Source organism: Gossypium hirsutum, chromosome D02 (genome assembly GCF_007990345.1).
Source record: "Gossypium hirsutum isolate 1008001.06 chromosome D02, Gossypium_hirsutum_v2.1, whole genome shotgun sequence".
In the NCBI taxonomy this organism is placed as follows: domain Eukaryota; kingdom Viridiplantae; phylum Streptophyta; class Magnoliopsida; order Malvales; family Malvaceae; genus Gossypium; species Gossypium hirsutum.
The window spans coordinates 68,131,685-68,369,787 of record NC_053438.1 but is presented as its reverse complement, the minus strand read 5'-3'; the positions used below and the strand labels follow the sequence as shown (position 1 = coordinate 68,369,787).

Here is a 238,103-nt window from a genome sequence, read left to right as displayed (position 1 = left end):
TGAGTCAAATTAAAATCATGTTTACAATATAATTAATTTCATGCAAGGACACTTAAATTTGGTTCTTAAATTTGAAACCATTATTTGAAATTTTTTTCAAAGCAAAATAAGAACAAGAAAATACTTAGTGTCATAAACTTGAAACCTTAACTAATTTATTTAGGTCTCAAAATTATTATTTTAGAAAATTTTTAAAAATTTAACTTTATTTATATATTCTTTAATATTTTTTTTAAAAAATTTTGTATTTTTTTAAAAAATAAAAATTTGGAGTTTTTATAAATGTTTTGAATTTTAAAAATTATATTGATTTTTTTAAAATTTTGTTTAAAGAGGCCAATTAGCTCATTTTCAAAATTGGCAGGGACTAAAGATGTATTTATACCAATCTGTTATTTAAGTTATTCGAATTGTAAATATTTAAGTTGACTTGAAAAAAATGAATAATTCAATTCGATTAACTCAAAATATTTTTCGAATCGAATCAATTTTTGGTCTCCCCTAATCACCACATCAACCTTTTGTCAATGGTTGGTGAGGCGGTAGAAATAGTATAACTATAGATTAAAAATTAATGAATTAAAATAAATATAAGAGTATCCAAACTTATAATTTATGAAGAAATGAACCCAAATGATAATAGATGATGTAAGCATACCTATTTGACCTATTGATCAATGATGTAAATAATTTACGAAGATTCTTGCTTTTTTCCCGTTAAATTGTTTAACCAAAACATATTGAAAAAAAGTAAGCCTATGTATGGATTGGAAGTGGAGAAAAGCCTTTCCCTTGATTAGATAAACTAAGGGAAGTTAAGTATTCCTTGAGAGTTAAATTTTTTATTTATCCCAATTTGGGGAAAACTAAGGAAAGGAATGCAAAATAAATTTTATTTTGTCATCTCTTTCTTTTATAATTGTCAAAATTCACTATAATTAATCATTTATTAAATTTTCTTGATCTCTCGCAATATTTTTTCCCTCCTCTTTTTATCACAAATACCGAAAATTCAACCACCAAAACACCCACACCTACATCAGCCACCAACATTAACCAAACCACCGTCATCCCCCATCAATCATCTCCCTGTTCTACCCACTTCCTATGTTGTCAATCACCTCACACAAACTGGTTCGTATATTTCTATTAACATGGGGTCCCAAGTTGATAGGTAGTGCTAACTGCCTTGTTGAAAAGCCCAAAGTGATCCACTCTTCCTCGGTTACGATTTACTGTCTTACATTGAAGGGATTCTACCATGTCCGCAAGTAACCAATCTAGAGTACCAATCTTGGCAGTGGCAAGATAGTATCATCGCATCTGTTGATTCAACAATTGTCACTATCATAGCCATGCCAAAAAATGCTCATTGAGTCTCGGGTATATAATTTGTATGAGACTCTCAAACAAAATCTTAAAGGTACCAACCGTATCACTCACTATCTTAATGAGTTACGCACGTATTGGGAATTATCCATATTTATGGAAAATCAAAGATATGGGTATCAAATATTGGAAAGTCAAAGATATGGGTATCGAGATATTGGCATAATAAAATCTGAGATATTTGCAATATATGGTCCCTAATTGTAAAGTGACTTTACAAGTTGATCCCTGTACCTCAACTATAAATAGGCATAACCATCTCTCATTCTGTATCTCAAACTTGCCATTCTCTACTTAAGGCATTGTTTTCTCTCTCTCTCTTTGTAAATTCTCACTTGTATTTTGGAGTGAAATATATTTGGTAGTGCCCGAGGACGTAGGCAAAATTTGCTGAACCTCGTTAAATTCTTGTGTTCTTTATTGTATTATTCTGCATGAATTGTGTGTGTGATTGTAGTGATTTATTGTGATATTAAATTACGATTGAGGGATATTCTGGCTAGGAAAGACCTGGTACTTAAGCGATCCTTGCGATCCACCTCTCTTTCCTGGGAATTGAACTTAGTGTGATTTTTTTAGTACAATAATTTTACTCTTTTACACGCTTCCGCACAACAATTGGTATCAGAGCTAGATTCGTACTTGGGGAATACGATCGTTCACGGCACTGTTCACGTACTGTAGTTGGGATTGAGGAGAAAAAAATGGAAAAGTCATTGTCAAAGACTACTGTGACCAATGCAAAATTTGAAGTAGAGAAATTTGATGGTACCAATAATTTTGGTATGTGGCAATGTGAGATCCTGGATGTCTTATGTCAGCAAGAGCTGGATATAGCCCTTGAAGAAAAACCTGACAAGATGGATGACAAGGAGTGGGCCAAGATCAATAGACAGGCATGTGGAACAATTCGCCTATGTTTGGCCAAAGAGCAGAAGTACTCTATCATGAGGGAGACATCAGCGAAGAAGTTGTGGGATACACTGGAAGAAAAGTTTCTAACAAAAAGTCTTGAAAATAGGCTTTATATGAAAAAGAAACTTTATCGATTCACGTATGCACCCGGTATGTCGATGAATGACCATGTGAACTCATTCAATAAAATTTTAGCAGACTTGCTAAATTTGGATGAGAAATTTGAAGATGAAGACAAGGCATTACTGTTGTTGAATTCTCTTCCTGATGAATATGATCATCTTACCACCACATTGCTTCATGGGAAGGATACAATCACATTTGATGCAGTCAGTAGTTTGTTGTATAAATCTGAGACTCGAAAGAAAGATAGAAAGATCACAGAGATACAACTACAGAAGTCTTAACAGTAAGAAGTCGTTCGCGCAGCAACAAATCTGGTAGAAGGAGTAAGTCCAAAGGGAGACCTGCCAAAGATGAATGTGCTTTTTGTCGTGAGAAAGGGCATTGGAAAAAGAATTGTCTTAAGTTACAAAAGGGTAAAGCTATTTCTGATGCATGTGTAGCGGAGCATGATGAGGAGTCAGACTTTAGCTTGGTTGGCATGGCAATGGCATGTTATACAGATGAGTGGATTTTGGATTCGGGATGTACTTACCATATGTGTGTCCTAATAAGGACTGATTTTCTAGTATTAAAGAACTAGAAGGTGGAGTTGTTTTTATGGGCAATGATAGCGCTTGTAAGACAATGGGAGTAGGTACAATCCAATTGAAGAATCACGACGGCTCAATTCAAGTCTTGACAGATGTTCGCTACATACCTAGCTTGAAGAAAAATCTTATCTCATTAGGGGTCCTAGAATCTAAAGGGCTCACAATCACTTTGAGAGATGGATTACTAAAGGTAGTAGCTGGGGTATTGACGGTGATGAAAGGCACAAGAAGGAATAATCTGTACTATTTAAATGGAAGTACAGTTATTGGATCAACATCAACAGCTTTTATGAAAGATGCAGATTCAGAGGCTACCAGGTTATGGCATATGCGATTGAGACATGCTGGTGAAAAAGCTTTGCAGAGTTTGGCGAAGCAAGGCTTGTTGAAAGGTGCAAATTCTTGCAAATTGGAATTCTGTGAACATTGTGTTCTGGGCAAGCAGACGAGGATAAAATTTGGTTCAGCAATTCACAATACAAAAGAAATTCTGGACTACGTTCATAGTGATGTGTGGGGACCTACTAAAGTGGCTTCTTTGGGAGGTATGCACTATTTTGTTACTTTTGTTGATGATTATTCAAGAAAAGTATGGTGTATCTAATGAAAAGGAAAAATGAAGTTTTGGATGTAATTCTGAAATGGAAGAAGATGGTGGAGACCCAGGCTGGTCGAAAAGTCAAACAACTTCGATCAGACAATGGTACTGAGTACAAGAATGATCCATTTCTACAAGTATGTCACGATGAAGGTATTGTACGACACTTCACTGTTCGAGATACACCACAACAGAATGGGGTGGCAGAACGTATGAATCGGACTATACTGGAGAAAGTTCGATGTATGTTGTCCAATGCTGGATTGGGCAAAGAATTTTGGGCTGAGGCAGTTACATATGCGTGCCATCTAATTAATCGGTTGCCATCAGCTGCAATAAATGGAAAAACTCCTATGGAGAGGTGGGCTGGTAAACCTGCTATTAATTATGATTCTTTACATATTTTTGGTTCCACTGCATATTATCATGTAAAAGAATCTAAGTTAGACCCAAGAACAAAGAAAGCATTATTCATGGGCATAACTGGTGGAGTAAAAGGATACCGTCTCTGGTGTCCTGATACAAGGAAAATAATTTTCAGTAGAGATGTGACTTTTGATGAATCAACCATGATGAAGAACAATGATTCACAAAAGGATAACACAACCAGTGGCACTTTGCAGCAGGTGGGGCTTGAAAAGGTTAATGATGATCCAGCTAATATTGAAGGAACAAATGATGAAGAAGTTTCGACCCAAGAACTTCTACAACAACATGATTCAATTGCATATAGAAGGCCAAGAAGAGAGATTCGTATGCCTGCTCGCTTTGATGATATGGTGGCCTATGCACTTCCAATTGCAGATGATGATGTTCCTTCTACTTACACAGAAGCAAGAAGTAACTTTGATAGTGTAAAGTGGAAGCAAGCTATGAATGAAGAAATGCAGTCTCTTCATAAAAATAGGACTTGGGAGTTGGTGACACTACCTAAAGGAAAGAATGCAATTTGATGCAAATGGGTATATGCAAAGAAGGAAGGATTTCCTGATAAAAATGAAGTTCGATACAAGGCTAGATTGGTAGCAAAGGGTTACGCTCAGAAAGAAGGAATAGACTACAATGAAGTATTTTCTCCAGTTGTGAAGCATTCGTCTATTCGGATTTTGCTAACCTTGGTTGCGCAATATGATCTTGAACTAGTTCAGCTCGGTGTGAAGACCGCATTTTTACACGGTGATTTGGAAGAGGAAATCTTTATGACTCAACCAGATGGATTCAAGGTTGCTGATAAAGAAAATTGGGTTTGCAAACTGACAAAGTCGCTTTATGGATTGAAACAATCTCCAAGGCAGTGGTACAAGCGATTTGATCAGTTCATGAAAGGGCAAAGCTATACAGGAAGTAAATTTGATCATTGCGTGTATTTTCAGAAGCTACAAGAAGGATTTTTCGTATACTTGCTCTTATATGTTGATGATATGTTGATAGCATCTAAGAGTAAAGTTGAAATTGAGAGATTGAAGACTCAATTCAACCTTGAGTTTGAAATGAAAGATCTAGGTGAAGCTAAGAAGATCCTTGGCATGGAAATATGTAGGGATAGAGCTCATGGCAGAGTTAGTTTATCTCAGAAGCAATATTTAAAGAAGATACTACAGAAGTTTGGCATGAACGAGCAGACTAAAGCTGTAAGTACCCTGTTGGCTTCTCATTTCAAGCTTTCTGCACAACTATCTCCTTCGACAAATACGGAACAAGAATACATGTTACAAGTTCCGTATTCTAATGCAGTAGGTAGCTTGATGTATGCAATGGTGTGTACAAGACCCGACATTTCACAGGCAGTTAGTATAGTGAGCAGGTATATGCATAATCCTGGAAAAGGACATTGGCAAGCTGTGAAATGGATTCTACGGTATATTCATAAGACCATGGATATTGGATTACTGTTCAAGCAGGATACTACACTTGGTAAAGGTGTTGTTGGGTACGTTGATTCTGATTATGCCGGTGATTTGGACAAACGAAGATCAACCACTGGTTATGTGTTTACTCTTGCTGGAGGACCAATAAGTTGGAAGTCTACACTGCAGTCTAAAGTTGCGTTGTCAACCACAGAAGCTGAATACATGGCTGTAACAGAGGCTGTAAAGGAAGCTATTTGGTTACAAGGTATGGTTAAAACCTTGGGATTGGTCCAGGAGCATATTAATGTGTATTGTGATAGTCAAAGTGCTATTCATTTAGCAAAGAATCAAGTCTATCATGCACGTACAAAGCATATCGATGTACGTTTCCACTTTGTGCGGGAAATTATTGATGAGGGGAAAATTCACCTTCAGAAGATTAAGACTGCAGATAATCCCGCAGATATGATGACCAAGGTGGTAACAACAATCAAGTTCGAACATTGTTTGAACTTGATCAATATTCTGCATGTTTAACAGTTGAAGAAGGCACTATCAAGTGTTGTTGACAAAGGCAGAGAGAATTGTGTGAAGATAAGATTACTCGAATCAAATCTTCAAGGTGGAGATTATTGGGAATTATCCATATTTATGGAAAATCAAAGATATGGGTATCAAATATTGGAAAGTCAAAGATATGGGTATCGAGATATTGGCATAATAAAATCTGAGATATTTGCAATATATGGTCCCTAATTGTAAAGTGACTTTGCAAGTTGATCCCTGTACCTCAACTATAAATAGGCATAACCATCTCTCATTCTGTATCTCAAACTTGCCATTCTCTACTTAAGGCATTGTTTTCTCTCTCTCTCTTTGTAAATTCTCACTTGTATTTTGGAGTGAAATATATTTGGTAGTGCCCGAGGACGTAGGCAAAATTTGCTGAACCTCGTTAAATTCTTGTGTTCTTTATTGTATTATTCTGCATGAATTGTGTGTGTGATTGTAGTGATTTATTGTGATATTAAATTACGATTGAGGGATATTCTGGCTAGGAAAGACCTGGTACTTAAGCGATCCTTGCAATCCACCTCTCTTTCCTGGGAATTGAACTTAGTGTGATTTTTTAGTACAATAATTTTACTCTTTTACACGCTTCCGCACAACAGCACGATTGTTGATGAGTGAACTATATCAAATTATCCTTTGCAATTTGAATATGACCCCATAAATATTAGCAGTCGAGAAACAATCATCTCTTTTGAATAACTTCATGAAAATTTTTCTATTCATGAACTTTTTCTTCGACATTAAGCAACAAAGCATGAAAAACAAACCACTATTGCTCAATTCACCCTACGCTCTAATTAGGGAAGCTGACAGATCGCTTCTATCTTATGACTTTCACTCCAGCGCCAAGAGCTTGGTGTACAAAATTTTACTATTTTCTTCTATCTTATGACTTTCACAATGCCCAGTCAGATACTTGTCTTTTTACTCTTCAAGGGGCAAATTATATTGTTTATATATTGAAGTTCGTTCCAGTCTAAAATATATCCAAATTCGATCTATTGTAAGCCTGTTTTTCATACTTTTCTTTTGGGCTTTAGACACAAGCTTTAGCCCAATTTTAATTTTGGACTTGCCATACTTCCTCAAATATCATAGCCCAACTTGTATATATATTATATATTTGCTTTCTCAATTAATGCATGGCAATGGTGCATGTTAGGTTTTGGGGCTCCATGCAAGATTTGTAATGAAGTACATGACAAAGGGCATGGGAAAACAAAGAAAAGTACAAAAGTTTAAAGGCACAATAATTCTTTTACCTACTAACTTTACAAAAAAATCATGATATTAAGATTCAAACTCTAAATATTTTGGATGTCACTTTTAAAAGGTAATTTGGATGTACCAACCGAGCTAATCCTTGGGTTCATAATGCAAAGAAACATTGCATATCTATTGACAAGCTTGGGAAACTAGATTTGGCAATCTTTTTTTATGCAACTCCTCTGCTATTCCCATGGTTCTTTCTTGTTTTAGTTTTAAGTCTTTACTAATGGTTCAAGGAGTTTATTGACGAATGGAAGCTTGTAAAACAGGCTATTAAAGTTCTAATATGCTTCTAATTTAGGTAAGATATTTACTTTAAGAGCAATTGTTGCAAGTCGAAGAACACATTTTCCTATTGCACCAGCCATGTACTAAATCCGCTTTTTATTTTCAACCAACACTGTCTATCGTCATATGCCTTTAGCCAATGGTGGGAGGGTGGATGGTAGAATAAGTAAAACATTTTTCAAAAGTAATTTTTATTTTTTATAATTTTTATTATTTTATAATATCTCAATAATTTTAAGTTTACAAAATTTAAAAATTAATTAGCTACTTTTATTATCATATTTTTACTTCATCTGCACCATCAATATAAATTTAACGCTTAATATAATATTTGGTATCTGAACTTGACAATTTTTCTTAATTTGATACCTAAACTTTTTTTGGTCCAATTTGGTACTCAAACTTGACACTTTTTCCTAATTTGGTACCTAGACTTGACATTTTTTTTAAAGTTGATACTTAAACTTTTTGAGGTCCAATTTGGTACTTGAACTTAACTTTTTTTTCTACTTTAGTGCCTAATCCTTTTTTAATATTAATTCGTTAAGCATAGCTCAATACCTATTTTTAACATTAATTTTCTTTAAAATTGACTATTTTTTGTAGCATAACAAAAAAAATTTCAACACCGTTATTGTTTTGCGTAATTTTTATAATATTTAATAAATTTAAGTACCAAATTGAATATAAAAAAAAGCCCATGTACCAAATTAGGAAAACATGCCGAGTTCAGGTACCAAATTGGGAAAAAAAATTTAGATACCAAATTAAGAAAAGTTGTAAAGTTTAGGTACTAAATATTATTTTAAGATTTAATGGCAGCCAAAACTTAGATGAAAAATGACTCAACTTATGGTTGAATTATTTTGAATTTTGGTTATATTAAGCCTCCATACGACGGAAGTAAAAATAATAAGATTTAGGGTAAAATTAGATTAGATAATACTAATATGGCAAGGCATCAACCTATTGAAATGAAGGGCAGTTGAAAGTTCTGCCCAGTGGTATTCGGTAATTCCTGCTCTGTCACGCTCGTTGAAATATGTAGCTAAAAACCGCGTTTTCAGCATCACCTATAATACTTCAACCTGCTTTGAATTGTGATCTTTAGGAGATCCTCACCTAAACTTGGACATTTCATCAGTTTCATGCTTCACAGTAGGCTGCCACCCATGCTATTATACCAATATATATACATAAATATCGAAGGGTTGTTATACCAATATATTATACGCTAGTAAATAAAACAAAGTCATGGGGCTTTGCCCCCTTACAACGTTGATTGAGAATGTCAATAAGATTATTATTACGTTATAATCATAAATTCCCGTACTAAAGAAGCAACAGTGATGGATTGTTCAGGCTCCGAGAAAGTCATGGGGCTTTGTCCCCTTACACGGGAAAGACCCAAAGTGAAGGAAAAAATATTAGTTGATTCAGTCATTTTAAGTTTCACAGAGTCGTGGACTAATAACTACTTTAATTTCATTCAGAGCTCATAAAAACCAGTAACAGCTCCTTCTTCATGGGCATCCCAAAGGTGTCTTTGGCTTTCGTTATGGTGGTTATCATGTTTCAGCAGATGATACAGGGGTCTCAAGAACCAGCATGCTATATGAATGACTTAACGGCCATCAAGGGTTTCGCCAAATGTTTAGAACCGGATATTGGCGGGTGGAACTGGAGCAGCTCCAATTGCTGCTCATTTACAGGTATCACTTGTGACAATTCCTCTGATATATATGGAAGAGTGGTCGGGTTAGAGCTTGGGAACAAAAGACTCACAGGCACAATATGTGAGAGCTTGGTTGGATTGAAGCAACTCAGAATCCTGAACCTCTCGCTTAATTCTCTCCATGGTAAAATTCCTGCCAACTTGTTTCATTTTCGGAACCTAGAAGTCCTTGACTTGAGTAACAATTATCTCGTCGGTCCACTTCCTTCTGCAATTCATTTACCATCAATTAAGTATTTGGATCTCTCAAAGAATTATTTCTCTAGCTTCATTAGCATGCGATTATGCACAAGTTCATCTCATATCCAATATCTTGATCTTGCACATAACTTCTTCGGAGAAGGTTTGATATATTTGGAGAATTGTACTTCATTGCAGTATGTTTTCCTTAATGGAAATGGTCTGTCAGGAACTTTCCCTGAGAATTTGTTCCGGCTACAACATCTCCGAGTTCTGCACCTTCAACAAAATCAGTTTTCGGGGCCTCTGAGTTACGGAATTGGGAACCTTTCTAACCTTGTTGAATTGGATATCTCCTTGAATGACTTTAGTGGAAGTCTTCCAGACGTTTTTGGGAGACTGAGAAAGCTAGAATCCTTCTCTGCCAGCTCAAATAGATTAACTGGATTATTGCCTGCTTCATTGGTGAATTCGGCTTCACTTTTGAGGATTTATCTGCACAACAACAGTCTTGACGGTCCGATCAGAATAAATTGTTCTGCAATGGCCCGAGTCACCTCACTTGATCTCGCTTCTAACAATTTCCAAGGGCCAGTTCCTGCTAGTCTATCCTCTTGCCAGAGCTTGAGAGCTCTGAATCTTGCACGCAACAAACTCGGTGGTGTAGTTCCATTCGAATTTAGAAATCTGCACGCACTGGAATCCCTCTCTCTCGGAAACACCAGCATCAATAATATATCCACAGCACTTGAGATACTACAACACTGCAAAAATTTGACTATATTGGTCCTTGGTTTGAACTTTTACCAGGAAGAAATGCCTAGCAATGTGAATCTGCAATTCACGAGTCTTAAGGCACTTATTATTCCATTTTGTCACCTGAGAGGTTCTCTTCCAATTTGGTTGAGTAGTTCTAAAATGTTGCAATTGCTGGATCTGTCGTGGAATTCATTGGGAGGTTCCCTTCCTTCTTGGATAGGCAAGTTCGAATATCTCTTTTACTTGGACTTGTCTAACAATTCCTTTTCCGGGGAGATACCGGAAAGTTTAACCGGACTAGAAAACCTTGTCCACAAAACTGCTCTACTGAAAGAATCATCTGAACACTTCTCACTGGTAAAAAGCAAAGAGCAAGGTAGGCCATATTTGGTATACAATGATGTATGGAGCTTCCCGCCGACTATTGATTTAAGTCATAACATGTTTAGTGGACCAATCTGGCCAAGTTTTGGGAACTTGAAGAACCTTCATGATTTGAGTTTGGAAGAGAACAACCTTTCAGGAAGCATTCCAGAGAGTATATCAGGGATGACAAGCTTGGAAGTATTGGATTTGTCTCGTAACAATCTCTCTGGCGAAATACCTCATTCTCTAGCACGTCTCAGCTTTTTATCTGTATTCAACGTATCATACAATAGGCTTTACGGGGATACACCCTCAGGAGGTCAATTCATGACATTTCCTGAATCAAGCTTTGACGGGAACCAGGCTCTTTGCCCTAGACTACTGGCACCATGTCAAAGAAAACAGATTCCTCCACTTGTGTCCCCTGGTAAAAAGATGAAGATTGTGGATTGGAACTTTGGAATTGGAGCTGCAACTGGTTTTCTTCTCACTGTCTTCTTTTGCTTCAAATCAGGCTGGGTTTTTCCTAAAGGAAGGGTATGCAGATACTGAGATTTGAACTGTAATATCTGCCGGATGCCATTTTTTAAGGGTGATTGCATGTACCAATTGAGATAAGCCTTGGGCTAATAATGCAAAGAAGCATATTTATTGACAAGCTTGAGAAACTAGATTTGAAAATATTTTTTCTGCAACTCCTCTGCAATTCCCATGGTCCTTTCTTGCTTAGTTTTAAGTCTTTACTAATGTTTCAAGGAGTTTATTAATCAATGAAAGCCTGTAAAGCAGGCTATTAAAGTTCTAATATGCTTCTAATTTAGAAACTTTATAAAGAGAGGTAATATATTTACCTTGACAGCCAGTACTGCCTGGAACTTTTGCTTCTATCTTATGACTTTCACTCAAGTGCCAAGAGCTTGGTATACAGAATTTCACTATTTTCTTTTATCTTATGGCTTTCACGATTCTCAGTCAGATACTCGTCTTTTTACTCTTTAAGTTAGTTCCAGTCTAAAATATATCAAAATTCGATCTATCGTGAGCCTGTTTTTCGTACTTTTCATTTGGGCTTTAGACACTAGCTTTTAGGCCAATTTTAATTTTGGGCTTGCTTTAAGTCCATATTTTCTCAAATATCATAGCCCAACTTGTATATATATTATATATTTGCTTTCTCAATTAATGCATGGCAATGGTGTATGTTGGGTTTTGGGGCTCCATGCAAGATTTGCAATGAAGTACATGGCAAAGGGCATGGGAAAGCAAAGAAAAGTACACAAATTTAAAGATATGTAACTTTACAAAAAAGTCATGATATTGAGATTCGAACTCTAAATATTTTGGATGCTATTTTTAAAAGGTGATTTGAATGTACCAACTGAACTAATTCTTGGGTTCATAATGCAAAGAAGCATTGCATATCTATTGACAAGCTTGAGAAACTAGATTTGGCAATCTTTTTTTATGCAACTCCTCTGCTATTCCCATGGTTCTTTCTTGTTTTAGTTTTAAGTCTTTACTAATGTTTCGAGGAGTTTATTGATCAATGAAAGCTTGAAAAGCTGGCAACTAAAGTTATAGTACGCTTCTAATTTAGAAACTTTATAAAGAGAGGTAATATATTTACCTTGACAGCCACTGCCTGGAACTTTTACAGCTTCAAGCCTTCAACTTCAGTTGGCCTGCAAGTCGAAGAAAAAACTTTCCTATTGCATCAACCAAGGTATTTTTGAACTCTGCCAAATGATCATACCCATCTATCAGACTTTCATATGTACAATTTATACTCCTGCAAAATAACAAGTAACAAAATGTGTGGAACCTCTTTTACATACGAAAGGATTTAAGACATAGTTTAAGCTTTGCACCGTGTTAAAATAATGGAGAAACAATTGACCATATTCTTCTGCAAAGGTACAGGAAGTAGGCCTTGTATACCATGACAGCAAAATGAAAAAGATATTGAAACTCAAGTTTCTCGTCCCCCGCATTAGAATAATAAAGTAGGAACAAGCATGAGGTACAAGCCTCCAAAGGCATACCAAGATTCAGCAGTGTTTTTGAAATTACTAACAAATCCTTTTAAATTTGGGTGAGATAGTCATGGAAGATTCAATGCACAAAATGACCGTTACCGCATCAAATCTGGCGGTGATGTCAATTTCTGAGCATAAGCACCGCATGTCTGCAACATCAAAAGCACCAAAACCAGCTTTGGTGATTGGAATTGGATGTCGAAGTAACCCCACAAGCCTGGCAACTCCTTGCCATCTTTTTATCTTAAGCCCTTTACTCGTCGGAGTTTGGGCTTTTATAGGTCTCACTACTTCCATCATCACCAGAATGCTGCCGTAAGCTACTCAATTCGTCGAACGTTTGGGCAAAAGCACATTGGGGTTGTCTTACGGGCTGAGCCGGAATGCGTAGTACCACTACTAGAGCAGGTGGGGTTTTGTTGCCCATCATCAAGTTCTCTTTGTCTGCTGGAGATTCGTCATGTAAAAAGCAATTGCAGGTTTGCCTTAATTTCAATTTCTTTACATTTTTAGTTTGAATTTGGCGGTCGGAAAAATTAATTTTATACCGTTTGAATCTGCCTTAATTCAATTTTCCAGAAAATAGCTCACCATAAAATTTTTTTCTTTCTTCTTCTTCCTCCTGACAACTTACTGAGAACTTGCAGGCTGCGATCATCATATGCCTTTTGTCAATGGTGGGTGGGTGGTAGAATAAGTAATATTAATGACCATAGATTAAAAATTAATCAAACAAAAAAAAGTAAAAGATTATCCCAACTTCTAATTTACTAAGAACTGAACCCAGATGATAGATGCTATAAAGATAGTAGTAACAAGTCTTTGGTAAAAATACGGTAAATCATGTTAATATCCCATTGCCATCAACATTAATTAGGGTATTGCTGTGAAGCCTAATTGAAACTTCTGCTTTGCGTGTCACTGCAACCTGATTTCATCTTTGGAATCTTATCCTCTAACCTTATTTAGACTTTTCAAGAGCTAACGTTTTATGCTTGGCAGTAGAAAACCACATCAATATAGCAATATATTACTCCAGTGAAAGCAGTATCTTCTCTCTGAAGTCAATTATACGTTGAGAGTACCTAAATAACAAATACAGATAGAGGGTAACATCATCATCATCAACATCATCCTGTTACATTTGTAAGAAAGAAGCAACAGCGATGGATCGTCCGAGCTCTGAAAAAGTCATGGAGCTTTGCCTCCTCAAAACATTACGTGGGAAAGCCCCCACAAAATAAAAGAAAACATAAGTTGATTCAGTCAATGCAAGGTCAGAGTTGTAGCCCCATCCATGACAAACATGTGGCAAACTTAGAAGACGCTTAAACAGTAAACTTACCACAAGCAAGTCCGGTGGTCACATGTGAGATCACCCTCTTAGTAGACTAACCGAACAATGAATGGTTTAATCTTAATTGGAAACATGAATAAAATGATTTATCCTATCATAGATATCCTTGTCCTATCAAAGATATCTCTCTTACGATTCCATAATGAAGTGGGAACCCTTCAAGAACAGTAAGCCTAAACTCTGTTAACATTCTTCCAGCCCTCAACCTTCAAACTCTCTTCATAGTTATTCTCCATAATCTCCAACTCTCAGCCTCGACTGGTGAATCAACCTCCTCAGCAACCATTCTCTTTCCTCTATACTTTTATATTGTTAAGCCCTGTAGCAACATTAACTAAATAATAATAGATACCATACCTTCATCAGTACACAGTAAAAAAACAGTAACAGCTCCTTCATGGGCATCCCAACTATGTCTTTGGTTTTCATTTTGTTGGCTGTCATGCTTCAGCAGATGATACAGGGATCTCAAGAACCAGCATGCCATATGAATGACTTAACGGCCCTCAAGGGTTTCGCCAAATGTTTAGAACCGGATATTGGCGGGTGGAACTGGAGCAGCTCCAATTGCTGCTCATTTACAGGCATCACTTGTGACAATTCCTCTGATATATATGGAAGATTGGTCGGGTTAGAGCTTGGGAACAAAAGACTCACAGGCACAATATGTGAGAGCTTGGTTGGATTGGAGCAACTCAGAATCCTGAACCTCTCGCTTAATTCTCTCCATGGTAAAATTCCTGCCAACTTGTTTCATTTTCGGAACCTAGAAGTCCTTGACTTGAGTAACAATTATCTCGTCGGTCCACTTCCTTCTGCAATTCATTTACCATCAATTAAGTACTTGGATCTCTCAAAGAATTATTTCTCTAGCTTCATTAGCATGCGATTCTGCACAAGTTCATCTCATATCCAATATCTTGATCTTGCACATAACTTCTTCGGAGAAGGTTTGATATATTTGGAGAATTGCACTTCATTGCAGTATGTTTTCCTTAATGGAAATGGTCTGTCAGGAACTTTCCCTGAGAATTTGTTCCGGCTACAACATCTCCGAGTTCTGCACCTTCAACAAAATCAGTTTTCGGGGCCTCTGAGTTACGGAATTGGGAACCTTTCTAACCTTGTTGAATTGGATATCTCCTTGAATGACTTTAGTGGAAGTCTTCCAGACGTTTTTGGGAGACTGAGAAAGCTAGAATCCTTCTCTGCCAGCTCAAATAGATTAACTGGATTATTGCCTGCTTCATTGGTGAATTCGGCTTCACGTTTGAGGATTGATCTGCACAACAACAGTCTTGACGGTCCGATCAGAATAAAGTGTTCTGCAATGGCCCAAGTCACCTCACTTGATCTCGCTTCTAACAATTTCCAGGGGCCAGTTCCTGCTAGTCTATCCTCTTGCCAGAGCTTGAGAGCTCTGAATCTTGCACGCACCAAACTCGGTGGTGTAGTTCCATTCAAGTTTAGAAATCTGCACGCACTAGAAATCCTCACGCTCGGAAACACCAGCATCAATAATATATCCACAGCACTTGAGATACTACAACACTGCAAAAATTTGACTATATTGGACCTTGGTTTGAACTTTTACCTGGAAGAAATGCCTAGCAATGTAAATCTGCAATTCACGAGTCTTACGGCACTTATTATTCCATTTTGTCACCTGAGAGGTTCTCTTCCAATTTGGTTGAGTAGTTCTAAAATGTTGCAATTGCTGGATCTGTCATGGAATTCATTGGGAGGTTCCCTTCCTTCTTGGATAGGCAAGTTCGAATATCTCTTTTACTTGGACTTGTCTAACAATTCCTTTTCCGGGGAGATACCAGAAAGTTTAACCGGACTAGAAAACCTTGTCCACAAAACTGCTCTACTGAAAGAATCATGTGAACACATCTCTCTCGTAAAAAGGAAAGAGCAAGGTAGGCTACGCTTGGTATATGACAATATATGCACCTTCCCACCGACTATTGATTTAAGTCATAACAAGTTTACTGGACCAATCTGGCCAAGCTTTGGGAACTTGAAGAACCTTCATGTATTGAATTTGGAAGAGAACAACCTTTCAGGAAGCATTCCAGATAGCATCTCAGGGATGACAAGCTTGGAAGTATTAGATTTGTCTTGTAACAATCTCTCCGGTGAAATACCTTATTCTCTGGTACATCTCAGCTTTTTGTCTGTATTCAATGTATCATACAATAGACTTTACGGGGATACACCTTCAGGAGGTCAATTCATGACGTTCCCTGATTCAAGCTTTGATGGGAACCAGGCTCTCTGTCCTAGACTAGTCGCACCATGTCAAAGAAAACAGATTCCTCCAGTTGTGTTCCCTGGTAAAAAGATGAAGATTATGGATTGGAACTTTGGAATTGGTGCAGCAATTGGTTTTCTTCTCACTGTCTTCTTTTGCTTCAAATCAGGCTGGGTTATTCCTAAAGGAAGGGTATGCAGATGCTGAGATTTGTTCTACCGGATGTCATTTTTTTAAAGGTGACTGCATGTACCAATTGTGTTAATCCTTGGGTTCATAATGTAAACAAGCATGTCTAACAAGCTTGAGAAAATGTTTTTTATGCAACTCCTCTGGTATTCCCATGGTTCTTTCTTGCTTGAGTTTTAAGTCTTTACTAATGTAAACAAACCTAAAAGAAAATTTTGAGAGAAAAGTAACGAGTGATTGAAGAAAATAAATGGATTAAGGATTTTTGGATTTTAATAGGTAAAAAGAGATTCATTTATTTTTATAGAACATAATTTATTTTATAAAATACTTATTTTTTAAAGATTTTGGTAGAAAAATAATGTTATTTGATTATGAATGAAAAAAAATTTGAAGTCATGTATTGACTTTGGTGAATTCTGCTTCACTTTTGAGGATCATCTGCACAGCAACAGTCTGGACGGTCCCATCAGAATAAATTGTTCTGCAATGATCTGAGTCACCTCGCTTCGTCTTGGTTCTAACAATTTTCAGGGACCAGTTCCTGGTAGTCTATCCTCTTGCCCGAGCTTGACAAAGCTTCATCTTTCACACAAAAAAACTTGGAACTACATTGGTCCTTGGTTTGGACTTTTACCAGGAAGAAATGCCTAGCAACGTGAATCTGCTAAGGCACTTCTACATTTTGTCACCAGAGAGGTTCTCTTCCAATTTGGTTGAGTAGTTCTAAGATGTTGCAATTGTTGGATCTGTCATGGAATTTGCTGGAAGGTTCCATTCCTTCATGGATGGGCAAGTTCGAATATCTCTTTTACTTGGACTTATCTAACAATTCCTTTTCCGGAGAGATACCGAATGCATCTCACTGGTAAAAAGTAAAGAGCAAAGTAAGCCTCGCTTGGCATACAATGATGTATGGAGCTTCCCGCCAACTATTGGTTTAACAAGTTTACGGGACCAATCTGGCCAAGCTTTGGGAAGTTGAAGAACCTTCATGTTGACTTTGGAAGAAACAACCTTTCAAGAAGCATTCCAGATAGTATATCAGGGATGATAAGCTTGGAAGTATTGGGTTTGTCTCCTAACAATATCTCTGGTGATACACCTCATTCTCTGGTACATCTCAGCCTTTTGTCTGTGTTTAATGTATCATACAATAGGCTTTACGGGGAGATACCTTCAGAAGGTCAATTCATGACATTCCCTGAAGCAAGCTTTGAAGGGAACGAGGTTCTCTGTCCTAGACTATTGGCACCATGTCAAACAAAATAGATTTCTCCACTTGTGTCCCCTGGTAAAAGAATGAAGATTTCGGATTGGAACTTTGGTATTGGAGCTGCAATTGGTTTTCTGCTCACTGTTTTCTTTTGCTTCAAATCAGGCTGGGTTCTTCCCAAAGGATGAGAATCATATCTGAAACAGGAATTGCTGCATCCAAAATTGTGTATTTGGTAGTGCAAAGCATATTTTGTTTTTTGTACAAAAGAGACCACTACTTGAAGAAAATGGAAGTGTATGCAAATGTTGAGATTCAAACTCTAAATCTGCTGGATGCCACTTTTAAGAGATGACTGCATAAACCGAGTTAAGCCTTGGATTCATAATGCAAAGAAGCATCTATTGACAAGCTTGTGAAACTAGATTTGACAATAGTTTTTTTGTATGGTTCCCATGGTTCTTCCTTACTTTAGTTTGAAATCTGTCTAATGTTTTCAGGTGTGTAATGATCAATAGAAAGCCATAAAGCAGGCTATCGAAGTTTTAATATGCTTCTAATAACAATTTTCTTGCTGCATTTTATATTATGTGCGCTATGACACAACTGCATCCCTTTCAGGGTTCTTTGCAGCTGAGCGGACTAGGACAATACCAAACCTGCTTAGCAAGGAACCAGAGAGTGCCATATCGACAGAGACAACTATGTTCAGTTAAGGTTAAGAACAATAAGTATATATATAAATAAGAGAAACATTTAAGGAAGATGAGAAACTGGTTCTGTAAATTGAAGTATCAAGATCATAGTGTCCTTTGGGATTTGTTGCACCAAAGACAATTGTCCTGGTACATGTACATTAAAGCAGGTCCATATATATGGACTGAGACAGATTCAGGGTTGAGGGTGAAAATAAGTAAAAGGGATAAAAATGAGAATGCCTTTCATTTTACAGTAAAGAGAGAACTCCATAATACAACAAACCATCTGTAGCAACAAGGAAGCAAACTTTCTTAGTCAATGATCAACCTTAGTGTACAGTATCCCTCAGATTGTATCTGGTGTTTTTCGACTGTGTATTTGTTTCTTCCCCTACTCCGAAGTGAGTTGTAGCAAAAATTGTGTGGCTTTGGTAAAAACATTTCAGTGTTGCTTACCACAGAAGCACACGCATGCTTCGGACCTCGGTGAGAAATGAAGTCATCTTCTGATTTACTTCCAAAAATGGTTACATTCAACATCTAGACTGACCAAAGTTTCTGCTCTCCGGTTCAAAACATACGATCATTGTCAGCACCATAGTCTCTAAGGTCCAGAGTCGGTCGTTTCAATCTCTGGAAAATATCATCAAGGGATTCAGACGAGGAAGCGATGGAGGACAATGTGTTTTCTTCTGTCTGACGTAAAGGGAGGTAGTTGTTCACTTCTAGGATAGATTTGAAATTTACAAGACCGGACTTCATCAATTCCCATTTCGAGGATAATTTCTCAGATTTCGGTCTCATTACACTCTTGAACGAAGTTGATTCTTCTAGTGTTGACTTCGTGTTAGATGCTTGCTTGTTCTGGTGTTCTCTTGTGCTAGAATGTTTCTTAGTGATAGTTTCTCTGCTTGTCACATGTTGAACCTCTTCATTCAGTGGTTTAAATTGACTCATCGTTCCAATTACTGCACTAGCCATCTGCTGGTACCGCATATGTATCGGATACAAATATGATTTTCAGACACAGGTACTTAAATAAAAAAATGAAAAGTTCAAATGCAAGAGCAGACATACCGTGTTGTTGCTTCCGGGTTCAATGTCAACATTCATGCTGCTGAAATTCCTTGCCAATGGAATAATATGCTCACCAACTCTATGTCCTCGCTCGAGCCAAGCCCGTTCTGAACATTTTACAATTTGTAGATTGTAGGAAACAAAGAAGATGACATTTTAGCAAATGTTGATATCGCAAGGTGTAGTAAATTACCTTTCTGCAAGATAATTAGACCTGACGAGTCGAATCCATCTGCATCATCGTCTTGATTTTGAAACTTGAATATTCTCCAGTTTCCGAAATAATCAATGACACGGTCAAAGAAGTTTGTCACATGTAACAATGTGTATATAACCATAATGAGAGGATAGATTTTGTTGAATCCTTTACCAAAGAAAGGGACAGCATCATCTATGTTCCCCATTCTCTGCAATATAAATTGATGTTTACATGAGACTAACTCAAACCACACTTTTTGTATATATCAATAGACTAACCTTCTCAAAGATCGTTTTCCTATTATCAGGGATACGGATAAGGTTGAGAAAGTTGTACGAAATTGGAGGAGCATATCGCGCAACCATCCTAATAGAGACATTTATGAGTAAGATATCCTAGAAAATGAGAGAAAAAGTAGAAGCTTTTTAAGATGGAAGGGAAAAGGGAGTATTACGAGCATATCATAAGCAAGCTGACTGAGCTTGTTTGTCTTGGTGTTAATGAATAGAACATCAACATTCCGATTTTGAACAAGGAAAAATAGGTGCAGATGCACATATACAACAGAGGGACGAAAGCAGCAACCTGCAAACCAATACGATCATTCGATATTGATACCACCAAGTCCTATAGGCTAATTGTGGAAATATAATTTACCTGGACAAGCATTTCCTGCTTTCCCACCGAATTTATGAGAATGGAAAAGAGAGATAAATCAACACCAGCGGGCAGTATGGTAGCTTCTGCTAAAAGAATTGCAGCAGATATACATCCCAGAATTATTGCCAAGAGTTTCTCTAGTTGCTTTCTTACAACACAACGCCATATGAACTCTGCAAGGAAAAATTATTAGCTGAGTTAATGGTAAATGCATAACAGATACTTAACAAAGAACCATTAAGGATAAAGTAATTTACCCATCATATCAAAAGAGGGTCCTAGCTTGCCTGTCCGTTCGGGCTTGATACTTGAAACGAATTTCCTGCAACACCTTAAAATGAATCTTGGGCAAACTTTAAAAAAAAAAAAAGGGACAAAAACACTTGTAGCGATGCTGTCCTGCATATAGCTTGATATGCAAGCAAGGTTTGTATGAGTGCAAAGTCCACACCATCCGGTTATATTACGGCGCTCATAGTTTCTGACAGTATCTTCCAGTTCGAGAGCTTCCAACACAAAGCTTGAATATTCACTGCAAAATTCTAAGAGTTAACTTCAATGAGACAGAATCAAGCAACAAATAGTCCATACCTTCGGTACCGACAGTATTCCTCTCTAGCTATCCTAAGTCGGCGTCTAAGCATCGCCATTGATTTGTGATCAGTATTGTAGTCCATATCGTTCTCCCCAAACCTTCCACCTTGAGGTTTGAAGGAAGGATCTTCTTTTAACTGCAAAATAGAACATATAATGTGTTTGAGGGAACTACTTGGAAACTCCATTTTTGACACTAAACAGACCTCATAGACAAAGTGGGGAGGTACCATTTGATATAATATGTTGTCAATGATATTCGTATAGGGTCTTAGTGGATCATGGTTCGTTATCTGATTCAATGTCGCTTGAGCAACCTAAATAAATTGCACCTTCATTAGTTTGTGCAGAGGCAAAAAGATCATACCACCAAGACTTGATTGTGATTTACTTACTACAATAGCACTAGAGAATTCTTGATGAGCATCATCAAGTTTAACAGCCATTTTTGCAACTTTGTGTGAAAGAACTTTATGGCGAAAAGTCCAATCCACATTCTTCCAAATGCCCTTTGGGATTTCACTAAGACCAAAGCCAAGGAGGAATGCACCAGTAACAAGTCCAAAAGTATTTGAGCAAGCCATGGCAAAACCAAGAATGTCTCCGCTCCTTCCCCCCAAAAGAAAAGAAAAGGGTCAGTCTACACAAACAAAATAAGGAACAAAGTATAAATAAAAAACACAAATGAAACAGAGCAATCAGTAAGAATAGAAGGGACACATGCCAATTTTTGCTGAAAATAATGAATAAAATGAGTCCAAGAAGTGCAATAGAACCAACACATAGGTAATAGACCAAGTTTTCATGTAAACTAGTCTTCAATCTTTCCACCATAGTGAAATCTCCAGCATCTTCATAACCCTGAATAGTAGGCACCACAACCCTGTTTAGGAAATAATTTAATATAAATCAATGAGAAAACAATGCATCTGTTAAGCATTAAGCTTCTAAAACATCTACCCTAGACCTCAAGCATGATAAACAAAAGGTAATGAAAGCATACGGAATGACCAATTGCATTTTGCTCCCTTCACTAAAAAAATGAGCAAATTAGTTGAGGAGACAAAATGCAATATGACTTCTAGCCTCTATAGTACTTTTACCCAAAGGAACTTATGGTGGGAGACAATATTTTGTTGATAATAGTATATTTACCAAGTTAGCAAAAATGTACTCCAATAGGTTAGGCTCCAAAAGAAAGATATCCCACCACTGTAATTACCAAATATTGTCTGCATGATGAAGAGAAGAAAAGCAAACAATCAATAAAAGTAAGTGCATAATTTCTAGGCAAAAGCAAATGCCTACAATCATATACTCGTATTGATCAAATAAAATTCAGCTTTAAATTTCTACCCAATATTGATCAAATAAAAACAAAATAAGGGTAACCAAGAAAATATAAGTATGATGGGAAGAACGCAAGATGGAATTAAGGTTGTTAATCTAAAAAAAGGAAAAAAGTACCGTCCAAATATCGGCAGGGACGAGGATGATAATGGAGAAAGAACAAAACCAAGTATATCCAACGGTGAAAAGAACATAATTAGGAACGTCTGGACTCGAGAAATATTTCAAAGTCAAAATCACCATCCCCATTGTTAAAGGCAACGAGGTGAAATAGAAAAACAACATCTTTCTTTCTATCTCCACCTTTATACAATACTATGACAATCTAATCTATTCTATTTTGTTCTTGTTTAAATAAAGTACATATATTATCTGGGTAATTCCTCTCATTTTCTCTTCCCCACGAAAACAGTAGGGAAGAGAAAACAATGGTTGGTTTTGCATTTGCAAAGAGCTTTTGATTTCGTTTGTTCTTATATTACGCTTAAACTTAAAGCGCAACTATATTAATGCAAAAATTTGCGTAACGGGTCTAGACTAAACCTGATAATGGGTGGGGTTGAGGTTTGAGGGATGCAAAATTTTAATTTGGTTTTTTAATGTTAGAAAAATGAATTTAACTTACTCAGATTAAAAATCTTTGAAGTTGAGTTTGACTCGCTCCATCTGTATTTAATTTTTTTAAAATTATTTTTTATATAAAATAAATTTAAAAAATATAATTAATTAAATACATTGAAGATATTAAAATAAATGTTTTTCAACAATAAAATAAGAGTTATACAATATTCAAATAATAACAATAAAGCAGTAATAATATGATAGTGAGATGATAGCAAAACAACCGTAAAATGGCATTGAGATAGCAACAAAACAGTTGATTTGAGTCGGGCTTGGGCTAAAAAAATCTTACTCAAGATTCGGCTTGTTTAAAAGACGAGTCTCACTTTTCGGGCTTATATTTTTGCCCAAGTCCTCTCACTTTTCGAGTGGAAACTAAGTGAACTTGTTGAAATAGACATACACTACAAATAATTTGTCATATATCAACACACATTTTTTATTAATAGTTAAGTTATGTCAGTAAAAGTATTTCCATTTCAACGATTCTATTTGAACACCGGTTACCCATGTTCTTTATTTCTTTTTCTTAATCATGTGATAATTTCATTTTTTAGGTAAAATTAATTTTTTAAACAAAATATCCTATACCGTCATATAGTTATTTTAATTTCTTTTAAAACAATCTTATTATAAATTCTGATCATATCTGTTCTTGTTGACACAATACCTAGAACTACCTGTAACCCCTCTCCAACCCATATATAGGACGATAATGTGCTTGAGCGCACTCAAACCTACATCTTCTTACATTGACAACAATATCCATACTAATTGAGCTAAGACTCAACCGACTACTTTAAATTTTAATTCCCAGACACATAACCCATTTTAACTTTCCCGTTTCTCCTTTCTTAGTCACTTCCAATACCTTTTTACTTATGCTTTATTAGTTTGTTGAAGATAATTTAAAGTTCTTTTATCGTTGATAGTGTAACATCTTACATTCGACTCGGAAGATGATTGGATGCAAAGTATCACATTATAAACATATTTTTATGTAGAAATACCAAAATTTAGAATTAAAATAAATTCAAACAAAGTGATACAATTTAAGTAAGATTTAAGTGTCAAATGAACTCAAATGGACCCACATACGATAATTCACGATCAAAGACAATTAAATACAAAGTCAAACCACAAATTCAAATTCATATTGAAAAAAATACAAGGTTATGTCTCGAGACAATAAAGTCATGACTTAAGACATGTTTTCCCTATTTCAAATTTTTAATTTTGAAGTTTCGTGTCTCGAGACAATAGTACCATGTCTCGAGTTTTAGAACCTCACGTTCCGACACATGCACTTAAAAATGCACAATCTCATATAAAATGTTCATGAGATCTCAAGACTTTTACTCAAAAACGCAAAAATTTAACTATTCAAATTATTTTCACATGTCGTTGAATGGTTCCTAAACATATCCAAACATATACAAAAGTTCTAAACATGTCAATCCAAGTCCAAAACACAAAATTTCTCATTCGATAATATATTTCACCAAAATTTAGCCACCTAAATGAAATTACATGCATAACATCATTTTGCATATCTTCAAATTCGATAATATAGTTTATTTCCCCTTAGATTAACATTATTTGAGCTCTAATATGAATTATAAATACTCGAGATCTGTATACGAAAAATAAATCTTCATATTGAATAAGAAAATTCATTAAAACAAAACATATTTCCAAATATACTATATCCTAAAACTAAATTGAAAGTCATTCTAAATAACAACATTAGAATTAAATCTCAGTAGCATATAAATAAGATTAAGCATAAATAATGACATTACTAAAATTGGCATTATAGCATGTTTAGAAGATCCACCAAGTGTAAAATTTCACAACGTAGCTAGCATATCCAAATCTGAAAACACATCACTAAATAAAGTATTCACATTTTCAATTCCAGTAATACATATCTAATTAGTTGAAATCGAATTCATAATTGATACACGGATATTCAATCAGTTCTCTAATAAGATAGTATGTGTGCATAGATAAAAAAATACATACTAATAAATCTATGGAGTGCGTGTAACATAACTTACCAACCAAATTTATAAAATTACACAAAACGTCATAAATCAAATCTCTCGAACATACAAGAGCTAATTATACTCGATACTGACGTAAATGAAATTAATTAGTATGTTTTTCCTCTCTTTCATGATGCATTGCCATCTATACCGACATAGCTCCATCAATATTGAATTTCAAATGACCAGTGGGTGGGAGGCTTCCAATATTGGGTAATCTTCACATGTTGCTGCTCTTGATCAATTTGGATGTACTGCGGAAAGCGAAGGATGTTGTCATAGTGCAAATTACACCAACAAGTTACCCAGGCAAGGATCCTTTAAGCAAGGATCCTTTAAGAGATCATTTTTCTTCTATGGTTCCACAAGGACCAAACAATCACAATGAAAGCGATTCTTCATAGCTTGTCACACCATTTCTTCTCAAAGTGCAAATTGCCATGCCATAAACCGATCCTTCCACTTAAACATATGCAGCTTTTTCCTCGAAGAGAGAAAATTGCTCATAATGCTATTGAGATGATTATAGACATTCACATGTAGTTGAAACACTGACAAATAAATAAGTCGGCAGACATATCAAGATTGATCTAACAAGAGTGACCCTTCTTGGTTTTGAACCCTTCAATGGTAGACTTCTAAATGGTTGGAATTTTCATGGTGTCTAGGGGTCATCCAAGATACTATGATGGGAGGGAACCTGCAGCATAATGGAGGTCACTTGCGCACTAAGCTATCCAATCCCACTCCAAACAACTTGCTTTGGCACAAGTTGAGCTTGAGACCAGATAAAGCTTGGAACCTCCTAAGCACAAATTCAAATTCCAAATAGAGCATTAACCCTAAGGATTATAGATTTTTTATATGAATTTTATAATATATTAATAGTCTATATTATACAAATTTTGATGTGTAGTTGTGTAGAAAATTAACCAATCAAGCTTCCCGAGGATAGTTGAAGCACTAAGAACGGTTCTGCTAGACGTCAGATTTTGTGTGGTTACAGTGAACGACAGATGGCATAGGTGGGCTCGACCATTATTTGTGCAACTAAGCAATGGGATTCCAATTCCTATTCCTATTCCTATTCCTATTCCTATTCCCATTCCTAACCAAGAGAAAGACAAGTTGAAAGCGATCACAAATTGATTGGTACCTTCTTCCCATGGCTTAATAATTAATTCTCTGACTATGGGCCATAGCATAAAGTTTCCCATTTATTTTTCATAATCAAATTGCAAAACTATTTGAATTTTGGACCATTCCTTTGTAAATTGCAACCAAAATACAAAGAGGGAGAAGATAGGGAGAGGCATGGACGAAACTAAGGACCAGCAAGCAAAGCAAATCTACAATAATAACCATAAGATTAATTGATTCAAAAATTGCATTAAAAACCCATGAACACCTGTTTTGCAGCATGTTTTAATCTCCAGGTAATCATCTTTCATGGTGCATACTCGACCAAGAAGAATCTCGAGACAAGCATATAAGTTTAGAGCAAGCTAGTAGATGAAGCCAATGACAAATATATATTGGCATCAATTGAAATATAAGGGACAAGGGAATAAAGAGATGCAAGCATATTCCATGTGGTAAAACAACAAAAGCTATATCAATATCGAACGGAGAATTCGAAGAAAACAAATTTCAAACCTTAAGCATAGAAAATATCTCAACCATCAGCTCCATTATTGTCATGAAAACAATTAAGAAAGTGTGCACATAACTTCACTGCCATTACAAAAGCTAGAAGGCTTCAAACTCAAAAACAATAACCAGTGAAACACTAAGAAATTCTTAGGAGTACTTCCAAGGTTCATAAATTGAGGCCTGATCTACTAAAAACAAGTAATTGAAGACGATAGTAGGACCACGCGACTTCTCCATACAAAAACAACCAGAGAAGTAAAACACTACCATGAAGATTAGAGACTTCACGGTTGTTTCTCATCCTCTTGTTTGGGAGCTTCTTTGATTTCATCTGTCCCATCATCCTAAAGTAGATAAAGAAAAAGGTATTAATAATTAAAAAACTTAAGGTATAACAGAAGGCAGAATATAAAGGTCAAAAAGAAAAAGAAATGTGTGGGGTCTAACCTGCATGTCTGAGGTCCACAAAGTGAGGTTATCACGAAGAAGTTGCATTATCAAAGTGCTGTCCTTGTATGAATCCTCTCCAAGTGTATCCAGCTCGGCAATGGCTTCATCAAAAGCCTAAGGAAAGAAACAAAATATGTTGACTAATGGAACTATAAGACAAATTAACGACACTCCAAAGGATGAAACAAAAGGAATTTCTTAATACCATTCAAAACACGAGCGTGCACACCAATGCTTTTCAAAGAATAAGATTAATATAAAGACTAAACTAAAATTCTGAAGTCCCGTTATCCTACCTGTTTCGCAAGAGTGCAAGCACGATCAGGAGAGTTCAAGATCTCATAGTAGAAGACGGAAAAGTTGAGAGCCAATCCTAATCGAATAGGATGAGTTGGGGCCAGCTCTGCATTCGCAATGTCCTGAAAAGAACACAGAACAAAAAAGATGCAGATAACATCGAAAGGGCCCGAAATTATGGACAAAACACAAGTCATAATCACTTTAGCAAAGGTAAATATCTTCTATTCAAATGTAAAAGTGTGAAAATACAAATAATAATAACAGTATATTCAGATCCAGACTAATTGCAAGACTTTAAAGAAAAGAGAATAGCGGTAAAAATGTCAATATAAACAGGAAGTGCATCAATTTGTGACATGACCTGAAAAGGCCCAATAAAGAGAAGCAGCTAATAGTAATATTAGACTGTGTTAATTGAATTAAAACAAACAACCAAAATGATTTCGAATTTTAGGTTGTTGGGGGACCAAGTAAAGGGGTGACCTTTGATCACTAGATAAAAACAATTTCTCTTGGATTTAACCAGAAATGAAGCTATGCACATCACACGTAAGTGATAGTTTTAAATTTAGATACTTCATATGCTTCTCTACTCATAGATTTAGATCTCTTGTAATATTGTAAATTGTGAATTTCGCTGATTTTATACGATTTTTTCTTCTCCAAGAAGAATTTTAACTCTCAATTTAAGATACTCATCGTAAACTATTGAAACCCAAAAAATAAAGCAAAATCAAGACAAAAAAAAATGCACAAGATCGAAAAGAACTTGACGAAATAACCACAAACCTGAGCAGATTTATACGCAGTGAGCGTATTCTCGGCAGCCGCTTTCCTGTCATCGCCAGTCTTGAACTCAGCCAAGTACCTATGGTAATCTCCCTTCATCTTCAGGTAAAAGACCTTGGAATCACCGGTCCCGGCGGCCGGAACGAGCTTCTCGTCGAGAAGCTTCAAAATTCCGGCGCAAATCTCGGACAATTCGGCCTCGATCTTGGCCCTGTACTCACGGATGACAGAGACGTGGTCGGCGTTGCCACGTCCTTCCTCTTTCTGCTCGATGGAGGAAACGATCCGCCAAGAGGCACGGCGAGCGCCGATCACGTTCTTGTAGGCGACAGAGAGGAGGTTCCGTTCCTCGACGGTGAGTTCGTCGGGGGCAGGGACGGCGGAGACGACGTTCTCCATGAACTTGACCATCTCCTCGTAGCGCTCGGCTTGCTCGGCGAGTTTCGCCAGGTAAACGTTTTCGTCACGTGCGGAAGGGGTGGCCATGACTTTTGGTTTAGGGCGTCGTTTGGATGGGGAAATGAAAACTGAAAAAGATTTGAGAGGTTTGAGTTGTGGAGAAACGAAATGAGAGTTCTTGCCTTGGATGTTACCAGAGGGACTTTAATGGAATTTTTAGGTTATACATATAATATATTTTTGGATTAATTGTACCACTTAAATTCCAAATTAGTCCCAAACTTTAAATTATTTTAAATTAAATCTTAAAATATCAATATCTTATCAATTAGGTATATATTGACCCTAGGTTACGACGCTGCTACTTTAAGAATCAATTTTATGTTTTCTTTCCAATTTCATTAAAACAATATTTTATTTATTGTTTTTTTAAATAAAATATTATTTTGTGCGTTAGTCATGAACATATTTACAATTTCCAAACTGAAGTTGAGTTGTAAGTTTATTTTTTATGTTCATTTTACGATCTATATTAATTATTCCAATTAATAATGTTATCTCTAAAATTTCAACTTACGTTTTTTCTTTAAAATGTGATGTGTTTACTATATTGGTTATACCATTCTTCTATAAAATACAAAAAAATAGAGGTATTCCACTTGTATATAGTTATATAGATTAAAGAAATTAAATTAAATATTCTTTTTTTTTAAAAACTAACTAAATTTCATTCTATTTTCATCACTCAATTATTAAATTTTTTAATTTGGTCACTAAATTTTTTAAAATTAAATATTTTGGTCTTAGTTGCTGTTAAATTTTTTTACGAAAACTGACTTGAAATTTTTAGAATTTCTTTTTCTTTTTCTTAGTTCTTTCTGACTTCCTTTGCGGCTCAACTCTCCATGTTTCCACCTTCTTCCTTCAACCTCTGTCTCTCTGTTACTGCCAAACAAAACGTGGGGAAACGTAACAACATGTTTCTAATCATACACGACTTGGTTATTTGATTTTCTTTTGCCTTACCATTATGATCTCTATGTCTTGGTGTCTCTCTTGGAATCTAGGTTTTTGCCTTCATGTCTTCCTCTGCAGAATTGGAGCTTGATTGCGTTTATGGTGCTTGAGCAGGCACCCCTCGCTTCCGGGGATATGGAAGGCGTAATGGGGAGAGAAGAAGGAAGTCTGTTCGTGGATGCATTGTTAGCCATGACCTGTCTGTTTTGAACTTGGTTGTAGTGAAGAAGGGGGAGAATGAATTGCCTGGGCTGACTGACACTGAAAAGACAAGGATGAGAGGTCCAAAGAGGGCATCCAAGATTAGGAAGCTCTTTAACCTGTCCAAAGAAGATGATGTCCGGAAGTACGTCAGCAGTTACAGGAGGACTTTCACAACAAAATCTGGTAAAGTTTCTTTTTCCTTTGTAATGGATGGCCACAAGATGTAAGAGACTAGGTGGCTGTTTTATGTTACGATAGCGATGTAAACATTCTCCAATTATTTTCTTATGATGAAATGGTCTCCTCTGACGTATAAACTTGTTTTCTAGACCATAACACAGTGCTTAATGTGCAAAGAAATAGGGTAGAATTTTGTGAGGGTTTCTTCTGTTATCGTCACTGTCTGTTCCCGATGTTCCTGTCAGTGTGCGCCCAACCATAGCTTTCTAACATTGTTAAAGTTGAGTATGCACGTAGCACTTGCATGCTTCACTTGCCACACCATTGCCAACCTTTCCTATGGAGTTAAAACAGGTTTGGCTTTACCATTTACTCATGCGTGGTGTATGCTAGAAGTAGGATATTGGATTTTGGGTTTCAGCTGGAATCATATAGGCTTGGTGAAAATGATGATTTCTTGATTGTAACTATTACTTGCTGATAACTTTTCTGGTTTTGCAGGCAAGAAGGTCAGTAAAGCCCCAAAAATCCAGAGGTTGGCAACTCCATTGACACTCCAGAGGAAGCTAACTAGAATTGCAGAGAAGAAGAAAAGAATTACAAAGGCCAAGGCTGAGGCAGCTGAGTACCAGAAATTGCTTGCCATGAGGTTGAAGGAGCAGAGGGAGCGCGGTAGTGAGAGTTTAGCAAAGAGGAGGTCCAAGCTCTCTGCTGCTTCTAAGCCTTCTGTTGTGGCTTAGATTGCTTTTTAAGTTTTGATAAACAGTGGGCCTTGTCAGTACTTGGTTTTTGTAGTGTTATATGCCGATCGTTTTGCCTAGTATTAGATATTTTGAATAGTGAAGACCAGAGTTAGCTTAGGCTTTTTTGTGAATTCTGAGTTTGGTATCCTATCTATTATGTTATTTTATGTGGTCTACACTTATGCCTTGTGGATGTGCTCCTTTGGCATGGCAGATCTGTTTATTGTGTTTAAATTGTAGCCTTATAGTATAAATATATGTTATTATGTGTCGCATGCATGCCGTCCCCAATATTGAGTTTTCCCTCATCAGAACTCTACTCCTGATACCTAAGTGATTCTTTTTGTCCAATATTTGAGTACTTTCACTTTTGACCTCTTTTTGAGTAGGGGGAGAAAAGATAAATGATTTTTGAATCTCCTGATTGCTTCAGAGTACACAGGTTCCGGGTGGCAAAAAGCTCCTAATGTCCAGCCTTGTTAGAGTTGAATATAACCAAAACTACTTATGTGAGGAGTGATGTAAGGAAAAACTGAATTGGAAGCTGTGAACATATCATTTAACAAGTATCCTAGCTGAGACCAACCCTGCAGTCATTGCAGCTCCAAATAAAGCATGCAACCTCACACAATAATATTTTGCCTTGAAGATCATCCCTTTGTCCTGTAAGAAAGAATTTCAATCAGAATTTTCGGTTGGTTAATGTTAAGATGTTCAAATCTCAGCATTCATTAGGCTTACGGTTCAAACCCCAGCATCCAACAGGTCTAGGATTTTAACCACGGTATCTGCAACCCTTTCTCTATTCTTAAGGTAGGGTTTCCTTTTTTTATTTTTTCAAATTGAAGGGGGGGGGGTGTGGATGCTGCCAAGACTTAAACTCTAGACCTTAAATGCCAATGCAAACTTTTTAATCTCTTTGTTTTATGAATAGGACCAGTGGTCGATGCGGTTTTCAGTCCCACTGCCAGTTCGGTTTCAAGTAAATAAAATATTAAAAAATAAAAATGATTAGACAACTAAAAGAATATGACCCAATCAGTTGAAATTTTGGCTCAATTGATTTTTCTCTTTATCCCAGTTCAATTGATTTGTACTAATTCATGGATCAAATCACCATCCAAAGACAAGGTTGTTGAAATCGGTAATCTTTATCAAGCAAGTTTAACAGCATACCTTGTGGTTCTCTTCAACAAAGTTAACCACCAGTTTCCCTATAGGTAAGGTCAAGGCACAAAGCACCTAGATAAAACCAACACAAGCACAAACAGTTACAATATGCATACTTATGAACCATCAAGTATTTTAGCATCAAGCAGATTAAATTCATTTTCTTAAATCAATTTTAACCTTTTACTTACAATGCAAGTTAGTGGAAGAGCTTTGCATAGACCAAGACTAAATAAAAGAGAATAGAGTGTTAAGACTGCCCCTTTCACAACCATTGAACCTCTCTCAGTGCCCATCTTTACCTGCAGTCCAAGTGATAGAAATAAATTTCTTTTTTCTGCCTCTGCAACGGAGAAAAAAACCACAATACTTGATGGAGTGTACATACCAAAGGTGACATTTTCCCGACGGCGATATCTTCTTCAACCTGAGATAAACGAAAATCATGTCATTCATATAAAACCTATGATGAGTTTGTGAATTGTCCCACACAAAAAGACCGAGAAATATTAACCTGATGAAAATGGCTACAGAACAGAATAAGGGTAGTCGTCAAGCCTACGAGCACCGATGCAGAAAGAACGGTGTGTGTCAAGGGGAGGAAGATTATCTCCCTGCCAAAATCACCCAAAATTAATGTATTGAAGGAAAACAAAATTGAAATCTAGAAATTCTGCATTAGTTTTCAGTAAGCAACCTTGTGCTGCCCAGTAACAAGTAGAAAGCAGTGGTAGCAAATGGGCCAAACGCTGCAAAGCACAAGGGCTCTCCCAATCCTCGGTAACTTAACCGAAATGGTGGGCACTGCAATAGAACCTGATGTTAAGTATGTATCGGGATCTCATAAATGTTATAGTATCTAGATAGAAGTGATCATTGAAAAAAACCATATTGCCCCTAGTGTAAATGAATGAAAATTCACTCTACCTGATATACGTAACCACAAAAGATTGCACAACCAAGTAGCAACAATGAACGCATATTTCTTGCATCTGCAGATGCCCATGTCAACCCAATGAAGCCAAGGGCAAGTGACGAATAGGCAGCAATAAGGGGCCCTGACCGGCTTTCACAAGCACAATACAGAACTTTTTATGACCAGGAAACATAGTAGAGAAATAAAAGAAGATACACATTGGCAATAAGATTACCTGCCAACCAAATTTACTACTGATTCCTTTTTGTTCTTGTCTGCTCCGGTATCAAAATCATAGACATCGTTGCTGCACATGCACAAAACTTAAATATTTTAAGTAGCATCCTAAGCATTGCTCTGATTACTAGCTTTCCACCCCCATAACTCACCTTAAATTGAGCCAAGTAATAATAAGAACGGAAGAAGCCAAGAGTGTCATATAACGCCTAGCTGAAAACAAACCTGTTTGCAAATAAGCAACTGCACCACCTACCTGCTCAAAATTATAAACAAATATTGCACAAAAAGTTATTGAATGAGATTCTAGAGACACACATTGGTGAAAGAGAATAAATCAATAATACAAACGTTTCGTTTGACCACTGCAAGATGTTGACTAATGCTCTATAACACTTCTGTTTGAGATCACATTAGAACTAAGGAATCAAGTGAATTCTGTCAAAATTAAGCTATCTCAATAATCTAGTTCATTATCATAAAACTTCCATATGTTAAAAGAAGCTCACAGTCAAAGGAACCAAAGCAACAGAGTAAATCGGCAACTTAATTGCCCTCCATATCAATGTTGCTTTAGAAACATCATTTTGGTCTTGATGAGTGCCATCAGCTGAAATGTGTGCTATACTGTTGGGAAATACATGTTGCTGGTGCTGGCACCTGGTTTTTAATCTTCCAATTCGGGAAAAATTTTGCTCATCAGAATTGAAATGCAATGAACCTTCGGAAGTTTTTGTAAAACGAGACCCTTCATAAGACCTGAGGGAAAAAAGATTCTAATTCAAGTGGGGAAGGAGCATTTTCTGTATTTTAACAGGTAATCCATAAAAGATTCTAAGATTAAACAAAAACCATCAATTATATGAACAATATTGCATCATTGTAGAGAAAATAAAAACAAAAAACAAACAAAAAAAATTCACCTGATAAGGTCACCATGCTTTGTGAAATATACATGGTGTATCCGTACACCTGACCCTAAGCACGAGGAGCTAAGCGTTGTCGTCAATGGCTTCAACATATCTCAATCTCTACAAGAAGATGGAGAAAACGAAAATGGGTCATTGGTTTTCAACTCTCCGGTGACCGTTAGTTGAGTTCATTTTCCCAGTGGCTGGATAATGGTTTGAAAGATCAACTGAAAACCGACAGAATCTTCACTATCACCAAATCTTATCCATCCATAAAAGATGTTAATTACATGGGTCATGTAAGCCACTAAGCTCATGGTTTTGGCCCGATGGGCCTTTAAGGCTTTGCTTAGACTCCATTTCTACCGCCTGCAATGATGGTGGTGCTTAAGTGCTTAAACGTGTCGTTTGGTTCACTGAAATAGTAATTTGATGAGAATGAAATAGAGTGACAGTAGAGACTATTTTATTTGGTTAAGTGAAATGATATTACGGAATAAATAAGGAATAAAAGAAAAATGATAAATTTAATTTTCTTTTCTTTTATTAATTAAACATGGCCTGCATTTTATTCAAATAAAAACTAAAGTAAAAAACAATCACCTAAACTAAAACAAAGGCCCAAAAAGAACCAAAACTGGCCATATTTCAAAATCCTAAAAAACCCCTTTCCCCTAACAGAAACCTAAGAAAACTATCTCGCTGCCCATCTTCATCTTCGACGGACTCGCCTTCTCAACAGATCTTCTTTACAAGCTACAGAAAAATGGGTGAGGGCGATTTTTTTAATGGGTATGTAGAGGTTATAATAATTATTTGTCCTGCTTCATTATTTGAAATTTACATTCACGCATTTATATATATAACTATTAAAAAGATAAAAATGTAAAAAAGTACTATAAAAAAACCTAAGTTCTTTAATTTTTTCTCCTTAACCATAATTTTCATATTTGAAGTCTAAATTGAGAATATTAAAATAATTAGTAAAAATGAAATTGAGACGGGATAGGGTTGGATGTATCTAGCAGTCATGAAGTTAATAGTGTTTTTGAACACTACAGGTTCATAGCGGAGTTGGCGGAGAGCCCGATTGCTTAAAGCGGTTTGTTCAACAAAGTGTGAGTACTTCGTTAAAATGGGTGCACGACCTAAGGTAGTTAGTGCTACACTGGTGGTGCACCGTTTTTTTACTGAAATTGATACGTATTAGTAATGTTTTGTTTTCGCATATCATCTTGGACTTATCAATACTTTTGAAAATTGTTTAATATGTATATAAAAACATTTGCAAATATCAAATAAGCGAGATTAAATAAATTTTAAATATAAAATATTCATAAAAACCCATCATTTAACAAATTCAAAATAAAAAAGGAAAAATGATCATTCTACACGTTAAACAATAAAATTATCCACAACAAAATCATCTCATTCTAAACATATAAGATGATAATTTTATAAAAATGTATACATAAAATTGTGTTCGTGAAACTTTTAAGGATTTTTTTCTTTTCATTTTCTCGTTATATAAATTCTTTACTTTTTTTTATTCTTTATTCCATTTTCTACTTAAAAATTTAAACCTTAAAATTGAAAGTCGGTAAACTTTAACGATTGAAGTTGATTGAAGTTGAAGGTTTTAGGGTAAACTATAGAATTAGTCATTCAACTATTAGCGTGTTTTAAATCATTTTTATTTTGATCACTACTCTCCTTTAAATGGTTAACGAAAGCAATGATGTGGCTTTTTTCTAACTGGTATAATAACACATTTAATCCTTAATACTAACAAATTCTATCAACTTAATCCTAATTCTAAATAATTCAATAAATTTAACCGTTCACATTTTCAAATTCTATCAATTTGAACCTCAAACACATATAATTAAATATAATTATAATTAAACTCATATAAATAAATCTTGATAAACTTACATGTAAATTTGTGATTTTGATAAACCCAAAAACTCAGTTAATTTATGATTTTTATAAACTTCATCCATGATCGTGTTAATAACATAGAGGAGCCCAATTTTTCCTGTGAAACCTATCAAGTAATTAACAAATAAAAAATAAACAAGAAAGCTTCCTATAAGACTTTTTCAAATCATCATCTTTTATAATCTTGTCAGCTTGAAGTATTGTGTAATAATCTGCACCCATCTCTAAGCATTAATTTTATTGTAAAATTTATCCTTCATCTAATTTATTTGTAGTTTAATCAGAAAAAGATGTAACTTTTTTGGGTTTTTTATTTTCCTAACTTGAATTTAAGATTTTTTTTATTTTTGTAGTATTTTTAAATTTTTAGATACATATATTTTTATATTTATAATTTCTTTTATATTTTAAGAAATTTATATAATTTATATATATTATTTTAAATTTTTAAATATTTTTATAAAAAAATTAGATTATGGCATCATTAGTGCCACGTGTCACAACCTAAGAATGTCACATATCCTATATTTAACACAGTTACAAAAAAGTATCAAAACCCTTGACGAAATGAAAATTCAAGTATCAACTTGGGACAAAAAAATCATAAATACTAACTTGGGGGAAGGTGTCAAGTTTAGGGGGCTAAATGCATATTTGAGCCTTATAATTATAATTAAATTTAAACACATATAACATTATTTATATAAATAAAATTATATTTTTTTACTTTTTCATAATATATAATTTACATTTAATTATATGTGTGTGAAGATTAAATTAGCGTGCAATTATTGATGACTAAATGAGTTATTATATCAGTTAAAAGAAGGTCACATCATCAATTCTGTTAACCATTTGACGAAAAGTGTGACCAAAATAGAAACAACCTAAAATGTAAGTGACTAAATAGAAATGATCTAAAATATTGGTAACTAAATTGAAAATTTTTATAATTGGATAACCGAAACAAAAACATACTAATAGTTGGATAACTAATTCTATAGTTTTCTCAAATTTTTATTACTATAAACAATAATAAAATAAAATATTTATATTTTTTCAACATTATTTATGCAACAGCTAATGTATATCAATTTGAAATAAAGATTTGTGTATTCCAGTTTTGTGCTGAAATGGTACGCATTGGCGGATATTGCTGGAATCAAGGCGGAACTGACTAAAACAAAAGTTCCTTTGCCCGAAAGAAATTCTATATAAGCATCAACTCCTTCATCTGCATTGCTGTTATAGATAAAGTGTTTATCGGAGAAACATTAAATGTCAAGTGTAATCAATGCAGATTCTAACAGATCTTGTGGGATTGTCTTATCTGGTTTTCTAATGTAAAATCTCTTTTCCCACATCAAATAACAACAATCCAAACTCATCTTCTCGCCATTGATATAAATATTTGATGCAGTTGCAGCATGCAGGATAGACCGGAGATCGAGGCTGTATTAGAAATGGAATCCATTAACTCAACGCCAAGGATTCATACAGGAAAAAGTAGCAGCACAGATGCCGAGGATGGCGTTTTCTTAACATGGAAGGATTTGTGGGTCACAGTTGTTAATGGTAAAAATGGTCGACCAATCCTACAGGGCCTGACTGGCTTTGCACGTCCCGGTGAGTTCTTGGCTATAATGGGTCCTTCAGGATGTGGCAAGTCCGCCCTTCTTAATGCCATGCATTTTTTATAATCTCAAAGAAAACCATTTCAATGTAAAATGTTTTTCACTTCATTATTTCATTTTCCAGGGATATTGGATCCTCACACAAGGAAGGCAGGAGATATTCTTATCAATGGGCATAAACAGACCATGGGTTATGGAACATCGGAACGATGACATTCAATATGTATCAAATCCAAAAATCAAAATCAAACATTAATCGCCATCTTGGTTTGTTCTCATTTCTTTAACAGGCATACGTAGCACAAGATGAAGCACTGATTCATACCTTGACCGTAACCGAAGCCGTATACTACTCGGCTCAGCTCCAGTTACCGGATACCATATCGAGGTCAGAAAAGAAACAAAGAGCTGAAACGACGATCAGAGAAATGGGACAGCAAGACGCCATGAATACAAGGGTCGGTGGGGGAAATAACGGGCTAAGCGGTGGCGAAAAGAGGAGACTTAGCATTTGCATTGAAATATTAACACGCCCTAAGCTTTTGTTCCTTGATGAACCCACCAGTGGGCTTGATACTTGATAGTGCAGGTTCGTATCATGTGATGAGAAGCATTGCCAGCCTGAATCGAAGAGATGGGGTTCGAAGAACAATCATCGCATCCATCCATCAGCCTAGCATTGAAGTGTTTCAGTTATTTCAGTCTTTTTCTTCTATCTGCAGGCAAAACTGTGTACTTTGGTACATTTTCAGCTGCAAACGAGGTAACCCCATCTTTGTTTTTCGCATTATTTTGTGATTTACACGATGGAACTAGAAGAAGAATGAAGTTTAGAATCACCTATTTTGAGTTTGAATGTGTAGTTCTTTGCTTCCAATGGATTCCCTTGCCCGACTCTTCAGAATCCATCGGATCATTTTCTCAAAACCATTAACAAGGATTTCGACAAGGTACGTAGATGTTTCTCATAAACTCCATTGGAGATATTTTTTAGCATTAAATATAGGGTTAATTCCACCTAATCAAATTCTAAATCTTTAAATTTTAAAAGGTTGTAATAAAATACTTAAATTAATGATTAGGTGTTGATTAGACATCAAATTTAAAATCTAAAATCTAAGCATAGTTAAGGAATATTTGATGAAATTAAAATTTATAAATATTGTTTGCTTCTCTGCTCATTAGGATATTAAGGAAGGCTTCGTTAATGAAATCCCCACCGAGGAAGTATTCAGCATTCTGGTGAACTCATACAAGTCTTCTGATATATTCCAACATGCTCAGACAGAGATAGCTCAAATTTGTAAACAGGTTTGCAATCTGTCTCCAAAAAGGCACTTTCTGTTTTGTTGGGGGAAAGATTACAATAACACATGTTGGGCTCTATGGATTTCACTTCAGCACAGCAGAGCAGTGGAGAAGGAGAAAAGACATATAACCTTCTTTACCCAGTGTCATGTTCTTACTAGAAGATCTTTCATTAGCATGTATCGAGATCCAGGTTACTATAGATGGCGTCTAGCTGTCTATATTGCATTGGCTTTAACCCTCGCCGTCCTGTTTAACAACCTCGGCCTCAGCTACGGTTCAATCCAGGTAACCCAGAAACCAGCTGCAATTCTACTCCTCATGCTAAATTTCTATGGTAGATATGCCAAAACTCTTCATAAACCCTAAACCCTAATTTTAAAAGTCACCATAATTTTAAAATGCTTTTGTTTTTCCTTGACAAATAAATTTAAGGTTACCCTTTTTCAAATTTATGGTTCAGTTTGAGAATGACGGACTGTTATCCTAAAACAATAGTTTTATAAAATTTGAATATTCAGGCAAGAGGTGCATTGCTTTTGTTTGTAACTGCAATTCTGACCTTCATGACCGTAGGTGGATTCCCTTCTTTTGTGGAGGAAATGAAGGTCTGTAATACCTAAACCCTAACAGCACGTTTGATTCACTGTATTAGAATAGAGTCGTAATGGAATAGAGGCGTAATAGCAAATCAATTGTTTGGTTGAATGTAATGGAATAGAGACGTAATAGTATTTTTGTGTTTGGTTGAATGGAATAGAGGTGTAATAGCATAATGAAAAAAACTAAAATGACTAGAATACCCTCAGCAGAATTTTTTTTAGGCAGATGATTATTGTTATTGTTATTAAATTTTAATAAGATTATTAATATAAATATTAAATAATTTAATCATATTTTAACATAATTATTATTAAATATAATTTAATAAAATTCTTAATATTAAATATTCTTACATGAATTTACTAAAATCATAATATATAATACTATAAAAATAATATATAATCTACTTTATTATTTTTAAACCACAATACATATTTAATGTGCTAAAATATCATTAGTGAAACAAATAATTTAATTATTTTAATTAAACATATAATTTAATTAATTTTATGCATTTAATTATTTTTATTTTAACAAATGCATTATTTAATAATTTGGAATATTAAAAATAAAAAATATCCAAACAGAATGAGAAATTTTGACAGAAACTTAAGCATAAAGCATTGATATCTTGCTCAACAAACAAAACAAAAACAACAAGATCTTTATGAATAAAAATGCTTAAGTAAAGACCAAATGAAGAAGAATTTTCTGAAAGGTTTCATTACATTTGAATGAAGGCACAATGCCATTACATATACCAAGCAATCAGCTGGTCAAAAATAAGAAAATGTTACCTAAACACATACCTAACTCCACTAAGTGGCTTAGTAACTTTTTGATAAACATTGCTTGTACACTTAGTAAAGCTGATTTATCAATCTATCAGCACCTAATTACATCAAGCATATCAACAACTTAGTTCATATCTAACCAAATAATAAAATATCTATTTGAAAGTAACAAAACAGCAGCATAAGCTTCAACTGCAACTTGTATGGCTCGGACAGCTTGGTCTGCTTCTTGGTCTGCATGCAAGCCAACTTCAACAATGTCTCAATGATCTCTGTTGTATTTTCATAATTTTTTTACAAGTTAGCAATAAAAGGTTTGGTTATCTGGAGACGGTAATAATATATAGCAGAGTTGAAGGAATGATGTAATGAATTGAAACAAGGAACAATGCAGACTGTAAAAGGGTATATATAGGTTGCTTGAATTGGTGGATGTAAAGTCCTTATTTCCTTTACTTAAGCTTATTAATTGAATTGGTGATTCAAAGATGCATGAATTTCTAGCTAGCAGTCTGCTTCCCATCTCATTGGCAAACCTTTTATAAATAACTCTCTCGACAACTTCACAACTCATTTAAGAGATAAGGATAGTCCTCCCACATTTCAGACTCTTCTCCTTCCTTCACAAAGGCTATCAAATGGATAAGCTTATACTCCTCATACTCTAGTTTTATAATTATATGTAACTTTAAAACAAAAACTTGATAATAAAATATAATTGTAAATTTTATAAATTTTATAATTATTCATACCTTTTAAGCTGCTTTCCATCTTGCATAACATCGGTATCTGTAAGAGTCCATTTTTCTCTACTTTCCTCCACTTTTTCCGGATCCTAACACCATCATTAAAAAAAACACTATTGTTTTTCCTTGAACCAATAAACAACAATAACAAAAAAAATCAAAATAAAAATAGCTATCATTCACCAAGATTAACAAGTTATTCCACAAACTAAAAGAACAAAGATAAGCATATTATGCGAGCAAAAAGAAAAAAAAGAAGAAGAAGCAAAATATGCTATAGCCTATAGGTACATTTCGACATAAAACTTGCTGCCATACTAAAATCCATATCAAATTAAATAACCTACAATTTAAACAATATTTGCTCTAATACTGGGAAATCACATCAATGCATATCAAGATACACACTAAACATACAAGAAGAAAGACATCTGATATTGAAATACTATCAATCTGCATAGATGATCTCTTTACAATAAAGTCTCTATAGCTATTCATACAAGAATATGTATAACAGCTTCGACTAACAGCTACTATTAACTCCTTAGCAGACTATAATGGATAGCAAATAGTTACAATTGAACCAATTGTATAACAGCTTCGACTAACAGCTACTCTTGACTAATAGCTACTGACTATCCTTAACAATGCAGCACTGCTAAAACAGTGCGATCAATCTCAGGCATCCAATAAGAACCTTCAAATTTTGTCATACAAAGAAATACTAAGAACAACCCTCTACTTGGAGAAGCTAAATAACAATTAATCCAAAACAAAAAGAAAACTAAAACTAACAGATGCTCCCTTTTCAAAGAAAAAAAGAATAAACAATAGAAAATTGTATTCCATCTTAGTTAAGGTTATTCATTCAACCATCTGGGCTAAACCCAATTAGAAAAAGCAGAGAAACAACATTTACAAACTTTCCAGTTCCTTTTCCTTGGTTTTCAATACAACCAAACAGATATTTAACACGAGAAAGAAAAAATAATAAGAATTACCTGGGAAGATAAGAATTGAAACTGGTTGTCTTCTGGTTCAATTTTAGGGCATTTTATCAGCCCCTCCATTGATTCTTTTCATTTGGTTTCAACAAAATAAAAAAAAATTCAAGGAACTACAACGAGAAATAAAGATAATGATAACATATATCTGATATTCATAACTCATCACGGATTCGACTGAAAAAATATCTAAACGAGAAGCAAAATTCAACGAAAACGATAAAGAAATAAACTGCTGATAGAAAGGTATTTGACTTACAGTTTTTGTGCGAAGCTGAGATTAATATTTTGGATTCGATCAAACAACAAAAATTTGGAGCTATAATGATACAAAAAGAAAAGAAAAGATTAAGAAGGAGCAAATCGGTTGTAAAGAAAAAGAAAATAAAAGGTGAAGCCTGGGAGGGTAAAACAGGGAGGGTAAACTGAAGCAGCTCCTAAACTGAGCAAAAGGGAGGGATTAGAAATCGGTGGATTTCACCGATTAGGTCAGTAATAGGTTAGCGCCGTAATAGCAATACATTGAACCAAACAACGGATTAGAGGCGTAATAAGTGGGGCCCACCGATTAGGGGTGTATTGGCAACCAAACATGCTGTAAATAAATTCTCTTCCTTTTTTTTTAAGCTATTAACTCCTCCATTATATGTATATGTTTGTGTTCAGGTGTTCGAACGAGAAAGGTTAAACGGGCACTACGGTATCATTGCTTTCGTCTTAGCCAACACCATTTCGGCTATTCCCTTCTTGATAGTAATTTCACTAATCCCAGGCACCATCTATTATTACATTCCGGGTCTTCAAAAAGGGTTTCAACACTTCTTTTTCTCTATATCCACATTATTTGCTTCTATGAAGCTGATCGAGAGCTTAATGATGGTCGTTGCCAGTTTGGTACCCAATTTCCTTACGTGAAACATAGTAGGTGCTGGGATTCAAGGTATAATGATGTTGGTCGTCGGATTCTTCCGATCACCGGCCGATCTTCCCAAGCCAGTGCTGAAATACCCTTTACACCACATTGCTTTCCACAAGTATGCTTACCAAAGATTGTTAAAGAACGAGTCTGAAGGGTTGAGATTTGAGAATTCTCATAATAATAACAATAATGTTGGAAGTGGAGGGGCGAGGCCGATGATCTTAACGGGGGAAGATGCGTTCAAGGATATATGGCATGTGGAAATGGCGACCCCGAAGTGGGTTGATCTTGGGGTACTTTTTGCCATGGTTTTTTTTTATAGGGTTTTGTTCCTCGGCATCAACAAGTTAAAACGCAAATGTTGTTAACATATTTTATATTTGTTCAAGTTTGATCTTGCTTGAAATATTGATTTAAAATTTTATTCGTGTAACAGTCTATTTTTCAGTGGTATCGAAAATAATAGTTTTAAAATTTCGTTTTTCAATGATCGAGTCATTAATATTATTATTTAATATTTATGAGACTATTTTAATATTATATTGAATTTTGGTACAATTATTTATTTGAATAAATAGTTAATTAAGGTACAAAGATTAAATCGTAAAAGTCATAAATGTTAATCGCTTTAGATTTTTAAGTTGTCAAGGGATTAATTAAACAATTAGACCAATGTTTAGTAATATTTGGTGGATGATGATGTTGTCATGCATATTAAAAGAGTTAAAGATGATTAATAATAGATTAATTAAGATTAAACTGAAAGATCTTAATATTTACAATTTTACTAAGCTTTATAAGTTAAATTAAAACAAAAAAAACTATCATCTTCCATCTATTTTCATCTCCATTACCGTCCAAGAGAGAAAGAAAGGTTCTTTAATTTTTCAAGCTTTGTTCTTCAAATTGGTAAGTGATTTCAAGTCTTTTTCTTGTAATTTTTATGTTTTTGAGATCCCAGAAGCTTGATTTAGCTAACCTAGGGACTATTTTGCAAAAATTTTAAAGTTTATAAAAGCTTCCACTGTTGAATCTTGAAACTTTTGGTACTAAACTGATAGATTTTGAGCTTAGATCTGAAAAAGGACTAATTTGTAAAGTGAAAGTTGTTAGTTTTGAACATAGGGATTAAAGTGAAAATATTTTCAAATTAAGGTTAAATATATGTAATTTTAGATATTAGAGAGCTATATAAGGATTATATTGAGATCGGTTTCGAAATCGAAACTTAAATTTGAAAGTTATGGCAAATTCGATTTTAGGGACTAAATTGAATAAAATGAAAAACTTGAAGGAATATCTAAAAAATGAAATTAAACTGATATATAGCTATAGTATGCTGTTAAATGATGTTTAGAATTGATAATTGAATTAAATTATTATTTAGATTGAGATTTAAACCAATCGAAGGATATTCGTAGAAAAAGAAAAATTGCGGATTAGTCTTTGCCAAGTAAGTTCATATGGTGTAATTATGTTTTAATCCTTATGGATATTATATTATGGACATATGTGATTAATAGTTACAGCCGTAGATGCCTACTTGGCGTATATTATAGATTCTACTGAGTCTAGGAAGAACATCAACCAAGTTCTGATTGTGAAGGATTTTTCTGATGTGTTTTCGAAAGAACTCCCAAGCGTGCCACTAGACAGAGAGATAGGGTTTTTGATTGAGGTAGCGCCTGGTACTGCACCCATATCTTGTGCCTAATATAGGATGACGCCATTAGAGTTGAAAGAGTTAAAGAACTAGCTACAAGATCTTCTGGACAAAAGATTTATACGACCTAGTGTTTCACCTTAAGGTGCACCAATCTTGTTCGTAAAAAAGAAGGATGGGAATCGTCAAATGAACAAAGTGATTGTGAAGAACAAGTACTCACTAGCTCGGATAGAAGACTTGTTTGACCAGTTAAGTGGAGCTACAATTTTCTCCAAAATTCACTTACGGTCTGGCTATTACCAAGTAAAGATTAAAGGTGATGATGTTCCAAAAATCGTGTTTCGCTCACACTATGGACATTACGAGTTCTTAGTAATGCCATTTGGATTAACGAATGCACCAACAATATTCATGGATCTGATGAATAGGGTCTTCCAGCCTTGGACTGTTTTGTAGTCATCTTTATAGATGATATTTTATTCTACTTTAAAAGCATGACAGATCATGAAGAACACCTAAAGATTGTGCTAAAAACTTTGCAAGAGAACAAGTTGTATGCCAAAATCATTAATTACGAATTTTGGCTGAGAGAAGTCAATTTCCTAGGTCACGTCATCTCTGCAGAAGGCATCAAAGTAGACCCTAATAAAATCAAAGTTGTGCTCGATTAGAATCTGCAAAGAAATGTCACTGAGCTACGTAGTTACATGGGATTTGCGGGTTACTACAGGAAATTTCTAAAAGGGTTTGCCATGTTGGTGACACCTCTCACGCGACTGTTAAAAAAGAAAGAAAATTTTGAATGGATAGAAATGTGTTAGAGGAGCTTTGACAAGCTGAAAGCAGTTCTAACAGAGGCTCCAATTTTAGCTTAGACAGAGTCTGGCGTGGAGTACATAGTTTACTGATGCATCCCTAAATGGGCTAAGATGTGTGTTCATGAAAAGAGGGAAGGTTGTGGCATATGTATCTCGCCAACTCAAGCCGTATGAGAAGAACTATCCAATACGTGACTTAGAACTAGCAGTTGTGGTGCTAGCACTAAAAATTTAGAGATATTATCTCTATTGGGAGAAGTGTCGCGTGTTCTCAAACCATAAGAGTTTAAAGTACTTGATGACACAGAAGAATTAAAATCTACGCCAATGATGTTGGATAGAGCTACTGAAAGACTACGACTTGGCAATCAAGTACCAAGTATTCAACCCAACCCAACCCAATCATAAAAATTACAAATAATTTAATAAATAAAAATAAAATTCTAAAACTAAAACTAAAGTCTAAAAGTATAAAAATAATTTAATTATGTAGTGATTCAATTCGGTTAATTCGGGTAATTCGGTTAATTCTTAACCAAAAATAAAAAATATATAACTTTCGGTTAATTCGGTTAACCGACCGAATTAACCGAAAAAATTTTGATTCGGTTAATTTTTTTTGAAAAAATTTCGGTTCGGTTAACGGTTAAAAATTTTGAAAGGTCGATTAATTCGGTTAATATTATTTCGGGTCGGTTAACCGAATAAACACCCCTAATTTCCATTATTAGACTATATATATATCAATTCAAACATAAATGTAATATTATTTCCTTGTTAATTCAATTATATTAAAGATAAAAGTTCGAACATCGTTTTATAGATTAAATAGATTATCAAAGGTGAATATAGAAAGGAGAAAACTTCTTAGTGAAAATTTTTCAAATAAAAAAAATAAAAATTAATATATAATAGACTTATACTCTATCTCACAAAATAAAAATATTTTTATTTAATTCCTTTAAAATAATAATAATATAAAATAAAATTATACTTTTACCTTATAAAAATTTATAATTCAATTTTCACCTCCTAAAACAATTTAACTTTCATTGTGAAAATTATAAATAATTTAAAAGTTGTATTGAGATGTTGACGTGCTCCCAAAAGGATTTTTGAAGCAAAAACAGGTGATGGAAATCCTCTTGAGTCTATTAATGAATCAAGCTCCAATCCAATGGGACCTACATTGAGTTGTGCAAAATTTTAGTCCATTTATAGACTAAACAAATTTCTTAAACCTAGGTGAGTAGTTGAAGCCTTGCGAGTCTAGCAAGATAGCCCATTGGTTATGGATTAAACCGATTAAATTAAAATAATTGATTTTGACCGAATTGATTGAAAAAAATTAATTAATCACTCGTATAAATGTTATTATCCGAAGTTATAAGCTATTAATGTGATTGGTGCAATGGGAACTTAGTTGAATTGTCATATATATAATTTAATTGAGGGCAAATGCAAAAATGGAAAATGCAAAGGAAATTAAGGTACTTTTCAGTCCAAACATGAAACCAAGAAAGAGGCAGTGGTGGTGAGTGAAGTTTAATATTCACATGAAATTTAATCACTTTGTGGGTTAGTACCATTGGTGGACCTATATATTTCAGATGTTTTAATCATGCTGTTTGAAACTCATACGGTGATGGGGTTTGGTAAAAATAAGAGCTCCCCGACAGCCCCTCTTGCGATCCCTCGTGCGATGCTGGCCTATACATCGGTGGTCCACTCGGTGTAATCGAATATGGAGATGAATCAGGCCATTGACTCCAACCTGCCATAGGACTAGAAAAAGGAAACATATAAGGGTTAGGATACATAAAAAGGCTAGGATACATAAAAGGACTAGGATACGCACCTGGCATCATATGAAGAGGCTGTGCCGTGGGTATCGTCGGTTGAACTGCTGGGTCGAGTGACTGTGTCGGTGCTGTTGCTGGGCTTGGTGATTATATGGGCGTTGATGATGAGCCAGGTGAATGTTTAGGCCTCCCTGATGGGCTTGTGTCGTCGTCCCTTCTTGGATTTAAAGGGCCACGTCGTTCCCTTTGGACACGCAAGTGCCGCTGCCTCTCATCTTCTGACAGTAAATACGGCTTGCCATAGATCCTAAACCATGGAATGTATTCTGGCACGCGCTTTAACTCTGGAACGATGATCGGTTCCCGAGTTGGTATATAATCATATCGATCTTCCCACATTTGGATGTAGTATGACCAGAATCTCGACCAATCCATATGCAATTGACGTAGGTTGATTTTTTGATGGTCATCCAACACTCCATGTAACAGCCTAATTTTCAGTGGTGTCAGAAATAGTGATTCGAGATCACTAAATCTGGCAAGTGAGTCTTAAAATTTAATAAATTAATAATTATGGGTCAAGTGTGAATTTAGAAGACTTTTTGAATTAGTGAATTTTGTGTTTTAAAAAGAATTTAATAGGTAAATTGGGTCTAAAACGATGTATCGAGACCTCGAGTTCATAAGCCGAACCATAAATATTTTTATGAATATTTATGGTGTGTCATTGAGTTAGTATAAAAGTTTCGTTAGAAAATTTTAACGTTTGGATAGTCAATTAATTAAAAAGAACTAAATTGGAAATAGTGCAAAATTTGTTAAATTGTGGTCAAATAGCTTAAGTGACTAAGAAGGAGGGATTTAAAAGGCAATTAGGCCTAAATTATATGGCTGGACGGTTGGGCAAGAAAAATCAACAGAAAGTAAGGAGAAATAGGGGCAAAATTGGAAAATTTACAAATTAAATATATAAAATAAAGATAAAAGTGAAAAATCTAGAGATCTCTTCATAATTTATCAGCAAAAACGCCATAGGAGGTCTGAAGAAAGTTGGTTTTTCATATTTTTATACCATGTGAGTTTAATTCTTGCTTTTTCTTTGAAATTTTCATGTTTTGTGACTTTTACAACTAGGTCCAACTATTGAATGCATTAGTTTTTTATTCCATGGGTGATTTTGTAAGTTACTATGAATAAGTTCTGGAAGTTTATGATGAATAAACATGGAATTAAAGTTTTAATTTTATTATATGATGATTTTATTGAGTAATTTTGGTAGAAATTGATTTTAGGGACTTAATTGTGAGAAAGTTTGGAATTAGGGTTTGGTGTTGCGGTTTTGAATATGAAAGGATATGTAGTGGTCTAAAATAGTTGGACAAGGTGTTAATTGAAAAAAATTAGATCAATTGAGGGGTTAATTGAGTAAGGATCAAATTGTAAAAACTGTAAAATTTGTGGTAAAAGTGTAATTTCGAAAATTGAAGGGCATAAATTGTGAAATGAATTAGAATAGAATTATATGCTGATGAATGAATAAATTTGCATTTTAGATCGAGAACCCGAAACAAGTCGAGGAAAAGAAAAAGTAGCTGATTAGTTCCTGAACTTTTACAAATTCAGCAAATCGACCTAGGTAAGTTCATACGGTTGAACTTTTAGGATTAATTGTTAATGTGGGAATGATATAATGTATCAATCTGTATGTTGTTGTTGAATTATCATTATGGTAAAATGAGAATAAAACGAGATTGTTAGTTCAAATTAAGGGATACGCAGGATTGAGTACACATGTTTGGCAACCAATGACGAATTGACGGGTAAGTCCATGGTGGATCCATGACAAAGTGTGAAAAGTAGGTATGGTGTTTCGGTAAAGAAAACCATACTGAGTTCTGAAAAGTAGGTATGGTATTTCAGTGAAGAAAACCAGACTGAGTTATAAAAAGTAGGTATGGTGTTTCGGTGAAGAAAACCATACTGAGTTCTGAAAAGTAGGTATGGTATTTCAGTGAAGAAAACCATACTGAGTTGTAAAAAGTAGGTATGGTATTTTCGTGAAGAAAATCATACTGAGTTATAGCAATGTGAAATATTCAAGCAAATTATGGCACCGGGCAAATGATGTACTCAATTCCGTAAGACGATCCTTAATTTGACAGGTATTTGTAAGTGCAATTGAAGCTAAATGTCAGAATAGAAGTTGACACCTGATATTGAGCTCGATTGGATATATTTATTATTTGAGATTGTGTTGGCTGGAAATGCTGAATTTTTATTGTTTGTTAATGTTGTTAGTGAAATTTTCGTAAGATTTTATTATGAGACTGTGAACTTACTAAGCTTCCATAAGCTTACTTGTGTGTGTTTATTGTTTCTTGTAGATTGATATATATATATACGTTCGGAGGATCGGATCTACATCAACGATCACACTATCCAGATTTACTCCGGTAGATTTTGTTAAACAACTTTTTGGATTTATATGGCATGTATAGGGAATTGAAGTAAAAAGTATTAGTATGAATGACCAAGTATGCAAAATAAATTTGAATGTTATGGTTGTGTTAGATATCGAAATATATCCATGCTTTTAGTTTGAAATGGTTGATTGGCGGAACTTCATTAGTATTTAAATGAAGTAGTTGAAATACTATTGGTTGTGATTTAAATTTGCAGGGAAGGTTAGATAACTTATAAAGGGGTTATATTGAATTTTTTTTAAAAATTTGCAATGGAACAGTTTTTGGATATATGCATTGAGGTAACTTTGAAAAATCATCAAAAATGGTGGAAATTGAATTAGAAGCTGAGTGAGATACTAAATTAAAGCTGAATGAGTCTACTTTCACATGAAAAAAATAGAGTAAGAAAAAGAGTTTTATATTTTTAGATATTTGAATTTTAGTGAGACAGGGTCAGAATGATTTTAAGGTCCCTTATTCTGACTTTAGAAATTCATTAAAAATTTTACAGAAGGAATTATGATTTATTATTTATATATATAGATTCCTTAGTGAGTCTATTTTCAGTAGAAATAAGTGGAATTACCATATGAAGTCTGTACAAAGAGATAATTGAATTTTAGTGACAAGAGGTCAGGATGGTCGACCAGTGAAACAGGGGAGAATTTAACTAATAAACTGTACTAATTGGATGAACCAAAAATTATAAAAATTTTATGGTAAAAATATATATGAGTTCTGTTTCAGGGAAAATTTACGGATCTAAATTTTGAGTTTTTTACCTTGATTTATAATTATTTTAGTGACTGATGCACAGGTGGACAGCTTTATTGTGAATAGTGAAATTGATTTTGAAAGTAAATTTTTATGCCCCGAACTTTTAAGTTAAGTCAAGTAACAGCTCATGCTCGACTCCAAAAACAGTCTCGAGTATAGGGTGTTACATTTTATTGGTATCAGAGCTTCGGTTTAGTCGATTCTTGGAATGAATGTAATGAGTAGAGTGTTGAGAAATACATGCCATATAAATCTGTGATAGTGTGATGTGTATGATCCGATCTGATTCTTGTTTTCTTTTATAGATTATAAAGATGTCAGATAGACCTGAACGTGATGAACAGGAAGAAGCTAATAGTAGAGTACAGACCTCTGAACAAGGAACAAGCAGTAATGTTCCAATCTCTCTGGTTCAAGAACAAGATCTTAAAAATATGATATATGGAGTGATGAATCAATGGTTTACTGATGTAATGCAAGGGAGAACTTAAACTCCACAACCTCCTCTCCCTACTGCACCACCTGTGGTACCCCCGGTTGCTCCTCCACCTCCTTCGACAATTGAATCTAGTAAACACTCTCCAATTGAAAAGTTTAGGAAGTTTGGAGCTGAAGAATTTCGAGGTAGATCGGATGATGACCCTGTAAAAGCTGAGTATTGGCTACAAAGTCTGGTAAGAGTATTTAAACAAATGGCTTGTTCTCCGGATGATTATCTGAGGTGTGCTGTGTCTCTATTAAAATAAGAAGCATATAATTGGTGGGAAACTGTGGAAGCAGTAGTATCTGAAGAGACGCTTACTTGGGAATTTTTTCAGAATGAGTTTAAAAAGAAATATGTTGGTAAAAGATATCTGGACAAGAAGAAGAGGGAATTTCTTGATTTGCGACAGGGAAATCGAACGGTAGCTGAATATGAAAGAGAATTTGTATATCTCAGTAAATATGCTCGAGATATTGTGCCGACTGAAGAAGAAATGTGTATTAGATTTGAGGAAGGGTTAAATAATGAGATCAGAATGATGATTGGGGGCACAAAAATTCGAGAATTTGTTACTCTGTCAGATCGAGCCCAGAAGATGGAAGAAGTATATAACAGAAAGAAGCAAAGAGAGAGTCGAAATAAAGAATCTTTCAAGAGGAGTTATTCCAGACCAATATCGGCAACTCCAATTAAAAAGTTCAGAGATGATTCTGGCCGACCTACTTCAACTTCAGAAAGATTGAATAAAAGTAAGACAACTCAACGGAATGTCGAAGTAACTATTCAACCTGCGGCTAGTGTTAGCAGTGCACAAAATTTTTCCAAGCCTAGATGTAAAAATTGTGGTAGGTTTCATATTGGTGAATGTTGGGGCAAAATAGGTGCTTGTTATAGGTGTGGGGGTACCGATCATTTTATTCGAAACTGCCCCAAACTGTCAGGGGAAGGAGAAGAACAAAAAGAAAAACAGACAGTTACCTCTCAGAAAGGCAAACGTTCAGGTCAAAGTAGTGCAGTGGGAACTACTCATTCGGGGATAAGAGATTCTACTATTCGATCAGAGGCTCGAGCACCTGCACGCACATATGCCATTCGAGCAAGGGAAGAGGCTGCAGCTCCAGATGTGATAGCTGGTATTTTCTATCTTTTTTATGATTCTGTGTATGCATTAATTGATCCTGGATCTACACATTCTTATGTTTGCACTGCATTAGCATCAGAAAAGAAATTATCTGTTGAATCTACTGATTATGATGTGCAAGTTACAAATCCATTAGGACAAAGTGTACTAGTTAATTTAATATGTCGAAATTGTCCACTGAAAATACAAGGCTGTGAATTCCCTGCTGATTTGATGTTGTTACCATTTCGGGAATTTGATATTATTTTGGGAATGGATTGGTTAACAAAACATGATGCTGTAGTGAATTGTCGCGAGAAACGGATTGATTTGAAAAACCAGGCAGGAGATGTAATTTCAACCGAGTTTGGAAATATAAAAGATGATGTTAGAATTATTTCTGACTTTTCAACTCAGAAAATGGTACGGAAAGGTAACGAAGCGTATGTAGCTTATATTCTTGATACCCGGGATTCTGGATCAAAGTTAGAACAGTTATCAGTTGTCAGTGAATTTGCTGATGTGTTTCCTGAGGAATTGCCAGGTTTACCGCCAGATCGTGAAGTTGAGTTTGTGATTGATGTGATCCTAGGAACAGCCCCGATATCCATAACGCCGTATAGAATGGCATCAGCAGAATTAAAAGAGTTGAAAACTCAGTTGCAGGAGTTATTAGACAAAGGGTTTATCAGACCAAGTATGTCGCCCTGGGGTGCACCTGTCTTGTTTGTGAAAAAGAAAGACGGTTCTTTAAGACTGTGTATAGACTACAGGCAGTTGAACAAGGTAACAGTAAAGAATAAATATCCTTTGCCTCGTATTGATGATCTGTTTGATCAGTTGAAAGGTGCTGCAGTATTTTCCAAAATAGATCTTCGATCCGGGTATTATCAGTTAAAAGTTAAAGAGTGTGATGTGCCGAAAACTGCCTTTCGAACCCGATATGGTCACTATGAATTTTTGGTGATGCCATTTGGTTTAACCCATGCTCCGGCTGCTTTTATAGATTTGATGAATCGAATTTTTCAGTCATATTTGGATAGATTCGTGGTTGTGTTCATTGATGATATATTGATTTATTCAAAGACAGAGTCCGAACATGCACAACATCTAAGGATTGTATTACAGACTTTGCGGGAGAAACAGTTGTATGCGAAATTCAGCAAATGTGAATTTTGGCTTTATGAAGTTGCATTTTTGGGTCATCTTGTATCAGTTGATGGAATCAGAGTGGATCCAAGTAAGGTAGCAGCAGTGGTAAATTGGAAAGTTCCGAAGAATGTTACTGGAGTGCGAAGTTTTCTGGGATTGGCTGGTTATTATCGCCGATTTGTCAAAGATTTTTCAATGATTGCCTTACCGTTGACTCGATTATTACAAAAGAGTGTTGAATTTACATGGTCAGATGAATGTCAGCAGAGTTTCGATAAGTTGAAAAAGATGTTGACAGCGGCTCTAGTATTGACCCAACCAGAGTCGGGTGTACCGTTTGTAGTATATAGTGATGCGTCTCTGAATGGTTTGGGCTGTGTACTTATGCAGGCAGGCAAAGTGGTGGCATATACTTCTCGACAACTGAAACCGCATGAGAAGAATTATCCTACACATGACTTGGAATTGGCAGCAATCGTGTTTGCTTTGAAGATATGGAGACACTACTTATATGGTGAGAAATGTTACATGTATACTGATCATAAAAGTTTGAAGTATTTAATGACTCAGAAAGAGTTAAATCTGAGACAGAGACGATGGTTGGAGTTGTTAAAAGATTATGATATTGTCATTGACTATCACCCAGGGAAAGCAAATGTAGTGGCAGATGCACTCAGTCGAAAGTCGTCTTTGTTTGCACTTCGAGCTATGAATACTCATTTATCTATTAATGAAGATGGTTCCGTGTTAGCAGAGTTGAAAGTGAAACCTGTATTGATGATGGAGGTATGTTGTATTTTCGCAATAGAATTTTTGTTCCGAATAATTCAGACTTGAAGAATGATATTCTTTCTGAAGCCCATAACAGCATGTATTCTATTCACCCGGGCAGTACGAAAATGTATTGTGATTTGAGAGGAACTTATTGGTGGCCTGGTATGAAACGGGAAATATGTGAATTCGTTGCAAAGTGTTTAATTTGTCAGCAGGTAAAAGCAGAACACCAAGTGCCCACAGGTTTGTTACAACCCGTGATGATTCCTGAGTGGAAATGGGAGCATGTCACGATGGATTTTGTATCTAGATTACCTGTCACTCAGAAAAAGAAAGATTCAATTTGAGTGATTGTTGATAGGTTGACTAAGTCAGCACATTTCATTCCCGTCAAAACAGATTTTCCGCTTGAAAAGTTAGCAGAATTATATGTGTCAGAAATTGTGAAATTACATGGAGTGCCGACATCCATTATTTCTAATCGAGATCCGAGGTTTACCTCGAGATTTTGGAGTAAATTACAGGAAGCTTTAGGTACTAAGTTAAAATTTAGTACAGCTTTCCATCCTCAAACAGACGGGCAATCTGAGCCAGTGATTCAGATTTTAGAAGATATGTTGAGGTGTTGCATACTCGAGTTCGATGGTAGCTGGGAAAGGTATTTACCTTTAGCTGAATTTGCTTATAATAATAGCTATCAAACTAGTATTAAAATGGCACCATTTGAAGCTCTGTATGGAAGGAAATGTAGAACCCCATTGTATTGGTCTGAATTAAGTGAATCGAAGTTAGTAGGAGTGGAATTGATTCGGGAAACTGAAGAGAAAGTCAAGATTATTCGAGATAGTTTGAAAGTTGTTTCCGACCGTCAGAAGTCGTACGCAGATTTGAAGAGAAGAGATATAGAATTCAATGTGGGTGATCGTGTGTTCTTGAAAGTTTCTCCATGGAAAAAAGTTTTACGGTTTGGTAAAAAGGGAAAACTCAGTCCACGATTTATTGGGCCGTATGAAGTCATAGAAAGAATTGGTCCAGTAGCTTATAGATTGGCTTTGCCTCCTGAACTTGAGAAGATCCATAATGTGTTTCATGTATCTATGTTGAGACGGTATAGATCAGACCCTTCGCATGTGATTCCTCATACCGAAATAGAAATACAATCAGACATGACTTATTCGGAAGAACCAGTAAGGATTTTGGCACGAGAAGTTAAAGAATTGCGGAACATACGAGTACCATTGGTAAAAGTGCTATGGCATTGACATGGTATGGAGGAAGCAACCTGGGAAACAGAAGAATCAATGAAATCACAATATCAGAACCTATTTTCAGGTAACAAATTTCGAGGACGAAATTTTCTAAGGGGGGAGAGTTGTAACAGCCTAATTTAGTGATTCGAGATCACTAAATCTGGCAAGTGAGTCTTAAAATTTAATAAATTAATAATTATGGGTCAAGTGTGAATTTAGAAGAATTTTTGAATTAGTGAATTTTGTGTTTTAAAAAGAATTTAATAGGTAAATTGGGTCTAAAACGATGTATCGAGACCTCGAGTTCATAAGCCGAACCATAAATATTTTTATGAATATTTATGGTGTGTCATTGAGTTAGTATAAAAGTTTCGTTAGAAAATTTTAACGTTTGGATAGTCAATTAATTAAAAAGGACTAAATTGGAAATAGTGCAAAATTTGTTAAATTGTGGTCAAAGAGCTTAAGTGACTAATAAGGAGGGATTTAAAAGGCAATTAGGCCTAAATTATATGGCTGGACGGTTGGGCAAGAAAAATCAGCAGAAAGTAAGGAGAAATAGGGGTGTTACACTCCAGGTGCCACGGGAATCGATTATCGAAATCCAAATAGCGGTAATACTCTGTCCGACTGGTGCATCTCCACAGTCGCAAAGTTGACCAATGGGACTTTCGTATGCCAAACGTTTGGATTTTGGAAATACTCATCCGAAATTACTGCCCGAATTGTCGGATGCTCGTATGGTGTCCATTAAAACCATATGACCATGATGGAAATATTAGTTATATACTAAATACGGGTTATACCAATAGACTATCTCATGATGGAAATATCTATTTATTTAATACTTACTTGTGCTTCCGACCGTTGGTCCAATAGAAGCTGTATATCTTCAAAAGAGGTAGGTAATCGAGCATAACTTGCCGATGATTCCACCTAATTAAATAAATTTTTAGCATTCGATTATGTTTTAAATCTACGTAATAATTGCAAAATCTAATATAAAATTTACCTCGTTATGAGTGGGAATGTATACGGGTGGTCCACTTGATGACGTAAAAATGGAAAGCGAAATCGTGCCTATGACTGTAGTAGTGACAAGCAACCTCTGATTTTCGCTTTATTCGGTCGCGTCACCCCGCACATCTTCCAGTACAATATTGCCAACACGGTAGACCTCCGAACTATATTCACCAGCTGCTCAAAAATCAACGAGTTTCAGCAACCATCTTAGATGTACGAGGTTCTGTAACAAGTCCGGCATCAGATAACCTCTAATTATCTAAAGAATGTATGCCCGAACATATCGGATTCTTTCTAATTCGGTTGAATCATCATCCGGATCCGAGGATGTGTCTCGTAACCAGCCCATCTCGATTCGACCTCCGTTAATATTCTCTGGAATAGCGCCCAAAAGCTCGTAGCATACTGCTCCTTAATCACCAGATTGAACAGACCCGGTGACTGCGTACCCGTCCACCGGCAATCCCAATTGCAAATTAATATCTTCCAAAGTGATAGTGCACTCTCCACATGGAAGATGGAATGTGTGCATTTCAGGTCTCCACCTCTCAATCAACGCACTGATAAGTTTTGGGTCCAACTTGCATCCCTAGCCTACCATCGCCACGTGCCAAAAACCTGCCTCCCGCAGGTAATTCTCTACCAACGGTGATGGAGGACCATGCATATTACGGAAATAGCATTGCAATATCCGATTTACAAACTTTTATAACAAATAATAAAATAAAAATTATTTAAATTTGCATGAATAAAAAATCTTAAATAAGATTTAAAAATTAAATTTAACACTTACCATTTTCATTTGTTCGACGGATATATGCTTGTCATCAAGATGAATCAATTCTCCGGCCATTGCTAAATTGGTACAAATTTTTATGATTTAAAAAAAAATTCAAATTTTTTTTAAACTTTTTTAAAAATAATTTAAAAAATTAAAGCTCTTTTAAATAGAAATTTGAGAGGAAATTGAGAGGAATTTAAGAGAATATTAGAGAGAAATTGAGAGAAATGATTTAGTTGTGAAAAAAAATGAAGGTGGGGGGTTTTATAGTTTTTTTTTTACCGTTGGGGGGTCACTAACGGTCAAAAAAATATCTGTTGGTACTGTTCACGCGCGAGCAAAACGCGTCCCCAGGGGAGCGTTTACGTGGCAGGAAAACGCGCCCTTGAGGGAGCGATTTCTGTCCACGTAGGCAAAATGCTTCCTCAGGGACGTGTTTTTCTGCCACGTCCCTTGACATCGCGATGACATGGACGCGCTTTCGGGGAATTGGGACATTCCGGTAAATAATTATATTCCGGGCCCATATCGGTAAATTTAAAAAAAGGGCTTTTATATGTAATTTGCCCAGCTAAAAGGCTAAAACTTTAAACGTTCCAAAATAATTAATTACCTAACAAGCCGATGCCCCTATCTCCGCCCCTTAAAAATCATACACATTTTTTTTCTTTTTGAGAATGTGTTTTTAATTTTAATTTGTGCTCGCTACAAAAATTCGGTTAAATTAACAAAATAAACAGAATAAATTAAAATAATTTTTTATTCAACTTTTTATTTTGAATATTCAAACTGAATAAACTGATAAGCTGATTAAGCATTAAATCCAATTCAATATTTTCTTTGAATATTAATTTCGTTTTCTTATCATATCTACTCTTTTTGATACAATGCTTATAATTATCCATAACCCATTTTCCAACCCTTAAATAGGAGGATAATGCGTTTCAACTCATTCGAACCCATATTTTTCTACACTAACAACAATACCGATATCAATCGAATTAAGACTCAATCAACAAATCCACCTCGATATTTAAATATACAATATCTAGGCCCGTTCTTGATATTTTTAGGGCTCTAGGCAAAATAATAAAATGGGGTTTTAGGTTCCTTAAAAGTTAGAGAAAAATTTTTTTAGGTCCCATAAAAGTTAGTAAAAAAATTTTGGATCCTTAAAAAAAAGTTTTTGGACGGAACCCCTTAAAAACTGGAAAATAATATTTTACACATTTTTCAACCTTCGACCTTGGAAGGCCATACCTCCAAACGACTCTAGGGCCGTACCTTAAAAGATACTACTTGGAGTAACTAAAAGATGCGGCTCCTTTTTCTTTTTCTTTTTAATTATTATAAGATAATGGTAAAATTGTAATTTCGATATCCCTATTAAAATCACATTTGAGACTTAGTCTTTATATTTTAATTTGACATAATTTTATCACCTACTTTTACAATTATATTAGTTAGTCCAAATAATTAATATCTTTAACCATTTCGATTAAAATGATGACATGAATTTCTCTTAAAACATTTCTAACACAATATATATAAAAAATGGGATCAGCATGTTTTTTTTTAAAAATGGGCCATTTCACTCTCAGTCCTTCCACCTTTTAAGTTGTTTTAATTGGGTCCTAAATCTATTTATTTTTCTTTTAGAAATTATACCATTTAATTTTTTGATTGTTTCAATTTAAGTTGCACCACGAGGCGCTGCAAAAAAAAATGGTTCAATTCGGATAAATGCAGTTCTAAATTTGTAAATTGAAAACTGAATTAAATCGAATATGTTTAACTAATAGTCAAACTCAAATCCTACTTGAACAGGTTTGATTTAGGGTTTAGGATAATATTCAAATCCTACTTGAATATGTTCCATTGCAAAGTCCTTAAAGAATTCCCAGAAATTTTATCTAACCAAGAGAAATTAAAGTAATGGCAAACATGAAGATTGCAACATGTTTTATCATGGTCCTAATGGTCATGTTTTCTATGGGAGCTAAAGCTCAATCAGGTTGCACTACTGTATTGTCAGCATGTCACATTGCCTCAATTTCATTGCGGGAAACCCGTCGACCCCGTCTCAACAATGCTGCACACAGCTTACCAGTGTCGTGCGTTCATCACCCCAATGCTTGTGTGAGGTCCTTAATGGTGGTGGTTCGTCGCTGGGGATCAATGTCAACCGGACTCAAGCTTTGGTCTTACCTGGCGCATGCAATGTTCAGACTCCACCCATCAGTGCCTGTAATGGTATGGTTGCAATTAACCTATCTATGTGTTCCTTTTCAATCTCATTCTTGCATATATGAAACCAAAATAAAAAAAACAGTTGTTTAAGTACTTAAGAGATAATTGTAATTTACTCAATCTGCTATATATTCTGCTAACACCATGCTTGCTTGCTTATTACTATAATGTGCTTCTCCAGCGGCTGCAGACTCTCCAGTTGGATCACCAGAATCTGGGAGTACAATCCCTACAGGTATATCATTGTTATTGCCTTGATCAACCTTTCCTTTAAGCCTATGTTTCTTTAATTCCTCATTTTCGTCGAAGTACTCACGTCCAACATTCATATCTTGCACATAGCTACAGAGAGAGATATAGCATGAAAATAGTTACCCCAATCCTTTATAAGTATGTTGATTGATAAATATTGAAAGTTGGTGAAGAATGTGGATCTAAAACTGTACCATTGATTAAATGCTAAAGTTACATATTTTATGTAATTAAATTGGTTAATTTATGAGAGTGCACCACTAATTTTTCCATGTTTTTGTTGAATTTTGTGTAGGGGTGCAATTTGGGGCTAAATAGAAGAAAAAGGAGACAATTGGGCTAGATTGAATAAAGAAGCAAAGAAGGAGGACCAAAGCAGAATTTTTCCAAGATTAATTAGCTGAAATTTTTGTTGACTTAGTGGGAGATTATGTAGGGATTTTTAATATTTTATTCTTTGATTTTCTATACTAGTTGGCTCTTAAATTAGCAAAGCCACTAGTATAAATAGTGGACTACTTTGTTCATTTTATCATCAAGTCTTGAATCAAGTCATTAATCAAGTTTTTAATTACCAAGTTTTTTTATTAAGTATCCATTTCAGCTTTAGGCCGAAATTAGCCTCGTCAAAACCCGTGAGTTACGCACCCGAGCAAATTAACTCCTAAATTCCAGTACTTATTATTTCTTCGGATTAAGAGTATGATTTTGTCAACTCATAAAGTCAGATCAACATTAAGTCCAAAAAGACGTCGTTTGATTTAGTGTGGTTAGACGTACAGTTGGAATTCTGAAAGGAACGTTTCTAATCTGTTTTCTGTGAACACATTGGCGTGCCAAGTGGAGATTGCTGTTTGGTTCCGTCAAGGGGAGTAGTAACCGGATTTAAATGTCCCACGCGGTTGAGGGCATTGGTTCGAGCTAGGCTCTTCTAGAACGCAAAGCTGCCGGAGTTCTAAATCACGAACGTTTCGTGGTTGTTCGATCAGTAAGGGTTAGTTATTGGACGTTCCATAACTAATTTACACAAGGAAGAGTTGGTGTCTGAGGCGTCCTTGGTAGCTATAACTAGCTTATTGGAAAAGAGGAGTTCATCTAATTTCGAGGATCGGTTCAAAGACGAGGAAAAATCTGTGCCTAAAGCTGAGCTTATTTTAATTAATTTTTCTTCAGATTTATTTAACTGCTTTTTATTATTTATTTTCAGCTTTTACTTTTTACGCATTTTATTTATTTATTTCAGGTTCCAGGTTTTCGATTTTATCCTTCCCAAATTTCTTGGGCACGACAATTGCCCCGACATAAATCTGGTCAAGAGAGCAACAATTTGCAGTAAATCCAGTCTCTGAGGGATCTACCCTACTCCCTATACTGCTTAAAATTGCAAAATTAGGTGTAGGTTTATATTGGTGGATTCGACACCCATCAACCATCCTCAGAGGAAGATGGATCACCATCATCATCATCGAATGGAAGCACCATGACCAAATTGACACTCTCATTACTGTTCTTCCTCATTGTGGCCATATCACATTGAATCTTCTATCCTATTTGAAAAACATTTTATGATATTATTGATTGTGTTACATAGTTTCCCATTGGTTGTGCATACTTTGTGATGTTTATTACTGAAGAGAGTTATATGGCTTCTCTTCTTTTGTCAATAAAGTTTATCTATGTTTGAACATCCCTACTCTCCTCTAGATATGGCAAAAAAACTTAAAATCCACGAGTTCCGAGTTGATCTTAAAGTCGTTTTCTTTAAATTGAGTTTTGAGGCGAGATAGATTAATTTCATAAAATTATTGGATTGAGTTTAGCGTGAAACCACCCCGCCCTGCCTTAAGATATTTATAAATTTACCCTTCTACATATTTAATATTAAATAGGTTAAAAATCTTTAAAATCTATCACTATCAACTTCATTTTATCACCTTTACTCCCATTTCACACTAATTTTTTTAAATTTTATTTTCCCAAATTATGTTTAGCATGATCTTTATTGAAAATAACAATAGCTCCAAAAGTAAACCATGAACACAACAATTTTAGTGTTGAACAAAAAAAAAAATGAACACATCAAAACCAATGGGAAGTGGTGCCAATTTTTTTAAATAATTAATCACAATTTCAAAAGAAAAGGTTTGAACTTGGGCCAAGTTGGATCGGGATAGGGTATACAATTAATTTTCGAGTTTAAGTTTAAGTGGATTAAAATTTTTAAGATCAAAATTAAGGTCAAGGCATGACAGTAAAGTATTAAATCATTGAACGGTTAAAATCGCTATTGTTGACCTTCTTTATTTGTACCATTTACACTAAAAAAAATCACTTCTACTTCTCTTTTATCTTCGATTTTTGACATTAATCGTTAGATCGACTTGAATCTTAGGTATGTTATTCTACTCATCATTGGGTACTGATCTATCGAGCCGATCGTTGTATTGCCTCTTGGAGCTTACTAGTCGGACTGTTTTGACAAAAAAAACTTAACAGATCAATGCCTTAAATAAAACTGTCTGAATAGTTCAGTGATTGAAATAAAAACTTTCAAATAGTTTAATAACCATTTTGTAATTTTTTAAAGTTAAATGACCAAAACATAAACTTAGTAGTAATTTAATAACATTGAGTGTAATTTGCCCAAAGAATAAAAAAGTATAGGTAAGAAAATCAAATAAACCATGCATGAGGTAAAGTTATAAAAAAATTAAATAGATAAAAAAATAAAAGTGAAATGGTAAGACAATAATGTCGACATCATGTCATAGAAAATAATAAATAACCTAACCTTAAATATTTTCTTCCATGATGTAACCTTGATCTTGATAACTTCGTGACCATGCAATAAGCTTAAGGTTGAAAATGGTGTCCAAACATATTTCCATTAGGGGTGTGCAAAATTCGGGTAAAACCGAAAAAATTCGGTTAACCGATCGAATTCGGTTAATCGGTCGGTTAACCGAATTTTTTCGGTCAGGAGTCGGTTAATTATTTTTTAATTTTTCGGTTAACGGTTAATTAGGTTCGAAACCGGTCGGTTAACCGAATTTTTTCGGTTTAACCGAAAAATTAATAAATAAAATTATAATATATAAATAGGCCCACTATTCACCTAAACCCAATCCAAACCCAAGTATTCAACCCAACCCAACCTAATCATAAAAATTACAAATAATTTAATAAATAAAAATAAAATTCTAAAACTAAAACTAAAGTCTAAAAGTCTAAAAATAATTTAATTATGTAGTGATTCAATTTGGTTAATTCGGTTAATTTTTAACTAAAAATAAAAAATATATAATTTTCGGTTAATTCGGTTAACCGACCGAATTAACCGAAAAAATTTCGATTCGGTTAATTTTTTTTGAAAAAATTTCGGTTCGGTTAACGGTTAAAAATTTTGAAAGGTTGATTAATTCGGTTAATATTATTTCGGGTCGGTTAACCGAATAAACACCCCTAATTTCCATTATTAGACTATATATATATATCAATTCAAACATAAATGTAATATTATTTCCTTGTTAATTCAATTATATTAAAGATAAAAGTTCGAACATCGTTTTATAGATTAAATAGATTATCAAAGGTGAATATAGAAAGGAGAAAACTTCTTAGTGAAAATTTTTCAAATAAAAAAAATAAAAATTAATATATAATAGACTTATACTCTATCTCACAAAATAAAAATATTTTTATTTAATTCCTTTAAAATAATAATAATATAAAAATTTATAATTCAATTTTCACCTCCTAAAACAATTTAACTTTCATTGCGAAAATTATAAATAATTTAAAAGTTGTATTGAGATGTTGACGTGCTCCCAAAAGGATTTTTGAAGCAAAAACGGGTGATGGAAATCCTCTTGAGTCTATTAATGAATCAAGCTCCAATCCAATCGGACCTACATTGAGTTGTGCAAAATTTTAGTCCATTTATAGACTAAACAAATTTCTTAGACTTAGGTGAGTAGTTGAAGCCTTGCGAGTCTAGCAAGATAGCGCATTGATTATTGATTAAACCGATTAAATTAAAATAATTGATTTTGACCGAATTGATTGAAAAAAAATAATCAATCACTCGTATAAATGTTATTATCCGAAGTTATAAGCTATTAATGTGATTGGTGCAATGGGAACTTAGTTGAATTGTCATATAATTTAATTGAGGGCAAATGCAAAATGCAAAGGAAATTAAGGTACTTTTCAGTCCAAACATGAAACCAAGAAAGAGGCAGTGGTGGTGAGTGAAGTTTAATATTCACATGAAATTTAATCACTTTGTGGGTTAGTACCATTGGTGGACCTATATATTTCAGCTGTTTTAATCATGCTGGGGGTAGTAAAAGTTGACATTTTTAGCTATTTTTTATATTAATTTTATTTTGGGTGTGTTTTGTTTAAATTTATTTTAATTTAGATTTAGATATATTTTGATATTTTTGTGTTTAGTTAATTTTAATTCTATTTTTATCAAACATATATTATTTGTAATTTGTATTATTATTGTATTACTATTGCATTTATAATAACAAAGTACCTACAAATACAACAAGTTTTCAGTCACACATTAACATCAAAAGAATGGGGATGATTGCCCTTTGTGGGCACCCTCCACCAGAAAGAAAATGACTCACTTAAAAGCTGGTGTATCCGAGTATTTAGCTTCAAACGAGAACACCAAAACAGTAGCTCTTTGACGGCTAGAAATCATTATAATAACAGCTGAAAGTGTGGTGCAAAAGGCTATGAACCTTAGCAGGAAAGTGAAGATCCTCTTGGTTTCAGCCATGGAAGTTGCAGAGAAGGTAGGAGAGGCAGATGATGGAGGTGTGGACTTAATAGACATGTTTGAGGCTTTTGTAGTTTACTTTTTGTTAGTTGAAATCTCCAACTGTAACCCCTCCACTGCCCATTGCAAAAATTTTTCTACGTTGGCTGCTTCCATTGGATACTTGTAGCTAATGATTATTGTTGTCATATGTGCAATTCTTTGTTTAGGTTAGGTTACCAGTTTCTTACATAATATAGATATGTGTGTGTGTATACATGTTTTTTCTCTCTTTTTGAATATATACATGTTGTTTTCATTACAAAAGGCTCAGTTTGATGCTTTATTTCCAACCAACAGTGTAGAAGACTTTTTTAAAACAGGGTTGATTGCAACAAACACCCTCTCTAGTTTAAATTCTTAATTAGGCTTCAAACTTTAATTATTCTTATTAACTTCTTAGAGTGTTAATATCATTAAATTAGGTCATTTTGTTAGTATTAGAGCAGTAGACAAGGGACAAGTAGGGGCCTGTCCCCCTAATGATAAATCTCTCATTTAGTACCTTTAAATTTTGTTAAATTATAAGTTAGTGTAAATTACACTTTAGACTCTTTAAAACCTATAATTCATTTCTAGCCCTATTAAAACAAATTTCTAGCTCTGTCCTAGTTAGTATATTTAAAACATTGATCAAATTAATTTAAACATATTTATACTTATCAAATGAATAATTTGGATCTAACGTATATACGAAAAAAGAAGGGTAAACTACACCCAATTTCACTAAACTATTGGTTTACGTTTTGGTCACTTAACTTCAAAAAGTTACGAAATTGTCACTGAATTATTCAAAAGTTTTTATTTAAGTCACTAGGTTGTTAAGTTTTTTTTAAAGTTTCGCTAGTAAACTCTAAGCAACGATTTGACTATCAGTGAGTTGAATATGCATCAACGAGTAGAAGAACATACCTTAGATTCAAGTTGAATTGAAAGTCAGTGTCGAAGATCGAAGAAGAAAGTTGTTTGGATTATAATTCGTATATTCGTAACGTTCAAAGTTGTTTTATGAAAAAAAAAGCATAGTTGATTTTTATATTAACATATTTTATATTTGTTCAAGTTTGATCCTTCTTGAAATATCGATCTAAAATTTTATTCGTGTAACAGTCTATTTTTCAATGGTATCAAAAATAGTAATTTTAAAATCTCGTTTTTTGATGATCAAGTCATTAATATTATTATTTAATATTTATGAGACTATTTTAGTATTATATTGAATTTTGGTACAATTATTTATTTGAATAAATAGTTAATTAAGGTACAAAGACTAAATCGTAAAAGTCGTAAAAGTAAATCGCTATAGATTTTTAAGTTGTCAATGGATTAATTAAGCAATTAGACCAATGTTTACTAATATTTGGTGGATGATGATGTTGTCATGCATGTGAAAAGAGTTAAACATGATTAATAATAGATTAATTAAGATTAAACTGAAAGATCTTAATATTTAAAATTTTACTAAGCTTTATAAGTTAAATTAAAACAAAAAAAATTATCATCTTCCATCTATTTTCATCTCCAATACCATCCAAGGGAGAAGGAAAGCTTCTTTAATTTTTCAGGCTTTGTTCTTCAAATTGGTAAGTGATTTCAAGTCCTTTTTTTGTAATTTTTATGTTTTTGAGATCCCAGAAGCTTGATTTAGCTAACCTAGGGGCTATTTTCCAAAACTGTTAAAGTTTATAAAAGTTTCCATTGTTGAATCTTGAAACATTTGGTACTAAACTGATAGATTTTGAGCTTAGATATGACAAAGGACTAATTTGTAAAATGAAAGTTGTTAGTTTTGAACATAGGGATTAAAGTGTAAATATTTTCAAATTAAGGTTAAATTTATGTAATTTTAGATATTAGAGAGCTATATAAGGATTAAATTGAGATCGGTTTTGAAATCGAAACTCAAATTTGGAAGTTATGGCAAATTTGATTTTAGGGACTAAATTGAATAAAATGCAAAACTTGAAGGAAATCTGAAAAATGAAATTAAACTGATATGTCCTTTTAAATGATGCTTGGAATTGATAATTGAATTAAATTATGATTTAGATCGAGATTTAAACCAATAGGAGGATATTTGTAGAAAAAGAAAAATTGCGGATTAGTCTTTGACACCTTATCGATTGTTGTTTTTGCCAAGTAAGTTCATATGGTGTAATTATGATTTAATCCTTATGGATATTATAGTATGGACATATGTATTTTTTGTTAAATTTTGAATTAATTATAACTTAGTACTAAATGGTGAGATTTGGACTGAATTGTAAAAGAGTTGAATATGAACTTACATGATGGAATTACCCCCGATGAAACCTCGTTAATGTATTGTATACATGGTTACATGTTGATTTTTGATGATTTCGAGATCCAACATTTATTGCAGACTCAAAGATACATGTGACACAGGTTTAGCTCGGACAAGTAAGTATCTAATGTCGTTTTATAGGTTTAGCCCAGACGGGTAATCTTACATGTATATACAACTTTGGCCAACTATCTAATGTATCAATAAAGGTTTAGCCCGGACGGGTAACCTGACACTAATATATATTCAACTTGGACGAGCAACCCGAGGTCGTTTAAAGGTTTAGTCCGAACGGGTAACCTAACCTATACATTACAACTTTGGCCAAGCTACTTGACGTGCCAATAAAAGGTTTAGCCTAGACGGGTAACTTGACACAAATGGATATATATATGTTTAGCTCGGACGAGCATCAAACGAGATAGATATCAGTGTATTGAGTTATTTTACGATGTTTCATCGGGTAACTTATATGATATGAAAAGGGAAATTATCTGTTACGAACTAAATGATCAAGTATGGAAAAGTAAAGGATTTGATAACAAGTTTGAGCATACTTATGTAATCGAATATGAATCAAGCTCATTGTTTTGTGATTATGTTTTGATATATTAGGTAAATTTTGGCTATACACATTAGTTTAACCTATGTACTTATTATATGAGTTAAGTTAACTGTTTATATTCTTATGAGCTTACTAAGCATCCCGTAATGCTTACCCCGTTGCTTTTCATATTTCTGTAGATTTTGGCTTTAGAATGTGTCGATTGAATCCTCGAAGAGCTTACACTATCCATCTCCTAATTCAGTGGACTTTTAGTCGTTGAACTTGGTTATATATGGCATGTACTTAGGAGTGTCAACTTGTATAAAATGTTACTTATTTGTAAGACTTAGTTGACCTTGAACACGTATGATAACTTATGGTAATATGATTTGTTCATGTTTATAGTTTTGGCATAGTGACATGCTCATATAGATTGACAAATATAATGAGTTTGGTATGCTTAAGTCAACTTATTATTTTGAAAAGTTAAGTGACATGAAATGGCTTAAGTAGACGAAATGGTTTGGAATGATTTGTGTACACTTGCTGTGAATTGGTGCAAAATGTGACATTGGTTTCGTGGATTGATCATGTGATTATATGTTATGTTAAAAGCATTTCTTTAGCCTAATTGAATGGTTGAGGGCCCTTTTGGATGGGTGTTTATCTCCAGTGCGGTGCGTTTAGTTTTATTTTTGTCTCATACTACAGTGTCTAATCTCACCACCACCACTATTTTTACACTAACCACAGGTAAACACACTGCCCATCTAAAGGGACCTTGATTTGAAGCAAGTATCAAATGAACTTAATGTACCAAAAACATAATTCACGCCACGATGACATATAGTGGTCGTCCTGATGAGAAAATGCTTGTAATATCATGTTGAGACGATGAACTTCATCGTCTCAACGAGGCCAAACAGTGAATGACATTGCGACGTCGAGTGGATTGACACCATGCAGTGATAAATTGTTTTGGCGACGTCCTGACGAGGAACTCCCTTACGTCACGACGTCGTTTTGAACTTTTGAAATCTTTGCGGTTTTGCCATTATTCGATCCCGAGTTAACTTTAAAGCTCATGCAAACTCGTATTAAGCTCGGAAAAGGTTTAAATTTGTTCTGAATAACTTATATCATGATAAATAATGATTTTTTATTTGAATTATCTATTAAATGTCTATAATTGTTCCATTTTGTAATGTATCATTCTGCAGCTCAGTCTCGACGATCAAGATGAACTAGGGGTGTTACAATTTGAATTCGTCCATATTTATAAATGGTTAATCTAAGCCCATTTTAAATTCGCCCATTTTATTTGTTTTGATTTTTTTTCAAAAATGATATATTTTTTAGGGGGTAAGATCTACTTACACCGCTAAACTAGTAGTTTTACACCATTTTGTATATTTTTATACGATATATTTTAATGATCCAACTATCATATTTCATTCATATATATTATACATGTCAAATTTGCTGTAAATTTAAAATTTTTAACTATTTATTTTAAGTAAAAAAAACTTTCAAATGTTCAGTAAACATTAATATATAAACGTTTTAAAATGTTAAAGTTTACTTGTAATTTACAAAAGTTGTAAAATTTGTTTCTATTCTTTAACTTGATCAATTTTAGTCCCTGTACTTTTGAAATTTTAATTCTACCCCAAACAGTAGCAATTCAATTTATTTGGTTAAATTCAATTACTAGTCATGTACAATGCAAACAATTGTAGATTTTGTACATATTCTCCAATTGGATCATTCTAAGTTCTTATGCCTTTTAAATTTGAAATTTCAGTCTTGACACAAATGTTAATCATTAATCCATTAATTGCATTTTTAATGAGTAAAATGTGGAAATAATACCTTAACGTAACACTACATATATGATAATATGCTTGGTGCATCAAATTTTGGAAATAACATAACTTGATTTAATGAATTTAATAGTTATCGTTTGGTGAAGATTAAAATTTTAAAATTAGAATAATATACAAAATAAAATTAATAAAATTAAAGTAAAAAAAGTAAATATATTAGATTTAGTACAATTTAACCTTTAAAAGAAATGATTACCTAAAAGGCTAAAACTTTAAACGTTCCAAAATAATTAATTACCTAACAAGCCTATGCCCCTATCTCCGCCCCTTAAAAATCATACACATTTTTTTTCCTTTCTGGGAATGTGTTTTTAATTTTAATTTGTGCCCGCTACAAAATTTTGGTTAAATTAACAAAATAAACAGAATAAATTAAAATAATTTTATTTTGAGTATTCAAACTGAATAAACTGATAAGCTGATTAAGGTTTCACCTCGAGCTCAAGTTATTTAGCGAATAAAATTTGAGTACTTTTTTGACCTGAATCTATAACCGATAATTGTTTAAGAAAAATAAAATGCGTAATCGAAGTGATAGTGGAAGTGAACACTCCTGATAGCATTGCATAAAACAAAACAAAAACAAAAGATAAAAGTTTGTTTATGCAATTCAATTTTCCCATGTTCGAGTGAGTAAATCCGTTATTTTTAATCCCAATACAACAAGTGATGTAAGTCTTTATCACATCTCGCATAATAACTTCACTTTTGTGGTTGAAGATCTAGATCACTTACCTCTAAATTCTTCCCCTACAAACTTATAGTTATAAAACCAAGTAACAAATTTGTTTTACACTCTCAATAAATTCTCAATTACAAATTCCGCAGTGAACAAGTAAGTTCTATCAACTATGGTTAGTTCTAACTTGCACAAACTTCAAATATATAAGTGTTTAAGACTTGTTAATATAAAGATCAATTACAATCAAAATCTCATAAAAAGGCTTTACAAATACTCCGTAAAGTTCAGAATAAATAAAAAATCTCCAAAGTAAGTCCATTTTAATTTGCTCAAATCAATCATCCTTAATAGAATGATACAAAAAATCATAAAATCAACGCATATATTCTTGAATTGCATATATAAGGTAAATAGATCACGTAAGAATCCTTGAAAAATAATTTTATTTGATCCAATCTTTTGTCCAATAATAAACACGAGATTAATTGCACAAAATCCAAAACTAAGTCTTCTACTTTTACAATTATATTAGTTAGTCCAAATAATTAATATATTTAACCATTTCGATTAAAATGATGACATGAATTTCTCTTAAAAACATTTCTAACACAATATATATAAAAAATGGGATCTGCGTGTTTTTTTTAAAATGGGGTATTTCACTCTCAGTCCTTATGCCTTTTAAGTTATTTTAATTGGGTCCTAATTACATTTATTTTTCTTTTAGAAGTTATACCATTTAATTTTTTGATTGTTTCAATTTAGTCCTCAGTCTGCTGACCTTCTAGAGAAGGACACGTGTCCAGGAGCTTTCGGATATTTTCCCATTTAGTCCCTATTTATTTCAGTGCGTTTCATTTTGGTCCCTATTCTTTTTTATTTTTTACAATTTACGCCCCTAAATTTCATTTAAATTTTGATCTAGTCCTTATTTGGTTATTTTATTACAATTAGGCCCCTTTATTTTATTCTGATTTACCCTTTTAATTTCATTTAAGTTACAATTAAGTCCTTTATTTATTTTAATTCTTTTATTTATTTATTTATTTACTTATTTACTTATCTATTATTACTTATTTTTTTAATTTATAATTTTTTTATTTTCTTTTTATTGAAGCATTATTTTTTATGCCTTTATCATTATTATTATTTTATTATTTTATTTATTTATTTATTACTCTTTATATATTTAAAAATGGATTGTTTACGCATTTTATTTACTCATTTGTTGTTATTGTATTATTGTTATTATTATCGTTATTATAATTATTTATTTTTATATTATTATTTAATTAATATTAGAATTGGTGATCATTAATATGATTATTGTCATCGTTATTATTTGGTGTTTTATTATTATTATGGTTATATCATTTACTATATGATATTTTTATTTTTTTCGTATATCATCGTTTCATTTTACGCGTTTTTATTTTATTTTATTTTATTTTGCTATAACTACATCATGAATTGTTTTTAAACACATTTACGTATTTTTATATTATGCCTAGATAAGCTAAATACACAGTACTTTAAATATTATATTCAACTTGGCACAATGCATAAAAATGAATTTTTTTTAAACCGAGGCCAATGTTCATTATTTTGAATTTAGAAAAGTCTTGTTCTAACTTACAGGATATGGTTTCTTTCTAAAATCGAGATAATCGAATATATTTAAAAAAAATAAAATTTTTAGTGTTTATTCTCGTTTTCAGGGATCCAAGGCATTATGTCTTAACTTATGGGACGTAATCATTTCTTCTCGATTAACTTAAAATAAGTCTCTTTTCGCGCAAATTAATTTAATTAAGTAATATTTTAACAAATGATCGTATTTTAAAATCTCCTCAAATTTTCATTTTTCGACACTAAAGACACCAAGTAATCAACTAGGTACCAATCTTGGGCGCAATGAGGGTGTTAATCATTCCTCGTGTGTAACCAACTCCCGAACTCATTTTCTATATTTTTGTAGACCGAAAAACATTGTTTTAATAAACCAAACCTCTTATTAAAATGATCAAATTACGAGGTGACCCGATCATGCCTCTTAAAAGTAATTGGTGGCGACTCCCATTTTTATTTTAAAATAAAAAGCCGATTTCCCAAAAAGGTTTCGACACTAGCCATAGAAAATGTATTAATTTAATGTTTTTAATTTAATTTTAATAATGTATAATTTAAAATTTTATTTTAAAATTTATCAAATTATGAATCCCTAGCACAAGTGCGGCACTTAACACCAGTAATAATAAGGGTTAATATATTAAATGACACCTGAATTTATCATGAAAGTTCAATATGATATCTATATTTTTTTTTGTTTCAATTAGGTACTTATTTTATGTTCCTATTAAATAAAATAGTACCTAAGTTTAACATCGTTAAGTTTAAAATTGTAAACCAATCCACAGCCTAACATGTGTTCTTTCTTTGTCGAATCACATTTTTATAACTGAGTTAATTTTTTTATGTTTAGTATTAATTTTAAATCACATGGGTTCGAGTGCGCTGAAGCGCATTATCTCCCATGTTGACCCATTATGAGTACCTTATATGATTGAAAACTAATAGGTTTAACCATAAACACTCACTTTATTTTTTAATAAACAAACAAACAAAAAATCATCCCTTTCAATTTAAAAAACAAACACTGACGTTGATTGAGTCTTAACCTGATTAGTATGGACATTATTGCCAATGTAGGAGGACGTGGGTTTGAGTGTGCTGAAGCGCATTATCCTCCTATTTATGGGTTGGGAGGAGCTATGGGTATGTTCTAGTATATAGAAAAATACATATAGATGATGGAATTTGAATCGGAGACCTAATTGCATTTATAAATTCAACTTTACCATTTCAATTAAAATCACATTTAATTTTCATTTTAACTTTTCATAAATTTTGTTACATAATTATTTTTACTCATATCGTGAATATGTCATAATCTAATGTTATATTATATTATATATATGAAATTAATACGAAACAAGGGTGAAGCCAGGAAAAAAGTTTAGTGGGTTAAAATTAAATTGTCTATATCTTTATAATTTTTAAAATATTAAATCAATTTTTTTTATCATTTTTAGGGAAGTCAAAGTGCAATTTTACCTTTACTGATTTAAAATTTTTAAATATTTAAAGGGACTAAATGAAAATATTTCCATTTTAGGGGGCTTGAGCCCTGTCAACCCCTAAATCCGCCTCTAATAGGAAATATATTAAAATTAACCCATTTAAGGAAATGTGACTTTAGAAAAACACATATTAACTACCGGTTGGCTGAAAAATTTGGGTAATTTACCAATAAAAGCCCTTTTTTTCAAAATTTACCGAAATGGGCCAACTATTTAATTATTTACTGGAATGGTCCATTTTCCGCGAAATCGCGTCCACGTTAGCGTTATGTCAGGGTACGCACCAGGAAATCGCATCCACGTCAGCGTGACTTGCTGACGTGGACGGAAATCGCGCCCTAGAGGACGCGATTTGCTGACGTGGCATGAACAATTTATGTTTTTTAGCTTGAAAAACTTTGAAAGGCCATAACTTTTGGCTTGGTTGTCCGATTGAGACAATTTTTTTTATTTCGAATAAATTTTCGAGATCTACGTGCTGACAAACTGCTTAGAGATGAATAGAGACTAATTTGTAAAGTATAATTTGTTAGTTACGAGTATAGGGACTAAAGTGTAAATATTTCAAAATTAGCATGAAATTTTTGTATTTAAGAATATTTTAATGTTATGGAAGGATGAATTTGAATTTGAATTGAAAAACGAAGCTTAGATTTGAAAATATGACTATTTAGGTTTTAGGGACTAAATTGAATAAAATGGAAAATTTTAGGGAACTTCTTAAAAGTGGAATGAGCTGACTTATACCTATAACAGGATGATATAAGACAATTCTGGAAAAAAATATCCGGTGTTTACTTCAAATAAATAAGGAAAATAATGATTTGAATGTTTAAAAATTCAATTTTAAACCGAAAAAATCAAAATTTAGGGGCAAAAAAGGATTTTTTGATGAAAACTGCGGAAAACCGCCTTCGGCTATTTGTCAACGCGTAGATCTCGAAAATTTATTCGAAATAAAAAAAATCGTCTCAATCGGACAACCGAGCGAAAAGTTATGGCCTTTCAAAGTTTTCCAAGCTTAAAAACATAAACTGTTCATCCACGTCAGCAAATCGCGTCCTAGTAGGCGCGATTTGTGTCCACGTAAACAAATCGCGCTGACGTGGACGCGATGTCCTGACACGTACCCTGACATCGCGTTGACGTGGACGCAATTTCGCGGAAAATGGCCCATTCCGGTAAATAATCAAAAAATCGGCCCATTTAGGTAAATTTTGAAAAAAACGGCTTTTATTGGTAAATTACCCGAAAAATTTTAACTACTATTTTAGGCTAGTACCACAAATTTACAAGTACCACATTGAATTTTTATACAAAAGTTAGGTAACATTTAATATATTCACCTAAAATATTTTTGGCTTTATGTTGCCGCGTTTAATGTAGGCAAAATACCAAAAAAAGTCACTTTTTTTTAAATTTACCGAAATGGGCCGGTATTTTATTATTTACCGGAATGAGCCATTTTTCCCTAAATCGCGTCCACGTCAGCGCGATGTCAGGGGACCTGGCAAAAAATCGCGGCCACGTCAGCGCGCTTTGCTGACGTGGCAACAAATCGCGTCCACGAAAGCACGATTTGTGTCCACATCAGCAAAGCGCGCTTACGTAGCCGCGATTTGTTGCCACGTAGCGCGCCCCTGCGGACGCGATTTGCCCGTTTTCCCCACGTTAGGTTTTTGGATTTTAGGGTTTAGGGTTTAGGATTTTTAGGATTTTACCTTTACTGATTTAAAATTTTTAAAAATTTAAAGGGACTAAATGAAAATATTTCCATTTTAAGGGGGTTGAGCCGTGTCAGCCCCCTAAATCCGCCTCAAATACGAAGTATATTAAAATTAACCCATTTAAGAAAATGTGACTTTAGAAAAACACATGTTAACTACCGGTTGGCCGAAAAATTTTAACTACTACTTTAGGCTAGAACAAAAATTTACAAGTACCACATTGAATTTTCATACAAAAGTTAGGTAACATTTAATATATTCACCTAAAATATTTTTGGCTTTATGTTGCCGCGTTTAATGTAGGACATGAGAACATGGTATGGCCTCCCTTACAAATGCCGTGTCCGGCCTTTTATAAAACTTTTCTTCTCCATGAATTTCTATTTTATGTATTTATTTGTTTAGTTTATAACAATAATTGAAATTTCAAAAAAAAAATGCATCCAGCTGGATGCACTTTTACACACACACTCTAAAATTGACATATTTTTCTAAATAATAAAAAAAAGGATCTATTTAATCAATTAAAAAAATTGGCATATATGGCCTATTTAGCCGGTTATGTCTGCAATAAGATGTAAACTTTATATATTAGATATCACACTTTGAGTGAAAAAACTTTTATTTATAAAATTATATTAAAAATAATGTTATTTAAAACAATTAAGTAACTTTTAAAGAATTTTTTTTAAAAAAAAAAGGCTAGTAGCTTTTTTTATTGATCAAAAGCTTAATTAAATTTTCTTTTAATACATCTAATTAAAAGTTGATTTTTTAAATAACATTAATAAAATTAATGTTGTATAGGTGACGCACTGACAAGTAAACAAAATTAATATTTTTTAAATAGGATTGATGAGGGAATCAATTAGATCATTTTAAAAAGAAATTGGTTTTTTAGTTGAATCATACTGATTTTTAATCACTTTTTGAATCTTTTGTACGGATCATGCGATTTCATCTTATGTGACGCAATGCTTTCACGATTCTCTTGACGAGGGTGTGAGGTTGAGATTGGTATCATAGGAGGGTATAACCCTCTTATTATATGATTTTAAAAAATAAAATACCTAATTAGCTTTTTTATTTTTAAATTTAACATTTTACTAGTTTTAGTGCATTTTCAACATCTGAGTTACTACCATGTAATTAATGACACCAAATTAACTCGATTAATTATTATTTTAATTAAATCGAATTCTAATTAACCAAAGTCTAGGTTTTCGAATTCGAATAGAAGTTGGGTGGGTTGAGATTGATTGATGCGCAATTAAAAACATGGGGAGGCGTTACTCTCACCGTGGAAAACATGGCCACGTGAAACACGAGTCGCGTCTTTAATTTTCTCCTATTACTTGCACGTTCAATGTGACAGGTGAATCAGTTATCACCAGTCACCAATTAGATTTTATGGTACCTTTACAATTTGACTTGTAACTCATTAGAAAAAATCAGTTTTGGCTTCGGCTGATTTTACGTTCATAATTCAAAGAATATTTAATGCAGCCAAGATAACCTCATCCATACATTCGTATGGTGAAAGGATGTTTTGATATTCAAATAAAAATTTCAGTTGGGTCTAACTCAATTAAAAATTTTATTTTAATATTTTTTGACGGTATTTTATTTTCTTATTTAAAAAAATATTAATTTATAATAGATTTCCGTCTATACCAATTGAATTGACAAAATTTTCAATTTACCATTCAATCAAAGTTTTATTTCAATATATCTCTACATTTAAATTTTATTATGTACATTTTATTACCTGTATTTAGGGACAAAGCTAGGGGATTGGCAGAGCCCCGACCCCCTAAAATGAATTTATTTTTATTTAAGTCCTTTAAAAATTTTAAAATTGTAAATTAATAAAAGTAAAATTACACTTTGGCTCTCCTAAAAATATAAAAATTTATTGTATTTTTACTATTATAAAAATTACAATTTAATTTCGACCCCTCAAAATTTTTTTTCTAGTTTTTCCCTTCCCTCTGTCGATTATATATTTATACTATTATTTAAGCCCCTGACTGAGTTGGTGCCATAAGTCAATCGGGCACCAATTCAGTTAGAGAGATTACAAAAATACCCTTTCATATTATATTATTCAAGGGCATTTTAGTCTTCTTCTTATTTTTTTAAAATATACTTATGATTGGATTTGAACCCATATCAATATGTATAACTTTAAATTTGTCACTTAACTAAAATTTTATTTTGTATTTTTTTATACATTTTTATTTTATTATGCAAATTTTATTACCTTCGTACCTTTTTTTATTGTATGTTATTTTTAAGCACAAATATGTGTTCTAAACATGTGGTTTTATACGCAGACACGTGCGATAGAGTTTCTAGCCTATACTATTTATAAAGCCCTTTACTAAGCAACCGGATCTCAACTCAGTTAGGAAAATTATTTTAATCTCATTTCACATTTAAAATAAATTATATTATTTGAGAGCACTTTAATATTTTTTATTAAAAAGAATAAAAATATGCATATGATGAATTTGAAACCAAGCCATTTAGATTAACAAATTTCCTTCAATTTACCACTCAACCAAAATTTTATTTTGATATATTTCTACGTTTAAATTTTATTATGCATACTTTATTGCCTCCATCAATTGTGTATATCTATACCATTATTTTATCTATCCTATTATTTAAGTGTGTGACTGTGTTGGTGTCCCGAATCAACTCGACACCAACTTAGTGTATGAAATTACTAAAACATCCTTACATAGTTTAAAAAGTTGTATTATTATAAGGGTACTTTTACCTTTTTCTTATGTTTTTTTTAACTAATAATAAGATTGTAAATGTATAGATCTGAACCCGTATTAATAGTCACTAACATTTATAAAAAAAAATTATCACCTACAACAAAGTTTTATTTTAATATTTTTATACTTTTTAATGTTATTACATGATTTGTTTCACTTACATTATTTGTATATATTGATAATGTTGCCAATTGAGTTGGTGTCATAAGCCAACTCGATACCAACTCAAGAAAAATAATAATAACATTTAATATTCTTAATCTAATATATTTAACTAATTAAATTTCTTTTTACTCACAATTAAAGTTATATTTTATTTCAATTCCATACAATTCCGTATGTGTTATTACGATTAGTTTCAAATATCATGTGTGTTATTTTTAAATGCATATTTGTATTTTAAATAACTGATTTATACTCAGACTTTTATTCTGATATTAAAGCTAAAATCTTTAAGCAGTACTCTATATAAGTAAAGACAAGAGGTAGACTTTTTTTTAAAGAAAAATTAAAAATATTAAATTAATCATCTATTTCATTAAAAATCATTTATAAAATATGATATATACCAAAAGCTTACACGATTCTTGGAAGAAAAAACCTTACACGACTAGGCACATGTAAGACCTGGAGTGGAAGATCCCATTATAAATATAGCATATACATTTAACCTCAGTCCTAACTCCTTCTGACCTCAGTTTCTTTTTGTTTTCTTAATTATGGCAGCTTCCTTTCGTAAGTCAGAACCAGTGCAGGGTAGATCACAAACCCATGCTACCTTCGAGGTTGAAAACCTTAATCCAACGCCAGCGAGTAACAATGGATGCCGAAGTAACAGGTTTATGGAGGATGGTGTTCTCTTGACTTGGGACGATTTGTCGGTCACGGTTGCTGGTGGAAGACCGATCCTTCAGGGCCTGACTGGTTACGCTCGCCCTGGTGAGCTGTTGGCCATAATGGGTCCTTCGGGTTGTGGCAAATCCACACTTCTTGATACCTTAGCAGGGAGACAGGGTCCCAACACAAGCCAAGCAGGACATATTCTTATCAATGGACGTAAACAAGCCTTGGCTTATGGAACATCTGTAAGGAGAAATTCCATAATAATGAATTTCATTATAAAGTTCCCTTTTTAATTGCATGCAAATTAAATTACTACCATGGATCACACCGCAGGCATATGTAACCCAAGACGATGCACTGATTACAACACTGACTGTAAGAGAAGCTGTTTACTACTCAGCTCAGCTCCAGTTACCGGATACTATGGCCAATTCAGAAAAGAAGGAGAGAGCCGAAACGACGATCAGAGAAATGGGTCTGCAAGACGCCATGGATACTCGGATTGGTGGGTGGGGTGCTAAAGGACTAAGCGGTGGCCAAAAGAGGAGAGTTAGTATTTGCATTGAAATATTAACACGCCCTAAGCTTTTGTTCTTGGATGAACCAACTAGTGGCCTTGACAGTGCGGCTTCATATTATGTGATGAGCAGAATCGCAAGCCTGAATCAGAAAGACAATATTGGAAGAACAATCATTGCATCCATCCATCAGCCTAGCGCTGAAGTGTTTCAACTATTCACCAATCTTTACCTTTTATCTGCAGGCAAAACTGTGTATTTTGGTCCTGTTTCTGCAGCAAATGAAGTATGTTCTTTTTCACTAGTATAACATATACATAAAGAGAGAGTTGTCAAAACAAACTAACCTATCTTATTTTCTAAAATATGTAGTTTTTTGCTTTAAATGGATTCCCTTGCCCAAGTCACCAGAATCCATCTGATCACTTCCTCAAAACCATCAATAAGGATTTTGACAAGGTATGATATTGGTCAAGACCGTGAGCCCAATATGGGTTGGTAACTAGTCTACAAATATTTCCAAATATACATCAAGTATCCTGTATGATGTTTTGTTCTTTTAAACAGGATATTGAGCAAGGGTTTGCTAATGGAATCCCCACACTGGAAGTTATTGATATCCTAGTGAAGTCATATAAGTCTTCAGATATATACCAAATGGCTCAGAAAGAGGTAGCTCAGATTTGTAAACAGGTTGGTCAGGTTTATAACAGCTCATTATTTTTTTCTCTGAACAGAATCTAAAATAGATAATCCAAAAGGCATTAAACATATTGGATGTTGGATTTTCATGTCAGGGTAGTGGAGCATTGGAGGAAAATAATAGGCAGTCTGGGTTCTTCACCCAATGCCATGTCCTTACCAGAAGATCTTTCACAAACATGTCTCGTGACCTTGGCTACTATTGGTTGCGTCTAGGTATCTACATTTCACTTTCTATTGTACTTGGCTCTGTGTTTAGCCACATCGGGATGGACAATGGATCAATCCAGGTTCGTAAATGAATACAAAATACTGATTGATCGATTTCAACACTGCAAGTGATCATATAAGTTTTTTTTTTTTTTTGCAGGCTAGAGGTTCACTGATGATGTTTGTGGCATCATTTCTAACCTTCATGGCCATTGGTGGATTCCCTTCTTTTGTAGAGGAAATGAAGGTATTCGAACGTGAAAGACTAAATGGGCACTACGGTGTCACTCCCTTTGTCATCGGAAATACGTTATCTGCTCTGCCATTCTTGGCACTCGTCGCACTTATTCCAGGCGCAATTACATATTTCCTTCCAGGACTTCACCATGGATATCAGCATTTCTTGTTCTTCGTCATGATATTATTCGCTTGCATGATGTTGGTGGAGAGCTTAATGATGATTGTGGCAAGTGTGGTACCCAATTTCCTGATGGGAATCATAGTAGGTGCTGGAATTCAAGGTATAATGATCTTGGTCGGCGGATTCTTCCGACTACCCACTGATCTTCCCAAGCCGTTGTTGAAATATCCCTTCTACCACATTGTGTTCCACAAATATGCCTATCAGGGACTGTTTAAGAACGAGTTTCTAGGCTTGACTTTTCCCAATGCTGAAGCTGGAAATGGAGGGTCGCCAACCATTACTGGTGAAGAAATTTTGAAGCAAACTTGGCATTTTGAAACGGCATACTCGAAGTGGGTTGATCTTGCTATCTTGTTTGCAATGGTTGTTTTTTATCGAGTATTATTCTTGATTATCATCAAGACTACCGAGAAGGTAAAACCGTTGATGGTGAAATTCATGTCCGCAACGCGAAAGGAAAGAACACAGGTCACGGTGAATCCATCGGCCACACCTTCGGCGACGCCTTATTGTGCGGATAAGAGACAGTGGCAGTAATCAGGGTGTATCAATATTTTTTTTTCATGCGTTACAACAAATATAGTTGCTAACCAAGTTTTAGTTTGGTTGAAATTATTACAGGTAGGCACCATATCTTAGGAGTCCAAACTATGTGATTGAATAAATCTTCCTTTATTTGTTGCGGGTTTTTTACTCCTTCTCCTTCCCCTTCTTCAAACTCCGATTCGTATTTTTTATAGGAATTTATCTGATCAACGATAAAACAAGATCTGTTTTGCATCATATATAAGGGATTCCTCGACTCGGTCCGAAGAAGCAATGTTACTCAATCATTATCAAACTGACCATAATCTTTTTCTATCCGTGAGAATTCCACCAGAGCGCCTTCTATTTCTAATAGGCCATGAACTTGATCAGAATCATTCTCAATGAACCCATAAGTGATCCTATTTTTTCATCGGATCCGAGTAGAGACCAAAGGTCTTGAGCGACCAATCTAGCAGACTCAAAAGATAAAGAAGTATCGTTAATTTCTTCATGCTCGTTCCAAGCTCGAAATACCATTTGTACAAATAAGAATTCCCTACCTATCTAATTGTACTAGTGTACCTATAATTGATTTCTTCTGTGTAATACTAATTGATAGAGCCTCATTGGTAAGTGCTACAAGATCTCGTGCATTGGAACCCGAATCCATTAGTATGAACATTTTCTTTTTATCTTCCTATTTAAGGGTTAACAATATTACTAGAGTTGCATTGTTTATCCATCATTAGAGTTAAAATATGTCATAAGTTCTCGTACTCTTCATAAAATAGGAATTTGCTTTTTTTTTGTACTTTTAATTTTAGTAATTTGGTTACTTTCCTTTTCAAAATTTAAAATTTAGAACCATTTTGGGCCCAATTAGTCCAAACATTTTGCATCACCCACACTATACAAGTGGTGCCGACTCCAATGGGTTTGGATCTACACCCCCTATGCACAAGACAAAATTTCAACCTTAGTTATTCAATCATCCTTCAAGTGGATTCTCATATATATACACATCTCATACTTGGTATTTAACCAATGTGAGATCTAAACTTTTCTTTTTCTCAACAAATATTTCCAAGTAGGTTATTTTGAGCATAAATCTCTCATTCATCACTCAATCATTTTACTCAATCATTTTGAGCATATGATATATGTAACAGCCCGGTTTAGACCCTAGTCTGATAGTGGTTTCGGGACCATGAATCCTAGTCAGAAAAATATTTTAAAATTTCTTTTAGTGTTTACAGTATGTGAATAAATACGTGTGAAAATTTCGTGTAAAAATTTTATCGTTTGTGTGCTTAATTTGATAAAAAGACTTAATCGCGTAACGTGAAAAATTTTGAGGTCTTTTTGTTGAAGGCATCAAATTAATGTAAAATGAAAATTTAGAGCACTTGCATGTCAATTATACCATTAATAATAGTGATGGACAATATTGGACAAGATTAGGTGGATTTTAATGATAATGCATTAAGGGTAAAATGGTAAAAAGCATAATAACTTATAATTAAATTAAATAAAACATAATATAGCCATGCAAATGGCTTTATTCTGCCGAGACGTGAGAAAGAAAAGAGAATTTCGAGCTTTGTATTTTCGGCAATTAAAAGATTAAATTAGGTATGTTCTTTGTTTTATTTTTTGATAATTTTTACGTTTTTGAGATCGTTGCTTTGTGTATTACCTAGTCCATGTGTTAATTTTGGAATTGATTATGATTTCGAGAAGTGTCATTGTTGATAATATTATGATTATGATTTTGAGAAGTGTTATTAAATTTTATTAAATAATTTTTAATAAAAATCCAAATTAGGGATTTATTTGTGAAAATGAAAAAAATTGAGGGGCTAAAATGTGAAATAAATGAAATGTGTGGACTTATATGAGCTATAGGAATATTCGGCCAAGCTAGATATTTTTAAATTATGTGTATTTTGAGTTTTGTGAAATAGGGACTAAATTGTTAAAAATGTGAAATGTTAGGGGCTAAAATGTAATTTTCCCATTTATGTGTTTTTAGAACAAATTTGAGTGAATATGTTATTAAATAAGTTAAATTTGTATTAAATTAGATCAAGAAAAGAAGAAATTAGATTTGGATTGGGGGAAATCAAATGTTGTCGAATAGCCGTCCCGGTCAGTTCGTCTTCGTCCGAGGTAAGTTCATAAGTAAATAAATGTCGTTAATTTCGAATGTATATGATTTATAATTGCTGAATTGAATTATTAATTATATTTGGGTAAATGCCGAATTTGATATAAGCATGGGACAATTAATTACGAGCTCAATTCGATCGAATTACGACGTCTGAAAGCCCCGTACGAACCATAGGAATAATTAGGATACATATGTCATGACCTAGGATTTCGATATGTGATTTCGTGTAAGATCACGTCTGGGATGTTGGCATCGATTTGAGATTTACGTGTAAGACCATGTCTGGGACATTGACATCGTGTATGATTTCGTGTAAGACCATGTTTGGGACAGTGACATCGGTATTTGATTACATGTAAGACCACGTTTGGGACGTTCTCATTGTACAAGCTTTCCGAGTTACATGAGCATCCTATTTGATTCCGAACGGTTCAACGGGCAATGGTACGGTAAAACCGAATGTGAGTTCAAATTTAATGATTCAGGTATGTTTAAGTTTATATAAAGTTTGATAATAAAGGTAGGTGTTGTTGTGTAATATGATATTGAGAACTAATTGTTTAAATGTGATTATAAAAACATGTATTTGAGATTAAGAGTATTCAGCCTACTTGAAATAATCATACTAATGTTCATTTGATAATTTAATTACTTATGACTTACTAAGCTTTCCAAGCTTACTTGTACATGTATTCGTTGTTTTATAGATTTTGGAGGTTAGTTACGAGCTCGGGGGTCGTCAAGGAAGTCCGTGTAATACCCCTTACCCATATTCGCCGCCGAAATAGGGTATGAGGCATTACCAAATTTTGCCAAATTAATTTTCCATTATTACGAGTTAATTACTATTCATTTATCAAAACATGTCATGACGTCCCTTGATTGGGCCTCCGAAGCCCAAAACATACATCCGGACCAAATCAAGATTAAATTGAAACCATAAGAACTTTTTCGCAAAATCCTTAAGTTTTTTTTTTTTTTGAATTCAATATAACCCCTTTATAAATTTCTAATCTTCCCTGCAATTTTAAACCGAGACTAATCCAACACAACCAATCCATTTCAACATATTTTCAAGATAGATTTAACATATTCATAAGATACCCTCATCACATACCAAAACCAAAATTTGTTAGCCATACCAATGGCTAACCATACATTCATTTCACATTAACATTTACTTTACTAGCTTATACATGCCATTGATTTCCAAAATAAAGTTTCTTTATATACCGAGTTCTTGAGGTTGATAGTGTGATGCGTCTCCGACCAAATCCAACCTTCGAGCTCTTAACATTACAAAACAGGGGAAAAGGAAACAGGGTAAGCACTTTGTGCTTAGTAAATTCATGTAACAAGAATTAGACTTACCTAATATTTTCAATACAATGCAATAAACATTCATACACCCATTCCATACATTATTCCCCTATCATGCATAAACTCAACATTCAAATTAGTCCAATAATTTCCATGTATCAATAATATATACCATGATTGATGAGCTCATCAATTCCATGATTTCCATTCCCTTGTTATTTTTCCATATTTATCCCGTTGAACTACTTGGAATTTCGATGAATTTTCAGGGGTACACTTTAGTGTACAAATCCGAGTTCGTCAATTCATATCATGTGTGCACATTTCCATTTCAGAGAGCACACTCCCGCGAACGTCATCCTTACAGAGGGATTACCAGTCCAGGCTAAATCCCCTGTAATATAAACTCATAGAGTATTGTCGGGATTACCAGTACAGGCTAAATCCCCTGCAACTACAATTACGTTAATGAGCTTGGATCTGAATTACCAGTCCAGGCTAAATTCAGACCCTAATTTGGATTACCTGTCCAGGCTAAATCTATTTTCCACATATTCTTCGGGAGGGCTATATCAGGATAGAATCACCCGTCCGGGTTAGATCCTTTTTACCGTCAATTCCTTTTCAGAGATCCATCGAATTTTCCTTTCATTCAACTGGAATTTATTTTCTCTTTTCATCAAGAATATCAATACTTCATCAATTATCATACAATAAACATCCAAATCATATTCACATCAAGAAAAATATATTTCAAGCATTTAAGAATATAATTCAAGTTACACGAACTTACCTCGATACTTGTTCGTAAACGAAAATCTACTAATCTCGAACTTTTTCTTTTCCTCGATCTAGATTCGTATTTGAATTTTCTGGATCTAAATAAATAAATTTAATCATTAATCTAATACATTTCATGTTCATATGTAACATTCTCTATAATTTCATTATTATTTATAGTGCATTCAAAGCTGTCTCACTAAGTCATAGTTACTAAATTATTTATATCTTGAGCTACGGAACTCCAAATTAATATCTGCTAAATTTTCCCAAAACTAGACTCACATATCTTCTTACCGTAAAATTTTCAGAATTTTTGGTTTAGCTAATAAGTACAGTTTATTCTTTAAAGTTTCCCCTATTTCACTGTTTGACAGTTCCAACTCCTCTTTACTAAAAATTAATTATCTCATTGTACAGAATTTGGATGATGTTTCCATTTATTTTTTCTGAAAATATACTCATTAAGGATTCTAAGCATATAAATTATAACTCATAATCATTTTTTTTACAATTTTTAATGATTTTCCAAAGTCAAAACAGTGGAACCCGAATTCATTCTAACCTTGTCTCACAAAATCTATTATATCTCATGATTTACAATTCCATTGCTTACACCGTTTCTTTTATAAGAAATTAGACCTAATAAGCTTTAATTTCATATTTTATTCATCCTCTAATTCGATCTCTAAAATTTTTGGTGATTTTTCAAAGTTAGACTACTGCTACTATCCAAAACTGTTTTAGTGTATAATGTTAATTACCATTTTTTCCCTAAGCTTTCAATAAATGATAATTTCATCCCTGCTCAATTAACCTCTCAATTGAGCTGATTTTTCTCAATCAAAACTTTATTCTATCACTTTAAACTACTTTATAACCTTTGGAAATCATAATTTTAGCACTAGACTTTAATTCCAAACTTTTTCACAATTAAGTCCTACAAATCAATTTCTATTGAAATTACCTAATAAAATCATCTCATAAACAAATTAAAGCTTTTATTTCATGCTATTTTATCATAAAATTCCAGCACATATTCATAGAAACCTTCAATTTCATTCATAAAATCAAAAACTAATGAATTTAGTAATAGGACCTAGTTGTAAAAGTCTTAGAAATACAAAAATTACAAGAAAAAGTTAAGGATTAACTCACTCTGTGCAAAAATTACGAAAAACCAGCTTGACTAAACCCTTAGGATGTTTTTGGCTGATGAGAATGTAGAAAAATAAAGAGAAATCTAGATAATTCCACTTTAGTCCTAACTTTTAAAGTAAATTTTGCAATATTCCAATTTTACCCTTAATTCTCCAATTCTCCTGATTTTCTCAGCTTATGCCGCCCAAAATATCTCCTTGTGGGCTTATTTGCAATTTATGTCCCTCCTCATTTAACAACTGAGCTATTTAATTCTTCTAGTAACTTTTACGCCTTTTCAATTTAGTCATTTTCACTTAATTGACTACCCAAACATTAAAATTTTCTAACGAAATTTTAACACCATATTACTAACACTTCATAAATATTTATAAAAATATTTTTGACTCGGTTTTACGAGATCGAGGTCTCAATACCTTGTTTTGACCCAATTTCTTCAATAATTTCTTTTTCTAACTAACCACTAAATCGATAAAATTTTTCTATCGATATTTTCATACGATTTTCCTATCATATCAATATTCATGCAAAAATATTAAAATAAATTTCTCTTTAAATTGGATTTGTGGTTACGAAACTACTATTCCGATAACCTTGAATTTGGGCCAGTACAGTCCGCCACAATATTGATCTCTATCTCGGTATTTTGAAAGCTCAAACTTTGAATATATGGCTTGTATAAGCTAGTATTTGTTTTGTTTGGTCATGAAGTGTATATATATTTAGCCATGCGAAAATGGCTTGATAATGATGCTAATTTTGTGTATTTTAGGCTATGTAATTAGCTCATTTTGGAAGTATATTATATGGTATATCTTGTGTGTTGGATGGTGGCAATTTAGTATGTGTGATGATAAAATGTTGTCCGAATGTTGTTGAAATGCTGTCCATTTTTGAGCATATTATGTTGCTCGAATGTTGTTTAAATGCTGTCCATTTTTGAGCATATTATGCTGTCCGAATGTTGTTTAAATGTTGTCCATTTTTTAGCAAATCAATGCTGTCCGAATATTGTTACTGCTGTTCGGATATTTGTGAATTAATGATGTCTAATTAAGTTGTTGAAGAATGTAATTGGAAATTAATATGTGCTGTCATTTATGTTGTTTAAGTGCCTTATCTATGCTATATTGTTAATGTGTTCATGCTGTACAAATCTGGACATATTGATTACATTTCATGCTATTATTGATTAAATACTGTATGTTAATGTTGCACTTTACTGTCCAATAAATTTAGACAAATCAAAGATAAATTGTAAGTTGAATTTCATGATTTTTGCTATTGTAAATTTCGGACTGATCTAACAAGTTGAAGATGGACTTGACAAATTGACCTTAGAAATTAAAATACCTTAATTATATGTTTTATTACTATCGGAATTGGTTCAATGTAATTGTTGTTTTGAATGACATAATATTTTTTTTTCTTTATAGTTATCCGGATGCTAAGATATTAACGTTGGTTAGTTTTGGTTAAATTGATATGTTTCTTTCTCAATTGGTTTTTGGCTTGCTACATGATTAAATTGAATATGGAATATGAGAGCATAACATGATTGTTTATAATTGATATTGTTGTTCAGGTTAAGTTTGAAACTTTCTCTAAATTTTTATTTTATTTTAATCGGTTGAAGAAAGTTCACCTTGTGCCCGTTATTGAGCCAAATTTGTATTGAACCGTGTTATGTTCTGCAATGCCTCATAACCCCTTTCCGGCGACGGATACGGGTTAGGGGTGTTACAATATAACGTTGTAAAGGTATCATGGAGTAGAATACAAAGCAGTAATTTTATGATTGAACTCTCCACCTTTACCAATCGAGAATATACCTCAAATTTTCTAGAAAATTATAATTTTTCCAATAATTCCCAAAGTGTCTACGCTCGTTTTTATCCTCGAGTTTCAATGGCCAATGGCCTACATGAACCCAACCAACCATAAATTATGAATGTACAATCTCCATGCCTAGTGTCACAATTCTCAGCATCTCGACACTCTTTATAAGAACTCATTTATAGAGACAAAACAAATGATACCTTTGATGTTGTAGGAACAATTTGAGTACTTTCAGTTTTTGTTTTATCAAATATATAGATATATATATTTATATATATATATATTATCAGCGAAGAACTTTTGATTCATTCCCCTTTTGTCACTCATTTTTGGTCATTTTCGTGAATTGAAGAACTTTTGATTCATTCCCCTTTTATCACTCGGTCATTTCCGTGAATTGAAGAACTTTTGATTCATTCCCCTTTTATCACTCACTTGGTAATTTCCGTGAATTAAGGAAAAAAAAGTCATTTTCGAATTTCGCTTTCAGAAAAGAAAAAGGGTCATTTCCAAATTCCTAGGGTAGACGGGTAGTTGTTTCAAAGAATTATACGAGTTCCAAAATTTAATGGTATTTTTTTAATTATATTTATTTTATTTAACACAATGTTTATAATTCATAGTATTTCATCAACTCGTAAATAAGAAGATAATGTACTTCAACGCACTTGAATCCCCATATTCCTGCATTGACAATAATACCCATACTAATTCAACTAAAATTCAATCAACAAAATTTATGACGACATTTTAAAGATTAATCATATTAATCTCCATAATATTTGATTTTATTAAATTAACATATACCATGCACCTCTAGTATTATTAATTGTCAAGTGTATAACATGTTAAATTCAATTCAAATTTTAGAACGTACATCTAACTGATAATCTTGTGTTATCACGTACCATGAAATATAATTTTTCCTATCAAATACACATAAAATGGTTTAGTTAAATAATTTTCCTTTGTCCTATTTTTAAATTTCATTAGTTTTTGTTATATTTGAGTTAGTTGAGTTAGCGTCATTTAACTCATCACACTTAACTCAGTCAAATAATTATAATAACTAGAATATTTATCAAACATGTATTTGTCATGGGCCGCGAATTAAAATTTGAGACTATAGAACATGAAACTGCGGAATAAAGTCAATTGATTAAATTGGACTCATTTAACCCACTTGGACTGGTTTGATTGGAACATCAAAGAAAACTCATCTACTTGAAATTTGGTGGCCGGATGAAACACTCCAATAATTTAGAGTTACCAAGGTAATTGTTTTGTAATCCTAAAGGATAAGATTATGGAGTGTTTAAATATCTTAGGACTCTCATCTTATAAATAGATTTTAATATCAGATGTTGATATAATTTAAAATGTATCGTTGGATCTGAGAGAGCTCAACTATAAATATAGGTGTTCCCCCTCATTTGTAATAATTTTTTTTTGAGAATTTTTTTTAGAATTTGGCTGGCTTAGATGGATTTGAATCAAAGTTATCGCCTATGGCCGTACAGTTACTATCATGAGTCAAGGTTCGTAAGGTGTCAAGTTGAGATGGAGAAAGAAGCAAAGGATCGGAATGTCCCACTAGAGACCCGTGAGAGGATCAGGAATGCAGGAAGATCAATTGATATGTTGTCGACTTTGGAAGGTAGGGTTGTCAAACTTGAGGATTCCATGGGTGATATAAAGGAAAGCTTCAAGGTAGTTGAGGGATGCACTGTGGAATAGTAAATTATATATATTTGTATTATATATTATATTATTTTCTATTATTTTAATGATGTTTAGTTAATTTCTAACACCAACTTCTTAAAAATATAAACAAAAAAGGGTTATTTATCAAATTGGATAATTTCAACCATAAATAAAACAATTAATAGTTGAGGAATGCCTTTGTTTTAAAAGCTGAAAACTTTGGTTAAGAATTTTAAGGATCAAATTGATAGAATTTGTAAATGTGAAGGGTTTAATTTATTGAATTATTTTAGAATTAGGATCAAATTGATAAAATATATAAGTATTGAGGACTAATTGTGTTACTATACCAATTAGAAAATGGCTTTCCGTTATCAATTTAATGGCAGGTGACCAAAACAAGAACAAATTCAAGTATTAGTGCTTGAATTAAAAAATTTTAAAGTCGGGTGACCAAAACAGGAACGTAGGCATAGTTGAGCGACTATTTATATAGTTTCCCTAAATAATAGTATGATAGATAACGTTATTTTAGTAATTTCCTTAACTAAGTTGATGTTAAGTTGACTCATTCCACCAATTGAATCACACACTTAAATAATAATGTGTATATATAGGTGAAACAATTTATGTAATAAAATTAAAATGTTTAAAAATATTAAAATATCACTTTAGTTTAAGTGATAAAAAAGATCATATAAATGTTGATGTAAGTTTAATGCTCAATATTTGCAACTTTTTTTTTTGTAAAATAAGAAAAATACAAAAGTACTCTAGTAATCATATAATTTATTTAAAATATATAAAGAATTATTTTAATAATTTTTTAAAATAAGTTGATGTTAACAGACTTGCGATACTAATTCAATCACACTTGCACAATAGAATAGATATAAATATAATACAAACCTAGTTAAAAAAATATAGAAATATATATGCATGTAATACTTAAAAAAATTAGCATTAATCTCATTATATATTCTTATCATATTTATATTTTTTATATAATATAAACTATTTATAATTTTTTATTAACTCCTAAATAAAAAAATAATACGTTTTAATTCCTCCACTACAACATCAAACCTTCAAAATCAATAACAATATTATTTTCCGCAGCCTGTATTGACTACCTGATGAAGTTTCTGGATATAATAATTACACACTAACAGTGAAACCGCCTCCTTTGTCGTTACTCTCAGAAAAATCGCCATAAGAAGCAGGAGACGCTTGTTTTTTTTTCTTTGATTCTAACAGTAGATATTGCTTTTTTTTCTTTAATATATACTCGTCAACAACCCACCATGGATAATGTGATGGGTTAATCAATAATCACCATCAGTCTATTTAGTTTAACTGTTTGACATGAACTGATTTTTGTTTTCATACTAAAAGGATCTCGTGTTTCATATGCTCCTCCAAATATATTGTATTTGTGGTCGAAGAAATTATTTTAAAATTGAATATATATGTATATATGTAAATCCACAGTTCCACACTAAGATCCCATTATAAATACAGTATATATATTTCTCGTTTGCCCCATAACATTTTTATCTTAGTTACATTAACTACGGCAACTTCTTTTCGTAAATTAGAACCAGCAATGCAGGGTGGACTAGAAACCTGCATGGCTGAAAACCTTAATCCAATGCCAGGGAGTAACACAGGTAGCCGAAGTAACATCTTCATGGAGGATGGAGTGTTCTTGACTTGGGACGATTTGTGGGTCACGGTTGCTGGTGGAAGACCGATCCTTCAGGGCCTGGCTGGCTACGCCCACCCTGGTGAGCTGTTGGCCGTAATGGGTCCTTCGGGTTGTGGCAAGTCCACACTTCTTGATACCTTAGCAGGGAGACAGGGTCCCAAAACAAGGCAAGAAGGAGATATTCTTATCAACGGACGTAAACAAGCCTTGGCTTATGGAACATCTGTAAGGAATTTCATTAAAAAGTTATCACTTTTTTCATGCAAATAAAATTAATTACTGCCGTGCAGGCATATGTCACCCAAGACGATGCACTGATTACAACACTGACTGTAAGAGAAGCTGTTTACTACTCTGCTCAGCTTCAGTTACCAGATACAATGACCAAATCTGAGAAGAAGGAGAGAGCCGAAATGACGATCAGAGAAATGGGTTTGCAAGACGCCATGGATACTCGGATTGGTGGGTGGGGTGCTAAGGGATTAAGCGGTGGCCAAAAGAGGAGAGTTAGCATTTGCATTGAAATATTGACACGCCCTAAGCTTTTGTTCTTGGATGAACCCACTAGTGGGCTTGACAGTGCTGCTTCATATTATGTGATGAGCAGAATCGCAAGCCTGAATCAGAAAGATAATATTGGAAGAACAATCATTGCATCCATCCATCAGCCTAGCGCTGAAGTATTTCAACTATTCACCAATCTCTACCTTTTATCTGCAGGCAAAACTGTGTACTTTGGTTCTGTTTCTGCAGCAAAAGAAGTATGATCTTTTTCACTAGCATAATATAATATAATATACATGGAAAAACATCTAATCCCTCCTATTTTTCTAAATAATATGTAGTTTTTTGCTTTAAATGGATTCCCTTGCCCGAGTTTCCAGAACCCATCTGATCACTTCCTAAAAACCATTAACAAGGATTTTGGCAAGGTATATATTCTCCCTCTTCAGAAACTAGTTTACAAATATTTCCCAACGTAAATAAAGTATACAGTCTGACGTTTTTGCAATTTTAAACAGGATATTGAGCTAGGGTTTGCTAATGGAATCCCCACAGAGGAAGTTATTGATATCCTAGTAAAGTCATATAAGTCTTCAGATATATACCAAATGGTTCAGAAAGAGATTGCTCAGATTTGTAAACAGGTTAGTTGATAGCAGCTCATTATTTTTTTCCCTCTCCGAGTAGATCTAAAATGGATAATTTAAAGGGATTGAACATATATATTGGATATGTGATTATGGTGCCGGTCAGGGTGGTGGAGCATTGCAGAAAAGTAAAAGGCGGTCTGGGTTCTTCACCCAATGCCATGTCCTTACCAGCAGATCTTTCATTAACATGTCTCGTGACCTTGGCTACTATTGGTTGCGTCTAGGTATCTACATTTCACTTTCTATTGTACTTGGCTCTGTGTTTAGCCACGTCGGGATGGACAATGGATCAATCCAGGTTCGTAAATGAATACATAATATTGATTGATCGATTTCAACACTGCAAGTGATCATATAAGGGTTTTTTTTTTTTTCAGGCTAGAGGTTCACTGTTGATGTTTGTGGCATCATTTCTAACCTTCATGGCCATTGGTGGATTCCCTTCTTTTGTAGAGGAAATGAAGGTATTCGAACGTGAAAGACTAAATGGGCACTACGGTGTCACTCCCTTTGTCATCGGAAATACGTTATCTTCTCTGCCATTCTTGGCAATGGTAGCACTCATTCCAGGCTCAATTACATATTTCCTTCCAGGACTTCACCATGGATATCAACATTTCTTGTTCTTCGTCATCATATTATTCGCTTGCATGATGTTGGTAGAGAGCTTAATGATGATTGTAGCTAGTGTGGTACCCAATTTCCTGATGGGAATCATAGTGGGTGCTGGAATTCAAGGGCTAATGATCTTGGTTGGCGGTTTCTTCCGATTACCCTCTGATCTTCCCAAGCCAGTGTTTAAATTTCCCTTGTACTACATCGCTTTCCACAAGTATGCATATCAGGGACTGTTTAAGAACGAGTTTGTAGGCTTGACTTTTCCCAATGTTCAAGCTGGAAATGGAAGCTCAGCAACCGTTACTGGTGAAGAAATTTTGAAGCAAACTTGGCGTATTGAAATGGCATACTCTAAATGGGTTGACCTTGCTATCTTATTTGCAATGATTGTGCTTTATCGGGTATTGTTCTTGATCATCATCAAGACAACCGAGAAGGAAAAAGCGGTGATCGGAAAATTCATGTCGGCAACTTGTAAGGACAAAGCCCAGGTCAGTAGGGGTGAGCGTGGATAAATATTAAAAGTAACATGTTTTAATCTTATTTTTAATATGTTTTTTTTTGTGATTATTCGATCTTAACCATAAATTTTATACTTTCAATCATTTAAATTTATGTTTTTATACTTAAGACAACGTTTAGGAGCAAAATGAGCTAAAATCGAAAAATTGGAGTAAGGTACAAGAGTCACACGGGCTGACCCTTTCCTCATGGCCTGCCACACGGCCATGTGGCAGGTCGTGTCAATTGCACGAATTTAGCGAAAAAAACGCAATTTTTAAGTTTTTTAAGCATTTTAAGATATATATATATGACAAAAATATAAGAAGATAGAAGAAAGTCATCATAGGATATTTAAGAAAACAACTCAAAAAACACCATTAAAGCAGATTTCTATAAAGACTAAAGACATTCAATTGATTTCTAAGGAGATTGTAATGAGTTTTTTTTCTTCCGGATATATTGTCTCTGGGATGTTTTTATTTATAAGTATAAACTAATTTTCTAAATACCTAAGGGAGATGAACCCAGTGGTGAATTTTGTCTTTTAATTTTTATTTTACGCAATAAAAACTTAGATCTTGTTCTCAATTATGCGTGTTTAATTCTTGGTTTAATATTTTTAGATTATTGATTCATTTTTTATGTGCTTAAATCGGTGGAGAAATAGACCATGTTTAATAGTAAATTTAGCGTAATTGAGTGAAGTTGCATGCAATTCTAAAAATAGGACAACATAGATCTACCGAATTAGAGTCAAACCTAATAGGGAAATCCATAAATTGAGTTAAGGCAATAATAGGGGTTTTAATTTTTAAAAAAATTTAATTAATCAACCTAAAGTCAGTTGCTCTTGAAAGAGATATTAGCATAATTTAGAGATTTCTATGGATCAAGATATTAAGTAAATAAATTGCATAATTTAGATTGATAGTGACAAATGAAGTCTAGGTGAACTCTTTCCTTAATATTGTTTTGATTATTGGTTGTTAATCGGTTATTTTTCTAATTTGTTCGTTGTCGCGTTCGTAATTAATTAGTTTAGTTACTTTTTTCTTTAATTAATCACTCTAATTTATCAATTAAATAATAAAAAGAATGTAATTACTAGTACTTTTAGTTTTTTTCTGGGAACGATACATTTGGTTACCATAGCTATACTATTAATTGATATGTACACTTGCCTTAGTCGAATTTTTAGTTGGTTTCGTGGGCATCAAGCATTCAATTGAATCAAGTGAATAATTTCGAGTTAATCGATTTGACGAGTCCTATTTTATCATCCTAACTTAATTTGAAAATTTTCAAATCGAGTTGAATGAAGTGAAATTCAAATCAAGTCGAATTGAGTGAAATTATTTGAGTTAAATTAAAAAAATTAAATATGCAAATCAAAATCTTATTACAATATAACTAATTTCATGTTATATCACATATATTTGAAATATATTTGAAATTTTTTTCAAAGGAAAATAATAAAAAAAATAATTTAGTATGATAAACTTGAATCATTAATTAACTTATTTTTGTCCCAAAATTATTATTCTAGAAATTTTTTTAATTTTTCAAATTCTTTTATAATTTTATATATTTTTAGAGTTTTTTTGAAATTTTTATAATTTATTTAAAAATAAAAATTTTGAATTTTTTATAAATATTTTAGATTTTAAAAATTATTTTGATTTTTGAAATTTTTTTTTTGAAATTTTTGTTAAGAGAGCTCAATTTGCTCATTTTCAAACTTGACAAGGACTAAAAAAGTTTTTAAACCAATTTGTTATTTGAATTGTAAAATTCAACTCAATTCGAACTCGAAACTGGAATTACTTATATTAGCTCAAATAATTCGAACAAATCGATTTGATTAACTCAAAAATCGAAAAAAATTAATTTTTTAATCGAATCAAGTTTTGCTCACCGCTACAGGTCACGATGAATTCATCAGCCACGCCTGTGTGTGTGGATAAGAGACAATGCAAGTAGTTAGTGTGTATCAATATTAATCATGTAAGCTATATTGTAAAGTAGAAATGCTTGTTCAAGGGCTTGTAAATGGCCTCGGCTACGAAAAGGGATCAATGTAATTATGTTATAAAATATGTTAATGATCATAGCTTTGTATGATTTTAGGTTTCAAATTCATAGCATATTGTTTGAATCGTAGATCAACGGTGATTGAAGGCTAACTAGTAGCGCTAATTTAACAATATTTTTCAAAAGTATTTTTGGAGGCTAGTTTAGCGCTAATTTAGCTAAAATCTTTAAGCAGTTCCCTATATAAGTAAAGTCAAGAGCTAGACTTTTTTTTTAAAGAAAAATTAAAAATATTAAATTAGTCATTTATATAAAATATGATATATACCAAAAGCTTACACGACTCGAGAAAAAAAACCTTACACGACTAGGCACATGTAGAGGTGATCATGGGTTGGGTTACCCGGCCCGGCCCGGCCCGATAGTCCGCCCGAAAAATGGAAGGATTTGGGTAAAAATATAGGCCTGAAATATGAGTTTGGGTAAAAAATTGAGGTCCGTTTAAAAAATGGGCCGGGCCTAAGATAAGACTTTTTTGGCCCGGGCCCCCAGCTCGAATTATATATTAAACATGTATATATTTATATTTTTAATCAAATATACTTTTTATTAAATATATATATTTTTTAGACTTTTAATCCGAATTATATATTAAATATATATCTTTTTATTTTTAATCAAATATGGGCCGGGTCGGGCTCAAATAAATTTTTAGACTCATATTTTAGACTAGCCCGGCCCAGAACCAAAAAACAGGCCTAAAATTTTGTCTAGGCCCGATCTGAACCCGGCTCGGCCCATTATCACCTCTAGGCACATGTAAGACCTGGAGTGGAAGATCCCATTATAAATATAGCATATACATTAACCTCGGTCCTAACTCCTGATCTCAGTTTCTTTTTGTTTTCTTAATTATGGCAGCTTCCTTTCGTAAGTCAGAACCAGTGCAGGGTAGATCACAAACCCATGCTACCTTAGAGGTTGAAAACCTTAATCCAACGCCAGCGAGTAAAAATGGATGCCGAAGTAACAGGTTTATGGAGGATGGTGTTCTCTTGACTTGGGACAATTTGTCGGTCACGGTTGCTGGTGGAAGACCGATCCTTCAGGGCATGACTGGTTATGCTCGCCCTGGTGAGCCGTTGGCCATAATGGGACCTTCGGGTTGTGGCAAATCCACACTTCTTGATACCTTAGCAGGGAGACAGGGTCCCAACACAAGCCAAGCAGGACATATTCTTATCAATGGGCATAAACAAGCCTTGGCTTATGGAACATCTGTAAGGAGAAATTCCATAATAATGAATTTCATTATAATGTTCCCTTTTTAATTGCATGCAAATCAAATTACTACTATGGATCACACCGCAGGCGTACATCAAGTATCCTGTATGATGTTTTGTTCTTTTAAACAGGATATTGAGCAAGGGTTTGCTAATGGAATCCCCACACTGGAAGTTATTGATATCCTGGTGAAGTCATATAAGTCTTCAGATATATACCAAATGGCTCAGAAAGAGGTAGCTCAGATTTGTAAACAGGTTGGTCAGGTTTATAACAGCTCATTATTTTTTTCTCTGAACAGAATCTAAAATAGATAATCCAAAAGGCATTAAACATATTGGATGTTGGATTTTCATGTCAGGGTGGTGGAGCATTGGAGGAAAATAATAGGCAGTCTGGGTTCTTCACCCAATGCCATGTCCTTACCAGAAGATCTTTCACAAACATGTCTCGTGACCTTGGCTACTACTGGTTGCGTCTAGGTATCTACATTTCACTTTCTATTGTACTTGGCTCTGTGTTTAGCCACATCGGGGTGGACAATGGAACAATCCAGGTTCGTAATATGAATACATAATACTGATTGATCGATTTCAACACTGCAAGTGATCATATAAGGGTTTTTTTTTTCAGGCTAGAGGTTCACTGATGATGTTTGTGGCATCATTTCTAACCTTCATGGCCATTGCTGGATTCCCTTCTTTTGTAGAGGAAATGAAGGTATTCGAACGTGAAAGACTAAATGGGCACTACGGTGTCACTCCCTTTGGCATCGGAAATACGTTATCTGCTCTGCCATTCTTGGCACTCGTCGCACTTATTCCAGGCGCAATTACATATTTCCTTCCAGGACTTCACCATAGATATCAACATTTCTTGTTCTTCGTCATCATATTATTCGCTTGCATGATGTTGGTGGAGAGCTTAATGATGATTGTGGCAAGTGTGGTACCCAATATCCTGATGGGAATCATAGTAGGTGATGGAATTCAAGGTATAATGATCTTGGTCGGCGGATTCTTCCGACTACCCACTGATCTTCCCAAGCCGTTGTTGAAATATCCCTTCTACCACATTGTGTTCCACAAATATGCCTATCAGGGACTGTTTAAGAACGAGTTTCTAGGCTTGACTTTTCCCAATGCTGAAGCTGGAAATGGAGGGTCGCCAACCATTACTGGTGAAGAAATTTTGAAGCAAACTTGGCATTTTGAAACGGCATACTCTAAGTGGGTTGATCTTGCTATCTTGTTTGCAATGGTTGTTTTTTATCGAGTATTATTCTTGATTGTCATGAAGACTACGGAGAAGGTAAAACCGGTGATGGTGAAATTCATGTCCGCAACTCGAAAGGAAAGAACGCAGGTCACGGTGAATCCATCGGCCACACCTTTGGCGACGCCTTATTGTGCGGATAAGAGACAGTGGCAGTAATCAGGGTGTATCAATAGTTTTTTTTCATGCGTTACAACAAATATAGTTGCTAACCAAGTTTTAGTTTGGTTGAAATTATCATATCTTAGGAGTCCAAACTATGTGATTGAATAAATCTTCCTCTATTTGTTGCGGGTTGAGTACTCCTTCTCCTTCCCTTCTTCAAACTCCGATTCGTATTTTTTATAGAAATTTCTTTGATCAATGATAGAACAAGATCCGTTTTGCATCATATATAGGGGGTTCCTCGGCTCGGACCGAAGAAGCAATGTCACTTGATCATTATCAAACTGACCATAATCTTTTTCTGTCCGTGAGGATCCCACCAGAGCATCTTCTATTTCTAATAGGCCATGAACTAAATCAAAATTATTCTCAACGAACCCATAAGAAGTGATCCTATTTTTTCATCGGGTCCGAGTAGAGACCAAAGGTCTTGAGCGACCAATTCGGCAGAACAACTCAAAAGATAAAGAAGTATCGTTAATTTCTTCATGCTCGTTCCAAGCTCGAAGTACCATTTGTACAAATAAGAATCCCCTACCTATCTAATTGTATTAGTGTCTATGTAATACTAATTGATAGGACTCATTGGTAAGTGCTACAAGATCTCGTGCATTGAAACCCGAATCCATTAGTATGGAACATCTTCTTTTTATCTTCCTATTTAAGGGTTAACAGTATTATTATGGTTGCATTGTTTATTCATCATTGGGGTTAAAATATGTCATAAGTTCTCGTAATCTTCATAAAATAGGAATTTGCTTCTTCTTTTTTTGTACTTTTAATTTCAATAATTTGGTTACTTTCCTTTTTAAAATTTAAAATTTAAAACTACTTTAGGCCAAACTAATCCAAACATTTCGCATCACCCATGCTATACATATGGTGCCAACCCCAATGGGTTTGGATCTATACCCCCTACACACAAGACAAAGTTTCAAACTTAGTTATTCAATCATCTTTCAAGTGGATTCTCTCATATATACATATCTCATACTTGGTATTTAACCAATGTGAGATCTAAGTTTTTTTTTTCCTGAACAAATATTTCCAAGTACCTTATTTTGAGCATAAATCTCTCATTCATCTCTCAATCATTTTGAGCATATAATATATTGTTGTAAATGTCTCATGAAGTAGAATATAATACTATGATTTTATGATTGAACTATCCACCTTTACCAATCAAGAATATGTCTCAAATTTTTTTTAAAAATTATAATTTTTCCAATAATTCTCAAAGTGTACGCTCGTTTTTAACCTCGAGTTTCAATGGCGAATGGCCTACATAAACCCAACCAACCATAATTTATGAATGTACAATCTCCATGCCTAGTGTCACAATTCTCAGCATCTCGACACTCTTTATAAGAACTCATTTATAGAGACAAAACAAATGATGCCTTTGATATTGTAGGAACAATTTGAGTACTTTCAGTTTTTGTTTTATCAAATATATATATATATATATTATCAGCGAAGAACTTTTGATTTATTCCCTTTTTATCACTCATTTGGTCATTTTCGTGAATTGAAGAACTTTTGATTCATCCCCCTTTATCACTCATTTGGTCATTTTCGTGAATTAAGAGAAAAAAAAAAGTCATTTTCGAATTTCGCTTTCAGAAAAGAAAAAGGGTCATTTCCAAATTCCTATGGTATTCAAAGAATTATACGAGTTCCAAAATTTAATGGTATTTTTTTAATTATATTTATTTTATTTGACACAATGTTTATAATTCATAGTATTTCATCAACTCGTAAATAAGAAGATAATGTACTTCAACGCACTCGAACCCCTATATTCCTGCATTGACAATAATACCCATATTAATTCAACTAAAATTCAATCAACAAAATTTATGACGGCATTTTAAAGATTAATCATATTAATCTCCATAATATTTGATTTTATTAAATTAACATATACCATGCACCTCTAGTATTATTAATTGTCAAAGTGTATAACATGTTAAATTCAATTCAAATTTTAGAACGTACATCTAATTGATAATCTTGTGTTATCACGTACCATGAAATATAATTTTTCCTATCAAATACACATAAAATGGTTTAGTTAAATAATTTTCCTTTGTCCTATTTTTAAATTTCATTAGTTTTTGTTATACTTGAGCTAGTTGAGCTAGTTGAGTTAGTGTCATTTAACTCATCACACCTAACTCAGTCAAATAAATTATAATAACTAGAATATTTATCAAACATGTATTTGTCATTGGCCGCGAATTAAAGTTTGTGACTATAGAACATAAAACTGCATAATGAAGTCAATTGATTAAATTGGATGCATTTAACCCATTTGGACTGGTTTGATTGGAACATCAAAGGAAACTCATCTACTTGAAATTTGGTGGCCTGATGAAACACGCCAATAATTTAGAGTTACCAAGGTAATTGTTTTGTAATCCTAAAGGATAATATTATGGAGCGTTTAAATCTCTTAGGACTCTCATATTGTAAATAGATTTTAATATCAGTTGTAGATATAATTTAAAATGTATGGTTGAGCTCAACTATAAATAGAGATGTGCCCCCTCATTTGTAATAATTTTTTTTTGAGTATTTTTTTTTTTAGAATTAGGCTGGCTTAGATGGATTTGAAGCAAAGTTATTGCCTATGGCCGTACAGTTACTGTTGGCACCATTTTTTGGATTGAAAAAACGGGGTCGACTTGGGTTTTGAAAAAAAGAAACGGGAGTCGCCACCAATCTTTTTTTTATGAGGTGTGATTGGATCACCTCGAAAAGGGGTTGTTTTTAATAAACGGTTTGATTTTATTAAAACAACAAGTTTGGTCCACGAAATTCAGAAAATAGGTTCGGGAGTCGGTTACGCACGAGGAAGGATTAGCACCCTCGATACGCCCAAAATTGGTACCTAGTTGATTACTTAATATCTTAATGTCGAAAATTGAAAATTTTAAAGAAATTTAAAATACGATCCTTGTATTAAAATAAAAAGAACTTATATAAAACAAGTCACTTGTTAAGACCCTCTCATTTCAGAAAGAGAAAACATCACACCCAATGCGTTAGGGCACGATATTTTACCTTCCCTTAAAATGCTTGTCTTAAAAAAAACTCATACGATAAAATTTAAAAAGGATATTCAATTGTTCAAGTCAAATGAGGAAATCGCAACCCAATACGTTAGGGCACAATTTCTCCAAATTCCAAACATTGAATATTGCCTTTGTTATTTTAATAAAAATCCTCATCTCAAGAAAATAACGTGTCATATCCAATACGTTAGGATACAAAGCATTAAATTCCCAATAATGAGCTTTTATCATTTTTAAAGAAGTAATCTCGATTATTTAGATTCAACGAAAAAAAGTGGAACCCAATACGTTAGGGCTCGATTCTCTCGAAGATCCCAAATATCGAATATTACTTATATTTTTAAAATTTCTTTCTTGAAATCTAAATAAAAATGGGTGTAATGGAATAACAATGATAATGATGTAAGTAAAATAATACAAGCAAAAACAAAAGATAAATAAATAAGAAGTCACATGTATATAAATAAAATCAATCACATGTACAATAACGAGCAATAAACAAATAAAAATTCTAAAGCATAATAAATAATAATAACGAACATACGAATAAATAAATAAATGAAGAAAATAAATAAAAGATATGTATATGGATAAAAAATAAAAGCATAAATATTTACATATATAGGTATATAGATTATAAAAATATATATAATATAAGTATATACGTTATAAAAGAAAAGTGTATATGTACATAAATTTATAAAAATATGGAATGTATATATGTATTTCAAAATTATTAAATATAAAAGTTTATGTAAGTATGGATATACACGTATATGTATATAAAAATGTATATAAAAATTATAAAATATAAAATATATATAAGTATGTATATATATGTATATATATAAATTACAAAAATATGTACGTATAATATATAAAAAAAATGTACGCATGCACATGTATATATATAGCAAAACTGGAAATTGCAAATATATGTATATATATAAATGGGGAAATAATAATAATAATATAATATTAAGAAATTAAACAAAATAACAAAAGGACTAAGTTAAAAATTTAAAACAAAATTCGGGGTTAAATCACAAATAAATAAAAGGGGAGGGACTATTCTGAACACGCACGAGACATGGAGGGACTAAAAAGGCAATTTGTCCTTCTCCTTTAAAACGACGTAGTTTCAGAAGAGACTAATATGAAAACGCAATAAATTAATGGGGTAAATTTAAAAATATAAAAAAAACCTGATTTAAAAACATTAAAAAGTGGAAGGGCTAAAAATGCAATTAGCCCTTCCGTCAAAACACGCGGATCCCCTGGGGCAGGCGGGTCAGGTCTCGGGTCAGGAGCCCAAAACGACGTCGTTTTGGGGCTTACCTGACCCTCCCAAAACGGCACCGTTTTGTAAAGGCTATAAAAGCCAAATTTTTTTCATAATCTTCATTTTTTTCTTTCTTCCCAAAAAAAACTTAAAAAGCTCTCAAGCCTTCCCCCTTTTTCTGATGTCCGGCCTGGAATCCGGCGAGGAGTACCGCCGCCGCATCGCCGCACCGGCCACATACACGGTGGCCGGAAAAATCAAAAAGGTATTTTTTGCTTTTTTTTACGTTTATACGTTATTTAAAAATAAAAGAAAAATAAAAATAAAAAAATCGAATGCAAACAAATCGAAGAAAAATAAAAAAAATTATAGCGAAGAAGGTTTTTTTTTCGAATCTATTTTCTTTTTTGCTTTTATTTCTTCGAATCGCCAAAAAAGAGAGAGAGCTTTTCTAGTATATGTATGGCTTTATATAGCTTCTTACAATGCATTTTCTATTTTTCTACTATTTTGCGTTGTTTTTCTTCTGCTTTGCGTGTTTGGTTTCTATTTTGCAGGTGCTGTAGGCGGCGGTGGCAGAAAGTAGGTGGCCACTTGCACTGAGGATGTGACGGGGGCGGTGGCGGCAGGTCAGAGGGCAGGTGGTTGGAGGCCCTAGGTGCGGCGCACCTAGGGTTTTGTTTTTTTTTCTGTTTTATGTTATTGGGTTTAGTGGGCTGCTAGGGTTAGGTATTTGGGTAGTGGGATTGTTTGGGCTTTGGGTCTGTTTTGGGTCTATTTTGGGTTATGGGTTGTAATTGGGTTGAGGGTTAATTGGGTTAAAGTTTTGTAAGTGGGACATTTTTGTTTTGCTGGTATGGGCCCGGGCAAATGGGCTTGTACAGCTGCCCCTCTTTGCTCGTTGTCGTGTAACGAGAACAGAGCAAAAACTAAGAAAGACCAATTTGCCCGGTCTCGCCGAGTCTTGACTTCTCTTGACGCTTCTCTTCAAGTAGCTTTATTTCAATCCACTGTGTCTTCTTGCGTCGGTCCATTCCACTGCACTTCAGAGAGATGTGTCTTGTAGCTTCAATTCACTTTGCTGCAACTTTAGGGGGACGAGATTTGTAGTTTTAGTCTGCTCCACTACAACGTTAGGGAGATAAGACTTGTCATGGTAAATTTAATCCGACCTACTGCAACTTCAGAGGCATAGGATTCATCGTTTTAATCCTCTCCATTGTAACCTCAGGGAGATAGGATTTGAAACTCTTCAATCTATTCCACTGCCAACTAGGAAGATAGAATTACTAGCTTCAATGTACTCCACTGTAATCACAGGGAGGTAAAAATCTGCCATTACTCGATCTGCTCCCCTACCGCTTAGGGAGGCAAGGCTTGTATCTTCGATCTGCTTCGTTGTCAATGCAAGAAGGCAAGATCTGCTATCTTTGACCAGCTTCACTACAACCGAGAGAGGTAAGATTTGTGTCTTCGACCTGCTTCGCTGTCAATGCAAGAAGGCAAGATCTATTGTCTTCAACCAGCTCCATCACAACCGAGAGAGGCAAGGTTTGCCTCTTCGACCTGCTTCGCTGTCAATGCAGGAAGGAAAGATCTGTTGTCTTCAACCAGCTCCACCACAACCGAGAGAGGCAAGGTTTGTGTCTTCGACCTGCTTCGCTGTCAATGCAGGAAGGCAAGATCTTTTGTCTTCAACCAGCTCCATCACAATCGAGAGAGGCAAGGTTTGCGTCTTCGACCTGCTTCGCTGTCAATGCAGGAAGGCAATCTTTTATCTTCAACCAGCTCCATCACAACCGAGAGAGGCAAGGTTTGTGTCTTCGATCTGCTTCGCTGTCAATGCAGGAAGGCAAGATCTTTTGTCTTCAACCAGCTCCATCACAACCGAGAGAGGCAAGGTTTGTGTCTTCGACCTGCTTCGCTGTCAATGCAGGAAGGCAAGATCTTTTGTCTTCAACCAGCTCCGCTACAACTGAGAGAGGCAAGGTTTGTGTCTTTGATCTGCTTCGCTGTCAATGCAGGAAGGCAAAATCTTTTGTCTTCAACCAGCTCCATCACAACCGAGAGAGGCAAGGTTTGTGTCTTCGACCTGCTTCGCTGTCAATGCAGGAAGGCAAGATCTTTTGTCTTCAACCAGCTCCATCACAACCGAGAGAGGCAAGGTTTGTGTCTTCGACCTGCTTCGCTGTCAATGCAGGAAGGTAAGATTTTTGTCTTCAACCAGCTCCATCACAACCGAGAGAGGTAAGGTTTGTGTCTTCGACCTGCTTCGCTGTCAATGCAGGAATGCAAGATCTTTTGTCTTCAACCAGCTCTATCACAACCGAAAGAGGCAAGGTTTGTGTCTTTGACCTGCTTCGCTGTCAATGCAGGAAGGCAAGATCTTTTGTCTTCAACCAGCTCCATCACAACCGAGAGAGGTAAGGTTTAGGTCTTCGACCTGCTTCGCTGTTAATGCAGGAAGACAAGATCTTTTATCTTCAACCAACTCCATCACAACCGAGAGAGGCAAGGTTTGTGTCTTCGACCTGCTTTGCTGTCAATGTAGGAAGGCAAGATCTTTTGTCTTCAACCAGCTCCGCTACAACTGAGAGAGGCAAGGTTTGTGTCTTTGACCTGCTTCGCTGTCAATGCAGGAAGGCAAGATCTTTTGTCTTCAACCAGCTCCATCACAACCGAGAGAGGCAAGGTTTGTGTCTTCGACCTGCTTCACTGTCAATGCAGGAAGGCAAGATCTTTTGTCTTCAACCAGCTCCATCACAACCGAGAGAGGCAAGGTTTGTGTCTTCGACCTGCTTCGCTGTCAATACAGGAAGGCAAGATCTTTTGTCTTCAACCAGCTCCATCACAACCGAGAGAGGCAAGGTTTGTGTCTTCGACCTGCTTCGCTGTCAATACAGGAAGGCAAGATCTTTTGTCTTCAACCAGCTCCATCACAACTGAGAGAGGCAAGGTTTGTGTCTTCGACCTGCTTCACTGTCAATGCAGGAAGGCAAGATCTTTTGTCTTTGATCTGCTTCGCAGTCAGTACAGGAAAGCAAGATCTGATGTCTTCATTGATCTGTTCTCTAGGGAACATGACCTGTATGTTCTATTTTATGAACCTAATTGTGTCTAGTGATTAGGATGACATGATCAGAACGAATCAAATGCTCCTAACTAGATGTGTATGAATGACATGCAAAATGTCATGAAAATGATTCCTTAATGCTTAGGTTATCATCACACAAAAGCTTATTAAGGCTTTATCACTGACGTGCTAAACCGCCTTCTTGCTCGGCTAGCATATCCAAAGAAATACTTAATCTGATTGCCCCCCACTGTGAACGTCAAAGTTCAATCCACTGGGACATAAAATTTGTACCATCAATCTCCCACTATAACCCAAGGGTAGAAAGGTATGGCTTTTCTCAATCTTCTCCTATGCAATTCAATGATATTGAATGTGAAACTCTTTGGTCCTTTACCTCATCCCCAAGGTGTCATACCAAATGCTCATGCACAATTGCAAAATTTTCTTCTCCGAGAAAACCTTTTCTTATCTCTTGGTGATCATTGAAGCTTTGTCACCAACACGATATTTTGTCATTTTGTTCAATCAATGTTTAGACAACAAAATCCGAAGGGATAGTCTTAACTTAGACCCTTCCTTCTTAGATATTTCACCCTTTAAACTTGGTGTTTTCTAAACAATAGTCCTGTTTCAGGTTCCTATATTATTTAGAAACTTCTAGAGTAATATGCAAAACTTCCATTGTGAAAGTATTATTAGCCCATTAATCAATATTCTAATGCAATATGCTTGCAAAAAATCATAACGATAGGTAAAATTGAGAGCATAGCTCGAAATGAATAAATTATCAAGGATAGCAAGAATAAAAGAGGAATTGATTAGAACACGTATCTTGAAAAAGAATGAAGTATTCCAAGAACAACAACAAATTCAATATATAAATAGTATGAATGTTAGGTACCCCAGATATCGCAGCTTGAACTTCTCTGTACAAACTTTCTAAGACTTTCCTAAGTTTGACATGTGTTTAGGAGATCTACAGGACTTTGTCGATGCCCCAAGATGTCGCCTTACCCTTTCAGGTATAGCAGGATCACCACATGCCCCAATCTGATCACTTCATGCCCCATTCTGATCAATATTTGAGCCGCCCTTTTCGGGTTTTCAACTCAAATCCCCTTTGGCTTAAGGTTCCCTTTGCGGGTTTTCCCCTTAGCCTCTCCATTTTTACTTTTTCATTTTTTCATTTTTTCATTTTTTCATTTTTTCATTTTTTCATTTTTTTTGACTCAAAGTGCCCTTTTGCAGGTTTTTACCTTGGTCCTTCCTTATTCTTTAAACGAAGTGTTTCTTGACTGGATCTGAGTTTATAGCATTAGCAATCTCACTTAGGATCAGTGCTCCTCTAAAAATAGTCTTCTTTACAACATAGGGACTTTCCTAGTTTGGCATTCATTTCCCTTTAGAATCCTTTCGTTAAGGAAGAATCTTTTTCAACATCCACCCCTCTTGTTGAATTCTCTGAGACGAGCCTATTTATTATGGGCTCATATTATTTATTTATGGTACATCTGACCCTGATGAATAGCTTTTAACCCTTTTCCTAGGGCCAACTGATCACATCGCGATTGGATCCCTTCAACAAGCAATGAGGGGATTTTAATAGGTAGAACTACCTCAATCCTGTAAACCAAAAAGGGAGGCGTTGCCCCAGTACCAATGTTCGACAAACAATGAGGGCAAATGGTAATTTCTTATGCCAGTCCTTATCCACCTCTAAGTAATTCGGTGACAAAATGTGGTGTCTGTTTTTGAATTGATTTCAGACCTCAGTTATCATGCTATTATTTAAGTTCAATGCATTTTCCAATACCATCCTCTCTGAAATTCTGTATCGGTATAGGATGGCCTTGATCCATGAAGTAACCTCTCAAAAAGTGAAGCAATGCCCATTAGAAGTCTTCGATAATGGTGATGTTCATGGCCCATTTTGCTCAAAATTTGAGTCGCCCTTTTTCGGGTTTTCAACTCAAATCCACCTTTGGTCGAAGCGCCCTTTGCGGGTTTTCGCCTTGACCTCTCCTTTTTCTTTTTCTTTGTTTTTTCTTTTTCTCCTATTTTTGACTTTGATTTTTTTTTTTTTGATTTTTTGATTTTTTTGATTTTTTTTGAGTCTGAACTCATGAAATTAGGCAAGTCCTGGTCATGTTTTTCGACCAGAATCAATGTTATTCTAAAGTCTTCCACTTTCATCTTGTATGTGAAAAATCTTCATTGGTATCAGATTTCTTTCATAGAGCCCTTTTAGGACGCAACTACGATAGAAAACTTTGGATCTTCCTCTTTAATCCGGACAAAATCCAACAACATCTTGAAGGGATGGAAACTCGACTTCAAATGGGCAAAGCTATGCTGACTCAACGAGAGAGGCATTACCCCGGCAAAGAATTGCATCGTTCGCACTGTAAATTTCTGACATCGTGCTGTTGTGTAGGTTTTATTATAAGAATCGAGGCATACCCTGGTATGACCATACAAAGACATCTTTGAACTCTAGAGGTAACTCAACAAGGTCCTTCTTCGTCTCTGTGGTCAGGTTAATTCTAGTCTTCACCAAGCTCACAATTTCTAATGATTCCTTAAGAGGTAGGATCTGTTTATCCTCTTGTTCTACCATCCTCAACAAGCTTGGAGATAAGATACGATCTATGTCATCTTCAAAGTCGTGGGATCCCTCTAAACACATGTCTCGCTCAAGAGAAGATTCAAAGTCTATAGCAGTGTCATTCATGTCGTTGATATCTAGGGACCTATTGTAGGTACAAAAGAATATATAAAGAATATATGAAGTTATGTACAATATGATTATGAATGAATGAAAGAATGATTTGGATGAAAGAATAAAAATAATCATTCAAGAAATGAAAGAATATCGGTTCAAAAGATCGCAAAGATGCATTCCATTAAAATAATGAGCCTATTTCCCAAAAGACTTCTTGCTGCCTCTAGGCTGAAAGTAACAAGTGTGTGTTGAATATTACTCTAAGTAAGCTCTAAATACTACAGGGATATCTTCTACAGTCTAGTTATTTAGAACACTGCCAAGTTTATAAGGGCGGATATCTAACAAGGTCCCTTTTCAGTTGTCTTCATGTATGACATTAATATGAGCATTTTTTGACCCTTTCACAGAAATCTATCTTGTTGGACCTTAGCTAACCGCTCTTGTATTTACAGTTTTAGATGGTCTTGCCTCCCATTTTGGAGTCGTTCAAGTTTTTTTTTCAATCTTTGGTCCATGTTTTTTTTGTACCACAAGAATATTGATTTTCCAGATTAGCTGAAGTAATTTTACTCAATTAGGATCTTTTAATGGTCTTTAATGCACATGATGTTATGTAATGCAAATGCATAAAATGAATGCAAAAAAGAGACGTTGATTCTTGGTTCAATTCTTATTAGATCAACTTTACTAGAAAACAAATCTCTTTACATAAAGCAGATATATATACGGTTTTGCCTTTATATTCCAAGACAACGATCATTTTCTTCATTCGCGCGTTAAGATGAATCTCACGAACTCTTCAAAAGGACGTCTCTTCTATCTCTATTTTGCTTGATCCGGGCCACGACTCGTTGCTCACTTATCCTCGTGATGCTCATGGCTTCTCTTTAAGAAAGTTCAGCGGCTCTTAAATAATCTTCGTCATCTTGAATCTTCGGGCAACGGAGCAATGGTTGTGTACTCCTCCATTAAACTATCACATTTTCTTGGGCCATATTCGGACAACCGTATTATTATCCACTTTATCAAGAAACCCATTTCCTTATGACAAGCTCTCTATTAAACAACCGAACGTGAATCAACACCTCTTTTTATGATGAAAATGCAATGCAATCATAACAAAAAGAATACAGGTTAGTACAAAAGCAAGCAAGAATAAATAGAACACTTATTCGGGTGAATACTAGGGATTCGAAGTGGTTCTACTTAGGGTGGGCTCCTAAGGTTCACTACTTGTGGTTTGGTTCTAAAGCAAAGGTACCCGAACCAGCAGATTCCTCGATCCTCACCTATTATAGGCTCATACAGACCGAGTTCGGTTCAGGGGAATACATTTCCCTATGGCTGCACGGAGATGAAAATCTCACGAAAACATAGGTACGGATGTATCCCGAAAGCGATTCACTATCCTGCACGGAGGTGAAAACCTCACGAAGGAGTAGCTTCTCGCTCCCACTTAAAAGGTGTGACCAACGGTCATGCAATGCAATGTGCAGAGATATATAAAAATTTAAAATACAAAACATGATAAAAACTATAACTCAAAACAAATGAAATGCAATGAGATGATCGTATATTTAAACCAAATTTTCAACTTTCGACAAAAAGACAAGAAATAATCAACTCGTTGCTTGACTCTCTTATTTAAAGTCCCCAGTGGAGTCACCAAGCTGTTGACACCATTTTTTGGATTGAAAAAAACGGGGTCGACTTGGGTTTTGAAAAAAATAAACACCAATCCTTTTTTTATGAGGTGTGATTGGATCACCTCGAAAAAGGGTTGTTTTTAATAAACGGTTTGATTTTATTAAAACAACAAGTTTGGTCCACGAAATTCAAAAAATAGGTTCGGGAGTCGGTTACGCACAAGGAAGGATTAGCACCCTCGATACGCCCAAAATTGGTACCTAGTTGATTACTTAATATCTTAATGTCGAAAATTGAAAATTTTAAAGAAATTTAAAATACGATCCTTGTATTAAAATAAAAAGAACTTATATAAAACAAGTCACTTGTTAAGACCCTCTCATTTCAGAAAGAGAAAACATCACACCCAATGCGTTAGGGCACGATATTTTACCTTCCCAAAAATGCTTGTCTTAAAAAAAACTCATACGATAAAATTTAAAAAGGATATTCAATTGTTCAAGTCAGATGAGAAAATCGCAACCCAATACGTTAGGGCACAATTTCTCCAAATTCCAAACATTGAATATTGCCTTTGTTATTTTAATAAAAATCCTCATCTCAAGAAAATAACGTGTCATATCCAATACGTTAGGATACAAAGCATTAAATTCCCAATAATGAGCTTTTATCATTTTTAAAGAAGTAATCTCGATTATTTAGATTCAACGAAAAAAAGTGGAACCCAATACGTTAGGGCTCGATTCTCTCGAAGATCCCAAATACCGAATATTACTTATATTTTTAAAATTTCTTTCTTGAAATCTAAATAAAAATGGGTGTAATGGAATAACAATGATAATGATGTAAGTAAAAATAATACAAGCAAAAACAAAAGATAAATAAATAAGAAGTCACATGTATATAAATAAAATCAATCACATGTACAATAATGAGCAATAAACAAATAAAAATTCTAAAGCATAATAAATAATAATAACGAACATACGAATAAATAAATAAATGAAGAAAATAAATAAAAGATATGTATATGGATAAAAAAATAAAAGCATAAATATTTACATATATAGGTATATAGATTATAAAAATATATATAATATAAGTATATACGTTATAAAAGAAAAGTGTATATGTACATAAATTTATAAAAATATGGAATGTATATATGTATTTCAAAATTATTAAATATAAAAGTTTATGTAAGTATGGATATACACGTATATGTATATAAAAATGTATATAAAAATTATAAAATATAAAATATATATAAGTATGTATATATATGTATATATATATATATAAAAATTACAAAAATATGTACGTATAATATATAAAAAAAATGTACACATGCACATGTATATATATAGCAAAACTGGAAATTGCAAATATATGTATATATATATAAATGGGGAAATAATAATAATAATAATATAATATTAAGAAAATAAACAAAATAACAAAAGGACTAAGTTAAAAATTTAAAACAAAATTCGGGGTTAAATCACAAATAAATAAAAGGGGAGGGACTATTCTGAACACGCGCGGGACATGGAGGGACTAAAAAGGCAATTTGTCCTTCTCCTTTAAAACGACGTAGTTTCAGAAGAGACTAATATTGAAAACGCAATAAATTAATGGGGTAAATTTAAAAATATAAAAAAAACCTGATTTAAAAATATTAAAAAGTGGAAGGGCTAAAAATGCAATTAGCCCTTCCGTCAAAACACGCGGATCCCCTGGGGCAGGCGGGTCGGGTCTCGGGTCAGGAGCCCAAAACGACGTCGTTTTGGGGCTTACCTGACCCTCCCAAAACGGCACTGTTTTGTAAAGGCTATAAAAGCCAAATTTTTTTCATAATCTTCATTTTTTCTTTCTTCCCAAAAAAAAACTTAAAAAGCTCTCAAGCCTTCCCCCTTTTTCTGATGTCCGGCCTGGAATCCGGCGAGGAGTACCGCCGCCGCGTCGCCGCACCGGCCACGTACACGGTGGCCGAAAAAATCAAAAAGGTATTTTTTGCTTTTTTTTTTACGTTTATACGTTATTTAAAAATAAAATAAAAATAAAAATAAAAAAATCGAATGCAAACGAATCGAAGAAAAATAAAAAAAATTATAGCGAAGAAGGTTTTTTTTCGAATCTATTTTCTTTTTTGCTTTTATTTCTTCGAATCGCCAAAAAAGAGAGAGAGCTTTTCTAGTATATGTATGGCTTTATATAGCCTCTTACAATGCATTTTCTATTTTTCTACTATTTTGCGTTGTTTTTCTTCTGCTTTGCGTGTTTGGTTTCCATTTTGCAGGTGCTGTAGGCGGCGGTGGCAGAAAGTAGGTGGCCACTTGCACTGATGATGTGACGGGGGTGGTGGCGGCAGGTCAGAGGGCAGGTGGTTGGAGGCCCTAGGTACGGCGCACCTAGGGTTTTGTTTTTTTTTCTGTTTTATGTTATTGGGTTTAGTGGGCTGCTAGGGTTAGGTATTTGGGTAGTGGGATTGTTTGGGCTTTGGGTCTATTTTGGGTTATGGGTTGTAATTGGGTTGAGGGTTAATTGGGTTAAAGTTTTGTAAGTGGGACATTTTTGTTTTGCTGGTATGGGCCCGGGCAAATGGGCTTGTACAGTTACTATCATGAGTCAAGGTTCGTAAGGTGTCAAGTTGAGATGGAGAAAGAAGCAAAGGATCGGAATGTCCCACTAGAGACCCATGAGAGGATGAGGAATGCAGGAAGATCAATGGATATGTTGTCAATTTTGGAAGGTAGGGTTGTCAAACTTGAGGATTTCATTGGTGATATAAAGGAAAGTCTCAAGGTGGTTGAGGGATACACTGTAGAATAGTAAATTATATACTTTTTTATTATATATTATATTATTTTCTATTATTTTAATGGTGTTTAGTTAATTTCTAGCACTAACTTCTTAAAAATATAAACAAAAAAGGGTTATTTATCAAATTGGATGATTTCAACCATAAATAAAACAATTAATAGTTGAGGAATGCCTTTGTTTTAAAAGCTGAAAACTTTGGTTAAGAATTTAAGGATCAAATTGATAGAAATTGTAAATGTGAAGGGTTAAATTTATTGAATTATTTTAGAATTAGGATTAAATTGATAAAATATATAAGTATTGAGGACTAATTGTGTTATTATACCAATTAGAAAATGGCTTTTCGTTATCAATTTAATGGCGGGTGACCAAAACAATAACAAATTCAAGTATTAGTGCCTAAATTGAAAAATTTTAAAGTCGGTGACCAAAACAGGAACGTAGGCATAGTTGGGTGACTATTTATATAGTTTCCCTAAATAATAGTATGATAGATAAAGTTATTTTAGTAATTTCCTTAACTAAGTTGATGTTAAGTTGACTTCATTCCACCAATTGAATCACACACTTAAATAATAATATGTGTATATATAGGTGAAACAATTTATTTAATAAAATTAAAATGTTTAAAAATATTAAAATATCACTTTGGTTTAAGTGATAAAAAAAGATCATATAAACGTTGATGTAAGTTTAATGCTCAATATTTGCAACTTTTTTTATTGTTTTTTAAAATAAGAAAAATATAAAAATACTCTAGTAATCATATAACTTATTTAAAATATATAAAGAATTATTTTAGTAAATTTTTAAAATGAGTTGGTGTTAATAAACTCGTGATATTAATTCAATCACACTTGCACAATAGAATAAATAGTTAAAAAAATATAGAAATATATATGTATATGTAATACTTAAAAAAAATTTAACATTAATCTCATTATAAATTTTTATCATATTTATTCTTTTTAATATAATACGAGCTATCTATAATTTTTTTATTAATCATTAAATAAGAGAATAATGCGTGAATCCTTCAAAATTGAATAACATTATTTTCCGCAGAAGGTATTGACTACCTGATGAAGTTTCTGGATATTATAATTACACACTAACAGTGAACCCGCCTCCTTTGGCGTTATTCTCAGCCAGCTCGGCGGTTCCTCTCAATGAGAAAAATCACCATAAGAAGCACGGGACGCTTGCTTTTTTTTTTTTTGTTGGTACTAACAGTAGATACTGCTTTTTTTCTTTGAAAGCGTCAACAACCCACCAGGGATAATGTGATGGGTTAATCAATAATCACCACCAGTCTATTTATTTTAACTGTTTGACATGAACTGATTTTTGTTTTCGTACTAAAGGAATCTCGTACAGTGAAACATATGCTCCTCCAAATATCTTGTATAGTCCATGGCTGTTTTGATTTGTGGTCGAAGAAAGTAATTTAAAATTGAATATATATATATGTAAGTCCACAGTTCCACACTAAGATCCCATTATAAATACAGTATATATATTTCTCGTTTGCCCCATAACATTTTTATCTTAGTTACATTAACTACGGCAACTTCTTTTCGTAAATTAGAACCAGTAATGCAGGGTGGACCAGAAATCTGCATGGCTGAAAACCTTAATCCAATGCCAGGGAGTAACACAGGTAGCCGAAGTAACATCTTCATGAAGGATGGAGTGTTCTTGACTTGGGACGATTTGTGGGTCACGGTTGCTGGTGGAAGACCGATCCTTCAGGGCCTGGCTGGCTACGCCCACCCTGGTGAGCTGTTGGCCGTAATGGGTCCTTCGGGGTGTGGCAAGTCCACACTTCTTGATACCTTAGCAGGGAGACAGGGTCCCAAAACAAGGCAAGAAGGAGATATTCTTTTCAACGGACGTAAACAAGCCTTGGCTTATGGAACATCTGTAAGGAATTTCATTAAAAAGTTATCACTTTTTTCATGCAAATAAAATTAATTACTGCCGTGCAGGCATATGTAACCCAAGACGATGCGTTGATTACAACACTGACTGTAAGAGAAGCTGTTTACTACTCTGCTCAGCTTCAGTTACCAGATACAATGACCAAATCTGAGAAGAAGGAGAGAGCCGAAATGACGATCAGAGAAATGGGTTTGCAAGACGCCATGGATACTCGGATTGGTGGGTGGGGTGCTAAGGGATTAAGCGGTGGCCAAAAGAGGAGAGTTAGCATTTGCATTGAAATATTGACACACCCTATGCTTTTGTTCTTGGATGAACCCACTAGTGGGCTTGACAGCGCTGCTTCATATTATGTGATGAGCAGAATCGCAAGCCTGAATCAGAAAGATAATATTGGAATAACAATCATTGCATCCATGCATCAGCCTAGTGCTGAAGTATTTCAACTATTCACCAATCTTTACCTTTTATCTTCAGGCAAAACTGTGTACTTTGGTCCTGTTTCTGCAGCAAACGAAGTATGATCTTTTTCACTAGCATAATATAATATTATATACATGGCAAAACATCTAATCCCTCCTATTTTTCTAAATAATATGTAGTTTTTTGCTTTAAATGGATTCCCTTGCCCGAGTTTCCAGAACCCATCTGATCACTTCCTAAAAACCATTAACAAGGATTTTGGCAAGGTATATATTCTCCCTCTTCAGAAACTAGTTTACAAATATTTCCCAACGTAAATAAAGTATCCAGTCTGACGTTTTGCAATTTTAAACAGGATATTGAGCTAGGGTTTGCTAATGGAATCCCCACAGAGGAAGTTATTGATATCCTAGTGAAGTCATATAAGTCTTCAGATATATACCAAATGGTTCAGAAAGAGATTGCTCAGATTTGTAAACAGGTTAGTTGATAGCAGCTCATTATTTTTTTCCCTCTCCGAGCAGATCCAAAATGGATAATATAAAGGGATTGAACATATATATTGGATATGTGATTATGGTGCCTGTCAGGGTGGTGGAGCATTGCAGCAAAGTAAAAGGCGGTCTGGGCTCTTCACCCAATGCCATGTCCTTACCAGAAGATCTTTCATTAACATGTCTCGTGACCTTGGCTACTATTGGTTGCGTCTAGGCATCTATATTTCACTTGCTATTGTACTTGGCTCTGTGTTTAGCCACATCGGGCTGGACAATGGATCAATCCAGGTTCGTAAATGAATACATAATATTGATTGACCGATTTCAACACTGCAAGTGATCATATAAGGGGTTTTTTTTTTCAGGCTAGAGGTTCACTGTTGATGTTTGTGGCAACATTTCTAACCTTCATGGCCATTGGTGGATTCCCTTCTTTTGTAGAGGAAATGAAGGTATTCGAACGTGAAAGACTAAATGGGCACTACGGTGTCACTCCCTTCGTCATCGGAAATACGTTATCTTCTCTGCCATTCTTGGCAATGGTAGCACTCATTCCAGGCGCAATTACATATTTCCTTCCAGGACTTCACCATGGATATCAACATTTCTTGTTCTTCGTCATCATATTATTCGCTTGCATGATGTTGGTAGAGAGCTTAATGATGATTGTAGCTAGTGTGGTACCCAATTTCCTGATGGGAATCATAGTGGGTGCTGGAATTCAAGGGCTAATGATCTTGGTTGGCGGTTTCTTCCGATTACCCTCTGATCTTCCCAAGCCAGTGTTTAAATTTCCCTTGTACTACATCGCTTTCCACAAGTATGCATATCAGGGACTGTTTAAGAACGAGTTTGTAGGCCTGACTTTTCCCAATGTTCAAGCTGGAAATGGAAGCTCCCCAACCATTACTGGTGAAGGCATTTTGAAGCGAACTTGGCGTTTTGAAATGGCATACTCTAAGTGGGTTGATCTTGCTATCTTGTTTGCAATGATTGTGCTTTATCGGGTATTGTTCTTGATCATCAACAAGACTACTGAGAAGGAAAAAGCGGTGATCGGAAAATTCATGTCGGCAACTTGGAAGGACAAAGCCCCGGTCAGTAGGGGTGAGCGTTGATAAATATTAAAAGTAACATATTTTAATCTTATTTTTAATATATATATATATTTTTTGTGATTATTCGATCTTAACCATAAATTTTATATTTTTAATTATTTAAATTTATGTTTTTATACTTAAAGAACATTTGAGAGCAAAATGAGCAAAAATCGAAAAATCGAAGTAAGGTACAAGAGTCACATGGGCTAACCCATTCGACACGGCCTGCCATACGGCCGTGTGGCAGGTCTTGTCGATTGCACGAATTTACACTCTGAACAGCGAAAAAAACGTAATTTTTAGGTTTTTAGGCATTTTAGGACATATATATGACAAAAATATAAGAAGATAGAATAAAGTCATCATAGGATATTCAAGAAAACAACTCAAAAAAACACCATTAAAGCATATTTCCGTCAAGATTAAAGACATTCAATTGATTTATAAGGAGATTGTAATGAGTTTTTTTTTTCTTCCGGATATATTGTCTCTGGGATTTTTTATTTGTAAGTATGAACTAATTTTCTAAATAACTAGGGGAGATCAACCCAGTGGTGAATTTTGTCTTTTAATTTTTATTTTACGCAATAAAAACTTAGATCTTGTTCTTAATTATGCATGTTTAATTCTTGGTTTAATATTTTTAGATTATTGATTCATTTTTTATGTGCTTAAATCGGTGGAGGAATAGACCATGTTTAATAGTAGATTTAGCATAATTGAGTGAAGTTGCATGCAATTCTAAAAATAGGACAACATAAATCTCCCGAATTAGAGTCAAACCTAATAGGGAAATCCATAAATTGAGTTAAGGCGATAATAGGGGTTTTAATTTTAAAAAAATTAATTAATCAACCTAAAGTCAATTGCTCTTGAAAGAGATATTAGCATAATTTAGAGATTTCTATAGATCAAGATACTAAGTAAATAAATTGCGTAATTTAGATTGATAGTGACAAATGAAGTCTAGGTGAATTCTTTCCTTAATATTGTTTTAATTATTGGTTGTTAATCGGTTATTTTTTTGATTTGTTCTTTGTCGCGTTCGTAATTAATTAGTTTAGTTTCTTTTTACTTTAATTAATCACTCTAATTTATCAATTAAATAATAAAAAGACGGTAATTACTAGTATTTTTAGTTTTTTTGTGAGAACGATACCTTTGGTCACCATAGCTATACTATTAATTGATATGTACACTTGCCTTAGTCGAATTTTTAGTTGGTTTCGTGGGCATCAAGCGTTCAATTGAATCAAGTGAATAATTTCAAGTTAATCGATTTGACGAGTCATATTTTATCATCCTAACTCAATTTGGAAATTTTCAAATTGAGTCGAATGAAGTGAAATTCGAATCAGTCGAATTGAGTGAAATTATTCGAGTTAAATTAAAAAATTAAATATGCAAATTAAAATATTATTACAATATAACTAATTTCATGTTATAGCACATATATTTGAAATATATTTGAAAACTTTTTCAAAGGAAAATAATAAAAAAATACTTTAGTATGATAAACTTGAATCATTAATTAACTTATTTTTGTCCCAAAATTATTATTCTAGAAATTTTTTTAATTTTTCAAATTCCTTTATATTTTTTCAGAATTTTTTTGAACTTTTTATAAATATTTTAGATTTTAAAAATTATTTTGATTTTTGAAATTTTTTTTGTAATTTTTGTTAAGAGAGCCCAATTTGCTCATTTTCAAACTTGACAAGAACTAAAAAGGTTTTTACACCAATTTGTTATTTGAATTGTAAAATTCAACTCAATTCGAACTCGAAAATCAAATCACTTATGTTAGCTCAAATAATTCGAACAACTCGATTTGATTAACTCGAAAATTGAAAAAAATTAATTTTTTTAATCGAATCAAGTTTTACTCACCGCTACAGGTCACGATGAATTCATCAGCCATGCCTATGTGTGTGGATAAGAGACAATGCAAGTAGTTAGTGTGTATCAGTATTAATCATGTAAGCTATATTGTAAAGTAGAAGTGCTTGTTCAAGGGCTTGTAGATGGCCTCGGCTACGAAAAGGGCTCAATGTAATTATGTTATAAAATATGTTAATTAATGATCATAGCTTTGTATGATTTTAGGGTTCAAATTCATAGCATATTGGTTGAATCGTAGATCAACGGTGATTGGAAGCTAGCTGGTTTGAGGGTTTAGCACTAATTTTAACAATGTTTTTCAAAAGTGTTTTTGACCCCAAAAAACACTTTTGAGTAAAAGTTAAAAATTTTTACTTTTGCTTTTACTTTTGGCCTTCTAAAAGTACTCTTAGAAATTTTAAAAGTATCTTATTTAACAATACTTTTATTTTAAAAGTGTTTTTTTATCTTAAAAGTGCTTTCTAGAAATAATATTAAATGGACCCTTAATCAAGTAGAGTAGTCATAGTATATAGGTGTTTTATTGACAAGTTCTCATGTGGGTTTTAATAAATTAAATTAAAAAAGAAAGTATAAACAAGTATTAGCTTTTCACATAAGAAACAACTTATAAATTTTTTTTTAAATGATCTTACATGTCTATCTAATGATCTTAATATCTCTCTCATGTTCTCCGGTGTCATTATCATTTGAATATCTCTTTGATGTTCTCTGGTGTAATTTCATCCTTTTTATCGATGATTTTTCTTAATTACTACTAATGGATGCTATTTATAGATCTAAATTCTAATTTTAATTGATATATAACTCTAACACTTATTAAGTGATAATTAAAAGATAAAATCAATTTCTATTTTTATACTAGACTTATATTCAAATTATAGCTTTTATTTGAACCCTGTGTATTGGTCTGATAGTTAGGGTGTTCATCGTCCCAAGTGTGGGTTGGGTTCAGGTCGCACTAGTAGCGCCCCGATTAGGGCTTTGCCCTCCTATTGTAATTAACCAAAAAGAAAAATTATAACTTTATTTTATTTAAGTTAATAAATATGAAAATATAAAAATTAATTATAAAATATAAAAATTTTTAAGAATTTTTAAATTAATATTTAACCTTAATTATTAATTATTTTGATTTATTGTAATGAATGTTGTCGAAACCTTTTTTTTTGAAAACAAAAATTTAGTTGTCGACTTTTTAAAATAAAACTGGAGTCGCCACCGATCCGTGATTTAGGTGTGATCAGCCCACCTTAAAAACAAATTTGGTCTACGAAATATTTGTTACAAGGCTCTTTCCCTTATCTTTTCCTTCAGTCAACAATCGCGTTAACTGTTTCATCATGCTTCTTTGTGATTCCTCCATTTTATCCATCAAACTTTGTTGAATCTTCTCGAGTTGTTCCTTCATTTGTTGCTGAAGCTGATCCTGCGTTTCTTTTTGGAGCTGCTCAAACTTTTCCAACCTTTGGTCCATATTTTTTAATTTCGCCCTTGTACCGTAACGGTGATGGGTTGGCTGGTTGGTTTCCAGGTTAACTGAGGCATGATTTTAATCAATTAGGCTCTTTCAATGGATTTTAATGCATATGATGTCATGTAATGCGAATGCATGAAATGAATGCATAAAGAGACCTTGATTCTGATTCAATTCCATTTAAAAAACTTCACTAGAAAACAAACTTCTTTACATAAAACGGATGCATGTACGGCCTCGCCCTCATACTCCAAGAGACATCGACCTCTTTCTTCATCCGGATGTTTAAGATAAGTATCGCAAATTTTTAATGAACACCACTACTAGCTCCTTTTTGCTTTATCCTGGTTATGATCCATCGTCTACCCATCCCCGTAATGCTCCTCAGCTTCTTTTAGGAAGTTGGAATGTCAGAAACTCTTGAATAATCAGCTTGAATCATCAGGCCACGAAGTAAAGTCATGAACTCTTCCATCACCCTTCTCGTGTTTCTCAGGATATATTCGGGCAACTGTATTATCTTCTATTTTATCAAGAAATCCGTATTCCATGACAAGCTTTCTAAGTTAGTAATCGAACTTAAATCAACATCTCTTTTCTAATATGCAAATGCAATGCAATCATAATCAAAACAAAACAAAACGGGTTAGTACAAAACAAAAACGAACAAGAAAATAAATAGAGTACCTACTCGGGTGACCTCTAGGAGTTTGGAATAGTTCTACCTAGGACAAGTTCCTAAGGTTCACTATATGTGGTTTGGTTTCTAGAGCAAGGGTACCCGAACTAGCAGATTCCTCGATCCTCACCCATTATAGGCTCATATAGACCGAGTTCAGTTCAGGGGGATACATTTCCCTATGGCTACACGGAGATGAAAATCTCACGAAGACATAGGTACAGATGTATCCCGAAAGCGATCCACTATCCTACACAGAGGTGAAAACCTCACGAATGACTAGTTTCTCACTCCCACTTAGAGGGGTAAAATTGACAATGAAATGCAAAATGCAAATAAACTAACAGATTTAAACCAATTAATTAAGCATATCATGAGGAAAACCAAAGCATGCAAAAGGGGAAATCATTATTAAAAACAACATTAATTTTCGACAAAAAGACACCAAATAATCAATTTATGGCTCGACTCTCTTATGTCCCCAGTGGAGTCGCCAAGCTGTCGAAACATTTTTTTTGAAAACAAAAATTTAGTTGTCGACTTTTTAAAATAAAACTGGAGTCGCCACCGATCTGTGATTTAGGTGTGATCGGCCCACCTTAAAAACAAATTTGGTCTACGAAATTTGAGAAAATGAGTTCAGGAGTCAGTTACGCACGATGAAGGGTTAGCACCCTCGTAACGCCCAAAAATCGGTACCAAATTGATTATTTAATGTCTTAATGTCGAGGATTAAAAAGAATTTTTAAAACTCAAATGATAAAACTTGAAAAGGATAATCAATTGTTCAAGTTAGATAAAGAAATCGAGACCCAATACGTTAGGGTACAATTTCTCAAAACCCCCGAACTTTGAATATCGCTTTTTAGTTTTTTAAAGAAAATCTTCATTTCGAGAAAGCAACATGTCATGCCCAATACGTTAGGACACCACAAATTAAGTTCCCGAAAATGATTTTTAAACTTATGCATTTTGAATAACGAATATTCGCAGTTATTTGGAATTAACAAAGAAAATCGGAACCCAATACGTTAGGGCTCAATTTTCTCGAAAATCCCTAATTTTGAATATCGTTTATATTTTAAAAGCCTTTGGATAAAAATAAAAATAAAAATAATGATTTTAATGTTTTGACAAAATCAAAATATATTTTTAAAAGATATGTTAAAAAATGTGAATACAATATGAAACAATAATTTTAATTTAAATTATATGTATACATAAGTATGATATATAAATGAATTTTGCAAATATGTATATGGATATGAGAGAAAAATGCATAAGCATTATAAAATGTTAATGCGTATATCTATATGAATACATAAGTCATAAGAATAAAACAATAATGAACATAGGGGTGTGCAAAATTCGGGTAAAACTGAAAAAATTCGGTTAACCGACCGAATTCGGTTAATCGGTCGGTTAACCGGATTTTTTCGGTCGGGGGTCGGTTAATTATTTTTTAATTTTTTAGTTAACGGTTAATTCGGTTCGAAACCGGTCGGTTAACCGAATTTTTTCGGTTTAACCGAAAAAATTAATAAATAAAATTATAATATATAAATAGGCCCACTATTCACCTAAACCCAATCCAAACCCAAGTATTCAACCCAACCCAATTACCCAACCCAACCCAATCATAAAAATTACAAATAATTTAATAAATAAAAATAAAATTCTAAAACTAAAACTAAAGTCTAAAAGTCTAAAAATAATTTAATTATGTAGTGATTCAATTCGGTTAATTCGGGTAATTCGGGTAATCCGGTTAATTCGATTAATTTTTAACCAAAAATAAAAAATATATAATTTTCGGTTAATTCGGTTAACCGACCGAATTAACCGAAAAAATTTTGGTTCGGTTAATTTTTTTTGAAAAAATTTCAGTTCGGTTAACGGTTAAAAATTTTGAAAGGTCGGTTAATTCGGCGGTTAACCGAATGAACACCCCTAATAAAACACATATAAAATATATTCATACATTTAAAAAAAAGTATAAATATAATATATTAGTAAATATAAAAACATGGAAAATATTTATAATAGCTTTGAATAGAGTATAAAAATATATATGTACATATTACAAAAAATGTATAAACATATATAAATTATAAAACATGGGAAACGTATAAATGTTATTAAATATAAATGTATATACATATATATAAAAACTATGAAAATAAAATAATAAAATAATAAAAAAATTTATGTATAGGTATTTAAAAAACATAAAAAAATATATACATATATATTATAAAATACTCATGCGTGTATATATGTAAGTATAATAATAATATAATAATGATAATAATAATTATAATTATAATAATTATAACCAGTATATTAATAAAATAAACTAAAAAAAACTTAAAACGAAAGATCATGGATTAAATTGAAAATAACTGAAGTCTCAGAGGCAAATCTGAAATAAATAAAACACCAATGGATCAAATAGAACACGCAGTTAACAGTAGAGGACCGAAAGTGAAATTAATCCAAACCTCCCAAAACTCCACGCAACAATGGATTAAAATAAAACAAATTCAGCATTTCATGGAAAACTTTGAAAACAAACAACAATGATTTTGAAATGATGGGATAAAATGGAAGGATTAAAATCGCAAATACCCCATCAGTGCTTAAAACCCTTTTCAATCTCAAATTTAAACGCTATTCTGCAGCAGCAATAGCCGCAAAAACTGTTTCATTTCTTCCCAACTCTTCACGCCAAAACCCCCCTCCCCTTTAACTTCGATTTGGACAAAACGAAGCAAACGATGCCGACGGCGCGCCTCTGCTGGTAAGAACCTCCTCTATTCTTTTTTCATTTATTTATTTTAAGAAACAAGCCAGAAAACAAATGAAGGAAAAAAAAATGCAAAAAGAAAAAGAAAAAACGGAGCAAATTAATCACCTCTCAAATTTTTTCTTTATTTTCGTATTTCAGTATTTTCAATACAAGGATCGTCTAACCCCCCATTACAAATGCTGTAATTGGTTTTTATATCGCCCCCAAATATTACCGAAAACTATTCCCCCCCCCTTTTCTCTTTTGCCCTTTTCTCTGTTATTCTAGTGCTCCCTTCTATTACCGTTGTTGGTGGTTCATTGCAGGTGCATACTGGAAGAGAACGTGCGCAGCGTGTGACGTGCGGATGGGCGAGAGACGTGTGGACGAGCGGTGCGATCTGCGGCGCCGAGGAAGGGAAAAAAAACTGCTACTAGGGTTCCAATTTTCTGCTCCTGTTCAATATTTTGGGCTAGTGGGTTAGGGTTTGGTTCATTGGTTCATTGGTTCATTGGTTCATTGGGCTTTAGGATTTTGGGCCCCGGGCAATAATTGGGTATTACAAATCTGCTTATACTTTTATTCATTTTATAATTCTATTTTTAGAAACAATAAAATTTTCACGAATTATTTTTAAATTATAAATATTTTTAAACACCAATTTAATAATAAGGTAAAAAATAAAGGATATTATTGTTGGTTCAATTTTTTTAAAATATATATCATAAATTAATTAAATGCAATTAATTGTTAATGGCAATAAGTGTTTCAAAGCAAAGTAGCAGTATTATAAATATTTTTTAGATCAGGAATTCAAGTTAAATGGATTATTCGATAATAAAATTTTTAACTCCGTAGCTAAAATTAAAATAAAAATTGCAACATAATCCTTTTATTTATCTTGTTATTTTTTAAAATATATATATAATAATTTTTGGAGAATATTTGATGTGTCGCTACATAAATTTCATACACGAATAGTTAATAAGATGATAAAGGGTTTAAAAATAAAAATAAAACCCATAATATGAAATTTGAAACCTAAAACTCAAAGGCATAATGACAAAATTATCCTTCAATATTTAAATCTTTTGACAATTTGGCTCTTATTATTTTATTTAGCTAAATTTGGCCCTCAATCAATTGAAAACAGTCGAATTTGACCACCAACGTTTTAAAAAGAGTCGTATTGTTATTTTTAATAGAACTATTTATTATAATATTAACTTTTTAAACATGGCAGCTTGTATAGCAATCCACGTCTAATTCATGCTAATTTTTTTATAACTTTTTCTTTTAATTTTTATAATTTTAAATTATTTTTTGACATGACATATAAGACAAATAATACTATGTCAACATGAAGTACATGTGAATAGGGGCGAAGCCAAGAATGCGATATGGGGGGAGACTAAAATAAAGTTTTAGAAGTTTGGGGCAAAAAGTAAAAAAAAAAAGCTTAAAAAGGACTTAAATTAAATAATTCATAACTACAGTTGACTAAAATTGTTATTTTACCCCTCAGTTAAAGGGGGCAAGGCCACTGCCTACTCAAGCTAGCCTCTACATGTGGATTGCTACGTAAGTTGTCACACTAACCTTGTTAAAAACTAATATTTTAGTTATCATTTTTGTTTTAAAAAAAAAGCCATTTCTCTTTTTAAAAAATAAAATGACTAAATTTAGTTCAAAATGACATTTTTAATTGATTTTTAAATAAGTGAATACTAAACTTACATAAGCAAAAACGTCATTTTCTTCATTTAAGTAAATGGAAGTCTTCTCCAAAGAGCTTTCCTTCTTCTTTATTAACAAGATGCTTCGAATTTTCATTGACCGGTTTAACAAATTTTTAACTGTGTTAACACCATATACCATAATAAAAAAAACACATATTAATAGTTCAAGTATCACATTAGACATTTTCAAAGTTGAGGTACCACATTGGACATTTTATGAAAGTACAGGTATTATAATAAAATACATATTAGACATTTTATGAAAGCATAGGTACCAAATGTGACATTATCCCTTTAATAAGTTAAAGAATAGTAGTAATGGTATGGAGAATGATAGAAAACATATAATGTAGAGTCCAGTAAAAGTGAAAATTTATGTAATATATATAGTAATTTTGGATGGTCTTCCTCTCTCAGTTTCTTTTCCTAAAATCCAATAATGTAGATTATTATTTTTTTAACAATCTTATTATAGATTCTGATCACATCTATTCTTTTTGATACAATGTTTAAAATTATCCATAACCTCTCCCGAGTTACGGCATGGATCGAAATTATAAATTCTCTCATTTTCAGCTATTAAATAATAGTTAAGTACTTGAAAAGCCTGTTTTAAATTGTCAAGCTCCAAATATTTCGCTACCGAGGTCCGATTATGAGTTATTAAAGGGTAAAATGATGAATAAAAATTCACAATTTTGAGGGTTGTTCCTAAAGGACCCAATAAATTCTTAATTGGAATTAGAGGATCTTTTTTAATTGATTGTTTTATCACATTGTGATATTTTACATCGTTAAATGGACCCATGCAAAAACAATTAGATGATGACAAAATTATCAAAGATTGGGATTCCTTATTTCTGTTCAAGAGCGTATGAATAGTTTCATGATTTTGGCTAAATGATTGATGAATCATTGCGTTGGAATAAATAAAAAAAATAATGCTCTTTAACACACTCAAACCCACATCCCTTGCATTGATATAGAACTTTTCGAATATAAATAAAATTGAAATAACTTTCACCTAGCAAAGCACTTCTATTTATTCTTAATCTCAACTATGAATTCTTAATCTCATAATGTTTTACTTTTATCTTAAAAAATAGTAACCAATCCCTAATCCCGTACACTATCAAACATTCTTATTCCCAAACTCAAAGAAGATCCAAACCAAACTTTCTCAATCTCAGAAAAAGCTAAAATCAAAATAAAATTTGCTTCGCATATTCTCACCCAATAATTACAAGCATTCATCGTCAATCATTGCTTTAGCGAGCCAAATTGGATCTCTTAATTACCTAGCCTACAAGCTCGTCTTACTCAAAAACCTCGTCAGTTGTGACTTATGGCAGTCTACCCTCAACAAAGGTTCTAAACCCGTTACCTTAACCACCTAACCAACCCCCATGACCACTTTATCTATCTTACCTACAACATTCTTACCCTTTTGAAACTACGTTGTTTCATGGATTTTTCAAACAAGCTCTACACTTTCAATGACTAAAACGATCACCATACGGAACTTACCATCAACTTTACCTAAACTAGTTTGGTTCCATGCTCCCTTTCTCTCTTCGATTCATCCATGCTTATCTTCCAATCAAGATTGCTTGAGAGTATCCAAGAAGGTTTAGATTAATTTTATTGTTTGCTTAATTTTATTTGTCAAAAAAGAAAAGAAAAGAAAAGAAAATGAATAACCTACATAATTTTGTAAAAGTTCAGAAACGGGAAAAAATTATTTTGAATATAAAGAATTCAATTTATGTTTAGATTTGATCAAGGATATAATTTTTTTATATTGATTAGTTAGATCCAATTTTAGTTTCAAATTTAGGTTATATTCAAATTGAGATTTGATTAAGAATGATTGATATTCGGTTTTCGATGAAATTCAATTTAAGAATCATGTGAAAGAAACAATGACTGGGTTTGTTTGGTGGGCAAAGATTATGTTTATGCAATAAAGAATATGAGAAGAGAGAAAAATAAAGGGGAAGAAGAAAAATAAAAATTAAATTGTTCAAAAAAAATAAAAGTATAGGGACTAGTTTTAATAAATAACAAATGAAAAATATAAAAAAAACTACATTAAAAGAAATGGAGAAGGGAGAAAAATAGAGAAAGAAGAGAAGATAATGGAAAATAAAGAAAAGAAAAGGAAACTTCAAAGAACATAAAAGAAAAAAATTAAATTGCTCAAAACAAAAAGATATAAAGACCAATTGTATAATTTAACTAAAATTTTTGTTTGAAATGATGATTTAATATGCGACGCCAGCTTACCGTTACATCGTTAAGGAAAATTAACGTTCAGTGACTAAAATATTACAACACAATAATGTAAGTAACAAAAACATAATATTTTAAACATAAATGACTAAAATTTAACCCGAAATAAACAAAAGTAATTATTTTAATAGTTTACACTTACTATTATTATTATTATTATTTATTATTATTATTATTATTTACTCTTTCCTTTGTTAGCACGAATAGGTAAGCACTAAGCCCCAATTCAATTCAATTTGTACCGAAATGCTGCATTCAGGTTTTAGGGCATTAGGCAGTTAATCATCCAAATCATCTTAGGTGATCGCCGCCATTTGAACCACCGTAATGGCCACTCTCACCGCCGACCAGCCTCTAACCCTGGATTCTCTCCCTTCCGTAGACTTAACTACCCTAACCCAATCCGAGCTCCTCTCCCTCTCCCTTTGTTCCCCAACCGCCTTCGACCTTCACTGCTCCGACAATCTCGTAATCCCTTCCATCGACCGTTCCAGCTTCAATGAATCCGCCGGCTCCCGTCGCCAGACATTCGCCCGTCTTTCCCCTAACAACCATCATTCCTCCCATCACCACCCTCTCCGCCACCGCATCCCCGGCCTTCTCCCTGCCCCCAAACCAGCCCCTCCTTTCCCTCCTCTACATGACCCCGAAGCCCTAGAGAACCGATCCATAATATCTTCCCTCAAGGTCTCCCTCAAATCCCACCCCGAATTCCAGCATCTCGATTTCAGTACCCCTCCTTCCTCCCCTAGGGACGCCATTGTAAGTTACGGGATGAGGGATACCATGGTGGATTTTGAGATTAAAGATGCAATGATCAGCCTTGGGAAGAGGAAGAGAGGGACGAAGCCCAATGTGCAGGCTGTTAATTCCGAGGAAGAGCGAGAGCGGGGTTTAGAGATTGTGAACAATAATGGAGTTGCCGTCGATTTGGTCGCATTGGGCGGTTTGGAGGATCCTTATGCGGAGGAATTGAAAAGGAGGACCGATGGAATGGCGGGAAGTGAGGAGGCTTTGCTAGGGTTTATGAGGGATTTGGGTGGGCAGTGGTGTAGCAGGAGAAGGAAGAGGAAGATTGTTGATGCTAGCATCTTCGGAGATGTCTTGCCGATAGGGTGGAAGCTTTTGTTAGGGTTAAAGAGGAAGGAAGGTCGTGCTTCTGTATATTGCCGGAGATATATTAGGTGATTTCTTCGTTAGTTTATTTGTAGATTCTTGTAGTTTTATTGCGAGTGCATAAGAACAAATCATAATTTTATAGTTTTTCTGAATTTGGGTTATATTTTAGTTAATCAAAGACACTTTATTGTTAACAATATTTTTCCTTTGCATGTATATATCATAGACATCATCATTATTTCTATTTGTTTTCAGTCCCGGTGGGCGGCATTTTATATCATGTAAAGAAGTCGCTGCATACTTGCAATCCTGCTTCGGTCTCCATGATGCACCCTTGACAATGGATAATGATGGCGACATTGCTCAGCATATTTATCAAATGGCTTCTGAAAATGTAAGTGATGTTTGCGGGGAACATTTATTTAACTCGTGAAAGAAGAAGAAATACTTAACAGTGTTTATGTTCATGCAATGGCAGGAAGGTGCAATCCAGAAAGGGGACGATCAAAGGCGGACTGAACGTGGGAAGGAACTCAACTTACTGGGAATGGATAACCTGGCAGAAGTTCAAATACATGATCTTTTCGAATGTCATAAATGCAATATGACTTTTGATGAGAAGGATGCATATTTACAACATCTTTTATCATTTCACCAAAGGACTACAAGGAGGTACAGGCTTGGTTCTTCTGTTGGAGATGGTGTGATACTTAGAGATGGGAAATTTGAATGCCAATTCTGCCATAAGGTATTTCATGAACGGCGTAGGTACAATGGCCATGTAGGGATCCATGTTAGGAACTTTGTGAGAGGAATTGAAGATTCACCTGGTTTACTGACGCTTCCCAGGAGAACTGAGATTGCAACTAAGCAAGAGTTGCCCGCGAGGATTTCCAAAATGGATGCTTTAATTGAAATTGCGCAGAATTCTATTCTTGAAACTAGTACTGCTGTGCCTAGATATGAACTCAATGATGGATCGAGTCCTGATAAATTGAATGCAGTTCCAATTCCAGATATTCCTGCTTCTACTTCTGATCATGAAATGAATTCTGATTCGCCTTCAAGTGATTCTGGAACAGAGGATGAAGTGACTAATAGAACGCTAGATCAAGATTTATGTCAAAAAACCAGTGAGCCTATGGTCGTTGATGAGAAGATGAAGAAGATTGATGAAGCTATCAGTGTTGCAAATATGGATTCTCTTTTTGATGCTACAATTTCTGATTGTATGGACGAGCAAAATGGTAGTACATCTGAAACTGTAGTCAGAAAAGATGGCTTAACAATTCATGCTGAAGAAGCTGACAAGTCTGGCATTGAGCAACATAGAGGTCCTGAAAGAAACTTACTTGTTCCCTCCACCGATCAGGGTGTCTGTGATGTTGAGAATGAAGTCAATTTGGTTGGTGCGGGAACAAAGGAGAATCCTAAACCTGAAGAAGTGGATATCAGTACCAATTCTGAGTTAGTTGTTGGTTTAGGGAATAGTTGTGAGCCAGCTAAAGATGTTTCACCAGAGACTATACGTCAACCATCTGGAGAAAATGTACTTCAGGCTGACGTCCCTGAATCATCAATGCCCCTATTGTTACCAGTCGATGGTCCATTGGTTGCAAATTCTATCTCGGACAAGGTATAAAGCTACTGTTCTATTTTTGTTGCTTTATCAGTACAATGTGATGTAAACAGTTTGAGATTATTGTTCTGCTTACTAGAGCTCTTGTATCATTGTTTCTCTCCATTTATCAATGTTATCATTCAACTTTTTCTTTTGGAGTGCACTTTGCCTTAGTTTGGTTGTATAGTTGCCATCAGTAAGCTTTCCTCATTGGTTGCTTACATTGTTTGGCTTGGTTCATCAAAAAAAAGTTTAGATGGTTCCTCATTTCTTCCTTTACGAGTAGTTTCAGAATTTTTACTAACTTTCTTAACTAAACAGAAATATTTACATCCATAGAATCGAAATAAGGTTATTAACTTTTTATTTTATGTTAAATTCTTCTTTGTGCACACAGAAGAAAGGTTGTGCAATGTGACCTATTGATGGTTTACTTAATATGCTATATCATTTGCCTGTATATCCTGGCATTTGGGGGGGGGGGGGGTAGACGTCATACTTTTCCTACCAATTTTAGGTCATCGAGGAGAAGTGGTTTCATTCAAGAAATTACTTTAATATTCATGTTCTCTATGTCTAACAGCAGGGAGAAGAGGGTTTATGCAGCATCAATGAGAGGCTTGACAACGTTACAGGATTTGATGAGCCGAAGTTGGTTGAAACAGAGGCGATCAATTTGAGCATTGGTGGTGTGCAAGTATCTTCCTCGTTGCCAGAGGTTCCAGTAGAGTTGGCTAATATAGAAGGTGATTACACTTCGTCGGTTCAGTTTGGATCAGAAGTCTTGTTAAATATGGCTGGCAAGCCTCAGCTTACAACTCTGTGTGTATGGTGTGGGACGGAGTTCAACCAGGAGGCCGTCGATTCTGAAATACAATCAGATTCAGTTGGTTATATGTGTCCAACCTGCAAGGCCAAATTTCTAGGCAACTCACTACTGTAATCATGCAGTTCATTTGCCATGTATAAAAGGATAAAAACAACAGTGATTCAGCTATGAATGATCTCCACCTTTGGTAAGCCTTTCATGTACAAAGTTACAGAGCTAGAACCCCCTAACGTTGGTAACTTAAATTAAATTTATATTAGTCTATTGCAGAGCCTACCTCTGTTATTATTTTTTAATCCTAGTAATTTTTTTTCCTATGGCTTATGTGGTGCTTGATATATCTTTTCCTCTATGGTAGCATATTTTGGAATATTATCTTATGCTAGATTAGTTCTTTATGCCATCCAGACTACGTAGGACTGACACTTTGATCTTTCAAAATTGATGTAAAAGATTGTGTTATATATAATGTGGTCATAGTAGATTCCTACCGAGTTCACGTAACGTAATTTGCCATTTTCTTGTGTACCACATCGAACCTTGCTACCTTGGACCAGGTTGTCATAGATAAAAGTAATATTGTCCTGGTTTCACCTCGATGTAACAGCCACTGCTTTGTTGTTGCTATTATAAAATAGATGGCTCCCTTTAATTTGAGGGATAAATAACATTTAATCCCTAATTTTGGATTTTTGAAAATTTTTTTTGTTCATATTAGTCTTGACAGTTTTTTTTTTTGTCTCTGAATTTGGATTGCTGTCATGTCATCACTTGATTTTTCTTTTATTTAGATTTTGAGTAAAATATACAACACTCAACTATTAGTGTGTTTTGTATCGTTCATTTTTGTTTTGATCACCCTAACAGAAATACATATTTAGTCATCAACGTTTGAACATTTTATCAAATTAACCTTAATTCTCATAATTATAAATATTTCAATAAATTTAATCCTTTAGATTTAAAAATCCTAGTTGTGAAAGAAAAATGGCAATCAATAATCCTAACTCTAGCTTGGGTTTGAGAGCTTTGGGTTACTTGGTGCCAGTTAATAACATTTTCTTTACCATTCCTCTGAACGTAAAGAAATTCTATAATTCCACTATGGAGAATTTAACAAGCTTCTCTCTTAAGAAAGAAAACATATAGGAACACTAAAATTAAGAGCCCAGAAATGTAGCGACACTGTTGGTGGTTGGTCCAAAAAGACCTAGTGGCAGCCATGTGTTCTTTAAGATTATGTTGAAAATGTTCTGGTTTTTTAGAAACTACTTTTAAAGACCCTAAAGCGGATTTGTTTAGATTTTTATTCCCATTTTTATTCCCCTATAGTTGAAAGGACCCTAGTAATGAAACTCTCTATAGGACGAGAATTACTAAATATATAGGCATTCCTAACCAACCAAATTTCCCATAGAACAAATACAAATATGGTATTCCGGGATAACTTTGGCTTGTAAATCCAAGTATTAGACGAAAGATTCATAAATATCCAATCTTCCCAACTGAGAGAGGTCGAAAGTATGAATTGAATGGAATCAAACTTGGATAGATTCCCCTAGAGACGTTTTGTGACAGAGAATTCTCTAAAGAGATGATCGATGTCCTCTTGGGAACTGGAGAATATCTTTGAATGCACCCAATTCAGACCAGTTTTTGTGCCAGAATTCACTTTTTGTCCATCCCTTATCACCTATCTAAGGCCTGATGCAACGATATGACTTATTTTCTTGAGTGACTTTCAAGTCATTGAAGTATTACCTATTGCTTAAAGGTTTCTTGGGTCCTGAACATATTTTGGTAGCAAAGTCTTAGCTCAAAAAGTATCCTTCCCCTTAATGAGTTTCCATCATCTCTCTCTTGAGAGAAAATCTCGATTCATTTGATTAAATTGATTAAGAACCCAACTAAATAGCATTCAAAATTGCATAAAATAATTCGAGATAGTTATCATAGATCGTATATCAACAAGTCTTCCTGTAGGGGAGGAGATTTGCTTTTCAAGTTTGTTTTTTTAAACAATCTAATTATAAGTTCTGATTATATTTACTCTTTTTAACATAATGTCTTAAATATGAGGATAATACGCTTCAGTACACTCGAATCCACGTCCTTTTATATTGGCAACAATGCTCATACCAATTAAGTTAAGAATCAACTTATCTTTTCTTTCTAAACAAAAAATAAAATAAAATACGTGGCTTAATCACGCAGCAAACTAATATAGACTCATGATGAATGTGTTATACGATCCAACTTAATTTATTGAGGAGCATATGTAAAATCTATATTAATTAATAGGACAAGATTGAGAAGACAAAACCTTTTAAGACAGGTGCACCATGACTCACACACAATCTTATGTATAGCAAATTGATTTGCAGGTTCTGGCAAAAAGAAAAAGTGAAAATCCCAGAAGATGCTACAGCTCTGTCCTTTGCATAAAGGAATGGTTCAAAATGAAAGCATAAACTATATACATATATATATACACATACATACATCTCATCTGTACTAGAAAAAAGAAAAAGGAAAAATACATTAAAAAAAAAAGAATTGTACGACGACTTTACTAGAGCTCTACACAATTTTGAAAAATACAAAAACAGAATATGAAAATGTGTAATAATTTTAAGTGATAGTTTCTTAAAAAGAGTAAAAAATGTGGATCGAGTTTTAACTCAATTGGTATGGGTATTATTGTCAACGTAGAAGGACATGGATTCGAATGCGCTGAAAAACATTATCCTCCTATTTATGGGTTCGAGAGGAACTACGAGTAGTTCTAGGTATTATGTAAAAAAAAATAGATATAATCAAAACATATAATAAATTTATTTTAGGAGTAAGTATAAAAAATAAAATTAAAAATTAAAAATATACACGAATTTTGATTTAACGTGTAATTTGGCACATGAATACTGATCTGGTATCATCATACACATGGAATTTAAATTGTGGCTCAAATGTAAACATAAAACACTGGTTTTTATTTAAACATAGACGTTTAAATAAATATATCAATTTATTTTTATATTGAATAAATACAATTAATCATGTACATGATACGTAAACATAAAATGTTGCTATCAGATCCGTACATAAAATTTGAAATTATAATTGTAAAAATATTAGTACATAAAGATTATAAAGAAGAATTGGATCAGATACAAAATTGTAAGGTATCAATTATATGGGGGAGTGGCAAAGAATTTCACCTTTTAAATGGATTTTCAGTGCTACAAGCCTACATGGAATATAATCTCTAGACTTATTGATTTATTAATCATAAACTTTAATGCTACTTTTAACTTATTAATTATTTTAGGACAATAATGTGTTTTTATTTATCCTTATATTATATATATAGTGTATCTATTAGTGTCACGAGGCTCGAATTTACGTATTACCTTTATATTATTAGATTTGTACAAATTTTTTAGGGATAAATATTAAAACTATTCATGAGCTATGATTTAATTTGTAGTTGTATATATGAAATTTTAATTTGATTCGATTCGATTCTCATAAATTATTAATATAATTATTGATATAATATCATTTTATATTTATATATTGCATACACAAAATAATTATATTTATCTAATATAAAAATAAATTGATGTATTTATTTATTTAAATGTGTATGATTAAATCAAAATTAAAGTTTCAAGTATACATTTGAACCAAAATTAGAGCTTCACGTGTATAATTGCACCAAATTACAGTTCATGTACATAACTGCACGTTAAATTAAAATTCACGTATAATTTTGAGATTTACCAGGATAGAAATTATTCAAATATCGAATTTGAGATGGGTGTTAATTCAAAACACATCGTTTAACTAAAATTTAGTGTTTTATTAATTAAATGAACACTATTCTTTGATTTTTGTTAATTAAAGCCCTTGATTGAACTAAAAGTATAAATACCTTTGGGAGAAATCTGATACTCAAGTTAAAATTTAATGTTTTTGAGATATGATACTGATATCACTATATTTTATGCACAGTTTACAAATTTAGTACCTATATTATAATTTGGTTAATTTTAATCTATGTAGTTTTTTTATTTTGAAATTTCAGTCCTGATAGTATGGTAGTCGTCGTCAGATTCACAATTTAAATTATACTATTTTCAAAATTTTATGCGACAAACATATTATCACATACGCAATACCATGTCAACTTCCTATTTCCACATTATATTCACATAAACATAAATCATGTATTTTTAGTTAATATATTTAACGGTTACTGTTTGTATCTTAATTGAAATTTCAAGATTTGAAAAGTATAACATAGGGATTAAAATTGATTACACTAAAGAATATGGACTAAATTCACAACTTATGCATATATACTACAAGATTAATAACATAATTTGACCTAGAAAATTTAACTACTACACTGAAATTTCAAAATTCAAAAAGTATAAGGTCTACAAATGACCAAATTAAAGTAAAATGATTAAATTTATAAATTATACATAGTAAAGGGACTAGTAATATAACTTAACCTATTTAATTTCAGTATTTTTTTTATGATAGATTAAATTAATAGTTTCTTTAAAATGTGTTTGTCCAGAGATGTTTTAAAAAAATAAAAGTAAAGAAAATTAAGTATTTTCATGAAAAGGATTTATTGTAAAAGCATCATAAAATCTTTTGTACTATATTTTAGATTGTATTTTAACTTTTCTATTGAAAAAATTGGACAAATTAGCTTTTGTATGAGTGAGCAAAATAATTTCTCTGTTAAAATTTGGTGTTTATATATAAGATATAATAACAAACTTAACCCTCAATCTTTACATATTTATTTAATTTGACTCTATAAACTAGAAATTTTTGAAACTAATAAGGCTAAAGGGTCAAAAAGGTCTTAGTAACAAATTGAAAAAAAATCAATTAAGCCCTTTTAAAATTTAAAAATTATTAAAAATCATAAAAGTATAAACAAAATTTATTAAAAATAACAATACGGATCCAATAAAAGAGTAGGGGTCAAATTAAATAAAACTGTAAAGGTTGAGGGTTAAATTTGTTATTATACCTTATAAACACCAAAATAAACATTTAACCATGCAATTTTAACGAAGAGGTTGTTTTGCTCACTCATCAAACATACAAGGATTAATTTGTCTCCTTTTTTTCAATAAAAAACAAAAAAACAAAATATAATATAATACAAGAAGTTTTGTGATAAAAATCATAAAAACTTACTATACTAGTTTGAGAGTATTTTTTGGTAAGTAAATCTTTTTGCATTTAGTAAAATGGAAAATAACTTTTTTTTCAAAGTACAAAAATATTAAATTAAAATATAAATGCTCTTTTTTTTTTGTTAAAATTGAAGTTTTTTATTCTTCATAAAAATTTGCCCTATTCTACTTATTTCTTTTTCTAGAATAATAGCAATCATTCGGTCACGAGTTCGTGTTTTTAATATAAAAAAAATCATTTAAAACACGAGTTCCTTTTTTCAGCTAATTTTTAAAAAGTTTTTGGGTGCCGCCTGACACATCGGCTGCACCAAATTAAAATAAATATTTTTTTCCTATATACTAAAAAAGATTGTATGTATCATACAAAATACGGGTGCTGCCGATTGATCCGACTGCACCCAAGAAAATAAATTTTTTATTAGAAATAAAGTGGTGCTGTCGTTGGTTAAGCGACACCCATATTTTACTGTGCATTTTACCTATTCTCATAAATATTATTCCTGTTATCCTATTTTTCGTATATATTAATTTATTTTATATTATTCATGTAAAAAACCCATAATAATCTTCTACTTATTGAATTTAAACATATTATTTTAATTTATTAACATCGTTAAATTTTTTATATTAAATTTATATTTAGATATGATAGTCTAAATATGGCATGGTGGAGACTAAAAGATTCTCAATATGGACAGCTTAACAGCTATTAATTTCATTGACAAAGTAGACAAAGAGCATTCATCAAACGCGGTAATCCATTCGCTACAACATATGTTGAAGTGGAAATAGTTTGTTGGTATTAAACATCTGTGTCGTGAGGCAAATAACGTGATTTTACGAAAACGAGGACAGTAAAATATCATGTTTTCATTGATGCCACGTAAAAATCTAAGTTGACTTTGAATGCTGACCAAATTGAAGTTAGATTTGAGTTTCTTTCCTGTTTATGGATAAAAAAAAACTATAAAGAGATAAATTCCTAAAAATAAAATCCAAATTCAAATTTACGAAAATTAATAGCAAATTTCCTTCCCCCGACTCTTAAAAGCCGCTTAATGCGAAGCATATATACCTTCACCTATTAAAGCTTCTCCACTACTAAAGAACGACTAAGCTTAATTTCTGAGAATAAAATAAGTCAAAACTTCTAGAAAAAAAAAGAAAGGGTTTCATCTTTTTTTTCTTAAATGTGCAATTACTACTATCTTTAAAATTATTGTAACCGCCGATTTTGTCTTAACTCGATTGATATCAGTATTGTTATCAATACAGTAGGACGTAGATTCAACTACACTGAAACGCATTATCCACTAATTTAAATGTTAAAAAAATGAACCTATAATGAAATTAATGTTTAAAAAATATTGTAATATTAGTAATTTAAAGTTTATTTATATTTGAAAAAAAAATTAAAATTAATTTTACAAAAATGTTTAGAATTTTATTTTGAGACACTATTAAAAAATAAAAGGTAATAAAAATTATATATTCCTTACTCATAATATAGAAGGTGTTTATTTAATTATTTTTTTTCAAAATTAATTTAATCATTTTTACGTTAGATTCCTTTTAGGCATTAGTATGGTAGCTATCATAAATCTTCCTTTTAGGCATTATTCTTTTGATTGTCAAATCACAGTAGTTCTAATTAATTTTTGTTTTACAACTTAACTCGAAAAGTACTTTACGGATACTGTGAATTAGTACTTTTGTTTTTTCACAATACTCGAATTAGATTTAAAGTTAAAATTTACTATTAATCTTTATATTTTGTGAAAGTCGTAGATTTAGTTTTTATATTTTAATTTGATTAATTTTAACGTTTGTATTTTATAAATTATTTAATTTTAATCCTTGAACTTTTGGATTTTGAAATTTTGGTTAAATTAAATTATTCATGTGTTACCTAAAATTTTAGTGAGTAATAGGTAAATAATTTCACCATTTCTTTACACTAATCTTCATCATCAATGCTTATAAAACCCAAAGATCAGTCGCCTCATAATCCGTGGATTACAAAATTATTTAGTTATAAGTAACAATTTGTAAAACCCTCTTTTTTCTTCTCGCCAAGATCTGAGAAAGCATCCACCGGCAAGCATGGATATGCGAAGAAGCACACCTTGCTCACGATGCAGGCAAAGATTTATGGCGAAATCAGTGACCAAAGGTGCAGATGTTGAATGCCCTTCATGCAAACCTAACTATCTTCCCATTCCAGCCGATGAACAATATTCTTCGAGCCAGCAGCAGCAGTATGGGCTACGCAGCCGAATGAGATGCTTTTATAGCCAAATCAGAGGAAAAGAGCATCAAAGTACGGTAACTCCTTCCTTAAATCCCGACCCCTCGGCTTTCAACTCGATGAAGATCAGATCAAGCAAGCGAGCAGTGCTTTGCGGAATCACTTACAACAACTTGAAGCAGTATAGACTTAAAGGAACCATTAACGACGTCAGAAACATGAGAGATTTGTTGATTAATAATTTCGGGTACCCTGGACATTTCATTCGGGTTCTCACCGGTATGTTCTTCAGTTATATTTGTTTAATGTTTTACCATTTTCGTTGTGATGATTAATGGAAAAAGAAAAACTGCAGAAGAGGAGTCGGACCCACGGTTTATACCGACGAGGAAAAACATCGAGGATTCATTGAGATGGTTGGTGAGTGACAGCCGGCAGGGAGATTCGTTGGTGTTTTTCTACTCCGGTCATGGGTTACGGCAACCGGATTTTAACAACGATGAGGATGATGGGTTCGATGAAACTATATGTCCGGTTGATTTCCAAGAAGCGGGGATGATAGTGGATAATGATCTTAATACCCTCATCGTTCGGCCACTCACCCCTGGCGTTACGCTTCATGCCATTGTTGACGCTTGCCATAGCGGAACCATTTTAGATCTTCCCAAAGTTTATATGAGTAAAGAGTAAGGTTCTCATATTCCCAAAGAATTTTTTTTGCCTTTCGATGATAAGTAAGAATATCAGATAAACAGATATTCTATTCTCTAAGTTCAACGAACTGAACCTTTTTTCCCATTTGAAAGTGAGAGGCAGTACTCAAACAACCTGTTCATTATACCCTTACTTTATCATCATCCTCATTAAACAGGAAAAAATGGGTAAACAGCAGTCCTCCGTCGGGTGCGGAGAAACGTACAAATGGTGGATTAGCTATTTCTATTGGTGCTTGTCTTGATCACCAAGCCGCTGCCGATACCTCTGTAAGTGTAAATTTTTTTTCATTTTTTCAAATATTAACTATCCATGGATGATGATGATGAATATAGAACTTAAATTCTCATAATGAATTTACAACACATGAATACTGGTGCAGGCATTTACCGCCGGCAAGATGAACGGTGCACTGACCTACATATTGGCGGAGATTCTGAAGAAATTACCAGGCCCGACGTATGGAGACTTATTCGATTTAATTAATGAAACCCTTGATAACGTTAACAAATCTAGTTGCCTTGCTAATACAAGATTCTTGAGGAGACTCTTCAACTCCAATTTCTCACAGGTCATTTACTATACACTTAATCCATTTCTTGTTTAACATTACATTTCAATATGCATGGCTTAATTCCTTGTTTTTGATTTCTTATTGGGAGTATGTAGACACCACTTCTTTCGTCTTCGGCAGAGTTCGACGTTTACAAAAAGCATTTGTTCCTGTAAACAAATTATATTGCTGCAACATTATATATGTATACATATATGTATGTATATATATATCGCTGATTGATTCAGAGCCGTGAGATGTTGGCTGAACAAAGATCGTTATTACCCACAATCAATAAAAAGGTTGAAGAAAAATAAAAGGTTGGATCATCGTCATTAGGTGATCTCTGGTGTGTACCTAAAACATTTTTATTATTGCATTGTGTGGATTCTCTCTGTATGATGAACAATGTACAATGTACAATGCTTCCAAATTAATAATAAATGCTTTAATGTCGTCTGTTGGGTTGAAACATATCTTAGTTAATCTCATTATAGAATCGAAACAATCAAGGAATTTAGTGGAAATTAAAATATACAACGAATCAGATTCCATTTATAACTAGCTTGAATGATTTTATCATATTATCGTATTCAAAATATACTAGAAGAATTTATACCTTGAGCAAAGGTGGCTGTCATCCTTGTTCAATTCTTTCTTCGTTTTTGTATGAGTACTAGGTTCGGTTATCAAGAACTATGAGTAATCTACACACTACATCAAAACATGCTTATAGCGGCTTTTTTTAGGTATTTAGCGGCGCTTTTACCACAAACGCCGCTAAAGAACATGACTTTTAGCGGCACTTCTACTATAAACGCTGCTAAAGAACATGACTTTAATCATCGCTTGCACCACAAACTCCCTATAAAGATGACTTTTAGCGGCACTTTTTGACAAACGCAGCTAAAAACATAACTTTTTAAAAAATATTTTAATTAAATAGTATTTATTTGTATGATAATATTATATTATGTTTTTGAAATTTAAACTTTAAACTATATATTTTTAAGGATAAAAAATGTTAATTAAATTAAAATTTCTATTAAAATTTTAACTTTAAAGCTAAATATAAAAATTTATAAATTTAAATTTAGAATTAAAATATTATGTTTAAATAAATGAGCACCTAAAATTCCAATCAATCCTAACGAATAATAAATTCACATATCTACCATATATTTTTTAAATTCACGTCAATATTATAAAATTAAAGAAACCAAATTATACTAAATTAAAATCAAATGATAATAGAGGGACTAAAACCATAATCAGACTGTAATAAAAATCAATCATTCTTGCCTGAAATGATGAAAATATCCAGAGTCAAACACATTTCTATCCAGTAGGAAATGAGAAAAGTAACTAATTAGAAGGATAATTCAAACAAATCCTAAATCCAAAGATTCAAAGTTAACATTGCAAACAGGTAAACCATTGTAAACCATTGTAAGACGATCATCCAAATCTCTAAGTGCATTAATAAATGTTGGATACCTAAAATACCAAACACATTTAGATGCCTGCACCAAGAAGAATACGTCCTATGATCAACATTGTGATATTCACCGCACCTACATTGCTAGCTCCTCCTAAGAAGAAGCTGATTGCACCAACAAGGATGCTGGCTCGACGTCCTTTGTTTCTAGTAACATAGGAGGCTCCAAATGTAGAAACAAGGCCTGCGAAGTAGAGCGAAGACTTAAAAAGTGTGAGGAGCTGGTTGTCATATTTGCAGTAGTCAGTTTTAGCACACACGTTTCTATCATAAGCACACACGTTTTAGCAATTTTACAAACAAGAAAAAAAATAGCTTTTCTTCTTAGCTCACACTTGCATCACTAGAAACTGAGCAAAAGAGCATTGATAATAATTGTCATTAAGACTCCATTCTTATCATTTATAGTTAAAAGAAAACAAAAAAACAAATAAGCATTGTTCATCTAAGTAGACCAGAAACATCCTTGGCAAGCAAAAGCATTTTTAAGTGCCGAGATAATTCTACATATGCCAAAAAGCCTGCAACTGGAGCTTATTGCTGCATAGCAAAAAGCCTTTAATGTCCATCACACTGAGAGACAAAGATGGATCAAAATTTTTAAGAGTACATGGACTTACCTTATATTTTAACCTCAATATATATTTTGGTGGGGGGTTGAATCTTATAAAAAGACCAATACCTTCTTGAAACTTCAAGATCCTCTATTGTCTTCAACATGTTTGCTGATTCAGCCTTTAGATGCTGCCATTCTCAGTCAATATGCACCAAAAAAACATGAAATTAATAACCTGGGTATATATATAATTTATATTTACATGAAATTAATCCAATAGGACAATAATGTTAAACCTTATCAATTTATACATGACAATTAACAAAAACTAGCGATTCAAATTCATGTGTTTACTAACAAATCGAGGAGAATCTATATAAAGTAAAGAGATGAAAATCATAAATAAATCTATAATTAATTGCATTAAGACATCAAAAACAAAAGACATGCTAACCTGCAGGTTTTGTTCAATTGGCTTATTGGTTTCGTTATCCTTTGTATGCCGCCTATAATGTTCTATAGTTTTCTGCATGCTAAATAAATGATATATCCAAATAGCAACACAAATCAATGCATGGAAAAGCTTGTAATTAAAAACCAAACAATGTTTTAATTGGGACAGAAGCTACATGTATATAGGCATAAATGCAATAAAAACCTCAGATGAAAAAAAAAATTAACTAAACAGTATCATTAAGCATTTCCACAATGAATTTCAAAAGATGAAAGAAAATATCTATGTACATATAAAACATGACATAAACATTTTCAAACAATGATCAGAGTCATATATGAAATCATCTGTAGATCATTAAGACATTAGGTAAACAAAGTTGACTAATGTTGCTGTCTTTTCTCTGAAGAAATTATTGGATTTAAGTACATGAATAACATCCAATTATATATTTTTCTAATAAGACTAATACTACATAAATAGATTAAAAAAGAAGACCTACAAATAAAATAACCATTTCCATATGATACTTCCAAGGCACCCCTTTTATTTTAGAAATATAGTTTAAGAAAAAACATTGTTTTATACCGCAATAATACTAGTACATGATGAAAGGGATAGTACTACAAGGTTATCAGAAAATTGTACCCTTTCTTTCAAATAAACATTATTTTTCAAGCCAACACCATATACAAGGAAAATTTTCAAGTTTATCTTTTAGGGCAAGGTACAGTTTAAATATTTTTGGTTTCACTTTTGGTTAGTCCTATAAACCGGCATCATTCTAGTCACTAAGTTGTTATAGTAATTAGGGATTAGTCATAAAATATAGTTTAATTTTGGTTCTTGGAAAAACCCCACATGAAAGAACAATGTTGTGGAGAGTAATGATGTGCGTAAGTGAGAGTTTTTATGGCAGAATCAAACAACCCTAAGTATGAAAATTGGTGCTGAACAGCAAATTAATTGAAAAGGATGGGGGTTTAAAGAAAAATATTATTTACCTAGAGCTTGCAAATTCAAAGAGCTTGCCTTTAGGAGAGAAGATGATTAAAGCAACTACAGCATCACAAAGAACTGATAGTTCAAAAGCTTTCTTTAGTAGCCCATTTCGTCGCTTTGAGAATGTAACTTGCCTGCTCGTATCGTTCTCTATGCGCCTCATTTGTGCTTTTCCCCTCACCATGATGAGGATCTTCGTACCTTCAAAGCCAACAAAACATATATATATATTAAATACCAAACAGGCATTAAAACAAACACATGGAAAACATAAGAATATAAATGAACAAAAAAAGAAAAGCAGTTATAAAAGAAGCAAATTATAAAACTCAAAAAACCCTTTTTTAACTCAACTCAATTGGATCATACAAAATTTAACTCAAAACCAAATTAACATAACTCTGAAGTGAGCTGTGTCCCTAATGATCTAAAACCACACGCAATAAATAAACCTCAGAACCCAAATTAAAAACAACTGAAAGCTAAGATCGAAATCATCTAAACCCAAAACAAGATATCACCAAATTAGAACGAATTACATTCACAATTAACCGCTAAATACAATCTTTGGCCAAGTTTTATGCAGAGTCATCCTCTTGATTCGCTCCGTCTGACTTTTGCTTAGGTGGAGAGCCCTCCATTTCCATCTCTACTTTTAGGTCATTGATGCTCTGCTCCAGCTCATTCATACGGTCTACCATTTCATCAAGTGCTTTGAAGTTAAGTAAACGATAGATGTCACACAATTCAGAGTAATACTAAAGTAACTAATTAACTATTTCTATTTCAATTAATGCTATGATACTTATTTCATACTCAACCGGCAAAAGACCATCTCGTAAAGCTTAACCTCATAGTCCAAGATTTCCCAACAAGTTGACAAATTTGATACTCAACAGTGGCTTTAGAAGATATACTAACCTCCTTGTCGCCCCTTTCATCAATAGACCCAGACTTCAAAGACTCTGCACCTGCGGTTTAACTTTTATAATAGCACTCAATCAAGTTTAGAGCATTTCTCTGTATTCGAGTTTGACTCAATTCTATTCCAATTTTATTTTATTTTATCTAAAATTTGAATTTAAATCGAGTAAAAAATACCTTTAAATCCAATTTTACCCGGAGAGAACTATTAAAGAATTTACATATTTCTTAAAAAAAGTGACTACAAAGATTAATTAAATAAAGGTGGACATTTTACCTCTTTGTTGACCCATTAGAAGAGAAAACAATGATTGTGACACAGATATAATCAAATCAAGCATAAAATTCAAAACATAAGTTTAACCATTTCCAGCTATGTTGGATTATAGGTTAGGCCAAATCGTGTCAAATCCATTCATCTATACACACTCGCATGTATCTAACTCCTGGTTAGAGTTTAGTAAGAAACCTATTCCTAACAGGACTATCATACGCACTATATTGAATCCTAATACCAGTGAAAATTAACTTACTGAGAATATCAATTAGAAGAAAACGTTCTCACTCCAAAACTCTCTCCAACGCAATCCTTGGGCATCCACCAAGATCCTAAGACTTGTGGTATGGAAGTTAGTAGACAACTCTAGTAGCTGCCACCATCAAAGAGATGGAACAAGAACCAATACGAAAGTTGATTCAGAAGAAGTTTTTTGGAGGTACAGAGAGTAAACCATTTATAACTATATAGCAGGTAAACGGCAAAACACTAGACCTATTCATCTTGTCCAACCATAATTTTAAGCTTTTCAGACAACATGCAAACGAACACTACATAAGCCAAATCACACTTGATAAAGAAAATTAATGCTAATTTGGATGTTAGAAAAAAAGTGAAGGAAAATGAACAAGAAAACAAGATGGAAACAGTATTTTAAAAGAAAAAACTGGAATCCTTTTCCTTTAATCTCATTTTCCCTTCACACTCAAACAAGATTGGAAAATGTTTTCTCCCATATATTATACTTTCAATTCTTTCACATTTAATACATTTCAATGTCTTCACATTTTTCCCATGATTCAAAATTTCAAAGACAGCCTAAAGCACATTTTGATGACTTATACTGAATTTTTGCCAAATATAGATCATTAAAACAGGCAAGTTTAGTAAATATACATTCCCAGATGAGTACAATACTTTTTGCACAATGGACATATATTTATTACTCAATGTAGAAAAAAAGATACCTTGACATGAAACCCCACAAGCGACCTAGGCTAACCCCTGAATCATCACGCAGTTCAGATACAAAACCTAAATTGGGAAAGTTAAGAGTCAGAAAGTTTTACATGCGATAACAACCATAACATAACAAAATAAGAATGAGTTGTAAAAAGATTAGATACCAGAAACAGTTTGGTGAAGCGTTGTAAAAAGATTAGATACCAGAAACAGTTTGGTGAAGCGAGCCAAGTTGGAAGCAAGTAACAGATCCATCATTTCTCCCAAGCAAAAGACATCCAAGGTCCGCTGCCATACAAGTAATTGGCATTTTTCATAAAAAAGCTGTAAAAAATTTTTTTTTTTATAAAATGGGACTATTTTTTTAAAGGAAAATTATTTGTTGTGGTTATTGTTTACCTTTTGCGGCATTTTCCATAAAAACGCCGTAAAAATTATTTCATTTGAAATAAAAACACTGTTTTACTATATAAAATGACGCTATTTTTTAAAATTAAAATTATTTTTTGTGGCATTTTTTTTTAAAACGCCGTTATTGTTTACTTTTTGCGGCGTTTTCATTTAGAATAAAACGACACTGTTTTGCTATGTTAAAAATATTTTATTTTGTCTGTTAAAAATTGTAGTTAAGTGATTTTATAAAACATTTATTATTATTTATAAATTGAATTTTTATAAAAAAAATCAAGTACTCTCAAAATAAATATCGTATGTTTTAATAAAAAAATGATTAAATGGCTGTAATTAATTATTAAGTTAGAATTATCCAATGTAAGCAATTAATCTCTCACATATCAAATTTCTATTAAAGATTGAGACGTTAATCATGATTTTATATTATTCATTTTTGATCTAATCTCTATTTTATTAGAGATATTTCTTCCTAACTAAAATATAATTATTTTGCTAGATGTTCGATGTGGAATGATTTTAGTTTTTGTATTTTATTTTTATTTGTTATAATTTGGTCCTATATATCTAAAATAGATAGTTACCTATCCGTAGCAATTTGTTACATTTATTTATTTATTAATTTATTTTTTAAATCTAATATTTAAATACATCAAATGGTTTAGATTAAATATTTTTTAGTCATAAACACCGCTAATGTTACCTTTTCCGGAGTTTACAAAAGAAACGCCACTAATAAATTAAATTCTTGTAATGAAACGACACCGTTTTGGAAAATTCTAATACATATTAGCGACATTTTGGCTATAAACGCCGCCAAAGCTCGCATATTTTACAATTTTTTATATTCAATTATTGTATATTGCATATCAATTTTAAATTAATAATCTTTACAATTTATTATTATCTCTTTTACAATTATATAAGAACTTATTTAATATATAAATTAAAAAATACTAATTAATCTAAACCTTAAACCCTAACTCGACCCCGAATCTCTAAACCCTAAATCACTAACTCTTAACCCCAAACCCTTAATCACTAATCAATAACCCCTAAACCTTATTTAATATATAAATTAAAAACACTAATTAATCTAAACTCTAAACCCTAACCCAACCCCAAATCCCTAACCCCTAAACATTATTTAATATATAAATTAAAACACACTAATTAATCTAAACCCTAATCTGACACCGAATCCATAAACCCTAAATCTCTAACTCTTGATCTCTAACCCCTAACCCATAAACTTTAAATCAGAATCCCTAATCCATAATCCCTAATTTCATAATCTATAAACCTTATTATTGTAACTCTTAAACCGGCCCTAAATCCTAAATTAACCATATATATACCCTAAACCATATATATTAAACCCTAAACTATAATAATAATTAAATTAAATATTTTAAAATTAATACTATCGCATCTTTTACAATTATATTTGAAATTATTTAATATATAAATTAAAAATCAATCAATCATGTACCTAAAAAATTTTAAAATTATTTTAAATAATAGTATTTTTAATTTATCCATTTTTAACAAATATTCAATTAAAAATAAATTAAATTTTAATTAATATAAATAAACAAATTAAATAGTAAATAGACAGATAAAATGTTTTTGAAAAATGGCCGCTAAAGCCCCGAGCATTAGCGGCGCTTCTTGAAAAACGCCGCTAAAGCCCTGAGCATTAGCGATGCTTTTTCAAAAATGCCGCTAAAGATTTAAGTATTGAAAAAACGCCGCAACTAATCTGAGCATTAGCGGCACTTCTTAAAAAACGCCGCTAAATATCTGAGCATTAGTGGCGCTTTTTTTAGAAACGCCGTTAAAGCCCCGAAAGGTAGAAAACGATGCCCTTAGGCTTAGGTTTTTTGCAAACGCCGCTAATGCTCGATCTTTAGCGGCGTTTTTTGTCCAAACGCCGCTAAAAGCCTGTTTTGCTGTAGTGATAATAGGAATTTAGAAAACATTTATAAGATCAAGATTCACTTTGTGAAGATAGTGTTAGCAATCTAATCACGCGAATCCACATCTTTTCCAGTTTCAATCTCAATACCAGAAAGAAAACTAAAAATATAAATTTAAAGAATAATTTTGGCCTATTTTCTTTTTGTTTATTCTGAGAAAAAAAAGAGGAAAAAAAACTACCACAGATATGTCGCTACGGTTTTAATCAACTTTTGATTAATTGTATTTTAACCCTTGAATTTTGTTGAATTATTCAATTTAATATTTTTTTTATTTTAGTTTTCAAATTCCATTATCGTGTGCGACCCATTAGGCTTCCAATTATGTTAGCAAGAAATATAATTTATTTCAATCTGTAAATAATTATATTTGTAGATTCATGAGCGATCTAGCAACCCATGATGACCACTAATTATTGGAATAGTCAAAATATATTTTCGACAAAGTCTTTTAGTGTTCGGTATTTATTTGTAATTTGAACATTTCATCATATATCCCAAATAAGCTAAAAGTCATGGCATAGTGTCTACCTTTGCTTATTCATTGATAACACTCTAGAATAACGTATTTTTATGTATTAATTATGTATTTATTCTGAGTATGATCCTGTTAATTTGAGCTATTTATGATCTTTTATCTCATAGGGACTAAATTTAAGGCAAAAGCAAAATTAAGGGCCAAAAGCGTGAATTTAGAGATAAAATGGGTCAATGTGCTACACAAGGAAAAGTTGCTGCCAAAAGTGCAAGCATGGAGGACACAAGGGTTGAAATGCAAAAAGAAGAGATTTTATTCTATTAAACTATATTTTAATTATATTAGGATAATTAATATTGAGATAATTATTAAGGATTATTTTTAGGATTTTATTTTATCGTTATTTAACTTCAATTAAATGTATTTATCTTTTAGGAATTTAAGTAGGATTAGACTCTCCCCTAGCACTATAAATAGAGGGTGAAGTGACTCAAAAGGGGATCCCATATATTTTTCTAAAAACACACTCTCCCCAAAAGTTTAGGCTTTTGTTCTTCTCATATTTCTTTTTAATAAAATCTTTATTTTTATTTATTTATTTACTTTTCTACCACAACCATGAGCCACTAAACCTATCTAGTTGAAGGTTGTCAAAAATTCCCAAAAGAGTTCATGAGGCTTAGAATTCGTACTTAGCCTCCTTGCTGAGTATTCATCGTCTCTCCGCACTACGGGGCTGGCGCTTCCGTCCATGTCCCTTAAGAAGTAAGATTTTCAACGTATGCAAAGGCGACCGCTTTGTATGTTTGGGGAAGGTTGCATAGTCGGTTTGTTAGCTTACTACGTCAGAGGTTGGCGAGCCCAAGAGACAAAATGGCGTGGGATTCGCCATTGAGAAGCGTTGATCTAGCATAAGACGATCCCACAGAAGCGATTGTTGGCTAGAGTCAGGTTCCACTAAATCGTAAGTCTAAATCATTGGAGCTGGTGGTCGTAGGCGTCCTCTTCCACTATAACTGGCTTATTCGGTTTGGGAAGGATCATCTAAAAGCCGAGGATTGAACCCAAGGCGGAACGAGACAACTGGAGGCTGGAATCTCCCATAAGAATTTCCTTTCTCTCAACTCTATTTTTAATTTCTCAAATTTTCGATTCAATATTCTTAATTCTGTTTTTATTTTATTCTTCATTTCCAAATCCAAACCTTTAATTCTGTTATTTTTTTTATTTTTTTCAGGAATGCAGGTTGTCTTGGGCAAGACTCTACCTAGGATTCCACGGAACAAGATATTGTGCAAATCCAGTCCCTGAGGTTTGACCCTACCTTCCTTTTACTATTCTTTTTCATTATTTATTAGGGATAGGATACTTTTGGTGCTTTCAACGACCGTATCAAATTTTGGCGCCATTGTCGGGGACTGGCAACTTATTAATCTTGTTTTTTGTTTCTTATGACTAGATCTGCTCTAGGTACTCTTGCGTTCGATTCAGAAATTGAGAAGACTTCTAGAGTCAATTGCAAGGAGACAAAATTACTGAAAAAGCAGTCAACGGTGGTTGGAACTCAAAGTAACCCACCACCAGAAATAGAAGTCGACGACGAAACTGAGTCTAGGGTTAACGAAAACCCTACTCGAATACTTGAAAGAGAAAAAGTAGAAGTCGAGTCACCAGAAGAAGTGCTTAACGCTAGGGTTAACGAAAACCCAAATCTAGTACACCAACCAATGGCTCAAACGATTCGGCAACTGGCCGAAGCTCCGACAGAACAACTGCCATTGTGAATCGCGTATCCTACTATGGATACTGATTTTGAGTTGAAGACATGTTTAATCCAGTTATTGCCAACTTTTCATTGGTTACAAAATGAAAATCTCCACAAGCATCTGAAAGAATTTCATATGGTTTGTCTTAGCATGAAACCTCAGGGGGTAACTGAGGATCAGATTAAATTGCGTGATTTCCCTTTCTCCTTAGCAGATTCTGCTAAGGAATGGTTATTTTATTTACCCCTGGATTTATTACAACTTGGACTGATCTATCTCGTTTGTTTCTGAACAGGTTTTTTCCAGCGTCGCGAGCAGCTGAGCTAAGAAGAGAGATCGTTGGAATAAGGTAAAAAGAAGCTGAGTCCCTTTACGATTATTGGGAGTAGTTTAAGAAGTTGTGTGCAAGTTGCCTACAACATGGTATAACGGAGCAATCTCTCCTCAATGCTTTTACGAAGGTTTGAAGCTCATGGAGATGAATATGGTAGACGCTGCTAGTGGAGGAACATTGGTCAACATGACTCCCCAACAAGCAAGAGACTTGATCTCCACGATGGCTACAAATTCTCAGCAGTTCTTAGCCAATACTGAACCCCCTAGAAGGGTTCACCAGCTAAGTAATTCAACCTTAAAGGATAAAGTTGATAGACTTACTAATATGATGAACTCTCTTGTTACAGAAAAACGAAGACGACTCAGTTATGCGGAATATATGCTACACCTGATCATTCAACTGATGCATGTCCCAGTTTGTATAATGATATCACGGCCCATTTGGATGCTGTGGGAAATTTCCCTGGGCCGCCACAAAGGTAGTACAACCCCTACGCTAATACCTACAACCCAGGGTGGAGGGACCATCCTAACTTAAGTTATGGGGCCAATCCACGAAACAACCAGCCATACCAAAATCGGTTTCCGCAACAGCCACAAGGTTCAGGTAATTTTCTATAAACCATGGTCAATAAGTTAGCAAGTAATGTTCTTGATTTTCAACAGCAAACTCTTAATTTCCAAAAAGAAACGAAGGATTTCCAACGAAAAAACGAGGAGTCCATCAGAGAGTTGACCACATCGATCGAGAAATTGACCTCTCAAGGGAAGTTGCCGTCACAAACAGAACCAAACCCTAGACAAAATAAAAATGCAGTGACGTTGCGAAGTGAAAAGGTACTGGAACCAATTCCTGACAATAATCTTGCCCAAGAAATCACCCAAGAAAAACCCGAAAAAGACGAATAGGTCCGACCGAAGCCTCCATTGCCTAAAATTCAACCTCTATTTCCAGAACGATTCAACCAATGCCGAAGAGGTAAAGAGGACAAGGAAATTCTTGAAACATTTAAGAATGTCGAGATCAATATTCTGTTGTTGGACGCCATCAAGCTAATACCGCGGTATGCTAAATTTCTTAAAGAGCTTTGCACCAACAAGTGAAAATTAACAGGTAATGAAAGGGTGAATGTTGGTGAGAATGTATCCGTAGTGTTACAACAGAAAATGCCGACAAAATGCAAGGATAGGGGCATGTTTGTAATACCATGCAAAATAGGCCATGTGGGAATTAATGCCATATTCTATTTATGAATCACTTAACGTTGGTTTTTTGACAAAAACAAGTGTTATCATTCAATTGGCAGACAGATCTATTGTGCATCCAGAAGGAGTCATTGAGGATATTCTGGTAAAAGTTAACGAGTTTATTTTCCCTACAGATTTTTATGTGATCAAAATAGAGGAGGATAACACTCCTGGATCTTCAAATCTCCTGTTGGGTCGACCGTTCCTTAGTATAGCTAGTACTAAAATTGATGTTCGAAGTGGAACTCTCACGATGGAGTTTGATGGGGAGATCGTAAAGTTTAATGTCTACGACGCCATTAGCCATCCAAGTAAAATTTTGAGTGTAAATCATATCAACATAATTGACTCTTTGGTGGAAGAGAATTTTGAGTCAATTTATGGAGATAATTCTGAACTTGATGAAATTGAATTTGTTAATGAGCTATTATCTCTAAATACTAAACTGTTACCTTCTGTTATACAGGTGCTAGAGTTGGAGTTGAAACCGCTTCCTGAGCATCTGAAATATGTATTTTTAGGGAAGGGTAATACCCTACCAGTCATAATCTCCAATAGACTCTCCACACATTAAGAGTAAAGTTTGGTTCATATACTAAAAAGTCATAAGGAGGCGATCGGCTGGACCATTGTAGACTTAAAAGGGATAAGCCCTTTGACATGTACACACAGGATCTACTTGGAGGAAGACACGAAACCGAGGCAAGAGACAGAAAGACAGCTAAATCCAAATATGATGGAGGTAGTAAAAAAAGAAATAATCAAGCTTCTGGACGCTGACGTAATTTACCCTATTTCTGACAGTAGGTGGGTAAGTCCGGTTCAAGTCGTGCCCAAGAAAACGGGCGTGACAGTAAAGAAAAATGCTGAAGGTGACTTGGTACCTACCCGAGTACAAAATGGGTGGCGCGTTTGCATTGATTACAGGAAGTTGAACTCATACACTAGAAAAGATCATTTCCCTGTTCCTTTTATAGATCAAATGCTTGAAAGATTAGCCGGAAAAACTCACTTTTGTTGCCTTGATGGATACTCAGGTTTCTTTCAAATTCTAGTCGCACCAGAGGACCAAGAAAAGACCACTTTTACATGCCCATTCGGTACATTTGCGTACAGAAGGATGCCATTCGGTCTTTGCAATGCGCCGGCCACCTTCCAAAGATGCATGATAAGAATATTTTCTGAATATGTAGAAAAAATTATCGAAGTCTTTATGGATGATTTTACTGTATATGGGAGTTGTTTTGATGAATGCCTTAAAAACCTAACGATAATTTTTGAGTAGGTGCATAGAATTTAATCTTGTCTTGAATTATGAAAAGTGTCATTTTATGGTAGATAAGGGTTTAATTCTGGGTTATGTTATTTCATCTAAAGGAATTGAGGTCGATAAGGCCAAAATTGATATTATAAATTCTTTGCCTTATCCCTCCACTGTGAGAGAAGTTCGTTCTTTCCTTGGCCATGCAGGGTTTTACAGATGCTTCATAAAAAACTTCTCGAAGGTAGCTGAACCACTGTGTGAGTTGTTGCAAAAGGATAAGAAATTTGAGTTTGACCTAAAATGTAAGGAGGCATTTGATACACTCAAGCAAAAGTTAGTCTCCGCTCCTATAGTGCAACCACCAGATTGGAAATACTCATTTTAAATTATGTGCGATGCCAGCGAGCGCAGTGTAGGAGTCATGTTGGGGCAAAGGATAGACAAAGAACGACATGTCATAAGTTATGCCTCGAAAACCCTACATGTTGCGTAAAGCAACTACACCACTACGGAAAAAGAAATCTTAGCCATTGTATTTGCTTTAGATAAATTTCGGCCTTATTTATTGGGATCTAAAGTAATTATTTTTTCTGATCTTACATCCCTCAGGTACTTGATTTCGAAGAAAGAAGCAAAACCGATGCTCATTAGGTGGATTTTACTGCTCCAAGAATTTGACATTGAGATTCGAGACAAAAGGGGATGCAAAAATTTAGTGGCTGACTACTTAAGCAGAATAAAAGTACCTTTTGACGATATCCCTATTAAGGAAGAATTCCCTGATGAGAGCCTATTCTCGACTGAGGTACGTCTCCTATGGTATGCAGATATAGTAAACTTTCTAGCCACAGGATCATTACCCACTGAGTTAGCACGCTCTGTGAGAGACAAGCTTAGACGCGACGCTCGATATTATATTTGGGATGACCCATACTTGTGGAAACACTGTTCAGACCAGATAATACGAAGATGTGTTCCAGAAACTGAGGTAACTTCTATCCTTAATTTTTGTCATGCTGAAGCTTGCGGAGGTCATTTTGGCCCTAAGCGGACCGCTCATAAAGTGTTAGAATGTGGGCTATATTGGCCCACAATTTTTCGAGACGCATATAACTTTTGTAAATCTTGCGATAGGTGCCAACATACAGGTAACATCACTAAACGAAATCAAATGCCCATTTCCCCGATTCATGTATGTGAAATCTTTGATGTATGGGGCATCAATTTCATCGGCTCATTTATTTCTTCATTTGGTAATGTATATATAATTCTTGCAGTAGACTATGTTTCTAAGTGGATAGAAGCAAAGCCTACTCACAATGATAATGCCAAAATTGCTATGGAGTTTTTAAAGCGAACTATTTTTTTTAGGTTTGGCACACCTTGAGCCCTGATTAGTGATCGTGGTACCCACTTTTGTAATAAGGTCATGGAGGCACTGTTGGCAAAATACAGAGTCCACCATCGTATAGCTACGGCTTACCATCCCCAAACGAACGGTCAAGCTGAGGTCTCAAACAGGGAAATCAAGACTATTTTGGAGAAAACAGTTCGTCCTAACCGAAAGGATTGGAGCCTTCAGCTAAATGACACACTTTGGGCCTATCAAACTGCGTATAAGGGACCGATTGGTATGACCCAGTATCAACTTGTTTTTGGTAAAGCTTGCCACCTTCCGGTGGAATTGGAACATAAAGCCTATTGGGCCATTCTACAGTGTAACATGGAGTTAGAACCCGCAGGAAAGGCAAGGAAATTAGACATCCAAGAGTTAGAAGAAATTCGCAATGATGCCTACGAAAATGCTCACATTTATAAAGACAAAACAAAATTGTTTTACGATAAGAGAATAGCTCAGAAGCATTTTTCGGTAGGAAAAAAAGTTCTACTTTATAATTCCGTGTTAAAGTTATTCCCAGGTAAGCTTCGATCACGATGGTAAGGACATTTTATTGTTACTAAAGTGTTCACACATGGAGCCGTTGAAATAGAGAGTGAAGAATCTGGAAAGCGGTTCGTAGTCAATGGCCAGCGGTTGAAGCCGTTTTATGAGAATTTTCAAGCCCACTTGGTTGAGAAAATCCATTTGGAACCATTATAGAACCAATAACGACGTCGAGCTAACGACGTTAAACAAGCGCTTGTTGGGAGGCAACCCAATTTTTATTTTTATTATTATTTATTTTTTTCTTTACTTTATTTATTACTTTATTTTATTTTATTTTACTTATTTGGATATTAATAAATTTTTCTTCTTTTGCTTAGATAAAACAAAGCGAAAATACGAAGAAAATCGTTGAGCAACGCTTAGAGCGCATTGAGGCCCGACTTGAAACCTTTGGCCAGCAACTGACTAAGCTCATTGCCATCATTTGCGATCGACAGTAACAACACGGGGAGTTTTTCTAAACTTTTCTACCTATTTATTTCTTTTCGTCCACATTGAGGACAATGTGCTTTCAGTAGGGGGAGGTACTCTTCGTTATTACTATAATTTTCTGTTGTGATTTTGGTTATTGTTGCTGGTGTTGCTGCTTGAGACTTTATTTTGTCTATATTTATTTTTTTGGAATCTCCTGCCTCTTTTCATGCCCAAGATTTTTACCAAGAATTGCCTACTGTTTGACCTACAAGTAGGATTCTTGTTTTCTGAGAAAATTACGAATTTTCCATAATTGATGCCATCTCCACTGTTTTATTCTTATCAGACTAAAAATAATTGTGATTCATAAAGTTAGCTTTATCTTACTTTTCGTAAAATTGATCAAGTTTAAATACAAAGTAGACACTTAATATGTTTGCATGCTAAAATATGTTGATGACTATTAAGGTAATTACTGAAACTTATTTTTGACACTTGATTATTTTTTCTCTAAAGTCCTCATAAAAAAAGTTATTATTAAAATGTCGTTTAATGTTTCCGTGGTTATGAGTGCAGCTTAAAAACGTGACTGACTGAGTAACCGGGGTAGGGTGCTTGGGTTGTCATCCTATTTCGCGTCAAAAGGTTGTGTGACGTGTTAGGTAAAACTCCGCTAACCGGAATTAATTTTTAAGAACATGTTGGGCTGAGTAACCGGGGTGGGGTGCTTGGCTATCATCTCTCTTCGCGTCAAAAGGTTTGATGTGTTCTTAAGAAAAATTATAATAAATTAGGAGTTTGCTGGGCTGAGTAACCGGGGTGGGGTGCTTGGCTGTCATCTCTCTTCGCGTCAAAAGGTTCAGTATATTTCTAAAGCATAAAAAAAGAGAAAAAATAATAATTTGGGGACTAAAGGAGGAAAAAAATAGAGTGTCTTGGTATGTTTGGTAATTTACCTAATTTTCATTAAATAATTCAAGTTGATTCTAATTTTTGTGCGCATTAATTGGAAAACTTTTTCTGTTTTACTTAAAGCAAGTTTAGGGTTCTCTTTATTTTTCATATGCATTTTGACTGATTTTTATAAAACTTTGAAGTTGTATTTCTTTTATGGCAGAATCTAACTTTCACAGTAGATAGGAACCATATTTGAGGGCAAGCATAGGCTAAGTAGGGGGGATTTGATAACACTCTAGAATAACATATTTTTATGTATTAATTATGTATTTATTCTGAGTATGATCCTGTTAATTTGAGCTATTTATGATCTTTTATCTCATAGGGACTAAATTTGAGGCAAAAGCAAAATTAAGGGTCAAAAGCGTGAATTTAGAGATAAAATGGGCCAATGTGCGACACAAGGAAAAGTTGGTGCCAAAAGTGCAAGCATGGAGGACAGAAGGGTTGAAATGCAAAAAGAAGAGATTTTATTCTATTAAACTCTATTTTAATTATATTAGGATAATTAATATTGAGATAATTATTAAGGATTATTTTTAGGATTTTATTTTATCGTTATTTATCTTCAATTAAATGTATTTATCTTTTAGGAATTTAAGTAGGATTAGACTATCTCCCCTAGCACTATAAATAGGGGGTGAAGTGACTCAAAAGGGGATCCCATATATTTTTCTGAAAACACTCTCTCCCCAAAAGTTTAGGCTTTTGTTCTTCTCATATTTCCTTTTAATAAAATCTTTATTTTTATTTATTTATTTTCTTTTCTACCACAACCATGAGCCACTAAACCCATCTAACCGAAGGTTGTCAAAAATTCCTAAAAGAGTTCATGAGGCTTAGAATTCGTACTTAGCCTCCTCGCTGAGTATTCATCGTTTCTCCGCACTACGGGGCTGACGCTTCCGTCCATGTCCCTTAAGAAGTAAGCTTTTCAACGTATGCAAAGGCGGCCGCTTTGTATGTTTTGGGAAGGTTGCACAGTCGGTTCATTAGCTTACTACGTCAGAGGTTGGCGAGCCCAAAAGACAAAATGGCGTGGGATTCGCCATTGAGAAGCGTTGATCTAGCATAAGACGATCCCACAGAAGCGATTGTTGGCTAGAGCCAGGTTCCACTAAATCGTAAGTCTAAATCATTGGAGCTGGTGGTCGTAGGTGTCCTCTTCCACTATAACTGGCTTATTCGGTTTGGGAAGGATCATCTAAAAGCCGAGAATTGAACCCAAGGTGGAACAAGACAACTGGAGGCTGGAATCTCCCATAAGAATTTCCTTTCTCTCAACTCTATTTTTAATTTCTCAAATTTTCGATTCAATATTCTTAATTCTGTTTTTATTTTATTCTTCGTTTCCAGATCCAAACCTTTAATTCTGTTATTTTTTTTTTTATTTTTTTCAGGAACGCAGGTTGTCTTGGGCAAGACTCTACCTGGGATTCCACGGAACAAGATATTGTGCAAATCCAGTCCCTGAGGATTTGACCCTACTTCCCTTTTACTATTCTTTTTCATTATTTATTAGGGATAGGATATTTTTTGTGCTTTCAACGACCGTATCATTCATGTTAGTCTACAACTCATATTAACGATCTGACTAATTGTCTTGTCTTGGCCAAAGACTTGTGGCTTTTACAAGTCAAAAGCATATAGGATATGTCTCCTCATATTAGTTGGAGTGATGGATCATCTCTGGACCACTCTACCACCTTTGTATGCCTTATGTCATACCCAAAATTACCTTAAGCATTTGTTAATAGTGACCCATTTCATGATGAATCAAAGTATGACACTCAACATACAAGATGAGTTAGTGCCACAAGTCTAAGGATTATTTACACTATCGACACATGAGAGTATTTCCATAGGCACGTAAGTGAAATACCAAATGGAACTCTTATAACAAGTCATGTTCAATGTATTTGTTCTTATAACAAGCACCTACATATTATCCTCAAGTATCCTACATTTCAACTTATGAAATTAGTTGCATGCATTGTGTGCATGAAGTCTTAACATGAGTTGACCTTTGAGCATTATCAATGTCCTATCTCGAGAATAAACTGCCAAAATCAATTTAGGAATAATGACTTTAATGCATAGAGATCTCATAATTATAATTCCTTATAATTTTCTTGTATAGCCTAATGTGTTCCATGAGCTTTATCTATACAAGTGTTAAATGTCATATACTTTACTCATGGATAAAAAAATACTTCAGTTTATTATTATAAAACTATAGTAATATCAATACAATTAAATATTGTTTAATCTTTACAAACGAATCATGATTGACTTGTAGGCTCACACTAACATATAATTTGCACTCTAGTGGTGTGATCAAACATTTTTAATTTTATTTATTAAATTATAAATATGGTTTATATGTTGTTAATGAAAATTAATTAAAAATTATATAGTAGAAACAATTAAAATAAAATAACTTTAAACTTACAAAGTATTTAATACATTGTAGTATAAATCATGTAATGGCACTTGTTAGATATTCATGGTGGATATCCAATCCAAATTACACATTATATAGTGTTATCTAATCCTTCTTATTGAATGAGATTAAATCATGAAAAAATCTAAGAATATTTTCCTTTCATAATTACTAAGGAATTTTCCTCTTTTCTTTACCCAATTCTTAATATTATATATTTTTATATTTGATTTATGTGATTATTTTTAATTTATTAAATAACATATTTTTATTTATCTAAAATAATATTATAAATTAAGTTCGCTAAATGATAATATCAGGAAAGAGCTTTTGATAAAATAGTTTATAAACAGTTTAAACGAATTAAATACAAAAAAAGTTTATTTTGTTTATTTGTGTTCATAAACAAACTCATTTAAATTTTATTGAAGCTCTTATACAAGTTGTTTATTGTTTAATTGTATATAAGTAATAATATCATTATTGTTTGTGGAAAAAAAATATTTGGGGCATTAAAACTCCCTGAAATCCTAGCATGCGTCTTTAGGGAATATTAACAAAAAAAAATTTAAAACTAATACATATCATTTACTAAAAGCTACTTGTCGAGTTTATAATAATAACCCTTATTTGTGTCCTTATTTTATTAGGAAATTATTCTGTTCATTGCTAGTGGGATAAGAAAAGCTCCACAAGCTGGTCTAGAATGACATCAAGTGTCACTTTTAATTATTTTATTATTATTTTACTACACATTAAAAAGTGGTATCATTTTAAACCTACTTGTGGAATTTTTTTTACTCCATTGATGGTGCTACTTGCCCAGACCCGAAGGCCCGCCTAAAATTTAGGAGGGTTTGAGTAAAAAAAATTAGACCCAAAAAATGGACTTAAGCAAAAAAAATAGATTCGTTTAAAATATGGTTTGGGCTCGGGCTTGAATATTCAAGGTTTGAGCCTTAAGCCCGACCCAACTCGTTTTTAAGTTTATAATATTTTTTATTATTTTATTTTTATATATACTAAGTAATTTAGAACACATTAAAAAAATAAACTTATACAAAATATATAATATTGCTCTAATGTAAACATTAAAATAATGTTATAAAAAAATTTAATAAATAAAAAATGTATAAAATTATTAAATATTAAAATAATATAATATAAATATTTTAAAACAATTAAAAATAGTATGGGTGTGCGTAAAATGGGGTTGGGTTAGTCTTTTGCAAATATGAGCATGTTTGAACAAAATTTTAAACCTATATTTTGGGTCGGGTCGGACTTGGGCAAAATAAAATATGCTAATATCATACTTAAGCTCAACCTGAACCTGTCCCGACCCGGCCATGAACACCTCTAATGGTGTACATGATAATAATCCTATATTTTATTCATTTATAATATATTTATTTGATTGTTTCATGTCTAAAAAATAATATATATTTATTGTTTGTTTGTTTGCTTATTATTTATAAACATTTTTTGTGAACATGTTCAATTATATGTTTGTTAAACATATTCGTTTAATTTTTATGAGCATGCTTGTTTAATGTTGGCTAATAAATTAATATAACTTAAATAAATGAACATCAACACCTATAACTTTAAACAAAGACGAATGCAATTTTGAAATTATTAATAAATATGAACCAGAGACAAACATGTTTAAAAACAAACAAGTTAGTATAAATCATGCTTAAAAAATCAAGGATTAAATTGAAAAGACGGTAAAAATTAAATAATACACAAAACTTGTCTTGTAGTTATTTATCCCATTGCTAAAATTCTAACTTTCGATTTTTAAATATAAATTTTTAAATATTAAGACTCAAAATTATAGTGGCAAATCAGTAGATATTTTCAATGGATAAAAAAATTTCTTAATTTATTTTAATGTTTTGAAATTATTTTCAAAAATTATTATTGAAAAGTATCGATTTTAATAGTTGTATGCAAAACTCAAATTTCATTTGATTATATGGTCTTGAATCTTCCATATTAAAATAAAAACAAAAAAAATCCTTTCAATTAATTGAATTCATTAATTTTATCTTTCATTCCAAACAAAAACAAGCAATAATTTAATTAATTGCAAGTATGTTTTTTTCCTTTACTTTTAGCTTAGCATGGAAAGATTCGAGATTATATAATCAAAAGAAATTTAAGTTTCATAGTCAATTATTAAATTTGAGTTTATTTCATTAGAAATAATCTGGAAACACAAAGTAAAATTTAAAAGTTTTTAAAAAATAATTAATTTTAATATTATAGAAATAAATCGGTTGATATTATCAATTACTAAAAACTAATTTCAACAATTTATTAAATTTATTTTGATGTTTTGAAATTTAAAATTTTAATGTTAATTTTTTTAAAAAAATTTTGACTTTAGGATAAACAAGTACAATTTGACAATTTTTGTATATTAGTTTAATTTCTATTTCTTTTTCACTTTAATGCTTGATTTTTTACCTCGATCAATACTTAAAAATCTATTTTTGGGTGACTAAAATGAAAACGACTTAAAAATTAAGTGACCAAAATGAAAGTACAAACATGATATTGCATGGTCAGTTAACCCCCGTTAGAGATTTAAAACTTCAATGACTAAAATGAAAATACCTTAAAAAATTGGGTAACCAATTAAGTAAGTTATCCTATAAAATTTAGAATTTATGAAAGACTATATAACTACATACACGAGAGAAATTATTTTTTCCCACCACATCATCCATCCTCCCTTTCCAATTACAATTTATTCCATGTCATTTATATATAATTTTGCTAATTTTTTTAACTTAAATCTCGAACCTTAAACTCTAAAATCTAAATTCTAATCTTAAAATGTCTAAATTTAGGGTATAAGGTAAAAAAAATCAAAATTATATATCAATAAAATGAATAAATGTACTAAAATATCAGTAAATAATTAAAAAAAGAAAATAAATAATCTGATGGAAAAAGTTTATAAAATAATTTATCTGGAGACAAAGATGAATTATAATAATAAATTAAAATTAAATAATAAATATATAACCAAAAAAAGGAATAAATAAAGATGGTTTGCCAGTTGGCACTTGAAGATTAAACAAATGAGCTGACTTTAAAGAGCCTACCACTTCCTTTGGTGAATGATCCAAGAATTCACAATTTACAGTTTCTCAAGCACTAATTAATGGAGATTGATAAAATAATGAAAAAGAAAAGAAAAAAATGGTAAAAAATATTACCTTTCTTAGTACTCAGTAAACAATGAAAAAACCAAACCCAGACATAGAGAAAAGTCAATAAGGGTACCCTATTTATTTTCTTTCTTTTTCCTTTTGCCCCTCCAAAGACTTTATTTTGTGTTTCTTTATCAGTCAATATACTATTCTAAGTTTTTTTTGTCCTTATTTTGTAAGCATTTAATTCTTTTACATATATTTGTTACTTTTCTCTATTGAGAACAAGGGAAGGATAGTCAACAATTGGGGAAATTCAAGTCTTGTACAGCTGTGGTTTGTTTGTTCTTAGTTTTTTTTTTCTTCTTCTTGTGAATTGGGTGTTTTGGTGGATCGGTAAGGAAAATTCTAACATGCCCATTTCATGATTTTGTTTTGATTTTCTGTTTATATAGGAAAATTTAGGCCTGGGGGTGTTTAAAGTTGTTTTTGTTGCTGGGTTTTTTTGTTTTTGCCTGTTTAATGTTCTTTGATTATGCAGGTTGAGAAATTCTTGGGGGGGAAATTATTTTCTTTTAGATGTTGAGTGATAATAGATAAAGAAGTGAGAAGTGTGGAGGGGGAATTGAATTTTATGGATAATCTATGTTGCTTCAACTCAGTCTATTCTCAGGTCAGCATATATTCAGTTCAATCTTTTCGATTTAACTTTGAATATTTGAATTATCCAAGTCTATATATCAGTTTCCTAGTTGTTCTCATCATATGTTTCCTAGTTGTTCTCATCATATGTTTATGTATATAACTGTATATATTTGGTTGGTGATTTCAATTAGATTCTTGTAAGGCCATGATCTAGTTTAGTGGTAGCTTTGACTTTATGCCAGATTCTATGTTTCATTCACTTTGAGTGCATAGGCTATTGTAGCTCAGTGCCAAAGCCTTTTTTTGGTTTTTTTTTTTGGGGGGGGGTGGGGTGGGGGTGAGGGGGGTTCAAAAAGAAACAAATGAAACATGAAAGTATTTTTTGAGATTTGAAATGCTACCTTTAAATTATGGGAATATTTGGGGCTTAGATGATTGCAGTCTGCAGAGCACTAGAATCCTGAAATTGAGTTATTTCAATAAAACAGGATACCTTTGTTTTAGTGAGGACACTGAAAAATAAGTTTGAAACAGTTTTAATGCATTTTATCTGTGGTGTTTTGATTTATTCTGATGTTATATGCGAAATACGGAAGATATACCGTACTGGTTTTTCTATTTATGATTCATTTAGGGTTGTTGATATCTGCATTTTTATTCCTTTTATAGTTTGTGTTGGATCTTGAAAGCATTGAAAAATATCGCTAGTTTTTTGCTTGTATACTAATAAAAATATCTTCGTTTTAGCTTTACTCGGTTTTTTTTCTTAGTCTTTTTGAAAGCTTCAGGGCAGATTCTCTGTTCTGTTGTTTGGTTAACAACTAGAGGAATCGAGGCAATGGTTTTACCCTGCGAAAGTGGTCATCATGATCTCCCTGGTTCTTGGTTTTCAGGAATCAGTTAAAAAAGTTCTCTTATATACTATTCAGTTTTGAATTTGATGTTGCTCATGTGGAAACACGATCCTATGAAACTTTTCACTGTTACGGTTTGTTGGTAATTAGAAAGATGATACCTAGATAGAGCTTGGTTGCTGTTTCTTCTTCTCCTTTGCTTTCTTTCAATTTGTGTTTGGCTGCAGTCCATTATGTAATATCATAAAAGTTTTTATCTTTTAGGGAAGACGTTCTTCGTGTAGCTCTGGAAAGGGTAGAAGCCATCAGGGGCTTGTCAAGTATGGCTTCACCTTGGTGAAAGGAAAAGCAAATCATCCCATGGAGGATTATCATGTTGCAAAGTTTGCTCAGCATCGGGGACATGAGCTCGGACTTTTTGCCATATATGATGGCCATTTGGGAGATAGCGTACCAGCCTATCTGCAAAAGCATTTGTTTTCCAATATCTTGAAGGATGTGAGTTCTTGATTAATCCAATATGAATAATTCATTAGGGCTTAGGGGCATCAGATACCACAGTCAAACAGAATAATTCTTGTCAGTTAAATGCTACACTCGAAAAAGAGTGTCTTTATTGATCTAGCAATGGTGATTGCTGTTTAAAATTATCTTCAAAAATGAAAGGCAAAGCTATAAATTTTTTAATTGGCGTTGAAATGATGGTGCTTTGATTCTTATTGTTATAGCCCCAACTCCCCGGCTGCTTTTGTTGGCTGTTAAATTATGTCCTTGTGTTATGTAATAACTTGCAGGAGGAGTTTTGGACCAATCCCAGGGGGTCCATCTCTAAAGCTTATGAGCAGACAGACCAAGCAATTCTCACACACACTCCCGGCTTGGGTCGAGGGGGATCCACTGCTGTCACTGCAATTTTGATAGATGGGCGGAAATTATGGGTTGCCAATATTGGAGATTCACGTGCTGTTCTCTCAAAGGAAGGGCAGGCGATACAGATGAGTATCGATCATGAGCCGAACACAGAGCGTGGCAGCATCGAGAACAGAGGTGGCTTTGTCTCAAACATGCCAGGTTATTATTTCACATCTCCCCCGTGCATATGTATGATTTTCTGTTTAAGGAAAATTTGTTTACAGATTGAAAGTAAATAATTTCTCTAAACTTAATAGAAAGCTTATTGATTGAGATTGCTAATCTATCGCACTATATCGGTTTAGTTATTGCCTCCGAATGCAAACTAATCAGCACTAAAATTTTGTATGATGATGACTTTTACTGTTACTCGTTGATAATCAATCTTGTTGGGGCATATTTTTCCCCAGGGGATGTGGCAAGAGTGAATGGCCAACTTGCTGTTTCTCGCGCATTTGGAGATAAGAATCTTAAGTCACACCTCCGATCCGATCCCGACATGAAAACTGTCGATATTGACTCGGATACCGAACTTCTCATCCTTGCAAGTGATGGATTATGGAAGGTGATCCATGTCTCTCTTTGTGAAGACCAACAATGTCTAATTTATAGTTTATTTTGTTCTCATTTTTGTATGCAAATTTAATCCAGGTCATGTCCAATCAAGAAGCCGTTGATATTGCGAAAAAGACCAAGGACCCGCTTCGAGCAGCTAAAAGGCTAATAACCGAGTCACTGAACCGAGACAGTAAGGATGATATCTCCTGTATTGTAGTTCGTTTCAAGGGTTAATTGCAAAACCAAAAATGCAATGGAAGAACAGTTCCTCGATTGAATGAGATACGATTCAAAAGGGTAAACACCAACTAGCAATCTCATTGAAAATGCATAATGCTGAAAGTTTGTAGTAGATTTCATTATCGTTAAGGTACCCCATTTGATAGGAAAGAAAGTAAAAGAGTAGTAATCTAATGGTTGAAATTCATGCATACGATCATATCGATGTATGCTATATGTTCTTGGTCGAGTCATTAGATTAGACGTGTTCCTTTCAATTTTCCTTTACTTTCCTTCTTACCAAACAGAGTGTTAGTGTTTGTGGCGGCAAGTGGTGGCTTGGCGGCTTGGCGGCTTTGGTATTTGGTTGAATTCTTCATTGTAGATTCATTTCCATCATTTTATGTATAATTTTGCATTGCACCTCTTTGAGGCATTGAAGATGGAAAAGCTCAAATCTGTTGAAATAGCTTCAACTCTTCAGATTTTTTGAAGTCTAATTATGTCTTCAGTCCTTATACTTTTCAGATTTTTGCAATTTAGTCCGTCTACTTGGTCGATACATTGATAACTAATTTTTGTTAAATTTAAATATGTTTTATAAATTGAATTTTAATTTTTTTAATCAGAGATTTAAATATTAATGGTCAAATTTAACGAAAATTTATTAACAGAACTTTGTAATATATAAGCATCTTTTAGATTTCATTAATCACACCCTTTATAAATTATAACCATCCTCTTCATAGTAGATATTATTGTGCGGGTCTCACAAAAAAGCGCTTTATACATACCCTCAAATGACAAAAGAAAAATGAGAACTCCCTACCATTTCTCTCATCTTCTCTCACATGAGAACCCCGTTTTAGATATTTCATGAAGTGTAGGTTCTCTCCCTTTTTTTCACCATCCTTTCGAGATCATTCGTCTTTATGGCTCCCCTCCTTTTCAGGGTGAATCATTTCTAAACTCTCAATCTAAAGCTTGTATTAATTGTTGGTGTAGTAAGCATGGTATTTTAAGATACACATCGCTTCATCTAGTGTTGAGCTTTCTAAAGCTCTTGATCTTTTCAGGTTGCATATCTCTTAAGGTATCTTATACTTTAAGATACACCTCACCTCATTCGGCGTCGAGCTATCTGAAGTCATTGGCTTTTTTAAGTCATGTACCTTTTAAAGTGTCATATCTCTTAAAATACACATTATCTCATCAAGTGCCAATCTTTTTAGAGCTCTTGATTTTTTTTCATATTGTATATCTCTTAAGGTGTTATCTCTTAAGATACACCTCAGCTTATCAGGTGTTGATCTTTTTAAAGCTATTGATCTTTTCAGGTCGCATACATTTTCTAGTATTGTATCTCTTATGAGAAGAGGTGTCAAGTTTTTTAAAGCTTTTGATATTTTTAGGTCACAGAGATACACCTTTCCTCATCTCATCTGGCGTTAATCTTTCTAAAATTATTTTCCATGTCACGTATTTCTTATAATACTTTGCCTTCTTAGCCAATTAACTTTTCAAAGTTGACCTTCCCAAGTCATGTACTTCTTAAAATATTTTTCTTTCTCTACTAAAAAAGATTTCGTCCAAGACACTGAAGTTTCGCCCATGCTTTTTGTCCTAGAGAAAATAACTTTCTCTTTAACTTGAGAGCAATTGCTCTCATCTATTACCGAAAAAAAAAATTTCTCTCATTGGGAGTAATTTCTCTTACCATGCGCGGCACTATAAAAAGGTTAAATCTCTAACAACATTTAACTGTACATGTCACATTATGTTTATATTTTCGTTTTTATTTTGGTCACTTGAAAAATATTTTTTAAGTATTGATTGGAGTAAAAAAATTAAGAATTAAAGTGAAAAAGAGATAGAAACTAAAATAATACATAAAAATTTTCAGACGGTACTTCTTTATCCCAGAGTTGAAATTCTAAATTTTTCTTTAATATTGAAATTTTATATTTCAAAATATCAAAATAAATTGAACAAATTGTTGAATTTTTTATCCATTAGTAATGCTAAACGATTTTTTACTATAATATTATAATTAATTAATTTAATTTAATTTAAAATTTTAATTTTATGTTTCCCGATCATCATTAATGAAATCAATTAAAATAACTCATATTTAATAATTGTCTACAAAATTTAAATTTATTTTGATTATATAATCTCGAGTCTTTCATACTAAGCTAAAAGTAAAGAAAAATTATTTGCAATTAATTAAATTAATTGCTTGTATTGTCGTTTGGGTAAAAAAGCGATGAAAAAATTTATAAATTTTGTTTGGAATGAAGATAAAATTAATTAAGTTAATTAATTGTAAGGTTTTTTTTTTACTTTTATTTTAGCATGGAAGATTTAAAAAATCATATAATCAAAAGAAAATTGAGTTTCGTAGACAACTATTAAAGACAATACTTTCATTGATAATTTTTTAAAATAATTTCAAAATATTAAAATTAAATTAAATAAATTGTTGAGATTTTTTTATCTATTGATAATGTCTACTGGTTTGCTACTATAATTTTGAATCTTAATATTTAAAAATTTATATTTTAAAACCCAAATTTAAAATTTTTAGGAATGTGGCAAACAAGTACAAGTTGACAATTTTTTTACCCCAATCAAGACTTAAAAAAGCTAGGTTTTTGGTGACCAAAATGAAAACGACCTAAAGTTGTGTGACTAAAACGAAAGTGCAAACATGACGTGATGTGTACAATTATCTAGAGATTCAATGCATAGGTGACTAAAATGAAATTTTTCTAAAAGTTGGTGACCAAATTGCAAAGATTTCATTTTAAGTGACCAAAATGAAAGCTTTCTAAAAGTTGATTGACTAAGTAGGTAGTTTACCCTAATTTTAATTAGTAGAGGTCAAAACTAAGAAATTCGGATCAGTCAACAAAATTAACATCAGCGATACGGCACGCAAAATTCCCATACCTACCAAAGCCCGGCGCGTATTATTTACGCGCTGCTTAACCATTAATCCCTGCTTACGCCTTCCTGTAGCAAATTTCATTCCTCTTTGATCAAATAAAAAATCCTTGGTTAAAACCCTCCCAAAACCCTTTTAGCTGCTCCGCCATTCTTATTTACCTTCATTTTCTTTTTCCGAACCGATCATGTCAAAAACGCTGAATCTAATAAAAACCAACGCTTCCAACCCCAAGGTATGGATTGTGGCGGGAATAACGGTGGCCGGAATTATAGTGGTCGCGGAGACCCGTAGAAGGAGGAAAAAAGCGATGATCATCAAAAGAGAAGATTTTGGCGCTTTCATGGAACGCTTCGAATTGATTCCTTTTCCTCAGCCTCCGCCGCCCGCCGCCGAACTTCCACTATCGGGCCTTACGTTTGCCATCAAGGACATGTTCGTAATTCCATCACTATGTCTTTCCCCCTTAGTTAATACTTTCTATCATATTTTTTTAATCGTTTATTTATTTATTTTTTAATGATCGTAACAGATTTGATGTGAAGGGTCACGCGACGGGGTTTGGGAATCCCGATTGGCAAAGAACACACGAGGTTGCTGACAAGACGGCGGTTGTGGTCACTGCTTTGTTGAAAAACGGGGCTAAATGTGTTGGCAAGACAGTTATGGACGAACTGGCTTTCGGGTAACCTTTTATTTCGTCGTTTCATATTTCCCATTTCTTTCTAGGAAGAATATATCTAGTACAATGTAATATTTTTCTTTTTGTTAATGTTAATAGAATAACTGGGGAAAATAAGCATTATGGGACACCTACAAATCCAAACATGCCGTCAAATGTTCCAGGAGGTTCTTCAAGTGGTTCTGCTGTTGCAGTTGCTGCTGAACTTGTGGACTTTGCTCTAGGTAACTTTTGCTGCTGAATCTTGTTGATATACAGGTTGTTTTCTTCCTAGTGTTATCTATAAACATATAACACTATTTTGATGACTTTGTAGGTACTGATACAATTGGTTGTGTGAGAGTTCCTGCATCATTTTGTGGTATTCTTGGGTTCCGTCCATCTCATGGAGCTGTATCTACGATTGGAGTTCTTCCAAATTCACAAAGTTTGGATGCTATTGGTATTGTAATGTGGCATTCTTGTTTGTAATATTTTGTTGCCTTTCCCTGCAGATTATAGGTGTTGATATCTTTAGCTAGTATGAATTATGATTATGCCAACTCGCTTTGCCTTGACCTACTTTCTCTTTTTACTAAAGTGTGGCGTAACTGTTCACGATATATTAATGGATGGATACTGCTCTGATAAACAGAGCAGTTCCCTCTAGGTTTTTGTAGCATATGTGTTGTTTGTTATAAGGATGCCCAGTTTCATATATTTAGTAGGCATTTAATATTCTAATTTCTTGCTTAGCATTAAAATTCTGGAGAGGTCACATTGCTGTTTTCTAGAGTTCCTTTGTTTCTATTTACTGATTTTGTCAAATTATTATATCTAAGGATGGTTTGCTCGTGATCCATCTATTCTACATCGTGTTGGGAATGTTTTATTGCAACTAAAAGCAGTGGAACCCAGAAGGGGAAGGCACCTTGTCTTTGCTGATGACTTATTCCAGCTTTCAAAGGTTCCCAAGCAAAAGACAGTGCATGTTATTAGCAAAGCAGTTGAAAAGCTTTCTGGCTGTAAGTTGTATGGCCATCAATTTTATTCATATCAGTTGCTATTTTCTGGTTTGAAAATCTTAATTATAGTCTACTGCTACCTCTTCTGTCACAATGATGTGAATCTTGCTTCTTGATGTGTCGACCTCTTGCTAATTGCACAGATCAGCTGCCAAAGCATGTCAACTTTTGTCAGTTTATTGCTTCGAATGTACCCAGTCTAAAGGGTTTTTGTCAACATTCAACAAACCTGCAAAATGGAATTTCTGCTTTGCAAGCCCTTTCATCTGCAATGGTGTCATTACAAAGGTATCTAAGAATACTGTCATTACATGCAGGACCATATACCTCTTGCACCTGCTTCAGTTGTTGCAACCCTTCAATTGGGATATAATAATCATCATTGTTGTGCAGAATTTTGTTTCTGGCTTTGTAGACGACCTATTTACCTAATATCTAGTACTTATACTTTTTAGATATGAATTTAAAACAAACCATGAAGAATGGCTTAAAGATGTTAAACCAAGACTAGGACCTGAAGTTTCTCGTTGTGTTTTTGCTGCAATCAACAATACATACGAGAAAGTAAAAAGTTTGTACAAAGTCAGGACTGAGATGCGGGCTGCAATGCAAAGTCTTCTAAAGGTGTGGCAGATTCTTTTCCTACATTCGCTTTCTTTCTGTGTCTATTTTGTTCACACTGCTAAGGTGTTAATTTTCTTGGCCTTTGTTATGGTTAATTACTGTTACCATTTTTGACAATAGTGTGTACTATAGACAATAATACAAATGAGTTGTGTCCCATTTATTGCCAGGATAGTTTTGGTACTATGACAACTTCGTAGAATGATCTTGCCTTGTAATTATAAATAAAAACGTAGTTTTCTCTTTTTCTAATAAGAAATGGGAGCAATTTGCATCTTAGTAACAATTTAAACTTAAAATTTGATATTTGGGAGGTTGTTGCGATAGATGAATTGATAGAATTGATCAGAAGAATATAGTATGAGAGATAGCTAGAATTGATCAAATTAAATATGTATATATATTAAATGTCTGATGTATGCCATTATCATAACACCGTTCAATTTGGGTTTACTTTCATGGTCTCCAAATGGCTTTCAGATTTCTGTTGCTTCTCTTGAAATGGTATGGGCTTGGATGATAGGGATGGCCTGGAATTGGATGATGTCACTTAATTAAGTTGTCCTATTTGTTTCAGGATGATGGGGTATTAGTTATTCCCACGATTGCAGATCCTCCACTAAAGCTTAAGAAAGGGAGTTCCACCGAGTTTCATGATAGAGCATGTGCTTTATTGAGTGTTGCTAGCATGTCTGGGTGCTGTCAGGTGGCTTTTGCTGTCACAAGGCTTAAGTTTTCAATCTTGTATGTTGTTTGTAACCTGGATATCAGACATTTATTTAACCTTGCAATCTCCTCCCAGGTTTCTGTTCCATTAGGAGAGCATGATGGTTGTCCTATTTCTGTTTCATTTGTCACATACCATGGAGCAGACAAATTTCTTCTTGATACAGTTTTGGACATGTATGCTTCTCTGCAAGAACAAGTCAGCATGGCATCCAATTCGGCACCATTGCCTGATCTCAATGGTAATATGGATGCTTCTGAACTGTTGAAGGAAAAGGTTTTCCCTCCTCTAACATCTCCCAATATCTGAATGGTTTGGTTTGCCTAATGAAATTTCTGCAAATGTGAATGATGCCACGGGGTTTATTATTGTTGGGAGTCAGTTTGCACCTTGTTTGATTATAAGTTGTTTACTAAATGGCATGTTAATTGATGAGTTCTTACAATCATCTTGACAAGAAAAGTGGGAAGAATGCTTGTTCTTTAGATGGCTAAGTTATTATACCTGTAAAGAACGATGGATAACTGCTATTCTCTCTTAATTATTTGCTCAACTTCTGCTTTCTTATGTTGCAACATTTCTAAGTAATGTAGCATCCAGGCCCCTCATGTTCATATGGTATACCATTTTGTTCTTAAAGTCATTAAGAGCGAGTGTGATCAGGATCAAAAGTAGTATTTTCTCTGTTAAATGCTAGTGAACATTATTTTTAGTTTCGGTGTCTGCAGCGTTAGCACTTGTTATTATTTAAAGTAGTATGTTTGGTTTGCTGTGAGTTTTAATTCACAGAAAGGTCTGCCGTTGTAAGGCTTTTAATGACAAGTTCCATTTCAGGGAAATGCTGCTTTTAAGGGAAAGCAATGGAACAAGGCAGTTAATTATTACACTGAAGCTATTAAGTTAAATGGGACAAATGCAACATACTATAACAACCGGGCAGCAGCTTACTTGGAACTAGGATGGTATGCTGTCTCTAATAGTTGTTGCTACCAAGTTCATTACATTGTTTCACATTCACATACTTCCGAAGGGATCTGACTTTTGAAAATGCAGCTTTCAGCAAGCTGAAGAGGACTGCAACAAGGCAATATCACTTGACAAAAAGGTAATGAAATATCTTCTTTTTTTTTTTTTTTCAAGTTGAAATGTTGGAACTTTGGAATACGTATGCAACATGAGAACAAAGCTGTTATACTCGAGTGATACAATTAGTCAACTAATACTTCTCTGCAGAATGTGAAGGCATATCTGAGACGTGGGACGGCCAGAGACTCACTACTCTGTTATAAAGAGGCCCTTGAAGGTGAGAATACTTTAATAATTGATGAAATAGTTTAATAGTTGAAGGCCCTTGAAGATGAATACGGTGTTCAAATCTGTCATAAGTGTGAGAGAGATGAAATAGTTTAATAGTTGATGCATGTTTCACTCTGCAATCCTATCACCCCCTTGATCTTAGAACAATAATTTTCCTTTACCCCCAGCATGATCAATTTGTATTTTAAAAGTTTACAAATTCAACACTATGCATCATACCGCTCATCTTAAGCAGTTTCGATTTTGCTAAGCTCTTGAGTGGTTTCTTGGTTTGGCATTTGCAGATTTCAAACACGCATTGGTTCTAGAGCCTCAAAATAAAGTAGCCAACCTCGCAGAAAAAAGACTACGAAAACTGGTTAGTTGATACTGCTCTTCTCTGCTTCGCTTCTTGTCTAACAAATACGAAACAAGGTTGATTGAAGATAGGCGCAATCTTTGTGCAATTTACCCGAACCTTCGGTAAACGGAAAATCAAAGTAAAAGCATGTTGGTTAGAGGGTGCTGCTGGTGCAGTTTTTGGCCGCAATTTCTTTTCCTTCGACACATTGTTTCTGTGTAATCAGTATATGTTCGACCTATGCAATCTTGTTGAGACACCAATACAATTAAAAGTTATTCAACTGCTAGTTTAGCATTTATGTTGAATAGGAAAAAGGAAAAAAAAAGTGGGGGTTAAAAAGTTTCTTATATGGTGAAAAATAATGCTAGTTAATAGTTTTTGATTGTTTAGTAATTGTTGGAAAAAAGTGTGAAAATTCAAATATTATAAAATATATTTAGAATACTAGAAGTTCAGAGATCAAGGAGAATTCTTCTTTTTTTCCCTTCAGAAAATCGATTTTCAAATAGTAAAAGTTCGATTTATTGGTTTTTTTTTTCTTAATTTGTGCTTCACAAGAACCGCAAAAATTGCAGCGTAGAAAAAAATGGTTTTTCTTTTGAATTTAGAGATTAAATTGTCACACAATGCAAACATTTTCACATTAAAATTAAGAAACGAATTGTTTGCAAAGCAAAGGAGGAACTTGAAAGCTCGTTTACAGCCATTTAATTTCGTTTTTTTTTAAATTTAATAATATTAAAACTTAATACAGAATTTGGCATCTATGTTATTTTTGTCATTTGGGTACCTAATTCGGATTTCTAAATTTGATTTGATGAAATATATAATTAATTATTTTTTATTAAATCAATCTTAAACCTAAATTAAAAAACAACAATGGGATCAAAATCATAAAAAAATATAAATTTATTAGTATTAACAAAATCAACTTTAAAATTCAAATTAAACACTAAAAAATTAACATTATTATTTTTATAAAAAAAATTAATATAAGTAGTACCTTAAAAAAAGTGTTAATCTCAAGTATAAAAAGCATTATATTAATTATTAATATTTTGTGTTTGATTTTGAGGAATTATGAATATTTTCTGTGAATGGTGATGGATGGAGGAGAATCTTAATAGTTTAAATTATCACTTAATTGGGATGTCCAGAGGCGGGTTTTCCAAAGTTATAATCTTACATACAAGATTCGTTGAACTCCTTAAATGTAGAACGTGCTATGCAAGTGGGGTGGATGGAGATTATCTCATTCCAACTCTTCCCATCTTTGCAATGATGTTGTTAAAAATATTTTGGTTTAATTCAATAGGAGGTCCTTAAATTATGTTCTTTGTTTGAGTTAGGTTTTTTTTTTTTGAACCAAGTGCTTAAAACTTTATTTCATAACTGAAATTGGCCCTTGTTACACTCCTTTAGAAAAAGGTAAAGCCAATCAGATATCGCCACCTGACACTTTTTAATTGGTTGAAACGATTTTTCTTAATGGGACCAATTTCGATTACAAAATAGAATTTAAATACCTTATTCGACAAAACAAAGGGCGTAATTTAAGGAACTCCTATTATATTAGGCCAAATATTTTTTTATCATGAATGTTGATCATATTTATAACCATTTTATATTACACTAGGCATATACTTTTTTTTTTATCTTAGCTTATGAATATAATATTATTTTGCTATCATATTTTTATTTTACTTTGTTAGAATATAATATTTTATTATTTAGTTGACAAAATATAAAATTATTTAATTTTTTTTACTAAATTATAATATGAGTAAAGAAGTTGGAACAGTTTAAAATATTATTAATACACAAATTATTTCTTTTAACGGTGAATATTTTAAGTTCACAATAAAATTAAGAAAATATTATATATCTCTTAAAATATATTTAAATTTTAGTTTTAAAATAGTTAAATTATCATGAAACAATTAAATATAGGCAGGATTATGAGGAGACGTTCAGCCCTGTTGCTAAGATTACCAGGGTTCGTCTCCTTATTGCCATTGCTGCAGCAAGGCATGGGCCTTGTAGTCGACCGGTGCGAGCACGCCGTAAGCGCACTACCGCGAGAGAAACTATCAGCTCCTAAAAAAAGTGCAATCAATACCTCGTCACTCCCATGCATACAATAGCTACGAGCTGCTGTAAGCGTTGTTGCACGAATATAGTTGTTCTTTCTTCCTTGGGCAGGCCTGCCTTTAAGTTTAAGTGATAGGGGCGGAGTCTCAACTACCACACTACTACTATACCACTAGCACTCCACAAGTGGATTAGTTAAGTGACTATTTGATATCAATCACTTTTCTAAAGAAAGTAGAAAAAATCGTAAGAGGAGAAAGGTCCACAGAAGGTTGAAAAGTAGTACGCCCAGTTCACCAGGTTCTACCACTGCAGGGCCCAATCATACTCAAAAGAAGAGTTTGATCCTGGCTCAGATGGAGACATTTCTTTGGCCCCTTCAAAAGGAAATGCGGGCAGGGTTAAGCTCGGCAGAGGGTTCGAGAATAGGGTAGGGTTCTGTCCTTAAGATTAAGATAAGAAAATAGTTTCAAACCTTTATGCATGCACCTCCGTATAAGTGCTGCGTACAAGTTCCGGCCAGGATAATTGGGAAAGATCAAACCAATTTGAACCGCTCACATCACAATAGTAATAGCGTAAAGGCCGTAAGTCGGGGGACGACCATAACATAAGGCGATTAAAAAAAGAAAAAGTTACTCAGGGCTTTCATCACGACCCTCAAATTTGCTATGGTTGTGATTAACATGCTTTGTTAGAGAGGCACGGACTTGTCTTTGCTTGGTGTACACCTTCAGGCGGCTTATACCATTATTAGCTAATTGCGCACCATTTAACTAATTGGACACATAATAATGAGGATGTTTTATTTTCTAATTACCATTATTCTAATGTTATCCATGAATTTGTAATACATCTGTTTATGAGTTTGGTTATTCGCTCAGGCATGAAGATTTGTTCGAAATTTGAGAAGATTTGGGCAAAAATATTAGACTCGAAATATGGACTTGTACAAAAAAATTAGACCTGTTTAAAATATGGATCGGACTAAGGTTTGAACATTTATATTATGTAATTTATAACATATTAAAAAAATAAATCTATACTAAACATATAACACTGCTATAATGCAAATGTTAAAATAATGTTATGATGACTATAAAGTTATTAAATATTAAATTAAAATGATATAAGCAATTTTTAAAAACAATATGAGCGGGCTTGAAATGGTTTGGGTTAATCTTTCGCAAATATAGATGGACTTAGACAAAATTTTAGACTCATATTTTGAGCCGGACCGAACTTAAACAAGTATAAAGTATATTAATATCATGCTTAAATCCGACTAAACCCAATTTGACACGGTCCATAATTACCTCTACTTTAATGTTTAACCGAAGTTAATATATCATGAGTTAAATATTTTTAATTAAATTAAATTACATAAATGTTAAAATTAAATGGTTAAAACTTTAATTTGTAATAAATGACTTCCAGTGTAAATATTATTTTTTTAAAAATATTTTCTCCGCTTATTTTAATTTTTCTAAATATATATTTTAGAAAAAGTTAAAAAATACACCAACTTTCTATTTTTCATAAATTTAGAATTTAATTCTTTTTTTTTATAAAAATGTAGTCTTACTTTACAGAGTTCAATTATTAACATTATAAAAGTTATTTTATTAAATTTAGGTACATTATAACATCATTTTTTTAGTTATATTACTATAAATTGAGTATTACTTTTTAAATTTCAAAATGTCACACCAACAAATTTGACAAAAGAATTTAAAAGTTGGATCTAAGTATTGAAATTTGAAAAGTAGAAAGATTAAATTGTTAAAAATAAAAGTATAGGGTTAAATTCTAAATTTATGAAGAACAGAGGGATCTATGGAATATTTTAACCTTTAGAAAAATAACGGTGTTGGTAACTTGAAACAAAATTGGGTTCGTGATAAAAGCCGTTAACCCATGACAAGCAGCGACCAAAACTGAAGAAAACCATCTGTTTTCGGTTCCCACGGCACCAAAAGATCCCATACTAATTAACGCATTTTTCGAACAAAAAACAAAAACCCAAAACTTCAGATCCCTCTCTATTTGTTTGTTCCTTCTTCCTCTGGAAATTCTTTCCATTTATACAAAAACTCAACCCCAAAAAGAAATTCAAAGGAAAAAGATAAAATTAAGCAACCATGGAGATGGAGATGGACATGATGGAGAACTTGCCATCTACCATATCCCCATTACTCCTCCGGTCGATGGCTTCTTCTGTTTTTATTTATGCTGACAAATTGTTCTTCAACTTAGCTGAGAAATTCAAGCCCTTTGAAATCATTCGTTATGTTCTCATCACTTCCTTTCTATTCTTTCTTCGTTTACTTTCTTTTCTTTTCCTTTCCGATTTACCCCCTAAATCCCAGTCGCATGTTTATACGTTTAATCCTCCCAAAAGCAACGGTCGCTATTTGATTGGTTCTGGGGTCAGCGATTCCGGGATAGCTCGGGCCCTTTCGCAGGTACTATCGATTGTTAATGACATTCCTGTTAGTTCGAGGAAGTACGCGATCGTTCGGTCTTTAGCTGAAGGACTTATAGAAGAGAACCGTAGGGAAGATGCTGAGGGTTTACGTGAAGTGAACCGGGCGGTTTTGTCTTCGGCTTTTTCGAGGACTCTTTCTTATCTTGAGGCTGCTATGGTTGAGTTGGGGCAAGATAGGATCGGTCATGATGGTCTGGACCTGCTCCGGTTCAGTATTGGGTGAAAAGGGCTTTACGGGTGGTTCGGTCTGTTGGGGATGGGGTTTGGGCTAGGGAAGGAAGTGGAGGTGTGAGGGAGGATGTGATCCGGTCTGGGAATTCGGCTGAGAAGCTGGCTGCTGAGCTTCTTTGGTTGGCGCAGAAGTTGGTTGATTGTGGGTTTGGGGAAGAGGCTGTTGAGAGGTGGGCATCGGCTTCAAATCTGGCTTCGCTTTCTCTTTTGGCTGAGCCACGCCTTCAAGGTTCCCTGGTTAAGGTTTCGAGTATGTTTCCCCTTTCTTCTTCCTTTGTTAAATCGTTAACTTTTTCTCAAATTGGTGAATTAGGGTTTTCCCCCCTTCTTAGATACTACTGTTGAATTGGGTATCTTTCGTTATTGATTTGTGCTGAAGTTTCAAAGGGGGTTTGCCATTTTATTATAGGGAGTTAAATTTGGGTCGATTTCATACAATCCTTGATATGAGAAACCATTAATTTATAATCTATTTAATAACTCCCATTTTGATGTAGATTTGAATAAGAATGTCAATTAACAAAAATGTTTAGCCTTTAATTCATGAAATTCGGCTTTTAACTTCAACTCCAAGTGATTGCCTGATTCTGTATGAACTGCAGCTTTGAGGATTTTCGTTGCTGAAGTTTTATCTGTTTATATAGATAGATTTTAAAAAATGGTTGCCAAAAATGGTGGTGAAATACTTCTAAAAACTCTAGTCCTTTAGCCTAATTAATCAATTCTTAGTTTTTTTTTTTAACTTCTTTTGTTGGCTGAAAAGTGCTTAGGGTTGAAGAGGTATTATTCAAGGAGGGACTTAATTCTTTCTGGCGTTTGGTTTCTTTTTTGTGCCAAGTTAGAACCCTGTTAATGTTGTTTTCGTTTCACCAATCTTTCGTTTGTCCTAATTAGCTCTTCCCACAATTTCTTTGAGTTGCAATGCTCCACTTTTTCTCATCTGTTGGAACTTATGTTCTCGTCTTTTCCCTACACGTTCCCCTTTTTTTGATTGACATTCTCATTCCTAGGAGTTTGCAGTACTGTATCACAGTATCTTTCATTCTTAACATAGAAATTAGAGTAGTTTATGATTGTGGTGATTTTACTTGTTAGGTATGGAATTTCACATTTGCGAGTCCGTCCCAAGGTGGAGATGACACTGCCTATCCTTAACTTTTAAGCCTCTATACTAAGATCAATACAAATTATTATCAAGGAAATATAACATTCAAGGTCTTAAACCAGCAATTAATGTGGCTTGCTTATAGTCTCATGAGTTCTGTTATTGCTTATAGTGCAATGATGTTGCAAATGAGGTTTGACAGACTGTTCATTAGGACTTTGTGGTTAGTATTTGCCTTTATAACCAAACCTTTTCCATTTTTATAAGAAAAATTGTTGAATATGTAGTCTCGTGAGCAATCGTGTTTAATAGAAAGTTTCTCCTTTTCACTATGTTTCAAAACATCTGCAACTGATGCCAATCCTACTCATTAGTTAAATAATGACAGTAAAGATCTTTGATCCGCCCATTTGTAGTGTTTCCATTCTAATCTTTCTTCAAAAGGATAAGGACTCAAAAGAAAGTCTCTAATTGCCTGTCATTTATGTTCAACTTAAAAATGTTTCAGTATTAAACGATTCTCTTGGATTTATCCATATATATACTAATTGTTTAAAATAGAAGATTGATGTTCTTACTTATTGCTTAATTATTAAAAAAATGCAGCATTCTTGTTCAAACAAGCAAGGGATATGGAGATGGCACTGGATGAGACTGAAGAATTCTATGAAGAGAGCCGCAGGCAAACAAAGATGAAGATGCTAACGTCATGGTTGCCATTGCTTTGCAGGGCTAGCAATGGCACCGACATGCCAGTGCTCAGCATAAACGAAAAAGCTGAGCTAGAGAAGGTCTTGGAAGAGACCATAGAACTACTAGACCACGAGGAGCAAGAGCAAGTACTCAGCCTGTGGCTCCACCACTTCGCATATTGCTCATCCTCCGACTGGCCCAACCTTCATGCCTTGTATTGTCGCTGGTGTACCAATTCTCGGAAACTCTTGTTACTCCATTGAAGATATGTTCGCCAGAAAGAATTTCTTCTGTAATACAATATATTAAGTTGGTTGCCTATACGGATATGAACCTTTAAACAATTGTTCCTAGTATAAGTCTATTATTTTAGTCATTATCCGAATATATTCATAAAGAAAAATTTGGAAAAGGCTCAGCAAGTTCATGTAGTCCTCTATTGCAACAGGTTTCATTATACAAGGGAAGCATATAGCAACAGCGTCTAAGAAAAGTTCATAAATATACACAACACTATTTGTACAAAATAAGTTTATAGTCTGAGAAAATACATACGTATATTTATCTTAAATACAATTATAACATGAACACGGATATACAGACGATGACCGTAAAGCCAAATTGTTGTTGTAGGCAATTTTGGAAGAAGGGAAGCTACTAGAGCACAAACCGCTTTGAGTAAATGTCAAATGTATATGATGAAGATAGCTGTGGCTTCTGTGATGTTGATCCAAAGAAAACTTTGTTAACCAGAGTTGCAATAGGACCAGATAGGCGTAAACCGGCTTTAGCATCACGAATCGCATTGCGCATCGCATTAAGCAAGCGGCCGTACGTCAATCCAGGTTCGTTTTCCACAGCTTGGATGAAGCTAAACGTCATGGCACCGGTCCTGGTACTGGTTTTGGTGAAAGCCTACAAAGAAACCAATTCAAATAATCTAATGTTATTGGTTTATGTTGATGCATCAAGGCATAACCTCAAAACCATTATACTCACAGTGGTATCTGCAGAAACTTGATTATCATCACAAGCACTAAAACAGTAGGCTAATCCTCCACTTGTACCCTTGTAAAAGGAAGGTTTTCTTTGATCTTCCCATATATAGAACCCTTCCCTGCATAATTCAAAACAAAAAATGATGGGAGGCAATTAAAGATTCATTGAAATGAATAATGATATCAATGTAAAAAAAAAAAAAAGACAAATGGACTGACTTATTCATCCTGCACACGAAAGGCAGATCGAGAATGGTTCCACTGTGGCAGGCATCGATGATGGCATGCAACATGGCTCCTCGAGGCAGTGGCCTAACAATGGTAGCATTGATTTCATCATCGATGATTTTCCCTTCGGTGTCGTGATCTAGAGGACATAAGGCTTCGTCAAATCCATCGACCTCGTCGTTGTCATAATCAATTTGCCGATCACCATGGCCAGAGAAGTGAAACACTAACGAGTCCCCTGGCTGGCAGCCATAGACCAGCCATTTCAGGCCTTTCCTGATGTTCTGTTTTGTTGGGATCTTGTAAGGGTCTTTCTCATCTTCTGCAGATCAATTGAAGCAAAGATAACATAAATAAAAGGTTGCGACAGAGACTAAAATTCGAACTTGATGTATGTCATCTAAATCAACCGAACTAAACTTCGAGTTTAAAGTGATTACAAGGTGAAAAAAATATATATATACAGCACCTGTAAGCATGAGAATGGAGTCAATTGGAAACCCCAGTTTCTCAACAAGAAGATACCTCATACACTTGACATCATTGATGCTTCCTTTAAGTCCATAAGGTTTGCCATAGTAATTCAATCCGCAAAGCAATGCTCTTTTCCTCCCATGCACCGAAACAGGCGATAATGGAGGCCGTGGTTGCGGAGGTCGCTGATGAGGACCATATACGTAGGGAAATGCATGCGTCCCCGATCCATGAGGGCTTTTCATAACAAAAAAAAAAAACTGTCAAAAAAAAAAAAACACATACCGAACAGCAACAACATAACATGTAAAAAGACTGATAAAAAACAAGTAAACCTGGTCCGCCTTGGTCCTATCAACGAGTCATGGACATGACCCCAACGAGCAATGGCTGCGTTGTTGGTATTGGTAATGGTATGGCACACAGCACAACGAATGGATTGTGCTTCTGGTGGAACCATCAGATACAGCTTACATCCATTGCATCGTTCTCTTCTCGCCATTGTGGGTGGAATGGATATACTGCTAGAATGGATCGATGCGTATGTGTCTAATAAAAATGAAGAATTTCAAGGCTTTATTTAAGGGTGGAATGGAAACAGTAAAAAGAATTGACGAGTAAGCTAAAATTATAAGTCTCATCATTTCAGACAAGATTATTCGATCCCTGCAAGAAAATTTTTAGTGCAGAACCAGATTCAGTTTCTTTTTTGTTTTCCTTCAGTGGAATAAATATCTTGGATCCTGTTTGTAGATAAGATTTGTCGTGGTCTGCTAGATTTCTAGTAAAATCAACTTGGTTCATATAGAACCAGACTGAATAATGGTCGCATGTAAGCTTCTTGCACTGAATTTTGTGAAATGTACATGAAAGAACTGGTTTTTTTTTTTTCATTCATGAAAATTAATTTTTCGAAATTTATGGTTGTTTCTAAAATTTTTAAATATTTAATGTATTGGGTATATGTTTTTGTCAACAATTATAATTATACACATTAAATATCCAACAATGATAACAGGCGATATTCAAAGTAAGGACCATTGCTTTGAGGGTATCAAATATCCATTTTTGGGCTAATCTTGACTAACCCTAATAATATTATCTATTAAATACTTGAATTCTGGTTACTTATTTTAATAACTATTTCCAAAAAAGTATTTTTTATAAGAGATGATAAGTACAATTATAATAATTAATATATTTAAATAATAACAATCAAAATCAATATTACAAAATATCTAAATTGAAATCTTATCCAACTTACACAAAATGAGATTCTAATATAGAGAAATAAACTTTCTTTTATTATTTCATTTATTGTATAATGTTAAATTTGTTGTTGATTGAATCCTTGTTCGATTGGTATGAGCATTATTGGCAATGTAAAAGGACGTGTGTTCGAATGCGATAAAGCGCATTATCCTCCTATTTATGAGTTAGGGAAGGGTTATGAGTAGTTATACACATTATGTTAAAAAGATTAGATATGATATTGATCAAAAATGTCATTTTAATTTTTTTCTATATGCTATTACAACATCATTTCATTTAACTAAAACAATTGAATTACTGATTAATTACATATCTATTCCATTACAGCGAACCAAACATAGAGTTAATTTTTTTTACTATAAACAAGAATTTTCTTATCTACTTCTCATGAGTATATTATAATATTCAAGATTCTAATAAAAGTAGAATATGAAAATATATTAAAATGATTATATAATATATGCATGTTGAAATATGTTGGTTATGAATATTTGGAAAGGAGAAGAAGATAACTTAGGATAATATAGCATTTTGTGTCACTTTTCTAATTTAGAAAAAGAAGAAGAAGAAGAAGAAGAAGAAGATTGTTTTTGGCCTTAGATTCCAGGTTGAATTTAATGGTCAAATTATGTATCCAACATGTTTAAATTATACAATTAAATTATTAATGATGTGTAATTCATACTTACATAATAACGGTAAGTGCACAATATTATCGTGAAGTAATAATTACAACGAAGTAAATTCATTAAGAAGTATTTTGAGAAATAAATCTATAGAAAAGTGAGCAGTTGACTTGAACTAATTAACTCTAACTCACTAACTAATTTATTAATACAATGTAAAAAACAATAAAACAAGTAAATATAAAAAATAAATAGAACAATAAAACACACTCTATTAATGTAGTAGTTAATTAAGGATCTATGTTGAATTAATCTTAATTTAGAATGCATCTCCAGATTTAAGCTAAGTGCTTAAAAATCACAAATATATCTACCGCGCACCTTCTTAATCATCCCCAAGTGGTAATCTACAATTATCAACTTTGAATTCAACTATCGTGATTGTCCAATCTTGGTTAACCTTTGATTTGAAAACTCACTTTTTCCTCAACTTTTATTAACCTATCTGTCATTTAAAATTAACAATATTTGCATAAATTAAGAAAACTAACCGTAATCATATTTTCTAAATCAGATTTTAATCGTATTTCAATTATTAAACTATTGATCTATGAACCTCTCAACCATATATATATATATATATATATATAAACAATTTAGCTTAGTGTAGAATTGCAAGCAACATAAAATATACGAGAATAAGCATAAGGAAAGAGAAATAAATAAAACTAAATCAAGTTATAACAAGTTACTGTAATCCATCCAGGTACTAAAAATGACTCTAAAACATTAAAAATTAGCAAAGATTCATTTTACAACAATTTAAGAGATTCAAAACTAATTAAAAATTACTCATAACAGTGCAAATACGAGTGAATAAGAGCCTAAAATATTTGTTTATCAAAGCAACATGTGAGCAAGTGCTAACGGATGCATTCTCCGGCCTAGTGGGAGATCCTTTGCCAGTCCCTTTTCCTCCCTTCACTAACATATCGATGAACTCTTCTTCCGCCCCCAACAGAATTCGATCGGGAATAACTAACTATCATTTATGACATCCATATTTGAAAATATTTTCTCTTAAATTGTGAATATTTTTATTCTTTATATATTTAGAATTTAGTCCCCTTTATTTTTATTTTAAAAATTTTAGTCTTACATTTTAAGTCTAATCATCAACACAGTTAAATTTATATTAAATTCAAGTTAATTACAATATTATTTTTTATCTTAAAATGTTACACCGACATGTAATATTTTACGGAAAATATTTAAATTATAGAGTAACTCAGGGTTATAAATATGATGAGAGGTGTAATTTCTAACCCTCAATTGCAAGTATCTCTTTGAAGCTCATCACAAAAGAATGTTTGAAAGGAAGAAAAAAAAAAAAGGAAAAGGAGAAAAGACATCACATTTGACATTCCTTGCAACTATGGCCACTAATGAATTAATCATTAGAAACCTGGGAGCCCTTGCCTCCGGCTACCAACATCTGAGTTGCAACAAAAACTGTAAATGGCATTAATTATTGAGATACTAAATCTTGAGGTGGGATTAAATGAAATAATGAAAAGATAAATCAACATAAATCCTAATTGAGGTGGGATTAAATGAATTATTAAAAAGAAAAACTTATATAAATACTAATTGAAGTCGAATTAACTCTCAGCTTATATACAATCTTAACTCAATTGAGTGAAATTATACATATTCAATAAACAAGCTTTAGAACAATTTTTAAAGTCAGCACAAAAAAGTTTTTAAAGTCTGCACTCAGTAGAGACAATAACGAAACACTACAAAACAGAGAAAGAAGAGATTATTGTGACCAACGATGTCGATTTTTGGCAATAAGTCAATCGTTGTGAGATGGGTTTTTGCTGAAGATTTGAACAGTGAACTTTCATTGATTAAGGCAGCAATTTTGAGGTATTCTTTTGTATCTATATATACTGAATTTTTGGGGACAATATTATTAAACCCAATAAACAAGTGATCCGTGAAGGCAGTCTGGTTACCAATTGTCACTATATGAAGTCAAATGTTGACGCGCTTCAAATTATTCAACTCAGCTTGAGTCTTTCGGATGCTCAGGGTAATTTGTTGGACTTTGATTCTCCCTTTTCTTACATTTGGGAATTTAATTTCCGAGATTTCGATATTAATCAAGACTACTATGCTAGCGATACGGTTGAGCTGCTCAAACGTCAAGTGATAGATTTTGAGAAGAATAAAGAGAAGGGGATTGATTCTAAAGATTTTGCAAAGAAGCTTTGGGATTACGGCTTAGTTTTCAATTGCTATGATCTAAAAAGTATTACTTGGATTACTTTTCATTAGATTTATGCTAAAGATTCTTACTCAAAGTTGATTTCCTTTGCATCTTCACTCATTCATGGATCAATTAGCTTATTTCTTCAACTACAACATTTTCAGCCTCAAGCGCACCTTCAAGTTCTTGGGGCTGTTAGGCGGTTTAGATAAAATAGCTCAAACATTAAACGTGGCTCATATTACCGGATCAAGTTATCAAGCCGGGTTTAACAGTCTACTCACGCTTCAATATTTTATGAAGCTCAAGAGTGAGAATATTTTTGAATCTAAGTGGAACAAGACGAACTAAATGTTGCTGCCTCCCCTAATATTATACGGACTAGTTCAAACCATAGGATGAAACATTTTGCTCTCATTAGTCTCTTTGGTTTAGAGACATAAAAGCAATGTCATCGAAAATATTATTATAATGAATGAATTATATATTAGTAGTTAATAAGAAAATGATACATTACATGCATAATCAAATGCTAATATGGCTACTTCTCTATTAGGGGATTTGCTTAATAATATAGAACCGAGACTTATTACTGTTTGAAATTATGAAATAACATAAAATGTAGTTTATACTTTCACCTGTTCCAACTGGAGTTTGTTCATTCAACCATCGTATAGCTGTAGGTTTTTTTTTTTTCCATAATTCAAAGGTCAAATTTTATTATTAATCTTTAATGAGAAATGCCCTGATGTGTACTTGGAGACGTAATAGGATTATGAAGAAATTTCATGCAAATCCGAGTGTACAAATTGAGTCGAAAGATCTGCCAGATATTGAAGTTGGCGACTTGGATGCAAGGCAGGTAAGTACTGGTTAGTGAATTGTGACTTGACTAATAAGTCTTAACCTCAAAATATTGAGTGCACTATGAAAGAGAATAAGTGCACCAATTATATCTGTTTGGGTGGAATTGACATATGTATTCTGTATCTACGTATGCATGTTATATTCAGTTTTATGTTCCTAAGAGAGCAAGAGGGAATTCTACCTTTAAAAAATGAATTTATATGGCATCTTCTGCTTAGGCCAAATAGTAACGAAAATTCCACAAGCCTTTCTGCTTCTCATCCGACTGTGTTTTCAGCGCAGACTTCACTGAAAGGTAGTTCTCCCAACATTCAACTGGCTGCAAGGAACTGCTTTATTTTGGAAGATCCACCGGATGACAATAGAAGGAACAAACTGGTTCTGAGAGGTATGTAAACCTTTTTTCAAGCTTATATCTCCTTGCCACTTTGTGGCTCTTATATCTGATGTGAGTTAAAGAGTTTGGCAGTGTTGTCAATGATGCCGGTCATCAGGATGCTAGAATGTCGAAAATTCAGAAAACAAAAGCCTCAAGGAGGACAAGTCCACCCCAGTTTTGGATCAGACAACTTCATCCAGCAACCATGCTGACCAAAATGCTGAAACTTCTCTTCCTGAAGGAAAGGTGACATCAGCTTCACCTAATTGCCTATCCACTGATAAACAGTGTACTATAAAAAACGCATTTTGGAAAACGGGTACCTTTTATCTTCTCATTTTTCTTATTATTCTCGGCAGATGTGATTAAAGAAGGTAAAAGTGAGAGCCACATACCTCTACGGAAACAAAAGATGATAGTAGACTTTATAGGAGTGAAACATTGATGATTTATATTTTTATGCATCGTCCATGAATAAGTTGATGACACAACTTTAAAAATAAAATTAGAAAATTTAGTTTTAAAAATTTACGATAATGTATCTTCATTTGATTTATTGATAGTGTACATTGTCCATGCATCAAAATTTTTAGACTTTGTTTGTTTTTTGGGTTAATTTCACTATATGTCCTCGAACTATGATCCAAGTTTGAAATCGATCCCTGGACTTCGAAAAGTTCTAATCAAATTCCTCAAAGTATCGATATCCTATAATCAAATCCTTATATCAACATCTCCACTAGCTTTATCGTTGAATATGATCATTTCAAATTTGGTGTGAAATATATTTAAAATATATGGGTCAAATTATAAATACGTGTATGTCTATTATTTGAATTGCTTAAAATTTGACGTGTTAAATAAATCCTCATAAATTTTAATGACATTGTGCTTTTTTTTAACATATCAAAGCCAAATTCTTCATACAATAGGTACAAAAGTGTTTACAGTTTGATCCTAATTTTTAAAAATACTCGAAATAATTTATATTAACTTTTTTAATCGAGCTATGATTCCATTATTGTGAATGAAGTTATGCCATGCATGAGCCTTAAACTCAACATATCAATTTCTGACCCATTACCATGAGAGTAAATGTTTTCAAAATATCAAAATATCAAAATATGTAAGTTACACACATGATATTTACTTACTCATGATTTAGGTAAGTTACACCATAAACAATACAAGTATTGTCTTATAGTAATGTATTACTAGTTTAGACAATCACATCTATATATCTATTTTGAGAGTCAATCCAACTCTAATAGTCAAGACAAGTTATCTCATTAATCAGACTTATAGATAACACAATAGTCTTAACATGAATCGTTTGCTCAATTTGATTCCATAGACTATGAATAGTTTAGATTGCAGATTAATATAAGTTGTCTTATAACATTATAACTCAACCATATAATACAACTTATCATTAGTTAAACCTAAATCACGGAGTTAATATTTGTTTTTACAATTTGCCTTTCATGCAAAAATTATTGATGACGATCATAAAAGGAATATTAAATAAACACGTAGTAATTTTCTTTATCCAGTTACATATAGGCATATTTATGGGTTGAGCTACCTGTCCAAGCTTAAAGGTTGGCTTGAAATTTGAAATGATTTGAACAAAAATATTAAACTTGAAAAATGAGTTTAGGTTAAAAAATAAGCCCGATTAAAATATAGGTTGGGCTTAGGCTTAACTCAACCCAACCCACTTTCTAAGTTTGTATTATATATATATATATTAAAAAATGTTAAATTATATTTATATAAAATATTAGTAAATGAAAATGCATATAAATTTAATAAACATTAAATTAAAAGTAATATAAATATATATTTTTTAAATAATATGGAAGGGTTGAAAATTATTTTAAATTAATCATTTACAAATACAAATAAATTTAAAAAACATTTTTAATTTATAATTCGGAATTACTAAATTTAAATAAATATAAAATATATTAATATTAGGGTTAAACACGAACTAAACAGACTTGACCCGACAATGAAAAGACATTTACTCATTCATTCCATATTCATATACTCTTTCCCCTACAGAAATCTCGGATCACACAAACATCACCTACAAACAAACAAAAAAAGCACTGCTCATGAAGTGGCCTACGTATCAGTCCTAACCAATTAAATTAGCCTGCAACATACCAACGAAGTAATTAAACAAAATACAAGTACAACAAAACAAAAGGATATTATTATTACAAATGCTTGGGTTTGATCTCACATAATTTCATTCCCCTCTCCAATATTATTCCCTTCCTAAAACAACATCGATTTGATGTATAAAATCCTGAGGCACAACTTAAAAAGATTCCCATGTCGCCTTTTACTTCTTTCTTTGTTAGTACCATAAAACCTGTCTCATCCCTGCACGATCCACCATTTTTTCATGTTTTTTTTTAATATTTTTATATTGTTTTATTGTTTTTCTAATCATAGTGTACTATTCCTTATCACTACCCCAACAACAAATTCAAATTAAATGAACTTAATCACAGACTTTCTTCATGTTTGCAGCTAAGAAAGAAAAACCCAAAGGTTTTCATGAAAGAAACTCCATTTTTATATGAAAAGAAAAAAACTCTATAAAGGGGTAAGGTTATGGCCATGGCTGCCATCTTAAGTTTGAAGTAAAAAGGGATTGTATAAAAAGTAAAGTCAAGCAGAAAAACAACGATATCTGGTTAGCTTTAGCTTTAGCATCGATTTAATCACAGTTTATAGGTTTTTGTAGCCATTACCAAAGCAAAAGCAAAGCATTGTCTGTTGCGAAATCAACGAATATGCCACCAACTATGTTTCGGCCGTTGTCCTTTTTTTTTCCACACGTTGCCCATCTTCCATTATTTCTCTGTGTTTTCTTTTCCTTCATTTCTCTCCACGTGTCCCCCCCCCCCCAATTTTCTCGTTGATCTTTCTCTCTCTTTCTATAAACTTTTTTCTCTTGGGTTCTTTTCTCTCTTTTTGATCCTTTTTTTTTCCTTTTTGTTGTTTTTTGTGTCCATTGATCTGTCGTTGTTTTGCAGAGTTCAAATGGTGAGAGTAAAGGGTTTTGTTTTAACTGACAAACTCTTGTTTAAAGATGGAAGAATAATGTTTGATTGGTGGGATGAGATTGATGAATCTAAGGAATGGCAGAGATTCATTTTCTATTTATTATCTGCTTCCTATGCTGTGGTTTCCATTGTTTCCCTGGTAATATTCTGTTTTTACTTAGCTTCATTTTCATATCTATTTTGCAGATAAAGAACTGGAATTGGAAGGAAAAATAATGTGATTTAAAATGGAACTTTAAAAAGCCATTATTGTGGGTGTATTTCTTTTATCATGCATGCATGTAATATTTTTTGTAATCTTCAATCAAATCAAATCAAATATATAATTGTTGAAATTATAATTATATTGATTGGTGATTCTGGGATCACATTAAGGTACCTATTTGTATGTTAGCTCATTGCATTACCCTGAAAATTTAACTTTTTTTGCCATCGTTTCCTATAGGCAACAAGTGCTTAGGTGCTCTTCTTTAGCCTTGTAGGGGGAAGTTATGTTACATGGATTTGAGATGAATGCTTGGTATGGATATGTGTTTGATTCGTCTTACTCGCAATTTTATAAAGGTTTTTTCATATATTTGGAGTGTCGTAAAGTGTCGGATACTTTAGTGAAAATGAAGAATTTGAGTAACATCAGAGAATTAATTCAAAAAATGAGAGGGATTCAATAACTCCTAGGGACTGTAGTGTTAGTCTTTATGTTGTTTGCAATTATAATCTTATGGATTGTTGACGTGTTCGGATCTATAATATGCTAGTGAGATTCATGTGAATCCCGACACTGCTATTTTCGCTCCACTTTCATGTTTCTTGCCCTATGTAATGAGTGCGCAATACGGATTAATGCTTAATGCTTCAATTTATAGGTACAACTATGTCGCATTCAATTGAGAGTGCCAGAGTATGGGTGGACAACACAAAAGGTTTTCCACTTGATGAACTTTATTGTGAATGGATGTAAGGGTTGTGTTTTTTTTCTGCCATAGTTGTGCCAGCAGCTGTTTTATCACTTTGCTAATAACTTTCTGCTGCATTTTAACAGTGAGGGCTGTTCTATTCGGTTTCTACAAGAGCGTGTTTCTCGTTAAATCTAAGGTATGCATCACTGTTTACAGTCAATGTACCTGTGCTCCGGTTTTTATTCCGGGACTCATTTCTGATTTCTGGTACATTGATATAAGAAAACACGCGAATAGCCTGTCATATTATACGTAAATAAAAAATGCATATATCCGTACATGCATACATACATACATACATACATACATACATAGATACATGCATGCACGCATACGTACATATATGATGTCTAAGAGTTCATATTGTTTAAGTCCACTATCAATAATAGGAAACTAGACTAGTTGATCATTGAAGTATATTAGAGACAATAGATAACTCCGTACCTATTAGTTTGCGGTACGTTGGAACCGTATTATGATTTTGCTCCATCTTTTAAGCATGTGTTACCTCTTCGGAATTAGACCCCTGCTTATAATTTGCTCCATTGTACAGGCACTTGAAATGGTGCTTCTGGATCTTCCCGGTCTTTTATTTTTCTCAACATATACATTGCTTGTCCTTTTCTGGGCCGAGATATATCACCAGGTAGACAACCATATCCCTTTCTACAAAGTAATTCGACATAAGTAATCACTATCACTTTACGGATGGATGCTCAGGGATTCTTCTTTTCTTTTTATTGTTTAGGCAAGAAGTCTTCCCATTAATAAACTTCGGCCTGCATACTATAGCATCAACGGATTTATATACTTTGCTCAGGTAAAAGTAAAATGTAATCACTTATCAGAGCTATTAACTAGAAAATCCATCTTAGGTTGCCTATTTTGTTTCCTATGCTACCAGGCATGCCTATGGATATCAGTAAGATTAAGTCAAAGCAATCTTGCAGTGGAACTTAGTAGACTCTTCATTTCAGGTAAGTTCTTTATATTTTATCAGCTATTGGACTCAATAACCCCATTAATTTGCATTAAACTGACAAGAACCGAACCGAAGTAATGGACATGTCAGGTCATTTCATTTTTGTTTTTGCAGTAATATCATTCTGTGCTGCATTGGGGTTCATGATATATGGAGGGAGGTAAGAATCGATATCAACCCTCTCACGGGTTTTAGTTTCTGTTCCTTACCTATTCACTTTTCATTCGTCGGTAGGTTGTTCTTCATGTTGAGACGGTTCCCTATCGAATCAAGAGGTCGTCAAAGAAAGCTGTTCGAGGTATGTTAATTTGTATCATTAAATGTTGTGCGGAAGCGTGTAAAAGAGTAAAATTATTATACTAAAAAATCACACTAAGTTCATTCTCAGGAAAGAGAGGTGGATCACAAGGATCGCTTAAGTACCAGGTCTTTCCTAGCCAGAATATCCCTCAATCGTAATTTAATAGCACAATAAATCACTACAATCACACACACAATTCATGCAGAATAATACAATAAAGAACACAAGAATTTAACGAGGTTCAGCAAATTTTGCCTACGTCCTCGGGCACTACCAAATATATTTCACTCCAAAATACAAGTGAGAATTTACAAAGAGAGAGAGAGAAAACAATGCCTTAAGTAGAGAATGGCAAGTTTGAGATACAGAATGAGAGATGTTTATCTCTATTTATAGTTGATATTCAGGGATCAACTTGCAAAGTCACTTTACAATTTAGGGACCATATATTGCAAATATCTCAGATTTTATTATGCCAATATCTCGATACCCATATCTTTGACTTTCCAATATTTGATACCCATATCTTTGACTTTCCATTATTTGATACACATATCTTTGATTTTCCATAAATATGGATAATTCCCAATAATCTCCACCTTGAAGATTTGATTCGAGTAATCTTATCTTCACACAATTCTCTCTGCCTTTGTCAACAACACTTGATAGTGCCTTCTTCAACTGTTAAACATGCAGAATATTGATCAAGTTCAAACAATGTTCGAACTTGATTGTTGTTACCACCTTGGTCATCATATCTGCGGGATTATCTGCAGTCTTAATCTTCTGAAGGTGAATTTTCCCCTCATCAATAATTTCCCGCACAAAGTGGAAACGTACATTGATATGCTTTGTACGTGCATGATAGACTTGATTATTTGCTAAATGAATAGCACTTTGACTATCACAATACACATTAATATGCTCCTGGACCAATCCCAAGGTTTTAACCATACCTTGTAACCAAATAGCTTCCTTTACAGCCTCTGTTACAGCCATGTATTCAGCTTCTGTGGTTGACAACGCAACTGTAGACTGCAGTGTAGACTTCCAACTTATTGGTCCTCCAGCAAGAGTAAACACATAACCAGTGGTTGATCTTCGTTTGTCCAAATCACCGGCATAATCAGAATCAACGTACCCAACAACACCTTTACCAAGTGTAGTATCATGCTTGAACAGTAATCCAATATCCATGGTCTTATGAATATACCGTAGAATCCATTTCACAGCTTGCCAATGTCCTTTTCCAGGATTATGCATATACCTGCTCACTATACTAACTGCCTGTGAAATGTCGGGTCTTGTACACACCATTGCATACATCAAGCTACCTACTGCATTAGAATACGGAACTTGCAACATATATTCTCGTTCCATATTCGTCGAAGGAGATAGTTGTGCAGAAAGCTTGAAATGAGAAGCCAACGGGGTACTTACAGGTTTTGTCTGCTCGTTCATGCCAAACTGCTGTAGTACCTTTTTCAAATACTGCTTCTGAGACAAGCTAACTCTATCATGAGCTCTATCTCTCCATATTTCCATGCCGAGAATCTTTTTAGCTTCTCCTAGATCTTTCATCTCAAACTCGAGATTGAGTTGAGTCTTCAATCTTTCAATCTCAACTTTGCTCTTAGATGCTATTAGCATATCATCAACATATAAGAGCAAGTATATGAAAGTTCCTTCTTGTAGCTTCTAAAAATACACGCAATGATCAAATTTACTTCTTGTGTACCTTTGCCCTTTCATGAACTGATCAAATCGCTTGTACCACTGCCTCGGAGATTGCTTCAATCCATAAAGCGACTTTGTCAGTTTGCAAACCCAATTTTCTTTTCCAGCAACCTTGAATCCATCTGGCTGAGTCATATAGATTTCCTCTTCTAAATCACCGTGTAAAAACGCGGTCTTCACATCAAGCTGAACTAGTTCAAGATCATATTGCGCAACCAAGGCTAGCAAAATCCGAATAGACGAATGCTTCACAACTGGAGAAAGCACTTCATTGTAGTCTATTCCTTCTTTCTGAGCGTAACCCTTTGCTACTAATCTAGCCTTGTATCGAATTTCATTTTTATCAGGAAATCCTTCCTTCTTTGCATATACCCATTTGCATCCAATTGCCTTCTTTCCCTTGGGTAGTGTCACCAACTCCCAGGTCTTATTTTTATGAAGAGACTGCATTTCTTCATTCATTGCTTGCTTCCACTTTACACCATCAGGGTTACTTATTACTTCTGTGTAAGTAGAAGGAACATCATCATCTGTAATTGGAAGTGCATAGGCCACTATATCATCAAAGCGAGCAGGCTTACGAATCTCTCTTCTTGGCCTTCTATATGCAATTGAATCTTGTTGCTGTAGAGATTCTTGGGTAGGAACCTCTTCATCATTTGTCCCTTCAATATTAGCTGGATCATCGTTAACCTTTTCAAGCTCCACCTGCTGCAAAGTACTACTGGTTTTGTCATCCTTTTGTGAATCCTTGTACTTCAACATGGTTGATTCATCAAAAGTCACATCTCTACTGAAAACAATCTTCCTTGTATCAGGACACCAGAGACGATATCCTTTTACTCCATCAGTTATACCCAAGAATAATGCTTTCTTTGCTCTTGGGTCTAACTTAGATTCTTTTACATGATAATATGCAGTGGAACCAAATACATGCAAAGAATCATAATCAGTAGCAGATTTACCAGTCCACATCTCCATAGGAGTTTTTCCATTTATTGCAGCTGATGGCAAATGGTTAATTAGATGGCACGCATATGTAACTGCCTCAGCCCAAAATTCTTTGCCCAATCCAGCATTGGACAACATACATCGAACTTTCTCCAGTATAGTTCGATTCATTCGTTCTGCCACCCCATTTTGCTGTGGTGTATCCCGAACAGTGAAGTGTCGCACAATGCCCTCATCTTGGCATACTTGTAGAAATGGATCGTTTTTGTACTCAGTACCATTATCTGATCGAAGTCGTTTGACCTTTCGACCAGTCTGAGTCTCCACCATCTTCTTCCATTTCAGAAATGCATCCAAAACTTCACTTTTTCTTTTCATTAGATACACCCATACTTTTCTTGAATAATCATCAACAAAAGTAACAAAACAGTGCATACCTCCCAAAGAAGCTACTTTGGTAGGTCCCCACACATCACTGTGAACGTAGTCCAGAATTCCTTTCGTATTGTGAATTGCTGGACCAAATTTTACCCTCTTCTGCTTGCCCAGAACACAATGTTTACAGAATTCCATTTTGCAAGAATTTGCACCTTTCAATAAGCCTTGCTTCACCAATGTCTGCAAAGCTTTTTCACCAGCATGTCCCAATCGCATATGCCATAATCTGGTAGCCTCTAAATCTACATCTTTTGTAGAAACTGTTGATGTTGATCCAATAACTGTACTTCCATTTAAAAAATACAAGTTATTTCTTCTTGTGCCTTTCATCACCGTCAGTTGCCCAGCTACTACTTTTAGTAATCCATCTCTCAAAGTGATTGTGAGCCCTTTAGATTCTAGGGCACCTAATGAGATGAGATTTTTCTTCAGGCTAGGTACGTAGCGAACATCTGTCAAGACTTGGATTGAGCCGTCGTGATTCTTCAATTGGACTGTACCCACTCCCATTGTCTTACAAGCACTATCATTTCCCATAAGAACAATTCCACCTTCTAGCTCTTTAAGACTAAAAAACCAGTCCTTATTAGGACACATATGGTAAGTACATCCTGAATCCAAAATCCACTCATCCGTTTGACATGCCATTGCCATGCCAACCAAGCTAAAGTCTGACTCCTCATCATGCTCCGCTACACATGCATCAGAAATAGCTTTACCCTTTTGTAACTTAGGACAATTCTTTTTCCAATGCCCTTTCTCACGACAAAAAGCACATTCATCTTTGGCAGGTCTCCCTTTGGACTTACTCCTTCTACCAGATTTGTTGCTGCGCGAACGACTTCTTACTGTTAAGACTTCTGTAGTTGTATCTCTGTGATCTTTTTTATCTTTCTTTCGAGTCTCAGATCTATACAACACACTACAGACTGCATCAAATGTGATTGTATCCTTCCCATGAAGCAATGTGGTGGTAAGATGATCATATTCATCAGGAAGAGAATTCAACAACAGTAATGCCTTGTCTTCATCTTCAAATTTCTCATCCAAATTTAGCAAGTCTGCTAAAATTTTATTGAATGAGTTCACATGGTCAGTCATCGACATACCGGGTGCATACGTGAATCGATAAAGTTTCTTTTTCATATAAAGCCTATTTTCAAGACTTTTTGTTAGAAACTTTTCTTCTAGTGTATCCCACAACTTCTTCGCTGATGTCTCCCTCATGACAGAGTACTTCTGCTCTTTGGCCAAACATAGGCGAATTGTTCCACATGCCTGTCTATTGATCTTGGCCCACTCCTTGTCATCCATCTTGTCAGGTTTTTCTTCAAGGGCTATATCCAGCTCTTGCTGACATAAGACATCCAGGATCTCACATTGCCACATACCAAAATTATTGGTACCATCAAATTTCTCTACTTCAAATTTCGCATTGGTCACAGTAGTCTTTGACGATGACTTTTCCATTTTTTTCTCCTCAATCCCAACTACAGTACGTGAACAGTGCCGTGAACGATCGTATTCCCCAAGTACGAATCTAGCTCTGATACCAATTGTTGTGCGGAAGCGTGTAAAAGAGTAAAATTATTGTACTAAAAAATCACACTAAGTTCAATTCCCAGGAAAGAGAGGTGGATCACAAGGATCGCTTAAGTACCAGGTCTTTCCTAGCCAGAATATCCCTCAATCGTAATTTAATAGCACAATAAATCACTACAATCACACACACAATTCATGCAGAATAATACAATAAAGAACACAAGAATTTAACGAGGTTCAGCAAATTTTGTCTACGTCCTCGGGCACTACCAAATATATTTCACTCCAAAATACAAGTGAGAATTTACAAAGAGAGAGAGAGAAAACAATGCCTTAAGTAGAGAATGGCAAGTTTGAGATACAGAATGAGAGATGGTTATCTCTATTTATAGTTGAGGTTCAGGGATCAACTTGCAAAGTCACTTTACAATTTAGGGACCATATATTGCAAATATCTCAGATTTTATTATGCCAATATCTCGATACCCATATCTTTGACTTTCCAATATTTGATACCCATATCTTTGACTTTCCACTTTGACTTTCCAATATTTGATACCCATATCTTTGACTTTCCATTATTTGATACACATATCTTTGATTTTCCATAAATATGGATAATTCCCAATATTAAAGAACTTATCATTTGTTTAAAGATGACTTGTGCATTGAAAGTTAGCAATAACAATGCCCTATTTCTATGACAGGTCGGCTTTGTAACAGGAATCTGCTGTACTTGTTTCTTGATAAGATGCATTGTGGTGAGCCCTATTCGATTTAGAAGTAAATACTACATTCAACTTACATATATGTAACAAAAATGGCTTCTCTTGGTTTTATTTTGCAGTCCACACTCTCGGCCGACATGAATGCTGGTCTTTATGTTCTAGATCATCCAATCCTAAATCTTATCTATTACATGGTACATTTTATTTCTATAGTGTGCTACTCATTTATTCATGCAACAATTAGAAGGATTTCTAATCATCTTAGACCAGTTTATTTGCTTAAAGACTCATTTATTCATTAACATCATCTTAAAGAACCAAGAAGAAGAAATATAACATCTAACCTTTATTTTGGAGCTGAGATTTCGGTGTCTTTTCTCTTCTGTAACAAGCACGTTAGGTCCATAGAAGCACAGGTTAGGATCATAGTAAATCTAGATATGAACAAACTAGAAAGCTTATAGCATATTGTGAAGTTTTTATGAATATTTTCCAGTTTATTCAAGGAATACTTACCCTATTTTCCCATTCTTTTTCTTTTTCTAATTTTCCTTCTTGTGGGTGTGACAGTTCGTAGAAATTCTTCCATCAGCTTTGGTGCTGTTCATTCTTCGAAAATTGCCTCCGAAGCGGGTCTCTGAACAGTACCACCCAATAAGATGAAGAGCTGAAAGCATTTGTATTATACCTGAAACTCCAAAGATTATGTTCTCCGGGAAAATATTAGCATCCGGCTCAAATCTTACTCATGATCATTTATTTAGTTCGATGAATGAACAATAACAAACAAAAATCATTTATTTCGTCCGATGAATGAACAAAAACAAAAGTAGAACCATTCATTAGCACTCTGTATGCTTAATCCATAGTCTAAAATTTCCTGTCACAGGGACTTGATTCATATGAATATTCATTCACTAATTTGTTTTTACTTCCTTTTCTCAATATAAATCCATTTCATGAACTTCTTTGCTACTAAAATTTCGGAAGTGGCAAAGAGAATTTAGCAATGCAGGGGAACTTTGTTTCTTTCTACAGTAAATGGGGCAAAAAGTGTTATTTTTCTCTTCCAAATTTATTCAATTAAGGCTGATGTTCAAAATTAGATCTATGAACTGATTAGATAATCATTTGATCAATCCAATTAATTTGTACAATTTAATTGAATAAATCATTTAAAAATTATAAAAATAAAAAATATATATTAAAAATAGAGAATTGATTCAATTAATTTTTTAATCTGGTTCAATCGATTTGTATATGTTCATGAGTCAATCAATCTAATTTCTTACTCCGAACCAATACAGTTCCACACATTTTTGAAAATGGTGAAAAAACTTGAAATCTATTTGAACAGGTAAGATTCAGTAGATTTAACAAAGCAGATATGGTAACAGTATAATTCAGAATGGTAAATTTTAAAAACCAATGAACAAATCCAAACCGGTAAAAATCAATTTAGTTAGATAACTTATGATATTGGGTTTGCTTTAAAAAAAATCAAAATACTAATATTTTTCCAAAATTGATTAAAATTGAACCGTTACGAAATCTCTGACCAGAATTTTCTAAGCCTCCTCTTTATATAGGTTGAGTGCATGAAGTCACATCTGGACGAAGTAAAACACACAAGGAATCAGTATATGTCCGTATTACATGAAATACCAGAAGTCCACGATAATTAGCCAACCCCATTAACAAAGCAAAGCCCATCATTCCTCTCAACAGATTTTACAAAATACTCGCAACCAATAAATACTACTCTACCCCTTGAACTGAGAATTTATGATATTAAAACTATATATTAACCTGAATAATAGAAATGGGCTGCTCTTTTACGCTACCTAGAAACAAGGAGATAGTGCTGAGTACATTAGAACCTAAAAGTGTTAGATATATTGTATTTACAGACAGAATGAAGTTAAACACCTGTCTATGTACAACGTTCGACATCCAGCCAGGTTATTCAAATGCAATAGACATGAAAGTGTCATCATCCAAAAGAGAGTCGACGTCGAGAAAGTCTTCATCAGCAACAGCCACTTCTTCTGTACTGCTTAAAACCATGTTGCAAGCCTGTAGAAGGATTATCTCGAAACAATTCAGTTCTTTATACATGTTTTCACAATCAAAACAAAGCATCCTCAATTGTTTGAATGATCATGGATATCTAAACATCATTGAAGCCTTCTGAATTGGAACTTTACTAAAAGAGAAATTTATATCAAAACAACACATACCTTATTTTCTTGAATCCCTTGAACCAATGTCAGCAATCTACGATATTGACCTCGTCCTTCAGGATTCTGAGCCATGGACTTTACCCTGGTAAGTGCCTTCTGAAACCTTTCTTCAGTTTGTTTTCTTCCCTCCTTGAGAAAATCATATTCGTCCTCTTCTGGAAGTGTGCACTGCGGGTCAGGTTTGATAATTGCATCCCGACGAAATCCTCGCAAACCACTCCCTTTACGTCTCCACCGTAAAATAACTTTCTCCAGAATTCCCACCGACCAGACAAAAGTTTTATACTGTTTCCGCACCTGGTGTCCTCTGACATGGGCCTTCACACCATAAAATTAGAAATCAATAAATTCAAATTTTCTTGAGGTAAATAATAGATCAACAGATCCTGAAACTAAAGTGTTAAATTTTACATTTAAGATAAAAACAATCAATGAGAAAAATTGCCTATGAAAACATCACTATATCAAAAAGGCACCACTCAAGGTTTCCATGACAGGATGAAGTATTCTTCGCCGTAAGGCAGGGACATAGAGACAACCGGATTATGACATAACCCCTTGCCAAGGAAAAGATGGAAAAGAAAGAAAAAGAAAAGAGCAGCAATGAACCTGAATTTTTACAATTCTTTTCCGGATCAATAAGAATTCTTTTCTTTTCTTCCAACCACGAAATTTTTTCTGGATTTGTGTTGCAGCAGCATGAGCTACCCCGTCATTTTGAAATGGCCTGCGTGTCTTAGTAGTTAGAAGTGAAATAACATGTTCGCCAGACACACAATCACTGGACTCTCTCAACTGTTTCCACTGGAAGGATTGCATCCTGAACATTTGATGTATTCGATCAGCAGCTTGTGTAGCATTACAAACAGCAGTAATTGAGTCCTTCAGTGACAGTATGTCTTGCGCATCACTATAATTGACAGAAGTTGCTATTCGATCAGAAACTGTTTGTACAGCTTCCTTCTGATCATCCATCGTGAGTGAAGAAAGGTAACTGGTCAAGGAAGATTCTGCAAGGAAACCAGAGATTCCTTTGTGTCCATTAGCAGAAGCCAAGTCAGCAGGAGTTCTGCCCAAAGGAAATTCTGGAGATGGGTCTGTAAGAGCTCCAGGAGCTGCTCCCACAGAGACTAGAATTGCAACGGTTCGCTCTCTGAATTTCAAGGGAAAAAAAAGAACACAAATCTGAGATGTCATCAATGATTCATAACCAAAGAGTACATAATGAGATTACTGCAAAAACAGTGTAATATCAGTCAGAATATAAACTGAAGGCCCAAGGTGCGAAGTGTGCACACAACACAAACAAGAGTAAGTTTGGAGGTCCTTGCCTGCCACAAAAAGCAGCCCAGTGAAGTGCAGTCCATCCATTCACATCACGAAAGTTTATGCTCACTCCAGCAGAAACAGTAGGATTTATTGCCCAATCATAACCAAGTGCAGCTGCTAAGTGTAGCACACCTTGCCCCTTCTCATCTAATATATTCGGCCCTTTACCATCTTCCATTATTTTGTGAAGAAGCCATGAGTATAGCTTCTCTTTCATCAATCTCTGAAGTAGGCGCTCCTTTTCTTCATATTCAGACAAATCCTGGTCAGATGAGGGGTCTACAAACTGGTGACATTCCTCTTCCTCTTTCATTGATATAATTTTAGCAATTAATTCTCGTTTCTCCACAACACCTTGACAATGATGATTACAAGGACTGAAAGATTTCAGAGAAAGTAGTGTTTTAAGTCGCAGCAGCATTTCTCTTGAAGTAAGACCATATATATCAAAAACATTTATGTCTTTAGTGACCCCAGCTCGATAGTCAAATTCTCGGACTTCACTACAAGCTACCCTGTTGGAACATGTGACATAAAATGGGACTTGCCCAACATTGTGAGGTGGAGCATAACAGGAAAGAATGCCATCAGCAATAACCTCAGCCGGAACCTCCACTTCACCAAACATGCATGACCAGTTATATTTTGCTACTTCCTCTTGACTCTTCAAAAATGTTCCAATAATCAACACCTGTTTCATGAAACAGAAAATGAGAAGGGGGAAACCCACTTTTACTAACTTGGCATCTATCAAATAAGAAGACATCACAAGAAAGTGAAAACCAGATAGACATCTAAAGGGGGGAGGAGTGGTTACATGAACTTGAGCAACACATACAGCAGGGGGGGAGAGGAAAATGTGCAGTGACACATATAACATCAATAAGATAAAAGCAAAAAAGGAACAATAAAGCATGACAGTTATCTCTTTTCCAACAAGAAAGCTGGAGATAGAAAAGGCTATGGCTTTGCTTGGCAAGGAGGATGGAAATGAGCAAAGATGAAGAATTGGTTAATCTAATGGTTAACATTCATATCCACGTTCCTACTTTCTAGCTTAACCATTGGATTAACAAATTTTCCATCCTTCATACCAAGCAGAGTTAAGTGAATAAGCAAGTATATAATTAAATCTTCATCCTTCTAGTTGCTGCAGAAACTTAACTTCAGAAGCACAAAAACTTTAATACCTCAGTTTCTAGGTCTATGTAAGCCCACTTTGGCGAAAAATCAACTATGCTGAAAAGTTGGTCTTGGGAGAGAGAGGGGCTCAAAGAGGCATCATCCGATACATTTCCACACTCAACAGTGCTCCAGGCAAGACCAGATGAGGACTGCATCTGCAGATCATCTACTTCTCCAAGTTCTTTAGTAATCCATCGTGAAAAACTGTCAACTTTCTTCAAGTTTTCTTCTCCATTAAGTAATGATTTTTTCAGAGAGAAAGCATAGTTGACGTTTCCGTCCAAATATATATCATTCTCAGGATATGTTTTCATGACAGAATCAGAATCATCATCTTTTAGAACATCATGACTAGTAATTTCTTCAAGAGCATTCGGTAACTGAAAATCATGAGTCTTTTGCTCAAAAAACCTAGTATCATATGGCAATTCGAAATTTGATGATGAATCCATCAACCATTTGGGCAACTCCAATGCATTGTCAGCTGAAGGAATCTGAAATAAGCACTGGAGTTAGAAGATCTATATATGAGAATGGATTTGAGAAAAGATTCAGATAGATTTGAAGATAAAAAGTACAAATCCTTTGGGCATTACATAAGCCACTGAAAAAAACTGAAACCTGACAGTTCACCTTAAACCGTCTTTTGATCAACTTATGACACCGTTACATACTGTATGCAAGGATGGACAGTATGGAAAGCAAAAATAATACTACCTTCTAGCATTAAAGCACTATATAAAATATTTTGCATTACTAATGAGGTCAAGAAACCACACTAAAACATTAAAAGATTCACAAAATTCTACATTATATGATACGTCATAAAAATTTAAATAAAAAAAACTCAATTACAGACAAGACAATTGTATAAGTGTAAATATCAGTTTTCATGTCTCAATCTCAGAAGCTTGACCATGAGATGCAAACTAAATGATTTATAACTAAGCCACAAAATGCAGTCACCATGAATACCTGCCAATTTGATTCTGTTGACAGAGAATTCCCAAACTCTGCGCTAGCACTCTTGACAGTTAATAACTTTCCTTTCATCATGTTTTGTTGTTGCAGGCTGATACTCATAGTATCAGGTTGAGTGGAAGTCGCTGAAGTATGAGAAGATGCAGCAGCACATACAGGCAAATATTGCCCCAAGTCTTGTTCCCAAGATGGCAAATCGGGTGTTTTTCGAGCTTCAGTCATGCAAGTTCCATAATCAATATCCCTAGGTCTATCTCCATGAAGATGTGAAACTTCATTTACTCCAGGAATTGATGACCAACCTTTATGATCTTATTGTAACAGTTTCAGGTTTCCATATGGTTCAAATGCAAAATCATGCAAAGCATAAAGCAAAAAGATATTAACAGAAGCTGTTGATGAAAACAAAATCGTAAGATAATGCTTACCTGGATACTGATGCGGAGAAAAATGGTTCAAGAAACCAGAATCTATCTTGTCCATCACAGAAGCATTTCCTTGTTGGGGCAATGTACAGAATCTAGAACTTGCTTGGTGACTATCTTCTGTATTGAATCTCATATAAGTTACATTCAAAAGTTGTATGCACAATGAAGGAGAAGAAAAAAGTAACTTGACCACAATTACACTATAATGGCATTTGTATATGAATTTGAACAAAAAACAAAGGGAAAAAAAAATACCAGAATCAGCATCTTCACATAAGGATGTTAAAGTGCTGGTAGGGCTTGCCGAATCCGCATTTCCAGAAGGTGCTTTCGTATGACTATCAGGGTAGCTAGAAGTTGAAGGACTGCTTGTTTGTGAATTTGATACATGACTTATGCCTCCAATTGTCCTACCCTGAAAGGAAAAGAAAACAACATGGTCTGAAATAAGAAAAAATTTAACATGTGGAGTAATTAACAATTCAAAAAACCTAAATGGTGGCCTAGTCAAAGTCGAACTGTCAAATAATCAATAACCTAGGCAGGAAATAGAATAGTTTAAAAATTTAATTTAAATTTAAAATCATTAGTTTCTGAATATTCAATCGATTAACATTGATACTTATGACAGCAATAGTAAATTGAAAATTTTAGTCTTGAGCACAATACAACAAGGAACAACGCAATATCTATCGAGTTCAACCGTAACTGCCCTCCCCTCACAAATATCCCCCACAATCCCTGCCCTCCCCTTAAACCAGTCAAGTAATAGTTCTTAATTTATTAATGAACTACCAGACATGGATTTAGGGTGCCAAAGAAACTAGTCCACCCGAGTCCTTATCCGTGCTGATTGCATCTCTTAAATTTCTTAAAGTTCCAACAAAAAAACAAAGGACGTACCAACCAATGTTCTTTGTTCATTTCTTATATAAAGTTGTTGGGTAAGAATACTGCATATTAGAGACCGTATGTTACAGTACAATAATTCTTCCAAACAATCAATCGTCAAGCCTTTCTTAAAATAAAATAAAAATTAGGGATTTAAAGAAGTGAGCAGTACCTTGACTTCCAAGTAGTGCACAAAAACTATATGCGTCAAATCCCTACGATATTAACAAAATCATTCAAACCAAAATTAACAAAGCTTATAAACAAGAAATTAAGTATATAATTACAAAATACTTCACAAAACCAGAAACATGAAATTTTCAACAAAGCAGATCTTAAATGATGTCATAGACCCATGAAGCTTACAGAACACATAGTATTGTTACATTATTTGCAAATTACTGGATATAAACTTTTCAGCCCTAAAAATGCTCAACGTGCAACCCTAAAAGTTCTCAACTTGCTTTACAAGTCTACGTAAGAGAAGATGATGTACTCTCGTAACTGAAACTCTAAAGAAAATGGATCATGCCATAAATATACTTCACAAGCTCCTACTGTTACCAACCAGTAGAGGCCTCTTAAGAAGCACACATGTATTATATGGTCCATGCGGCAAAACCATAAACAAATATTTGAACACTGTTATCTGAAACACTACTTTACACCCTCATTGCTGGAATGCATAAAGGTACCTTACTAAGCATTCCGGCATTAGCAAACAGTTTCAGAGTAAAATATAAAAGTAATTAATTTTAGGTAAGCATGACGTCCTGGAATGCCTATAACTAATTGCAAAAGAAAAAAAAGATACGTATACATATCAATCCATACTGTTCAAGCATCCAATAGCTGCGCCTTTGAAAGTTTTCATTCTCTTCTCCATGGGCGTAGTAGCAATGCAACACATCAATGCTTCCAACCTAAAAATTGCTTAAAGGAAGTTACTCTTAGGCAAATTTTCCAATCTAGGAGTATGAGTCACTAAATAAAGACTTCTGAATTGGTAAAATTATATTACAAGAAGATAAAAACTTCATCTTCTATAGATGCATTGCTTACCTTCAGCTTCTCATGAGCTTCCTTCACAGTCTTTCCATCCTTCTTCTTCCTCCAATTATGCCCATCCTTCCTAAAGTATCTTAAAACCTTCCGATCAAAAAGAAAAAGTGAACCACCTGGCAGGTTTAAAGTTCACATCAATCCACTTGGTTTTCTAACCATAAAATCAACAATAACTTAATAAAATAATCTTTCACAACGATAAGACCAATTTGCATGTTTTACTTAAAGCACTCGTTCAACTTAATGATTAAATTAAGCAACTTTTTAGGAATGTAATATATAACAACAGAACGAGATTAATCTACTTCCAAAAGAATTATATCTACATGCTTTTTATCAAGTGCTTGGTGATCATGATAACTATGTCTATCCACATTAAAGAAAACACTGTCATAAATTTTATCCAACTCTGAAATGTTTTTCAACAATCATACTTGGGGGTCCGGTAGGAGGCTCTGATGAAATATGAAACTTTTGATAATTACGAAGAATTTCACAGATCTCAGCAGGTCGCAACCATCTATGCTGGGCTTCCAGTAATATATGGTCAATATCTGCAATCAGGAAAAAGATATAATTAATAGAATACATATTGCCACAAGCAAACATGTGAAAATGGAGTAATAAAACCCTGAATCTAGAAAACATAAAAAGCAAAATCAATTCATTAGTCCAGAGTTCACACGTGTCTGGAAGAGAGGGGGGGCTATTTTAGCAAAAAGCTTCATTGATGCCATCATTCATTTTGTGACCCATATTTCGCTTAAAAAACTTGAGGTCTGATAATGAATGAAAAGAACTATCCAACTCAAATCATGCACCTAGGACGCAAACTTAATTTTCTGCTTTTATAGCAGATTATCAAGCATCAAATTGCACTTCCAATTGATATATATATCAGAAATGATTACCGCTGCCACATTCTCGTATTCATTATGCCTATTTGAAATAACTGTTTAGTATTATTTATCTCTTCAATGTCTTTAAAGTTTATACAAAGTGATCTTACTTCAAAACAACTTTATAGCTACTTTCCAGTCCACTAAGCAGGCAGAAGAAAGCTAAAATCACTGTTCATTAAATCATTGGACAATCAAACCCTAATTAATGGAATTTTAGCAAACAATTTGAGTTCTTAAATTCTATCAATTCATCAATTCCTCCCACAGAGTCTCACTTATAGAATCAATCCATATACCTTGGACCTAACTCTATTTTCTCAAGAAAAATCCCCGTAAATTCCCACTAAAACAAACACAATTATCCCAGGTATCAATATAAAAATAATAATCAATAGTAGACACGCAAATTCAGATTAAAAACGCGTTAAAAGTGTAAGCAAATCTAAATAAGAATATATCAAATTAAAAAAAATTTGATGAAAAAGACCGACAGAAAGCTGACCTAATCGGGGAGCCAAACTATACGAGGCTTGATCCGCCATGAGAAGACGAAAAGATTGATGGATTTGAATTATTTGAATTTATTGTTTGATTTTGGAGATAAGCAAAGGATACACGAAAGCTGAGATGAGATAATTTCTTCTATTTTGACTGTTAATATTTTTCTTTTCCCTTTTTATTCCAGGGAGCTGAGAAGACTTTTCTGAATAAGGAAAATGTGAAAAGGATTTTCCTGTGTGAAAGTCGAAAGACCAAGGAAGGTTCAGGTTGTGAATAGTAGGAAGTTAATGTTTACCAATTAATGGGCGAAATGTGGCGGTGTTCAAATTCTTAGCGGCGGATCTTAAACTACTCTTTTTAGTACCGCTTTTACTTCACTTCTTTTTCGGTTTTACTCCTTTTTTTTTCTAAAAGCATGTTATGATTGGTTCAAAAGGAAGAAAAGTTAGGCGAAGTAAAACAAATGGGTTAGTCCTTGAAACTTATTTTTCCCAATTATTCCTTCATATTTTTTTTGACAAAAAAAAACTTGGACAAAAATATTTCAAGCCTCAATACGGGAATAATTGTTAAGTTTAAAAATTAACATGGATAGGAAAAATGTTCATGTCCAAGGGTGAAGCTAGAAATTTTTATTAGTAGAGATTGAAATTAAATTGTATATGTTTATGATAGTAAAAATATAATTTCACCATTTTAATATTTATATCTTTATAATTTTTAAAGGACTAAATTGATTTTTTATCATTTTTAAGAGGGCCAAAATATAATTTTATCCTTACTAATTTAAATTTTTATAAATTTTAAAAGGACCTAAATGAAAAAAAATCATTTTAAGGGAAACCAAGGCCCCTCTTCATGTCCTAATAATTGTCAAGTTCAATGACTAGCTTAATTTGTAAAAAGAGTTCAAACTCTATCGTGAGAACACTTGTCAAATTCAATGCCCAAATAGTGCAATAATCCAAAGGGAATAATTTTTCTTCGATAATGTATTTTTGTTAGAGAAAAGTTAATATATATGAAGGTATTTGAACTTGACAACTTATATCTACTTGACACCTAAACTCATTTTTTTTACCCAATTGGTATTTAAACTTGAAAATCGTAAGTATGATACTTTTTGTAGATACCTGACTAACACTATTAAAATACGCTGACATGGCACTAACGACTGATAACATGGTTTCATGTGACAACCTCATATTTTGACATATGTCAAATAAATAATAAATTATAGTTTTTTATTTTTTATTTTTTACCATATGTCAAAAAGTGAAGCTACCACATACCTCATGCTATTGGTCATCATTGTCATGTTATCGTATTTTAATTGTGGTAGTCAACTACCTAAAAAAGTACCAAATTGGCTTAAAAATCCCTCTCTTAAATGTTTTTAAATATAGGAAAGCCATAAATAATGTGATTATTAAAATAAAAAGACTTTCTTTTTGTTATTCTCAATTTCGATGTTGAGTAAATTAGTCACTCTCAAATAAATTAGAGCAATTTAATCATTATCAATTTCAAAAGTGATCAACTATGACAATCAATCATAACATTAATATTTTTCGACAATTTATACATGTTTTTTTATTGATACAATAACAAATTTAGTTTTCAAAGTTTACTCATTTTATCAAATTGGTCTTGATTTAATAAATTTAGTCCGCAAAATTTACTGATTCTATTAATTTAATATCGATTTAACAAATTTAATTCGAAATATTTACACATCCTGTCAACATGTACACAAAATATATAAACATCAATGGTTAAATTTGTTATTATACTAATAAAAAATATGTTCAATTGATGAAAAATATTAACATTGTGATTAATTGTTCTTAGTTGCTAACTTTCAAATTTTATAGAGATTAAAAATATTATTTAAAAATTAATAAAAATTTGTTATTTCACATAGTGTTATATTATTCACGTAGACTTGATGATTTGGAAAAGAAAATTCACAAACTATATAACACCAGGTACCATAATAAAATACATATTGATAGTTCAGGTATCACATTGGACATTGTATGAAAGCACAAACACCATAATAAAACTCATATTAACAATTCAATTTTCATATTAGACATTTTCAAAATACAAGTACCACATTAAACATTTAAAAAAGTACAAGTACCAAATGTGATATTATATTTTTTTAATATTATTCAAATTTTGAAAAATTAATTACTATTTTTACTCTCCTATCTTTTATTGAATATAAATAAAAGACAGTGATTCTATTGTCATTCAAGCACCGATTTTAATTTTAATCACTAAAATTATATATATATATATATATATAAGATAAAATGATGACTCGCATTTTCAAGTTTGTCTTTTTATCCATTTTTGTTAAGTTGGTATAGGAAAAAATGTTTGATAATCTTTTATTTGGTATAATAATATATTATGTTAATTTAGTCTTTAATTAATTTGTATTCTCATATGATACCTTAGTTGTTTGTGTATATTAAATTTATAGTTTTTTTTTATAGTTTTTGTTTAAAAATTTCAATGAATTTCTTAAAAAGATCATCAACAAATTGATAAATTTAAATATTTAATTATTAAATTATTGAAATCATGATTTTCAACCTCAATAATAAATATACCCTTATTCTTCGAAATGTAGTGATTTTTCATTCCCGATATCCACGACGAATGGAAAAAAATTGAAACTATACCTACATTTTTATAAAATGAATGCAATTTTGCCAAATTAGCATAAAGCCTAAACAACTATACCAGGATGATTGTTTGAGGCTAATTTTATGTTACTCAAAATTAAGTGAGTAATGTATTATATATTTTGATTATATTTGTTTTTTTTTAGATAATGCTTAGAATTATTCATAATACCTCCTCAACTTATAAATAGAAAGATAATGCATTTCAATGCACTTAAAGACTCGTACTCTTGCATTGACAATAATACTCATACCAATAGAGCTAAGACTCAATCGACTGTTTTATTTTAATTCATTCAATTGTAAATACAAATGTTTGTCTGGTTCAAAAAACTTAAAACATAATTGAATGAGATGTAGTGTAATTTACCCTAAATACAATTGTGTTGAATTCTAATTTTATTTAGTTGGTGGATCGATAATAAATTTTAATAAACCTTTAATTTTGACTAATGACATACAATTGTGTTGACTTTTAATTTTTATTTAGTTGGTCGGTTAATAATAAATTTTAATAAAGTTTTATTTTTGACTAATGACACCAAATGGTCCAAAATCCTTTAAAATGAAAAATGCCCTAAAAATTTTCAAATTAGAAAAAAAAAGTGCAATTTGAAACTGTCATTAGTCAATCATCGCAAAACTTCTTTTTCTCTAAAAAAATCATTAATAAAGTTAATTTATAGAATACCCTAATGAGTAATTTATGAAAAATTTCATGATTTTAGTTTTAAATATTTATATTTTTCACCAAATTGGTCATTAGTTTTTGGGTTAAATTTATTTATTAACCTTTTAAAAGGTGTCAATTTATTTTTTAACGGGACTAAATTATTAATTTTTTTAATGATATTGGGTTGACAACCTATATGATAATCCATGTATAATTTATGCTAACATGATATTATTTATCTTATATATCAACAAATAATTGAAAAATTGTAAAAATATTCAAAAAATATAAAAAGTTCATAAAAACTAAAAAAGATAGTATGAAATACTCATAGATTGCATTATAAGTTGCCATGTTTGAAAATTTAGCATTTTAATCAATATTTCTATTAAAAAACCAACAATTCAACTCTTTATGAAAAATTGATAGTAAAATTCGACTCTTTTTAAAAGATAGATCGTATAATTTAACTTAAAAAAGAATAAAGATCAAATTAATAAAAAAATATAAATATTAAAGGTTATTATGCCCATAGTTAAGGCTAAATTTGGCCTAAAGATAGTTTTTTAACTAATTAAGCCTTTAGGCCGATTTTAAAATTAATTAAAGAAATAGGTCGATTTTAGGAGAGAGAAATGAAAAGATTCTACATAGGTGTCAGGAAAGTGCACCTAATTGGATGTCTTTTCTGAAAAGCTCGTCCAATTAGACGCGCTTTTACTTTCTATCTTCTAACAACGACCTATTTCACAAATTAAATTTAAAACCAGCCTAAAAGTCTAATTTAAATAAAAAAAATTGCATATTCGCCTTATTTAACCAATAGTTATTAATAATGAAAATGACTTCTCTTTATATATATATTTGCACGCGCTATCAACCAATTGAGTTCAACGCTTTTTATCTTTAAATTGTGTTTGAATTAAATGGATTTGGAAAAGCTAAAAGCTTAGTTTTTGAAAAAATTGTAAAAAAAAAAAACCATTTCTAGAAGAACTTTTCATATTTTCTTCACAATAGATTAATAATAACATTTTACTTTTAAATTCCAACAATATTTCAAATAAATTATTAACAAATTAAAATTTTCAAAAAGAATTTCCAATATTGGAAATAGTATGACTCCCATGTTTCGTGATGGGTCATTCGAACTTGTCTTGATAAAATATATTTTTTAATGAAATACATTCTTAAGAAAAACCCACGTCAACATTTTGATTGAAATAGTTAACAATATTAAATATTCAAACTAACTAATGAGGCTATTTTACCTAAATAGCCCAAAAAATATATTTTATTTACAAAAATAACCCAGGTTTAAAAACAATAATGAAAATAACATGAAATGAATAGTAAAATCGGGTTGTGGCCTGTCAATGGTCGGAATCAACTCGTATTTTGGACCCATGATTGCCTAAAAATTGTGTCAGACTAAAAAAAATTAATTTTTTTGGTTCTGGCCTGCCAATGGCCGGAACCAGTGTATTTTTTTTAAGATTATATAATACTGATATACGAAGAAGAAAAAAATTAAAAAAAAATGGGTGCTGGCCTATCAATGGCCGACACCCTGTACACAAAAAAAATTTCGAGTTTTGCTCTGTCAATGGCCGATACCAGAGTACAAGAAAAAGTAAAAAAAAAAATTGTGGTGGCCTGGCAATGGCCGGCACCACCTTTTTAAAATTCTTTTTTTTTTTTACTTTTTTCGTGTCAGATAAGATATCAATATACGAAAAAAATAAAAAAATAAAAAAAATTTGGTGGTGGCCTGGCAATGGCCGGCACCACCATTTTAATTTTTTTTTATTTTTTCGTGTCAGATAAGATATCAATATACGAAAAAAGTAAAAAAAAATTGGTAGTGGCCTAACAATAGCTTATCTGACACGAAAAAAGAAAAAAAAATTAAAAAGGTGGTGTCGGCCATTGCTAGGCCACCACCAAATTTTTTTTTACTTTTTTCGTATACTGATATCTTATCTGACACGAAAAAAATAAATTTTTTTTAAAAAGGTGGTGCCGGCCATTGCCAGGCCACCACAAAAAAAATATTTTTTTTTACTTTTTTCGTATACTGATATCTTATCTGACACGAAAAAAGTAAATTTTTTTTAACCACCAAATTTTTTTTACTTTTTCTCGTACTCTGGTACCGGCCATTGACAGACCAAAACTCGAATTTTTTTTTGTGTGTATAGGGGTGCTCTTCTTCGTATATCAGTATTATACAATCTTAAAAAAAATACAATGGTTCCGGCCATTGACAGGCCAGAACCAAAAAAATTATTTTTTTTAGTCTGACACAATTATTAGGCAATCGTGGGTCCAAAATACGAGTTGGTTCCGGCCATTGACAGGCCACAAGCCGATTTTATTGTTCATTTCAGGTTATTTTCGTTATTGTTTTTAAACTTGGGTTATATTTGTAAAAAAAAATATTTTTTTGGACTATTTGGGTAAAATAGCCAACTAAAGACATTATAAAATTAGAAAGATCAATTTATGTAAATAAAAAAGGTATATAGAATAAATACCAAGTTTCAACATAGTATAAGGACTAAAACTGAAGTTTGATCATTATTTTATACAAGAAAAAAAAAGCAAGGAAAATCTAAAGGAAACAAAAGCCATGTATCCGTCTCTAAAACCCTTGTGGTATTCAAATTATTAAAATCATGTCATTTTTAATTAAAAAATTAATGATATTAATTATTTATACTACTTAATAATAACATTATAAAATTATAAAGACTAAATTACTTTAGAAATTAATATGAGGTGATTAAATACCAAATTTAAGCATAATCTATTTTCAATCATCTGAAGCCCTGGTAATCGGAAATCAGTAGCAGTAAACGTAAAATTCCAAAGATATTCTGAATCGCTTGAAACTCCAGTAATTGAAAAAAAAAATAGTAGTTAATCCCTAAAACAATTTCATGTATAAATGACCCAAATCGAGATCCAATAGTAAGATTGTAACCCAAAACAGTTTTTTTCCTTTTTTTTCAAAGCCCCAAAGGCCCAAATCGATCCAAATATACTTATTTGCACCCAATTTGGGTAATAATTTAACCAAAAAAACTAGGGATTATAAACCCTAATTTAGGTTTTGGAACTCCAATTAGCATATTTTATTCCCAAATCAAATTATGTTTTTGGAACCTGAATTCCTAAATCACAATAGATTTTTGATGTTCAAATCCCAAATCAAATTTGTTTTTTCTAGCAATATGCCAAAACTTTAAAAAGCCATGTTTTCAATACGGAAAAATATGGTCTAGATCCCTTTTTTTTTGTAAATTTAAATTTTAATCCTCTCTTATCACTAACATTCTTTTGGTAAATTTAGGTTCATTACAGTACTCATTTTTCATTATATGACTACCGAATGAGTTTTTTTTTTAAATTTCAAAATATCACACCAGTAAATTTAACAAAAGAAGTTAGTCGGAGTTAACAATTAAACTTGAAATTTGAAATTTGAAAGGCAATGACTAAATTCTTGTTAATAAAAGTAGAAAAATCTAAATTTCAAATGTACGAAGAGTATAGACACTTAAAGCCTATTTTAAAATTTCAAAATCAAGACCGTGAATAGAGTATTTATATTTGGATGTACTTAAAAGAGAAGTGAGAATAAAGATTCATATGCGAGTAGACTAGCAACGAGATTAGCCAAGGTTCTACCCTACAAGTACTTTGATGTTATATTGGGGTGGTATGATATCTAGATTGATGACTAACAATAAACAATTATAACCAAAAGATGTGATGGGTTGGTTAGATTCATTCTTTAATCACGTGATTGAGGGTTCAATCCTTATTCATAGGAATGAAACACATTTTATAACCGATTGTTTACCTATTCAAAAAGCAGCTGTGATGAAAGAATCGTATTTTGCTCAGTGATAATCAGTAGCGGAATTAAATTGTATATTTTTACGACAGTAAAAATACAATTTCACTATTTTAATAGTCTATATCTTTATAATTTTTAAAGGATTAAATTAAATTTTTATCATTTTTGGAGGCCAAAGTATAATTTTATCATCACTAATTTAAAATTTTATAAATTATAAAAAAATTTAAATAAAAAATTTTCTATTTTAAGTGACATGCCACCCTCGCTTCACAGTCGGTGATAATAATTGTACGTGATTTAGTCACTTTGAATATTCTTTCTTGTGTTTTACTTGGTTGGGGTGGAATAGGAATAATTTTTAGTTGAATAATTTATGTCTATTAAAGATGAAATTATTTGTTGTAATATGTGAATTATAATTACATTATTCTTTGTTTATTTTGTTCTTACTTTTCCTCATTATTCGTGAATTATAAAAACGTTCATTTTGTCCTTACTTTCTATCATTATTTGTGCTTTAATGTCTGCGAATTAAAATAATATATTTTTAGAATATTATTACTTTTTTAAAAATCATTTAGCCTCATTATGCAATTATAAACTTATATATATATAATTACAAAGTTTCTTTTTTATATGCAATGTATAGCCGCCACACTCCAGCGATATTGAACAAAATGCATCATGCGTGAAAATAACTTTGTCGTTATAGTGCAGGCACTAAATTGCAATTTGTAAGCATCATATTACACATTTCAATAAGATTCAGGGGTTAAACATGATATTAACCCATAAAAGTTATGAAGCTTTTTTTAACAATTATTTTTCTGGAAAGCAAACGTCAGGTCGGGTTGACATAATTTTCAAATATCTGCCTATTTATCTGACACGTTTCACTAAAATGCTGAGCCGCGACGTCAACAGTACAAGCGGCTCGTTGAAGAGACTCGTGGCCGTAATAATTGTACTAAATTAAATTCCCATAAGATAGGAAAATCTAGTGGCAGGGACGTAAATTTTGAGAAAAATCAAGGGTATAATAAACGTGAGCTACTATGAAGCATTTAATAAATTAAATAAAGAATACAAATTTGATTAGATCTCATCCTTCCGATTTGTAGGATTCCAATTATAGCCGTTGATCATTAATAAAAAATATCTTCAATAAATAACTATGTTTTCACCCGTAGAGAATTCAGATCCTAATGTAGCCGCCACACTCCAGCGATATTCGCGGGGTAACAATTTGGCAGTGCAAAAGTCACATCATACTTGACCCTCTTCAAATCTGAGCTTATCATAAAATTTCTTGCTCCCCAAGGAACGGCAGATTAAGACGCCAGTAAATCAATAAAGATACACCGCGAAACAGCGAATCATAAACTGTTTTCCTCCTTCTCCAGCCCTTCTTGATCCTTCTCTAGCTTCTTTCCTGTATTATATATAACCGCTACCCCTCCATGCTTTTGTTGCATTTTAACAGTAAGAGCGCAAAAGAAGAAGAAAATGAATCGTTTTGTAGTAAGGTCGGTGATGCGGGGCCTGATCAATGGCCGAAGCTATTGCAGTTGCAGCAGCATCGGCAACGGGCAAGTCTACAGGTCCGCTATAGTTGGAAGAAGCTTGGAGTTGAGCGGACAACGTAACGGTGTGGCGTTTGGAGGATTTGAATGGAGGAGGATGATGAGCTCTTCTCCTGCTTCTGTGGAAAAAGCGACATCTGAGAAGGAAGACAAAACGGAGAACTCGGTGATGGAAGAGACGAAGGGAAAGGAAGTTATGGCGGCAAGTTATTGGGGAATTTCAAGGCCTAAGATCACCAGAGAGGATGGCACCGACTGGCCTTGGAATTGTTTCATGGTACCGTATTATCATCCTCTTTAGTTTGAACTTTAAACTTCAAAATTCATTTTATTTTTACAAGATATGAGCGTTTAATTATGATCCGTTCCTTTTTTATGCCTTTTCCATTTCGTTAAATTTGACTTTTATTTGTTTGTTCTTAATAATTTTCTGAAAGGTTTAATGCTCTTATTTATTTAGCCTTTTTTTGCATTATTTTTTTTTCTTCCTTCTTGGGTCTAATTGACTTGTAACTGTAGAACAAAATCTAAGGTCGTGTTTGGATGTTATAGAAAAACGAAGTACGATTCTTCTGTTCTTTGGTTTTTTTTAGCGGATAAAATTAAAGATTAAAGATGAATAAATTCGTTAAATCGAAGAGTCAACTTGAAAGAAACGTCTACATTTAGCGGAAATAAACTCATTATTGATTTTTTTTGAAGGATTTTGAACTTATTATTATTCTTTTCATATAAAACTGATCTGAAAGAGTTCTAAGGATTTGAGAAATTTCCATTACTCTGTAGCTTGACTGATGATAATTTGTTCTGTTTGTTTGTATTCGTGTAGCCATGGGAAACTTACAAAGCAGACCTGTCAATTGATTTGAACAAGCACCATAAGCCAAAGAATTTCACGGATAAATTCGCTTACCGGACGGTCAAACTCCTTCGCATTCCTACAGATATCTTCTTCCAGGTTTTTCTTCTACCTTTTCTGTTTCATGATTACATTGTTCTGTAATTGGTTCAATTCAACTTTCATGCGTTCTTCACGCATTTGACATTTACATGTGTATACGCTGACACTTGCTTAGATCCGTAGTTGCCTTGACATGATTTTGAAAGCTTTCGTTTAACTATATTGGTATTTGATGTATGGTTTTCTTGAAATGCAGAGACGATATGGCTGTAGAGCTATGATGCTGGAAACAGTGGCGGCCGTCCCTGGTATGGTTGGGGGCATGCTTCTGCACCTGAAATCTCTCCGTAAATTCCAGCAAAGTGGTGGTTGGATCAAAGCCTTGCTTGAAGAAGCAGAGAACGAGAGGATGCATTTAATGACAATGGTGGAGCTTGTTAAACCCAAGTGGTATGAAAGGCTCCTTGTTCTAACCGTGCAGGGAGTCTTCTTTAATGCCTTCGTTGTTCTGTATATGCTTTCACCCAAATTGGCGCATAGAATTGTTGGGTATCTGGAGGAGGAAGCCATTCACTCATATACAGAGTATTTGAAGGACATTGATAGTGGTGCGATTGAGAATGTACCAGCCCCAGCCATTGCAATAGATTACTGGAGGTTACCTAAAGCTGCCACGTTGAAGGATGTCATAACTGTGATTCGTGCTGATGAAGCACATCATAGGGATGTAAACCATTTTGCTTCTGTACGTATTATTTTCACTCTCTCATTATCTGTTATTTAATAATATTTTTTGGATTGGATTATGATGTTAATGCTTATTTGCGTTGGGTTCAATGTTGTTGTGTGCAGGATATTCATTTTCAGGGAAAGGAATTGAGAGAGGCGCCTGCTCCTCTTGGTTATCATTGAGATTGATATTGGATCGTGTAGAATCTGTATGAGATTCTTGCTTGATGCATACTTGAATTACGTTACATTTTGTATATTGATGTATGGACGATTGGACCACGATTAATATGATAATTTTTCCAATATTGAGTGACCATTATAATTGAAGAGTATTTGACATTATCTTAACACCGTATCTTCAATGAAGATAAAACCCACCGTATCTTTCCTGCTCTTCTCTGATGTTCCTTATGAAAATTGAAAAAAAATACCATTGTCTGAGCCCGGGTTCGAACCGGGGACCTCTAGTGTGTGAGACTAGCGTGATAACCAACTACACCACCCAGACGGATATTATTAAAAAGGGATATATTGTTTTACATTTGTAATGCTAACCAAGGCAGAGATGTTATGGACGGTGACGATTTAAAGAAAGAGATTCAGCGTTGATGAAGCAGCCTTTGCGCTGGTACCAGTAGTGGTAACAGGCGATGCATTAGACGTGCAATGTACAATGAAGGCGTAAATGGAATTATGTTAAAAACAGACAATAGCGCCGTCGTGCAATTTGAACCCATATTGGTTTAGCAATTCAGACTGAAGAATTTAAACGAAATTAGCCTTGATACTAAAACATCAGGGCCGACATAGTATTACCCCACCAGTAACTCGCAACAGTTCCGATGATGACGAATGAAGCATTCAATTTGTTTCTTCAAATTTATATCCCAACGGTCCATTGATAGGCCAATCAGAAAAGTGAGAGGGTTTAAATAAAAATATAGGCTCGAAAAATAGATTTGGGCAAAAAAATAAAGTCTATTTAGAAAATAGATCGAGACTCATGTAAGGCTTTTTTGAGTCGACCTAACCCGAACTTGAAAGGAAAAAAAAGCTATTAGTTTTTTGTTATTTTCTCACTATTTTATTATCATTTCACTATTATGCTGCTATTATTTTGTTGTTATTGTTTGGATATTGTATAACTCTTGTTTTATTGTTAATTTTATCACTATTTTAGAGGTATTTCTTTGTTAAGTTGCACCTATCTTAGTGTTATTTAAGTATACATATTTTTTAATTTGTTTTCAATTTATTGAGAAACATTTATTTTAATATTTTAGTATTTTTTATACATTATTTTTTTAATATATATAATTTAATACGACTGGACCGGGTCAAGTTTTAATATTTTTATTTGAGTTGGATTTGAACAAAATTTTAATTCCATTTTTTGGCCAGGTCCAAGCCCAAACCTAAGATTTTAGTTGGACTCGACCTAAACCTGACCCAATCCATGAACACTTCTAATCCTGAGTAAAATAGTTGTAATTTTCAATCCTTTTATTGCATAAATTAGGTTCTAAACATGGTATATTATTTATTTGTACTTTTTAATAGTAAAAAAAATATTAATTAGACTTGAGAAAAAACCTAAGGTGTTAAAAGATCGAATAGAAGAATAATAAAAGAAAATATAAATCTAGATGAATTGGAATGGTTCATTTATAAAATATAAATAAGGGTAAATTATAAAAATAGTCACTTTTGTTTGTCTTATATTACATTTTAGTCACTTATGTTTGAAATGTTACGTTTTAGTCACTTATGTTATCGTTTTGTTACAAAGTGGTCACTCTATCGTTAAACTTCTTTACCTCCCTAACGGTAGTCTTACGTGGTACTCCAAATAGGTTTTAAATGACAACTTGAATGTCCAGTTGCAGGGATGAAAATAGGTTTTTAATTAAATAAATTTAATTTGAATTGCCATGTAGTATATCTAAGTTGGCATTTAAAACCCATTTGGACTGTCACGTAGGATCGTCATTAGGGAGGTAACGGAGTTTAACGGTAGAGTGACCACTTTGTAATAAAATGATAACGTAAGTGACTAAAACGTAACATTTCAAACATAAGTGACTAAAATGTAATATGAGACAAATAAAAGTGATTGTTTTTGTAATTTACCCTATAAATAATAATTTAAATCAAGTAATGTGAAAGTATGTATCACACTCAACTTTGCTGGAATTTGGCATGTGATGAATACTTTGTTTAATATTTCTTTTTTTTTGTCAAATTTTGTGCATATTTATTAATTAAATTATGCTTATTTTATGTAATTTCATATCGGTGCCTGGTAGTAGCAGCTCCGCTTAAAATTTAATTGAGGCTTATTTGGCGGCAATTATTGTTTCTCGACAACAATTTGGCAGCTCGCTAAAAATGTGGTGTACATGAACGTCATAATAGGTTGACGCTTTTTCAAATATCTGATCTGCGTATGAAGCTCACTAACATCAACTATTTCCCCTTCTTCGCTCCATATTATATAACCTCCACGCTTTTATTCGATTTCCACAAATTCATCATCATAATAAAACGAAACGAAAAAAGAGAGAAGAAAATGAATCGTTTTATAGTAAGGTCGGTGATGCAAAACCACCTGAGCAATGGCCGAAGCATCAGCAACGGTCACGTTTGCAGCTCCGCCATAGTTGGGAGAAGCTTGGAGTTGAGCGGACAACATAACGTTGTGATGCTTGTAAGATTTGAATGGAGAAGGATGATGAGCTCTACTCCTGCTTCTGTGGAAAAGGTGTCGTCTGGAAGGGAAGAGAAAATGGAGAACTCGGTGACGGAAGAGACGAAGGGAAAGGATTCGTCGGCGTTAAGTTATTGGGGGATTTCTAGACCTAAGATCACCAGAGCGGACGGCACCGACTGGCCCTGGAATTGTTTCATGGTACCATTTTATCTTTTTTCCATAGTTTAAACTTCAAATCTCGTTTCATGATAATTAGCGGTTTATTATCTTCTTCTGTTCTATTTTACCGTCTTCTCCATTTACGTTAAACTTGATTTATTCTTGTTGTGTAACAATGTATAGTTACTCTGTTCTTTGCATTTTTTAAAAATTATTAGCGGATAATTTAAAGATTTAAAATGAATAACTTCGTGTTAGTCAAAGAGTAATTCAGCTTTACTTAAACATTTACTTGTTGCAGAATTGAGAAATGAACTCATTATGTTCTGTGAAAGCATTTTAAATTATTATTATTTCATATAATGCTGATCTGAAAGATTTAGAGATTCGTTCGAGTAATTTCCATTACTCCTTAACTTTGACGTCTGTTTGTTTGCACTCCTAATGTAGCCATGGGAAACTTACAGCGCAGAGCTGTCAATTGACTTGAAAAAGCGTCATGTCCCAAAGAACTTCGTTGATAAATTCGCTTTCAGGATTGTCAAACTCCTTCGCCTTCCTACAGATATCTTCTTCCAGGTTTTCCTTCTCTCTTTTTTTGACCTTTTTCTAATTATTTTGATATTTTCTTATATAAATCCTGAACTATTCGTAGTGGCATGCTCGAACTCACGACTTACATATTTGCTTTCTTGAAACGCAGAGACGATACGGCTCTCGAGCTATGATGCTGGAAACAGTAGCGGCCGTCCCTGGCATGGTTGGAGGGATGCTTCTGCATTTGAAATCTCTCCGTAAGTTCCAACAAAGTGGTGGTTGGATCAAAGCGTTGCTTGAAGAAGCAGAGAACGAGAGGATGCATTTAATGACAATGGTGGAGCTTGTGAAACCCAAGTGGTATGAAAGGCTCCTTGTTCTAACTGTGCAGGGAGTCTTCTTCAATGCTTTCTTTGTTCTGTATATGCTTTCGCCCAAATTGGCACATAGAATTGTTGGGTATTTGGAGGAGGAAGCCATTCACTCGTATACAGAGTACTTGAAGGACATTGAAAGTGGTGCAATAGAAAATGTTGCAGCCCCTGCCATTGCAATAGATTATTGGAGATTGCCTAAAGATGCTAGGTTGAAGGAGGTTATAACTGTAATTCGTGCTGATGAAGCTCACCATAGGGACGTAAACCATTTCGCTTCTGTACGTATTACTTTCCCTCACTATATATCAATGCTTCTTGCCATCATATTTGCCTCTAACAGTTTCATACATTGTTTTTGGGGACTTGATTGTGATATATGTGGGGTGGTTTCAATGTTGTTATAAGCAGGATATTCATTTTGCGGGAAAGGAATTGAAAGACGCGCCTGCTCCTCTTGGTTATCATTAAGACTTCATGTTGTGGATCGTGAAGATTCTTTAAAAGGTTCGTGCTTGATGCAAACTTGAATTATATTTATCTATGTTTTTGTATAATTTGAGGACCACGATGAATTGTATTAACGATAATAATTGCAGAGTATGGCTTACACTGTTGGCATTTTCTCAGCTACCATATATCTTTAGTCTCTTTGGTTTCATAAATTGCAAAACCGAGAAAATGGTTGAAAAATATAAGTTCTGTCTGAGCGCGGATTCGAACCGGGGACCTCTAGTGTGTGAGATTAGCGTGATAACCAACTACACCACCCAGACCCATTCAATTAGCTGATGTTACTGTCACCGGAAACCTATGTATTATTTTAGCAATATCGTACCGCCATGTGCGTAATTGGCAGCATTGTCTTGATCTGGTATAATCCTCCAGCCAACTTTCATACCCTTTGTGATTGTCTATCCGCAAAGATCGCCTTTGGCTTCGGTAGATTGTCTGCTTTATTTTGGGTAGGCACATATGATGGCCAGTTGCTCCTATGTGGGGAACCCTTACTAAAACGAAAACAAAGGAAAAGAAAGCAAACAATTGTGATTAGTTACACCTGTCAGCTGTAGATATTAACTTGTATTGGATTAGCACTAACATGGATAAGAAGCAAGGAGAAATGGGTTCTTCTTCAGTGAAGGCATTAGGCCCTGCTGTAACTTGGTGTAGCAATCCAGTGACTTCCTCTTCTCTTTCCCTGCATGTTTTGTGTCTTTACCTTTTCTACTTTCCAGGCCATACATGGACTGCAAAAACCTCTTAACCTCAGTCTGGATATATGAAATATATTATGGTTAGAGAGTATTATGAGAATGAAGTGAAATACCCGATGAAACCTAGCATGTTCTATCTCCCCTTGTCATCATTGAACTCGAAGGGCTGTGGTGCGTACCTAAGTAGATGGATGCGAAATTTTTTTTGAGAGTAGAGTTTAGACCCTTACCTCTTGGTACAAGTAGAGCATGGAGCCTGCCAATACATACAATCAAAATACCACTCATATGCCTATTACGTACTAGTAGTAGCTTCCACGCACACCGGCTTACAACCCACCCAACCAATGTATTAATCACGGCAGAATTCACAATTTTCTATTATTTCTTGTAGTGCCATTAACAGTTTACGGTACAGGAACATAGAATGAAAGGAAGGAACATGATTCTAAGATTGATCCCATCATTTTTTTTTCTTTTTTTGTTAATTTTAGAATTCTCTACTGATTGAAAATATACTATTTAAACAAAATTTACAGGTATCGGTTCATTACAATAACGGTCTAATCTATCATTCATACTTTTTTTCGAAAGATTTGTATCCCTACATATCCGGATTCAATATGTAAAAACTACTTTCTATTAGGTTTTTAACCAAATCTTTACTATTAAAATTTGAATAGTTACCAAATTAGAATAATGTTACATTTGATTTTAAACAGTGATATTCAAATTATAAACAAAAATTAAATTAAAAAATTCAATCACCAGCAAGATGAAATACACTATAAGAAAAAAGAAATCAAGGGATCATTGAGTTGTTTACAGATTATCAGCCGAAAAGGTTTTAACTTATTTGAATGTAAGGAAGGAAAAAGGGTTGGGTCCCTTAATTTCTAACATTTCTACAGTTGTAGCTCATTCCATCTATAAGAGGCAGAATATATTCTTAGCTATGTTATAGAATCAGGCTTCTTCAATTTTGCTCTTGAATGATCCTTCGCAAGATCATTGTTGATATCCATGGCAGCATGGGGTGGCGGTTGCAGTGATGATCTGTAAGCTTGCTGCTGTTGTAAGGAAAATCTGAATCTTAAGAGCAGTGAATTTGTTACCACCCCAATTGAACTCAGACCCATAAGGGCTCCGGCAATTGATGGCGTTAGCATTGTCCCCGTAAGGGGCAGTAATGTTCCAGCGGCAATTGGAATTCCAACCTATATTAGTAAAAACCAAAGCACTATCAGATGTTCACATAAAGAAGTAAAATCAAAGTGAATTTTAGAAGGAACAAACTGGATTTTGCCTTTCGGTCAGGCTCAGGCACACCCAATATTTACAGATAACTTCTACAGAAAAGAAGTCGCAAGATATAAAGGGTTGGTATGAAATTGTTTCTGGTAACAACAATGCTACAAGAAGCGGCAAACACTTGTTATCGAAGTTTACTACTTGCTTGCTTTGCAAGAAAGAGAGCCATAAGCAAATTGAAAAGAGAAAAAAAAAACAGATGAAAACTTACAATGTTGTATGCAAAAGCCCACCAAAGATTTTGCTTCACAGTTTTCATTGTTAGCTGGCTTAGCGCCAAGGCATCAAGCAACTGCATGAAGATAAATCGTGTCAATTTACATTATACATTTGGCAATGTGGAATATGGAGTTGATAGGAGAAAAGGCAACTGAATTCAGAAAATATATTTCATCATATACTACTGCATTCATTCCCGATTTTTAAGGCCTGCCAGAATTGTGATAGACATAGCCAATATGCTTGAAATGCTTGCACCAAGTTGCATATAGAAAGAATATGTTTGACAGAATAAAATAGACCTTTTGTACGCTTATGTGTTCACCCTAAATAAAAATTTAATTCATTAACTGAAAAGGAATTCAACGGTTTTAACTATTAAAATAAGAAAAAAATTTATTTCGACCATTTGGTACACAAAATTTAGTTTAAGACGATACCTGTGACAGTCGATTGCCCATCAATACAATAGAAGATACATCACTTGCAGCACCAACACCACCACCCATGGCAACTCCAATATGTGCTGAAGCCAAGGCAGCAGCATCATTGATTCCATCGCCAACCATAGCTACCACATTTTGATTCTCCTGAAGTTCACTTACAAACTTCCTCTTTTCATCTGGTTTAACTTGAGAGAGCACCTGGAAACCATGTAGCACCATCTATAATATCTAATCAAGCTCGATTTAGTGTCTGAATGCTCTAGATGGTCACTATAAATTTTGTAAAAAGGGAAAGTAAGGATAATGTTCATATAACATATTGCCTCTTTTTTCTTGTAGGCTAGGAACAAAATATTGCAGATTGAGAAAGTTTTCTAATCCTTCACTGAGCATGGATTCTTAAGTTGCATCTGCTTTTTATCTTGTTATTATTCTATAAATTTCTGTCAACTAATGCTACCAACATAAAACCCAACCACCTCCCATCTCTTTTCTTGATTCTTTCTCTTCCTGGACTAAACAAAGCAAATTTCTTCTGATAGTAAATATTGTCCATAAATCTAAAGCTTTAGCTCGTTTACAGAGTGTTGGACCTATGATAGATTGATTTAACATTCATAATGGCTAGTAGTTTACATATATGTTAACAGTAATTCTTATACCAGTCAGGATACGTTTAACTTCAACAATGATTTGTTAAAGCTGATACAACCCAAGTAGCTCTAACCATCTCTTTCTCATGCAGAGCTCAAAAACTAACATCTACAACTATATATAAAAAGAAGAAACATTGGAGTACTGTAGAAGTGTAGGTTCCAAATGATGACACATTAGGACCTTTTTTTTGTTGGTTTTGGTTGGAATTGGGAGGGAAAGAAAGAGAGAAAAAAGGTATAATTACCTGTCAATCCTTACACTTTTCAAACTTTTAAAATTTAGTCTCTTTACTTTTAATTTTAAGAATTTAGTTTTTTTACTTGCTTCTAATTTCAAGAATGTAATCCATCTACTTTTTTTATTTAAAAAATAAAGTTATTGACAACATTGTTAATTGATATCTATTAAATTTGAATATGTTTATGATCACTTAAGCTTTATTTTTTAAAACAAACTTTTGAATATTAAAATGCCACATATTCAAAATTAATAGAAGTCGAAAAAAACTGTTGTCAATTTGATTTTAATTTTTAAATCAGTCAAGTAGAGGGGCTAAATTCCTAAAATTAAAGTAGAAGACTAAATTTCAAAATTTTGAAAGAGTACTGAGATAGGGGACATAATTAAACTAAATATTATATATTTATTATTATGAATTTATATGAAAACGACATCTTTATTTTATTGTGAAATAATGCATTAAAAACTATTAGTTTAGATGTTGAACCGCGGATTGATTTAATATTAGCATATGTCTCAAGTAAACAAATATTTACCTACTTATTTTTTATTTTAATTTTTGAATAAAGTATAGAAATGTTTTTCTTCATGCATCTACTTCCAAGTTGATTTAAATCCATATTTGATTTGCTTGCAAATTGTTTTATTTATGTTTCTAGGATTATTATCCTATCAATTTCCACTTAAACTTTTTAATTCTACAGGCAAAATTTTTTTAAAAAAAAAACTGAAATAAATCCTTACAAAAATAAAATTTAAATAATGTATTTAAAGTTATTAGCATTTGACCATTACTCAATCCAAAAAAGTTTAAAAATTAAAATAAATATTCAAAACAAATATCTTTATAAATTATCATAAATTTAATTTTAGCAATAATATATTTAATCTATACATAATTTGTTGGTAATTTTTCTAAAACTTTTTAAAAAAAATTTAAAATAGTTATTTTGTAAGTTTATCTAGAGTTTCATTTAATATCCAAATTTAACCCATATTTGAAATGATTATCCCAAACATGATTCAGAAATAAGTTTAAAAAATTTAATCAACCTTAAATTATTATCATAAATTTAATTTTCATAATTAAAAAAATTAGAATATATTAAAAATTATAAATCCCCATGCGTAAGCAGGGACGTAAAGGCAAGTAATATTTCACACCAAATGCTAACCTATATGGATAGTGTGTTCAATCATCGGGAAAAAACTTACCTTATCCTTTGGGATTCCAACAATTGATGCAACATACTCAGCAGTGCTCCTTTTGTCCCCAGAAAGCATGTACACACTGATTCCTTGCCTATGCAAAGAATCAACAACGTGCCTGGCATCTTCTCTGATCTGATCCTCAAAATAAATAAGACCAGCGAGCTTATTATTCACTCCAACATAAACCACAGATTTATTCCTAAGCTCCTCATCTGTTTCCAAAAGCAAACTATCGCCAACACCATGCCTGCAGAAAATAAACTCCTATGTCAAACTCCTATGTCAGACAGAAATTACCTGATGATCCCTATGTCAGAAATTACCTAATCATTCCCAATTTTTTAAAAATAAAAAGATGAATTTCTGCTAAATGAAATTGCTCTTAAAGATCACGTTTACTAGTATACTATATAATAACTGAAAACACACACACGGAGAATACACTACCTCTGAACCCACTCTAATGTCCCAACTGACACTGTTTTATCATCAATGACAGCTACAGCGCCGGATCCAGGTTCCTCAACAAATGTTCCATCCACCACCTACAAGAAAGCCCTTTGCATGAAAATCACAGCCAATAGATAAATGGAAAGGACATCATCACTGTCCAGACAGATGTAATGAACATGGATGTTTCCGGAAAACTGAAGAACTGTCACTGTAAGTTGAGCTTGAAAGCTCAAAAAGAGGAAAAGGAAATTTCATTGCTGATTGAAAATGACAGGAAAGAGCAGTAAAATTAAAAGCTAAGTCACAGTTATTTGTTCTTTAGTATAAACTTTTGCGTTTCTTATTGCATATTTGTGTATTAAAGGATTAAATTTATACCTAAACAGAAGCCTATATCAAAGATAGGGGGAAAAAAAAGTTAAGCACCTTTATGTTTGGACTTTTCACAGCCTGTGCAGCTTCCACGATTGCTTTACCAACTGGGTGAATGGTATTTGATTCTACAGCGGCAGCTAACTTAAGAACATCATCTTCAGACCAACTACCATCGAAATGTTGTCTGCACCAAAGCACACATTTATTCATCATAAAAAATGTATAACCTGGCAAAAGCTGCACACATTTTTGTTAGCATAATACTTGGCAACTTTAAACTGGGACTTGCACCAAGGATATCTTCTATCCAGCTATAGTGTAGATGAACCATCAAAATTATCCATTCTCAATTAATTTCATATCATGGATTCATAAACTGGTCTTTTAGCAAATATTACACTTCCAGACTGAATAACTTATAAACAGTATAGAGCCAGGACGGCACATATGCATAAATTTTATGAGCTAGGACTGTAACATCATATTTAGGCTACATATCCTTCACACTTTTTTTTTTATTGTTTCTCATATTTTGCTATAAGGCAAGAGCAAATAGAAAAATCATAATATAAAGAATAGTTAAAAAGCGAAAAATAAACCAATATAAATAAAATAGTTCCTCATAGAAGTAAAACCAAGCCTTTTCTCATCATAAAAGTCAGTTTTAAATTTTAAACTCCCTAAAATTTATCTTTTGCTTTAATATGTTTTGTTTTTCCTTTTGCAAAAAAACAGCAAAACTGACGGTTGAATGAAGACTCAAGTTTTATTGATCTCCTAAATTGTTCATCATCAAACATGAAAAACATGGACAGAATAAGAAACAGTCCACAAGAAAATATATCTTTGGATAGCAACATAGGCAGTTCATGAAGAAAAAAGAGACAAAAATTTACGTAAAGATAATTTTAGATTAAATACACTAGATCACTGATAGTTCCATTCCAGAAAGTTCAATATGAGCCATTTAATGTTAAAGTTTCAGAAACCACTCAACCTGGAATCACTATGATCCATGCGACTTGGAGTTACAACCTTTGTCACAACAGGTCTGCCAATAGTAAGGGTTCCCGTTTTGTCAAATATAATTACATTCACCATAGAAAATTTCTCTAAAATATTTCCACCACGCAAAAGCAATCCTCTTGTTGCCCCTAATGAAGTTCCGACCTGAAAATACCAAATATAGGCCATAAAACAATATTAACTATAACTTCAACTATGTCACTAGTCTAACATGGTGTAAAATGGTGAAACAAGAATTACCAGCATAGCTGTAGGGGTGGCTAAACCCAGGGCACATGGACATGCAACAACCTATGTCAACAGATAAAGGTTCAATGAAACTGACTAAAAAGTTAAGAAAGAAAACAAAATGGATGCCAAAACATCCACATTTACATCAGATTATGAAGTAAAGCAACAACTAGAAGGCACTTTGAAGAAGCAATATCAACCAATTCATCATATTTTTTTCTCAATCAGATAATATGTGAACTGTTCTTTATTTCTTTTTCTTTTTCTTTTTACTTTCTAGTTATATAATGCACACACAAAGATCGTTCAAGATGGATGTAGATTTCCATGTATCATACCAGAACACTACAGGAAAGCTGCAGGGCAAGTGAAACTGCACTTCCTTGATAAATAGAAGCTGGAATAATTCGTGCACCAAACAGATTCCAGAACATAAAAGTAGCAGCAGAGAGAGCCATAACTCCATAAGTGAAGTGTCCAGCCACCTGGAATTCCATTTTTTTTTTTTTGAAGAAAGTTAAATTGCCTTTCCACCGAAAGTAAACAACAAATGCCATGGTTCTTTTTCTTTCTCGTTACAGCCATTAATTAAGAACACGATACAAGGATACAACTCTATTATGTTGATTGATTATTTCATTTCTTTGTATTGAGCTAGGAAAAGGAAAAAAGAAAAGGGGGGGGGGAGGAATTAAGCCACCTTTCACATCAACAGCTCCTCACTTCAACAGAGTTTTTTAACTTTTAAACCATGGAGATCAGAATCAACCAGAATTTTTCAACCATGTATAAAGCTTCAGGCATGCAAGAATAAAGGTCATGTGAAACTGATGCAGGAAAAATAAATATTTTACTGTTCCATTATAAACTTCAAATATGCATCATTCAAAATTTTATCCAGACATGATATGCTTTCTGGAATTACTTCTTTAGTTTGGAGCTGAAAGGCTGAAGAAAATCATGTTGAATAGAAGAAAGATTGCCATGTGTGTAAGTAAAAAGTAGCCTAACAGAGTTATTCAACCTGGGGGGAGGTGGTGTTCTAAAACCATTTAGTATCTGAGGAGGCACTGGAGAGCAGATAAGACTAGTGCCCTATTTTCCACCACTAAGCAATCCATGTTAACCATGTGAACAGTGATTCCAAACAAGTTCTCTGATAATATTCCTTGTATTTTTAATGTATCTACCAAAAGATCCCTTTATCCCACTGAAGATGAAATAAGTTCTGAAAAAAATATAGGGAACAAATTGAAGAACCTTGTCGGCCAACCTCTGCACTGGAGCTTCCCTGCTCTGTGCTTCTTCCACCAAACGAACAATGTCTCCCATTGCAGTCTCACCACCAGGTCTCCGTACTTCAATTGTAAGAGTTCCATTAAGGTTGATGCTTCCAGCTGCAACTTGACTCTAGCACAAACATAAGTTTCAATTTGGTATAATATGATGAAAGGAGGCCAGTATTAATACTAGGGACTGAGTGGTTGACATTAGATGACGCAATTCAAAGATGAAAAGTGAATCAGGTAGAAAGAGGAGGAAGAGATAGAGAAGGAAATTTTTTTGCCGTGAGGAGGGAATGAAGATGGCAAATTTAAAACCATACACGTACTGAACATGGTTATAGATATCATCTGGATCTACAAAAAATAAGAATAGTTACAACTGAAGAGCAATACCCCTGGTTCTTTGGTTACTGGCATTGGCTCCCCAGTAAAACTTGACTCGTCAATGGTGCTTCTACCGGCTCTGACTATTCCATCTGCAGGAACACGGTCCTAGAAGAAAACAAGAATATTTGTCAAGAAATAACAAAGTCTTTCTACAATAAAGGAAAATTCATGAAACTGTTTAGCACTTCAATATATTAAATGGATCACAGTGAAAATCAGTAATAGTAATATAGCATCCTAAGTTTAGAAAGTAAAGAAAGCAGCAACATAACTCATATGTCCTAAGAAGGAACAACACTCTTTGCTAATAGAAGTAATAAACAGTGAACATGAATAACAAAATTATAAACAGTAAACATCAGACACACCAAACAGGAAAGCACTAAGATACAAGATGATAACAGATTAAAGCACGAGTCTAATTTACTTACTCCTGGCAGTACAACAATTTGGTCTCCAACAGAGAGACTGCTACAAGGAACTTCAACAATTGAATCATCAACCATAAGACGAGCTTGTGAGGGCAAACTACTAAGAAGTCCAGTCATATCACGGGTTGCTTTGATTTTTGCTCTCTGTTCAAGATTCCTTCCTAACAAGACAAAGGCTATTAACATGACTGGTTCCTCAAAGAATGCCCTCCAACCCTGCAAACACGATATCAATTAAAAAGGACTGATGTCTAACCTGAATGTCCCTTCACATGCTCTCTACAGGCTACACCCCCACTTTAATCATGCAACAGAATCTGAAAACCAGACCAATCATTGCAAATACACTTGCAAATCAAATTGCAACTCAAACCATATGATAGAAACTTCTACTTTCGAATTATTTGAAGAATTTTACAAGTTAGTAAGAACAACCTGAGATGGAACTCCATGCAAGAACCAATAAAATATTATAAAACTGGTATAAACCAGAATCTAACTAAAGAAAAAGCTGTCTTACCCAAATAAAGAAACAAAATATTTGTGAGGACTCCCAACTATTCAATCCTAAATAGTCAAATTCTGTACCATGCAATCCTAAATAGTCAAATTTACCATGTTTCTTTCTTATTTACTTAACAGATAATGAACAGTCACATCTCTCAGATAAATTGCATATATATATGGAAGACCTAAGCATACAAACCTCAGCAGCCATGTTGGTCTTATAAAACTCTTCATCGTTTCTGATAAGATATCCAGGTTTTTTACACCCCCTAGGTTCCATTTTTATCCTCTTACTATGCCTGCTTCAGAAGTATCCCCGTATATACTATACAAGATTGAAATAGATGATAAAGGCCTTCAATTTATTTGCTTAAAACATCTTTATGTTCTTTTGACCATACAATCACTCAACAGCTATGATAGCGAGAAGTCAGAATGAACCACAAAAGTTGAGATTGGCAACAATTCCATAATAAAATTTAGTAGTTAACAAGTGGCGGTAAACTGAGAATATTTGTGATTGGCTTTTCTTCTACCTATTCTAAATTCCAATATGTGGATGCTATTTGGTTTTTCATGCTAACCGGTCTTAATACATCGTGGCATGCAACTTTTGGTATTTGTCAACTCATACAAGGTGTATTTCAGTTCAAATACAATAACTGAAAGAAGGAAGGCAAAAAGAATAACAAGAGAGTCAACAAGTCAAGGAAACCCTGAACTGAAACTACTCTAGAATGTATAAATAATAATCTGAATATCATATACGCTGACTCTAAACACAAAATTACTCTCAATGGTGAAACTAATTGAAATGAAATATGAGAAGCTGACATTAAGTACTGAAAAAGGAAGCAATAACCTAGAAGTTTATTTACAATGACAAGTCAAAGTATGCTTACAACAAGACATGGCTTTGTTAATAGGAAAAACAGAAGTCATAACATGACATTCAAAATTTTGAAGTCATAAACATGCTATAAACAACATAGATTTCAAAACGTAAGTTATTTTACTGCATTTCATATGTACATATGTCTACATACACAAAGGTGGATATCCATAGACTACACAAGTAGGAATAAGTATCAAGACTTACCAATTTTGGTATTAACACAGCTAGAGAACTAACAGCAAAAGAGGATAAAGCCCCAAGACCAACCAAAGTGTTCATGTTTGGAGCTCCCTTAAAAGATTTTTCACACCCTCAAAGATAAGTTGACGCCCAGGACCAAGCAATGTAAACAAAGACAATGACAAATGGAACCCTGTTGAGTGAAATGCATGCATCCATGAAGCCTTAGCTCCTAAAAAATGGGCGACATGGCCAATGAGGCACACAGCACATAAAGCCCAGGAGACAGCAAGCTCGCGACCTATAACAGTGTAAGCAATTAAACCAGAATTACTTAGGAAGACAACCATTAGCATACTATTAACAATCTACTGAAAAGCAAAAGAAATATGAAAAGGAATCTACCACTTTATCTACTGAAAAGTAAAAGGAATGTGAAAAGGTACCTACCACTTTCTTTTAAGCGGCTACGCTTTTCATCCATCTTCCGTTCAAAAACTTTGAAGAAATTATCTCGACCTGAATCTATATAGAAGAAATAAGCCAAGCAATCAATCCATAATGTAGATTAGTAGGAGAACTTATGGAATAATTTACAACTCTGCAGAACACAAGTCATATCAGGAAGCAAACCAAGCGAAGTCTGTCAAGAAAATAGATCAGAAAGGCTAAACTTGGCCACGAACAATAAGAATAAATAGAAAAGTTTCCTAGTTAAATTATATTTGACTGACTGGCAGCACAATCTTTTCTAGAAATTTATCTCAAAGCAAAACAACAAGAAAGCCTTTTTTTTACACTGGAGATGACTACATAGATAAGATCCCACCATGACAATCTATTTATGACCATATCAATCCATGCTCTCAGACAATGGCAAATACCATATGGTAGGGTTAAAATATGGGGAAACAAATTAATAATTAATAAGTTTAAAACAATTGGGAGGAAAATTATAGGAAATTAAGAGATACACGGCCATAATATGAAGCTGAAGCAATCATGTCTTATTTAACAAACTGTTATTAGATAGCCCCTTTTAATGCATACAGGTCACTCGCAAGAGATTCACCGAAAAGAACCTCCAAAACAAAATTAAGGTTGTTAGTATTCCTTCAGTCTTCAACTGCAATGCAACAACTTTGCTGTAAATTAACATAGAACGAGGACTCTTGTTATAGTTACTATAGAATGGACACAACTAATTCTTCAAAAGATTAGCGTTACGCACAACCAGAAAATCCTCCAACCATTTTATCCAAGTGGCCGCCGCAGCTGACCTATTGAAAGGAGAAATGGTAAATTAATTACATCTATGACTTCAATGCTTGTATTGTTGCATCTATTTATAGATGAGAGTCTTGAGTTTCAGAGACATACCCACCAAACATACACGAATCATATGAAAAAAAAAATGTCAACATGTATTATGACTCTCTCATCTAAAGTTATAGGAGCTTAATGGATCGTCATTCACAAGAGATGCTATAATATTTATTATTCAAGACCATGAACATTTTTGCCCGTCCAACATTTCATAATTGTTAATCTTACATGAGTGATGATAGATTATACTTCAAGCTACTAGTACAGAGGAAGTTCAAATCTATGACTAACACTTCAATGAACAATACAACTCATGATCTCTGAGAGCCATGTGCATGACACTAAAATTTTAGAAAGGGGCCCGTAAATACATAGCTCTACATGCCATCCAAATGCATACTAACTCAAATCTTGATTAATCCTTAAATAAGCACATTACTACCATGATGAAATTTTAGCAACACTTTTTATGGTCTTATCAACTATCAAGGCTCACTTTGGTAAACACTTCCACTTTTTTAGCAAAAAAAAGAATAGAAGTGGGAAAAAGCAACAAAAATTCAAATTAAATACAAAAAAAGCACTTACCAAATGAAGCACAAACAGTTTGCTTTACACAGAATTGATGAAGTTTTCTAATCAAGCACGTTTTCTAGAAATAGGTGAAAAGAAACATGCAAAGCATATTCAAACAACAAAAAGTTGGACGACCAAGACGATGAAAATACTTAGTACCTCGAAGGTTAGAATTAAAGCCACAGCTAGTCAACTGTCTAGCTAACGCCTCCCCTAACTCCTTTTGCCAATTTGGCACAACCTTGGCTTCGGAAACCGGCCACACTATTGCTGTTTCTGTTGTGAGATTGACACTAGCAGAGGACACTTGGGGCTGCATTTCAAATCAGTGATACAATGAGATAGGAATAACTAATTCGATTTACAAAAGAAGAAAGAAAAAATTGAGACAACTTACTTGATTTTCTAGTATCCTCTTCACACTCGCAGCACAGCCGCCGCAAGTCATTCCCTAAGCCCGGAGAAATTAAGGGAATGAATCAGTAACCTGACGCTATTTCTTTTCTTTCTAAATTTATGAATAAAATACGGAGTAAAAAAAAAAAGGGAAACCATACCCCAACATCAAGAATAATAATATCGGGAGATAAAGCAGATGGCTCGTCAACGGCTCCCGCTCCCAATTTCGCCTTCAAGTCCCCGTCGCCCGTTCCTTCCCCACCATCTCCACCTCCGCCACCGCTACCACTTCCATCGCCGCCACCATAAACGCCGCCGCCGCCAGCAGCCCCAAAATAAGCTGCGGAACTTGCGACGCACTCCAAACGGCGGTGTAAACGTTGGGGAACTGAAGCAGAGCACAAGCTCCTAAGTGGAGACGAATAAGAGCGGGAAGCAAGAAGAGTAACTCCTCGGCCCTGAGGAAAGAGACGAGAACGGATGCATCGAGCGATGAGAGAGGAATTGTTGTAGAAGAAATGACGGTTTAAGGCTCTGGGGATGGAGAAGAGAGCCAATGTGGGCACTGTAACTGAAAGTGCTGACTCCATGTCAAGATTGGAGTTGCAGCATGGAGAAGAAACTATCTCATGAAAGTCCAAGGCATTTGAGGCCCCTATCTTTTTTTTCTTTTCAGTACAATATCCCGCGGCTGTACGTCAAACTCAATATAAACGTTTTAAATTTTTATTTCAGCTTCTCTACGGTATAAAATATATTTTATAATATTTACAAATACAATATATTATTAAACTAACTTAAAATCCGCAGTGCTATTTTTGTTTATAGTGGGTATATGGAATGCGGCGCATTTGTGCATAATGAGGAGGGGAAATTTTGTGTAGTGTATCTCCAGTTTTATGGAAATTTTGACCGTTCATAAACTTTTATCTTAGTTTCGATCATGTTATATGGAAGATGTTATTCTTGAAATTGATAGTCAAATATTGTGGGAAGTTGTTTTTGACGTTTCTGATTATGAGATATTATTTTAGGTTTTCACTTATATGTTTAATGGATTAGTAGGAATGATAATAAAGCTGCTCATACATTAGTAATGGCGACTTTATTGAAAGCGAATTACTTTAATTGTATTAGTTGTCCTTCTTTTGTTGTTGGTATTGTTCATGCTCATAGATTGGAGCATTTGGGTGAAAACTAGAGGGTTTAGGCAAAAGTGTATGGGGTAAGCTTGTTGGTTTGGGTATAGTTGTACCGAGAGTTGTTTTTACTTTGTTTTGTTCTTCCAATCTTTTTGTTTTTTTAATGAATATGATTTTATTTCAAAATATATATATTTCATAAATGCTGATTAAATTTTAACTTTGTGGATATTAACATTATTAATGTATAATTATGATTTATAAATTTATTTCAATAAAATAGATTCTTATTAATATATAAATTGTAATAAAAAGTAAGACTTGTAATAATTTATCATACTTTTATAGAATTTGAGTCTAAAATATATTAAAGGAACTAAACTAGTTTAAAAAAAAAACAAATTCTATAACAAGGGCAATTGAGCAAAACGTGCTTCGAAGTAATCTTACATTTCGTCAACCAAACACATCAATATTACATTCCAGTCAAATCGACCAAGCAATGTAATCTTATATTCCACCCATAATATTACATTTCCACAATCCTATTATAGAACATAATTTAAGACTCGGAAAACCAAACGACCCCTACCAGTTTGAATCTAAACTCTTAAATTTTAATAATATTTTCTATTTTTCAAACCATCAAATTTAAACTATTCATATAATAAGTACATGTATCTAAAATTTCATCTATGTATTTTATGCTTTATATCATATCCCATACACATCAAACTTAAGTTATTTACGTAATATTTACACATAATTAATATTTAATTATATGTATTTTAAATATATTTTATGTCATATCTAAGTCAACTTCCAATACTTAAGCTGATAATTGTATTGGCAGAATGGATTAATTGAAATGATTTTAATATTTTTAAGAATTAATTAATTTGTTTTAAAATTTAAAGATAATTTATAATATACTATATAGTTTGGGGATGTATGGAATTTACCCTAAAGTACATACTGAAGTGCTAAACAGCTAAAAGTCATTTACATAATAATACAAAATGTAGATTAATTTAAAATAAAATCACGATATTTGATAAAAGGAGAAAAAAAACTATCACGTTCAAGTTCAACCTAACACTTTGAAATTAGGTGTAAAAAATAAATACAATTGGGTACGAAAATGAATGTGCGATCTACATGTACTAACATTTTAAAATTTTGAAAAATATGGTTAAATTATGAAATAAATTTTCATATTTTTCATAAATTTAAAATTTAGTTTTTATATTTTTATTTTTAAAAATTTAAGTTATCTGTTTTTAGATTTTAAAGTTTAGTCCAATCGTTAACATTGTTAAAATTATCTTGTTAAATTCATATTTATCATGAAGTCAAATTTTCAATTGCTTTGCTATTAAGTGTTTTTTTTTAATTTTAAAATATGAAAGGTAAATAGATTAAATTCTTAGAAATAAAAGTATATGGACTAGATTTCAAATTTACAAATAATATAGGGACCTATGGTATATTTTAACCAATAATTTGAAGTGGAATTGGCTTGCTTACATCTAAGGGAGTGGAATTGACATTTTCTAAATTTTCAATTACATGACTCCAGGCACTTTTAGTCCTTTTACCATTCCCAAGTCTTCTTTTAGGGCCCCTACGACTATACCACCTTTCCCTCTACATCAGCTCAATAACAGCGAATTTTCCACTCCCGATACCAGACCAGAATACGATTCCTATTCAACACATTGGCCTCACAACAACAAACCATAAACAAAAAACAATAATAAATCGACCAACTCCCTGACAACAAGGACAAAACCAGGCACTTCCTCGACCACTAGCATGATTAACAGTTCCCATGTGTTGGTCCTGTTTTAGTCAAACAAGTAGCAATCCTAAAGCAAAAGTTTAAGGAATCGAAACAATCATTTAAGGATGATTACGAGTGGTTAGATGTATAAAACAACCCATTGTCCATGATTGTTTGATAGGTCCCAATACCACCAAGATAAAAGCTTATTCAGAAACTTGTAATAGTCTTGCAGATCACTTGAATCATTTTAGGTATTTCCATGGTATATGCGGCATCCAAGATCCCTTACAATGCCATATTCCATTACTATTTTGAAGGGAGTGGTACGATCTTGGTGGTATTCCTTACCCCCAAAGGTTCATTAAGAACTTAGGTGTTGTTTGTTAGCATATTTTGGGAACTGTGATACCACCTTACACGATTTGTTGAGCCTAATACTATAATAAATCTGTGATCCTGAGAAAAAATTAATTTAATCCTTATAAAATTATAAAGATGTAGGCTATTTATTGGGAATTATCCATATTTATGGAAAATCAAAGATATGGGTATCAAATAATGGAAAGTCAAATATA

At 33.4% G+C, this 238,103-nt stretch overlaps 22 protein-coding genes, 2 long non-coding RNA genes, 3 other non-coding genes and 2 pseudogenes across 57 annotated transcripts; 19 read left to right on the top strand and 10 right to left on the bottom strand.

Annotated features, from left to right (window-relative positions):
- The first annotated feature begins 9,123 nt into the window (after positions 1–9,123).
- LOC107908942 (phytosulfokine receptor 1) lies at positions 9,124–11,190 on the top strand. The gene has a single exon (XM_041088362.1). It carries the CDS (start codon positions 9,124–9,126, stop codon positions 11,188–11,190), a length of 2,067 nt encoding a protein of 688 aa, XP_040944296.1.
- A 1,867-nt stretch (positions 11,191–13,057) lies between these two features.
- Positions 13,058–17,201, top strand: LOC107907730 (phytosulfokine receptor 1). Its single transcript, XM_016835057.1, has 3 exons — positions 13,058–13,153; positions 14,483–16,480; positions 17,118–17,201. The coding sequence occupies exons 1-3, from the start codon at positions 13,058–13,060 to the stop codon at positions 17,199–17,201; spliced, it is 2,178 nt and encodes a 725-aa protein (XP_016690546.1).
- A 1,247-nt stretch (positions 17,202–18,448) lies between these two features.
- Positions 18,449–22,736, bottom strand: LOC107908943 (LMBR1 domain-containing protein 2 homolog A). Of its 6 annotated transcripts, none has more exons than XM_016836258.2 (14): positions 22,389–22,736; positions 22,077–22,153; positions 21,646–21,804; positions 21,317–21,530; positions 21,152–21,238; positions 20,919–21,058; positions 20,779–20,859; positions 20,585–20,649; positions 20,325–20,500; positions 20,122–20,252; positions 19,946–20,033; positions 19,662–19,875; positions 19,469–19,575; positions 18,449–19,375 (listed from the first exon to the last, which is right to left on the bottom strand). In XM_016836258.2, the coding sequence occupies exons 1-14, from the start codon at positions 22,554–22,556 to the stop codon at positions 18,962–18,964; spliced, it is 2,121 nt and encodes a 706-aa protein (XP_016691747.1). In that variant the 5' UTR covers positions 22,557–22,736; the 3' UTR covers positions 18,449–18,961. The 6 variants fall into 6 exon arrangements, with proteins under 6 accessions (XP_016691747.1, XP_040945062.1, XP_040945063.1 ...); XM_041089128.1 differs by having other exon boundaries at positions 18,449–19,372; positions 22,389–22,734; XM_041089129.1 differs by having other exon boundaries at positions 21,646–21,782; positions 22,389–22,453.
- Positions 22,737–26,611: 3,875 nt separating this feature from the next.
- On the bottom strand, positions 26,612–28,961 carry LOC107908945 (14-3-3 protein 6). The gene is made up of 4 exons (XM_016836262.2): positions 28,133–28,961; positions 27,340–27,462; positions 27,041–27,157; positions 26,612–26,937 (listed from the first exon to the last, which is right to left on the bottom strand). Exons 1-4 carry the CDS (start codon positions 28,616–28,618, stop codon positions 26,878–26,880), a joined length of 786 nt encoding a protein of 261 aa, XP_016691751.1. The 5' UTR covers positions 28,619–28,961; the 3' UTR covers positions 26,612–26,877.
- A 401-nt stretch (positions 28,962–29,362) lies between these two features.
- LOC107908947 (40S ribosomal protein S6) lies at positions 29,363–30,950 on the top strand. The gene is made up of 3 exons (XM_016836264.2): positions 29,363–29,500; positions 29,663–29,935; positions 30,434–30,950. The coding sequence occupies exons 1-3, from the start codon at positions 29,437–29,439 to the stop codon at positions 30,670–30,672; spliced, it is 576 nt and encodes a 191-aa protein (XP_016691753.1). The 5' UTR covers positions 29,363–29,436; the 3' UTR covers positions 30,673–30,950.
- Positions 30,951–31,061: 111 nt separating this feature from the next.
- Positions 31,062–34,215, bottom strand: LOC107908946 (2-carboxy-1,4-naphthoquinone phytyltransferase, chloroplastic). Its single transcript, XM_016836263.2, has 11 exons — positions 33,922–34,215; positions 33,508–33,757; positions 33,151–33,254; positions 32,997–33,068; positions 32,773–32,911; positions 32,543–32,649; positions 32,360–32,459; positions 32,234–32,272; positions 32,037–32,147; positions 31,852–31,917; positions 31,062–31,338 (listed from the first exon to the last, which is right to left on the bottom strand). Exons 1-11 carry the CDS (start codon positions 34,017–34,019, stop codon positions 31,231–31,233), a joined length of 1,194 nt encoding a protein of 397 aa, XP_016691752.1. The 5' UTR covers positions 34,020–34,215; the 3' UTR covers positions 31,062–31,230.
- A 315-nt stretch (positions 34,216–34,530) lies between these two features.
- Positions 34,531–43,321, top strand: LOC107908948 (ABC transporter G family member 1). The gene is made up of 10 exons (XR_005910557.1): positions 34,531–34,679; positions 34,971–35,027; positions 36,972–37,193; positions 37,271–37,476; positions 37,609–38,247; positions 38,348–38,434; positions 38,670–38,795; positions 38,886–39,080; positions 39,314–39,400; positions 42,606–43,321. It is a non-coding gene; the product is annotated as an ABC transporter G family member 1 (transcript).
- LOC107908949 (uncharacterized) lies at positions 40,500–42,335 on the bottom strand. Its single transcript, XR_005910558.1, has 2 exons — positions 41,937–42,335; positions 40,500–41,024 (listed from the first exon to the last, which is right to left on the bottom strand). It is a non-coding gene; the product is annotated as an uncharacterized lncRNA (long non-coding RNA).
- Positions 43,322–58,905: 15,584 nt separating the features above from the next.
- On the top strand, positions 58,906–61,009 carry LOC107944331 (non-specific lipid transfer protein GPI-anchored 5-like; annotated as a pseudogene).
- A 16,976-nt stretch (positions 61,010–77,985) lies between these two features.
- Positions 77,986–80,772, top strand: LOC107887438 (ABC transporter G family member 1). 2 transcript variants are annotated; one of them, XM_041089127.1, is made up of 7 exons: positions 77,986–78,002; positions 78,109–78,467; positions 78,559–79,029; positions 79,116–79,202; positions 79,311–79,436; positions 79,541–79,735; positions 79,816–80,772. In XM_041089127.1, exons 2-7 carry the CDS (start codon positions 78,225–78,227, stop codon positions 80,614–80,616), a joined length of 1,923 nt encoding a protein of 640 aa, XP_040945061.1. In that variant the 5' UTR covers positions 77,986–78,002; positions 78,109–78,224; the 3' UTR covers positions 80,617–80,772. The 2 variants fall into 2 exon arrangements, with proteins under 2 accessions (XP_040945061.1, XP_016667178.2); XM_016811689.2 differs by lacking the exon at positions 77,986–78,002 and having other exon boundaries at positions 78,046–78,467.
- Positions 80,773–91,161: 10,389 nt separating this feature from the next.
- LOC107908950 (ABC transporter G family member 1) lies at positions 91,162–93,638 on the top strand. The gene is made up of 6 exons (XM_016836267.2): positions 91,162–91,514; positions 91,580–92,050; positions 92,135–92,221; positions 92,312–92,437; positions 92,547–92,741; positions 92,821–93,638. Exons 1-6 carry the CDS (start codon positions 91,188–91,190, stop codon positions 93,574–93,576), a joined length of 1,962 nt encoding a protein of 653 aa, XP_016691756.2. The 5' UTR covers positions 91,162–91,187; the 3' UTR covers positions 93,577–93,638.
- Positions 93,639–96,951: 3,313 nt separating this feature from the next.
- On the top strand, positions 96,952–97,457 carry LOC121214583 (ABC transporter G family member 1-like). Its single transcript, XM_041088361.1, has 2 exons — positions 96,952–97,137; positions 97,242–97,457. Exons 1-2 carry the CDS (start codon positions 96,952–96,954, stop codon positions 97,455–97,457), a joined length of 402 nt encoding a protein of 133 aa, XP_040944295.1.
- A 72-nt stretch (positions 97,458–97,529) lies between these two features.
- Positions 97,530–98,387, top strand: LOC121214823 (ABC transporter G family member 1-like). The gene has a single exon (XM_041089126.1). It carries the CDS (start codon positions 97,532–97,534, stop codon positions 98,312–98,314), a length of 783 nt encoding a protein of 260 aa, XP_040945060.1. The 5' UTR covers positions 97,530–97,531; the 3' UTR covers positions 98,315–98,387.
- Positions 98,388–114,508: 16,121 nt separating this feature from the next.
- LOC121214822 (ABC transporter G family member 1) lies at positions 114,509–117,049 on the top strand. Its single transcript, XM_041089125.1, has 6 exons — positions 114,509–114,873; positions 114,939–115,409; positions 115,494–115,580; positions 115,670–115,795; positions 115,905–116,099; positions 116,177–117,049. Exons 1-6 carry the CDS (start codon positions 114,547–114,549, stop codon positions 116,927–116,929), a joined length of 1,959 nt encoding a protein of 652 aa, XP_040945059.1. The 5' UTR covers positions 114,509–114,546; the 3' UTR covers positions 116,930–117,049.
- Positions 117,050–123,463: 6,414 nt separating this feature from the next.
- On the top strand, positions 123,464–124,395 carry LOC107908952 (uncharacterized). The gene is made up of 2 exons (XR_001687133.2): positions 123,464–123,769; positions 124,084–124,395. It is a non-coding gene; the product is annotated as an uncharacterized lncRNA (long non-coding RNA).
- Positions 124,396–127,969: 3,574 nt separating this feature from the next.
- On the top strand, positions 127,970–131,653 carry LOC107908951 (uncharacterized). 2 transcript variants are annotated; one of them, XM_016836268.2, is made up of 4 exons: positions 127,970–128,972; positions 129,163–129,301; positions 129,386–130,543; positions 131,112–131,653. In XM_016836268.2, the coding sequence occupies exons 1-4, from the start codon at positions 128,116–128,118 to the stop codon at positions 131,469–131,471; spliced, it is 2,514 nt and encodes an 837-aa protein (XP_016691757.1). In that variant the 5' UTR covers positions 127,970–128,115; the 3' UTR covers positions 131,472–131,653. The 2 variants fall into 2 exon arrangements, with proteins under 2 accessions (XP_016691757.1, XP_016691758.1); XM_016836269.2 differs by having other exon boundaries at positions 127,993–128,972; positions 131,115–131,653.
- A 6,893-nt stretch (positions 131,654–138,546) lies between these two features.
- LOC107908953 (metacaspase-1) lies at positions 138,547–140,572 on the top strand. Its single transcript, XM_016836270.2, has 5 exons — positions 138,547–139,112; positions 139,189–139,519; positions 139,705–139,816; positions 139,930–140,118; positions 140,217–140,572. Exons 1-5 carry the CDS (start codon positions 138,689–138,691, stop codon positions 140,274–140,276), a joined length of 1,116 nt encoding a protein of 371 aa, XP_016691759.1. The 5' UTR covers positions 138,547–138,688; the 3' UTR covers positions 140,277–140,572.
- An 805-nt stretch (positions 140,573–141,377) lies between these two features.
- LOC107908954 (MADS-box protein SOC1) lies at positions 141,378–146,113 on the bottom strand. 10 transcript variants are annotated; one of them, XM_041089116.1, is made up of 8 exons: positions 145,939–146,091; positions 145,780–145,846; positions 144,532–145,184; positions 144,150–144,304; positions 143,613–143,811; positions 142,609–142,687; positions 142,219–142,342; positions 141,378–141,782 (listed from the first exon to the last, which is right to left on the bottom strand). In XM_041089116.1, exons 5-7 carry the CDS (start codon positions 143,792–143,794, stop codon positions 142,220–142,222), a joined length of 384 nt encoding a protein of 127 aa, XP_040945050.1. In that variant the 5' UTR covers positions 143,795–143,811; positions 144,150–144,304; positions 144,532–145,184; positions 145,780–145,846; positions 145,939–146,091; the 3' UTR covers positions 141,378–141,782; position 142,219. The 10 variants fall into 10 exon arrangements, with proteins under 10 accessions (XP_040945050.1, XP_040945057.1, XP_040945055.1 ...); XM_041089123.1 differs by having other exon boundaries at positions 141,378–142,138; positions 142,281–142,342; XM_041089121.1 differs by having other exon boundaries at positions 142,281–142,342.
- Positions 146,114–162,295: 16,182 nt separating this feature from the next.
- LOC107908955 (probable protein phosphatase 2C 10) lies at positions 162,296–165,873 on the top strand. Of its 3 annotated transcripts, none has more exons than XM_041089114.1 (6): positions 162,296–162,314; positions 162,727–162,858; positions 163,949–164,182; positions 164,479–164,755; positions 165,007–165,161; positions 165,248–165,873. In XM_041089114.1, the coding sequence occupies exons 2-6, from the start codon at positions 162,820–162,822 to the stop codon at positions 165,386–165,388; spliced, it is 846 nt and encodes a 281-aa protein (XP_040945048.1). In that variant the 5' UTR covers positions 162,296–162,314; positions 162,727–162,819; the 3' UTR covers positions 165,389–165,873. The 3 variants fall into 3 exon arrangements, with proteins under 3 accessions (XP_040945048.1, XP_016691762.1, XP_016691763.1); XM_016836273.2 differs by lacking the exon at positions 162,296–162,314 and adding an exon at positions 162,356–162,581; XM_016836274.2 differs by lacking the exons at positions 162,296–162,314; positions 162,727–162,858 and adding an exon at positions 162,357–162,581.
- A 2,462-nt stretch (positions 165,874–168,335) lies between these two features.
- LOC107908956 (outer envelope protein 64, mitochondrial) lies at positions 168,336–173,476 on the top strand. 2 transcript variants are annotated; one of them, XR_005910556.1, is made up of 13 exons: positions 168,336–168,755; positions 168,853–169,005; positions 169,102–169,226; positions 169,319–169,444; positions 169,824–170,006; positions 170,150–170,294; positions 170,462–170,630; positions 171,208–171,336; positions 171,433–171,598; positions 172,192–172,319; positions 172,411–172,462; positions 172,591–172,660; positions 172,959–173,011. XR_005910556.1 is itself a non-coding variant. In XM_016836275.2 (13 exons), exons 1-13 carry the CDS (start codon positions 168,508–168,510, stop codon positions 173,039–173,041), a joined length of 1,812 nt encoding a protein of 603 aa, XP_016691764.1. In that variant the 5' UTR covers positions 168,342–168,507; the 3' UTR covers positions 173,042–173,476. The 2 variants fall into 2 exon arrangements, 1 of the variants encoding a protein (XP_016691764.1); XM_016836275.2 differs by having other exon boundaries at positions 168,342–168,755; positions 171,433–171,633; positions 172,959–173,476.
- Positions 173,477–177,037: 3,561 nt separating this feature from the next.
- LOC107908957 (uncharacterized) lies at positions 177,038–180,043 on the top strand (annotated as a pseudogene).
- Positions 180,041–181,944, bottom strand: LOC107908958 (metacaspase-3). Its single transcript, XM_016836277.2, has 5 exons — positions 181,661–181,944; positions 181,321–181,562; positions 180,843–181,173; positions 180,625–180,742; positions 180,041–180,540 (listed from the first exon to the last, which is right to left on the bottom strand). The coding sequence occupies exons 1-5, from the start codon at positions 181,825–181,827 to the stop codon at positions 180,283–180,285; spliced, it is 1,116 nt and encodes a 371-aa protein (XP_016691766.1). The 5' UTR covers positions 181,828–181,944; the 3' UTR covers positions 180,041–180,282.
- Positions 181,945–188,932: 6,988 nt separating this feature from the next.
- On the top strand, positions 188,933–198,396 carry LOC107908959 (tobamovirus multiplication protein 1). 3 transcript variants are annotated; one of them, XM_041089113.1, is made up of 13 exons: positions 188,969–189,111; positions 189,289–189,364; positions 189,798–189,966; positions 190,694–190,784; positions 190,870–190,922; positions 191,340–191,432; positions 191,535–191,606; positions 191,691–191,763; positions 191,883–191,928; positions 192,003–192,066; positions 197,445–197,498; positions 197,585–197,659; positions 198,036–198,396. In XM_041089113.1, exons 3-13 carry the CDS (start codon positions 189,805–189,807, stop codon positions 198,126–198,128), a joined length of 876 nt encoding a protein of 291 aa, XP_040945047.1. In that variant the 5' UTR covers positions 188,969–189,111; positions 189,289–189,364; positions 189,798–189,804; the 3' UTR covers positions 198,129–198,396. The 3 variants fall into 3 exon arrangements, with proteins under 3 accessions (XP_040945045.1, XP_040945047.1, XP_040945046.1); XM_041089111.1 differs by lacking the exon at positions 189,289–189,364 and having other exon boundaries at positions 188,933–189,111; XM_041089112.1 differs by having other exon boundaries at positions 188,969–189,364.
- Positions 198,397–199,085: 689 nt separating this feature from the next.
- LOC107908961 (calmodulin-binding transcription activator 2) lies at positions 199,086–207,361 on the bottom strand. Of its 9 annotated transcripts, none has more exons than XM_041089107.1 (14): positions 206,992–207,317; positions 206,022–206,141; positions 205,585–205,700; positions 205,357–205,445; positions 204,695–204,737; positions 203,887–204,046; positions 203,632–203,745; positions 203,506–203,514; positions 203,198–203,415; positions 202,228–202,716; positions 201,040–201,728; positions 200,318–200,861; positions 199,706–200,026; positions 199,086–199,541 (listed from the first exon to the last, which is right to left on the bottom strand). In XM_041089107.1, exons 1-14 carry the CDS (start codon positions 207,029–207,031, stop codon positions 199,428–199,430), a joined length of 3,066 nt encoding a protein of 1,021 aa, XP_040945041.1. In that variant the 5' UTR covers positions 207,032–207,317; the 3' UTR covers positions 199,086–199,427. The 9 variants fall into 9 exon arrangements, with proteins under 9 accessions (XP_040945041.1, XP_040945040.1, XP_016691770.1 ...); XM_041089106.1 differs by having other exon boundaries at positions 203,632–203,748; positions 206,992–207,316; XM_016836281.2 differs by having other exon boundaries at positions 203,198–203,514; positions 203,632–203,748; positions 206,992–207,361.
- An 8,170-nt stretch (positions 207,362–215,531) lies between these two features.
- LOC107908962 (ubiquinol oxidase, mitochondrial) lies at positions 215,532–217,749 on the top strand. Its single transcript, XM_016836285.2, has 4 exons — positions 215,532–216,090; positions 216,643–216,771; positions 216,971–217,459; positions 217,567–217,749. The coding sequence occupies exons 1-4, from the start codon at positions 215,737–215,739 to the stop codon at positions 217,624–217,626; spliced, it is 1,032 nt and encodes a 343-aa protein (XP_016691774.1). The 5' UTR covers positions 215,532–215,736; the 3' UTR covers positions 217,627–217,749.
- Positions 217,750–217,880: 131 nt separating this feature from the next.
- Positions 217,881–217,954, bottom strand: TRNAV-CAC (transfer RNA valine (anticodon CAC)). The gene has a single exon. It is a non-coding gene; the product is annotated as a tRNA-Val (tRNA).
- A 1,910-nt stretch (positions 217,955–219,864) lies between these two features.
- LOC107908964 (ubiquinol oxidase, mitochondrial) lies at positions 219,865–221,864 on the top strand. 2 transcript variants are annotated; one of them, XM_016836286.2, is made up of 4 exons: positions 219,865–220,354; positions 220,766–220,894; positions 221,019–221,507; positions 221,638–221,864. In XM_016836286.2, the coding sequence occupies exons 1-4, from the start codon at positions 219,893–219,895 to the stop codon at positions 221,695–221,697; spliced, it is 1,140 nt and encodes a 379-aa protein (XP_016691775.2). In that variant the 5' UTR covers positions 219,865–219,892; the 3' UTR covers positions 221,698–221,864. The 2 variants fall into 2 exon arrangements, with proteins under 2 accessions (XP_016691775.2, XP_016691776.1); XM_016836287.2 differs by lacking the exon at positions 220,766–220,894 and having other exon boundaries at positions 219,905–220,354.
- Positions 221,865–221,928: 64 nt separating this feature from the next.
- Positions 221,929–222,002, bottom strand: TRNAV-CAC (transfer RNA valine (anticodon CAC)). Its single transcript has one exon. It is a non-coding gene; the product is annotated as a tRNA-Val (tRNA).
- Positions 222,003–223,207: 1,205 nt separating this feature from the next.
- Positions 223,208–235,292, bottom strand: LOC107908965 (copper-transporting ATPase PAA1, chloroplastic). The gene is given in 18 exon segments (XM_016836288.2): positions 223,208–223,660; positions 223,966–224,046; positions 224,414–224,617; positions 226,532–226,775; positions 226,976–227,073; positions 227,408–227,540; positions 228,354–228,526; positions 228,623–228,673; positions 228,952–229,098; positions 229,874–230,023; positions 230,293–230,391; positions 230,718–230,933; positions 232,324–232,415; positions 232,418–232,600; positions 232,750–232,824; positions 234,361–234,514; positions 234,599–234,652; positions 234,759–235,292. Coding segments are annotated over 18 exon segments (2,850 nt in total). The 5' UTR covers positions 235,191–235,292; the 3' UTR covers positions 223,208–223,396.
- Positions 235,293–238,103: the final 2,811 nt, after the last annotated feature.

Coding starts and splice junctions, on each gene's coding strand:
- LOC107908942 (XM_041088362.1), top strand. CDS start 9,124: ATGGGCATCCCAAAGGTGTCTTTGGCTTTCGTTATGGTGGTTATCATG.
- LOC107907730 (XM_016835057.1), top strand. CDS start 13,058: ATGCGTAGTACCACTACTAGAGCAGGTGGGGTTTTGTTGCCCATCATC. Junction 13,154..14,482: donor CATGTAAAAAGCAATTGCAG/GTTTGCCTTAAT, acceptor GTCATGCTTCAG/CAGATGATACAGGGATCTCA. Junction 16,481..17,117: donor GGGTTATTCCTAAAGGAAGG/GTATGCAGATGC, acceptor GACTTTTACCAG/GAAGAAATGCCTAGCAACGT.
- LOC107908943 (XM_016836258.2), bottom strand. CDS start 22,556: ATGTTGTTTTTCTATTTCACCTCGTTGCCTTTAACAATGGGGATGGTG. Junction 21,059..21,151: donor ACAACATATTATATCAAATG/GTACCTCCCCAC, acceptor TCTATTTTGCAG/TTAAAAGAAGATCCTTCCTT. Junction 20,253..20,324: donor AGCAGGAAATGCTTGTCCAG/GTAAATTATATT, acceptor ATTGGTTTGCAG/GTTGCTGCTTTCGTCCCTCT.
- LOC107908945 (XM_016836262.2), bottom strand. CDS start 28,618: ATGGCCACCCCTTCCGCACGTGACGAAAACGTTTACCTGGCGAAACTC. Junction 27,463..28,132: donor CTGCGTATAAATCTGCTCAG/GTTTGTGGTTAT, acceptor TGTTCTTTTCAG/GACATTGCGAATGCAGAGCT. Junction 26,938..27,040: donor TGTGGACCTCAGACATGCAG/GTTAGACCCCAC, acceptor TATCTACTTTAG/GATGATGGGACAGATGAAAT.
- LOC107908947 (XM_016836264.2), top strand. CDS start 29,437: ATGTTTCCACCTTCTTCCTTCAACCTCTGTCTCTCTGTTACTGCCAAA. Junction 29,501..29,662: donor CAAACAAAACGTGGGGAAAC/GTAACAACATGT, acceptor GTGCTTGAGCAG/GCACCCCTCGCTTCCGGGGA. Junction 29,936..30,433: donor GACTTTCACAACAAAATCTG/GTAAAGTTTCTT, acceptor CTGGTTTTGCAG/GCAAGAAGGTCAGTAAAGCC.
- LOC107908946 (XM_016836263.2), bottom strand. CDS start 34,019: ATGTTGAAGCCATTGACGACAACGCTTAGCTCCTCGTGCTTAGGGTCA. Junction 33,758..33,921: donor AAGCATGGTGACCTTATCAG/GTGAATTTTTTT, acceptor TTTTTCCCTCAG/GTCTTATGAAGGGTCTCGTT. Junction 31,339..31,851: donor TTGTTGAAGAGAACCACAAG/GTATGCTGTTAA, acceptor TCTTTCTTACAG/GACAAAGGGATGATCTTCAA.
- LOC107887438 (XM_016811689.2), top strand. CDS start 78,102: ATGGCAGCTTCCTTTCGTAAGTCAGAACCAGTGCAGGGTAGATCACAA. Junction 79,203..79,310: donor TCAATAAGGATTTTGACAAG/GTATGATATTGG, acceptor TCTTTTAAACAG/GATATTGAGCAAGGGTTTGC. Junction 79,437..79,540: donor TAGCTCAGATTTGTAAACAG/GTTGGTCAGGTT, acceptor TTTTCATGTCAG/GGTAGTGGAGCATTGGAGGA.
- LOC107908950 (XM_016836267.2), top strand. CDS start 91,188: ATGCAGGGTGGACTAGAAACCTGCATGGCTGAAAACCTTAATCCAATG. Junction 91,515..91,579: donor CCTTGGCTTATGGAACATCT/GTAAGGAATTTC, acceptor ACTGCCGTGCAG/GCATATGTCACCCAAGACGA. Junction 92,222..92,311: donor TTAACAAGGATTTTGGCAAG/GTATATATTCTC, acceptor AATTTTAAACAG/GATATTGAGCTAGGGTTTGC.
- LOC121214583 (XM_041088361.1), top strand. CDS start 96,952: ATGGATCACACCGCAGGCGTACATCAAGTATCCTGTATGATGTTTTGT. Junction 97,138..97,241: donor TAGCTCAGATTTGTAAACAG/GTTGGTCAGGTT, acceptor TTTTCATGTCAG/GGTGGTGGAGCATTGGAGGA.
- LOC121214823 (XM_041089126.1), top strand. CDS start 97,532: ATGTTTGTGGCATCATTTCTAACCTTCATGGCCATTGCTGGATTCCCT.
- LOC121214822 (XM_041089125.1), top strand. CDS start 114,547: ATGCAGGGTGGACCAGAAATCTGCATGGCTGAAAACCTTAATCCAATG. Junction 115,410..115,493: donor CTGTTTCTGCAGCAAACGAA/GTATGATCTTTT, acceptor AATAATATGTAG/TTTTTTGCTTTAAATGGATT. Junction 115,581..115,669: donor TTAACAAGGATTTTGGCAAG/GTATATATTCTC, acceptor AATTTTAAACAG/GATATTGAGCTAGGGTTTGC.
- LOC107908951 (XM_016836268.2), top strand. CDS start 128,116: ATGGCCACTCTCACCGCCGACCAGCCTCTAACCCTGGATTCTCTCCCT. Junction 128,973..129,162: donor TATTGCCGGAGATATATTAG/GTGATTTCTTCG, acceptor ATTTGTTTTCAG/TCCCGGTGGGCGGCATTTTA. Junction 130,544..131,111: donor CAAATTCTATCTCGGACAAG/GTATAAAGCTAC, acceptor TATGTCTAACAG/CAGGGAGAAGAGGGTTTATG.
- LOC107908953 (XM_016836270.2), top strand. CDS start 138,689: ATGGATATGCGAAGAAGCACACCTTGCTCACGATGCAGGCAAAGATTT. Junction 139,520..139,704: donor AAAGTTTATATGAGTAAAGA/GTAAGGTTCTCA, acceptor CTCATTAAACAG/GAAAAAATGGGTAAACAGCA. Junction 139,817..139,929: donor AAGCCGCTGCCGATACCTCT/GTAAGTGTAAAT, acceptor ATACTGGTGCAG/GCATTTACCGCCGGCAAGAT.
- LOC107908954 (XM_041089116.1), bottom strand. CDS start 143,794: ATGGTGAGGGGAAAAGCACAAATGAGGCGCATAGAGAACGATACGAGC. Junction 142,688..143,612: donor TTTGAATTTGCAAGCTCTAG/GTAAATAATATT, acceptor TCATTTATTTAG/CATGCAGAAAACTATAGAAC. Junction 142,343..142,608: donor CAATTGAACAAAACCTGCAG/GTTAGCATGTCT, acceptor TGAGAATGGCAG/CATCTAAAGGCTGAATCAGC.
- LOC107908955 (XM_041089114.1), top strand. CDS start 162,820: ATGGATAATCTATGTTGCTTCAACTCAGTCTATTCTCAG. Junction 162,859..163,948: donor TCAACTCAGTCTATTCTCAG/GTCAGCATATAT, acceptor TTTATCTTTTAG/GGAAGACGTTCTTCGTGTAG. Junction 164,183..164,478: donor TTTCCAATATCTTGAAGGAT/GTGAGTTCTTGA, acceptor AATAACTTGCAG/GAGGAGTTTTGGACCAATCC.
- LOC107908956 (XM_016836275.2), top strand. CDS start 168,508: ATGTCAAAAACGCTGAATCTAATAAAAACCAACGCTTCCAACCCCAAG. Junction 168,756..168,852: donor ACGTTTGCCATCAAGGACAT/GTTCGTAATTCC, acceptor TGATCGTAACAG/ATTTGATGTGAAGGGTCACG. Junction 170,631..171,207: donor CAATGCAAAGTCTTCTAAAG/GTGTGGCAGATT, acceptor TATTTGTTTCAG/GATGATGGGGTATTAGTTAT.
- LOC107908958 (XM_016836277.2), bottom strand. CDS start 181,827: ATGGCGAGAAGAGAACGATGCAATGGATGTAAGCTGTATCTGATGGTT. Junction 181,563..181,660: donor ATAGGACCAAGGCGGACCAG/GTTTACTTGTTT, acceptor TGTTATGAAAAG/CCCTCATGGATCGGGGACGC. Junction 180,743..180,842: donor TTCGTGTGCAGGATGAATAA/GTCAGTCCATTT, acceptor TGAATTATGCAG/GGAAGGGTTCTATATATGGG.
- LOC107908959 (XM_041089111.1), top strand. CDS start 189,050: ATGTATAAAATCCTGAGGCACAACTTAAAAAGATTCCCATGTCGCCTT. Junction 191,929..192,002: donor TTCATGATATATGGAGGGAG/GTAAGAATCGAT, acceptor ATTCGTCGGTAG/GTTGTTCTTCATGTTGAGAC. Junction 197,660..198,035: donor TAAATCTTATCTATTACATG/GTACATTTTATT, acceptor TGGGTGTGACAG/TTCGTAGAAATTCTTCCATC.
- LOC107908961 (XM_016836281.2), bottom strand. CDS start 207,031: ATGGCGGATCAAGCCTCGTATAGTTTGGCTCCCCGATTAG. Junction 202,717..203,197: donor CAACAGAATCAAATTGGCAG/GTATTCATGGTG, acceptor TGCTTATTTCAG/ATTCCTTCAGCTGACAATGC. Junction 201,729..202,227: donor ACATAGACCTAGAAACTGAG/GTATTAAAGTTT, acceptor TTCATGAAACAG/GTGTTGATTATTGGAACATT.
- LOC107908962 (XM_016836285.2), top strand. CDS start 215,737: ATGAATCGTTTTGTAGTAAGGTCGGTGATGCGGGGCCTGATCAATGGC. Junction 216,772..216,970: donor CTACAGATATCTTCTTCCAG/GTTTTTCTTCTA, acceptor CTTGAAATGCAG/AGACGATATGGCTGTAGAGC. Junction 217,460..217,566: donor ATGTAAACCATTTTGCTTCT/GTACGTATTATT, acceptor TGTTGTGTGCAG/GATATTCATTTTCAGGGAAA.
- LOC107908964 (XM_016836286.2), top strand. CDS start 219,893: ATGAAGCTCACTAACATCAACTATTTCCCCTTCTTCGCTCCATATTAT. Junction 220,355..220,765: donor GGCCCTGGAATTGTTTCATG/GTACCATTTTAT, acceptor CTCCTAATGTAG/CCATGGGAAACTTACAGCGC. Junction 221,508..221,637: donor ACGTAAACCATTTCGCTTCT/GTACGTATTACT, acceptor TGTTATAAGCAG/GATATTCATTTTGCGGGAAA.